Here is a 288358-nt window from a genome sequence, read left to right on the forward strand (position 1 = left end):
CTGTAGCTGTGAACAAGATTTGCACAATGACTGTCCTTACATGAATGAAGCAGGCGATGTGCATGCACGCTGCCGCTCCATTCATTTCTGTGACAGTGCCAGACATTGCCAAGCGCTGATGCTCAATATTTTCCAGCGCTGTCATTCACATGAGTCACTGAAATGAATGAAGCAGCAGCACACATACTCAGCCTCTGCTCATTCGTGTGGGGACCATCAGGATCCGCAGCGATCATAACGTTATTCCCTATCCTTTAGATTTTGGTACAACCCCTTTAAGTGCACAGACTGCTGACTCACAAAAACGTTACTTTGTTTCAGAAAGTTGAAACATTTGTTGGGATATTGATAGTAATAGTAAAAAAATACTTTTCAGCAGCACTCTTAAGGCTGGGGTCACACAAGGCGTTTTTCCATTGCGCTTTTGCCGCAGAAGAACTGCTTCTGCGGCAAAACCCCTTCAAAGTTTAATTTGGGCTTGCGGATTTTCGTGCGGAAAAATCCGCGAGTTTTTTCCACAGCGCTTTTTTACTTTTTGCCGCGTATTTGGCTGCGTCCATAGAGGTCTATGGACAAAAAAGCGCTGCGGAAAAGACCGTAGAATGAACATGCTGCATCTTTTAAAACCGCGCCGCAGTTGCATTTCCGCACTGCGGCTATGTGGAAAAAATCCGTCCTGTGAGAACAGCTTTTTGGCAAATCTCATTTGTGCTGCATTGCACTGCAAATGCAGCGGTTTTGCCGCAGTGCGGATATGCAACGGCAATCCGCGGCAAATCCACCCTGTGTGACCCCAGCCTTATTAGAATCACCAACCTTGGTGAAGCAATGTGTGCCCGCTGCTCCAGACGGTCCCCACCCAAAAAGACCAATAGCAGAGAAGTAAACCAAAAAAATAGATGCCAGCAGCAAAGGAGGTGTTGTTTCACAGTCCCAAAGGAACCAGCTTTATTCTACTTCAAGCAAGTAAAATTGGCAAATAGTTGCGACGTTTCGACCCAACAGGCCTTTGTCAAACTTGGGATATTGTTGTGACTTATCAGTTGCAACTTGTTAGGACATCCCTTCAGAGTACAACATGTCATGGAAATACATTTCACCAACCTATGACTCATAACTTGTCTGTGCCCCATAAATTCATCAGAATGTTACTGTAACTCCAGTTTTCAGTCAGCCAATGCTCTTTGTACATATCTGCTTCAAATCATGGATGAATGTGGGATTGACTTCATGAACACCTTGCTTGAGCTTGAAAAGAATGTTTTGGACACTTTAACTCTTTCTAATCCAATTTGTATCCTGGTTTTCCTAGGGGGCTTACTCTTTTTTTGCCGTTATACAACGGCGCTATCTGCTGGCTAAAGCCAGTACTGCATGAGGTGACACGTTGGATAGGCTCCAACAGCAGAGAGGCTGGCAATATACAGTAAGAGAACCCCGACGGACGTCTTCCAACATCGGAGCTGTACAGCCCTAAATCATAATGTCTTCAGAGGTCAGACAGTGGATTGGAAAGGGTTACATATTAAAAAAAAAAAAAAAAAGGTCTAATAACTTTTTCACACTACTATTTCTGTAGCTGAAGTCCCAAAGCAATAAACTACATATGTTGGCTGTGAAAACAAAAGACAATGGTAAATAAATTATGGAACTAGATTTTAGAGATGTTTGAAGTGATAAAACTGACTCATTTGCAAACTATACTTATCCATTGAACACTAACTGAGAAACAAAGACACTGATGGGTCAAGAAATAAAGCCCTGTTAGAACCCGCCTCCCCTTCCTAAACAACTAGCCTTAACTAGTCCCATTCACTTCAATAGAATTCAGCCTGCAGTACCAACCTTGGCCACTGTACAGCGTATGGAGCTGCGTGTTTCCTGCAGCAAAACAGCTAGAGGTGGGACAACAATCCATTTAAGGATTAAAAAAGAAATGACAAGAATAAGCCTACTGACTGTCACAGAGGCTGAATGAAAGGGAGTAATCAAAATATGCAAATGCTCTCTGAAACTTTGTATCTGTTTTAACAGACATTTATTAAAGACATACCTTTTTTTAAATTTGTAATATTTTGGCAGAGAAACCGTGCAAGTGAACAAAATATTCTCCATAGCTAGAAGGACAGTCAGTTGTAGTAAATCATCTATACACATGCAGTCAGGGACGTAACTATAGGGGATGCAGGGGATGCGGTTGCACCCGGGCTCAGGAGCCTTAGGGGGCCCATAAGGCCTCTATTCTCCATATAGGGAGCCCCATACTATGAATAAAGCATTATCGTTGGGGCCCTGTTACAGGTTTTGCATTGAGGCCCAGAAGCTTCATGTTACACCTCTGCATGCAGTCATATAGGAGCAAGGCTATCACAAAAAGTATCCAAGGGTTGTTTGTTCTACATTCATGTCAGTCGGTGTTGAACTCATTCAAACGTGCAATATACTCATGTCAGGACTTCATTAGAGATGAGCGAGCATACTCGCTAAGGCTAACTACTCGAGCAAGCATTGCCCTTAGCGAGTACCTGCCCGCTCTTGTCTAAAGATTTGGCTGCCGGTGGCGGGTGGGGAGCGGCGGGGGAGAGCGGGGAGGAACGGAGGGGAGATCTCTCTCTCCTTCTCTTCCCCCCGCTCCCCCCTGCTCACCGCCGCAACTCACCTGTCACCCGCGCCGGTAGCCGAATGTTTAGACACGAGCGGGCAGGTACTCGCTAAGGGCAATGCTCGCTCGAGTAGTTTGCCTTATCGAGTATGCTCGCTCATCTCTAGACTTCATTTATCGGATTTAAAGGGGTTGTCCCGCGCCGAAATGTTTTTTTTTTTTTCAACCCCCCCCCCCCCCGTTCGGCGCGAGACAACCCCGATGCAGGGACTGAAAAAAAGAACAGCACAGCGCTTACCTGAATCCCCGCGCTCCGGTGACTTCTATACTTACCGGTTGAAGATGGCCGCCGGGATCTTCTTCCTCCGTGGACCGCAGCTCTTCTGCTGTGCGGTCCATTGCCGATTCCAGCCTCCTGATTGGCTGGAATCGGCACGTGACGGGGCGGAGCTACACGGAGCTACACGGAGCCCCATTGAGAAGATAAGAAGACCCGGACTGCGCAAGCGCGTCTAATTTGGCCATTCGACCATTTTAGACGGCGAAAATTAGACGGCAACCATGGAGACAAGGACGCCAGCAACGGAGCAGGTAAGTGAATAACTTCTTATAACTTCTGTATGGCTCATAATTAATGCACAATGTACATTACAAAGTGCATTATTATGGCCATACAGAAGTGTATAGACCCACTTGCTGCCGCGGGACAACCCCTTTAAAAATTGTGGCAGAGCTTAAAGGGGTTGTCTCACGCCGAAACGGGTTTTTTTTTTATTCAATAGGCCCCACGTTCGGCGCGAGACAAACCCAATGCATGTGTTAAAAAAAAAAAAAAGTTTAGTACTTACCCGAATCCCGCGCTGCGGCGACTTCTTCCTTACCTTACTAAGATGGCCGCCGGGATCTTCACCCACGATGCACCGCGGGTCTTCTCCCATGGTGCACCGTGGGCCCTGTGCGGTCCATTGCCGATTCCAGCCTCCTGATTGGCTGGAATCGGCACACGTGACGGGGCGGAGCTACGAGGACCAGCTCTCCGGCACGAGCGGCCCCATTCACCGCACAGCGCAAGCGCGTCTAAAATCGCCAGAAGACGGCGATTTTAGACGGATCCATGGCGACAGGGACGCTAGCAACGGAGCAGGTAAGTGAATAACTTCTGTATGGCTCATAATTAATGCACGATGTATATTACAAAGTGCATTAATATGGCCATACAGAAGTGTATAACCCCACTTGATTTCATGAGACAACCCCTTTAAATTCTAGTCCAAATCTTCAAAAAGCTCCTTCAGAACATCAAGGAGACAGTGAAGTTCTGCACTTCAGGTTGTAAATTCCGTCGAGCGATTATTGAAATATTCGGGTAGAAAGTAAAAACTAATAGTGAATTGGAAAAGACGATTCCGACTTCCATTGATTTCAATGGCAATAAAATAATGTAAGGATGTGCTTTTCTATTAATGTGGATTAGTTGTTAGCACCGTTGCCTTTCACTGCCGGGAGGTCCAAGGTCTGAATTCAATCAAAGGTAACATCTGCATGGACTTTGAAAAACTCCATTGAGATTTTGCCCTTGGCTAGATTTGAACCTACAACACAAGCACTGCAGGTATCAGGACTAACAACTGAGCCACCACACCTGTCTGCTCTGCTCAGGAGGAGGAGAGGAATAACAACAGCAAGAGTAAACACAAAGAGAACAGAAAAATCCCATCCGGATGTTGCCCTTGGTTAGTTTTGAACATAGAACTCTGGTTCTGCAAGATTACCAAGTGAGTCACCACTGAGTCTTCGTCTTTTGGATGAAGAGGCAGAGAAATGCGAAGAAAGAAGTCCATGCATGTGTTGTCCTTGAACATATTTGAACCAAGGAACCCAGCAGTAAAACGCAACAGTATTAATGACTGAGCCTCCATGCTTGCTCTTTCTTCTTTTTCTTCCTCTTCCTAATGAGCGGGAGAAAGAGAAGAAAATGAAGGAGAAGAAGATTAAGGAGGAGAAAAGTAGTATGAGAAGGAGAAGAAAGAAGAGAAGAAGGAGAAGAAGTGGGGGGAGGGGAAAGAGAAGAAGGTGATGAAGGAAAAAAAAGAAGATATCCTGCTCCTTATTCTTCTCCTTCTCCTCAGGCAGAGAAGAAGCAGCAGGAAGAGGAACACGCAAATATCTTGGTGGCCCAGTGGCTGGCCCTATTGCCTTGCTGCACTGGGGTTCTAGGTTCATGTCTGATTATGGACAACGTGTGCATGAAGTTTGTGTGTTTACTATTCTTATTCTGTTCTTCTCCTACTCTGGAGTAGAAAAAACAGGTGTGGTGGCTCAGTTGTTCTTGGTTCAGATCTCTCCAAAGACAACAACTAGACATTTTTTATGTTCTCTTTGTATTTATTTCTCCTAGCCGGCTCCTCAGGACAGGTGAGTTGGCTCAGTTGTTTGCACTGCTGTTTTGAAGTGTTGTAGGCCAATATCTAACCAAGGGCAAAACCTAGATGGTGATTTTATGTTCTCTTTGTGTTTATTGTTGTGCTTCTCCTCCTCTGTAATAGGGCAGACAAGTTTGGTGGCTCAGTTCTTTAGCACTTCTGTCTTGCAGTGCTGGTAGGTTCAAATGTGGCCAGGGCAATATTGCAAAGGAATTTTTTTTCTTATGCTCTTTGTGTTTATTCTTGCTGTTGTTTTTCTCCTCCTCTAACATAAGCCACAGCGGTGTGGTGGCTCAGTTGTTAGCGTCACTGGTTTGCAGTGCTGGAGTTCTAGGTTCTAATCTGACTAAGGGCAATATCTGCAAGGGTTTTTTGGTTCTCTTTGTGTTTATTTTAGCGGTTGTCGGTCTCCTCCTCTAGAGCAGAATAGACAAGCGTGGTGGCTCAGTTGTTAGTGTGATTTTCTTTCCATTCTTGCCATAAATTGGATCAGGATGACCCAATCCGATTTTGCAAAAGTCAGTATGATTTTATAGCCCGGCCAATAAAGACAACCAAAATTATTTCTGGATGAGAGAAAATAAGCAATATGAGTGATAGCTCGCCCCCCCCCCCCTCCCCCCTCACACACACAAATAAGAGCAATTGTCATGTTTCTTTATTTCAGGTTAAAACAAACTATAGAAAAATAATGGACATAAGAAAATGATGAATCAAAGAGCACAAGGCGGAAACAAATTAGTTTATAAAACCAATATATAGTGGTGTCGCAGTACCCCAGAGTTGGGTACTCCCGCACTTGCTGTGCCAACTATGCCCTTACAATCAGGTCATAATGTAATGTATAATGAGTGTGAAATGTTATGATGTTATTGTTCATATTCCTCCACATCTGGCAAGATTCTCCAGTCTCTGGAGGAACAGGTCACCTAGCAACAGTCAGGGGAGTGGATAACCAGGCTTAGCAAAGAGTAGGTAACCTGAGATTTGTAGTTTAGATCTGCATTACAGGTTGAGCTAGTGTGTCAGTATAAAAGCGAGGGGTGGGCAAAGTTAAAGTAGTGTAGTCCAGGGAAGCCTGAGATAGAGACCAGGGAGGAACCAGGAGAACATCTTTACTTAGCCTTCCGAGTCCATGCTTGTAGTCTTTCCAGTCCAGTTGAGAGGAGACTCAAGGAGACTGGAGAATAACCAGGAGAAAGCCAGTGTGGTGGGAAGTTGAACACCTAAAATGTGAGTACTCAAGAACAAGAACGGAGGAGAGTAGAAGGAGGTCTAAGTCAGTCATTTCTAAGCACCAAGCAGAAAGAAAAGCAAGTTAGAATCAGGCCCGGCCAGGGGACAGAGGTAAAATGCAACGCACAGAGGATAGATGTAATTCCCTGTATTAAGTCCCTGAGGATCTGGAGAAGTAATTAATGCCAGTAACTGTATGCAACAAGTCAAGTTTATCTCTCATCTGCTCTTGAAGAATAAAACAGCTTTGGTTCACCGTACAACCTGACTCCTGGAGTCAGTTCCTACCATTTATTCCATCTTCAACATTGGCACTGAGGTACCGCACTAAGCACTCCAGGCAGGACAGAGGTTGATCCCCATTTTTGTTTAGTTCTCCACTTTTTATATTTTATTCGGAAGGGATCCCTACCCATATACAAGCTGGCATCATGACAAAACAACATCTCCCCTACCCGACTCCATGAGTAGTGCCCCACTGGGGTATCACCATCTCACCCTGCCCGACCCTATGGGCAGCATGCAGTGAGAACTGCCAAAATTCTCCACCTTGCCAGGAGGAGCAGCAGAGCCATCTAAATTTCCCTCGCTGCTTAACCCCTCCTAGGTTTGGCCCAGTCTGGGCTGGTGCAGCGTGATAACATAATTTCAGATAGAGTAGATACGTTCATGTAAGAAAGAGCACTGATGCCTAGGTAAGACTTGTTCTTTAGAGATGCTCTTCCCATTAGGATTACATGTTGACCTTCATAATTTAGGACATATTGTGCTTTATCAAGTTGCCATCTAAACACACTAACCATTCTCAAGAGTGCAAACTCAGCAATACAAGAAAAGCCATAGACATTCCTGAATTGGCATTTGAGAAGATGGTAGAAGCACAAATTTATATAATACAGAGCTAAAAATTGTATTTCTTTCACACTGAATGGGCATTATTCCATTTATAAATCAAATGATTGACACTAATGAGCTCAAGAATAGAATATTTTGGCAATAGTATAGGAAAATATGATATAACGACCTTATCCTCCATCTCTAAATTCTTTGGCCTACCGGTGTATGTAAATTATCCTGACAAATTGTATTTTTTCTTACAGTTTTGTATGAAAAATGGGTATGGTTGAAGCGAAAATTTGAATACGCAGTAATAGTGCAAGTAATATAAGAACTAAAACTCAACACTTTCACTTCATAGAAAAGTTCTCATAGTATTCATCTTCAGCTGCAAGTCAACGGGACCGTAAATTATTAACAGAAAATAAACCAGGGCACCAGGAGTTAATTATTGTCTCTATTCACAGATATAGGAAATAGGTCGTTCTTAAGTGCCACTAATATACGCACTGACTTCCCCTCAGGTCATATAGAAATACACATAAAAACATTAAAAAGGACATCAGACCATAAAAAAAACCCTTGGGCATATTTACACTAGGGGATGCATAAAGAGTTACTCGCCAAAGCAAAACAAATCTTTAAAGCACACCATACAGTGCAAGTGCAGCCATATTGTGCCTTTGTGAAATATGCACTTAGTTTCTAGCCAGTCACAGGTGACATTCTGATTAATATTGGCTTAATGCAGAAAAACGTTTACCACCGATGATATAAATGCACTTCAATAAATGAGCAAAAAAAAAAGGAGGGGGTGGGGCTCTTTGAGGAAAGCAGACGTGCGGCGAGTGAGCTCCAACCCTTCAATACATGATCTGCAGCACCCCGTCTCTGGGAAGCCTTCAACCAACTCCCTTGCACACTGAGATGCTGTTACGTGTGCTGCTGGGATCTGTAGTACTAAGGGTTCCTAGCAGCACAGCTCCACAGGTGTTTGGGGGTTAATTGAGCTGGCTGGGTGTGGTATTCCCCAGCAGCCAATCCCCTTTAGTCTGCAGCACATAAGAACCAGCATTCTCAGTAGTTGAGGCTTGTCTGTGCACTGTTTGGATATATCTGGTTTGTGCCCGCTCAGAGCTGTGTTTGCAAGTAGGTCTGTTGTGTCTCTCTGCCTCCCTAAAGACAGCTTGGACACCTGTAGTCCTAGTCTGCAGCACATGCAGCCCCCTTTTCCCTTCCCCTGGCAGGTGCGGCCTCCAAATGTCTTATGTCTTGCTCTGTGTGTCAGTTGGTGGAACCCTGACACAGTTTCCTAAGTCAGCACAGTGGCTGACTGTCTATATCCCTTGCATGAGAACACTTATAGACTTGCTATGAGTTTTATCTGTGCATGTGAGCTCTGGGTGGAGTCCGTGCCGGTAGAGTCCGAGCCCTGGTTGTCTGTCCTGTTGCAGCTTGCTGTGTGAAGTGTGCTCTGTTCTGTCCTGTTGCAGCTTGCTGTGTGAAGTGTGCTCTGTTCTGTCCTGTTGCAGCTTGACTCCTGGTTAGTGTAGGGACTAGCGGTATAGCCAGGAGCTGTGAAGTGGCCCGCTAGCTTCCACGTTTTGATCAAAATGTCAACTAATACCTGGTATTTATATTCAGCTTATCTGTTACTAGTGGTTGCATTTTGGCTGCTGTATGCTGTGTTTTCTGGCTCTGTGTGTCTTGTTGTTCTGTCTCTGTCATGTGGCATGTGTATGTGCTCTGTTCTGTTGCGTGGTTCCTAGGAGCAGCTAGGGCCCAGATCCGAAGACCACTGGGACGGTCTTTATTGGAGCGATGTCCCCGCTTAGGTAGGGCCATGTCATCCTCCCTGTAGTTTAGGGCCAGTTGTCTGAAAACTAGTGTGTATCCATCTCCTTTGGTCACGATCGTGTGGGCCCTGTGCTTAGTTAGCCCACACGATCGTAATAGAAGCTTATTCTCAGGGCTACTTCAGTCAATCATATTTGCAAAAATGCGTATTTCAGGGCAGCATATTTGCGCAGGGAATAAAGCTGTCTGAGCATAGTACTGTACTTTTTGCATGTGACACACCCCTGCCCTGATTTAAAGGACTATTTAGCCTAAAGGTCAGGTTATGTTCTTTTCCCCCAGTTTTGTGCAGTGTATGGTTCATCTCTCCTTGTGTATTGTGCATATTTTGTGCACCTCCCACAGACTTTTATGGGGACACTTAGTGTGTAAATACGTAGGATAATACAGCAGGTCCATTTTTTTGCGCATGACCGAAATACGCACAAAAAAATTGTTAAGGTGAAAAAAGAAATTGACATCAATGAGTTCAATAATCTACATATTAGACATTTGACTGAAGTCCCCCTCACTCAGAACTCAAGTTTAGAGTGTTTCTCTGAACACCTTGGACATGGTGGACATCTGCAGGCCACTGTGGCATATCCAGGACCAGGATCCTGGATCTCTCTGGCACCGTACCTGAGACTGGAGGGACACTAGTCTTGAATAGGTCTGGACAATCGTGGACTATAATAGGGGTAATAGGAGCAGAATAAGGCTCCGGGGGGGCCATGGATGTCCAACCACCACTAAGATCTTTATACAGCTCTACCTGTGCTACCATATTGTCTCTTATCCTGCCCCCATTGGTCTATGTACTTTGTAGGTGCGTCCTACCCTACCGTACTGGAGAGCGAGATGATGTATGTGGAGTGGAAGTAGGGTGTGATGGCAGCCTGCTCTGTACGCCACAAAAGAGAGGTTGGAGACAGGCAGCCTGCTGAATGTGCTACTACAAGGCGGTAGGGACAGCAGAACAGGAGAGAAATCTGGCAGGGGGCCATGGGCTTCCAATCTTTCACTATTTTGTCCATGATTTTTGCCAGATCTGCATCAGAAACCCTGAACAGAGCCACTGACACAGGTGGAATAGCCCTATACACATAGGTACGCTTTTACATGCATACAAACATACACAGCATACTTTTACACATCAGATACACAGACACGCACATATACATGTGATACATAACTACATGGACCACGACACACACAGCAATTTTGCATGGACAAATAGTGCAAAAATGGAACAGAGAGACGGAAATCCAAAACCGAGATTAAGCGCTAGCCCTAAGGTTGTGTACTAGCCCAGAGTTAGCGGGGACCCTCCATAATGTTATGTTTTTTTCTCGTGTAATGGTATTGTCAGTGTCTTCTATGTAGTATGCATTTGATGCGTATTGCACCTCTGCAGCACTGAATGAGTTAATGTCTGAGTTATGTCTGGGAAATGTATCTTGTTGTATGTCATGTAACTATGTCTTATATATGTGTTTGTAAGGATGTTACGTGGTGAGAAAGGAGGAAAGAGAGTTAGTGGAGTAGTCTTGCAAAGTCTGCAAGTGAGTGAGCCACACAGACACTGGCTGATCTGTGTGGTTCAGAATGGAAGAGGCTGAAAGATATCCATCAGCTTGGCCTGGGACTGCTTCTCCCAGGAGGTGCCAGTGCTACCACTAAGGGAGAGGGAGAGATCACCGCCGCAGAGGATGGAACGGTGGCATCATGAGTGACAACGGACTTTAAGGTAACCACTAGTTACCCTTTGCCTGTGACCCCCCACAGCAGTAACTTGGACGGGTCCCGGACTACCTTCAGCGGAGGAGATGGTAGAGCCTGCGTGACATAATTATTCATTATCTACCCTGCCATCTCTTCGTCTGTAGGCCTGCTACTCGGATGCTGCACTTGGTTGTGTTACTATATACATGTTCTATTAGACTATTTAAAAACTTTAGATTGGTGGGGGACCCACAATCTCAATACAGCCCTAGGCCCATGGCAACTTTAATCTACCTCTGGGTCTGGATTCTGCATCTCCTAATAGAATTGCTTGGACCACCCTGTGACGGCTTAGCATTAAGGAACGGCAGACAAAACTTGCTGTTAGGCCATAGGCACAAGGCTATGTGACTGCGGGCACCATCTTGTAAGGAGACCACGACTTACTTGGTCAGCAGGAGTGCTCAGAGTGCTGCTTTCATCGGTAGGTGGCTATTGTAGTGTCTGCAGCTACCGCATGTCTCTTGGAGTTCCCCTGTGTGTCACTGCGGCGCTAACATTCTGAAACCATTTGCACTGGGCACCACAAAGCTATCTATTGTTTACCCAGGTTTACTGTCACCTGGCCCAGAGGGGTGAAGTGCCTGTCCACAACCCATCAATGGGCTGAGGAGTTGTCTACAAGGACCTAGAGGTCCTGCATGGTCAGCTAGGGAGAACTTCAGACTGGTGTCATCCCACAGAGACTTACCTGGTAAAGACATGAGTATTCGTGGAGGCTTTGCCTTATTTTTTTTGGGTCTGTTTCTGCAGTCCTATTTTGGAGATTTGCTTCCATACAATTTTTGTGAATTGTACAAACGGTCCGCATAACAATTTTGCAACCAGTTTTTCAACAGACACTGGCAGTCTGTATTACATGGTATCTCTCTCCACCTAGTGTTCATCACATTATTCATGCAAATATAATTGTGTCTATGAGACAGTGACTCTAATGTAGCCAGACTGCCTTATCCTTGCTATGCTATGAGCCTCTATCAGTGTAGACCGTTTCTATTTTTTAGCCCCGCCAATCCTCTCCTAATATATCCTGCTGTCATCCTATCCTACCAGTTAGTCCAGATCTCTAGACTATACTCCAACAGAATGGGTCCCAGTAAGATGTGGATGAATTAAAAGTTTTCCCTGGGCTACTTGGGGATCTCAGTCTAATTGTGATCAACCTAAGTCCCCAACTGGGAACGCAAACTCTGAGGACACTGAACCTACCTTGAAACAAGTGTCTACACAAGTGCGGCTATTCTAGAGTGTCACAGGTAGCTCCTTGACTGGGAAAATAGAAGTTCTCCAAAATCTGAAGGAAAAGGTGACTATGTAGAGGACCATATCTCTACATTGGATGATAGAACCATGGATTTACCTGCCACGGTGCAAGTGCTTCATAAAAAAAGCAGACCTGTGGTGGCAGAAGGCTGACAACTTGAACCACTTGCAGAGAAATAATCACCAGATCATTGGCCAAGCTGAGCGTGCAGAGGGTCAATGGCCTGATACTGTTGTGGAACAGTGGCTATGTTCTTTCTGTTCTGATGCACAGTTCTCCTCTACCTTTGCAGTAGAGTTGGCCCATCATGTCCTGCCCAAGTCTCTGTAACTAGGGGCCCCTCCAAGACAACTTCTGGCAGGCCATAGAACTGTAAAGACCATGACATAGTGCTTCAATTCGCTTGACATGCTCAAGAGATCTAAAATGAGAACAAATCAAATGCCATATGCAAGATCTATACACACTCAGGGTGGCTTCACACAAGCGTGTTTTTGTGCGTACATACGTGTGCACCCATGTACATGCAAAAATATGTGTGAATGCCGGTCCGTGCATTGCCTTCAATGGAGCAGCGGCTGCTGCCGGTGGCTCCATTAAATACAATGGTCTGCCGGCACCCCTGAATTGTTTTTCAGGGAAGAGTTTTACATATAAGCTCTTCGCTGAAAAAACTGAATTTTAGTGTAAAAGTAAAAAAAAATAACATACTTGTCTGCTGCTGCCATTTTCCCGTTGGGATGAAAAATACAGATGCAGAAAAGGAATTCTTCATCCTTGCGGAGAAAAAAGAACTCCCTACCACAGCTGTCACAGATGACAGCTGCAATAGGGGATCCAGCTGCCGTCATCCTGTAATTGTTTTTCAAGGAAGGGCTTTAAATATAAGCCCTTCCCTGAAAAACATGAAAAAAAAGGTGATATAAAAAAAAAAATCACAGGTCACAGTGCTCAGCCGATCAGAGGCGGCCCATTCAGCTGGTGGGGATTTTAAATCCCCGCTTGATGAATATTCCTCAGAGCACTGCAGGAGAAGAGCCGGCTGGATGCTGCTGAGCCCTGGCAGCTGAAGAAAGGTGAGTATGTTTTTTTTTTTTTAAATCACCTTTTTTTCATGTTTTTCAGGGAAGGGCTTATATTTAAAGCCCTTCCCTGAAACACAATTACAGGATGCCAGCAGCTGGATCCCCTACCACAGCTGTAATCTGTGACACCAGGACATCGCAGCGGTGGACAGGTATTTAAAAAAAAAAAATTTTTTCCTTTTACACTAAAATTCATTTTTTTCAGGGAAGAGCTTATATGTAAAGCTCTTCCCTGAAAAACAATTCAGGGGTGGCGGCAGACCGTTGTTTACAATGGAGCAGCCGGCAGCAGCCGCGGCTCTATTGAAGACAATGTGTGCATTCCCTATGGTGCACGCATGTCCTATCTTTACAGGCACATACCTGTAAAACACGGACATGTGAACACACCATAGGGAATGCATTGGTTCTAATAGACGCGTGTTTTTGTGCGCACGAATGCACACACAAAAGCACTCTTGTGTGAAGCCACCCTCAGTGGCCTACCAGGCACCTTCACATTTTGCATATTCGCTGTGAGCTATCCGCAGTAGAAAACTCACAGCAAATAGGCACGTACGTAGAGATGGTACGGATTGTGTTGCGGATTTGCCACAGATTTTAAGACTTGCATTTTAAAGGTTGAAACTCACAGCACAAATAGGCATGCAGCGGATTCAGAATCTGCCATGTTTGTGAAAAATGCTGCGGATTCATTGCGGAAATATTCTACTACATGTGATGGAGATTTTTGCAGTTTCCACATGGCTTGTACTGTAAGGGCTCATGTCCACGGGCAAAAGAAGAATTAAAATCCGCAGCGGATTTTAACTCTTCTCCTGCCCACGGATTCGCACCCCATAGGGATTCATTGACCACCCGCGGGTAGATAAATACCCGCGGATGGTCAATAAAAGTGATTTTAAAAAAAATGGAGCATGAAAAAATCTGTACCATGCTCCATTTTCATGCGGGTCTCCCGCGGGGACGGCTCCCGCGGGCTTCTATTGAAGCCTATGGAAGCCGTCCGGATCCGCGGGAGACAAAAATCAGATTTTACTCACCCGCTCCGTTTCTTCTCTTCGCCGCGGCGCCATCTTCTCTCAGTCGCGGCCGGATCATTTTGCTTCGGGACGGCGCATGCGCGGGGCACGTCACCGACGTCATCCTGCGCATCCACCGGGCCGAAGAAAGCAGATCCGGCCGCGACGCAGAGAAGATGACGCGGCAGCGAAGGAAGTATCCGGAGCGTGCGGGAGGTGAGTTAATTCTGATTTATTCTTATTTTCAGCGCTCATGTCCGCGGGGCAGGAGGGACCCGCTGCAGATTCTACATGGAGAATCCGGAGCGGGCCTGATTTTCCCCGTGGACATGAGGCCTAAATGCTGTGGAATTTCTGCAGAAAAATCCGCAATGGAAATTCCATACTATTTATGCAAAGTGTGAAGGCACTTTTAGATTCCCTTGGAGAAGTTGTAGGATAATTGCAGAGTATTTTAAGGGCACGGCTTCTCATAGAAGTTTATTTGAAATATATAGACCAGATTTCACTTCAGCTATTATCTATGTTTGAGGATGCATATGCAGTGTCCGAGGATAAGGGCATTGTTACGGTGGCGCTACCATCTCCTCCCCTGGGAGTAGCTCGGGACCCTCCAAGTTACGGATGGGTGAGGTCACAGGAAAAATGTAACCGGAAGTAACTTAAAATCTTCTTGTCACTCGTGACGCCAACGTTCCGTCCTCTGCAGTGAAACTGGTTGCAGGAAATAACTTAGTCCACAACAGCAGAATAGGCACAGATACAACAGAAGGAGATGGTGTGACAGGGAGGGGACTCGGGAAAATCCAGACAATCCACAGTCTAGTTATCTGAGAAATCCAGCTCCCGGTGACTTACTTTCTCTCTCCAACTCTCTACCAGTCCACACTCATGCTTCCCGTGCCTTCATCCGCCAAGCAACGATCCCTATCTCATGCAATGCTTAGTGGTAGCACCAGCACATCCCAGGCCACACATCAGGGAATCCTTCAGCTTCTTCCATACCTCCACACGGACCGATTAGATAGTGTCCATGGGTAGACAGACCTTCACTCAAGGCTCAATCTCTGACTTCCTCCTTGCCAGAAGTCAGATCACAGACAGATAATCCGCCTCATTCACCTTGCAAACACATATCTCACAAGGTCACATGACATATCACATGATGCAGAAGAGCAATACTTCAAATGCATACAACATAGAAGACACTGACAATACGATTTCACAAAACATACATCCAACCTTATGGAGGGGCCCCGTTAACTCTGGTCACTACACATATACCAGAGGGGAGTTTCCAGATGAAGCCTGGAAAGAATCCAGAACAGTGCAACCCATCGGCCTACTGAAAGATTTACAGTGCTTTGGTGAGGATAAGTGGGTGAAAATTGCCAAATCAAGATGTGCCATGCTGATACACAACTACCCAAACCAACTGAATGCTGTCATAAAGTCAAAGGGTGTATCAAAGTATTAGTTTTAGGGTGTGACTATTTCTGTTACCACATTTCTTCATTTCTCCACCCTAAAATTCTAATTTTTCAGTGGAATTGTACAGATAATGGGTCACATTGAAGGTGGAAAGGGTGTGTAGACTTTATATTCACTGTATATTGAGGGTGCAGCTGGTAGAGATCCTCAGGTCTCTGCAAGAATATGGAATTATCATGCAGCCCTGGAACAATCACCAAAAACTACAAACTGTTAAGTGCATTATGAAATCCCTCAGAATTCCCTATTCCACTGCAGTCATCCCAGCGTGTGATTTTTGCTCAGTCGATTGCAGAGACCTGGCTTACCACAAGTTAACACTGGCTAGTGCACAGACAGGTTGCCTTGAAGAGGTGGGGGAGGAGATATGAGCCCCTGTATGACATGGTTGCCACTTCTGCACATGACGATCAACAGATGGAATATACAAGGGGGTGCTGATAAGTCTTTGGCTTTGTTTTTTTTTTTGTTTCTATGGTAACGAATGTTACATCACATGAAAGCCTTATGTGTCCAATATATGTTTTCAAAATTTAGTGTTTGTAGCTTATGGCAACAGTGATCTCGGCACGTGGGAAAACATGGCGGAGTCTAAGGCGATATTCACAGCAAATGAGAGCAAAGAGTGATAAAATACTTGTTTCTGAAAAGGAAAGTCCGTAAAGGATATTCATGGTGATATGTCGCAGACATTGGGGGATCAATGCCATTCATATTCTACAGTGAAGAACTGGGTTGCCAAATTTAAAACGGGCCACTTCAGCACCAATGATGAGAAACGTCCTGGACGACCGAGAGAGGTTGTTGTCCCGGAGATCGTGGATGCTGCGCACAACCTCATACTGGAGAATCGGCCAATTTCAGCTGAAGGAATAGCAGACATCATGGGGATTTCTGGTGAACGGGTTTGTGCCATTATCCATGAACATCTGAACATGAAGAAGCTAGTTGCAAAGTGGGTCCCCAAATGTTTGAGAATAGATCAGAAAAGCATGCGAGTGAAAACTTCCCGGTCCGATAAGAACTTCCTGGATCGACTGGTCACTATGGATGAGACCTGGATTTATTTGTATGACCCTGAAACCAAGGAGAAGTCAGAAGAGTGGAGGCACAGTGGTTCTCCTCGACCAAAGAAGTTTAGCCACTAAGGTGGCGTCTGTGTTCTGGGATAAGGAGAGCGTGCTGCTAGTGGACTACCTTCACAATGGTTCCACCATCAAAGCAAGGTAATACATTGAACTTTTGGCCCAATTGAAGGCAGCTCAGAAGGCCAAAAGGCGCCGCAAGCTGTCCAAAGGAGTCTTGTTCCTCCAAGACAATGCCTCCGCTCACACTGCACAAGCGACCATGACAAAACTGGTGGAGCTAGGCTTCCAGCTGGTTGACCACCCACCATACTCACCAGATCTAGCTCCCTCCGACTACTATCTGTTTCTAAACCTGAAGAAACACTTCAAAGGGACCAAATCTCACACCATTTCGGATGCCATGGCTGTTACAGGTGACTGGTTTGAGGCACAACCAAAATCCTTTTTGCAAGGCTTACAGAACTTGGAATACCGATGTAAGAAGTGCATTGGCATTAGTGGAGAGTATGTGGAATAAATGTAAAGTTTCATCTTTCTATCTCGTTTCTTTTTGGGTAAAGCCAAAGACTTATCAGCAGCCCCTCGTACATATAAGTACTTAAGAAGATTGGCCTGATTTGCAGTAAGTTGTATTTAAACAAGTACTCCAGGTTTAGACCTCTTTAATAAAAACCTATTTTGTCCATGTATGTAATATTCCTGTGGGCATTCATAGCCATAGGTATTTTTCTGTGGGCATTTTCCTGGTCACTGTTAAAAGCAGGTCTGATCTCTGGGTACTGTACATCTCTTGGCATACATCATGCTTTGGGAAGGCCAAGGGGCTTTGTGCCATCAATGTGAAAATGATTTGGGTCCCTTTGTGACAACAGAGCTCTAAATAGATTAAAGAGCTGTGAAGGACAGACCTCGAATTCTATTAGCCATATAGGATGCATTTTAAGAGACCACACTAAATCCCTAGGAATTCAATGTGCTTTTCAAGTCCAGGGAGTGCTCCTTAAGGCCCATTTACATGCAAAGACAATCTTACAAATGATTGAAAGTTTTAGCAGTCGTTTTGCATAAAGTGTCTATGGACACGAATATCCATTAACACCATCAGCTTCATTTGCATGTAAAAGGACCTCTGGGAGCTGTTTGCAGAGCACAGCATGTACTCTGAGTTATGCACACAGCTCCATTGTTCTTGCAGGGAGTGCTGCAATGGGGTATAGTATGGAGCAGGCTTTCAAACCATTAATAGGGAAGCACCTTAAAAGCAGTAAAGTCATTACAAAGAAAAAAAAACACAAAATGAAAAGTTGAGGTAGGACCTGCACGAGTAGCAAAATACCTAGTGAATTTGTAGCCAATTGTATATAATAAATTGTAGACTGTGCAAGTTAGAGATGTGAAATTCTAGAAGGCCACAGGGTGGCTACAAAAGCTTAAAGGGGTTGTCCCGAGAAAGCAAGTGGGGTTCAGCACTTCTGTATGGCCATATTAATGCACTTTGTAATATACATCGTGCATTAAATATGAGCCATACAGAAGTTATTCACTCACTCTCCGTCCTCGCGCTCTCTCTGCGTCCCCGTCGCCATGGTGCCGTCTAATTTCTTCCTCAGCAGTCTGTTTTAGACGCGCTTGCGCAGTCTGTACTCTCCCCGCTGTGAACGAGCCGCTCCAGCGTGCCCGCGCGATACAGCTCGTCTGCGCATGCGCAGACGAGCTATCACTGCACGGGAGCGCGCAGGGGCGGCCATTCAGCTCCCGGCCTCCCTTTAAATACTGGTGAAGGCGCAGTCAAGGCTTTCACCCAGAACCAGCAGCAGCCAGCCGGGACCATCAGCCAGCAGCCGCCAGCCATACGGGACCAGCAGCCGCCAGCCATACGGGATCAGCAGCCGCCAGCCGGGACGAACACAATCCAAGCCGTGCAGCCGCCTGGGTAAGTGAGGTGTCTGGGGTGCTGTGGGCGCTGGGGGGGGGCTGTCTTTGCCCGGGACTCAGATTCTGAGTCCCCTGCTGTATTTATGGTTTGCCTACCACTGTGCCCCGGGCACTACCGCAGCGTACCTGGGGCCAGTTCTGTGGGGTCGAGGGGCCAGTTTTCTGCGGCCTGCTGGATGGATGGATTGATGGATGGACGGATGTATGAGGCTGCATGAATGAATGCATGGCTGGATATGTGTGCATAAGTGCGTGCGGATGCATGGATGGATGGATGGATGGATGAGGCTGAATGAATGAATACATGGCTGGATATGTGTGCATAAGCAGAAAGGTGCGCTTACCTGCGCTTCTGTGTGGTCAAGATAAGGGAGAAACAGCTGTTTGCTGTATTTTCCAGCAGACTCCACCTCCCGCTGTGATGCGTTCTGCCGACCAGCCAATGGGGTGGCTGGATCGGCGTTTCATTCATTGCAAGTGCATGCCTCCACCGATGACGTCAGTCACCTGCTCACGTGACCGGCGTCTCGGGAACGAGCATGAAAGCCTCCTGGAAGCGCGGTGCACCATGGAACGCACCCTGGAACATCACAGGCGCCATCTTAGATGAAGAACTTTATAAGTTATTATTTCTTCTAAACAGTAAGTAGGAAGCGGTTTATAACCGCTTTAAAGGGCTGCTTTATGCCGGGGGGTGACAGGGGGAATGGGCTAATTGAAAATTTTGAGGTTTTGGCTCGGGACAACCCCTTTAAGGTTTTGATGGTTTGTATGCGAGATTAGAAAGCAGAGCCTCAGGTATGAGCAGATGCCACCTAGAGGTCTGCACGCTGCACCATAGAGGCAACACACTGATGGCCTTCTCTCTTTCCACAAGCCTCTAAGCTGGCACTCACCTGGTCCCACAGCTTCAAGCTAACAGGCAGCAACCTCTCAGGTGCATGGATACGATCACATAACACCCCTCAGAATGATCCCAGGGATTTGAAGGAATCAGGGAGATTAGGCTTAATTAGTAGGCAGATGGCTGCAAGCTTTTAAATACTGGTCGAGGGGCACGAGCCTCGTGTCATCCTTCCTTTTGTTAAAAAAAAAAAAAAAAAGGGAGACTTTGTGGTATGAAAACAGCTTCTTTCTGTAACAGGCAGAGCAAATGTATAATAAAAGCCATCATTTCAGCTAAACTGCTATAATCAGCTTCATCATACTGACATCCTACGGCCAAGGTGGTTTTTAAAAATTCATTTTTTTATTCATATGGGGCTCACGTAGGCACAAACCTAGTCTTCTGCAAAGGGCTATGGAGGAGTAAGGCTTTCTGTCCACTTGAACTGCTGACTCCCCTTTGCCAACTTTGAAGCATCAATTGGCTGGTGTACGTAGCCCAACAACCCAGTTCTTGAACCTAGGGGTGTTGTATTGTACCCCTTGCTTCTCTACACTGGGTAGTTAAACAGGTGTGTGGCTCTGTAGAGGCAATTTCTGGGTTTACAGATCTGGTTAGCGATGTACCCTGTGGAATATTCACATGTTTCTGAGCCGTAGACTTTGGTGAAGTCTCACTTTTGGGCTGAATAAAATGTGCTAACCATTCAGCAGGTCCTAATTAGAGATAAGCGAACATACTCGTCCGAGCTTGACGCTCATTCGAGTATTAGGGTGTTCGAGATGCTCGTTACTCGTGACGAGTACCACGCGATGTTCGAGTTACTTTCACTTTCATCTCTGAGACGTTAGCGCGCTTTTCTGGCCAATAGAAAGACAGGGAAGGCATTACAACTTCCCCCTGTGACGTTCAAGCCCTATACCACCCCCCTGCAGTGAGTGGCTGGCGAGATCAGGTGTCACCCGAGTATATAAATCGGCCCCTCCCGCGGCTCGCCACAGATGCGTTGTGAGATAGCTGAGGGACAGTGCTGTTGGTGCCGGAGCTGCTATAGGGAGAGTGTTAGGAGTTAGTGTAGGCTTCAAGAACCCCAACGGTCCTTCTTAGGGCCACATCTGACCATGTGCAGTACTGTTGAGGCTGCTTTTAGCAGTGTTGCACAATTTTTTTTTTGTATATCGGGTGTGCAGACCATAGCGTCCTCAGTCTGCAGTCATTTTACAGAGTATAGGGTCAGTACTGGTGAGGCAGGGAAAGAGATATACAGGCTATATAGGCAGTGGGCTTTTTCCCAAAAATTTCAAAAAAATACTGTATTTGGCCTGCCTGTCACTGCCTTCAGTTTACTGCGTCTCTGCTGGGGGCAGTAGTTGGTGAATTAATACCCAGTCTTGCGCATAATTGTTGCCTGCCTCTGCAGTGCGTTACGTACGCGAAGTCAGCCTCCAACCACAGGCCAATAAGCGGCACATTTAATTACAGCGTTCTGTTTCTGCTAATCTCGTAATACACCATGCTGAGGGGTAGGGGTAGGCCTAGAGGACGTGGACGGGGGCGAGGACGCGGAGGCCCAAGTCAGGGTGTGGGCACAGGCCGAGCTCCTAGTCCAGGTGTATCACAGCCGACTGCTGCGGGATTAGGAGAGAGGCAAGTTTCAGGGGTCCCCAGATTCATCTCACAATTAATGGGTCCACGCAGTAGACCTTTATTAGAAAATGAGCAGTGTGAGAAGGTCCTGTCGTGGATGGCAGAAAGTGCATCCAGCAATCTATCGACCACACAGTCTTCTAGGCCGTCCACAGCTGCAACTCTGAATCCTCTGGCTGCTGCTCCTCCTTCCTTCCAGCCTCCTCACTCCATGAAAATGACACATTCTGAGGAGCAGGCAGACTCCCAGGAACTGTTCTCGGGCCCCTGCCGAGATTGGGCAGTGGTTCCTCTCCCACCAGAGGAGTTTATCGTGACCGATGCCCAACCTTTGGAAAGTTCCCGGGGTCCGGGGGATGAGGCTGGGGACTTCCAGCAACTGTCTCAAGAGCTTTCAGTGGGTGAGGAGGACGATGACGATGAGACACAGTTGCCTATCAGTGAGGTTGTAGTAAGGGCAGTAAGTCCGAGGGAGGAGCGCACAGAGGATTCGGAGGAAGAGCAGCAGGACGATGAGGTGACTGACCCCACCTGGTTTGCTAAGCCTACTGAGGACAGGTCTTCAGAGGGGGAGGCAAGTGCAGCAGCAGGGCAGGTTGGAAGAGGCAGTGCGGTGGCCAGGGGTAGAGGCAGGGCCAGACCGAATAATCCACCAACTATTTCCCAAAGCGCCCCCTCGCGCCATGCCACCCTGCAGAGGCCGAGGTGCTCAAAGGTCTGGCAGTTTTTCACTGAGAGTGCAGACGACCGACGAACTGTGGTGTGCAAGGTTTGTCGCGCCAAGATCAGCCGGGGAGCCACCACCACCAGCATGCGCAGGCATATGATGGCCAAGCACCCCACAAGGTGGGATGAAGGCCGTTCACCGCCTCCGGTTTGCACCACTGCCTCTCCCCCTGTGCCCCAACCTGCCACTGAGATCCAATCCCCCTCTCAGAACACAGGCACGACCGTCTCCCGGCCTGCACCCACACACTCACCTCCGCTGTCCTCGGCCCCATCCAGCAATGTCTCTCAGCGCAGCGTCCAGCCGTCGCTAGCGCAACTGTTTGAGCGCAAGCGCAATTACACCGCTACGCACCCGCACGCTCAAGCGTTAAACGTGCACATAGCCAAATTGATCAGCCTGGAGATGCTGCCGTATAGGCATGTGGAAACGGAGGCTTTCAAAAACATGATGGCGGCGGCCCTGCGCTACTTGGTTCCCAGTCGCCACTACTTTTCCCGATGTGCCGTCCCAGCCCTGCACGACCACGTCTCCCGAAACATTGTACGCGCCCTCACCAACGCGGTTACTGGCAAGGTCCACTTAACAACGGACACGTGGACAAGCACAGGCAGGCAGGGCCACTATATCTCCCTGACGGCACATTGGGTGAATTTGATGGAGGCTGGGACCGAGTCAGAGCCTGGGACCGCTCACGTCCTACCCACCCCAAGAATTGCGGGCCCCAGCTCGGTGGTGGTATCTGCGGCGGTGTATGCTTCCTCCACTAAGCCACCCTCCTCCTCCTCCTACGCAACCTCTGTCTCGCAATCAAGATGTGTCAGCAGCAGCACGTCGCCATCAGTCGGTGTCACGCGGGGTGGCAGCACAGCGGTGGGCAAGCGCCAGCAGGCCGTGCTGAAACTACTCAGCTTAGGAGAGAAGAGGCACACGGCCCACGAACTGCTGCAGGGTCTGACAGAGCAGACCGACCTCTGGCTTTTGCCGCTGAACCTCCAACCTGGCATGGTCGTGTGTGACAACGGCCGTAACCTGGTGGCGGCTCTACAGCTCGGCAGCCTCACGCACATGCCATGACTGGCTCACGTCTTTAATTTGGTGGTTCAGCGATTTCTGAAAAGCTACCCACGCTTGTCAGACCTCCTCGGAAAGGTGCGCCGGCTCAGCGCACATTTCCGCAAGTCCAACACGGACGCTGCCACCCTGCGCACCCTGCAACATCGGTTTAATCTGCCAGTGCACCGACTGCTGTGCGATGTGCCCACATGGTGGAACTCTACGCTCCACATGTTGGCCAGGCTCTTTGAGCAGCGTAGAGCTATAGTGGAATACCAACTCCAACATGGGCGGCGTAGTGGGAGTCAGCCTCCTCAATTCTTTACAGAAGAGTGGGCCTGGTTGGCAGACATCTGCCAGGTCCTTGGAAACTTTGAGGCGTCTACCCAGATGGTGAGTGGCGATGCTGCACTCATTAGCGTCACCATTCCTCTGCTATGCCTCTTGAGAAGTTCCCTGCAAAGCATAAAGGCAGACGCTTTGCGCTCGGAAACGGAGGCGGGGGAAGACAGTATGTCGCTGGATAGTCAGAGCACCCTCATGTCTATATCTCAGCGCGTTGAGGAGGAGGAGGGGGAAGAGACAGCTTGGCCCACTGCTGAGGGTACCCATGCTGCTTGCCTGTCATCCTTTTAGCGTGTATGGCCTGAGGAGGAGGAGGATCCTGAAAGTGATCTTCCTAGTGAGGACAGCCATGTGTTGCGTACAGGTACCCTGGCACACATGGCGGACTTTATATTAGCATGCCTTTCTCATGACCCTCGCGGTACACGCATTCGGGCCACTACGGATTACTGGGTGTACACACTGCTCGACCCACGGTATAAGGAGAACCTTTCCACTCTCATACCCGAAGAGGAAAGGGGTTCGAGAGTGATGCTATACCACAGGACCCTGGCGGACAAACTGATGGTAAAATTCCCATCCGACAGCGCTAGTGGCAGAAGGCGCAGTTCCGAGGGCCAGGTAGCAGGGGAGGCGCGGAGATCAGGCCTCTCCAAGGCCTTTGTCAGCTTTATGGCTCCCCAGCAAGACTGTGTCACCGCTCCCCAGTCAAGGCTGAGTTGGCAGGAGCACTGTAAAAGGATGGTGAGGGAGTACGTAGCCGATCGCACGACCGTCCTCCGTGACGCCTCTGCCCCCTACAACTACTGGGTGTCGAAGCTGGACAAGTGGCCTGAACTCACGCTGTATGCCCTGGAGGTGCTTGCTTGTCCTGCGGCTAGCGTCTTGTCAGAGAGGGTGTTTAGTGCGGCTGGGGGAATCATCACAGATAAGCGTACCCGCCTGTCAACCGACAGTGCCGACAGGCTAACACTCATCAAGATGAACAAAGCCTGGATTTCCCCAGACTTCTCTTCTGCACCAGCGGACAGCAGCGATACCTAAACAATACGTAGGCTGCACCCGCGGATGGAAGCTACGTTCTCTCTCACCATCCAAAACGGGACCTTTTAGCTTCATCAATCTGTGTATTATATTCATCCTCCTCCTCCTGCTCCTCCTCCTGAAACCTCACAATCACGCCGAACGGACAATTTTTCTTAGGCCCACAAGGCTCAGTCATATGACTTTTGTAAACAATGTTTATACGTTTCAATTCTCATTAAAGCGTTGAAACTTGCACCTGAACCAATTTTTATTTTAACTGGGCTGCCTACAGGCCTAGTTACCAATTAAGCCACATTAACCAAAGCGATTAATGGGTTTCACCTGCCCTCTTGGTTGGGCATGGGCAGTTTTTCTGAGGTACATTAGTACTGTTGGTACACCAATTTTTTGGGGCCCTCGCCTACAGTGTAATCCTAGTAATTTTTATCGGCTTCGCCTGCACTCATGGTACAGCAAGGTGTGTGGGGTTGGCCTACACTTTTGCTACATAAATGTAACTGGGGCCTTGTCTATACTGCAACTACTGAAATGTGAGAGAGACTGTTATCTCCCTAAACTGCTGCAACGGGAATGTTACTGTGGCCTGTCTTGACTCCTACTACTACTGAAATGGAACCAATACTGTGCTCCCCCTATACTGCTGCTTCGGAATTGTTACTGGGGCCTGTCTTGACTGCTACTATTACTGAAATGGAACTAAGACTGTGCTCCCCCTATGCTGCTGCTTCCGAATTGTTACTGGGGCCTGTTCCCAATGCTACTGCTGAAATGTTACTAATTCTGGGCTCTGCCTATACCGCTGCTAATGCTATGTGACTGGGGTGTGTAAACGGAGGCTTCCCAAAGACATGATGGTGGCGAGGCCATTTCCCACCAACGCGGTTACTGTTAAGGTGCATATAACCACGGACACGTGGAGAGGACACGTAGTGCCTCAAAAAAATCCCCCTCCTCCTCCAACAATGAAAACATTCTTGGCAAATACCTTTGCATTGGTCCGTCTGGTGGCAGTCCAAGAATTTCACCTTTACCGACACGAGAGCCCCCCCCCACTATGGCCCACTTAATCCTGGCCACATTCCGAAAACCAACTAAATAAAACCGCGCTACTAGGTTCGCAGTCGCCACCACATTCCCACCAGCGCGGTTACTGTTAAGGTACATATTACCCCTCTGACTGGGGCATGCACTGTGGGCCGAAGCACACCTGTATTGTATGTGACGTTAGCTCTGCTGAGCAGGGCACTGCAATGGGATACATTTATGTACCGCCGATGGGTTCCAGGGCGCCACCCATGCTGTGGGTCCACACGGACCTCACATTAGTGAGTTGTACCTGCCTGTGTCTATGTATTAAAAACCCCGGTCTGACTGGGGCATGCAGTGTGGGCCGAAGCCCACCTGCATTTAATCGGACGTTACCTCAGCTGTGCTGGGCAATGCAATGGGATATATTTATGTACAGCCGGTGGGTTCCAGGGAGCCACCCATGCTGTCGGTCCACACGGAGTTGTAACTGCATGTGTCTACTTCTAAAGAACCCCAGTCTGACTGGGGCCTGCAGTGTGGGCCGAAGCCCACCTGCATTAAACCTGACATTACCTCAGCTGTGCTGGGCACTGCAATGGGATATATTTATGTACCGCCGGTGGGTTCCAGGGAGCCACCCATGCTGTGGGTCCACACGGACTTCACATTAGTGAGTTGTACCTGCCTGTGTCTATGTATTAAAAACCCCGGTCTGACTGGGGCATGCAGTGTGGGCCGAAGCCCACCTGTATTTAATCTGACGTTAGCTCTACTATCCGGGGCACTGCATTCGGACAAACTTCAGGAGCAATACAGCGCTAATGAGACGTTCACAGCTACGCTAGCATAGGAGTCCGCTGTAGGCCTGCAATTGCTGAGGGTTTGTGCAGAGGCCTATGTCCTTGGTGCAGTGAAAGTCCGCTTCCTGCCTAGGATTGCTGAAGCTGGGGGCCGAGGCCTATGTCGTGGGCACGGTGCAAGTCTGCCATGTTTGGCCGCTCAGATCAATTTTTTGTTCATGTCTTGGGCTTCCTAGGACCCCCCCCCCCCCCCCCCTATGCTGTTGGTGCAAACTTAGTTCCCATCGCGGTGTTTGACCTGTCTGGCACAAAGGCACTGACTGACTTGGGTAGAGGGCAGAGCGTTTGAGCTATGCGACACCTTGACAGAATGAATACTGTGTGGCACATGGATTCCCCATTGCTATGCCCACGTTTGCAGCTCCTGATGGCGGCGGCACAGGATTGGAGTTCTCATTGCTTCTGTACAGCATTGTGGGCTATTGCCCCGCCCCTTTTAAAGAGGGTCGCTGCCTGGCCCTGCCAACCCTCTGCAGTGTGTGCCTGCTGTTCCTCCTTATGGCAGACGCACTTCTAAATAGACATGAGGGTAGTGTGGCTGTGAGGCCAGCGTGTGGCATGAGGGCAGCTGAAGGCTGCGCAGGGACACTTTGGTGTGCGCTGTGGACACTGGGTCGTGCGGGGCGGGGGTTTGGGCAGCATGTAACCCAAGAGAAGAGGCAGGGGTGTGTCCCGCAGGCAGTGCTTGTGCGAGGTAGTGTGGTGCTTAGCTAAGGTGTGCCTTGCTAATGAGGGTTTGTCCGAAGTAAAAATTGGTAGGGGGGGGGGGGCACTCTTGCCGCTATTGTGGCTGAATAGTGGGACCTGGGAACCTGAAATGCAGCCCAGCATGTTGCCCCTCGCCTGCCCTATCCTTTTCCAGCACTTTCTTGGGTTTTGCAGATTTTCACAAATGAAGACCTTAGCGAACATCGGCGATATACAAAAATGCTCGGGTCGCCCATTGACTTCAATGGGGTTCGTTACTCGAAACGAACCCTCGAGCATCGTGAAAACTTCGACTCGAGTAACGAGCACCCGAGCATTTTGGTGCTCGCTCATCTCTAGTCCTAATCCTGATGGCACCGTACCCTTGCTGGGTTCTACAGATACCAAATCCCACAAGTCATATTTCACTGCATTGAACTGAACCATGCCCTTGTTGCCCAATTTCCCCAGACCCTCTTCCCATTTGTATAGACCCTCTTAGCATTTGTAGGCCCTTTCTAAAATTTATACACATTTGCTTTCAAGACAAAACTGCAAAATTTGAGCTTACTGTGTTAACCCTTTGCAATCCAATTTTGAAATCAGGGTTTTTTCCTCTTTCTGCCATTATACAATGGCACCATCTGCTGGCTAGAGCCAGTACTGTGGTATGGGACATGCTGGAGAGGCCCCCAACAGAGCAGCCAGTAATATACAGTAAGTATACCCTGCCAGACGTCTTCCGACATGAGAAGCTGTAAAGCCTTCAATCAGTATGTCTTTAGACGTCAGACAGTGGCTTGGAAAGGGTTAAACTAATATAAGGTATAACTAATCCATTGAGCTCTGAGAATGGGGTCACACGATGGGTTCGCACCCAGGGTAATTTTACACGGACAGCTACTCAATCTCCAGTTTGAGCAATCAAGGCAAGTGTCTGCCCATGTAAACACTGTACCCAACTGGGTACTGAGCAAGAAGTAGCTGCTAGTCCTGTTTATCCCCAGAAGTCTCAGTTGTTCCATTTCAGTGAGCTTAAACAGGTAGTCATACATCATTGAACAACTGCCTGTTTACAATGAATGGATGCCGGTGGCTGGAAGAGATCTCTGTCTCACTCAGCTTCCTTTGATTGAATGACAACCGCAGGAGCGCATCATTGGGGCTGCCCTCAGGCGCCAGTCGTCCCGTCTAAAGCCACCCTTTGCTGGTTTTTTCTGCTGTAAATAAACTGATTGAAGTTTATCTAATTCATTAATGCCATGTCCCCCCTGTACATACGTTTGTTTCATATGGGCAGATCCCATCCCCCAATGTCACAGATGTCCCAATGATCGAATTTTAACCATTTCATGTAGTCATCAGTTTCGGAAGGTAATGAGTTTTGCCTCATGTAACAGGGGAACCACCTGAGTCTCTTCCTTGAAGGCAAAGCAAACCTGTCACATTGCGAAAAAAGGTCCTTAGTGAAACATTGTTCATAGTCTGAAAGAGGATTACCATTCGGTGGATGGTAGATAGCACCACGCCGCTTTAACCAGCGCTTCTCAACTCCAGTGCCCCCAACAGGTCATGTCTTAATGATTGTTGCACAGGTGATGCAATTATCGTTGGTCCCTTAGACATTCCCACAGGCGTTCTTACTATAGGACAGTGTTCCCCAACTCCAGTCCTCAGGGACCGCCAACAGGTCATGTTTTCAGGATTTCCTCAGTATTGCACAGGTGATGTAATTATTGTCAGTGCCCCAGACATTGCCACAGGTGTTTTTACCATAGGATATCCTGAAAACATGACCTGTTGGTGGTCCCTGAGGACTGGAGTTGGGGACCCTTGCTATAGGATATCCTGAAACCATGACCTGTTGGGGGGCGCGGAGGGCTGGAGTTGATAAACACTGGCGTAAACAATGGAAGCAATTTGTTAAGGATATGTTATATGAAAACAGTGTATAGGAACAGAGACGGCATGGATAAACTGACATGATATGGGGTGGTTGGTGCTCATCTCCCCTTTTGGCCAGTGTTTCTAGCCCTGGTGTCTGTGGTGGCATCCATACATCTACAGCAATATAATGTACAAAGAATAGTAATTGCATCAAGGTACAGAAACATAATAGAACAGTCCGCTCATTTTTTTCACTCTTTATTGCAGAATTGTTTTACAGACTTATAGAAGCAATAACATTAAAAAAGACAAAATTTATAAAAATACAACAAAAAGCAGACATTGACGATACAAATACGGCGTTCACTTCTTGGGGTGTAACGAGAGGTTTAGGGGTGCTCGTTGACTGTGGAATTAAAACAAACATCCTTACTGGATTTTTTGCATATTTCCTCCTGTAAAGAAAAAGCAAACATTTTCATTGTTACAGGTTTATTACGGAAGAGGAAAATTAAAATACTAGCGTGTTAAAGGAGATGTCCCGAGGCAGCAAGTGGGTCTATACACTTCTGTATGGCCATAATAATGCACTTTGTAATGTACATTGTGCATTAATTATGAGCCATACAGAAGTTATAAAAAGTTTTATACTTACCTGCTCCGTTGCTGGCGTCCTCGTCTCCATGGAGCCGACTAATTTTTGGCCTCCGATGGCCAAATTAGCCGCGCTTGCGCAGTCCGGGTCTTCTGCAGTCTTCTATGGGGCTCCGTGTAGCTCCGTGTAGCTCCGCCCCGTCACGTGCCGATTCCAGCCAATCAGGAGGCTGGAATCGGCAGTGGACCGCACAGAAGAGCTGCGGTCCACGGAGGAAGAGGCCATCTTCAGCGGTGAGTAGAGAAGTCACCGGAGCGCGGGGATTAAGGTAAGCGCTCCGGTGAGCTTTCTTTACCTCCCTGCATCGGGGTTGTCTCGCGCCGAACGGGGGGGGGGTTGAAAAAAAAAAAAACCCGTTTCGGCGCGGGACAACCCCTTTAATGTAGCCTTCCCAATAATGAAACCGCTCCAACGCCTAGCATACTCTAGGAAAACTAAGCTCCAGCTCCTTAGCAACTGAATCCAAGATACAAGTTGATCCAATATCATTTTGTGTGCACCCAACATTGTATAACCAGTAAGGAGGAGCGCCAAGATACCAAAAAAAAGTTACTATTGACCTTAATCACCATTTTGAACCTTTTTTTAGCTTTCAGTTACGATTAGGGATGAGCAAGTATACTCGCTAAGGCACTACTCGCTCGAGTAATGTGCCTTAGCTGAGTATCTCCCCGCTCGTCCCGAAAGATTCGGGGGCCGCCGCAGCTGACAGGTGAGTTGAGGCAGGGAGCAGGGGAGAGCGGGCGGGAGAGAGGGAGAGAGAGAGATCTCCCCTCCGTTCCTCCCTGCTCTCCCCCACGGCGGCACCCGAATCTTTCGGGACGAGCGGGGAGATGCTCGGCTAAGGCACATTACTCGAGCGAGTAGTGCCTTAGAGAGTATACTCGCTAATCCCTAGTTACGATTTAATCTCTTGAGATTGATTGTCCGAAAGCCATCCGGCTTTTTGACTAGAGGGGCAAGTAAAACCCTCTTCGCTGTTCTTCTGGATTTGCTGAAATCAGAACCTCTGTTTAAATCTAAAATTTCCTCTTCAAGGACCAGATTTCTCTAGTCTTCAACAGTTCTGGGACCATAAATCATTTTGACGGAGCTGAGCAGAATTCTAACTTTAGGCCGCAGTCTATGATGTCCCTTACCCAAGTACTTGCCCAGATCTCTTCCCACCTGGCAGTCTGGTGTCCTTGTTGGCTGGACTTCCTACACGGTTCTGAAGTTGTGTCAAACAGACTCTTACTTTCCCTCTGGAACCTTTCCAACTATTGTCTTTCCCCTTAACAGACTTTTCCTGCCTAGAACTTTTAAAAGGCTAGCAGGGTTTCCTAAAAGGATGGTCCAGGAAAGCCTTTTGACTTATGCGAGGCTTTCAAGAAGTCATCTAGAACAGAACCAAGCAGATATTCTTCATAGGGAATAGCACACAACCTACTTTTGGATTGCAATCCGGACTCTGTTGGCTAAGGCTACTTTAACAGTTGGCCTTAGTGCATCTGCCAAAATAGAAGCTGCTCTTTGTAGAGTCCTTTTTTCCCCCCTTAGTCATCTGGTTAGATCAGTTGGAATCCTAGGTTAAGGATCTTGCAGTACATGCAATATTGGGCTTAAAGGATGCAGACATAGATTCAAGCCCTTTTTAAGAACCTTTCTGATTTCCTAAGGGATCCTTCATATCAAATGGGGAGGCTGATCTCCTAGAGACCTTATAGGTTGCAGAAATCTCCTCCTCAAAAGGGTACTTCCTCTTAACACCCCCAGGAAATAATCCTTATCCAGCAGATACACTATATATTTATATGGACATGAAAGTTCCTACGCTTACAGCCTTCTAGGCCTTCAAACACAATATCCTGGACTGAAAGAGGCTCCTTAGGTTCCTCAATCTACATTGCAGCTCCAATAGCCTCAAATTTATCATTTGCTGAGAAACAAGGATGACCCTCATGGGAGGACAAGGTAGAAGAATCAGAAAAAATCCTTCATCTTAAGGAACATAATCCTCTTCTGAACCAGAAAGATGAACCTTTCTGAAGCTACTGGCACCGGAGCTGGGTCCTTCCCTTCTGATGTCATCTAGACTGAATCTTCCATGCGTAACATAATCAGGTGAAGTGAAGCACAAAGCAGACTACACATTAGTCTTGTAAGCAGGATTAATACAAAATACCTCGGGGGGCACTGACATCGCTGCATCCACACCCAACTTCTTGCAGCCATCCTAATACATTCCTACCAGAAGTGACATGGGCCCATTGACCTGTGTCAGAATCTTCTCACATCAAGATCACTCCATGTTGACCTACGCCATCTGGGGAAAAATACCGCCTCCTACAAGGAAAGCTAGCAACTGCTAATCTTTACCAGACCCTAATGGGGGAACTGTAGTTCTTCACGCCGTTCAACCACCTCCAAAAAGAGCAGAGCTAAAGAACAACTGGAATCACCCACCGCAATCACCAGTGGCCGACCATAGACACTCCTTACCAGGTAAATAGCTGTCGGTATCCACAAAATTTAAAAAATAAATAAATAAAAACACAAAACAAAAAAAAAGGCATTTCTTGACCTGACAAGCTACGCTGTGCGGCAGGTTTCCTGTCCTTGGAGGCGAATTCTCTCTCCTGGTACCATCATGGGTGAAGGGAAAATTCATCTTTCAGCTAGCGGCATACTATAGAGGTACCTTCATGTCCAGCGCAGGCACAACAGCTCACTTCCTGGCAGTGTGCATGTCTGACTGCTGCTGATTTTAATATGCTATGCTTCTGACCCACCCGGTCCTTAAGATCAGTGGGGGTCTCAATTAGACCCCCATAATCTAGCAAGTTTTCCCCTAAACTATGGATGGAAAAATATCTCCGAGACAATACCTTTAATGTATCCGTTATGTGCCAACTATATTTAATGGAGGTAGTGAAGATTTTAAATCAGGATCTGCACCGCTGAGGTTTGTAAGAAAGACCAACGTATTAAATATTGCCGTGTGCTTAGAGGCTCATAAGATGTTCTCTTACAAACGTATCTCAGGATGCTGTGAAGTCGCCCTCTTGTGGTAGATTCATAGTTTTTCATCATTTGCTAAATAGTAAAACTGAGAAAGCCCAGGGAGTTACCACGTACAAAAGCATGCATTTACCTTGAACTCTGAATAGCTGCCAGGCTGACTGGAGAATGCCACTGTCTGTTTGTTACTGTCCTGTAAGGGAGTTCTCATAGAGGTATCTCTGGTTTTCAAAGGAGTCTGCAAAGCAAACTATATGATTACATTGGCTCAATTTTTTTTTAGAATTCCTGAAAGCAGAGGGCGGGTACATAATACTCAGGTTTATTGAAAGTAGTTTTATCATCACATGAATGACGTAAAAGTGTACGGAAGGCCACAAATAACCTCTAACATTTAACACCCAGTCAGCCGGGGAACAATCTTTTGATCCCCACATAGCTGAGCCGAATGTTTTTACACTCCTGTTTAGGATGCCGGCTTCCAAGTAATGCATCTGCAAAGGGTTGAAGTAATACAAAGACACATTAACCCCTTCCCGCTCCAGGATGTACACATGATCCCACACTATCCCGCAGCGGGAGTCGGCTGTCAGTCACAGCCGGCGTCCCGCTGCAACTGCGGGGGGGCATCGGAGATGCGCCTCCCGCTGTTAACCCCTTCCCTGCCGCGATCTAAGTAGATCGCGACAGGGAAAGAGTTCACAGAGGGATCGCGCTCCCTCTGTCTCCGGACGGCTCTCGTGATGTCATCGCGAGAGCCCGGCCTGTCACCATGGCAACAGGACGCCAGACGCTGGCGTTTTGTATTGCCTGTGCCTATAATCGCTGTACAAGCGATAAGGCATGGCAGAGCAGTAGCTCTGCCATGCCTAATGACAGCGATCATAGGCATAGTGCTGCAAGTCCCTCAGAGGGACTAAAATAGTGTAAAAAAAAGAAAAAATGTAAAAAAAAAATATAAAAAACCCCTTTTTTTATGCTTTTTCTAATATTAGCATAAAAAAGGGAAAAAAAAAATTAAAACCACACATATTGGGTATTGACGCGTCCGTAACGACGTGTACAAAAAGTTGAACATGCTTTTTATTTTGTACGAAAAAAGGCGTAAAAAAAACGTTAAAAAACTGAGGCAAAATGCTAATTTTTAGCATTTTGCCTCACAAAAAAAATGCAATAAAAGTGATCAAAAAAGCCGTACATTCCCCAAAATGTTACCAATAAAAACTACAGCTCGTCTCGCAAAAAATAAGCCCTCATAGAGCTCCATAGATAGAAAAATAAAAAAGTTACAGGAGTTTGAATGCAGCTATAGAGAAAAAAAAAATGATTTCCAAAAAAAAGGGGGTTTTATTGCAAAAAAGTGTAAAAACCTTAAAAAAAAATATAACAATTTTGGTATCGTTCTTACCGTACCGACCCGCAGAAAAAATTTAGTGTGTCATTTATGCTGCATAATTAACGCTGTAAAAAAAAAAGAAAAAGAAATCTATGGCAGAATTGATGCGTTTTCTCTCCGTTATCATAAAAAAAAAAAAAAAAATTTTACGATATTGTCTATGTATCCAAACGTGGCACCGATAAAAACTACAGATCGCCACGCAAAAAACAAGCCCTTATACGGCCGCGTCCACGGAAAAATAAAAAAGTTATGGCTTTTGAAAAATGGAGATTGACACCTTCAAACGCTCCCCCATGCATTTTTACATAACGTCTAGTTGCAAGTAGGATTTAACTTTTTCTGCACTTGCTCATAATCTTTACATGGATCTGCAAATTTACACAAGATTTGCCTTACATGTTTTCATATTTACATCTATCATTGATCAGACTAAAGACTGAACCAAGATTCATAGCCACCCCATTTAGGTTGTACATTGCGCCGCTACATGGAAAGCCCAGAATACCCAAACTCAGCAAAATGGTCATTCCGAGTATTCCATTAAATCACATGTACCAAACAAGACGTTACCCTTCAAGTTTTTTTTAGAGAGTTAATAAACTTTACATGCGCAGTAGATGTGCGGTACATGTCAGGTGTGAGCCGGCTTGGGAGACTGCAATGGCCAGGATCAGAGATAAGCATTGTTATGAGAGGATTAATGATGCAGTGCATTTACCTTCACAGATATTGGCTCAACTTGTATGTTAGGCTCTTACGCTAGTAATGAGGCACAGCAGTAAACCATGGGACAAAATATATTCAGTGCGATTTCCACATAATTCATGAAATAGTATAGTTCTCCAAACAAAAAGCCCTTTTACATAGGTTGATCCCTTGGTTAAGAAGTGCCAAATATAGCATGGTTTTCATACAGCAGATCAGGTATGGTTAGGATGGGTGGGGAATGAAGAATTGAAGGTGGTCCAAATTTTCCCTTTAGAATCTGACTTCCCCATGGCAAAACAAACCCACATGTCCAGTGACAGCTACTTCCTCTATGCCGGGTTTGTGCTTACAAGCTTCAGTTAACCAGTGTATGGGTATGTGACAGGTTGCTGCAGCCAGCCACAGGGCTCAGCGTTTGAGCACTGAGGCCAGATTGGCTGCAGCAGTCTGACATCTCATAAGCAGGCAACTGCAGCCTGTAAGACAGTGGCATGGGGTGATTACCTGGATCTACTGGCAGGAGACATGCTGGAGCTGGGAGAGATGAGCATAAGTTTTAGAAAATTACTGTACAACATTTTTGCTACCTTAATTGTGGCTAGCGGCACTTTTCCACTTGTCTGGCTTCCATTGGAGGCTGTCATATTTGTGTAACACATAGTAGAATTTGTAGTTCCATTCAGCTGCAGAGAAACAGGCCAAGAATAAGGGTGAAATGTTAAACAGTTAAAACCTTACAGCTAAAGTATTCTCAACGGCCAATAAATAGTACGCCAAATCAATTTGAATCCATCTTTACACCAATAGAAACCTAGAAGACATTGTGTGAAGAGGAATTCTCATTGGTTGAAGATTCTACACTTAGAGAGAAGTCAAATGTCTTTGAATTGGTTTCTCTGAAACTGATGGTAAAGAATTAAGCACATTCTAATAGAGACCAAAATAAGTGAAATCTTCTCCAAAACTGCTTGTAAAACAAAGCCATTCAAAAATGACAACTTCTAATTTGTAGTTGAATGGTGAAAGATCAAGTATTACAACCAATATTTGTTACATCAAGTGGATATAACAAAGTTTACTTTTAGTTAAAAAGGATACAAATTTATTATATTTCTTACTTAAAAACCCTGACTAAACCAGCAAACCTTAATGGCATACTTGCCTTCCTAGTTTTGCTATTTGGAGTACCCTGTGTACATTGTCCAGCCGGCCTCTTGATCGGAGTTTTAAACTGCGGCGGCTCTTTTTTTTGCGTCTAAGAAATAAGCAAATCAATGGTTGTAATGTAAAAGAAAAAAGCTGGTAGAAGATAGATGTCTGTTAAAAACGGAAAGGCAGAAGAGTATTACAATAGCAGAACTCACCCGATCCGGTTTCACACGCTCCTTCTGCTGCTTCAGCGTTTCCCACTGATTTGCCACGTAATCCATAAACTTACTGCCTTTAATTAAAAACGTACAACCTTCTTCAGACTCCCAAGTGTCTATCCGAGACTTCAACTCTTCTTCCAGCTGAGTACAAAATAAGAGAACTTACTTTTATAGCCTTTTGTGACTACTACCACTTTGTGTGACATGCGCCAACTACCTTAGATAGCAACTTCTGAAGTTTTGCACGCTCTTTCTCTTCCTTGAGCAACGTTCCTCCACGGTTTGAGAACCTGTTTGGGTCAGATGCCTTTTTCTAAAAAGGAAAGGAAACATGGCAAAATGAGTAGAAGCACCCAGTAATGTCTATTCCCACCTCTCCACAATACCACATAAAAAAGAAAAAGTAAATTGAATATCCTATTGTTTAAATCAGGTATTAATGTTAAAATGTACACGTGTGTTTTTATCCCTAATTTTCCAGGTTACTGATAATACGAAAAGAAAAAGAAAAATGAAGTCTTGCAGTTTTCACTCTGGCCACTGAGCCTCAAAGGGGAGGACAGGTTCTGCAGAAATCAGCAGGCATCTCATTACCATAAAACAGGCTTACAATGAAAGGCAATACCTATATATAAATACAGGATCCGCCATATATGTCTGTATACAGAGACTACCATCAATCTCTGATTAAGTACTCCCTCAAGAATACAAATTCTACAGTGTTTAATGATTGAGTGATAATGAACCACTAGACCTTGGAATATATTAGTTTGATATGGGTTTAGGGAACCACCTAGAGAAGAGTCAAACTACTCCCCTTTATGACTGGGCGTTCGATAATCCAGCTTCTCATGTTCTTTTTCACATGGAGAAAACATATGTATCTCCATGCATCATCCTACAATAACATTTACAAATGACTACTGAAAGGCGCTGGTAAAACTGGCAAGTGAAAGCGGACCATTGACAAAGACCAAGAACATACAGAGTGGCAATATCCATAATGGCCACAAAATAACCAAGAATGTGGTTAGGAGCAACCTGACGTCAGCGAGGAGTGCAGTGATCTGTAAAAAATGTGCAATGCAAAAGTCACTATGTGGTACCGGTACTAGCCCAGAAATACACAAGATCGATGGTGTGGAATCTATACAGCACCTCCAATATCACAAACTGTGCCCAGCTGGTCTCCCACTTTGCCACCGCATCCAAGATCAGCCTGCGTTTGTCATAGTTCGCTTTCATTTTCATCAGCTCTTCATCGTGCTGAACTAAAAGATTTTCTGTAAATTCATCTGCAATGCAACAAAGAAACCAGGATGTATTAGACAGGGTGTCCTATTCACGACCCATCCAAAAGCCAGTAAAAAGGCCCGCTGCACAGAGCCAGCCTCGCTGTGGAGAACACATCCATGCCCTGCAGATAGCCAATACAATGCGCACGGTGTAGTAGCAGCACTACAGGAAACTACAACGCATGTTGCATCAGGACTGGACAATATTAATACAATTCTAACCAGTCTGGTTTAATAAACCCTTTTGAAAGTGGATGTGAGAAGCAGCATGAACTTGCTTGCAACAGGCGGATTGACTGCCATGACTACAGCTTAGGGGTCATCCCAAGGGGTAACACCTGATCATCTCCCATCTGACCATCAACTTTGCACATTATTATTATTTTTTTTTTTTTTTAAAGTAACAAAAAGTATACAAAAATCTCAAGTTTTCAGACCCATTGGATTGGGTCATGGGATCAACACACAGATGGGGGGGGGGGGGGGGGGGGGGTGTATTTCGAATGTCACCGAGAACCACAATTTTCGATAATTATCTCAGAAACTATTAGGGCTAATTCCCACTACGTATCACACGACGGAAATCCGCGGCGTTGCCCCGCAGCTATTCGGTTCTATTGAACCTAATAGCTCAATGCTCACGGTGCTCACCCCGTGAATTCTCCCGTACTCACTGGCGGCATGTTGTATTGCCGCGGGCGTACACGCGGTCGACTTCCATTGTAGTCAATGGAAGCCGTCCGTCACGCTATTTTCTGCTGTAGCACAGCGGATGATAGCGTGAAAACGCTTCCCAGCCTGCTGCCGGGCGTGTCACATGACGTGGCAGCGGATCCGGAGGCAAGTATGGGGTCTTTGGGAGGGGGGCGGGGGCCGTGACCGGCTCCGCTGCTGTATTCTGCTTGCGGAGCCAGTCACGGCCGTGGCCATTAGTCATATAAGGATGTACAAAATGTCACTTAGGGCTAATTCTCATGGGCGGATTTCCAACGCGTACCACACGGCAGAAATCTTCGGCGATGCCCCGCAGCTATTAGGTTCTATTGAACCCAATAGTGCCAATGCTCACGGGGCGGAATTCTCCCGTACTCACCGGCCCGGCGGCATGTTCTATTTGCCCGGGCGTACGCGCGGACGGCTTCCATTGCAGTCAATGGAAGGCGTCCATCACGCTATTTTCTGCTGTAGCACAACGCTTCCCCGCCGACGCATTTTATAGCGCATGCGCACCGGAGCGTCATGCAGGGCATCAGGCAGCGGATCCGGAAGTATGGAGTCTCGGGGGGGAGGAGGGCACTAACGGGCTCCGCTGCGGTTTTCCGTTTGCAGAGCCAGTCATGGCCGTGGGCATTAGGCCTTAGGAAAGAAGTGTTACAACAGCTACATATTAAGCCAGGACTCATGCTAGAATGCTGTGGGGTTTCTGCAGCTTTGGAGCCAGACGTGACCCTGCTCGTTCGTGCATGGCATAGAGAGCACTGCACACGACCGCGTACTCCCGCTGACATGCGTCACTTAGCGATGACTCCTATACCTGCCGCCCTTACGCCATGTAATTGCATATGAGCGCAAGTATATAAGCGCCCATTGCTGCGAGTTAGTGTATCATAGGTGTACAGAGCCTGTGTAATTAGCAGTAATCATACGCCCGTGAGCGCCCGGCATAAGGCTGCTTTCACATCTGTGATGGGGGTTCCATTTCACTGCTCCGTTTGGGAAGCAGGAAAACCAAATCCCCCAGCTGAGGAGAATCAGTTTTATGACCGAACCAAAAAGCGCCGAACGGACCCCTTTGACTAATGGGGTCAATTTTTTCCTTCATGCTTAGCCATCTGGCATTTTACTGGACAAAAAAAAGCCCACTGCACGCTAAACTTTTGCTTCCATTATTTTATCCCAGCAACGGGACCGCTAAGCAGCCCAACACTAATTATAATACAAGTTAAGTGAAATTAAAACGCCATTTCATTTTTTTTTTAACTGAGCCAGTCCAGAAAAATCTGAGGGAAGGAAAAGTATTTATGTGCTCATACATTAAAGTTTCTCACCAAGTCGTTTTATAGTTTAAGGCATAAAATTCTTGACCCCTTACTGACAATGAAATAATGCACAATAAATGATACAGGCAGATGAGGCTATGGTGGGGTGGGGGTTTGAAATGAACATCCCTCCATGTATGTCAGGGGTGTGAGGGGGGACCTACAGTGCCGCTTCTTGCATTCTCCATGTAGTAGTTCTCACTGACCACAGTGTAGCTTGTAAAAGGCAGCAGAAATGGCTTGGGCCTTAGTGGGTTAAAGGAGATGTCCCGAGGCAGCAAGTGGGGTTATACACTTCTGTATGGCCATAATAATGCACTTTGTAATATACATTGTGCATTAATTATGAGCCATACAGAAGTTATAAAAAGTTTTTTACTTACCTGCTCCGTTGCTAGCGTCCTGGTCTCCATGGTGCCGACTAATTTTTGGCCTCCGATGGCCAAATTAGCCGCGCTTGCGCAGTCCGGGTCTTCTGCTGTTCTCTATGGGGCTCCGTGTAGCTCCGCCCCGTCACGTGCCGATTCCAGCCAATCAGGAGGCTGGAATCGGCAGTGGACCGCACAGAAGAGCTGCGGTCCACGGAGGAAGAGGCCATCTTCAGCGGTGAGTATTGAAGTCACCGGAGCGCCGGGATTCAGGTAAGCGCTGTGCGGGTGGTTTTTTTAACCCCTGCATCGGGGTTGTCTCGCGCCGAACGGGGGGGGGGTTTAAAAAAAAAAAAACCCGTTTCGGCGCGGGACATCTCCTTTAAGCTTGATTTGGTATGGGACAAAACATTAAAAAAAGTTGAGATGAATTGATGGTTATATTCAACTGAAGACCACAAAAAAAAAAAAAAGGTCTATAGTAAGGAAAATGAAGTCCTATGAAGAGCTGGAGGTTTACACATACGATGCCAATAAATGGCTAAAGAATTTTGATAAAGCTTTCTGCAATCCATGTAAGAACCATGCTGTGGGCTCAGTATAAAGAACGGAGATGTGTATGCAGATGCTGTGCCAGGTAAGAAGCTGTACAGAACACTCCAGAAGAAAGCAGTTTACTTGGATGAAACAAAATTACTTTCTAGAGATCATCAACTGGATGAAGAGCCGCCGAACAGCCTGCGGTACAGTGACCGCCGCCGAACAGCCTGCGGTACAGTGACCGCCGCCGAACAGCCTGCGGTACAGTGACCGCCGCCGAACAGCCTGCGGTACAGTGACCGCCGCCGAACAGCCTGCGGTACAGTGACCGCCGCCGAACAGCCTGAAGCACGATCATCGTCATTACCACCTGATTAATGTCCCCACAAACCTATGCAAACTCCTTCAGATACTGCTGTGGCCAAGAGTTTTATCCTCACTATACGACCGCTGTAAAGCTGAAGGCTTTCTGCATCAGAGGAAAACTAAGACACAGAAAGCAAGGAGATCTCTAAAGACAAGGAATAGAACAATTATGATCGCCTGTTTGATTCAACTGACGAAGAGGAGGAAATTTTCAAGTGCATGAAGTTGGATGATTGTTGGGATCTCTCAGGTAAAAGTTATCGATCCAACAAATTCTTATCCGCTCTTGCTGACAACTTTATTTTCCAAAAGGTAGAAGAGAAAACAAGGGGATCTGCTGGTGGAGGAGGTAAGGGTGCTGGGACATTGGGAGGCAATGATCATGCTAGCCTTGAACTTTGGATAAAAAGGGGAGGAAGACCTGAGAAAACTCAGACCTCAAGGTTGGCTTTCAGAAAGGCAGATTTCAATGAAATCAGTAAGAGGGGAGGAAGAATCCAACGGCTGGATGTTCTTAAGGACAGAAATGTCTAAGAAGGTTGGGAAATATTGCAAAATGAGATTCTCAAACCTCAATCGTTAACAATCCCTAAAAGAAGGAAGAAATGGGAAGCATTTAAAGAGACCAGGATGGAACACAACTTAAATACATGCTAAGGCCTCACGCCAGCGGCCATGGCAGACTCGGCCAGCAGAATATCGTAGTGGAGTCAGACACGGCACCCCCAAAGACCCCACACTCACCTCTCGGATCCCATCTCGCGTGCCGCCACGCATGCGCAGAACAGCGTGGTACTCATGCGAGAGAGTGTTGGAGACAATGAAAAACAAGCAGAAACAGCTTCTTCAGAACTTCAAAGAAATGCAGTATATGAGAAATTTAAAGAGAACGATGATTCCCCAAGAATCAGCTTCTAGTTTTGAAGCACTGAGACGATTGTGGTGCATATGACCAGGCCCAAAGGGTGAGCATTTAATGTGTGGGTCAACATACATCTGATGCTGGCATCCATTCCAGCTAGACAAAGTTTTAATATTTCAAACCCTGCAGAGAGTAGTTTGATTGCAGTCACTGCTAGGCAGTTGTCACAGATCTGCATCATGCAATTTTCTGATTCAACATGACAAAGGATGCCGACTTGATACAGCCGTTTGTAGCGCACTTCATCTTGTAATTCGATCGTTTATCAGACCGAACCTGCTTGACATTTAATGGAAACTGTGGATGAGTTCCTGGATACGCTCCGTTCTAGAGCTGCAGCATTAACCCTGTCATCACCATGTAGCAAAATCACAATCTCAGTAGGTGAAAGAACTAAAATGAAAATCTGTACAAATTTTTGAATTCGGCAATGTGACTTTTCAGAGAGTTATTCAATAGTAATTAGAGATGAGATCCAGGGATTTAATTGGGAATGACATCACCAAGTACCGTATATACCGGCGTATAAGACGACCCCCCAACTGTCACCTTATACGCCGGTATTACAGTGGAGAAAAAAAAAAATCTGTACTCACCTCCCCCGGCGTTCTGTCACGCTCCGGCAGGATGTCGCTCGCTCCTCGTCCCCGACGCAGCATTGCTTTCTGAATGTGGGGCTTGAAATTCCCGCCTCCAGAAAGCTAATACACACGCCGTCAGCCAGTTACAGAATGGCTGTGATTGGCTGAAGGCGCACGTGGCTTCAGCCAATCACACTATTCAATGACATCATTGAATGGGTGTGATTGGCTGAAGCAACGTGCGCCTTCAGCCAATCACAGCCATTCAATGCTGTCATTGAATAGCTGTACCGGCTGACGGCGTGTGTATTAGCTTTCTGGAAGCGGGGATTTCAAGCCCCGCATTCAGAAAGCAATGCTGCGCCGGGGACGAGGAGTGAGCGACATCCTGCCGGAGCGCGACAGAACGCCGGGGGAGGTGAGTAATGATTTTTTTTTTTGTATTACCGGCGCATAAGACGACCCCCGACTGCAGAGCAGATTTTTCGGGGTTCAAAAGTCGTCTTATACGCCGGTATATACGGTACCCCTTTTGGACCCTAAAATTTTAACACTGCAACATATCACCTGCCAGTATCATTAATTGTGCATTTTATTGCCAGCAAGAGGTCAGGAATTTCTCAAACTACAAACACCTTCCTGAAAATGTGGCAATAAAAATTCAATATATAGGGCGTATTGTTTAAATACACCCCCCTACACACGCACATTTTTCCTAAGGCCTCATGTCCACGCGGAAAATCAGGCCCTGCTCTCCCACACTCCCGAGCCACAGCAGAAATTCAGCTGCGGGTGTGCCGCGGATCCAGACGGCTTCCATAGGCTTCAATAGAAGTCTGCGGGAGCCGTCCGTGCAGGAGACCCACACTAAACTGGAGCACGCTGCGGGTGTTTTCCCGCACACGCAATCTGCGCCTCAGGGAAAAAGGACATCTGCAGGTATTTAATTACCTGCAGGTGTCCAATGCATCCCTATGGGGTGCGGGTGATACGGTACGGATTTTAAATTTTATTTTAGCTGTGGACATGAGGCCTTATGCTGTAATTCTAATACAAGTTAGTCTGTGCAAGTCTACATATTACAAAGACAAGACAATTTGCACATCTTTTTATGCACAATAGTTTCCGGAGATAAGAATCAAAAATTATTGTTCTGTGACCTTTGGAAAATTGACCCCCAGTATTTCTTGGCCCCATGGGTCTGAAAATTGCACATTTATTCGGTACTAGCATGTAACGTATATAAAAGTCTCAAGAGTTTTGTAAAACTTGAAGGTGGTGGTCAGGGGTTACCCCCGTTGAGGGATTTATCTTGGAATGACTCATCGGGAGTTAAAAGTGACAGTAACTTACCAGAATAGTATGGAGCAAAATCTATTCTTTGCTCAGGAGCATAGAAACATTTATCCCAGTAGGCATTCAGTTCTTCTCTTGTCTTTAGTATCACTTGCTTCAGATTTGCCATCTTCAGCTCTTCCAGACGTGCTAGCTCTCTTTCCCACTAAAGAGAGGAGAATTGATTTAAGCTTTATGCAATAAGCCATCTGATGCTATAAACCTAAACATGACAACCTATACTTTAAAAAAAGGCAAAATCCAACCAAAACCGCCTTCTGATCTTTAGATATACTTGTGAGTAGATCACGTTGAAGTCTGGGATCTCGGGCACCAAAGGGCTCAAACTCTGGACTTCTGTTGCTGGAAATCTTCCTTACAAGATCCTAAGTAAACCAATGACTGAGCTTTGTGTGTCAAAGGGGGCTCGAGCCAGAATAAAAGTGCTACAAAGCGCCATCCGAGGCGGTCGAGAACAGACACCTCACAATCATTATCTTAGCTTATATTTATGGCAAACTGAATTCAGAATAAAAACTTACCATTCTTATGTCATCCAATAGGGACTTCCCAGAGGTCTTCTGACACTCTTCTCGCTCCTCCTGTGTAACTTGCAGCAAAACCCACAAAGGATGAACTTTCTCTTTAACTGCATTTACCGTGGACAGAAGGGCTTCCTTCTTCAGTTCAAGCTAAAATACACAGCTACAGTAACTAAGCAGGCCCAGTATGAATGTAAGCATGTCAAACCACAGTAGAGGGATCTATCCAGTATATTACTGATACATCATTAGTGGGAGTTAGTTTCCACAAAACACTGTACCGTCATTGAGTACACAGGCTTAGAAGTTGTACCCACAGGATCACAGACAGGCTTCTGCTGGGTATTAGTGTATCTTGACGCCACCAGGAATTCCTAGTGGAGTCAAGATTGACATGGGGTGACGCCCCCTGAACCGGATTGGCTGCACAGCAGCCTGCCACATAGGTCCGGGTAGGGCACTACAAGTGGCCGAAAGAGAGATTCAGCGTGGCCTCATTAAAAGGCAGAGTTCTTTCAGTGATCACCATGGTTTGTTATCAGCCAGAAGGGAGCAGTCATTTATCACTGCGAAGAGGCTATGGAGGACTGTGGCATCAGGAACCTACTGATAAGACGATGCAGCGGAGTATGTGCTGCTGTCACCCAAATCCATAGAAAAGGCCAATAGTGGCAATATGTATAATAACTATAGATCAAACTAGGCATTCTTAGCATTCAATAGTGACGAGAGGGCTTATAAACAGATAAAAAAGCAATAATAACCAATTGTAATTTTCAAATTTAAATTGTGTCCCCAGCTCTAAGAAACATCCAACTTGTTCCCCAACACTTCATATAGAACACAATACATAATGACACCAGCACATCCTCCCCCATCCTCAGCTACCCTCTGGGCCTGGATAAACAGATGGCTGCACGGCTTAAGGCCCATTTAAACGGGACGAGTGTCAGGCAAACGATGCCTGCCCCTCGTCCCCACACATACGAGCTTCGGGCTGCAGCATGGGAGCTAGTATCGTTAGCTCACAGCGGGGCGGCTGGAGATTTGTCTCCTTGCTCTCCCTTGCCTTAACATAGCGGCTGCTCAGTACTGAACGGTTCCCATTTACACCAAACTATAATTTTATGAATCCATCGTTTATGCTGCATCGTTATCGCCATGTTAAGGCAATGGAGAGGGGTGGGGGTGAGGGAGGAGAGAAGTCTCCTGTAGCCGACCAGACCCCCTGCTGGCTGCTCTGGAGGGAGTGTATGCGGAGATGAGTGTCAGCCATCGTTTGCCCGATATTAGTCCTGCATAAATGGGCCTTTACCTGATGCACACTGCATTAGTAGGATTCATTAGCCTAAGGCACTGCATGCTGGTTTGATTGACGAGTACTATGTAAGCAGCATGTAGGGTCATAGGCTACTAATACAGTGTGCTTTAGGTACATGGAGACGCAGTTTGGCCAGCTTTGCCTGTCCAGCCCTGGGCATCACTATTGCCTTGCTACAGTACCATCTGCAGAATCTCATGCAGCAGATATATGCAATGTTTTAGTGCATACATCCACTAAAGATGAGGCAACAGATGCTTGTATGTAAAAACAACAATTAGTGACCCAATTATACAGCTAAAAGCTTGAAATACACTTAGTAAAAAAAAACAAAAAAAAAACCAAGCACCAAATGTCCTTCAGCCAAGCGGTTAGAAATGTCTCAGACAAGCAGGGGAGCCTGCAACGATGGTGTCCTGTCTCTGGATGGTGAACAAAGAAACAGTTGGAGCTGCTGGTGCTTGTCGGATGATCCTCTACTGGTGGTCTGTAGAGGGCGTCCTGAGCCCGGTCACCTTGTGTGCCCTCATCCACTTGTCCCAACACCTACTAACAGGCTAGTCAGATGCTCCTCTCTGCTGGTGGTCTGTAGGGGGTGTCCTGAGCCCAGTCACCTTGTGTGACCCCATCCACTGGTCCCAACACCTCCTAACAGTCTGGTCAGAACGGCCCAGGTGTCGGGCAATTTGTTGATATGACCATCCAGCTAATCGCATTCCAAGAATACGCCCCCTTTTGAACTCGGTTAACTGATAAAAATCTTTGTAGCAGAGGCATCTAGTGGTCAACGGGGTCTACACAAGCAGAAAGAGAGGTCACTGCACACAAGTACTTCTGAGAGCCAAGGGTGGAACTGCTTTTAGGGCCTCAGGTGACAAAACCATTTATCTGATCAAACCACAATTCTCATCATTTGCATATCTGCCTGAGATGGAACTGCATGCCGAGTTCTGCAACAAGATGACAACTCCTAGGTGCTTGTTTTTTGACAAAGTGTATAATGCACTGACCAATTTTGAACAATTAATACATTTAACCTAGTTTAGAAATTAGCAACACCAATAAAACAGACGAGTAAATTTACCAACAAACCTGCTCTTTCAGAATTGTAAGTGCTCTGATATTTTCTGTTGTAAGAAAGAAAGCTTCTTCGTCTTCACAAACGGCATCTTGCTCAAAAGTATTCTCTGGCTGATGCCCAATTTCACCATAATACTGACGGACGTCGGCTCGGAGGGTGGAAAAGACCTCAAGACGCTTTCTCTAGATCACAAAAAAAAAAAAAATACATAAGCTGCAGGCTAAACAGTGTTACCTGGTTTAGAAAACCCATTTTCACATGCACCATTAGGCCCCCTGTCCACAGGCGTTGCGGTATCCTGCGGCGGATCTCCGCCGCGGGAGCTGCCGCCTGGGAGCAGGAACCGCAGGTGGACCTCCACTGTCAGCCTAATCTGAAAGATAGGCTGACCGTGGAGAATCGCAGCAATTCGCAGCATGCTGCGAATAGCCGGCCACGGGCAGAGAATCGCAATGATTCTCTGTTCGTGGACATGGGGCCGGCGCTTTCCATAGCAACGCTATGGAAAGCTTCACCGGTGTGATTCGCCAGCGATTTACTGCCGGCGGAATCACGGCCGTGGACAGGGGGCCTTAGGAAATAGAGGGGATCTGATCCAGGACACTCAGCTGTTAGCCAAATAGTGTCTGAAGTTGCCTGCATTTGTGCATTATACAGACGGCCCACTGGAGACTACACTAGGCTGCATTTCTTTTGCGCTGGCACTCTACAGTAATTAAATACTGCTGTATCGATTCATTTGGTAGTTATAACCCATGAACAGATTAGGAAATCCTAAAATACAAAGGATTATCTAGTCTTCTTTAAAGTGGTTGTCCTATCAATAAAATGACACTCAATGAAACCCCAAATTTTACAAAAAAACAGTTTTCATGACCCCCAAATCATTTTGATTGCAAAAAGTTAAAGATATAAATAATACAAAGTCCTGATAACCTCTGTGGGTGCCCAGAAAGCACAAACACCAACACCCCCAACCCACCCTGCGGCTCATTAGGACATGTTCACAGGTAGCACAAATGCTGCACATTTTCTGCACCATTTGGGGGATATTTTAATAAATCTCAGGCACATGGTATATGACAAATCCACACAGAATCCACAGTGGAATTGACATGTGATGCAGATTTCAAGTCTGCAGCATATCCTAATGCTGTGGCATTTCAGTGTGGATTCCATCAGAGAGGGGGAGGTGTTCAACATCAAAAACCAAATGTTATGTGCGGACCCAATTATCTGTGTGGCCTCAGGCTAAGGGTTATCAGACAACCGTTTAGCTGTTCCCTTTTCTCCTTTTCCCGCCAGCCACAAGTGTTAAGAGCAAGACTTATTAAATCCTTGAATTTTACTGTTCTTAGAATGTAGCCAAGATGACTAACTCATTCGGCTCAGCCTTAGGCCGGGCACAGCAGTGGTATGGATTCTGGCTCTGAGCCCAGCTGTTGACCTTGCGTACCTTTATTTACTGTACTGCAGAGGCTTGTAGGTGGTCATGCCGTGTACTTTTTTTTAGTTTACTTGTATTTCCCGCTTAGCGCTGATGTGGGCACCCGCGGCCCACACACAATGGTTATTGCATATGGCCTGCTGGTCGGCTTCCATTGATATCAATGGAGGCCGTTGTGTAGATTCCTTGGCAAAACAGAGCATGCTGAGATTTTTCTTCTGCTCACGGAATGCACAATTCGTTGAAATTGAAAAAGCGAACATGCATGTCTTAACCCCTTAAGGACCAGACACTCAAGTGATTTTACCTATGCGGTAGTTTTACACTGCCCTATTTTTGCTGCGTTTTTTTTCCTGTGACAGAGCTATTTTTTTAATATATTTCACTGACTATTTTTTAGTTTTATTGGGGGTAAAAGGCTAAAAAAAAGTATTTTTTTTAACATTTATACTTATTTTTTTCTAATTAGTATATTTACACTAAAAGTATGGGAACGGGTTTCCTCATTTTGTTTCGGATGTTTTGATATATATGTATGGTTTGGGATTAAAGTGCACATACAGCGACAGTTTTGGTTGGAGTCTGTTTTGGGTTATTTTCTTTATGTATATAATTGTTTTATTCTGTAATTTATTACTTATTTATGCAATTTTTTTTTAACTGTCGCTCATTATGTCATATAAGACCTCCGGAGGAAATTCACATTTTTTTTTTTATTTGACATTTTCCCACTGTAGCTGGGGCATCTCTAGGAGCTCCAGTTACAGGGGAAAGATCCCCCTGTAGTGACATTAGTCACAGGCAGAGCTGGCCAGGGTCTTCTAGGACCCTGCAGCTCTGCTGTAGCAGGGAATCCCGGCAGTCATGTGACCCCTGGGCTCCCATACTGGAAGAAACACTTCCGCTTTCACTTTTTAGTAAATATCACTCATTGAGCAATGTGTACTAAACAAATGATGAGGCAGAAAGGGTTGAAACTCACTTCTCCCTCCTCCTCCATGTTATCAGCTGTGACTAAGAGCTGGCAACCCATCCTGCTTCTGATTAATTTCAGAAGCAGGAGGCTTTAATTCCCGCCGTAAATTTACAGCACTTGGTCCTTAACAGGTAAATGCCAGCATTTTAGCACAGATAATACATGCAGACGGCAATTGTGGAATCTGCAATATAAATCTGCCCTTGTGAGCCCAGCCTTATGAGTTACCTTTTCTTCTGTCTGGACTTGGATGTGCTGCTTGAGTTCTTCCATTTGCTTAAGACTGGGGATGCTTCCAGATGGAATATAATAAGGAGTAACACAGAGGTCAGTACAAAGAGCCAGGTCTTCTTCCTGTAGTCTCTTTAGTTCTTCTAGTCGGTCACTCTTCTGTTTTGTAAGAAATTCTAATCTTACTCTCAAGTCCTTCTCAGTTTGAAGGATAGTTGCATTTTCATCCAGCTGCAAAATCATAATGAAAGTCACTCAAAAGGCAAACTTATGTTAGAAGACAAAAAAAAAAAGAGACACATAATTACAGGTATAAGTTGCAGGAACCCCTGCCCATAAATAGCCTATGGGTAATCTTCAGTTGATATGGTAACAGACAGTAATGTATGGAGACTAGCATCACTACAGACACAGCATACCCTTCTATCAGCAATAGTGACTCATCAGGGATATTCTTACCATACACCATGAAGTACAGCACGAGTGACTGGGATGCATCTGTTCTGTCCACATACAGAGGCAGCGAGTCTCCTGGCAGACTATATACTATATACACAATTACATTGCGTATGGGCGACATTACATACGCAATGCCACTTTGAGACAAAGAATTTAAAAAAAAACAAAAAAAAAACAAGGACACAAGTCACACTGCGCATGACATCATGCACGAGATTCATGGTCATGCGCAGTGAACATACGCTGCCATACGTGGCAATAGCGGGCTCCCAAAGTGGTAAAACGCTGATACACGCAGCATTATGCATGCGGCTGTGTGAAAGTCCTTAATCTGCAAATATTTAACATTCAATCAGGATGAAGACTGTATTTGTATAGAAACCACAAAAAAAAATGTCACTCCTGCTGTGCGCATTACCTTGACTGGTGCTGAAGGTGGTAATGCTCCCCACCTGCTGTGAATCAAGTCTTGTCTTCCAGAAGACTGTCTTTCACTAGTGGATTTCCACAGCACTGATTAAGGGGATTACCTGAGACTTTAAAACCAACAGCCTATTGTTTGGATAGGCCATTAGTATCAGGTCATGGGCGTCTGACTGGCAGCACTGCTGAAAGCCAGCTGTTTATGGGGCCGGGCACTCTGCACCCCCTTCATTTACCAGGTACAGCGTAGTATTTCTATTAAAGGCTGTGCTTTCTATTACAATTCACTACGGCTTCGTCCCATTAATGAAACTGAGCTGTAACAGGCATAAGGCACCATTGTCCACGGCTGTATGGGTAAAATGCTGCGGATCTCCCCACAACGGTTTACCGCTTTTGTAAACACAGCGTCTGCCAGCAGAGACCGTGTATTGCGCATGCCCATGCATCACACGCACACGGTCATGTGAAATGTGACTTAAATTTGTATGAAATCGATGCAATGTATTGCGAATGGACAGCGTTGCATACACTGACTATGCAAATGTATAGGGTACACAGAGATAGAGAATGCTACAGCCTATTTCTTATGCGTATCTACACGCACATGGGCATGGATCAATCGATTCAGTTTATCGATTTCATTCACCATACACCCATGCAATGCATGCGTAATTCGCGGTGGAAAAAAAAAAAAAAAAAAAAAAACACCTGTAGACATAAGCTTTAACAGCAACTAAAAGCGCAGAGCTGTAGACAATGGAAATAATACTTTCTAGAGAGCCGCTGCCCCTTTACAAAGCTGTACGAGTTTGGAAACATGATTTCAGGCTCTTGGTACTACATTTTGCAATCCACTTCTCACCTTATAGTCCTCAATGGATAAATCACGGCACAGATCTTTCATTTGCTTTTTGCAGAAGTCAATACTTTTTTCAATTCTGCCTTTCATTTCCCTTTCCTCACGTATCATACGGTTAAACAATTCCTACAAAAGAGAAACAATTAAGAAAATACAAGGAATGAGCCTTAAAGAATATTAGGGAAGACAATGAAAGGAAAAAAAAAAAATAGCAATCTGTATTAGATTCTTAAGGAGACACTCCAGTCCTGGGACAAAGTTTGGTAATGCTACCAAGCGCTCTGGTAGTTTTGCCATGATCTGCCAGGGGCCCCCTCGCTGCTCCATGATGGCCACACTGTATGTTGTCACAGGTACTCTGTGTTTCTAAGGCTGGCTGTCTACGGACGGGTTGTCATTGCGAGATCCGCAGCGATAAATCACCCGTAGACCTTGTATGACCCGCTTTCCATAGGCCAACTATGGAAGGCGCATCCCGACGTCCACGAGCAGAGAATCTTAGCGATTTTCCAAGGTAAGCCCATTAATTAGATGTCAGTTCTCCCCCCTGCTCCTCGGCGGAAAAATATCGCTAGCGATACTCCGCCTTGGCTGTGGACAGGCAGCCTAAGGAAGGGGGGCATCTGCATGAAGACCCTTGAAACACATAGTTGCAGTTTGGAAACATTCTAGTAACCTCGGACTGTTAATTGGTCCAGTTCTAGTGTCAGGGGGTGGGATTGTGCCCCAGAGACGCAAGTAAATTTTCTATGGAGAATTCTAAATTTACATGGCAGTATCGAATGAGCGTCCATCTTCACACTTGTGTGTATATTTTTATTTGTGTCGCTTGGACGTGGCTGCACTTAATGTTTAATGCAGATTCTAGTGAATAGAGTGTATGATACAAGTTCCTGTTATACACCACCAGATGGCGTCACACACTTTGGGTATAGCAACCTATAGTTATAGGTTTATCCTGCTCCTGTGATACCACAGCATTAGGACTCATGTCCACGGGCATAATTGCAGAATCTGTGCATCTCAGCTACATGGATGATCCGCAGTTCAATATGAATATAGACTATCATTGGGCATCTGCAGGTATTTAAATACCTGCAATACCATTTTTTCCCAGCATGCAAATCGCATGATGGGGAAAAAAACCCCCACTTTTCTGCAGATTCTGCAGGGATGGCTTCCATTGAAGTCAATGGAAGCTGTCTGATCTGTGGCACACCCTATGGATGTGCCGCGGATCCGTGGGAAAGCAGGAGATTTAAAACAAACAATAGGCATGGTGCATGGGCACAGCACGACGGCTGGCGTGTGGAGCGCGTCCACCCTGCAGAAGAAGATCTGTCCATGAAGGAGAAGACCCGCACAACAGCTGGACAGGCAAGTTTTTTGCCTCATGGCTACAGGCACAGCTGGAATCTGCTGTGGGATTCTGCACTGAGAATCTGTGCGTGCCCGTGGGCATGAGGCCTTAGTGCCTCACTTTCTAAGTGCGTTTCCTACGTAGTGCATCACAAGCCGCTGATCTGTTGGCAGTGCTCACGTGAGCAACACTAATCAATCCAAAAGCAGCACCAAGTACCTACAAGTACATAGGCACCAAGGGAAAGGGAAGTATTGCAGCCATCTTGGAAGACCAGAGAGGGGGATGTAGAACACAGCAGATCTGTGGCAGAAAAAAAATGGGGTACCTGTAATATTACAACCCCTCTCTGGGGACAAATTTGCACCAAGGGCATTTGTTCTCTTTAAACTAGGTTTGTAAAACTGCGATATTGATGACCTTGCCTTAGGAAAGGCCATAAATATCTGATTAGTGGGGGGGTTTGACACTCAGCGCCCCACCAAATCAACTGATTGAAGGGGCCATGGAACTACAGCAGTCATATTCCCTGCCTTGTTTACTAGGCCCAATACCATGTGTTTTATATTGGCTGTGCTTTATAATACAGTAGCCCAATCCTACTTAAGTGCATAGAACTGCTACAAAACACATGGCACTAGGTCTGGCCAACAATAAGGCCCAATGTCCACAGGCGGATTTGAACTGTTGGGAGTTCTGCAAATCAAGCCGCCCATACAGAAGCATCGGCGTCCCCACTGGAATTAACCCCTTGAGTGGCACGCCCGGAAAATTTCCGGGACGAGCTCCACTGCTCATAGCAACATAGCCCGGAAGATTTCCGGGCTATGTATCACTATGGGAGCTGCAGAGCACAATGCCACAATCTGTGGCAGTGTGCTCTGCCTGCACAGACCCACAGAGAACAAAGCAAGGGCTTTGAAAAACCAGCAGAAGATATTGCCGATCTGCCGGCAATCTCCTGCTTTGTTTACAGGTTGCCATAGAGACCATCGGCTTGTCAGAAGCAAGCCGATGGTCTCTGTGGCAGGGAGAGCTTGGTGCTTGGCTGTCAGAGGACAGCTAGGTACCAGCTCTTACAGCAGAGATCAGAGAAAACCTCCGATCTCTGCTGTGTTAACCCTTTACATGCTGCAGTCTGTGACTGCAGCATGCAAAGGGCTGTCACTGCAGCATGTAAAGGGCTGTCACCATTGGACCCCCGGAATGTGATCCGGGGTCCTGATGGGTCCCTGTGGAAGTCCCCTAAAGGGACAAAAAAAAAAAAAAAGTTACAAAATTATAAAAAAAAAATAAAAAAAAAGACTTGTCTCCCTTTACTTTGTAAAAAAAATCAATACAATCACACATGTGGTATCCATGCGTCGTAATGACCCAGAGAAGGACGTTAATGCATTATTTAACCCCTTAATGACATGGCCCCTTTTTTTCTTTTTTCCCCCATTTCTTTTTTTTCCTCCCCCCTGTTTAAAAAAATCACAACTTGTCCCACAAAAAACAAGCCCTCATATGGCCATGTCAATGGAAAAATGAAAAAGTTATGGCTCTTGAGACGCAACTGCAAAACTAGTTGAAATTCAATGATTAGACCATTTTAAAAAACCTGCCCTGGTGGGCAAGACAGGGTGGTAGGAAACCCGCCACTCAAGGGGTTAAAGCATGCATTTATTTTGCGTACCTTTTGGTCTGGAAAACAAAATCGCAGCACGCTTTATTTCACTGCAGTTCCCACACTGACAGCTTCCATTAAAGTCAATGGAAGCCATCTGATACGTGGCCTGCCCGCAGCTGACACTACGGACGGGCTGTGGATACAACAGGAAAGCAGATTTTTTTAAAAATGTAAAAAAAATCTGTACTGCGTATATTTGACGGTGAGCCGCTAGGACCATGCACTGCACAGCGAACCCGGAAGTAGCGAGGTCCACGCAGACACTGCCTGCAAGACACAAGTATGCAGGGGGGATTCCTTGCAGAATGTCACACATGGAATCCGACTCACCTGTGTATATGAGGCCTAAAGGAGTAGCAACTGTCGCTGGAGCACTTGGCCCCTTCAGTCAGTTAGCTGGTGGGGATAATTGTCCCTGAAAACCCCTTTAAACAAAGTTTGAAAAGAGTTAAAACGTATAGCCTCCCATGCTTCTGGTTTACAGCATTTAAATAGTATTAATAGAAAAGCATGCGAGTGAAAACTTCGTGGTCCATTTGTCAGCGTTTCTGGACTGATAAGAACTTCCTGGATGGACTGGTCACTATGGATGAGACCTGGATTTATTTGTATGACCCTGAAACCAAGGAGCAGTCAGAGAGTGGAGGCACAGTGGTTCTCAGCCACTAAGGTGATGGCGTCTGTGTCCTGGGATAAGGAGGGCTGCTGCTAGTGGACGACCTTCACAATGGTTCCACCATCAATGCAAGGGATTACATTGAACTTTTGGACTAATTGAAGGCAGCTCTGAAAATGCGGCAAGCTGTCCAAAGGAGTCTTGGTCCTGCAAGAATACGCCTCCGCTCACACTGCACAAGCGACCACAGCAAAACTGGTGGAGCTAGGCTTCCAGCTGGTTGACCACCCACCTTATTCACCAGATCTAGCTCCCTCCGACTATCATCTGTTTCCAAACCTGAAGACAGACCTCAAGGGGACCAAATTTCACCCCACTTCTGATGCCATGGCTGCTACGGATGACTGGTGTGAGGCACAACCGAAATCCTTTTTGCAAGGCTTACAGAACTTGTAATACTGATGTAAGAAGTGTGTTGGGATCAGTGGGGAGTATGTGGAGTAAATGGAAAGTCAGACTTATCAGCAGCCCCTCATATTATATGAGTTCTGTCCGATACCGATACGAATGGAGCACACACGTGTTAACGCATTGATTTCAATCTGTTTATTCACAAGTGATTTTTCTCCTGCAACAATATTTTTTAATGCTGGATATGGTATTTTTGAGACTAGCTTCTCGTCCCAATATAGTGTTCGCCCGTGTTAATGTAGCCTTAGGCCTCATGTCCACGGGGAAAATCAGATCCGCTGCAGATTCTACATGTAGAATCTGCAGCGGGTCCCTCCTGCCCCGCGGACATGAGCGCCGAAAATGCAAATAAATCAGAATAAACTTACCTCCGATCCGCTCCGTTTCTTCTCTTCGCTGCGGCGTCATCTTCTCTCGTCGCGGCCGGATCTTCATTCTTCGGCTCGGCGGATGTGGACGATGACGTCGGTGACGTGCCCCGCGCATGCGCCGGGCCGAAGCAAAATGATCCGGCCGCGGCTGAGAGCAGATGGCGCCGCGGAGAAGAGAAGAACCGGAGCGGGTGAGTAAAATATGATTTTTGTGTCCCGCGGATCCGGACGGCTTCCATAGGCTTCAATAGAAGCCTGCGGGAGCCGTCCCCGCGGGAGACCCGCATGAAAATGGAGCATGGTCCAGATTTTTCCATGCTCCATTTTTTTTAAAATCACTTTTATTGACGATCCGCGGGTATTTATGTACCCGCGGGTGGTCAATGCATCCCTATGGGGTGCGGATCCGCATGCAGGAAATCCGCTGCGGATCCTAAATCCTATTTTCCCCGTGGACATGAGCCCTTAGGCATTACGCTAGATCCACAGAGAAGCTCATCATCAAGCCAGAAGGGGCTGTCTATATTATATGAAGACAAGACAGTAGAAGCCACTCACCTCAATGTGCTTCTTCACTTCTTCAATCCTCTGCAAACGCATCTCCTCTTTGATACCTAGCCCATCCCAAATGTCTACAAGAGTTGCTAGGGCTTGGTTTGTGCTGGAGATTACAGAGGAAGCCAAAACCTCACTGTAGTGTGGAGAAAAAAAAAGTAGTATTTTAGGAGCAAAACTAAATATATTCAATAAAAGAAACTCAATACGGTAAGTGTCATAATGAGGAAATAAGCAATTTACAGAAGACCTGACACTGGATCAAGTGATCCAATGCATCGCCACCCACCGAGAGTCAGTGATGGGGACAACCCACTAGACACTTCAAGAGTGCCAGAAGAGGGATGTGAGAAGAGGCAGTTGGGGTGAAGGGAGGAGGGGAGCATGAGGCGGCAAAAATTGAGTCTAGTCAGCGTAGCCACAGCTGTGAGCTATGGAGCGAGCCTGCCGACTTCATCCAGTCACTGGTCCTCCTGCTGCAGCTTAGAATAGGAATGGAGCATTTCATCAGAATCCGGCCCCACATGTATACAGTATAAGGCCGGCTGCACACGAGCGTGACGGGCTCCGCCGCGGAATATTCCGCGGCGAAGCCCGTCACGGCGTCCCCCAGAGACCCCATACTTACCAGCGTATCTGGCGTTTTCGCTCCTGCATGACGCTTCTCCGCCCACCGCGTCACATGACGCGGCCGGCCGCGTCATATGACGCGCCGGCCGCGTCATATGACACGGCGGCGGTAGGTGGGGAAGTGTTTTCACGCCATCTTCGGCTGTGTTACAGCGGGAGATAGCGTGAACGGACGGCTTCCATTGACTGCAATGGAAGCCGTCAGCGCGTACACCCGCGGCAAATAGAGCATGCTGCGGGTGAGGACGGGAGATTTCACGGTGCGGAATTCCGCGGTGGAATTCCGCACTGTGCCCTGAGCTATTAGGTTCAATAGAACCTAATAGCTGCAGGCAACGCAGCGGATTTTCGCCGCGAATTACGCGGCGGAAATCCGTTCGTGGGAAGGAGGCCTAAAGGAGCTTAACATACAAGCAAGGGAACCCTTTTTAATCCATTCCTCACGCAGACATTTGCCAAAATGCGTTTCTCAGCAGCGTTGTCATGCATTTTTGACAACGTTTTGCTGTGCTGAAAGTGCAGCCAAGGATGCTGAAAAAAGAAAAAATAGAATAAAAAAAACCAAAAAAAAAACCACTCACCTAGCTGGTGCTGTCCGGGTCCCAGCCGCTGCTCTCCGGAGCTCCCGACTCTCGTCAACGCCAACAGAGGATCTTTTGCTAGTGACAGGGTTTGAAGACCACACTTCCAGCAAGAGATTGCTCTGATTGGCTGAGTCCGCTGAGTGTCAGTAGGCTCAGCCAATCACAGCTAGTGCTGGATGCACCAATCACAGCCATTCAATGGCTATGATTGGTCCCTGAGAGCTGGATGCACCAATCAGAGCAATCTCTCACGGGGAGGCAGGGATTTCAATTCTCGTCACTATCAATAGATGTTTTGTCGGCTCTAGAGAACGCCGGCCGGGACCCTGGCAGTGCCTGCTAAGTGAGTATTCCTTTTATTTTTAGGTATTGCAGCTAGCGCTTGCGTTTGGGGCTACTAAAAACGTGGTACAAAGTTGTGCCGTGTTTTCAGCAGCGCTGAGACCGCTGCCAATTCATCTCAATGGGTGATGCAGGGCTGAAAGAGGCCAAAGATAGAACGTAGATCGCTGTCAAAGTGCAACATTGTAGACGCTGCGTTTTGACACTTGTGTGCACAACTACATTGAGATGAATAGGAGCATTGTACAGCATTTAGGGCAGCGCTAAACGCTGTACAAAAACATCTGTGAGGGAGGCCTTAAAGGGGTTGTCCCGCGAAAGCAAGTGGGGGTATACACTTCTGTATGGCCATATTAATGCACTTTGTAATATACATCGTGCATTAATTATGAGCCATACAGAAGTTATTCACTTACCTGCTCCGTTGCTGGCGTCCCCGTCGCCATGGTGCCGTCTAATTTCAGCGTCTAATCGCCCGATTAGACGCGCTTGCGCAGTCCGGTCTTCTCCCTGGTGAATGGGGCCTCTCGTGCCGGAGAGCTGGTCCTCGTAGCTCCGCCCCATCACGTGTGCCAATTCCAGCCAATCAGGAGGCTGGAATTGGCAATGGACCGCACAGAGCCCACGGTGCACCATGGGAGAAGACCCGCGGTGCATCGTCGGTGAAGATCCCGGCGGCCATCTTGCTAAGGTAAGGAAGAAGTCGCCGCAGCGCGGGGATTCGGGTAAGTACTAAACGTTTTTGTTTTTTTTTTAAACACATGCATTGGGTTTGTCTCACGCCGAACGGGGGGCCTATTGAAAAAAAAAAAAAAACGTTGCGGCGCGGGACAACCCCTTTAAGGCTAAAGGACGCACATACACACCTTCTGGCGGCAGGATTTGTGTGAAGCAGCAGGGCCCTTTAAATGCAGTGAAGTCTGACTGCCATTTAAATGTCCCGATCAGTGCAGTTTGGTTGTCATGGCAGCCCAGGGCCTTCTAAAGGCCCACAGGGCTATTATGAATTACTACCCATCAAGGTGTGTTTGTGGTACGTCTTGATGCACTGCTTGTCAGACTATAGTATAATGCAATACCATGTTATTGCATCGGACTATATGAGCGATCAAGTGATCATGAGTTCAAGTAACTTTAGGGAACGCTGGGATGTGGTGGGTGTTATGAAAGGCTAGAGCACATGGGCTTCCGGAAATACCTCATGTGACCCGAGTGTCAACACCAGCCCAATCTGGTAGGGATCACTGAGGTCACGCTGGACAAGGTTAATGGTCATGTGACCAGGTCAAGTTGGGTATTGTTTAACTTCACTTGACTAACTAGTTGATATTTAACAATACTGCTCATTTCTCCCTTCAGTGTCAGCAATGCCCCAATTTGGTGCGATTTGGTCAAATTTTGTATTTAGGCCCCCCACCCCATATCACATCCTGTATCCAAGCTAGAGGTGATACAACAGGGTACTAGAGCCTCCATGCCCGCCCGTATCACATCTTGTATCCAAGCTAGAGGCGGCCCAACAGGGTACTAGAGCCTCCATGCCCACCCGTATCACATCTTGTATCCAAGCTAGAGGCGGTACAACAGGATACTAGAGCCTCCATGCCTGCCCGTATCACATCTTGTATCCAAGCTAGAGGCGGTACAACAGGATACTAGAGCCTCCATGCCCGCCCGTATCACATCTTGTATCCAAGCTAGAGGCGGTACAACAGGGTACTAGAGCCTCCATGCCTGCCCGTATCACATCTTGTATCCAAGCTAGAGGTGTACAACAGGGTACTAGAGCCTCCATGGCCGCCTGTATCACATCTGGTATCCAAGCTAGAGGCGGTACAACAGGGTACTAGAGCCTCCATGGCCGCCTGTATCACATCCTGTATCCAAGCTAGAGGTGGTACAACAGGGTACTAGAGCCTCCATGCCCACCCGTATCACATCTGGTATCCAAGCTAGAGGCGGTACAACAGGGTACTAGAGCCTCCATGGCCGCCTGTATCACATCCTGTATCCAAGCTAGAGGTGGTACAACAGGGTGCTAGAGCCTCCATGCCCACCCGTATCACATCTGGTATCCAAGCTAGAGGCGGTACAACAGGGTACTAGAGCCTCCATGCCCACCCGTATCACATCTGGTATCCAAGCTAGAGGCGGTACAACAGGGTACTAGAGCCTCCATGGCCGCCTGTATCACATCCTGTATCCAAGCTAGAGGTGGTACAACAGGGTACTAGAGCCTCCATGCCCGCCCGTATCACATCTGGTATCCAAGCTAGAGGCATCCCAACAGGGTACTAGAGCCTCCATGCCTGCTCGTATCACATCTTGTATCCAAGCTAGAGGCAGTACAACAGGGTACTAGAGCTACCATGCCCAACCGTATCACATCTTGTATACAAGCTAGAGGCAGTACAACAGGGTACTGGCGCCTCCATGCCCGCCCGTATCACATCTGGTATCCAAGCTAGAGGCATCCCAACAGGGTACTAGAGCCTCCATGCCTGCTCGTATCACATCTTGTATCCAAGCTAGAGGCAGTACAACAGGGTACTAGAGCCTCCATGCCCGCCCGTATCACATCTTGTATCCAAGCTAGAGGCAGTATAACAGGGTACTAGAGCCTCCATGCCCGCCCGTATCACATCTTGTATCCAAGCTAGAGGCAGTATAACAGGGTACTAGAGCCTCCATGCCCCCGTACAGCACGGTCTGGGTATAGCCAGTATTCCCTCGCGCACACCGACAGCTCCCTACGCCCCTCCCCCCGCGCCTGTCACGGCTCCCGGTACCCCCTGTGTACACACCGCTGGACGGGGAGCCCCGTGCCCACCAGTGCCGGCAGGTACCGGCTGCCGTACAGTCTCACCTCTTCCTCGCGAACCGCGCCATGCTCACGTACACAGCGGCGGCGCTCTGCGCGCGACAGGATAACGGTCAGCAGCCGCGCAGACGGAGATTTCAAACGTCACTCCAGTGTCTGAGCGACGAATCTGATTGGAGGAGCACAGGAAAGGCGGGAACCACACGAGCTGCTGTCACGTGACAGTAGTGTTTTCAGGAAGGAGTTAGGCGAGTGACGTCACGGGGCGCAGCCGTTGCCATGGAGTCCTCAGGCGCTTTTATCATACGGGGCATGCTGAGACCTGTGGTCCACCATATATATATATACATATATATATATATATATATATATATATATATATGTACAGAGGTGTGCTGCTATTAGCTGTACATTCTATAAGCCACAGGGAAAGATTCAGCGGGTGACTGTTGGGCGGCTTCACACGGGCGTATTTGTATGCGCGATACGCAGTGAATGGAAGCCATAGATTTGAATGGATTCGTTCGCGGACGCGTATTTTTCACGCGTTTTACTCTTTTGGGTATTTGTGCACAAAAGCCCCATTAGACATTAACGTGAATGCGAGGGAAATACACTAGGAGATCCGTGAAATGCGCCATTTACGGTAAAATATAGCGATGCTGCGTAAAAAAGGGACGTTCCACAAGAACACGGCGCTCAGGCCTGCGCAAATGTATCAGCGCAGCTGATTGTGAGTCAAGGTCTGCACTCACGGTACATATTTTGACTCTCTTTTGCGGAAATACTGCAGCATTTCCGCACCGTGTAAACAATACCGTAAGGCCGGTTTTACACGGCCAGGAAAATAGCGCAAGATTTGTGCTTTGCGAGACGTTCAAATCCTGAGCGAGTGTGAACCCCTTCTTATGAATGCGGTCATACACACGAGCGACTTATTCCTGCATCGCGCTGCGAGAAAAATCGCGGCGTGCTGTGACTTTTCGCGTTCCAATCTGGATGCGGGAGCTCACGGCGGACCCTGGCCGCCGCCCCCAAGTGCCCACTATTTCGGTATTGCGGATGACCGCAGACGCTCGCCGTCAGTCATGCGCAGGACACTTTTTTTTTTTTTAAATATTGTTTTTTTCCTGCGCCGTCGCTTAGCGATGATGCGGGGACCAGCGGGCGAGCCGCAATATTAATTACAGACGGGCTGCGGGTCAGGCGGCTTCCATTGTCTTTGGATTCCGCGCAAAAATAGAACATGCTGCGATTGTAAATCCGCTCGTGGAAATCGCCATCTGCTCATGTGAGCTGCGAGTACTCTGTTTTTTTCAGTGGGTGCGGAATACCGCAAATTGTCCGCGTGGGTGACGATCACGGATTACGCAAATCAAATCCGGTCGTATGGAGGCGGCCTAAGAAGAGGTGGGTTCTGCGGCAGAAACGGAGATACAATTCGCGCCGCACGTCCGTTTCCGCATGGGTTGTGCGGTTTATTTCCGCAGCTTGTGGACAAGATCCTCTACATCCAATCCACTTGGCTGCTACTGTGAATGCCACGGAATTTCCCCCCCTTGTGGATAGGTTCTCCAGGCAGCGCCCACTGGGGTTGGAGCGGAAGCAGCTGCTCTGACCCTGTGTAGTGGCCAGCGCTTGTAATTGCAGGCGCAGCTCTCATAGAAATCAATAGGAGCTGGTAATTGCAGGCTGATTTCAATGGGAGCTGCACGTGCAGTTACAAGCATCGGCCACTACATAGGGTCGGAGCTGTTGCTTCTGCTCCAACCCCGGTGGATGCTGCCTGGAAAACCCTTTTAGTGTCGGTTAAGTGATTCCCAGCCACAGCACCCCTGGTGGACTCTCACGATACAACAGGATATACCGCGCCCGCCTGGTTGGGAATTGCCGGTCTATTCAGACAATAGTTGTCCCATGTAAACTATTCTCCCATCTATATCCCCCCGCATTGCAGCGTGTCCGCGCCTGTGCGATGGCCGTCTGTACTATCTCTGTAGCCCCCGTAATGCAGAATGGACCCTCACATATCCTGCCTCCAGCTTTGTGAGTTGCCTGCTGTCCCCCACCCCTATACATCCCACCACCTCTGTATACAGGACCCTCATCCTGTGTATATATAGTGCTGTGCAGACTTGGAGCAAACCACTGCAGAAGGCGGGGGGACCTTGCTGTATTCCTGCCCTGTTATTGGCTGCATGCTCTGCGCTGCATTGACTCCCCCCCGTGACTAACCTAGGAAGTGACTCCTCAGACCTGCAGCATGGGCAGCTCATGCTGTCACGGGGTTTGCAGGCGACTTCCAGTGAACTGGATTATGTACGGTCACAGGATATGAGTTTATTGCATTTTATTCTGGCCGTGGGCCTAATGCCCGGCGTGGTGCCTGCTGGCCACGTCATTAATGTAGACCCCACAAAGGCTAGACAGGAAATGAAACTTTTCTGGAAAAGTACAGGATTGTGGTAAGTGCTAAATACGCTGCGCCGTGTGCGCTTCTTGTGATACCTGGAGCGCTGAAAGAGTTAATAAAATCCCTGATCGCAAAAAAAAAAAAAAATCCGCAGCATGCTTTACTTCTGTGGGCATTTGTACACTGAGGGTTCCCATAGAAGTCAATGGAATGTGCGCTCAATACGCAAGAAGATGCACAATTCAGCTCGAAAAGGCATATATCCGGGGCTCAGATGGATTAGCCCTTTAAGTCGGGGCGTCTTCATGTCCAGCGTGCAAATAAATGTACACCGTGAGCAAAAAACGTACAATAAAATATGCCGACGTGCACAAAAAAGCCTCGTTCATAGTGCAACAAAGTTGCGCTAAGGTGTACACAAATGTGCATATGTTCGTGTGAAAGCTGCCTTATGGAGTAAAGTTAGCGGGGCTGACACATAGCTGCATCCGCCTCCCCGCTGACTATATCGTCACTTTCCTTTCTTGATAGTTGTAGTATAGTTAGCGGGGCTGGCACATGGTTGCATTCGCCGCCCCGCTGACAATATCGTCACTTTGCTTTTCTTGATAGTTGGAGTAAAGTTAGCGGGGCTGGCACATAGCTGCATCCGTCTCCCCACTGACTATATTGTCACTTTGTTTTTCTTGATAGTTGGAGTATAGTTAGCGGGGCTGGCACATAGCTGCATCCGCCTCCCCGCTGACAATATCGTCACTTTGCTTTTCTTGATAGTTGGAGTATAGTTAGCGGGGCTAGCACATAGCTGCATCCGTCTCCCCGCTGACTATATCGTCACTTTGCTTTTCTTGATAGTTGTAGTAAAGTTAGCGGGGCTGGCACATAGCTCTGCATCCGGCACCCCGCTGACAATATCGTCACTTTCCTTTCTTGATAGTTGTAGTAAAGTTAGCGGGGCTAGCACATAGCTGCATCCGTCTCCCCACTGACTATATTGTCACTTTGTTTTTCTTGATAGTTGGAGTATAGTTAGCGGGGCTGGCACATAGTTGCATTCGCCGCCCCGCTGACAATATCGTCACTTTCCTTTCTTGATAGTTGGAGTAAAGTTAGCGGTGTTAGCAAATAGCTGCATCCGTCTCCCCGCTGACTATATCGTCACTTTCTTTTCTTGATAGTTGGAGTAAAGTTAGCGGGGCTGGCACATGGTTGCATTCGCCGCCCCGCTGACAATATCGTCACTTTCCTTTCTTGATAGTTGCAGTAAAGTTAACGGGCACATAGCTGCATCCGCCGCCCCGCTGACAATATCGTCACTTTCCTTTCTTGATAGTTGCAGTAAATTTACCGGGGCTAGCACATAGCTGCATCCGTCTCCCCGCTGACAATATCGTCACTTTCCTTTCTTGATAGTTGGAGTAAAGTTAGCGGGGCTGGCACATAGCTGCATCCGTCTCCCCGCTGACTATATCGTCACTTTCCTTTCTTGATAGTTGGAGTAAAGTTAGCGGGGCTGACACATAGCTGCATCCGTCTCCCTGCTGACTATATCGTCACTTTCCTTTCTTGATAGTTGCAGTAAAGTTAGCGGGGCTGGCACATAGCTGCATCCATCTCCCCGCTGACTTTATTGTCACTTTGTTTTTTTTGATAGTTTGAGTATAGTTAGCGGGGCTGGCACATAGTTGCATTCGCCGCCCCGCTGACTATATCGTCACTTTCCTTTCTTGATAGTTGGAGTATAGTTAGCGGGGCTGGCACATAGTTGCATTCGCCGCCCCGCTGACTATATCGTCACTTTCCTTTCTTGATAGTTGGAGTATAGTTAGCGGGCTGGCACATAGCTGCATCCGTCTCCCCGCTGACTATATCGTCACTTTGCTTTTCTTGATAGTTGCAGTATAGTTAGTGGGGCTGGCACATGGTTGCATTCGCCACCCCGCTGACAATATCGTCACTTTCCTTTCTTGATAGTTGCAGTAAAGTTAACGGGCACATAGCTACATCCGCCGCCCCGCTGACAATATCGTCACTTTCCTTTCTTGATAGTTGCAGTAAAGTTAACGGGCACATAGCTGCATCTGCCGCCCCGCCTGCAATATCGTCACTTTCCTTTCTTGATAGTTGGAGTAAAGTTAGCGGGGCTGGCACATAGCTGCATCCGTCTCCCCGCTGACTATATTGTCACTTTGTTTTTCTTGATAGTTGGAGTATAGTTAGCGGGGCTGACACATAGCTGCATCCGCCCCCCCGCTGACAATATCGTCACTTTCCTTTCTTGATAGTTGCAGTAAAGTTAACGGGCACATAGCTGCATCCGCCGCCCCGCTGACAATATCGTCACTTTCCTATCTTGATAGTTGGAGTAAAGTTAGCGGGGCTTTCACATAGCTGCTTCCGCCGCCCGCTGACAATATCATCACTTTGCTTTTCTTGATAGTTGGAGTAAAGTTAGCGGGGCTGACACATAGCTGCATCCGCCGCCCCGCTGACAATATCGTCACTTTCCTTTCTTGATAGTTGGAGTAAAGTTAGCGGGGCTGGCACATAGTTGCATTCGCCGCCCCGCTGACAATATCGTCACTTTCCTTTCTTGATAGTTGCAGTAAAGTTAACGGGCACATAGCTGCATCTGCCGCCCCGCTGACAATATCGTCACTTTCCTTTCTTGATAGTTGCAGTAAAGTTAACGGGCACATAGCTGCATCTGCCGCCCCGCCTGCAATATCGTCACTTTCCTTTCTTGATAGTTGGAGTAAAGTTAGCGGGGCTGGCACATAGCTGCATCCGTCTCCCCGCTGACTATATTGTCACTTTGTTTTTCTTGATAGTTGGAGTATAGTTAGCGGGGCTGACACATAGCTGCATCCGCCCCCCCGCTGACAATATCGTCACTTTCCTTTCTTGATAGTTGCAGTAAAGTTAACGGGCACATAGCTGCATCCGCCGCCCCGCTGACAATATCGTCACTTTCCTATCTTGATAGTTGGAGTAAAGTTAGCGGGGCTTTCACATAGCTGCTTCCGCCGCCCGCTGACAATATCATCACTTTGCTTTTCTTGATAGTTGGAGTAAAGTTAGCGGGGCTGACACATAGCTGCATCCGCCGCCCCGCTGACAATATCGTCACTTTCCTTTCTTGATAGTTGGAGTAAAGTTAGCGGGGCTGGCACATAGTTGCATTCGCCGCCCCGCTGACAATATCGTCACTTTCCTTTCTTGATAGTTGCAGTAAAGTTAACGGGCACATAGCTGCATCTGCCGCCCCGCTGACAATATCGTCACTTTCCTTTCTTGATAGTTGGAGTAAAGTTAGCGGGGCTGGCACATAGCTGCATCCGTCTCCCCGCTGACTATATTGTCACTTTGTTTTTCTTGATAGTTGGAGTATAGTTAGCAGGGCTGGCACATAGTTGCATTCGCCGCCCCACTAACAATATCGTCACTTTCCTTTCTTGATAGTTGCAGTAAAGTTAACGGGCACATAGCTGCATCCGCCGCCCCGCTGACAATATCGTCACTTTCCTTTCTTGATAGTCGGAGTAAAGTTAGCGGGGCTGGCACATAGCTGCTTCCGCCGCCCCGCTGACAATATCATCACTTTGCTTTTCTTGATAGTTGGAGTAGAGTTAGCGGGGCTGACACATAGCTGCATCCGTCTCCCCGCTGACTATATAGTCACTTTGCTTTTCTTGATACTTGGAGTAAAGTTAGCCGGGCTAGCACATAGCTTCATCCGCCTCCCCGCTGACTATATCGTCACTTTGCTTTTCTTGATAGTTGGAGTAAAGTTAGCGGGGCTGGCACATAGCTGCATCCGTCTCCCCGCTGACTATATCGTCACTTTCCTTTCTTGATAGTTGCAGTAAAGTTAGCGGGGCTGGCACATAGCTGCATTCGCCCCCCGTAGACTCTTTTGTCACGTCCCTTTCTTGATACGTGCCCCTGTTCACCCGTACAAGCCCTATTTAGACCCGGCTCCTGGCGCTGTGAACTTGTGAAACAGACTACTCCATCGCTCACTGTCCATGGGTGACATCCGACTGTCAATCAAGACTTCACCCATGGACAGTCAGCAGTGGAGACCGCTCACTTGAGAGACACAACGCTAGGAGCCCAAACTAACAGCCCATGTGGGCGGACCGAGGCAAATATCAAGACACGCCGTTATGGAGTCAAGCGGGGTCACAGTTGTGGAGCTATTCAGCCAGCCCACTTGACTTTATCATATGACAGACTGGCAGCCTTTAAGGGCGGCTTCACACGGACGTAAGTACAATTGCGTACACCTTAGTGCATCATTTTTGCGCTATGAATGTTGTATTAACGATAAATCTTGTAGCTATGCAGGCCACGCAAGTGTGACCATGTTGTGGGGGCTTCCTGTGACCTCCTTTGTGTGGTCCGAGCATTATCCTGCTGCCTGTTGGAAGCCGCCATGAGAGGAACACATGTGGCTGCAGGATGTGCTGAGCTGTCATTGTCCCTCCTACCACTAATAGGGGGAGAGACTGTTGTATGCGATGGCCCCCCAGACCATTACACCACCAGGAGGCAGTGTGCCGCTCCACAGTAAAGCCAGGATTAAGGTGCTCAGCCCGAGGTCCCCAGACACGAACACGGCCGTCATCAGCGCCCAAACTAAACCTGGATTTGTCACTGAAGACAACCTGGTTCCATTCCATAGCAGTCCAATTTCATCGTGGTCTGTAGGGGGCGTCCTGAGCCCGATCACCTTGTGTGCTCCTCTCTACTGGTGCCAACACCTCCTAACAGTCTGGTCAGACGGTACTCTCTACTGGTGGTCTGTAGGGGGCGTTCTGAGCCTGGTCACCTTCTCTGCCCTCACACATCCGCTGGTCCCAACACCTCCTAACAGTCTGGTCAGACGGTCCTCTCTACTGGTGGTCTGTAGGGGGCGTCCTGAGCCCGGTCACCTTGTGTGCCCTCACACGTCCACTGGCCCAAACACCTCCTAACAGTCTGGTCAGACGGTACTCTCTACTGGTGGTCTGTAGGGGGCGTTCTGAGCCCGGTCACCTTCTCTGCCCTCACACATCCGCTGGTCCCAACACCTCCTAACAGTCTGGTCAGACGGTCCTCTCTACTGGTGGTCTGTAGGGGGCATTCTGAGCCCGGTCACCTTGTGTGCCCTCACACATCCACTGGTCCCAACATCTCCTAACAGGCTGGTCAGATGGTCCTTTGTATTGATGGTCTGTAGGGGGCGTCCTGAGCCCGGTCACCTTGTGTGCCCTCACACATCCACTTATCCTAACACCCCCTAACAGTCTGGACAGAATGACCGGTGGGGGACAATTCATGGATACGACCACCCAGCTTCTCACATCCCAATAATGCGCCCCCTCTGGTAACGGGGTGAAATCTCTTCTCTGCCTCGTAGAGGCGTCTAGTGGTCAACAAGCTCTACAAGCGAAAGAAGAGGTCACTACACACAAGGGGCCTCCGACAGCCTCTTATAGGCCAAGGGGGGAACCAGTTTTAGGGCCTCAGGTGGCAAGACCATTCATCTAATCACCACAACTTTCATCATTTACAGATTTGCCTGAGATGGAAGTGCAGGACGAGGTTTCCAGAAAAATGGAAACTTCTTCTAGCGGCAGGATTTTTTTTCTACGAAGAGCATGTTGAGTGTATGCTATAGTATAGGCATACTTTACCCTTAGGCTCCCAAGTTACTAAAAAACCTACTGGATGCTAATGTATAGAATAGTGCAGCTGAAAAAAGGTATACTAATGTATAGCGGCCAAAAGGGCACTCTTGGAGACCATAAACATACCCTAAGAGGGCGTTCCCATTACTACATGTATTGGCAGTGAAATCCGAGGGTTTGCAGTTTCCACCACCATGGATCCACACATAAGTCACCCCATTCAGTGTCGATTCCTTGCGGTTTCCACATCAGCAAGTGTTGTGACTAGTTTTTTTCCACTTTGCAGATTTCAAATCTGTACATGGGAAAAGCCGTCTGTTAAAAACATTGGGAGGTAGGGTGCATTGCACTGTATTCGTGTGGACTTTGATGCGGAATCCACAACAGAATCTGCATGAAATAAGTTTTGTGTGTATACTTAACCCCTTAACGACCGTCCATATGTCTCCTGACGGCAGCCGCTTAGGGGCTTTATTCTGATGCACTGTCATCAACAAGCATTGCAGTGTATTACAGGAACAATCAAATCTAATGAAATTTAGGTCCCCTAGTGGAACAAAAGTAAAACGTCTAAAAAATAAAGACAAAATCCCTTAGGCTGGGTTCACACTAGGCGTATTCCCGTCGGAAATCCGGCGGTTTGGCCGCAGCAAAAAACGCGAGATTTCCGCCAGGAGAAGCGCCGCGGAAAAACTCGCGGCGGCTTTGAAGCGGCCCGGCCGCTCGCTTTTCCGTTGCGGCCGGCGCTCCCATAGAGGAGAGCGCGGCCGCGACTAAAGTAAACAATAAATAGACATGCTGCATCTTTTGAAACCGCGGCTGCGGCGGCTGCAGCCGCGGTTTCAGCCGGACTTACCGCAGCGGATTGGCCGTCCCGTGTGGACGAGATTTCTGAGAAATCTTGTCCACATGGCTGGCTAATCCCGAGATTAGCGGTCGCGGGCGGATTTGCCGCGGCGAATTCCGCACGGCAAAACCCCGGCAAATCCGCCCTGTGTGAACCCAGCCTTCGGGTGCATTCATACGAGTGTGGTTTACACGCTACTACAGCAACATGTAAACCACGCTTCTGTAGGTTGCTATGGAAGCGCTCACACCGAGCTTATTTACCAGCGCAGAATCTGCGCTGGTAAAAAAGGTAGGACAGCGATTGCCGACTCACCTGTCAGCGCCGCACTGAGGCGCTGTCCATGGTGCTGACCACAGGCTCCTATAGGAGCCGCGGCAGCACTCCGCTCACAGTATGGACATGTGTACAGGCTGCTCCGTGTGAACAGCTTGTTCACCGCAGAATTCCTGCATGTCAGCAGCGTGGTTTACACGTTGCTGTAGCAGCGTATAAACCACACTTGCCTGAATGCACCCTTACTATGTAAAAAAAAAAACATGCATAAAAACTTCTCAAATTTGGTATGACCACATTTGTAATGACCCAGGTAAAAAAATTAGTACTTTATTTAATCCGCACATTGAACGCTGTAAAAAATACACTTATTAAAATTATGGGCAAAATAGCTAATTTTGTGTATCCTGCTTTCCAAAAACACAATAGAAAGTGATCAACAACTCATATAAATCACTAAATGCTACCATTGAAAAGTACAACTCATCCTGCAGAATAAACCCGGGCGCAGCACCGTCAATGGAAGGAAAAATGTTAGGGTCTTTGAATCTTGCTATACTAAATAAGCGGAAAAGTAACAAAAAAAACTATATAAATTTGGTATTGATGTAATCGTGTCGACCTGCAGAGTTACTGTAACATATTACTTATACCGCATGATAAATGATGATTAAAAAAAAATTTAAACCATGCCAGAATAGAATTACAGGTTTTGTTAATCTTTTCTTTGGAAAAACTGGAATAAAAAGTGATCAAAATGTTGTGTTCCCAAATCTGAGATAAATGAAGACTAAAATTCATCCTGCAAAAAATAGAGCCCTCATGGAGCTCCATGCCTGGTAAAATAAAAACATCATGGCCCTTAGAATACAATGACACAGAAACAAAAGTGTGCTCCGCACTGCACAGGTAGGGGGAAGATTGTGGAAAGGTCCAGTTGGCTTGATGCTCGTTCGAGTATTAGCGTACTCAATGGTGCTCGTTACTTGAACGAGCATCAAATTGCGTTCGACCCCGCCACAGCTTTTGGCTCCACCCCGCTGCGACGTGCCTGTTTTGGCCCCTCCCTGCCGCGACGCAGCGCGCGTCATTTGAAAGTTTTTGGTCTGGCAGAAAGACAGACAGAGAGAGATGGACAGACGAACCAAGAAAAAAACAACAAAAAAAGCTCGGCACCCGGCGTTCCACATACAAAAATGCTCAAGTCTCCCATTGTAGTCAATGGGGTTCGTTACTCGAGTAGAGCTCTCAAATTTTACGAAAAGTTCGACTCAAATAGCGCGGACCGGAGCATTTGGGTGCTCGCTCATCTCTATTAAACAACCATATTTTTATTATAACTAATGCAACGCGTTTCGGCGTGTTGGTACGCCATTCTCAAGCAGATACATAAAACTTAACATAGCAAGTATTTATACACAATGTGCACTCCCTGCAAGTTGTCACGTGGAAGCCAGGTGAATCAGCCTATGGCCGCCTGCACACGAGCGTTCCGGATTCCGCTAGCAGATTTTCACGTGCGTATGGTACCTAAATGTGCTTGCGGATAGGTGCGGATGCGTGAAAAATCACGCGCGGATATACGCGGATGTGTTGCGGGAAAAAACACGCAGAAAACCCAGCAGACACCCCATATTGTAAACCCAACCCCTAGAGAACTGCCCATTCCTTGGAAAACAGCTTAAAAACAAACACCCAGACTCCGTTTTGTCCCTCTTGCTTGTGCGAGCGCCGTTAAATTATTCTGGCAACATGCTTTCACCCGGTGAGCAGATGTCTTTGTGGGCATGGTTGATCCATGTAACTTTTTTCAGGCGTTTCTCCAGCGTGACTTTATTTCAGTCACCGCAAAAAAATTCACAAGAGGAAGGCCGCCTGCACACGGGCGGTATTTCCCGCAGGATTTCCGCCGCTGAAAGTCTGCATAGGAGTGCATTACAATACGCACTCCTATGCAGACGGCCGCGGTTTGGCCACGTGAAATCTCGCGCAGCAAACAAACCGCGACATGTCCTATTTTTGTGCGGGGCTCACACTCACCCGGCCGCCGGCTCCGGTCTGCGCGGCAGCCGGCACATGAAAGAGCCGGGGCCGCCAGGCGTGGGTGAGTACACGCTCGTCACTGCAGGTTCTCGGGTCGGGTCCCGCGGCGAGAATTCTCGCCGCTGGATCCGACCCGCTCGTCTGCAGGCGGCCGAATTCATTACTACAGATTTTGCATTCTTAGATCCTGCATTGGCAAGAAATACTACCTATCTTCCTCTACAGTTGTCCCCAGACGGACGGATTTGTATCGCGTTTTTTCACAACTATATATTGGCTGCGGTCTGGGGCACATAATGTGCCTAAAATAACGCGCTGGAAATTCCGTTCGTGTGCAGGCACCCTAAGGCGTAATCAGAAGAGGAGGTATATCCATTAATGAGATTACGCCTATCACATGATGACGTGGTGCACGTTCCACATTCATAGGAAGCTGGAGTACAAAACGTGCGTTCCATTTTTACTATCAACTGACTAGTTGTACCACTAAAAAAAAAAAAAAGATCAACGAAGGGGATTGTTATTGACAGGCGAACCCAGACCCCCGGTGCTGGTGGGTCCCTTCAACATGAGCTTCCACCAAGCACCATGTCAGTGCCCACATTTACTTTTTCCTACAGAAACTGTTGACCATTTATCCAGGACCCACGAGGCGCTGTTCACACATATTTATCGGTCACCTTGTGGATCAGCATACGCCAAGCTTTCCTGTTTTTGGCCGTTTCCTTCAGATCTTCCACAGTCATGTTCGTGCCAACCTTGATTGTGTCTATGCAGCGTGTTCTTTGGTGTCCTCTTCTTCTGGATCCACTGACTGTGCCGAGCATTAATGTTGGTTCCAGAGAATTGGCTCGTATGACCAAAGTATGGAAGCCGTTGTTTGGTGATTTTGCTTTCTAGTGATACTTTTGGTCTGACGCGGTCTAGGATCGCCGTATTTGTGACCATCTCTGACCATGGTATGCGCAGCATATGCCATCAGCACCACAGCTCAAAGGCCTCCATCCTTCTTCTGGCTACTTTCTTGAGTGTCCAGCTTTCGCTGCATATGTAGTTATTGGGAAAATGATGGCATTGATATTCGGATCTTTGTTGTAATGCTGAGTGATATCTTTGCTCTTCCATATCTTCACCATTACTTACATTGCACTATGGCCAAGGCTGAGTCTTCATTTGATTTCGAGCCCAATTTGCGACTGTAGTCAATCTTGGATCTAAGGAAAGTGAAAATTTGGACCTTATGATCATTTCGGCATACAAGTGGAACAGGGCTGGGGATACAATGCAGCCTTGTTGGACGCCTTTCCTGATTTCAAACCAGCCAGTGTTACCAAAGTCAGTCTTGGCCGTGGCTTCTTGGTTCTCATAAAGTGATCTTATCAATTCTTCCAGATGCTCTGATATTCCCATTGGCTTTAGGCATTTTCACAGCTAAATATTAAAAACTGTATAAATTTGGTACCCCCAGAATCGTGCTGACTCAGCGGATTTATTATTGCGTCTGCATGCTGAACTTTGTAAAATAGAAATCCCCCCCAAAAATGTCGGAAATTCTTTTTTCTTCCCAAAAAAAGAAAAGTTATATAGTTCATTATTTGTACCACAAAATAATGCCATTAAAAATACAACTCGTCTCACAAAAAATAAGCCCTGATACAATTACAACGATAGAAAAATAAAAAAAGAGATGGCTCTACCATGTTTCCCTGAAAATAAGACAGACCATGATTTTCCATAATTTTTAGATCAAAAGGATTTTTCAGCTTTTTAGATGATGCTTGAAATATAATTGCCCTTACTCAAAATGTAAGCCTTAGCAGGGCTTAATTTTGGAGTAGGGCTTATATTTCAAGCATCATCTAAAAGCCTGAAAAATCATTTTGCATCCTCAAAAATTCTGGAAAATCATGGTATGTCTTATTTTCAGGGGACCAGGGTAGGAATGTGACAAAAAAACGGAACAATTGGTTGCCCATTAGGGCCTAAGAGTGGCCTGGCATTAAGGGGTTAAGATTCTTAAGCACACCAGATCAATTTTCTGATGTACAAAAAAGTTTTGCAACAAGAAATTTAGCCTAGCATTTTTCCTTAAAAAAGCAGGATTGGCCCCAAAATACAGAAATGCTCATTTATACTTCTTTGTTGCTTATGTTCCAAATCTGATTTTCTCTTAGGCCTCATGTCCACTCAAAAAATACAATCCGCGCAGAATCTGCCGCGGATTTGCTTTAAATGGCATTTTTTTTACATGCAGATATCCGCACACATTGCTATCAATGTGATAGCAATGTTGCCGATCCGCGCGGAATCCGCGGCAAATGGAGCATGTCGCATTTTTTCTCCCGCGCATGAAAAACGCAATTCTTTTAAAATGCCATCCGCGGGTGCAAAAATCTATTTAAAGGACCCGCGGATGGCAATGAAACCCGCTGCGGAATCCGCAATTCCATTTACCCAGTGGACATGAGGCCTTACTCATATGGTTTCCAAATGTATGCAACTGTGAATGAAGCCCAAGATTGGAATTGTTCTAATTAGACTGAAATCTGAAGGTGTAAAGGCGCCATAATGGTCCTTTTACACGGGCCGATAATTGGGCTTGGGATGTCCTCCCAACAGTAGTTTGCTGTGCAGCTGGGCTGTGTAAAAAATGAAATGAGCACCGATTTACATGCATGCCTATCGGCGCGGGTTCCATCACTAAAACTGCCTATAGTGCTCTCTTCAATAAACTTTATTTAAATAGGCACAAACTTGTGCTTACATGATAGTCAATGTGATAACTAGCAAAAGTGTCTAGCATTTTATTTATGATATTAGATCTTAGAAAAAACTTTCTGACAGTGAAGGTGATCAATGAGTGGAACCGTTATGGTGCTCATAGGACAGGGAACATGGAGTCCGGGGCGGTACTTATACTTACCTGGCCACCTGATTCCTCACTGTCTCACCTGAAAGTTGGTTTTTGGTTTGTGATTGTGACTCTTTTCTTGAGACAGTATTCCCATAGAAAACAGTGGACTGAAAAATAGAGTCACGCTCACAGCCCGCCAACTTCCAGGGGTGACAGCGAGTGAACAGTGAGCCGGGTAAGTATAAAAAGTACATCCTCGGATTCCAAATTCCCTGCCCTGCGAGTTCCCATTAAATATCCATCCCTCGATAAAAAGTCATTGCACTCACAGTATATATTTTCCCTGAACGGTAGTCCTGTATTGTGAAAGGCCAGTTTTTTTTAATTAACTATGCATTTTTTGTATTTTCAGCCCCCCTTTACCACATGACAAGACAGAATCATATTTTTTGGGTAAAGACCAAAGATTGAACCTGGCACACATATCTTCTGTTCCTCATCGCGGCATTGTACAAATCAGAATTCACTGGCTGCTGGACCTTATTAAAGTTTCGTAAGTAATTCTGTGGCATTCTACCATTGAGTCATAGTCCAACGTGTCAAAGGAAGCCGGTTACATCGTAGGGACACCATAAATTCATTTTAGGGATCATATGATGTGATGGGTTCCCTTTAAAGCTTACATTGCAAAAAAACAGCAAACACTATCAAGAAAGATGTGCACAAGCAAAGCGTGTAATCCATAACTGTAGAGCTGTGCAGCATATACCGGATATACTCCAGTATAAGCCCAGTTTTTCAGCACATTTTTTTATGCTGAAAAAGCCCCCCTCGGCTTATACTCGAGTCAGGTAAAAAAAAACAAAAATCCTGCACTACTCACCTCCCAGCCAGCGTCTGTGTCCCCGGCCGTGCGGCAAGCTGCTTGAGAATTTTCCCCGCTGTCAGCTTCCTGCTTGGCTTTGAATTTCCCCGCTGTGAGCAAGTAAGCGCTGTGATTGGATTGAGCGCCAGCCAATCACAGCCGGAGCTCGATCATTCACAGCCATACAGTGAATTACACAGCGCTGACGGCGGGGGAATTCAAAACCGAGAAGGGAGAATTCTCAAGCAGCTTGCCGCACCGCCGGGAAGACCATCGCGCCAGGGACACAGACGCCGACTGGGAGGTGAGTATTGTGGGTTTTTTTTTGACCTAGTGTATACTCAAGTATACCTAGGCTATACGTGTGCTAAATTTATTAAAAGACACAAATCATTTAGTACATTTGGTGCATTTTTTGACCATGTGTGTGTCAAAGCTGAAATAGATTCCAATTTATGATGATTTCTGTCGTTATTCTTGATTCTGATCTCTATAACAAAATCTGAATATATTATAATATCTGACATCCTATTAATATTTTAATAATTATCTGACATGTCCAGTTATCACAGACTGAACATGAGTCAGCAGTATGATGCAGCAGCAAAAAAAAAACTCTAACTCTGGGCCACTACAGTACTCACAGTCACAAATGGCTGCACATCTAATTAGAAGAATGTCTCAAATGGGGGTACCACACCGCTCTGTCCTGGTCCCGGTGTTGTTCAACATTTTTTTAAATTAGCTAGATGAGGGAATTGAGGAACAACTGATCAGATTTGCTGAAGACACAAAACTAGGAGGGATAGCTAACACTAGAGAAGAGAGATAGAGGATTCAAAAAGATCTAGACAAGCTTGAACATTTGGTGGCGAATAACAATGGTATTAAACAGGCAGAAAAGCAAAGTCTTACATCTGGGCAAGAAAAATTTAAAAAGCACATACAGAATGGGAAGAATTAGGCTAAGCAGCAGCACATGTGAAATACTTGGGTATACTAATAAATCACAGACTGAACATGAGTCAGCAATGTGATGCAGCAGCAAAAAAAGGGTAACACAATTCTGGGATGTATTAAGAGAAGCATAGAGTCTAGAGAACTTGAGGTAATTATCCCCCTCTACTCTTCCTTAGTCAGACCTCATCTGGAATACTGTGTCCAGTTCTGGGCACCACAATTTAAAAAAGACCTAGACAAACTGGAGCAAGTTCAGAGAAAAGTTACCAAGATGGTGAGCGGTCTGCAAATCATGTCCTATGAGGAACGGGAATGTTTAGCTTGCAAAAAAGAAGGCTGAGAGGAGACTTAATAGCTGTCTACAAATATCTGAAGGGCTGTCACAGTGCAGAGGGATCAGCCCTATTCTCATCTGCACAAGGGAAGACTAGAAGCAATGGGATGAAACTGAAAGGGAGGAGACACAGATTAGATATTAGACATCGAGGGTGATCAATGAGTGGAACAAGTTACCATAGGAGGTGGTGAGTTCTCCTTCAATGGACGTCTTCAAACAGAGGCTGGACAGACATCTGTCTAGGATCATTTAGTAAATCCTGCACTGAGCAGGCGGTCGGATCAGATGACCCTGGAGGTCCCTTCCAACTTTATCATTTTATGATTCTGTGACCCTAGTTTTCGATTTCAGAAGATTTTTTTATTTTTTTGGAGATAAGGGTTGTACTCTGGATGTTCTCACAGCTAAACAGGTAGATGGCATTAAAGTACTTGGTTCAATTTGAGTGATACTCAAAGGGTATCGTAGCCTTAATTATCTGATCAGTGCACTGGAGAAAAACTCGGACACAACACAGAAGTAGTTGAGTCACAATTTGAAGTTCTTCTAAAAAGAACTTCCCTATTTTATTATTTATATACAAAATAGGAAGTACATTTTTTTCTTTCCATGCATCTCCTATCTAGATTTACAGTTGAGTGCTGACCATGATCTTTAACCCCTTAATGACGCGGCGCCCTTTTTTTCCCCTATTTTCATTTTTTCCACCCCCCCTTTAAAATAATCGTAACTTCTTCATTTATCCATCTTTATCCATGCTTTTTGCGGAATGAGTTGTGTTTTTCAATGGTGCTATTTAATGTACCCTATAATGTACTGAAAAACTTTTAAAAAATTCTAAGTGGAGTAAAATGAAAAAAAAAAACCCACATTCCGCCACCTTTCAGTGCGTTTTGTTTCTACGGCGCACAAACTGCACCAAAAACGACATGATAACTTTATTCTGTGGGTCAGTACTAGAGATGAGCGAGTATACTCGCTAAGGCACTACTCGCTCGAGTAATGTGCCTTAGCCGAGTATCTCCCCACTCGTCCATAAAGATTCGGGGGCCGCCGCAGCTGACAGGTGAGTTGCGGCGGGGAGCGGGGCAGAGCGGGCGGGAGAGAGGGAGAGAGAGATCTCCCCTCCGTTCCTCCCTGCTCTCCCCCGCAGCTCCCCGCTCCGTGCCGGCACCCGAATCTTTCGGGACGAGCGAGGAGATACTCGGCTAAGGCACATTACTCGAGCGAGTAGTGCCTTAGCGAGTATACTCGCTCATCCCTAGTCAGTACTAGAGATGAGCGAGCATGCTCGGATAAGTTAGTTACTCGAGCGAGCCTCGCTCTTCTCGAGTAACTGCATTCTTGTCGGAGTGTGCTCGGGGGGGGGGTGGGCGACGGGGATAGTGGGGAGTAGCAGGGGATAGAGTGAGAGAGATCTCTCGCACTCTCCCCTCGCTAACCCCCCGCCTTCCCCCCCGAATATTCTCAGACGAGTATGCAGTAACTCGAAAAGACCGATGCTTCGTCGTGCTCGCTCATCTCTTGTGTCCAACCTTTTGGCGTCTCTCAGCCACATTGGAAGAAGAAGAGTTATCTTGGGCCACACATTAAATACATAAACACTAATGATGAAGGAGATTGTTCTACACACAACACCTATCGTCCTCCACACAACTCCTGTCCCGCTGTGCCCTGAAACAACCCCTATTATCCTCCAAATAACCATCGCCGTCAGACCACATGGACTGGAGTCAATGCTTGCTTCTGCATGTAAGCCTGGAGTCCGAGAACTGTCCAGGATGGCAAGCAGTTTGTTGGCACACACACAGCATCGGCTTACCAAGCGGAGAACACCGTCTCTTGTCAGGACTCGGGAGGACAGAAAGGAGAATGGCTGGCGCGCACTGGACCCGGGGCGACTGAGTAAGGACGATTTCACATGGGCGAGTGCGATATTGGCCCGTGAAACTTAGCCCAATATTGCGCTTGCAACATGCAATGTTTCCGCGGCTTTGAGGCGTTTTTGTGTTAAGACCACCTCTCATCACTTCAGGGAAGTAGCAACCCTTCCCCATGGCATTGCGGAATGTTTCCCATTGTTTTCAACGGGTAAACCTGGCATTCTGTGCGATGCTGTACTAGCCCCATTGAAAACAATGGGCGATGTGAGGCATTCCGAGGAAACGCCCTAAGATAGGACACGCCGCAATTTTTTCCCACACTGTGCTGCAAAAACGCTTATGTCCATGACTCCATTCAAAAGAATGGGGCTCATATTTGTGCAAGATTCGTGTGTCTCTCAACGCACAAATCTCGCTCATTTTCTCGGCTGTGTGAAAACTGCCTAAATCAGTCGCAGAGCTGCAAGCGCCGCCCATTGCCTCTTCATCTGTATGAGCCTGTCTGTGAGGATCATATAAAATTATTTATTTTGCACACTGAACGCCATAAAAATGAAACCCCCAAAACTAATGACACAATTTGTGGTGATTTGTGCGGATTCCACAAATTAAGTCCGCCCGTGGACATTGGGCCTAAATCAAATAAGATGTATCAAGAGCAGATCCCATTCTAGTAGACAGTCTGCACAAACTAAAAGCCAAAGTCAAACAAAGCAAATGTGAAAAAAAAGAAGACCCCCTTTATTAGGCCTGGCTCATGCGATTACGCATGCACTGTACGCTCGTGTGATACGCGGTAATTCGCAGGCAATCAAATGCTTAGGCTTACGCAGTTTTGCTGCCATACACGATAATAGGTCGGGTCAATAGTAGGACCGCGGCAGGGAAGGGGTTAACAGCGGGGGGCGCATCTCCTATGCACCCCCGCTGCTGCAGCGGGAGGCCAGCTATGACTGACAGCTGGTTCCCGTTGCGGGATAGCACAAGATCAGTCATGATCTCGCACTATTCCTATGACGTAAGGGTACGTCATTTTGCGGGAATTACCAGCCTGCCATGACGTACCCTTACGTCATGGGGAGGGAAGGGTTAAAGAGATTATCCCACCAAAAACATTTTTGGGGTTCCAATGGCTTGCATAGCCACTGATCGCTAGAATGGAGTTCTCCAGAGAATGGAGTGGTAAGGCCTATGTGTGACCATCCCTCCATCCACTGTCTATGGAGATAGCCCAACAGCGAATGGAGGGGTGTTCACACATGCGCACTGCCGCCCCATTTTTCGGAGTATGACATTCTCATGATCCCTGGGGATCCTAGGGATTGGACTCTCAACATTGATCACCTATCCTGTATATAGGGGATACATGTTTTCTTTTGTTTGTTTTTTTAGATAACACCTTTAGGTCTTTGGTTAGATGCATGTTGGCCACTTGACCTAGGGGAATGTTTAAGATGAGAGTATTCCTTTAACTTTCATAAACGGGAATCTGTCATCAACTATAAGCACCGTAAACTAAGTTATGGTGCTTTATAGTTTAGGTAACATGGAGATCGGGAAGCCCCTTTTCATACTCACCCGGTCCTCTGTTATTGCGGTGTTACCTTGGAGAAGTCAGGGTGGCTTCACACGAGCGTATTTTTGTGTGTACATAGGTGCGTACATAAGTGCGCACCCATGTATGTGCAAAAACACGCGTGAATGCCGGTCCGTGCATTGCCTTCAATGGAGCCGCAGCTGCTGCCGGAGGCTCCATTGAATACAATGGTCTGCCGGGACCCCTGAATTGTTTTTCAGGGAAGAACTTTACATATAAGCTCTTCCCTGAAAAACAAGAATTTTAGTGTAAAAGAAAAAAAAAATTTTAAAAGATGCTACCATGTCACAGCTGTGGTAGGGGATCCAGCTGCCGGCATGCTGTGATTGCTTTAAATATAAGCCCTTCCCTGAAAAACATGAAAAAAAGCTGATTTAAAAAAAAAAACATACTTACCTTTCTTCATCTGTCGGGGTTCAGCCACGTCCAGCTGGCCCTTCTCCTGCACTGCTCTGAGAAGTATTCAGCACGCGGGGGTTTAAAATCCCCAGCTGCTGAATGGGCTGCCTCTGATTGGCTGAGCACTGTGACCAATCAGAGGCAGCTCTCAGCCATTGAATGACAGCTGAGAGCTGCCTCTGATTGGTCCCTGGGCTCAGCCAATCAGAGGTAGCACTCATCCATTCATGAATGGGTGAGTGAGTGCTACCTCTGATTGGCTGAGTGCTGCGACCAATCAGAGGTAGCTCTCAGCTATTGAATGCGCGGCTCCATTGAAGACAATGATTGCATTCCCTATGGTGCACGCATGTCCTTTCTTTACAGGCACGCACCTTGGATATTAGGTGGACGTTCTTAGCTTCTTCTAACCAGTATAGAAGATTCTATAGTATAACGGATATGTTCCCAACGCATTTAGATGTTGTCACTATCAGTTTTGCTATATTGGCTTATTTCAATATTTAATAAGAATTCAAACATAGATAAAATGTAGAAATAGTCCATAAACCAATTTATTCTAGAAAATATCTCTATGTTCAGTGCAATTTCATTTCGACATTGTAACAATTTAATATTTTTAAGGCAAGTGGAAATAGAAATCACTATTATTTTACATGTTTTCTGTATATTAAACTGTAACACGCTTGTTCGGAGTCCACGAACGCCGCTGAAAAGTGCGGAATAATTCCTCGTCCGTCAACGGCTATACCACAGAGTCTGTCATGGCCGCCGCCTTCTCTCGTGCAAATTGAACAGCATCATGTATGTTATGGAAGAGCATCTCATGGCGATCCTTGTCTTGTTTCCCAAAGTAACGTCCTCGGCAGAGGGCATCGATGACTGACGTATTACAACAAGCCAAGAGAATGCTAACTTGTAACTCTCTGTAATCTTTCAGTACTCCCTTAAGAGCGTTGATGCCAGCCGTATCTAGAAAAGCTATGGAAGAACAATCCAGAATAATGGCTTCCAAGTCAGTTTTCTTAATCACAAGTTCTATATGTGCATCGTTGTTTTTCATGTCTTCTCCTTGTTTTTTCTCATTCCGCTTCCTAAGTTTTTTCTCTATTTTTTTCCGTCTGATTATTTCAAGGCTGGGATTCATCCCCACCTTTTTGTATAGAGACTGAAGAAAATAGTCTTTGTTCGCATAGTAAAGAGGAGATTCAAAACGGAATATCTTGACTTTGGGAACGGGGAGAAGATTTTCATATCTGTCCCCATCCTCATAAAAGACAGTGTCTTGTATGTGACTCAGCATGGCGGTGTGAGGTATCTGAGTGCGAACAATAAGGCATAGCATGGAAAAGATGGCTCCTACCATCAGGCCTACTTCTGTACTGATCAGCGCCGAAGAACACACAGTGACGCTCCAGACGACCGCATCTATTTTATTCAGGCGCCATTGAGCTGGCAAGTCTTTAAATTTCCGGAGAGCCCCTCGTAAGCTCACGATTATTATACAGGCCAAGACACATTTTTGTAGAGAGTAAAACAATGGCGCAAAGAATAGCAGGACCAACAGTACAACCACCGCACTTACAACGCTGGAGACCTGAGTCTTGCACCCCGTTGACGTCTTGACTAGGGTCTTGGCTAGGGCAGCACTGGTAGCAAAGCAATGGAAGAAAGATGGAATAATGTTACAGAATCCAATAGCAAACATCTCCTGGTTGGCTTCCACGGTGTAGGCATACTTCTTGGCAAACATTTCCGATAGAGAAATGGTGAAAGCAAAGCTGACAACCGCAAGCGGGATTGCGTCCACAGCTATTTTGCCCATCAGACTAAAATCGGGCACTTTTGGTGGTATGAACCCTGTTGGGATTACGCCAGAGACGCTTGAGCCGTATATCTCAGTTAGGTGGCAGTAGTGTGATACAAGCGTAGCCACCACGATCACTACCAGTTCTGTTGGAAGAGGGATCTTAATCTTGTCTTTGTAGCGGTCTCCAAGTTCTTTGGCAGCAACCAACACAGCGATGCATATGGCACTCGTCACTACGTCACAGTAATTTGTAGTGTGGATGTTTTTGAATATATTAATCCAAGTTGTGACCAGCATTCCTATTCCTGGGCTTCGGGGGATCTTGATTCCCAGAAGATACTTCACTTGAGCTGTTAAAATTGTCAGTGAAGCGCCAGTTGCAAATCCATCCAACATGGGCTCTGATAAATATATAGACAGAAATCCCAGGCGGAACATGCCCATTAGGACCTAAGGGGCAAACACAGGACACAACTTACTTTTTGTTACTTAGATACCTTTTCCATTTAGTCTACCTTCCATTGGTCAGTGCTGAAGTTAGCTCTTGTCCTGCTCTAAAGCAACCTTATGTATGAAATAGAAGTTCATAGATATCTCCTCAATAATAGTTTGGATTGGAACGACCGTGTGTTATCTTTGAGAAACCTTTGTCATTTTTTAGCAAGGCTGGACAACGGGCAGAATAAACCCGGGACAAGGCTGCTATGTTGCCCCCTTGACCATGTTATTCTGAAACCCTGCAGCGTTTCAGAATAAATACTCTGAAGTGAATCTGAACCTCGAGTCACGGGAGTGGACCATGCCAACCTCTTCCCGCTCATTGCATGCAGAGTGACAAAGGGGAAGATGGATTTTAGTCGTCAAGCAGTGGGTGTAATGAGGCGGGTGCGGACCGGCCCCGTGACTCGGAGCTCAGCTCTGAGTCAAACTGCAAAGTTTGAAACGCCAAAGTGTAAAACACCCACAGGGGCAACAGGCACCCCTGTCTGGGTTCATGAACCTGATGAAGGAATGCTTTTAAACAGATGGTACCTCGTTTAGTACTACCTCTCTGTGCCTGTTTACACTCTTTCTTTGTGAAAGTACCTTTTCCTTGCCCAATTCCCTGCCTTTGCTTTGGGATGCCCACAATTGACACTTTCTTTCAGATACTTAAAGGGGTTGTCCCGCGCCGAAACGTTTTTTTTTTTTTTCAACCCCCCCCGTTCGGCGCGAGACAACCCCGATGCAGGGGTTAAAAAAGAACACCGGACAGCGCTTACCTGAATCCCCGCGCTCCGGTGACTTCTTACTTACCTGCTGAAGATGGCCGCCGGCATCTTCTCCCTCGGTGGACCGCAGGACTTCTGTGCGGTCCATTGCCGATTCCAGCCTCCTGATTGGCTGGAATCGGCACGTGACGGGGCGGAGCTACACGGAGCTACACGGAGCCCCATTGAGAAAAGCAGAAGACCCGGACTGTGCAAGCGCGTCTAATTTGGCCATTAGACGGCGAAAATTAGACTGCTCCATGGAAACGAGGACGCCAGCAACGGAGCAGGTAAGTGAATAACTTCTGTATGGCTCATAATTAATGCACAATGTACATTACAAAGTGCATTAATATGGCCATACAGAAGTGTATAGACCCACTTGCTGCCGCGGGACAACCCCTTTAATTAGTAGAACTATCTTAGCATTTATTGACATTCAGCTGAGAAGTTCTCCACTGAGAGAAGTGAAATATTCAATTTCACAGACTTTTTAAGATACCCCTTAGGACTTATTCACACTGGCGTAATTCTTGTCTGTGTGCAACAAACTTTACCTGCACAGCACATGGACGCATTATAGATTATTAGGCTATTCAATCACATTTTTTTTTTGTTTTTTTTACATGGACTGATGGTCTGTGTGAAGAACATTGTGACATCTCCATTTTTTAAAGGGTTTTGTTTCTTTAAATTACACTTTATTGATTTTTTTTATGCTGGATTTGAAATAGTACACTGCATTACTTATGTAGTACATTCTACTAAGCCTATGAAAACAGCCTATTAAACTGTGTGGGAGCTGGGGCCTAATAGGCTGAGTTACATCTCTTACATGGAAGCCTGTGTCAGGCTTTTCGCTGCCGTGGGAACCCTTGGTACTTTTTGATGGCACTGTGGGGTGCTGATGAGTGACACAAAAAGCCCCCTTCCCCTGTCATATGTTTACATGCTGCAGTTGCTATTGATTGTGGCATGTAAGGGGTTAAACTGCCAGGATCTGAGGTTTCTCCACTGCTGACCATTAGAGCAGAAGCCTGGCTGTCAGTAGGCAGCCAAGTCACTGCCTCAGGACTAACTTAGATGGCAGTAGGTGTTTTTATGTGTGCCCGCTGGCGCCATAAAACCACGTGAACGGGCGCATGAATCTAACATTTGTACGTCCGTTCAGATGGCCCGAGCCCGGCGCATATCCGCCAAGGACGCAATGCCTTACCTCCTCCTCACCGGCTCTCTGTCTGCATAGACTCCTATGGGAGCCTATGACAGCAGCCAGAGAAGAGAGGGAGTTTAGCAGCATGACTGCTAAACTCCCTCCCCCTTCTCTCCTCCTCTCTCCTCCCCTCCGGCTATTTGCAATGGCAGGCGGCAGGGGTGGAGCTAGACTTCTGCTCGCTCCTCGTCCGCAGCTTAGCCCTGCCTCATCCCGCCCCCTCCGATTGCAAACAGTCGAGGGAAGGAGAGAAGGGGGAGGGAGTTTAGCAGTCACGCTGCTAAACTCCCTCCCTTCTCCGACCACTGTCATAGGCTCCCATAGGAGTCTATGCAGCGGCCGACGTATTCCAGCTGGGAACATAATTCCAGGACTATCTTTCCTGCCAGATGTAAAAGTGCCCAGGACTATATTTGCCGGCCAGGCGCTTCTACGCCACGGTAATACGCCTGTGTTTTGATGCATTGGAATCCAATGTATCAGGATGGTAGCGTATATCGTCCGGACGTGAAAACCCGTGTGAATAAGCCCTTAAAAAGATGTATGTGCAGGTTTAAAGCCCATTAGTGACATTAACCATAAAAGGCGTATTTGTGGTCACTAAGAGGTTAAAGGGCACCTGTCAGCAGAATTTTGTAAGGTAATTCAAGAGCAGCGCTGCGATATGCACATTGCTCTGTTCTACGTAGTCATTTTGCTTGCTCTGGTTATAAAAGCATACCTGAGTAATGTGTATTTGAAGTACTCCTTTATGTAAATGATGCCGAGCGGTCCAGTGCGCGATCCGGACCATCACTGCTAACAGCTTGCACACTGGCGAGAGCAATATCGGGCCGTGATTCACATCCTGATATCGCCCTCGCACTGCATGTGGAACTTCCGGATGCGAGGCGTTTTCATGTGAAAACAGCCTCGCATCACTGCGGTAAATCCCTTCATCCAACTGCTTTTAATGGGTAGGAGCAGCCGGCCTCATCGAAAGCACTGGGAGAACTTTGCTATCTCCTGCCGCTGCTGTGACAGAAGCGGCAGGGGATTCCTTCATCCCCGCGGGAAGTCACAATGTTCAGTGCTGATAGGACTCCCCATGGGGATGAAGGAATCCCCTGCTGCTGCTGTCACATGAGATCGCAATGTTCTGTCATTGCTTTCAATAGGGCCGGCGCTGCTGTTGCTGCCTGCCCCATTGAAACCAACGTGAAACTCCTGGATGAAGGAATTCCCTACCGCTGCTGTCACAGCCACTGCAGGAAATCACAGTCTTCTCCAATTGCTTTCAATGGGGCCGGTGCAGCTGCTGCCGGCCCCATTGAAAACAATGGGCAATATCGCAGAAAGAAAGGAGATGCTGCGATTTTTTTCTCTCTCTCAGGTGTTAAAAAATCTCACAAATGAGAATGAAACCATTGAAATTCATTGGTTTCATAATCAAGCGTTTTCACTCCCTCTCGCAACACAAGATAATCGCCCGATTTTCTTGCCAGTGTGAAGGAACCCTCAGACACACAGCGAAGCCTCTTGTGTGTGCGCCGCAAGTTTGTCAGCCGCTGCATGCGCAGAAGAGCAAAGCGAAGCTGCCCACAGAAGGCAAAGTTCTACTGTACATGTGCCGGCTGGCAAATGCACGCGCGCATGAGACTTGGCTGCGCTACTTGTTAGATATTTGTGCCTACAGACTCCTATAAGGTAAATCCAGTACTGTTTAGTGGTACGAAGGCGGTTTTTATACATATATTCCAAGCTGTGCTGTATAGAAACCCCTTCCCCTACTGCAGACCAACAGCAGGTCTGTAGTATAGAATTAACCAGCCCCATGTTTAACCCTTTGCAATCCAATTTTGGATTCAGGGTTTCCTAGGGGGGCTTTCTCTTTCTGCCATTATACAATGGCACCATCTGCTGGCTAGAGCCAGTACTGCGGTATGGGACATGCTGGAGAGGCCCCCGACAACAGAGCGGCCAGTAATATACAGTAAGAATACTCCGCTGAACGTCTTCCAACATCGGAGCTGTACAGCCTTCAATCAGAATGTCTTTAGACGTCAGACAGTGGATTGGAAAGGGTTAAATGCATTTTCTTTAAATGCATAAATCTTTTCGAAGTTCCATAAGAAAACTTTGTGTCACGTGGCTTTGTGGAGGTGCACAGGGATTGCCTCTCGTCTCCTCGGACCTCTGACCTATTTCTTTCAATCAAACCGTTTTTGTTGTATGACTAATGCACATTTCATGTCTTACACCTTTAGTGCAAAAACATTATTGGTTGTCGCATGTGACTTTATGTGGGACCTCAGTAGGGCTGTCATGAAGAAGGTCTACCTTCTTAGGATTTGGTTTGGCAACGCCCCAGACACTATTTCATATCTGTTTCCACACATTATTTTAGAATTACTCTATATAAAATAAAAAAATACAATTTTTACTATTTTTGGGTTCGTTCCATTACATTTTTTTTATAAATAGTTTGCAATATTATAAAATAACAAAAGGAATTATACCTTACTAGTCCCCTGCTGCTCTGGTGCCAATGCTTCCCAAGTTCCTTTCCCAGGTCTCTATTCAACCGTCCCCAGCACTGTCACGTCAATACGAGAAGATCACCGCAACCAATCACTGGCCACGCTGAGTGACAACTTTAGCGGTTATGACACACAGGGGTGGGCCTGCACCCCTCCTCCTGGGCTACGCCCCCAGCAGATGTTTAAAGTTGCCCAGCCCCCATTCCTAAAACTCGGGCTGGTAGAAGAGCTGTCATTGCACACACACCATCTGACGCTCACACAGCATGACTTCACTACCCCCTTCACCAGCTTCGGCACTCGTTATATAATGAGTGGTGGAGGCAAGGAGAGGAGTGAGGTTATGCTACACATACCCTGATAGTGCTCACAGTGTCAAAAAGGCAGTCCTTTATTTAACTCAGTGGGCCACACATATCCAAACCAGTGGCCAATGACTGAACAACTTTGTAATTCCACCCTTTGGGTGGACCGCTACTCATGGGCCAGTGCTGTCTGCTTGCCCCCAAGCTAGAATTTGTCAGTCCCTTAAAAACACATCCCCATTACAACTAGTAATAAGCTGTAGAGGTCACTTTCCAACACACCATAACATCACAGAGACCAACAGGAAACTATGATTGTTGTCTAGGTATTATTCCTTTTGTTATTTGATACCATTGTAAGCTGTTAGTAAAAAAAATTCATAGGGAAAACCTATTTAATATCTTAATATAACTTATTTGTAATTTCGCTGAATATCTGCCATGTTTTAAATTATGCTGTACCCGGCCAACCCATGTCTCCACCCCTACTTCCGGTGGAGACAAGATGCACCAGTACCAATTATGCTTTATAATTGGTTAATGCCTCCCCTCATCTAGCCATCTTAGAGAATACAATTTAATCCTATGGTCCATGACAGAGCCATGGTGACCCTTACCTGGTATATTCCAGCCATAAATGTCAGTGCCGCTGCAATACTGATGGCATAGCATTCCTTTCCACATTCAATGTTCATTGAGCCAAAGGTAATGTTGACCGACGTTACATTCATGATGATATCCGTTGCATTTCCGGCTTTTATGTCTTTGAAAACATCATCCTCCAGGTCAAAACCCGCTAGCTGCACTTCCCTATCCACAACCTGACCAATCATCAAGCTGAGCAAGCTGAAAATGCCCACAGACACATGTCGGGAGGTCCCCATTATAAAATAAATTAGGTTGGCAAAAAAGGATGTGTACAAGCTGTAAATGGGCTTTAGACCTGCTAGAAGGGAGTAAGCAATGGCTTGGGGCACCAATATAATGCCTATAATTAAACCTGACATCATATCCCCCCATGTATTCTCCTTGAAGTTGTATTTTGGAAGCCATCGAAATACAGGAAAAAAACCTGTGAATGTCTTCTTGGCTCTTCTGGTACTACAAGCACAATTGCTTCTTAATTTGGTTTTCAGAGACTTTAATATCTTGGTGCGGTTATTGACTTTTCTTTCCAGACGTATATGGCTGTATGTCGGTTCTTCCTCTAATTGGTTTTCTTCAGCCTCGATTTTCATTTTTGTTTATTTCGTATCATTGAGCACTAAAAACAAAAATCATAAACCGCCGTCAGATAGCAGTATATAAGATTTATACCCAGCGTAAGATTTAATATAATATCCAGTAACTCGATAATAGTCTGAAATGCATTGAAAATATCAACATCTCATCATAGACAAGTGTATTTGTGCACGCTTCTAAGAGTTACATGCCGACACACAGCAGCCATCAGTCACTGGTAAGGCTGCTGTTAGAGATGAGCGAGTATACTCGCTAAGGGCAATTGCTCGAGCGAGCATTGCCCTTAGCGAGTACCTGCCCGCTCGGGAGCAAAGATTCGGCTGCGGGCGGGGAGCGGTGGGGGAGAGCGGGGAGGAACGGAGGGGAGATCTCTCTCTCCCTCTCTCCCCCCCTGCTGACTGCCGCAACTCACCGCCCACCCGCGCTGGCAGCCGAACCTTCTCTGCCGAGCGGGGAGATACTCGCTAAGACAATGCTCGATCGAGTAATTGTCCTTAGCGAGTATACTCGCTCATCACTAGCCGCTGTATTTTTAATAGCTACTTTTAGTTAAACGATAATGGAATGTCAGAAAAAAATCCGCGCTCAAAACGGAGTAAACTAAGGACAGGTTCACACGTGGGTAATGATTAGGTATAACACTTACTTGAAAGGAGGGGGGTATGATGTACAAATGCCCCCTCCTCAGAGTGTCCTCCACAAAGTATAAAGCTATGCTCCAAGGTGCATAGTAATAATCCAGAAGTTGTAGCCAAAACGAAACTTTTAATAAGGCAACGCGTTTCGGTGCAAAACAAGGCATGCATGGCTTGAGAAAGGTGCCTTGTAGAGATGAGCGAACGTACTCGGATAAGCACTACTCGTCCGAGTAATGTGCTTTATCCGAGTACCTCCCCGCTCGTCCTGAAAGATTCGGGTGCCGGCACGGAGCGGGGAGCTGCAGGGGAGAGCGGGGAGGAACGGAGGGGAGATCTTTCTCTCCTTCTCTCCTGCCCGCTCTGCCCCGCTCCCCGCTGCGACTCACCTGTCAGCAGCGGAGCGCCCCGAATCTTTCAGGACGAGCGGCGAGATACTCGGATAAAGCACATTACTCGGACAAGTAGTGCTTATCCGAGTACGTTCGCTCATCTCTACAAGGCACCTTTCTCAAGCCATGCATGCCTTGTTTTGCACCGAAACACGTTGCCTTATTAAAAGTTTCGTTTTGACTACAACTTCTGGATTATTACTATGCACCTTGGAGCATAGCTTTATACTTTGTGGAGGACACTCTGAGGAGGGGGCATTTGTACATCATACCCCCCTCCTTTCAAGTAAGTGTTATACCTAATCATTACCCATATGTGAATCTGTCCTTAGTTTACTCCGTTTTGAGCGCAGATTTTTTTCTGACATTCCATTTTCTGGTATATCTGTGGGAGTTCTGTTCTCAGACCCCCCCAGTTTGCATCTGCAGCTCTCCTTTGATTAAGAGGATTGGAGTACTGGGGAGAAGATGCATCGTGTGTGCATCCGCATATTCCAGCAAGTGTGGATTGGATCTACCTGTGGCGCTCTCTACTATTTTTTGCTTTTCAGTTTAGTTAAACTATATGATTTTTTTGTGCCCCTTGGACTTCTAATGCAGCAGCCCTGTCCCCATACTACAGCAGTTTGCAAAAAGCAATCAAGCAAAAACAAATTACGTAGTTCAACACAACTAATACAACAACCAGTTTCTCCAAATTCAACATAAAATGCCACTTTAACCCTTTGCAATCCAATTTTGGATTCACGGTTTCCTAGGAGGGCTTTCTCTTTCTGCCATTATACAATGGCGCCATCTGCTGGCTAGAGCCAATACTGTGGTATGGGACATGCTGGAGAGGCCCTGACAACAGAGCGGCCTGTAATATACAGTAAGAATACCCTGACGGACGTCTTCCGACATCGGAGCTGTACAGCCTTCAATCAGAATGTCTTCAGACGTCAGACAGTGGATTGGAAAGGGTTAAGGCCTCATGCCCATGACCGGGTCGGACTCCGACTGCGAGATTCACGCAGCGGGTTGCGACCCGGGACCCGGCATTAATCTCCCACTTACCTGTCCGTCGTCTTCTCTCTCCGCTCTGCGATGTGCCGGCTGGTGCACAACTGCATATGTGCAGGGCAGAGCCAGCGCGTCAGCGAGGCCCACAGAGGAATAGGACATGCTGCGATTTTAATACCGCACGAGATCAAAACGCAGCTGTCAGCATAGCATTGCATAAACTAATGCAATCCTATGGCAGCGTGCAACGACGGAAATTCCGTGCAGAATCTCGCCACAGAATTTCTGTCCGTGGGCATTGGGCTTTACTGACTACTGCAGTTTCAGAATTAGTTAACCCCTCCGAATAGAATCCCTCATAAGAGCACACATTTGCGAATCAGCTGTTACAACTTATTCATTAGTTGCATCAGGTATGCTTGAGATAGAACAGATCGAATACCTGGAAAGGCTAGGGCTCTGTTGATGGTAGGGGTTGGCTGCATGTCAGAAGTTATAGCTAAGTCAAGAGAGTTCTCTAAAAAAAGGCCACTTCTTTAGAAAGTTAAGATAAGAGATCATTGCCTTGTACCAAAAAGGAAGAGGATATAAAAAGATAGCAAAGGCACCGAATGATCTTAGAGTCACACTTGGAAGCCTAGTTTAGTGTAGCCTGGCTACACTACCTAGATGTGGCAGAAAGAAGATGCTATTACCGGCTGCCACCAGATTTCAAGGAGACAAGTCAAAAACCCTCAACCATCCAGTACTGTATCTCAATAATTACCCCTTCGAGCTAAAATTTAGTTTTTCTTCCCATGCATTCTCTATTTCTTATCTAGATTTCCCGTTGAGCGCTGACCTTTATCATTGACCGGTAAATACACTAACATACCAAAGAAACTACCGGCAGCATGGTGCTGTACCCTTCATCATGTCATCCTACATTCCCACTATTAAGATTGTTCTAGAGGGGGGAAAACATAATTGTTCCATTACTAATCAATTGAATAATGAGATTGATAAAATAATTGAAAGAACACAAATATCCATCCTGGATGTTAAACAGAGCTAAGTGGATTGTAAACAATAGGGATCGATCTGATCTCTTACATACGCTTCCAACTATAAAAAACATCCAGTCATCCTGCGGTTGTATTTTTCACTGCATTTGATTGCGAATTTCAGGAAATACGCCGGATAGTTAATAAATATATACTTGTTTTGCATATTGATCCTATCTTCGTATCTATGGTCTGCAATGGTCAAAGGAATGTAGCAAATAAAGCCCCAACTTTGGGTCAACAATCATCTCCTAGTCTGTTTCCCGACCATATTGGTCCACCAGCCGCCTGGCTCACGCATCCTGGGGCATTACATGTAGACATTACAAATGTGGATGTTTTTCGGTTCTGCATATCTCAAAAACTTTTATTTCATGTGTCACTGGCAATTCATTCGATATTAAACATATAATTGTAACACCCCTTATGTAGTGGATTTGATGACTTGTGTCTCATGTCAGCTTCAGTATGCCGGCTGCACGATTTAAAACACGTATCAGACATCATATCTTTAGTATACCAAATGGGGGCATCCTGGAATGTTTCTGCAGTTTCTGCCCGTTTATTCCACGTACATATTGGCAATTTTTCCTCTATGCGTGCTGCAGGCGTTGAACGGGTCAGTTGTCCCATTATGGGAGGTGAGCACCATCCAAAATTATTTAATTGTGAAACATTTTTTTTGCCTTCTTCTGAATCAACAAGGATGGGGGGTGGGGTTAGGGGGTGGTGGAAACAGGCTGAACTGGATGGACATTTGTCTTTTTTCAGCCTACTATACTACTGTGTGTTACTAATAATAATAATAATCTTTATTTGTATAGCGCCATCATATTCCGCAGCGCTTACATAGACAGGGGGAATACAGAAAGACAAAAAATACAAAAGTTACAGAACCGCGGTTACATAGTAGTCAGTTGATGGAAACAATAGGGGTGAGGGTCCTGCTCCAACGAGCTTACATACTACAAGTAATGGGGGGATACAGAATGTAAAGGGTCTGGAGATGTGCGCGGTATGGCGGGGTGGAGAGTGAGGGATGCTATACACAGACAATGGTCAGACATTTGGCCATGTGACGGCAGAATCGGTATGACTGCAGGAGCGGTTTATGATGGTTGGCAGGAATTGCAGTCAGTAGGTCAGGGAGCATGTTATCAGGGGAGTACAGAGGGGTTTGTTTAGGGAATGCGGTATGCCTCCCTGAAGAGGTGCGTTTTTAGAGCACGCCTGAAGTTCTGCGAGTCCTGGATTGCTCGGGTAGCCTTTGGTAGTGCGTTCCAGAGGAGCGGTGCTGCTCTGGAGAAGTCTTGGAGGCGGGAATGAGATGTTCGATTTAACCCCTTGAGTGGCACGCCCGGAAAATTTCCGGGGACGAGCTCCACTGCTCATAGTGACATAGCCCGGAAGATTTACGGGCTATGTATCACTATGGCAGCTGCAGAGCACAATGCCACAAGCTGTGACAGTGTGCTCTGCCTGCACAGACCCAGAGAACAAAGCAAGGGCTTTGAAAAACCAGCAGAAGATATTGCCGACATGTCGGCAATGTCCTGCTTTGTTTACAGGTTGCCATAGAGACCATCGGCTTGTCAGAAGCAAGCCGATGGTCTCTGTGGCAGGGAGAGCTGGTTGTTAGCTGTCAGAGGACACCTAGGTACCAGCTCTTACAGCAGAGATCAGAGAAAACCTCCGATCTCTGCTGTGTTAACCCTTTACATGCTGCAGTCTATGTGACTGCAGCATGTAAAGGGCTGTCACTGCAGCATGTAAAGGGCTGTCACCATCGGACCCCCAGAATGTGATCAGGGGTCGTGATGGGTCCCTGTGGAAGTCCCCTAAAGGGACAAAAAAAAATAAAATAAAAAAAAGTAAAATAATTATTAAAAAAAATAAAAAAAACACTTGTCTCCCTTTACTTTGTAAAAAATCAAAAATACAATCACACATGTGGTATCCATGCGTCGTAATGACCCAGAGGAGGAAGTTAATACATTATTTAACCCCTTAATGACATGGCCCCTTTTTTTCTTTTTTCCCCATTTCTTTTTTTCCTCCCCCCTGTTTAAAAAATCACAACTTGTCCCGCAAAAAACAAGCCCTCATATGGCCATGTCAATGGAAAAATGAAAAAGTTATGGCTCTTGAGACGCAACTGCAAAACTAGTTGAAATTCAATGATTAGACCATTTTAAAAAACCTGTCCTGGTGGGCACGACAGGGTGGTAGGAAACCTGCCACTCAAGGGGTTAAAGGGGCACTCAGTCTGGTTTCGTTAGCATAGCGGAGAGCCCGGGCTGGGTGGTGAATTGAGACGAGGGAGGCGATATAGGGGGGCGCTGCGCTGTGGAGGGCTTTGTGGATGAAGGTAACGAGTTTAAATTGAATTCTGTATTTAACGGGCAGCCAGTGCAGTGGCACAGGGCAGAGGCGTCCGAGTAGCAGCTGGACAGGAAGATGGGCCTGGCTGCCGCATTCAGGATGGACTGGAGAGGGTAGAGTCTGGTGCAGGGGAGGCTGATCAGCAACGAGTTGCAATAATCGAGCCGGGAGTGGATGAGGGCAACAGTAAGCGTTTTTAGCATGTCTGCGGTGAGAAAAGAGCGGATTCTTGCGATGTTCTTGAGGTGCAGCTGACATGTTCGGGCAAGAGATTGGATGTAGGGTGTAAAGGAGAGATCAGAGTCAAATATGACCCCAAGGCAGTGGGCATGCTGTCTGGGAGTTATGGTGGCGCCACACAATGAGATGGAGATGTCAGGATGAGGTCGGTTAGTAGATGGTGGAAATACCAGTAAGTCAGTTTTAAAGAGGTTCAGGTAGAGAGAGCACATAGTGTTAGAGACAGCGGACAGACAGTCGGTGATGTTTTGGAGGAAAGGTACAGAGATGTAACGGGCAGAGGTGTATAGCTGGGTGTCGTCAGCGTAGAGGTGGTATTGGAGGCCAAATCTCCTAATGGTCTGTCCAATAGCGGCTGTGTAGATAGAGAAAAGGAGGGGGCCGAGGACCGAGCCCTGGGGGACGACAACAGCAAGGGGAAGAGGAGGGGAGGTAGAGCCAGCAAAGGAGACGCTGAAAGAGCGGTCAGATAGGTAGGAGGAGAACATACTATGTAACATACTGGATTTTTTGTCTGAATACCTGCGCCCCATTTGACCTGATTTTGTAGTATTAAGGGTTAATTGCCAGGTGTTCTATCTCCCTTTTTGAAGTGCATAAGACTTTAAATCAAAGTATTAATAGCTGTCCTAATAAATGTGTATTTTAGTCTTAATTTACTAATTGTAATAATAAGCAGAATAAAATGTACAACATCATATTCCACTTGTGATTCAAGAAGAATCGAAGACTGATCCAAAATTACAACTAATGGGAGACATATTTGTACGCGTCCCATCACTTCAATGAGGTTGCAAACCTCCATCGCGGCAAGTGTTTCCCATTGTTTTCAAACACATGAACACTTGGTTCGGTTAAGGGGAAGTTCGGGAAACCCCCATACACATCCGAGAGTCGTCCACTCCTGCAAAAGTCGGAACAACTCTGGCAACTTTTGTCTACTGTGTATGGGGGCCTCAGGGGTGGAGAGCACACTTATACCCCTGCCTAGGGCACATAAAGAGCTTATCCCACCCCTATCTGCGGGTAATAACTCCGGAGTCTCAGAGGCCCCGTCCTTTATGAAAAATATATAAAAGTAACTTAAATTTATGTAACTTCTATAAGCTTCTTGACATACAGTCTTCTTGCAATATGCACAAACACAATTGGCATGTAAAGGGGCTTTGTCATTTCAAAGATTTTTGTTAGTGGTGCGCTTCCTTTAGGATAGGTGCCCCACATTTTGGTAGACGTTTTTCCGTTTCCCGAGATGCGTGTACTCCATCTCAAATTAACCCCTTCCCGCTGCAGGGCGTACGTTTACGTCCTGGCAGCCTGGTACTTCCCGCAACTTACGTCCTGGAGATAGTGCGGGATCACATATGATCCCGTGCTATCCCGCAGCCAGAGCCGGCTGTCAGTCACAGCCGGCGTCCCGCTGCAACAGCGGGGGGTCATCGGAGATGCGCCCCCGCTGTTAACCCCTTCCCTGCCACGATCTAAGTAGATCGCGGCAGGGAAAGAGTTCACAGAGGGAGCGCGGCTCCCTTTGTGTCTCCGGCCGGAACTCGCGATGTCATCGCGAGAGCCCGGCCTGTCACCATGGCAACAGGACGCCAGACACTGGCTTCCTGTATTGCCTATGCCTATAATCGCTGTACAAGCGATAAGGCATGGCAGAGCAGTAGCTCTGCCATGCCTTATACCAGCGATCATCAGGGCAGTGGTTAAAGTCCCTCAGAGGGACACAAACAGTGTAAAAAAAACAAAGATTAAAAAAAGAATTTAAAAAAATGTAAAAAAAAAGAGTAAAAAAAAACATTTTTTAATGCCTTTTCTCCGATTAGCATAAAAAAAGGTAAAAAAAAAAATAAAATCCCACATATTTGGTATTGTCGCGTCCGTAACGACATGTACAATAAGTTGCACATGCTTTTGACTGTGCACGGAAAAAAACGCTAAAAAAAACACTAAAAAACTGAGGCAAAATGCTAATTTTTAGCATTTTGCCTCACTAAAAACGCAATAAAAGTGATCAAAAAAGCCGTATGTACCCCAAAATGGTACCAATAAAATCCGCCAAAAATTGTTGCGTCCTTAAGCCCAAAATAGGCCATGTCATGAAGGGGTTAAAGCTACACATCCTGGTTGGCTCGGGGGAAGAGATTAGGAACCAGTTCTATGATTGAGGCCATAAATTGTGACTCGTGTTCCACTGAATCTGCTGCCATTCGCTTGTACCTCTATAATGTATATGACTTGATGATACATAATAAGTTACGGGATGCATGTGAAAGGTTGCTGACTCATTCTCATCCTGTTACACACAGGTAGTACCTCTTTTCCTGCTTTTTTGGATTATTCTGCCTGGTTTTATCTTACTATTCAGTTTAAGGCCTCATGTCCACAGGCAACATTAAATTGTGGCGACCCGCGCTGATAATCCGCAGTTCAATATGCCCATAGACACTCAGTGGGCATACCTGCGCATGCATTTTATCCCGGCGCGATGATCGCATGTGCCGGATAAAAATCGCAGCATGCTCCATTTTCTGCTGTTTCCCGCACGGACGCTTCTATTGAAGTCAATGGAAGCCGTCCGATCCATGGCACAGCTGGGGATTACACTGGCTGTGCCGCAGATCAGTGGCAAAGCAGGAGGTGTAAAAAAAAAAAAGAACGGCGCATGCACACGGCTTGCCACCGGCGCACCTGGACGCATCCGCCGTGCAGAAGAAAGAAGATCCGTCCGAACAGACTAGCCCTCTGTCCCACAGACATCCTGCAATCATCATTTCAGAATCACCGCGGGAGGCACTTCATCGTCATAGCAACGGCGCAACGTCCTCTGTACTGCGTATGCGTGCCGGAGCGGAGGCCGACACATCCGGAGTACAGAGAAGAAGATGCCAAACAGGTATGCAGGGGTCACCAGCCGGGCACTGGGACGAACTCCACTGCTGGATTCCGCATGCGGGGTCTGTCCTGCCCGTGGACAGGCGTCCTTAGGAAGAATGTTATATAATATATTAAACAATAAATAACATGGAAGCAATGGCTAGAGACCCCCATCGGACTACAAGGGTGAGACCTCGGCAAAGATCTCAGTTGCTTCTCTGGTAGCAGCAAGCATGTTGTTATTGCATGTATTGGTATTTAGTCCCCGCCAAATTAATCAATCTATTGCTTTTTTTCCTTGCACCCCTGCTTCCAGTCCTCTTCTGCAGATCTCTGTAAGGCCTTAGTCAGACGGGCGTTTTTTCGCACGATTTGCGGATCGCATGACAGATGCGCATCCGCAAATCGCGTGACCGGTGCGCGCAAGTCGCCCGCAAATCGCCTGAAAATCTGCTCCTAGCCGTGTTTCATTAGAAACGGGCCGGAGCTGTCCAGCGCATTGCATTCAATGGAGACGGCAATAGAGCCGGCTCCATTTAAAGCAATGCGCTGCGGGCGAGCCCGGGATGAATTGTCGGGAAGGGCTTAAATATATAAGCCCTTCCCTGCAATTCATCCTAAAATGTGTAAAAATAAAAAATATATATATACTCACCTTCTCCCGGCAGCCGGAGCTCCGCGCGGCTGTCCTGCAGTGGGTGTGAAGGGGGTGTGAGTCAGACCTGCCCCCTGATTGGCTCAGCGCTGAGCCAATCAGAGGCATGTCTCACTCACACCCATTCATGAATTCATGAATGGATGTGAGTCAGACCTGCCCCTGATTGGCTCAGCGCTGAGAGGCAGCAGTCACTCACCCATTCATGAATTCATGAATGGATGTGTGAGTGAAACCTGCCTCTGATTGGTCAGCGCTGTGACCAATCAGAGGCAGATCATTCAGCAGGCGGGAATTTTAAAGCCCCGCCGGCTGAATAGTGCCGAGAAGCAGTTCAGGAGAACTGACAGCGGCCGCGGCTGGACTCCGGCTGCAGCGGAAAGGTGAGTATACAATTTTTTTTTATTTTAACACATTTTAGGATGAATTGCAGGGAAGGGCTTATATATTTAACCCCTTCCCGACAATTCACCCCGCGCACGCCGGCAGCCCATTGCTTTCAATGGAGCGGCTGTATTGCCGGCTCCATTGAATTCAATGGGCAAACATCGTTCTTCTCTGCCACAGCTGTTACAGCTGTGGCAGAGGAGAATGATTTGTCTTCTATATGTTCTCAATGGGGTCGGCGCTGCTGCCGCCGGCCTCATTGAGCGCATATAGAGAAGAGAACAGGAATCGCAGATCGCAGATAGGTGCGATCTGCGATTTCTGTTCTATAATTTATCGGACGAGCGCATAAAAAGTGCTCATGTGTCCGATACCATTGCAAAGCAATGGTTTTATAAAATCGCCGGACGCATGCGCAAATCGCGGCTAAAAACGCCCGTCTGACTAAGGCCTTAGCAGTCATTAAATGCCAACCTGTCATCGCTTACTTCCAGGGGATGAAAACTGTCTTGGTCACACGGCTCCTCGGCTCATTCCAGTGTTGTATAAGCTATCGGGAGTTCCGTCTTGTAAGGAGTCATGGGATCATCACATAACCAGGACAGCCTTTCATTATCTGAAAGGAAATAATTCAACAATTAGTGAAGCTGGAAAACCTCTTAGACCCCTTAACGCTCCATGATGTACCGTTCTTGTTCCCTAGGGGGACTAAAAAAAATTTGAAAATCAGTTTTCAAAAGTTCTACTAAATTGTTCTAAATCTACATAACAAAAGCCAAAAACATATTTAATTTCGCTGCATTCGTAAAAGTCCGATCTATCTCAAAGTAATCGTTTTTTAACCTTCACGGTGAACGTTGTCAGAAAAAACAATACGCAGTGTCAGAATTGTGCTTTTTTGGTCACCTCATCTCCAAGAAAATAAATGTAATAAAAAGCAATTAAAAGTCATGTGCACTCCAAAATGGTACAGGACGTCATGCAAAACAAAAACGAGCCCTCAAACAACTATGTCAATGGAAAAATGAGAGTTATGGTCCAGAAGATGGCGGCAGCAAAAAAAACCAAAAACTATATAAATGTCGTAGTGACCATACTGACCCATAGAATAAAGTTAACAGGTCATTTTGCGTACATCTTAGAAACAAGCCCCCTCCTCCCAAGATGGAGGATTTTTTTTCCCATATCACTCCGCTTAAAATGTATTAAAAGCTTTTCCGCACATTCTATTAAATTGTACCACTGAAAACTACAAGTCGTCCCACAACAAACAAGCCCTCCAACATCCATCAAAGTGGGGAATGCCAGGACCAGTGTGCTTGTCCTCGGAGCTGATGTGTGCAAGGAGCTCACACTTCAGTTCTCTCTGCAGTGGCCTGGCTGGCTGTTACAGGGAAAATTCCCATGCACTTCTTCCAACACACATCAACTCTGCGAATAATGCCCCAACCTGGCGAACTGCTGTCAATCTATTATTGATGGCCTATCGCGTATAGGCCATCAATAGTAAAAGTTGGGACAACTCCGCTAACCCCTTAACGCCACAGGTCGTAACTGTACGTCCTGGCAGGGAGGTACTTAGCGCAACAGGATGTACAGTTACACCCTGAGCATAGCGCAAGATCAGAAGAGATCCCGCACTATCTGGCAGTGGAAACCGTCTGTCACTGCCGGCCTCCCGATGCAACAGCGGGGGTGCATCAGGACAGCGACCCCCCGCTGTTCACCCCTTCCCTGCAGCGATCTATGTAGAGGTGACGTCATCGGACTCTCGCGATATAATCGCAGAGAGCCCGACGGGTTGCCATGGCAACAGGACACCAGATACAGGTGTCCTGCATTGCCAATGCCTATGATCGCTATAACAAGCGATAAGGCATTGCAGGACAGAAGTCTTGCAATGCTTTATCATAGCAATCAAAGCTGCTATTGTACAAGTCCCCTGCAGGGACATAAAAAGTGTAAGAAAGAAAGATAAAAATAATGTAAAAAAAAAAAATGTAAAAAAAACCCCTTTTTGTGCTTTTTCCCATATTAGCATAAAAACATGTTTAAAAAAATTAAAATCCCACATATTTGGTATCATCGTGTCCTTAACGATGCTTACAATAAATTGAACACGCTTTTTATCCTGCAAGGCAAAAAAGCGTTTAAAAAAAAAAACCCTTAAAAACAGAGGCAAAATGCTTATTTTTTTTCATTTTGCCTCCAAAAAAGCGCAATAAAAGTGATCAAAAAAGCCGTATGTACCCCACAATGGTACCAGTAAGAACTACAGCTCGCGTCGCAAAAAATATATAATTTCCAAAAAAAAGGGTTTTTATTGCGGAAAAGTGAAAAAACTAAAAACAATATAAGAATTTTGGTATCGTTGTAGTCGCACCGACCCGCAGAAAAAAATGTGTTGTGTCATTTATGCTGCAGGATCAACGCTGTAAAAAAAATCCCCCGAAATTTATGGCAGAATTGAAAGTTTTACAATATAGTTTTATGTAACCAAAACTGGCACTAATAAAAAACCATATTTTGAAAAATAAAGACGAAATATGCCATGTCCTCAAGGGGTTAATGCTAATACTACAACGTACAAATAAAATGATATGCTTCTTATTTTGTGGCAAAAGTTTGGGGAAGGACCTTTCCTCCTCCAGTATGACTTGTGCCCTGGTTCACATAGCAAGGTCCACAAAGACATGGATGGGAGAGTTCTATGCACAACTCGAGGCCTACCTAGAGCTCTGACCTGAGCCCCATCGAATGCCAACTGTGATCTCGATCTATGCCATCAGTGCCTAACCTGAGAAATGAGAGGCTGTGAGGTGCTATAGTGCCATTCATTCTCATATTAAGAGTACATGGGGGGAATTTACATAGCTTTTATGATACTGGGCTTTGTATGGTTTCCGCTGCCGCACAGCGAACCGAATATATGAAAAGGCACACTCCTCTTCACGTGTTCAGCACACCCTGGCAGCTCCGTGTTCCAGAGATGTATGCCAGGTCCGTACATGTCTGGTATGAATTATGTCCATTTTTGGCATCAATTGTATATAAATCTGTCTGTCTGGGATGGCCATGCCCCTTCCCCTTTCCAAAAAAGTGGCAGGGATTGCGCAAAAGAGGCAAAATTTGCGCAAATACCCGATAGTACAAAAATTTGAGACTTTTTTTTTAACTACAAAAACTGACATAAAGGTTATTGTAAATGTGGGCCATAAGGCTCACCTTAAAACAGGGTTTTCTCTCTAACCATAGGCTTATAGGGTTCAGCTTCTAAAAGTATTTAATCATTCTTTTTCTACCGTGTTTCCCCAAAAATAAGACAGTGTCTTCTATTAATTTTCGTTCAAAAAGGTTTAACTTTTTTACATGTATAGCTGCCTGGACACTATTTAAATTGACTTTTTTAATTAACTGTTAGCAGGGCTTAATTTTGGAGTAGGGCTTATATTTCAAGCATCCTCAAAAAGCTTGAAAAATCATTTTGCATCCTCAAAAATTCTGGAGAATCATGATATGTCTTATTTTCAGGGTATGTCTTATTTTCAGAGAAACGGGGTAGTAAGAGAAGTTTGTTAGTAAAGTGTATAAAGGCAGTTGTATACAGTGAAATTCAGTAGTGACATCTTACCTCGTAGTTAGTCCTCCTTCAGGATGTCTCCCCGTCTCTGCTGCCTACCACTTACATTTATTATGGCTTCAGCGGTGGGCAGGTCTAGTAGTAGACACAGAGTGCTTTCACGAATTGTCTTAAGTTACCTGTAAACACCACACAGCGGCAATCATATTGTTACTGTACATAAGAGTTTGGGAAATAGCTGCTGTTCCACTTTATGGTGGCTCCCAGCGGCCCCTGATAGACCCCACTCATATACAATACAGTTCTTTGGGTTCTGTTGGGTTGTCCATCATTTTTCACACTAGTATAACTCGTTGTAATCGTACCGACCCGCAGAAAAACGTATCGTGTCATTTATGCTGCATGACTAACCCTGTAAAAAATCTATGGCAGAAGTGATGCGTTTTCTCTCGCTGTGATCGTAATAAAATGTATAAAGTTTTACAATATAGTCTATGTATCCAAAAATGGCACCCATAAAAACTACAGTTCGCCACGCAAAAAACAAGCCCTCATACGGCCGCGTCGACGGAAAAATAAAAAAGTTATGGCTTTTGAAAAATGGAGATGAAAATCCCACAAAGATCATTGTGTCCTTATGCCTAAAATAGGCCATGTCCTTAAGGGGTTAAATACCTGCGGATGTCATTTTATCCTGGCTTGCTGATCGCCACACTGCCTTTTCTTGCGTGGGACCCAGCGATCACATGACCAACAGTGACCCCTGGGATGTCAGAGCTGCAGGGTCTTCGCAGACCCCTGATCAGCCCTGACAGTAAGTACTGTCGCATTAGGGGGATGTTTTCACCTGTAACTAGGATTCCTATGTTACACACCCACGGAACGTGTACCAGAGAGGGTGTACACAGCTCACGGGACCTGCGGTCCTCGATACCCCCCACTTTGTGAATGTCCTGCCACCGACATTGCTGCCATGATCGCGATACTCCTCCTATACTGGTCTGTCAAGGGAAACGGGAGGGTGGCCATCTGCTTTTGTTACAGCTGCCTATTCTGGCAGGGGTCTTGGGGTCTGTATATTTAGGAGGTCTGATTGTGTGGACTTTATTCACATTGGGTTCGGCTATATACTATTCATGAATCAAATGATATTGGTTGAGGTTTAGCCCATGTAAATGGGTGGGGCATAAGGAGAAAACAATGCGCAGCGTCCTACACGGGTCGTCTCATTGCCATCTTCTGAATTGAAACCATGATGCAGTGTCACATTCTTCACACAACAGGCACTAATAGATCCCCAACAAGCCTCAATGACTATGTGGCCCCCACGGGCACCAGGAATGTGTGTGTGTGTGTGTGTGTGTGTGTGGGGGGGGGGGGGGGGTCCGTCAGGGTTCTGTCCTTGTGGCCATCAGTTTGACAGAATATGTTTTGCTATTCCTCCTATCAAATCTGACAGAACCTCTGATGGGTGTTGTGGGCAGGGTCCTATAATTAATCTCTTCCTTGGGGGTACTGAGTAGGAACTTCTGGTCACTAGGGGTGCTTGACTTGAAAAGGTTGAGAAACACTGAACTGTGTAGAGGATTCAGTTCCTATAAGGGCTTATTCACACGACCAGTTTAGTGCGTTGCAAATCGATTTATTCCCATGTGAGCAAGAGAAATCGCAGCATGTTCTAAATTTGGGCATTTGCTCGGAACATAACACCTATTGTTTTCAATGGAAGATTTAATGCATCGCATGGCTCTCGCATGCCGTGTAATGTGCATGCGAGTGCGATGCAAAGTTTCCAATTGAATTCAATGGGAAACACTTCCTATCCGCTATCGCACGTGGAACTCGCGCAAGATGCTCGGAATTTCACAGAAGGGATGCAAGGTATTTTTGCCTAAAAATTGCCTCACATCTGCAGGTAAAATGCAGGTTGAGGAGCATGATATCGCGCTCGCCCCTGTGTTGGTAGCCTTACACATTCAAAGTGGGGGTATGGCCAAATTACTAACAACCACTTGTCTGTCTGTGAGTGAGTTACATTCTCTGCCCCTGATCACATGACACTGACGTCATCAAAGGTCCTTCATCCCGAGTCAGTGAGTTACATGCTCCGCCCCTGATCACATGACGGTGACATCATCACAGGTCCTATTCCATAGCAACTGAGTCCGCAGGGGTTTGTAGGGGATGCATAACTCATTCATACGTCATGTGATTAGGGGCGGAACATGTAACTTGCTCACTCTGGATGATCAGGGGTGGAGCAAGAGTGAGGGAGTTATATTCTCCACTGCTGTTCACATGACGGTGATGTCATCAATGGTTCTTCATCCCAAGTTAGTGAGTTACATGCTCCTCCCCTGATCACATGAAGGGAATGTCATCAAAGGTCCTGTAAGCACACGGCTGCTGTCTGGCTAGGTGTTTATTAGTATTCCATAGCAACTGAGGCCGTGGGGGTTTGTAGTTAATGGAATACTAATGAACCTCCACAGCAGCCGTGTGCTTACAGGACCTTTTATGATGTCACCATCATGTGATTAGTCACTTGTGTGGGAGCAGTCTGGGGTAACATGACCAGGGGATGATCAGTGTGTGCAAGACTCTGCTGTGCTGCTTTTCATCCCTGTTGTATGAAGAATGTATGTAGCAGAGCTGTATGTGACGTACATGTAGCAGTGCTGTGTGTGTATAGCATTGCGCCACCAGAAATACTGGTACTATATAATTTCCTAATAGGTACTAGTCTATATATATAAAGGCGAAAGCCCTCACTGACTGACTGACTGACTGAATTGACACTAATTCTCTAACCTCCCAATATTGTACAAACATGAGATTTGGCACGACCATTCTTTAGGTTTTGAATAGGAAAAGTAAAGGGGTTACAACTCGATTATTCAATGCTAATTGCAAAAGTAAGTGCACCCCTATGTAATGTACCTAATCTAATTCTCTAACTTCCCAGTATCGTACAAACATGACATTTGGTGTGACCATTCTTTAGATACTAAATAGGAAAATTAAAGCGGTCACAACTTGATTATTCAATACTAAGTGCAAAAGTAAATGACCCCCATATAATGTACCTAATGTAATTCTCTAACTTTCCGATGTTGTACAAAGACAAACGAGTGTCTTTAGCGTGTCCGTGGTCAAAAACAGCCAGATTTTTGTAATATTCCTTAGGTGCAGGTGGCATGTTTGGGCCAGAGATGGGATGTGAGGTGTAAAGGTGAAGTCAGAGTCCAGTGTGACCCCGAGGCAATGGGGGGTTATGGTAGTGCCAGCTACTGATATGGAGATGTTGGGGAAGGGGGCGGCTGGTAGAGGGTGGAAAAATGAGAAGGTCAGTTTTTGAGAGGTTAAGTTTGAGAAAAAGGGAGGACATGGTGTTAAAGACAGTGGACAGACAGTCGGTAATGTTTTGGAGGAAAGGTGCAGGGATGTCAAGAAAGAGGTGTATAACTGGGTGTCGACAGCGTAGAGGTGATATTGGAGGCCCAAACTGCAAATGGTTAGTGGGATTGGGGCTGTGTAGATAGAGAAGAGAAGGAGGCCAAGGACTGAGCCCTGGGGGACCCCAACAGTGAGGGCAAGTGGAGAGGAGGTAGAGCCAGTGAAGGAGTCACTGAAAGAGTGGTCAGAGAGATAGGAGGTGAACCTGGAAAGAGAGGAGTCCGTTAGGCCGATAGAGCGAAAAAGAGGAGGTTATGGTCCACAGTGTGAAACGCAGTGGAGAGGTCAAGGTGGATTAGTAAGGAGTTCTCACCCCTCGACTTGGTCGTCATCAGGTCGTTTGACACTTTTGTGAGTGTGGTTTCGGTCAAGTGGAGGGGGCGGAAGCCGGACTGGAGGGGGTTGAGGAGAGAGTTATCAGAGAGAAAGCGTGTGGGGTGGGAATAGACCAGGCATTCTAGTAGTTTGGAGATGAAGGGGAGGTTAGAGATAGGTCGGTAGTTGGCAGCATCAGTTGGGTCAGGGGTCGGTTTCTTTAGAAGAGGGGATATGATGGAATGTTTAAATGAGGAGGGGAAGATACCAGAGGACAGGGAGAGGTTGAAGATGGTGGTGAGGTGGGTGATGACAGCCGGGGTGAGGGAGCGGAGGAGGTGAGAGGGAAGAGGATCGCTGGCGCAGGTAGTGCGATCAGCAGTGAAGAATAGTCCAGAGACTTCTCTCTCTGTCGTTGGTTCTAGTACAGATAGTGAGTGAGTGATGGATGCAGTGCTAAAGAGCTATGTAATGTAACTAATAAGACACATCTGTACCTCACAAACGTGAAATTTGGCACAATCATTCTTTAGGTCATAAATGAGAAGAGTAAAGGGGTCACAACTTGATTATTCAGTACTAATTGTAAAAATAAGGGCGCCTTCACACGAGTGAGAACATCTGGTGACAGTGAGTGAAAAGCAGGATTATAAAACCAATGAATGTCAATGGTTTTATTCCCATTTGCGATGTTTTCACTCCTGTGATGCTGCATGTCCTATCTTTCTGCGATACCACCCCATTTGGCAGCCCAGTTATATGCAGATAACGGCTGATGTGAACTCTGCGCACGGTTACTCCTCATTATTTGGCTAAACTGGCGTTGAAGTGGCATTTGGCGCTATATAGCAACTATACCCGGGATTTGACATTTTTTTTATAAAATCAGTTTCCCATCTACTCTCCCACAATTTTTTCAGCTTCAACGGCAGTTTTTTTCTTCAATATACTGGGGCCGGTGTGGGAACCAAACTCTCCACATCCATCGCTATCCTTTTTCTGGCTTTGTGGGAATGACTCCGTAATAACCCTTGTAATGCAGCTCTCGCCCGGTACGGCCACCACATATAGACCGGTTGTTCATTTGGTCTGGGGATGTGGCGGCCTTACCACAGCTAGAACTGTAACTCAGTAATAAGCCCTTTGGGTTACAATGTTTCTTTTCTTCCCATGCATTCTCTATTCCTTATCTAGATTTCCCGTTGAGCGCTGACCTTTATCATTGACCGGTAAATAACCTAACATACCAAAGAAACTACCGGCAGCATGGTGTTGTACCTTTCATCATGTCATCCTACATTCCCACTATTAAGATTGCTGTAGTGGGGGGAAAACATAATTGTTCCATTACTAATCAAATAAATGGTGAGATTGATAAAACTATTCATCGTTTAACACCTTAAGGACCAGGCTGTTTTATACCTTAAAGGGGTTGTCCTGCGGCAGCAAGTGGGGTTATACACTTCTGTATGGCCATATTAATGCACTTTGTAATGTACAATGTACATTAATTATGAGCCATACAGAAGTTATTCACTTACCTGCTCCGTTGCTGGCGTCCTCGTCTCCATGGTGCCGTCTAATTTTCAGCGTCTAATCGCGGGATTAGACGCGCTTGCGCAGTCCTGTCTTCTTCTTTTCTGAATTGGGCCGCTCGTGCCGGAGAGCGGCTCCTTGTAGCTCCGCCCCGTCACGTGCCGATTCCAGCCAATCAGGAGGCTGGAATCGGCAATGGACCGCACAGAAGACCTGCGGTCCACCGAGGGAGAAGATCCCGGCAGCCATCTTCACCAGGTAAGTAAGAAGTCACCGGAGCGCGGGGATTCAGGTAAGCACTATCCCGTTTTCTTTTTTAACCCCTGCATCGGGTTTGTCTCGCGCCGAACGGGGGGGCTATTGAAAAAAAAAAAAACCCGTTTCGGTGCGGGACAACCCCTTTAAGGACCAGAAACTTTTTGAAGATTTTACCCATGTAGTAGTTTAACTGCCCTATTTTTTTTCCTACAGTTACCAAAATTATTTTTGTAGCGTTTCATTCCCCCGTGACATATAGGGCTATTTTTTTAAAAAACCCTTTTCACTGATTTTTTTACCCTTTTTTAGTTTTATTAGGGCTAAAAAGTTTAAAAAAAAAGATTTTTTCTTAACATTTAGTTTTATTTTAAATTAGTATATTTACGCTAAATAAAGCATAGGAACGGGTTCCTAATTTTGTTTTGAACGTTTTGATATAAAATATGTATGGTTTTGGATTACAGGGCGCATATGGCGACGGATTTGGTTGGTGTCGGCTTTGGCTTTTTTTTTTTTTCTGTATATTTTTTATTTTACTCTGTAGTTTTGTTTTACTTATTTATGTAATTCCTTTTTTTACCATCCATGTCCGCCATGTCGACATATGGGGGCATTCGCATGTTTGTCTTTTTTCTTTCACCTGACTCGTTTCCACTGTAGCTGGGCATTGGAGGCTTGTGCCAAAATACCAGATTTTTGTTTTTTTGTATATATTTACGTGAGGCAGTCGGTAAGCGGTCACTTTTGAGGACTTTTCATCTTATATTAGTTTCAATGTACAGTGGTCTTCCTGGAAGCGATGAATGTAACTTACTACTGTAGAGTGATGGAAGAGATAGAAGAACTGTGCAGGAGAGGATGAGAAGGTACAAGATGAAGCGGTGGCATCTGGCAGACCTCCACGCGGTGATGTGTAAACAGCGCATAGATTCCACTTAGAATGGAGGTGTTATGTCCCTGTTATTATATAAAATATTATATAAAATTACGTTTTGGTACAAGTTGTCTTTTTCCTTCCATGCCATGAATACGTTCGTGTTTATGTAAGGAACTTATCCAAAGAGTTGTTTTTGCTCTTCCTTATACTTGGCAGCGAAGGACAGATTGCTACACTGCTTAAAGGGGTTGTCCCGAGGCAGCAAGTGGGTCTGTACACTTCTGCATGGCCATAATAATGCACTTTGTAATGTACATTGTGCATTAATTATGAGCCATGCAGAAGTTATAAAAAGTTTTATACTTACCTGTTCCGTTGCTGGCGTCCTCGTCTCCATGGTGCCGACTAATTTTCGCCCTCCGATGGCCAAATTAGCCGCGCTTGCGCAGTCCGGGTCTTCTGCAGTCTTCTATGGGGCTCCGTGTAGCTCCGTGTAGCTCCGCCCCGTCACGTGCCGATTCCAGCCAATCAGGAGGCTGGAATCGGCAGTGGACCGCACAGAAGAGCTGCGGTCCACGGAGGAAGAGGCCATCTTCAGCGGTGAGTAGAGAAGTCACCGGAGCGCGGGGATTCAGGTAAGCGCTCCGGTGAGCTTTCTTTACCTCCCTGCATCGGGGTTGTCTCGCGCCGAACGGGGGGGGGGGTTGAAAAAAAAAAAAACCCGTTTCGGCGCGGGACAACCCCTTTAATAGCAGCTCATTAAAGATAATCTAATAATAACATTGTGAGACTATCATGTGGACTACAGTAGGCTCATTCACACGGCCGTATGCGTTAACCCTTTTAGTGGCACACCCAGAAAATCCCTAGGATTAGTTAAGCCACAAAAGATTTCCGTGGACAGCTCTAGTGCTGAGCACTGAGCTGTCATCTGAAATCTTCCGGGGTTTTTAATGCATACTCAGCGCAGCAAGCCCCGGAGATTTCTCTGCCATAATACCAACTGTCAAAGTTAGTACAGTACTTTCAAATACTTGCGAGATTAAATTGCATTGTTGACTCTGCCCTGTGAGGCATGGCATGGTAATAATAAACCTGCCACTGAAGGTATATTACCGCTGTGTGGGCCGGCTATCACTTCATAGGGCAGTGATCGCGCACTCCACGTGATGACGTATCTTACACACACTGTCATGCACCGTGTGACTTGTTTCTTTTTTTACCCCCTCTCTCTCCTAGTGGTGTTGCGTATTAAAAGCCACACATACGCAATGTATTATTAGGGTGGGTTTCCACTGGGCGGATTCCCGCCGGAAATCTCGCGGTTTGGCCGCAGCAAAAAACGCGAGATTTCCGCCGGGAGAAGCGCCACGGAAAAACCCGTGGCGGCTTTGAAGCGGCCCGGCCGCTCGCTCTTCTGCTGCGGCCGGCGCTCCCATAGAGGAGAGCGTGGCCGCAGCGGAAAGAAAAAAAATGGACATGCTGTTTCCACCGGATTAACCACAGCGGATTGGCCGTCCCGTGTGGACGAGATTTCTGAGAAATCTCGTCCACATGGCTGGCTAATCCTGAGATTAGTGGCCACGTGCAAATATGAACCTCATTCTTTTGTATGGAGTCATATACATGAGAGGTGAGGGAAAATATCGCGGCATGTCCTATCTGTTTGCATTCACGGAACACATCGCCCATTGTTCGGAATGGGACAGTGAAACTTATCATACGCCATGCGATGTGAGGCTTCCCATTGAAAACAATGGGAAACACTTGCTGTTCCTCTGACTCGTCTGAAAGCGGCGCCGGAAGATCGCTACTTCACAGAAGTGATAAGAAATATTTTGGCCAGAAAAGCGCCTCGCATCAGTGTGAAAACGCACGTTGGCGAGCGCGATATTTCACGCTCACCCATGTGTAGGTAGCCTTAGGCTGCTTTCACACCTGCATTACGGTCCAGTTCAGGGTTTCTGAAGGAGAAAACTGAAGTAAAACTGAAAAAGTTAATATTTTTTTTCCCCACTGATTTTAATGGGGTTTCAAAAAAAAACAAAAAACGGAAAGACTTTGGTTTGCTTCCATTCCGTCAGGCTTACGCTTCCTTGGACGGAATAACAGCGCAGTCCGCAGCCTTATTTTCCTAGCCATAAAAATGGAAACCTGATGGAATGGAAGCAAACAAAAGTCTTTCTGTCTGCTTTCCGTTTTTTTGAAACCCCATTGAGATCAATGGGGAAAAAAACTGTTATTTTCTGTCTTACTTCAGTTTCTCACCTTCAAAATCGGAGCAGAGAGACGGAAACTCCGAACTGACGCCAACGCAGGTGTGACAGCAGCCTAAAGGAGATCTCAGGTAACCTGGAGTACTCTACCTGTTGGATGTCTGAGTCCATGGAAATGCTATTAGTGCTTTATTAACCCCGTGAAGTATACTTCAGAGGTGAGTAGAGTACAGTGAACTCCAATCCATATAAACTGGAGTCGACTGAGATAGTTTATGTTAATGTTTGATGAAGATATACCCGCCACAAAGTCAGTTCCTTTTTATAATGACAGAATAGTTGTTTAATGCAGAAACGGATGCCAAAATAAATAAGAATGGCCTGTGTGCCTGCTGCAATGTTGTAAGGTAGAACACTTACGGAATTTGCACTTCCTGGTTAAAACTCCTATTAATCACTAGTTTGGCTGATATCCTTAGGCGTGTTTCAAGGCTCTATAATACGGCAGCTACCTATAAGAAGGCACTAAAGGGGTAGTTGTCATCCTTCTGGAGTTGTTTGATATAGTTTATCAGAGAGAACAGTATTTGTAATGGCCTCCATACTAAGTACAAGCTCACCACCGCAGGGAATCCGCTATGAATGAACCAGACTCCAGGCGGTCCAAGGAACCCCTGTAGACAATCAGCTATGAATGAACCAGACTCCACATGGTGCAAGGAGCGCCTGTGGACAATCAGCTATGAATGAACCAGACTGCAGGTGGTGCAAGGGGCGCCCATAGACAATCAGGTATGAATGAACCAGACTCCAAATGGTGCAAGGAATGCCCGTAGACAATCAGCTATGAATGAACCAGACTGCAGGTGGTACAAGGAGCGCTCGTGGACAATCAGCTATGAATAAACCAGACTCCAGATGGTGCAAGGAGCGCCTGTGGGCAATCAGCTATGAATAAACCAGACTGCAGGTGGTGCAAGGAGCGCCTGTGGACGATAGGCTATGAATGAACCAGAATCCAGGCGGTGCAAGGAGGACTCGTGGACAATCACCTATGAATGAACCAGACTCCAGGTGGTGCAAGGAGCGCCTGTGGACAATCAGCTATAAATGAACGAGACTCCGGGTGGTGCAAGGAGCGCCTGTGGACAATAGGCTATGAATGAACCAGACTCCAGGTGGTGCAAGGAGCGCCTGTGGACAATCAGCTATGAATGAACCAGACTCCAGGTGGTGCAAGGAGCGCTCGTGGACAATCAGCTATGAATAAACCAGACTCCAGGTGGTGCAAGGAGCGCCTGTGGACAATCAGCTATGAATGAACCAGACTCCAGGTGGTGCAAGGAGCGCTCGTGGACAATCAGCTATGAATAAACCAGACTCCAGGTGGTGCAAGGAGCGCTCGTGGACAATCAGCTATGAATAAACCTGACTCAAGGTGGTATAAGGAGCGCTCGTGGACAATCAGCTATGAATAAACCTGACTCAAGGTGGTATAAGGAGCTCTCATGGACAATCAGCGATGAATAAACCAGGCTCCAGGTGGTGCAAGGAGCGCCTGTGGACAATCAGCTATGAATGAACCTGACTCCAGGTGGTGCAAGGAGCGCCTGTGGACAATCAGCTATGAATGAACCAGACTCCAGGCGGTGCAAGGAGCGCCTCTGCACAATCACCTATGAATGAACCAGACTCCAGGTGGTGCAAGGAGTGCCCGTAGACAATCAGCTATGAATGAACCAGACTCCAGATGGTGCAAGGAGCGCCTGTGGACAATCAGCTATGAATGAACCCGACTCCAGGCGGTGCAAGGAGTGCCCGTGGACAATCAGCTATGAGTGAACTAGACTCTAGGTGGTGCAAGAAGTGCCCGTGAACAATCCACTATACTGAACCACACTTCAGGTGGTGCACGGAGCGCCTGTGGACAATCAGCTATTAATTAACCAGACTCCAGGCGGTTCAAGGAGTGTCCGTGGACAATCAGCTATGAATGAACCAGATTTCAGGCGGTGCAAGGAGCGCCTGTGGACAATCAGCTATGAATGAACCAAACTCCAGGCGGCGCAAGGAGCGCTTGTGGGCAAGCAGCCCAATTTGGGTGCTTCCACACCTGTGTTGGGGCTTCCGCTTTCCCGCTCTGATTGGGGAGCAGCAAATGAGAATCCCCATGGCCAAACGGTTCCATTTGTGGACGGAACTGAGCACCACCAGTTGGACCCCATTGACTGTAGTGGGGTCTGCCCAGCTGCCAAGTTTGGGGATGGAAGCAAAAGCGCTGCATGCAGCACTTTTTCATCCGGTTTTTGCAACCGAGATTCCGACACAGATGTGAAACCGCCCCCTACTGTAGTTCTTCATAATGTGGTAATCCGGCTGCTCACCTCTGAGCCTGTTCCAGCTCTAAAATATGTGCTCATCTCTTTTTAACTGCAGAGCCTTGTTGTTTTTTTGCTGATTCAAACTATTCCAAAGTCCTTTAGTTACTTATCACATCTTAATGTCTACCACTTCTAAGTGTTTTACGTCTCTAGTTAACCTTTTGTCACTGTCAGCATCCACTATGGTGTATGTTCTAATCCCCTGTACACCACTAGGGTTTGCATTGCTCCCAACATATTATCTGGCCGGAGGCTGTGTATTATCTATGTGTTTGTGGAGCTTTATGCCATTGCTGTAGTTAATGCATGTATGTGTAAAAGTAGACAAATGTACCAAAAATGGTATTTTTCATAAAAAAAGAAAAGAAAAAACTTTGGAACCATGTTAAGGTACCTTTACATGGCCACTACTTGCCTGAAACATCACCCAAACAGGCGATTACTGGTGACCTGTGTACAAGCGGCCCCAACGTGGCAATGAGCGAGAAATCGCTCAGTAGTAGCAAGTCGTTACAGTTCAGCTCACTGAAAAGGGACGACTACTTCTGGCTCAATGGAGGCGGGCGGACAGAAGAGATCTCCAGCCACTGCATCACTATTCTCTGAAGGGCCATCACTCCAGTGTAAAAGCTCAGGAGCGATAGTCGTCCCAGGTAAAGGTACCTTTAGCCATTAAAAGGTATGATATCTCCAAGATTACCTTCCTCCTCTTACCGAGAGTGGTAACATTCTGTGCATCTTAGCATGCATTAACCCTTTCCCATCCACTGTCTGACGTCTGAAGACATTATGATTTAAGGCTGTACAGCTCCGATGTTGGAAGACGTCCGTCGGGGTTCTCTTACTGTATATTGCCAGCCTCTCTGCTGTCGGAGCCTATCCAACGTGTCACCTCCTGCAGTACTAGCTTTACCCAGTAGATAGCACCGTTGTATAATGGCAGAAAAAGAGTAAGCCCCCTAGGAAAACCAGGATACAAATTGGATTGGAAAGGGTTAAGTGTTTTTGTTTTTTGCCTAAGAGCAAGAGGTGCCGCGTGTACAAAAGGTACATTTGGTTGGTTGTTGATGATGTTTTTGTACCACAAAAGTGTCATGACTGGAGTGTGGAATGATGGCCGTTCCGATCACCTTACCCTACAGATACATATAAGAACAGCCTTCAAAGTTTTTCCCCTTTTCACAATCCCTTTCCATATGAAGTATATGGGCATTAGGACATCATGGTTAGCACTGTTGCCTTACAACGCTGTGGCCCTAGGTTCGATTCCGACCAAGGCCAACATCTGCATGGTGTTTGTACGTTCTCCCCGTGTTTGTGTGGGTTCCCTCTGGGTACTCCGGTCTCCTCTGATACTCCAAAGACCATACTAATGGGTTATTTTAAAATTCAGATTTTAGAATTTAGAGACATGGACTGATGTGACTGAGGACAATTTCTATACAACCCTACAGAATATGCTGGCGCCATATAAATCAGTATAATCGTAGAGGAGTCAGCAGCATGTCATGAGAACTTTCATGTGACAATTTGTATTAACCCTTTCCAATCCACTGTCTGACGTCTAAAGGCATTCTGATTGAGGGCAGTACATCTCCGATGTCTGAAGATGTCCAGCAGGGTATTCTTACTGTAGATTACTGGCTGCTCTGTTGTCAGGGGCCTCTCCAGCATGTCACATACCGCAGTACTGGCTCTAGCCAGCAGATGGCACCATTGTATAATGGCAGAAAGAGAAAGCCCCCTAGGAAACCACAAATCCAAAATGGGATTGCAAAGGGTTAATGGCTTTTGTGGACGTGGTGATAGCAATTATATTTTTTTTCACATAAGAAAGGGGAAGAAGGTTTTTTTTCTTTCACTTCTTGTTTTAGTTCTTTTGTAAAAATGTAATTCCTTTTTTTTAAAGATTTATTAGTCCGACGGAGACTTGAATATACCTCTGTATTGCAGTGTATTATGCCTGTCAGTGTTAGCCTATTAAGCCTTGCTGAATCAGTTCATGTAGATGGCAGGAAGCATTTGTTAGGCCCCAGGCGGCTGTGAAACTGCAGCCGATGTAAACAGGCAGTCGTTCATCTATCCAGTCCCCGCTGTTGCAGGCAGGTGTCAGCTCTGTAACCTAGCCAGCGCCCGCTGTTTTTAGAGCGTAGCATGTAACATACGTGTACTTCACGTTGCCAGAAGGGGCTTTAACGGATTACTAGGGGTTAGAAAAATGGCTTCAGCCTAAAAACATCTTTATCGTGCCCTGTCACAAAGAACTAGCCGAATTCTGCTTCTAAGAGCCGTGTGACTTGAGCCCCAACTAGTTCAATAGTTGATGATCTTATGAATGCCATTCGCCATATGTTTATAACAGCCTAATTAAGTGCTGAAAGCATTCTTGCAAAAGTGGAAAATTATACGTCTCCTTCCTTTGACCTATGCAGCATGTAATATTCGCGGATTCCTATAATTTGCGTGCAGCCAGATATCTTTCTACAAGTCTTCATCTGCTGAAAAAGTCATATCTGATTCCCAAGCCCGGCAATAACTCCGTAATGCTTGTGGGCCAAATGCTTATGTACAAGGAGAAGATGAATCCTGGAGATTAGAGGAAGCAGAATTCATCCCCTTCACCCTTCAAGGGGTCTTAGGAATCAGCTATGTCATCCATGAGTTGCAAACTTCAACAAGTTTCCGAGTATGCTAACAGGTTTATAATAATGGTAAACGTATGCTTAATGAAGCTGTAATCACGGGCCATGAGCAGGCGGCGGTAATTCTTACAGACAGGAATAAGCATTAGTTTATGTGTAGTTTACCCTTGACAATCATAGCTGATCGGCAGGTATTTAACCCTCTATAGACTAGAGTATTTTGGGCCTAAAGGACCCAACACTTTTTAGCGATTATACATATGTGGTAGTTTTTCTGGTCCTATTTCTTTTAGCATTCCATAGAAGGCGATTTTTAATACTTTTTTCATTTACGTTTTTTTTACAGTTTTTTGTTTTATTAGATGTAATGTATACAAAAATAAAAAAAAAAAATATTTTAATTTATACTTCTTTATTTTTAAAATTATATTTACGTTATAATAAAGTGCCGGTTTGACATTCTGTTTCGGATATTTTAGTATATAATTTGTATAGTATCGGATTACAGGGCGGATACGGCGACGGTGTTCGGCGGTGGGTCATTTTCTATTTTTATGTGTATTTTTATTTTATTCTGTAATTTTTTTAAACTTATTTTTGTAACCTTTATTTTAATATTTATGCCTCCTATGATGTCATATAACACATCTGTGGGTCATTCACAAAAGCCTTTTTTTTTAATTTCACAGTTTTCCACTGTAACTGGAGCATCCATAGGAGCCCCCAATAGTGACAGTAGTCAATGGCAGAGCTGGGCTGGGGTCTGCTAAGACCCTGCAGCTCTGACATGGCAAGGGTTGCCAGTGATCACATGATCGCCGGGTCCCATACAGGAAATGGCACTGCTGCTTCCTGCATTTTGTACACAGCGCTCATTGAGTCCTATGCAGCCTGTAAAATAGAAGGCAGAAGCAGTTAAAAAGCACTTCTGTCTTCTCCTGCAGGTCCTCGGCTGTCTCTAACAGCTGACCACTCAACTTGCTTTTGCAGTCTCAGGCCGTAATTTTCTATGGCCCAGGACCAAGCGCCATATAGTAATGGTCCTTAATGGGTCAAAGTGTAAGTAAACTTTTTTTTTAAGTTCTGACTTGTCTCAGTGGCGTCAGAAGTTTTGATCGGAGGAGTCTGGGTGTGGAGAACCCAGTGATTGTTAAAATGAGAAGGCAGCAGTAGTCACCTGAGCGCTGCACCTGCATCTGTTTCCGGCTTTGCTTGGAGCAGTAAACCGGATCCGTACAAGTACACCGCTCACCAAAGACAGCAGAACCGGTACAGCGCTCAGACAAGCACTTCTGCCTGTTCGTTTTAGCGATCGGTCGGGGTCTTGGCAGTTTAGTTACACTTTAAGCTGGCACACCCAATGCCCAGCCTACAGAGCAATGAGTTATACAGATCCCTTTGATCATTCTCCTTACAGCTATAGCTTTGGCCCAATGAGGCCATGCAAGTGTTATGCAGCCCTTCTGATAAAATGACTTCATTAATACTTTGCATCCTTTATTTATGTAAAGCCGAGGTGCACAACCTTCTCTTGTCAAAGGCAACATTTGCATATTAAACCACTCCCAAGGACCATAAAACTCAGACATTTACGGTGTATCAGAAGTATAGGCCATAAATGTCTGATAGGTACATGTTCCACTTCCAGGACTTTCACCTACTTGGAGAATGGGGCTTCCATTCTTCCACAAATGAGCACTCCAGAGGGGCGGGGGGTAACGGTGCATGCATGTGGTGCACTTCATTGTAGATTATGCTTGTCATAATAAATCACACAACTCACAATGGAGAAATGCCACCAGCCATGGTCACTGCATTCAGGTGGGCCAGGGGGTTGGGGTGGGTCAGGACTAGAGATAGATGCGGGTCCCAACTCTGGTACCCGCACTGATCAGACCTTCATAGCATTCTCCTTAAAGGAGATGTCCCGAGGCAGCAAGTGGGGTTATACACTTCTGTATGGCCATAATAATGCACTTTGTAATGTACATTGTGCATTAATTATGAGCCATACAGAAGTTATAAAAAGTTTTATACTTACCTGCTCCGTTGCTGGCGTCCTCGTCTCCATGGTGCCGACTAATTTTCGCCCTCCGATGGCCAAATTAGCCGCGCTTGCGCAGTCCGGGTCTTCTCCTCTTCTCTATGGGGCTCCGTGTAGCTCCGTGTAGCTCCGCCCCGTCACGTGCCGATTCCAGCCAATCAGGAGGCTGGAATCGGCAATGGACCGCACAGAAGCCCTGCGGTCCATGAAGATAGAGGATCCCGGCGGCCATCTTCAGCAGGTGAGTATGAAGACGCCGGACCGCCGGGATTCAGGTAAGCGCTGTGCGGGTGGTTTTTTTAACCCCTGCATCGGGGTTGTCTCGCGCCGAATGGGGGGGGGGTTTAAAAAAAAAAAAACCCGTTTCGGCGCGGGACATCTCCTTTAAGCACATTGAATGCACCATTGCAGTAAACTTTATATTGACACCAAACTCACCAAAAGCCATTGTTGGCAATTGCTGCATACTGTGTATTTACCACTTTAAAGAGGATATGTCAGCGTGTAAAGTCGGGGGGTCTGGCTGCATAGCTCTGCAGCCGTGGCCCCGCTGGCTATATCCCTTTTTGGGGCTTTTTTTTTCATACCATTGCCATTCAGCTGGAAGGGCTTTTCTTGGGTCCGACTTCAGCACTGTCAATGTGTCAAGTGGGCGGTTCCCACCTTTCACTGTCGATGGGTGCTGTTACCTATTAATAGTCAGTGCGGTTGCAGCTACCAAGCTATGCAGCCGGCCCCACTGACTCTACACCATGATAAAGTTCTAGTTTGCTACGTCTGTACATAGTAAACTGAATGTCTTTCTACATGCATAGCATTACTTATTCTGCGCTGCTCTTGAACTTATGCTATAGCCTAGTGATACTCTTACAATACTAACACTTTTCTCATATGGAGTATTTTCACATGGATTGCGACATTTAATCAGGGTCACTCATTGGACATGATTAAATGCGCAAAGTTCTGATACAGGTTTTCTTTGAAATCCATGTTGGATTTTAGCCATGTGAACATACCCTAGTGGGTGCTATTGGAAAAAGACAGTGAAATGGTAGTGTACTGTACCAGTGATCCAGAGATCACAAGTTCAAGTCCCACCGGAAGGCTAAAAAAATGTAAAAAAAATATTAAAATTTTATGAAAAGCATCCTTTCCCATTTCTACATAACATAGAAAAAAAAAACATAATAGGTATTGCCGCGTCCAAAAAAGTCCAAACTCGAAAAGTAAAATATAACATTTCTCACACGGTAAACAATGTAAAAAAAATTGCAATATCTGAATTGCAGGGATTTTTTTCAGAAAAAGAAATGGAATAAAAAATTACCAAAACGTTTTGTGCACCCGAAGATGATAACAATCAAAGCTACCCCCCGTCCCACCAAAAAGACAAGCCCCCACACAACTTCACTGACAGAAAAATGAAAAAGTTGTAATTGTCAGACAGCAGTGATGAAAAGCAAAATGTTTTTTTTTGTTTTTTTTTAAAGTAGTAAAATATAATTAAAACTATGTTTGGTATTTCCATCATCGGACTGAATAGCATGTCATTTCTTACTGAACGCTGTAAAAACGAAATCTGCAAAAAAAAACAAAAAAACACAGTTGTGTGTTTTTTTTCCATTTTTTCAAAAGTTTTTGAGTACAATAAATGGTAGCATTATTCATCCCACAAAAAATAGCCCTTTCTATGGCGATCTCAAGATGAAAAAAAGTCACGGCGAGGATGAAATGTGAAAGCAAGAAAAAAAACATCAAGTGGTGAAAAGTACAGTAATCATAATTTTACAACTGAAAATGAGTAGTAAATAATCTGAAGAAAGGTTACAGTGAGAAGAAACGTACATACTCCAATAAATGAACAAATAGTCCCACGTTTTTGCCATGTTCTTTGCCTAGTTTGTAATAAAACATGTACCTCCTGATTGCGCAGCGCACCGCAGCTCTCGACACTTGCCAAAATTTGCCAGTATAACAGTCTCAAAATCAAAAACACGTATTGTGATTCACAAAAACATCCGAAACCCTAAATTGTTGCACCACTGTATACTTGACATTCTATACTTACCTTCTGGGACTTATCGGTGTCAGAACTAGAGATCCCGTAACTTATGATGGAATGCACCTCCGCATTTCTAAGAGGTATTGCGGTTTTCGAGCTCAGAAGGACACCGTATGAGCGCGTACATTTGACGTATAATAAACTAGGGAGATGAAGTTCAAAGTACACGGCTCGGTTTCGGGCTGTTCACGGTACAGGAAGACGTGCAGAAGAATAATGGTGTACAAAGGAGCTGCATTTAAATAGGACCTGAGATTGCTTATTAACCGTTCGCAGGATGGAAATTGTGCTGAGGCATACTCATAATTTACTGAACTTTGAGTTCATTCCTTCGGCGCTGGTTTCTGTTGTCCCGGACATCAAGGGGTTGGGACTGTGCTGAAGCATTGGATGACTACTGATTATATCCTGTCTGCGTAAAGTAACCTTTCTATTCCGTGTTAAGTAATAAAGGCTTAAGAAAAAGTGGCTAAGACTGCATGAAGATAAACATTATGTAACAAACTATAATCCACCGCCGTTCGTCTTCATAGAGTGTTATGTGCTAATTTGCTATCGTGCTTTTATTCAAGCTTTGCGCCTAAAGGCCTCGGTCAGACGAGCGTGCTTTTTGCGCATGCAAATGAATGCTTCTAAAAGAGCCAATGGGTCCCTATAGAAAGGTTCATATGTGCGGAATTAGGGGCGCAAAACGCCACGCATCTAAGAAAGATAGGACATGCACTATCTTCAGTGGACGACCGGCAGGAGTTTCCATTGACTTCTATGGGAGCAGGTGGTAATGGAAACTCCATGGCAGGGAATAGCTTCCCCACTGCTTACAGCTGGACATTTTAAAGGTGATTCTGGCTAGAAGCAACTCTTAAATGTCCCGCTATAGCGGCAGGGTATTCCTCCTGCCCCCCTGCTGGGCAATTCCCTCAGCAGCAGGGGACAGTAGGGGACTTCGCCCACCTCTCTCTACAAGGGATTTCCCTATTGCGGGGAGAGAGAGGGGGGCAGGGTTACAGGGCTTCCCCTAAGACTGTGGGAAGAGGGGGTGGGGCTAGACGGATCACCCTCTAGCCCCGCCCCCTATGGGTTGCTATAGGGATTCTCTGTAAGAATCCATGTGGCTTCGCCCACTTGTTCAAGACCCGCCCACTCAGTCTCCGTTATGGGGATATCCCTCGTGATTTCTCTATAGCAGGGAGATTTAGCAGAGCTAATGGGGGATCTACCCTGAGCAGGGAGAGTGAGCGGAGCACCGGAGCATTTCCCCATAGCAAGGGGCAGAGAGCGGAGCAATGGGGGATTAACCCTTCTCTCCGCTCCATCTCTCCATGCTATGGGGAAACCCCACAGAGCTCTGCTCACTCTTTCTGCTTTGGGGAAATCCTGAAGCCCTGCGGCGCTTCTTCTCTCTCCTCCTGGAGCAGCTGTGCTTCTACAAGCGCAGCAGCCCCAGGGAAGGGCAATGTTTCATGCAATGCATATATGAAACATTTCCAGTTCACGCGTTTTCAACACATGCGAGCGGCATATGCTTATCTGACCAAGGCCAAAACCAGTAAATCCAGCCAAGTACACAAAAAGTCATTGATTGGTCGCTTTCACATGAGGGTCTTATCGCGGCTATTCTGCCGCTATAAAACATCGGAAGCATTGGATTCCAATGCATTCGTTCAGATAGACGCTTTTCAGCCGTATCAGAACATCGCAGTCAGCGAAGATAGGAAATGAAGACACGATCGGCCGATGAGGAACTATGGGGGATGAACAATTATTAAAATGATTGTTTGTCCCCCATACTATTTCAACACTGTCATCAACACATCCCGTTTACCTGGGCCAATGATCATGTTCATGTAAATCGACCATATAAAAGGGCCTTAAAGAGGTTGTCCAGCTGCAAACTATTAATGGTGTATCCTTAGGATACATCATCAGTTGTAGAATGGCAGGGGTCTGTTGCTAGGGACACTTGGCAATCAACTGCTTTCTGGGTCAGTGCACTTATACACTGAGCTGTTGTGTGCAGGAAGCAAACAACTCTACTCCCACTCAAGTGGCTAGGCTTGGTATTACATTCATTTCAATGGAGACTTGGCCTGCAATACTAAGCCTAGCCACTGCAGTGAGAATGGAGCTGTCTACTACCTGCACACATCAGCTCAGTGCACAAGCCCATCAGCCCAGAGAACAGCTGATAGGAGGGGGTCCCAGGTGTCAGGGCCTGCTGATCTTTTATTGATGACCTATCCTAAGGAGAGGCCATCAATAGTTTACAACTGGACAACCCCTTTAAAGCTCCTGCCTTTTATAATAGAGGTTTTATTGGCTACAGGCATGGCCAGCCTTAGCAATGTGTGACCTATGCGATCGCACAGGGCGCCAGCCGCCAGATTTTAGAGGTGTCACCAGGCAGATGTAGGCTCGAGCAGATGCCCCCCCCCTTAGGTCCTCCTAAACAGATGATGTTTTTCTCCATGGGCTAGTGTCTTACGGACCTATATGAACCATCCTCCATCTAACTCTGTCTCTATACCCGCTATATTTAAGTTATGAGCTTGGTTCTGGGACTGTATTTATGTTATCAACTTAATTCCAGTATTGTATCTATGTACTGAGCTTGGTTCTGTTACTGTATTAATGTTTCAAGCTTGTAGCAAGCCGCAATACACAACAATGCTTTATGATTACTTTTATAATCTAAGAGGGTACATGCTTGAGGTTGAGGGTCCTTGAATTTGTTTGTCATTCAGTTTGCTATGGCAGCAAAGTACTGTATACAGTTGTATATGACCACCACTGACCTGAAAGGGGTTGTACAGGGTAAAACAAAGGTTCTTCTTTCAGTGGCTCAAATTTTGTCTACAGGTTGTGTCTATTATTGCCGCTCCAATCCATTTGAGCTAGTGGTGCTGAGCTGCAATACCACACATAAGCTGTGGGCAGGGGGTGGCACTGTTTTTGGAGAGCCTCAGCTATCCATATAGAGCCTCCTATAGCTCCTGTCCCGCAGCAGCTGCCGCTGTATCTTTGGGAGATGATTTACTTTATTACGTACTTCCGGAATATTGGGTGGCAGTGATTACTCTCATCATTGCCTTCCGTGTAAGGAGAAATCCAGAGAAAAGACAAAGCTCCTGGCATCAGGGCAAGGCCTCTCCCGTCCTCGAAGCTCCTGACATCAGGCCCTAGCCCTTTCAAGCTCCAAACCTCCTAGCGTCAGACTGAGGCCCTTCCCTCCCCCAAAGCTTCTGGCTTCAGGCCGAGGCCCTTACAGTCCTCAAAGCTCTTTGCATCAGGCCAAGGCGCTTCCCACCACAAAGCTTCTGGCATCAGACCCTGGTTCTTCCCTCCCCCAAAACTCCTGGCGTTAAGCCCTGGCCCTTCCCGCCGCCAAATCTCCTGGCGTCAGGGCGAGGCCCCTCTCACCCCCAAAGCTCTTGGTATCAGGACAAGGCTCTTCCCGCCCCCAAAGCTCCTGGTGCCAGGCCGAGGCCCTTCCCGCCCCCAAAGCTCTTGGTGTCAGGTCCTGGCCCTTTCCATCCCCGAAGCTCCTGGCGTCTGGTTCTGGCCCTTCCCACCCCCAAAGGTCCTGGCGTCAGGCTGAGGCACTTCCGACCACCAAAGCTCCTGATGAAACGTCTTATCAGAGGCCTGCGCATTTGAACCCCAACGCGATCCTCCTCCACGGTCCTTCCCGGGAAATGTAAAATCTCCTGTGTTTCAGGAGAAATGTCCACGACCAGAGGGTGTATATTATCTGCACTACTCTTACCTATTCCTCCTTTCTGCTGGTATCCGTTTCAGTTTTCAGGCAGCCAAGATGGCCATCACCATTTTTAGACTACCTAATCACCAAATGCACTATATACCTGCTCTGTGAATGGCCAGCGCTGCTCATGTGCTCATTGCTGGCAAATCACACGGCAGTGCATAGTGGAGTTAAAAAAATAGTGGTGTCCTTATTGGCCACTTGAAACCGAGACCAAGAACTGATGGAACAGAGGGGTGGCTGAGAAGATCGACTAGAGCTAATGGACTCCTTTCATCCTCCGGAACCGAAACAGAATTTTAAATGGGGATATTCACGTGCACAGAGATCCGCTACAAAAACAGACATGTCACAGATTTGTGTGGAATTGTGTCAGACATTCTGTATCTCAATATTGCTCATTGACAACACTAAACCTCTGTTAGGATTCGCGGCAACGATGGAGGAGAAATTTGTGGCTTAGCTGCAGATTTCAGAAGCGGTTTTTAGAGCAGGAATCCTTGCCATAAAATCTGCATTGGGTTCTGCCATCTGAACATACCCTTAGTGATTCTCGTTTCGTGGAAACCTTCTGGCGTACACGCCAAACATATCTGTGAGGCTTCATTATCTGACAGAGGCCAAATGAGGGTCTTCTTGGACTCCGATGGGCTAGAATATGTTAACCATACTAACCCCTAAGTGACCAAGCCTGTTTGTGCCTTAAAGGGGTTGTCCCGCGAAACAAAGTGGGGTTATACACTTCTGTATGGCCATATTAATGCACTTTGTAATGTACATTGTGCATTAATTATGAGCCATACAGAAGTTATTCACTTACCTGCTCCGTTGCTGGCGTCCTCGTCTCCATGGTGCCGTCTAATTTTCAGCGTCTAATCGCCGGATTAGACGCGCTTGCGCAGTCCGGTCTTCTTCTTTTCTAAATGGGGCCGCTCGTGCCGGAGAGCGGCTCCTCGTAGCTCCGCCCCGTCACGTGCCGATTCCAGCCAATCAGGAGGCTGGAATCGGCAATGGACCGCACAGAAGACCTGCGGTCCACCGAGGGTGAAGATCCCGGCGGCCATCTTCACAAGGTAAGTAAGAAGTCACCGGAGCGCGGGGATTCAGGTAAGCACTATCCGGTTTTCTTTTTTAACCCCTGCATCGGGTTTGTCTCGCGCCGAACGGGGGGGCTATTGAAAAAAAAAAAAAAACGTTTCGGCGCGGGACAACCCCTTTAACCCATTTTAATCCACTGTGACGTCTTCCTACATTCTGATTGAAGCTTGTACAGCTCCAATCTCAGAAGACGTCCTACAGGGTATTCTTACCGTCTATTGCCAGCCACTCGCTGTCGGAGCCATTCTGGCTCACACACACTGGCTTTAGCCAGCAGATGGCACCGTTGTATAACAGCAAAAAGAGAAAGCCTTTTAGGAAACCCTGGATCCAAAATTGGATTGAAAAGGGTTAATGGCCAGGCCAAATTTTGGAAATGTGACGTGTCGCTTTAACATAAAAAAACTTCGTAACTGTTTTGCATATCCAAAATTGGGAAAATTTTGAAAAACTTGTAATTTTTGCACTTTTTCAACTGCAATATGTAAAATATGTGCAAACATACTGCACAAATTTTTGATGAGGTATATATTTCCATCTGTTTATTCTGGATGCATATTTTAAAAAGTTTAGGTTTTTTTTAACCATTTAGGAGACGTACGAATTTTACATTAATTGTCAACATTTTGAGGAACACTTTGTTTTCCTGCACCAAGCCAATATTACAAAGGCTCATAGATGTCAGAATGATAGATACTCCACAAATGAGCCCATTTTAAAAACTACACCCCTTAATGTATTCACTGAGGGTCATGAGTATTTTTTTTCAGGAGCTAATGCAATTTAGAGGAGAAAAAATAAAATAACATATTTTTGCAAATATGTCATTTTAAAGACCGCTTTCTTTTCTATAGTGCACATGAAAATGAGGATTTACACCCCAAAATGGATAGCCTTGCTTATCCTGTGTTCAGAAATATACCCATTGTGGCCCTGATCTTTTGTCTGGATGCACAACGGAGTCCAAAATGAAAGGAGCAGCCGGTGGCTTTCAGAACAGACGTTTTGCTTGAAGGTGTTTTAGGGCCAATTGCCCACTTGTAGAGCCCTTGAGCGGCCAAAACGATGGCGAACCCCCCCAAATGACCCCATTTTGAAAACTAGACCACTTAAAACTCTAATCTAGGGGTGTGCTGCGTATTTTGACCCCCCAGTTTTTGAATGAAACTCAACAAAGCAGAAGGAAAAAACTAAGATTTTCAATTTTTTGGCAATTGTGTAATTTTAAAAACAGTTTTTTTGTACAGCACACACATGAATGAAGACTTTCATCCCAAAATGGATCCCCCTGTTTGTCCCGTGTTCAGAAACATACCCGTTGCGCCCCTAATCTACTTACAAGACACATGGCTAGGCCTGTAATGGAAGGAACACCCATTGGATTTTGAAGGGCACAACTGAATTATTTCTAGGCCCAATTGCTCACTTGTGCAGAAAAAACATTGACTCCCTAAAAACAATCCCCCCCCCCCACCCTTCGCGCTAAATCTTAGATAAAAGTAATAATGGGAACTTTGTGGTATGTCAGAAGACAGGGGTAATTACGTGAGCCTGGTTGGGATGGGCACATGGGGCAATAAAACCGGGTATCCCTCCGTCTCCCATGTTTGATGCAAACTGGGCACTTTTTGGGGGGTATTTCTTGACCTCAGAGGCGGGTATGGGTGTAAAGTGGCACGCTTTGAGGTTTCGTAATCTTGCTGAGGTGCGGCGGTCTCACACAGAAGACGCTCAACAAGCTGCTCCTGGAACTGCAGGAAGGCGAGCGTTCCCAGGGCTTCTTGTAAATTACGGATTACAGGTCGCGGTCTGAATAACGCCGGGCTCACAGGGCCGTAGGCGGAATCTGCTTGTGACGGCCAACAACGGATCCCAGCTGAGAGTCCGGCCGTGGCGTTGCGTACGGCAGAGTAATGTTCTGCGCATAACTGCGTACTCAGTACTCACACAGGCGGTCACGCGCTGTGCACCTTTTTTTGTTTACTTTTCTCATGCCATCGCTTAGCGATGACGCAGGTACCCACATAGAGAGATGTTATAGGCCCCCTGCATGCGGGCGGAAATTCCGCGGTGGGATTTCCCGCAGAATTTCCGCCCCGTGCACGCCTGGATAGGATTGCATTACAAAACACAGTCCAATGCAGATGGCGGTGATTTGTACGCGTGAAAACACACGCGGAAAACAAATCGCGGCATGTCCTATTTCTGTGCGGGTCTTGCAGAGGCCCACACGGAAATGTCACTCTGGCACTCTGCTCATGCGCCGGTACATCACAGAGCTGGAGCCGCGGGAGCAGGTGAGAGCCGCACTGGTCCCTGCAGGGGCAAGGGTCCGATCCTGCTGCAAGAATTCTGGCAGGGGATCCGACCCGGCTGTCTGCAGGTGGCCATAGGCAATGATACATCTTTTTATGTTATAAGTTACCTAGGGAAGATACCGCTAAGACCCACAGAGTCCTATGTAGTATATTGACTTTGTAGAAACATTTTAGTTGATAACATTTTTTCTCCTGGGTGGAAGAGGCAAAACAATATCAAAAGGTAGAAGTACAATATATGGCCAGAAGTATGTGGACAGCACTGCTAATGATTGTGTTGAGTGCATAAAACCCAGCAGACAGTCATGTAATCTCTGTAGACAGTGAAAGGCGTAATGATTATAAATAGAGATGAGCGAACGTACTCGGTAAGGGCGATTTCGCAATCGAGCACCGCGATTTTCGAGTACTTCACTACTCGGGCGAAAAGTACTCGGGTGCGCCGGGGGGCGGGGAGAGGCATGGCGGCGTGGGGGGTTAGTAGCGGGGAACAGGGGGAGCTCTCTCTCTCTCCCTCTCCCCCCCACTCCCCGCTGCAACCCCCCGCGCCGCCACGGCGACCCCCGAATTTTTTCGCCCGAGTACGGAAGTACTCGAAAATCGCGGTATTCGGGCGAAAAAGGGGCGTGGCCGAGCACGTTCGCTCATCTCTAATTATAAAACATTCAAACAAGCAGAAGTGACGGATAATAACCCTTCGGTCTAAACGCGAACTAACAGCTGGATGATGAACCAGAATCCTTCACTTTTCCTTCAGCTACCAAAATTATTTTTGACATATACGGCTATTTTTTTGAATATCTTTTTTCACTGAGTGTTTTTTCTGTTTCATGGGGAGTAAAAAGCTATAAAAAAAAAAAGATTTGTTTTATTTATTTATAGTAGTTTTTTTGTTTGTTTGTTTTTTTTAATTAGTATATTCATGTTAAAATAAAGTATGGGAACAGGTTGCTCATTTTGTTTTTGGGCGTTTTGACATATAATTTGTATAGCTTTGGAATACAGGGCGCACACGGTGACGGTTTTGGTTGGCATCGGCTTTGGGTCATTTTCTTTTTTATGTATATATTTTTATTTTTATCTGTAATTTTTTTTTTTACTTATTTTTTAAACAATACGGAACTAGGAAAGGAGAAGGCAGAAGTGGTTAAAAATCGCTTCCCCTTCTCCTCTGTGTCCTCAGCTGTCCCTGTTAGCTGAGGACCTGGTGTGCTCCTGCTTAGTTGCAGGAGTAGAGGCTTTAATCCCACGCTGTACTTCTGCTATCAGTCGGGATTAAAGCCCGGGATGAAGTGCAATATATTTGCCGTGCTTAGACCTTATGTGGTTAAAAAGATCTATATGAGATTTCCCTCATTCACTCTGTGCGGACCATTTTGTCCCCCCCCCAGAAAAAAAAATGCATGTAAAAAAAGCTAACAATTGTTACTAGAACCGGTTCATGTGTGTTTTAGATGGGAGTTTTTTAGATGACGTTTTTTTTTCTTTTATTTTGCAAATTTTTGACCAAAAAGAAAACATAAAAAAAGCCCCAACAAAAGCGCGCAGTTTGTGGCGCATTTCATTTTTTCCTATTGAGGTACAGCTAATATCTGGCTATCATGAAAAATGTGGCGTTTTCCAGGAAATACTGTGTGTGAACCCACACTGAGCGCAGTACATTTCATGCTCTCATAAGTGCACAGTATGGCGGTATCATTAGTTCAGCAGTTCTAGACAGCTCAGATGCTGTAGAACACATAGGCCTTGTGTAATACTAGGCACTAGAGATGAGCGAACTTACTCGTTTAGGGCGTTTTTGCACTCGGGCACCGCTTTTTCCGAGTAACCGACTACTCAGGTGAAAAGATTCGGGGGGCGCCGGGGGTGAGCGGGGGGTTGCAGAGGGGAGTGTGGGGGGGAGAGCTCTGCCCTGTTCCCCACTGCTACCCCCCACTCCACCACGCCGCCCCCCGAATCTTTTCGTCAGAGTAGTCAGTTACTCGGAAAAAGCGGTGCCCGAGTGCAAAAATGCCCTAAACAGGTTTATCTCTACTAGGCACCTTACGGAGCTGCAATCATATTCTAGCAGATTCTTATTTCTTTAGAACATTGTAGTTAAAGACATTGTTGAGCAGATTGACTATACGGGGATGTATATAGTATTATGGCTTTTGGAAGCATTAACCCCTTCACACTCCAGGACCTACATTTACATCATGGATGTTCAGGGTTTGTATGGGGAGTCGATCCCACACCATACAATGCGAGTGCAGGCTGTTCTTAAAGTTGACACCCGCCCACAATAGCTGCCATCAGCACCGCCACTTATCACAGCTGTTCAGGGTTGAAAAAAAAAATACATATCAGAATTGCGCTTTTTTTTCGTCACCCTATTTCCAAGACAAAATGCAAGGAAAAGTGATCAAAAAGTCGTATGTACTCCAAATAGAAACTACCGGACAGCCGACAAATAATGAGCCCTCGTACAACTGTGTGGACAGAAAAATAGAAAAAGTTATGGCTGTCAGAAGATGGCGGCATTTTATTTTTATTTTTTTCCAAAGATATTTTATATTTTAAAAGTAGTGTAGCAGAAAGAACTCTATCTATTTGGTATCGTAGTAATCGTATGACCCATAGAGTAAAGTTATCAGGTCATTTTTGCTGCATTCTGTATTCTATGCCGCCACCACTCGAGAGATGGCGGAATTCTGCTTTTTTTTCCATTTCACATTTCACGCCACTTAGAATTTTTTTAAAGTTTTTCAGTACATTATATGTTGCATTAAAGGGGTTGTCCCGCGCCGAAACGGGTTTTTTTTTTTTTTCAATAGCCCCCCGTTTGGCGCGAGACAAACCCGATGCAGGAATAAAAAAAAAAAAACGGCCAGTACTTACCCTAATCCCCGCGCTCCGGCGACTTCTTACTTACCTAAGTAAGATGGCCGCCGGGGTCTTCACCCACGGTGCACCATGCGGTGCACCGTGCGGTCCATTGCCGATTCCAGCCTCCTGATTGGCTGGAATCGGCACACGTGACGGGGCGGAGCTACGAGGAGCCGCTCTCCGGCACGAGCGGCCCCATTCAGAAAGGAAGAAGACCGGACTGCGCAAGCGCGTCTAATCGGGCGATTAGACGCTGAAAATTAGACGGCACCATGGAGACGAGGACGCTAGCAACGGAGCAGGTAAGTGAATAACTTCTGTATGGCTCATAATTAATGCACGATGTACATTACAAAGTGCATTAATATGGCCATACAGAAGTGCATAACCCCACTTTGTTTCGCGGGACAACCCCTTTAAATAGTACTATTGGAAAATACAACTCGTCCCGCAAAAAACAAGCCCTCATACAGCGACGATGATATATACATAAAAAAGTTATGACTTCCTAAAAGTTTGGAGGAAAAAACAAAAACAAAAATAAAAAAAAAGGTCCGCATCCTTAAGGGGTTAAATGGGTCATCCAGTAAGACTTTTTTTTAAAAAATAATCCGCAGTGGCTGCTTAGAAAATAATGAAGCGAGATCTATTTACCTGTTCTATACTCCAGCAGCATCGGTCACCCCTTTCTCTGCTCACTTTCAGTTTTTTTTGGTCTCAAGTTAATTCTTGGTCAAGTGTTCACATTCATTGCTTTCTATGGAAGCACACTTAGGCCACTGATTGGCTGAGGGGGCGTCACACTTAGACAGGCATGTGACGCATTGACCAGAAGTGAGGGGTGACTGGAGCGCAGTTGGACATTACCTTTAAGAACAAACTTATGTAAAAAAGTCGCTCACTATTCGTTCACTTGTCATGATCGCTGACTTTCAGTCAAAGTACAGAAGGATAGGAGGCTGACCAAGGAAGAGGGCGTAAGGGGCTTGGCTTCCCCAATAAAGAAAAGGGAACGGATCAATAAAGGATAAAGTACACCATCATTTTAGCACTCATTGCTAAACTTTATCAATAAACTGGTCAAGTACTTCCATCACGTTTTCATATGCACAACTCAGGGGTGACATAAGAGTCATTGATGCCTTCAAGCTGTATATTGTCAGTAAACAGGCTCTTCTCTTGCTTACACAACCATGCCGCATCCTAAGTCGAACTTTCTTTATGGTCTTGTCTATCCATCATGTTCTCAGAGAAAACTGCGAATGCAAAAATAGAGGAAATTTATTATTCATTTCGCACCATAGCGTTGCATAAAAAAGGCACAAATTGTGTGGCAAGAAAACTGACGAAGGTTTAGTAAGAGGGGGTATGGTCGTGGGGTTTGACAAATGTTTGACAAAAGCGGAGCAAAAAGAGATGCAAATAGCAGGCATGGATTTAATTTTCTGGCTCTAACCACTTCCCACCCTATGACTTACTACCGTGTTTCCCCGAAAATAAGACAGTGTCTTATATTAACTTTTGTTCAAAAAGGTTTTAACTTTTTTACATGTATGGCTGCCTGGACACTATTTAAATTGACTTTTTAAATTAACTGTTAGCAGGGCTTAATTTTGGAGTAGGGCTTATATTTCAAGCATCCTCAAAAAGCCTGAAAAATCATTTTGCATCCTCAAAAATTCTGGAAAATCATGCTATGTCTTATTTTCAGGGAAACAGGTTATTACTCCATTCCTCCAGAGTTCTGCAGAGGGTCTCTCCTCATAGTAGCAATGGGCATAGGAGAAACCAGTGGTTGGTTTTAACTCGCAGCCTCATAACAATCGCCTAGCATGTTTCTATGGCTTGTAGGCCCTTACTTATAGTCAACTATCAAAATTACTCTATCTGGAAATTGTAAAGGTTTAATAGCTCTACACATTATCATCATCTACTGTGTACATATAAAAGCAAGGTATAAAGTACAATATATTATAGTAAAGGAAAGCTGTCAGCTTGAACGTGCTGCCCAAACCTCAGGCAGACAGTTATAGAACAGGAGGCGTAGATTCATAAATAGTTGATAGAAAAGTAAATTACATCTCTTCCCGCAAACAACAAGCCCTCATACAACCACAAAAAGAAGAACGTTTTAGCTTTTTATATATTTTTATACCACCATATTCAGAAAGCTAAAACTTGGCCTGTAGAAGTCTGTAGACAGGCATTCTTGTACCAGAAATGAGAGAGAACACCTGTGGGTGTGGCAGGAAGTAAGATAAAAGTAACAGTTTCTGCCACACTCAAGGGGGATGTTGGCTGAAAGCCAGAGGTCCAGCACGGATCAGACTGGACCTGTCACAAGGTCTGATGGAGTAGGGTTCCCTCTACACACCCCGGTTGGTGAATAGTAACAGGGACTCTGTGGGTTGTGAACCCTGAAATCGTTGTATGTTCCAGTATGTGTTTGCTGAGTATGAAATAAAACTGTTGGAAAGCCAGAATTTGAAGTAATTCTGTTGTCTTGAGTATACATGTGTGTGGTGCCAACCATCCTGAATGGAGAAATTGGCGATCCAAGAAAGCGAGTATCCTTCAGGTTGCAACAATATATATAATTTTTTTTTATTTTTACACAAAATGTGCTATTACTGTGCAAAATTGTAAAAAAAAAAATGACTTCACATATTTGCTGTCTCTGTAATCCTGGTGATCCACAAAATAAAAGTAACACAATAGTTACACACAATTAACAACTAGTGATGAGCAAGCATACTCGCTAAGGGCAATTGCTCGAGCGAGCATTGCCCTTAGTGAGTACCTGCCCGCTCAAGAGACAAGGTTCGGGTGCCGGTGGCGGGCAGGGAGCTGCGGGGGAGAGCGGGGAGATCTCTCTCTCCCTCGCTCCCCCCTGCTGACTGCCGCAACTCACCGCTCCCCCGCGCTGGCACCCGAACCTTGTCTCTCGAGCGGGCAGGTACTCGCTAAGGGCAATGCTCGTTCGAGCAATTGCCCTTAGCGAGTATGCTTGCTCATCTCTATTAACTACACACATTTAAATGCAATGACATAAAAACTATATACTATTATTGCATAAAAATAGTAAAACTAAACATTGTATATATTTGGTATCATGTTTTTCCTTATTTGATTCCTTATACATCTGTCATCCCCATCCACCTTGTCTTTGAAGGACCTTCGCTGTACATTACGGTGTTGCCCTTCCAGCTATATCCTAATAGACTCCGATTCTCAAATCATTCCCTTACAACCTGGAGCCATTCAGACACAGTACAGTCTATTCATCTGTTTTATTTTTACCTTTCACATCTTCTCTTTATGACCTATTTCTTTTGTTGTCTGTTCTCTGCTATTACTAGGTTATTCTTAGTTTTTCCGAGAATTTCTTTGTTTCTTCCCATTCTGCCCCACCTAACTTTTTTCCCATTTCCAAGTATTTTACCACTTTGACCTTTCTAGTTACTGCTCGTAAATTATACAAGGTTATTACAAGTGATCTCTTTGATTTCAACCGCTCAGAACTGAAGTTTAATGACACTCAGATACATAAATTTGATATATATGGAAACAGAAATTCAAAAAGTTTTCTTGCAGAACATCAAAAAATGTCAGAAGTGTTGAATGTGAGCCCCCCTTGTCACTCAACACAGATCGAGCCTGTCACCACCTGAACAGCCAATCCATCTGTTCTGTAGTTGCGTACTAAGCTCACTTCTAAAGGCCCATTTGCACAGAGCGATGATCGCTCAAAAACGATCTTTTGAGCGATAATCGTTTTGTCTAAACGCGCGGCCATCGTGCACTTTTCGTTGATCGCTAAATTCAAGCCAGCCTAAAAATCGTTGTGCGGTCTTATCAGGACCACACGCTGACTTCTCCGCGGTTAGTGCTGGTAGCATTGTTTCAGCTATTTAACCCGCCGGAGAACAAAGGAACTGAAAGCAGATAAGAGCCCTCCGAGCTTTTCCCCCATCCCCATATTCTAACATTACGTTTTTTGCCCAAAAGATGGAAGGCAGCTTCATCACTATAGACTCCATGAAACCATTGCTGTCCATTACAGTACTCTCATGGAAAGAACATCACCACACTTTGTCCGGTTTCTGGCACGGTAACACTTGCAATCAGTAGGAATGACATCACAAGTGTTTGCGCAGAATCTTCCACACAGTCGGCTGCAGGACATCTAATTCTCTGCTCGTTCTGACGGAGGATTTCTTAGGACTCCGTGTGAAACTTGCTGGACGCGCTCCGCTGTTTCCACGCTTTCTGGTGGATGGCTGGGTGATTTTTACTTACAGATGCAACCCATTGCCTTAAAATTGGAGTCCCCGCTGGATGGATCTTCACCAAACCTAGATTTCACACTAATAGACTGGTAGATGTGACAATCAAGGACACAAATGCTCTCCTGTCTTTGCTGGCAGATATTTTGTCTCATATCTCCTCTAACGACGACTATGGAAGAATAAAACATATTGGACCTCATTTGGCAAAACTGTCTAACAGTAAGACGGTTCTTGTTGCTCATAGCAACCAATCACAGCGCAGCTTTCATTTTAGCTCAGCAGCTTGGGAAATGAAAGCTGTGCTGTGATTGGTTGCTGTAGGCAACAAGAGCGTCTTCCTATTAGACAGTTTCTATTTCCATTGATATCAAATTTATGTATCGGAGTGTCATTAAACGTCAGTTATGAGGGCTTCACCTTTTGTAATAACCCTGTACTTATGAACTTCTCTATTTGCCTACTAGTAAGATAATTCCTAACAATTATCTGAACCACAAGGAACTAATTCAGATGATTTCTTTCCTCAGAAATGTCAATGGGACTGTGAATTACAACTTCTCTAAACTGGATGAACTTATGGATCTTCTAGCGGAGAATGGATTGGTGCCAGGTCAGAAAAACTGCAATAATTTCGACCTGTAATATTAATACTGTATTCTATTTCAAAATATACCATGGTTGTCATTTCTGTAAACTATTAACCCTTTGCAATCCAATTTTGGATTCAGGGTTTCCTAGGGGGTTTTCTCTTTTTGCCATTATACAATGGCGCCATCTGCTGGCTAGAGCCAGTACTGCGGTATGTGACATGCTGGAGAGGCACCCGACAACAGAGCGGACAGTAATATACAGTAAGAGTACCCTGCCAGACATCTTCCGACATCGGAGCTGCACAGCCTTCAATCAGAATGTCTGAAGATGTCAGACAGTGGATTGGAAAAGGTTAACATTCTTAAAAGAGCAATCACTGGACAAGTTTACTTAGAATTACTGTCTCTAAATAGTTGACGTAGGGAACACTAAGGTCCTCTTTTAAAACCAATGTAAGGTGTCATGGTCTGGCACTGGATTGGAGTCTCAGGTGGTAACCAGCAAGGAAGGGCAATGTGGTCAGGCAAATTGGGGGTCGGTACACAGAGAGGGTGATGAAGTACAGAGGATTCAGCAGAGACGTAGTCAGGAGCAAACCAGTGGTCAGTACAAAAAGAGCAATCTTCTTTTAACGAGAGCAGGTAGAGGTTAGAAGCTGGTTTAAAGGCTGAGGGCTCATAGCACACTAAGCACGCAGTGAGGGAGGGGCAGGGCCAGGCTTTTATAGTGTTGCCTAATCAAGGAACGGGCGGAGCCAGACATGGAAACAGGAACAGGAGCAATGACTATGCTAGGATTTAGCAGGGGAGCTGTCCAGCAAGCTGGATAGCTCAACATACAGAGCTGCCATCTGGAGCACAGGAGTTCCCAGATTCGAGTCTCAGATAAGGATGGCATATTACAACCACAGGTCCATACTACTAGTAGGCAGAATGGCACAAAAACTGTTGTGCTGGTTGGCTACTAGGAGCACTGAAAGCATACAGTGGATATGTCTCTCCCCTCTTCCAGCAGGCACCCGTGTACACATGTATTGCAATCAGTCCATCTACACAGAACTGCACGGTACCATTCTATGAATTTGTGGGGTCTCATGGTTGAGCCACTGTGATTAGTCAGTGAATACAAACTTTTATATCTCTTTAAAGGTTTTGAATTGATGGGAAGTCCATCGGGATATTTTACCAATTTTGAAGATAAAGTACAAGTCTTTGAATGGAGACAACTGATCTTTTTAACAGCAAAACGGTACATTGGTAAGTTGCTGCTGGTTATTTGTTTGCATCTTGGCGACTTAATACATCTGATGATTTCATCCAAAAAGTAGACAAACTTCTTAACAACTTGGTGCACTGTGATGTAAGTATACGTCATGGAAAACTGGGTGTAGTCCTCTGCTTTTAAGCTGGCACAGCTAGTGCCAAATAACACTTTCCCTGCACTAGACCACCAGAGTCCCGCTTTTCAACTACTTCCCTGCCTTTAGGCTTGGTCAGACGAGCGTGGTTTACATGCTGTTACCACAGCGAGTAAACCACACAATAGGTTGTTATGGAAGCACCCACACAGACAGCAAATGCTGACTCGCCTGTCAGCTCCGTGGTGCGCAGCGGTGCAGGGTGCTTTCCACAGGCACTTATGGGAGCCATCGAAGCCCACACTACAGATGTGTGAACGGCTGCTCTATGGAGCTAGAGACAGCCCGGTCATGCAATCTTTTTCAGGATGACAGCAGCGTGATTTACACGCTGCTTAACAGCATGTAAACCACGCTGGTCTGAGCTCGGCCTTAGGGTGGATTCACATGAGTGAGTGCGAGTCACTCCCGACATTCTGAGGCATAATTCGCATCGCACAGGCCCCGGCCACTCTGTCTGTGCCCTGTGTGGGGAACCGCACATCTGCATGCTCTATTCTTGTGCCAGACTCGCCCTGAAAATGGAACATGCCACGATTCTTGCATCCTGTAGCATCGCTACGAGAGAAAAATCGCCCATCTAAGTACACACATTGAAAAGAATGGGTTCTATTTTCGTGCGAGTTTTGTAAGTTTTGAAATGCCCAAAACCCGCATGACTTTATCATCAATGTGAAATAGCCCATAGACCACCAGGAATGTGGCCATTAACCCTTTCAGTGTTTATGAAAGCTGCGCTATGCCTCCACTAAAGGGGTTGTCCGGCAGTTAAAAAAAAGCTGAAAATATCCTACAATAAAAAATAAATAAAAAAACAAACAACACCTCAATCTCCCTCTAATCCAGTGGAGATTCTCTGGTAGCTGCCCATTGTCCTTTGCTAACAGGCTACCAGCGATGTTGTGTTGTAACGGCTCATGACCACTGTAACCAATCACTGTCCTCAGCGATCACAAGCGGTTCTTTCTGAAATCACGGCAAGGTTTTGTTTAAGAAGTAGATAGCCCTATCAAGATTGCCACAACCCGATTTGGTAGTGCAGGTACAGCTACTACCTGAATTCAATGGCAGCTGTGCCTACAGTACCAACCTTGGCCACTGCAAAACAGACAGTGCTGTCTGCTTGCAGCGCTCTCTACGCTACGTGTGGGCCTATCGATCTTGAACAGTGGGCTCCTAAAAAAAAAGGTCATAAATAGTAAAAATTCTGGCCAACCCCTTTAATTAAGATATTGTGATAGTAGAACGCAGACGGCGCACACCACAACACGATGCTTATTTTGTAAGCTTTTTGAAATTATCAGTAAAAATATTTTTGCGACTTTAAAGCCTGGCAGCAGCCGTCCATTTGTAGTCAGTGTCCACCTTGCTGCGCTACCGTTCTGCGCCTAGGGCAGAATGTCCACGCCGCCTTCTCACTATGCGCACTGTCTGATTCTTTGGGGGGAAAACAAACTGTCTCCCGAACAGCGATACCAGCAGCTTTATTAAAAACAGCTATTGTTGTCCAAACAGTTGCTTCCTCTGTCTTCTAATGTGACACTATCTGCTGGCAGCGATGGAGGATGTGTATATATGACAATATATCATCGTCCCCGAGCTTCAGTATTGTCTCTGTATACATAATCTGTTTACAGTAGCCAGATACGCCAATACTGGAAGTTAAACCTAGTTGATTTTTAAGTCTAACATGAAAGATACAGAATTGGCGCTGTTCACGCTACACTGGGCTCTACGCTCCGTGTTCACGTGTATCCATTCAGGAGAAGGAAATGGGAATCCCCTGGCCGAACGGGTCCATCTCATGATGAAACCGAACAGCACTGAATAGACCCCGTTGACTATAGTGGGGTCCACTCAGTTGCCCGCCATTTTACCGGAAGGAAAAGCACTGCATGTGGCGCTATTTCTTCCGGGTCTGCGGCGGAGGTTCCAGCGGAGTTGTCGCCACTCTTCTTAGTTTGCTGGATGCGGCGGAGGTTCCAGCGGAGTTGTTAACCCGGGCCGAATCCTGGAAAAGAATGTATACTGTATCCTTTTTTATGTTTTTACATTGGGAGTAAATTGCAGATATTTGGAACTTATAGGCATACATCTAGGTCATATATATATATATCCATCAGCAGGGATGAAATGTGTAAAGCGAATGTATGCCTGAAGTACAGTGGGAACAGAACCTTAGCTGGCGCGATGCACATGCAACAGTGTTTCTCCTAAACCACAAGTAACTGCAGAACCTCAGGCCAAATTATATAATAGCTGCGCACCGTTATAGGAGTATTCACACCTTAGACATTTGTGGTATATGTACAGAACCCCGGGTGTGGAGATAGATACGGCTCCCATAGTTTTCAGTTAATCATGGCATATTCCGTGCATATATTATAAATGACTAAGACAGGAATACCCCTTTAAGGATATGGACTCATGCCGCAGCCACTGTGCAGCTGTCCAGCATACGCAATGTGACTTGAGAACAGGGCCAGGGTGCGCTTTTACCTAAAATCAGTGAGCCTTCCAAATAGATGTTTACCTGCTTTTTGCAGGTGATGCTGCTGCCTCCTTACTGATATCACGCTGACATTAGCAATCATTTAAAAATGTTACCAATTTATGGTAAAACCACATTTTGATTGGACAAGGGTCGCTACATTTGTCTCTACCCCAAATACACATCCACAATGATCCAAGGGCTTATTTACACTAGGGATATTCTCGCACAAAACTGCAATCTTTTCTCGTTAGGGAGAGCACCCAGACAGTGAGTGAGGAGACTCAAGAGGCCATTCATGATCCTCTGGGTAATATGCAAATAAGGGAGATGGAACAATACCTCTGCAGCGCCACCTATTGGAAGGCAGCTTTCCTTCGAGTCAATGTTAGACTCTTTATACAAGCCTTATAACAATGACCAGGAATTGAAAGCAATTCTTGGCCCAATATCGTGCTTGCCAGCGTGAATGTAGCCTTACCCTTACTTTACTTGTTAAAGTTGCTACTTCTGCCATGGAGAGACGCTGAAGTTTATGTTTGGTTAATTAAGCTCCCATACAGCTCAGTGATACAGACTTGTTTCCCCTAGCAAAGTAAGTGTACATCGGGAACTATAACTAGTAAGCAGGAGGAGAAAGAGATGCAGCAGTAGAGCACTGGCAGAGTCGATGAGCTTGGTCCTGTAGTACAGTATGTGTAATATGCGCAGTGCTCTACTGCAGTTGATATTTGGTTGACTAAGCTCCCATACAGCTAAGTGAATACAGATTTGCTCCCCCTAGTGGAGTAAGTGTACATGGGGAACTATAACTAGTAAGAAGGAGGAGAAAAGATGCAGCAGTAGAGCACTGGCAGAGTCGATGAGCTTGGTTCTGTATTACAGTATGTTTAATAAGTCCAGTGCTCTACTGCAGTTGATATTTGGTTGACTAAGCTCCCATACAGGTAAGGAAATACAGATTTGCTCCCCCTAGTGGAGTAAGCGTACATTGGGAACTATAACTAGTAAGCAGGAGGAGAAGAGGTACAGCAGTCGTTACTGATTATGTATTCCATCCTCTATACAGCGCAGTGTAGAAACCATTACCTGTCATGCACTGCTGCTTGAGCAGAGGAGGTCGGAGCAACCTGATTATTCTCTGGTACTTCAACCTAATTAGTGTGCCTGTATAATGAACATTATATAAAGGGAGAGATCTAGAGTAGTACAGACAGACCTCTTTCCGGCTACTCAAAGGTCAATTGGCCTAAAGCACAGGAAGCAAAAGGGAGTGCTAATCTAAACTGGACCATAAACAAGCCCCGAGGTCCCCTGGGAGATGCCTCTATGTCAGCAATATACCATGAGGGCACTGGGGAGGAATATCACTGCTCTGTAGCACAAAGATAAAGTTTGGATCACTACAATAGTGTTCCAGACTCAAAATTCACTTCCGGGCAATAGCCTCTGTTGTCAGCCGCAGCAGGAGATCCCGAGCCATCTGCTTACTGCAGGGTTATTGCAGTGTATAACTCCAGGACAGATAACCAGGAAGGGCTATTATTTGGTTGTTATTTACTAAATACATACATGTAAAGCTATTGCACATCTGTATCTTCCTTGGCATTATCATTCTTGTGTATTGCAGAAAAGTATGGTTTACAACACGTCTCCACCTGGAATTTCGAGACTTGGAATGAACCAGATCATCATGATTTTGACAACGTCTCCATCACAGTAACAGGTAGTATTTTGTCCAACCTGCTTTGGGGCAGACCCATAGAACCTGCTTGGCAGGTCACTTTTATAGGAGCATGCTGCCGTGAAAACAAACAGATTTGGGACAACCAGCGGCAAGATTGTTGTTTTTACACAAACGGTGCTGATAGATACGGCTAGAAGTGCTTTGTCATGTGAGGTGTAGAGTTTGTTTTCACATTTTGGTGGTTTTCGTGATTGTTCGATGGATAAGAAATAGAGATGAGCGAGCGTACTCGGAAAAGCACTACTCGCTCGAGTAATTTGCTTTATCCGAGTATCGCTGTGCTCGTCCCTGAAGATTCGGGGCTGGCACGGAGCGGGGAGCTGCAGGGGAGAGCGGGGAGGAACGGAGGGGAGATCTTTCTCTCCCTCTCTCCCGCCCGCTCTCCCCTGCTCCCCGCTGCGACTCACCTGTCAGCCGCAGCGGCACCCGAATCTTCAGGGACGAGCACAGCGATACTCGGATAAAGCCAATTACTCGAGCGAGTAGTGCTTTTCCGAGTACGCTCGCTCATCTCTAATAAGAAATGTTATCTGGAAACCATGTGAAGTTAGTTACCATAACTTCTGCTCATTTAAAAGCCTTTAATTGTTCGTCTCCTCAATCTTGTAATGTCCTTTAATTACAAATGTTTTACTGAGTCTTGTGTATTTGCATGGTCACAGCGTGTATAGTGATCTCTACATATGCTGTAACTATGTAAAGGCACAAGACCTATAAATATCAGTCCAATAAGAGTTCTGCTGCTTTGCCCTCAGCAAACTGGAGACACAAATAATGCCTACAGCATGAAGATAAGTGCACATAGCAGGTAGGTATATCTAACATCAGGAGAGGTAGAGATTGTGTACACACTGGCTGCAGGCCTGAGAGCTGTGTGCAGGGAGCCGAGCCTGTGGACTGCAAAGGGGCCGCACTTCAGCCTTGATTTAGGCAGCCTGCAGATGGCCAGGTCGGATCCCGACCCGAGCCCCTGCAGGGACCAGTGCGGCGCTCACCTCTCCCACGGCTCCGGCTCTTTTCTGTGCAGAGCGGAGCCGGGGCGCCGGGAGAGACATTTCTGTGCGGGGCTCTGCGAGACCCGCACAGAAATAGAGCATGTCCCGATTTGTTTACTGTGCGTATTTTCACGCGGACAAATCGCGGCCGTCTGCATAGGATTGCGTTTTGCAATGCAATCCCATGCAGGCGTCCAGGGGCGGAAATTCTGCGGGAAATCCCGCCGCAGAATTTCCGCCCGTGTGCAAAGGGCCTTATAATGGAAAAACAAACAAAAGTAATGAAAGTATATTACAAAATTGATGAGACACATTACAGGCTACTAGATGAACACAAGTTGTCTGAAAAGTTAGCTAGTATGCAGCTTCATAAACAGTGCAGTTCACTCAAGGTCCTCCACACCAAAATGGTCATTATAGACGTTGCTTTGTGTACAGGGGCACCGTCATGCTAGAATAGGATATGGCCTTCCCCAAACCATTGCTGCAAAGTTGGAAGCAAACAATTGTCTAAATTGTCTTTGTATGTTGTAGTATTAAAGGGGTTGTCCCGCGCCGAAACGGGTTTTTTTTTTTCAATAGCCCCCCCGTTCGGCGCGAGACAACCCCGATGCAGGAATAAAAAAAAAAAAAACGGCCAGTACTTACCCGAATCCCTGCGCTCCGGCAACTTCTTACTTACCTAAGTAAGATGGCCGCTGGGATCTTCACCCACGGTGCACCATGCGGTGCACCGTGCGGTCCATTGCCGATTCCAGCCTCCTGATTGGCTGGAATCGGCACACGTGACGGGGTGGAGCTACGAGGAGCAGCTCTCCGGCACGAGCGGCCCCATTCAGAAAGGAAGAAGACCGGACTGCGCAAGCGCGTCTAATCGGGCGATTAGACGCTGAAAATTAGACGGCACCATGGAGACGGGGACGCCAGCAACGGAGCAGGTAAGTGAATAACTTCTGTATGGCTCATAATTAATGCACGATGTATATTACAAAGTGCATTAATATGGCCATACAGAAGTGCTGAACCCCACTTGCTGCCGCGAGACAACCCCTTTAACATTATCTCTCATTTCAGTGGCCACAACAGTGGCTCAGTGGGAAGCTATGATGAAAGAAACATAGTAACATAGTATGTTAGGCCCATCCAGTTCAGCCTGTTTCCACCTCCCAATGTTGATCCAGAGGAAGGCAAAAAAAACAATGAGGCTGAAGCCAATTTAACCCATTTGGGGGAAATAAATCCTTCCCGATTCCATAATGGCAGTCAGAATAATCCTTGGATCAACGTTTTGAAAGTTCCCACCTGACTCCAAGACCTGGATCAACAACCCCGCTGATTATTTAATGTCTATATCCTGTAATATCGTAGCGCTCTAGAAGGGCATCTAGTTCCTCTTAAACTGCTCTTTGGATTTTGCCATCACCACGTCCTCAGGCAGAGAGTTCCACAGTCTCACTGCTCTTACAGTAAAGAACCCCCTTCTGTGTTGGTGATGGAACCTTCTTTCCATATTTTAATCTGCAATGTGTTATGTGGACAAACTACAGTCTTTGTATATATGTGTGTGTGTGTATGTGTGTTTATATATATATATATATATATATATACACACACATATATATACACATACACACACATATGCAGTAGAACCTTTGCTAGCATTGTTATCTACTAAGGCCGATTTCGAGTAAGGCCATTTTTTTTAGCCAAACATTTGTCTCTAGCAACATTGGTCGCCTCTAATAACACTGGCGTGTGGCGGCCCACGTGATCTCCTGCTCAGCGTCTCCTCCTGCTGCTGCTAATGTAACCCGCCCTTCTCCATCATCAGCGACAGGTAATACACTAGTACAGTACTGTACAATTGCACTCCAATGTAACAGCACAGAGAACACAGTGATAAAGCTGAGGACAGATGATGTAATGTAGTACAGCTGATGTGACCCGCAGTCCCATGTAACAGCACAGAGAACACAGTGATAATGCTCAGGACAGATGATGTAATTTAGTACAGTAGATGTAACCTGCAGTCCTATGCTACAACACAGAGAATACAGTGATAACGCTCAGGACAGAGGATGTAATGTAGTACAGCTGATGTGACCTGCAGTCCTATGTAACAGCACAGAGAACACAGTAATAAAGCAGAGGACAGATGATGTAATGTAGTACAGCAGATGTGACCTGTAGTCCTATATTACAGCACAGAGAACACAGTGATAAAGCGGAGGACAGAGGATGTAATGTAGTACATCAGATGTGACCTGCAGTCCTATGTAACAGCACAGAGAACACAGTGATAAAGCTGAGGACAGATGACGTAATGTAGTGCCGCAGATGTCACCTGCAGTCCTATGTAACAGCACATAGAACAAAGTGATAAATCTGAGGACAGATAATGTAATGTAGTACAGCTGATGTGACCTGCAGTCCTATGTAACAGCACAGAGAACACAGTGATAAAGCTGAGGACAGATGATGTAATGTAGGACAGCTGATGTGACCTGCAGTCCTATGTAACAGCACAGAGAACACAGTGATAAAGCTGAGGACAGAGGATGTAATGTAGTACAGCAGATGTGACCTGCAGTCCTATGTAACAGCACAGAGAACAGAGTGATAAAGCTGAGGACAGAGGATGTAATGTAGGACAGCTGATGTGACCTGCAGTCCTATGTAACAGCACAGAGAATATAGTGATAAAGCTGAGGACAGAGGATGTAATGTAGGACAGCTGATGTGACCTGCAGTCCCATGTAACAGCACAGAGAGCACAGTGATAAAGCTGAGGACAGAGGATGTAATGTAGTACAGCAGATGTGACCTGCAGTCCTATGTAACAGCACAGAGAACACAGTGATAAAGCTGAGGACAGAGGATGTAATGTAGTGCCGCAGATGTCACCTGCAGTCCTATGTGACAGCACATAGAACAAAGTGATAAATCTGAGGACAGATGATGTAATGTAGTACAGCTGATGTGACCTGCAGTCCTATGTAACAGCACAGAGAACACAGTGATAAAGCTGAGAACAGAGGATGTAATGTAGGACAGCTGATGTGACCTGCAGTCCCATGTAACAGCACAGAGAACACAGTGATAAAGCTGAGGACAGATGATGTAATGTAGTACAGCTGATGTGACCTGCAGTCCTATGTAACAGCACAGAGAACACAGTGATAAAGCTGAGGACAGAGGATGTAATGTAGTACAGCTGATGTGACCTGCAGTCCTATGTAACAGCAATGAGAACACAGTGATAAAGCTGAGGACAGAGGATGTAATGTAGTACAGCTGATGTGACCTGCAGTCCTATGTAACACCACAGATAACACACAGTAACATGTTCAATAACATGCTAAATGCTCCTTTATTCTTTACAGTAGTCTTTTATATTCATTTATTATTGTTTTTGGTATTAAAGACCATATTTATTCTCCATTAAATGTGGTTTGGTGTTTTTTGGAATGTCTAGAACAAATTAATTGGATTTACATTGATTCCTATGGAAATAATTACCTCGAGTAGCAACGGTTTCAGGTAAAGCCGATTAGTTTCGGACAGATTACCAACGTTAGTAGAGATTTTACTGTCTACACAAACTGTATCTTGTATGTATATATATATATATATATATATATATATATATATATTTATTCATTTATACACACATATCTGCAGAAACTGTATTCTATCCACATAAGGCCCCCTGCACACGGGCGGAAATTCCGCGGCGGAGTTTCCCGCAGAATTTCCGCCCGTGGAAGCTGCCATAGGATTGCGTTAGAAAACGCAATCCTAGGCAGACGGCCGCAATTTGTCCGCGCGAAATCACGTGCAGAAAACAAACCGCGGCATGCTGTATTTCTGCGCGGGTCTTGCACAGCCCCGCACAGAAACGCCACTGCCCGGCCGCCGGCTCCGGTCTTTGCATGCACTGGCTGCCTGACAGCCGGCACATGGAAGATCCGGACCCACTGGAGCAGGTGAGTGCCGCACTGGTCTCTGCAGGCGCTCGGGTTGGGTCCCGCGGCGAGAATTCTCGCTGCCGGATCCGACCTGGCCGTCTGCAGGCGGCCTAACACTTTGAAGATTAAAGTATGCATTCTTGTTCTACTCACCATTGTCTGGAATTGTGGAAATGTAGTTTTCTTAAAGGAAAATCGCTAGTCGTATATATATGCAGTAAGTCAAAAGTTTGGACACACCTTTTCAGTGCATGTTTTTTCTTGTTTAGTTTTTCTTAAGTTCTGCATTAGAAATTCGTATTAAATACATGAAAACTATGAAGGAAGACAAATGAAATTAAGAAATGAACAAAAAAGTCTTAAACCAGAATATGTTTTATATTTAAGATTCTTCAAATTACCCCCTTTGGCTTTGATGCCGGTTTGTATACTCTTGGTATTCTGTCAGTCAGCTTCATGAGGTCGTCACCTAGAAGGATTTCAATTAACAGGTTTGTCTTATCAAGACTGTGCCTTCTGAATGTGTTTGAGACCATCAGTTGTGTGGTGCTGAGGTCGGGTTGGTACAGAGTCCCATACAGTCTACAGCCCTATTCAGCTACTGCTCTAATTCACATTAGGGCAAGAACCACTCAACTAAGTGAAGAGAAGTGGCAGTCCATCGTCATTTTAGGACAAGATGACCAGTCAATCCGGAAAATTTCAAGAACTTAAAATGTATCTTCAAGTGCCATCATGTGAATCCAGCTGCCTGATTCTTCTCCTTCCTGTGAGGTTACGTACATTTGGTTGGCAGTCTTCCAATGAACTTACGTCACAGCTCACAGGCCAGCAGGAGGACTGCCTATCTTCTTCAGAGATTGTTCATGCAAGCTGCCTCTGAAATAGATTACAATTCCTTCCTAGGCAGTGAAGCTACAGCACAGGGATGTGACCTTCACTGACCCAGCAGGAAGGAGTTTGTGATAAGCAGCCCTCATAACAAGCTGGGCCCAGCCTGCAGTGAGTTGACCTGGGGCACTTGAGAAGCTCAACCAGGAGAAGATGTAATAAGGAGACAGACAGGGAAGGAATAGGTGAGTTTAGATAATTTTTTTTTAATGACAAAACCCCTTTAAGTCGAGTTACTGCAAAGAAAACCACTACTGAAGAATATGGAGAAGGAGAGGAGAAGTGCATGGGCAAGAAACACCAGGAATGGGCATTAGACCAGCAGAAATCTGTACTTGGTTTGATGAGTCAAAATTTTCAGAGTTTTGGTTCCAACCGCCATGTCTTTGGGAGATGCAGGAAAGGTGAGCGGATGGTTCCTACATGTGTGGTTCCCACCATGAAGCATGGAGTGGAGGGGAAGGTGTGATGGTGTGGGGGCTTTACTGGTGACCCTGTTGGTGATTAATTCAAAGCACACAACCAGCGTGGCTACCACAGCGACATCCCATCCCATCCGGTTTGAGCTTACTGGGACTGTCATTGGTTTTTCAACAGAGCAATGACTGCAAATACACCCCCAGACTATGTAAGGAGAGTGATGGAATGCTGCGTCAGTGACATGGCCTCCACAATCACCCGACCAAAACCCAATTGAGATGGGCTGAACAGCACTGTCACGGAAAAACAGCCAAAAAGTGCTCAGCGCCTCTGGGAACTCCTTCAAGATTGTTGGAAACCCATTCCAGGTGACGCTGATTGAGAGCATGCCAAGAGTGTGCAAAGCTGTCCTCAAAGCAAGAGGGGGCTACTATGGAGAATCTAAGATCTAAAACATAGTCTGGCTTAACATTTGTTTACTACCTAATTCCATATGTGATGCTTCCTAGTTTTCATGCCTTCAGTATAAATCCACAATGAAGAAAAAAAACAATAAAAAGCATGGAATGAAAAGGTGTGTCCAAACTTTTGACTGCTACTGTATGTATAGAAAGACAGCAACCAATAATTTTACAATATAGTACGGCGGGTAAAAAATGCCCAAACAATTGCTAATGAGAATATAATGCTAATTCATTAATTTTTGAACAACATGAAAGTTATAAAAACACAGTATTGATGGTAGCCATGCCGTATAAGCTTATAAAGATGTGTGCCTTTCAGAGTAACAACTGTCTGAATACTCTTATTAACCCTTTCCAATCCACTGTCTGACGTCTGAAGACATTATGATTTAAGGCTGTACAGCTCCGATGTTGGAAGACGTCCGTCAGAGTTCTCTTACTGTATATTGCCAGCCTCTCTGCTGTCTGAGCCTATCCAACGTGTCACCTCATGCAGTACTGGCTTTAGCCAGCAGATAGCGCCATTGTATAACAGCAGAAAAAGAGTAAGCCCCCTAGGAAAACCAGGATACAAATTGGATTGGAAAGGGTTAATTCTCCTTGTGGGCCTGGTGCCTCCCACATGTGTGAACAGGCCTGCAATGAGAACCTGCAATATGAAGGCCCTCTAGAAGTTGCCACTTTTCGTCTCCTGTCCATTTCCGCCAACAGTAACTGCCACAAACCTGTTCAATTCCGCAGGTTTCCAGAACTACTACGATGCCTGCTCTGAAGGACTGAAACAAGCAAGTCCACACTTAAAATTTGGTGGCCCAGGAGATTCATGCCACTCCCCACCAAAATCGCCTATGTGTTGGGGTCTACTGAGTCACTGCTATAACGGCACCAACGTCTTCACTGGGGAGCTGGGGGTGAGACTAGACTACATCGCTCTGCATAAGAAGGTTCGTTCTGTCATCCAAAAACACTAATATACTAATATTGGGATGCGTTAGGCTCTATTCACAGCCGCGTTACATTCGCCTGTTTCGTAATGGATGGAGGAAAACGGGATCCCTGCTGGGAACTGACTCATCATATGATGGGATCGAATGGTGCCAGACAGACCCCATTGAGTATATTGGGGTCCACGTGGCTTCAGCCATGCCATTCGGCATTTTCCCAGACTGAATTGTGCAGCACGCTGAACGATTTTCGGGATGGATCCTCAGCAAGAGCTACAATGCAGATGGGAATAAAGCTTTTATATATATATATATATATATATATATATATATATATATATATATATACATTTTTCATATATTTTCTGCCTTTTATTGGTCTGAATAGATTTTCAGCTGTCATCTAATTAGCTTCTAGGTATTTAAAGGGGTTGTCTCGCGGCAGCAAGTGGGTCTATACACTTCTGTATGGCCATAATAATGCACTTTGTAATGTACATTGTGCATTAATTATGAGCCATACAGAAGTTATAAGAAGTTTTTCATTTACCTGTCCCGTTGCTAGCGTCCTCGTTTCCATGGAGCCGACTAATTTTCGCCGTCTAATGGCCAAATTAGCCGCGTTTGCGCAGTCCCAGTCTTCTTCTTTTTTCAATGGGGCTGCTCGTGCTGGATGCCGCCTCCGTGTAGCTCCGCCCCGTCACGTGCCGATTACAGCCAATCAGGAGGCTGGAATCGGCAATGGACCACACAGAAGCCCTGCGGTCCACCGAGTGAGAAGATCCCGGCGGCCATCTTCATCAGGTAAGTAAGAAGTCACCGGAGCGCGGGGATTCAGGTAAGCGCTCTCCGGTGTTCTTTTTTAACCCCTGCATCGGGGTTGTCTCGCGGCGAACGGGGGGGGGGGGGGGGTTTGAAAAAAAAAAACCCCGTTTCGGCGCGGGACAACCCCTTTAAGTTCACTCTAGAAAATTTTTGTCAAAATGCTTCATTTCACTAATTTTGTTTTACTTCATCTTTTTGATCAAAAGTCCTTAAAAGAACCTATCACCGAAAGGACCACAAATCATAAAACTTAACTTTTATTAAATTTCAATATATTAAAAGGCGAACCAAACGATTTCTATTGTGACCGCGGTCACACTAAACTAAAAACCATAGGGGTTCATCTATTGACAACGTGGTCCGTAGTGGTCCGTCACAGTATTTGCTATGACAGTATCCACTGCTGGTACCACTGATAATTTAGAACAGCGATAATTCGCTAGACCCCCGGATGAGCAATGGTTATATTGGTGGCTTCGAGTCTCGAATGCTACTAATCTGATGTTCAATTCTTTGCCTCCACTGTTCTGTGCTGCCAAACTTTTCCCTGATGTGGTTTGCCACACTTGTCTTGTCCCCTCGATTTATGTTCCCTATATGCGCTAAAACTCTCCTGCGCAGCTGTTGGGCTATTAGTGACAGAGATTATCTAAATGGGCATCAGTATAAAACAGAGCCTAGTGAATGACATGTGGTTATAAGGCGAGGGATAGAACCACACAACTCTTATCTCCTATTTACAGTTAGGGCCAGAAATATTTGGACAGTGACACAAGTTTTGTTATTTAGCTGTTTACAAAAACATGTTCAGAAATACAATTATATATATAATATGGGCTGAAAGTGCACACTCCCAGCTGCAATATGAGAGTTTCCACATCCAAATCGGAGAAAGGGTTTAGGAATCATAGCTCTGTAATGCATAGCCTCCTCTTTTTCAAGGGACCAAAAGTAATTGGACAATGGACTCTAAGGGCTGCAATTAACTCAGAAGGCGTCTCCCTCGTTAACCTGTAATCAATTAAGTAGTTAAAAGGTCTGGGGTTGATTCCAGGTGTGTGGGTTTGCATTTGGAAGCTGTTGCTGTGACCAGACAACATGCGGTCAAAGGAACTCTCAATTGAGGTGAAGCAGAACATCCTCAGGCTGAAAAAAAAGAAAAAATCCATCAGAGAGATAGCAGACATGCTTGGAGTAGCAAAATCAACAGTCGGGTACATTCTGAGAAAAAAGGAATTCACTGGTGAGCTTGGGAACTCAAAAAGGCCTGGGCGTCCACGGAAGACAACGGTGGTGGGTGATCGCCGCATACTTTCTTTGGTGAAGAAGAACCCGTTCACAACATCAACTGAAGTCCAGAACACTCTCAGGGAAGTAGGTGTATCTGTCTCTAAGTCAACAGTAAAGAGAAGACTCCATGAAAGTAAATACAAAGGGTTCACATCTAGATGCAAACCATTCATCAATTCCAAAAATAGACAGGCCAGAGTTAAGTTTGCCGAAAAACACCTCAAGAAGCCAGCCCAGTTCTGGAAAAGTATTCTATGGACAGATGAGACAAAGATCAACCTGTACCAGAATGATGGGAAGAAAAAAGTTTGGAGAAGAAAGGGAACGGCACATGATCCAAGGCACACCACATCCTCTGTAAAACATGGTGGAGGCAACGTGATGGCATGGGCATGCATGGCTTTCAATGGCACTGGGTCACTTGTGTTTATTGATGACATAACTGCAGACAAGAGTAGCCGGATGAATTCTGAAGTGTACCGGGATATACTTTCAGCCCAGATTCAGCCAAATGCTGCAAAGTTGATTGGACGGCGCTTCACAGTACAGATGGACAATGACCCCAAGCATACAGCCAAAGCTACCCAGGAGTTCATGAGTGCCAAAAAGTGGAACATTCTGCAATGGCCAAGTCAATCGCCAGATCTTAACCCAATTGAGCATGCATTTCACTTGCTCAAATCCAGACTTCAGACGGAAAGACCCACAAGCAAGCAAGACCTGAAGGCTGCGGCTGTAAAGGCCTGGCAAAGCATTAAGAAGGAGGAAACCCAGCGTTTGGTGATGTCCATGGGTTCCAGACTTAAGGCAGTGATTGCCTCCAAAGGATTCGCAACAAAATATTGAAAGAAAAATATTTTGTTTGGGTTATGTTTATTTGTCCAATTACTTTTGAGCTCCTAAAATGTGGAGTGTTTGTAAAGAAATGTGTACAATTCCTACATTTCCTATCAGATATTTTTGTTCAACCCTTTAAATTAAACGTTACAATCTGCACTTGAATTCTGTTGTAGGGGCTTCATTTCAAATCCAATGCGGTGGCATGCAGAGCCCAACTCGCGAAAATTGTGTTACTGTCCAAATATTTCTGGCCCTAACTGTATGATCTGTATAGGAGATAATGAGCGTGCAGAAATAATTCTGATAGCTGTGGCCTTTAAGTCATGTGTGAACTGATAGTGCATCAGCATGAGATTAATGATGCAATAAGACAGTATTAAGCAGTATACCGTGACACTTTAAATAAAGGTGATCATCTCACGCTGATACTACCTATAGGAGAGTTCATATACAGGACTATCAGATCAATATATGGGTTAATCCCCACTGATGCATGTAGATAACTACAGAAAGGACAGTGTGTCACCAAAAACATAATATACACTGGAGAGACCCTACCCTTTAATATGTGGACTGATCCCCATCAGTGTGGTTAGACACTTATGATAATCAGAGGAGAGTGTGGTACCTAGATAAGGGTGCACAATAGAAATAGAGGAAGTTGTTTCCTTGAAAGTGACACATACCCTCATAAGGCACTCCATCTGACATTTAAAGGGGTTGTGCCGCGCCGAAACGGCTTTTTTTTTTTTTCAATAGGCCCCCCGTTCGGCGCGAGACAAACACAAGGGATGGGTTAAAAAAAAAAAAAGTTTAGTACTTACCCGAATCCCCGCTCTACGGCGACTTCTTACTTACCTTACCAAGATGGCCGCCGGGATCTTCACCCACGATGCACCGCGGGTCTTCTCCCATGGTGCACCGTGGGCTCTGTGCGGTCCATTGCCGATTCCAGCCTCCTGATTGGCTGGAATCGGCACACGTGAAGGGGCAGAGCTACGCGATGACGCGTAGAAGGGGGCGGAGCCAGAACGCAGCTCGTGCCGAGAACCAAGAGAAGGGAGAAGACCCTTCTGCGCAAGCGCGTCTAATCGGGAGATTAGATGCTGAAATTAGACGGCACCATGGAGACGGGGACGCCAGCAACGGAACAGGTAAGTGAATAACTTCTGTATGGCTCATAATTAATGCACAATGTACATTACAAAGTGCATTAATATGGCCATACAGAAGTGCTGAACCCCACTTGCTTTCGCGGGACAACCCCTTTAAGTGTGCAGGAACGTGACGGTTGAAAAATAGGGATACACGATATATATTCTGTCCTCGGAGTGACATGCATGATCTTATTATATACTATCAAATAGCCGAAGTATCAAAGTTTGCCTGCACAGAACAGTGGAGGCAAAGAATTGAACATCAGATTAGTAGCATTCGAGACTCGAAGCCACCAATATAACCATTGCTCATCCGGGGGTCTAGCGAATTATCGCTGTTCTAAATTATCAGTGGTACCAGCAGTGGATACTGTCATATCAAATACTGTGACGGACCACTACGGACCACGTTGTCAAGAGATGAACCCCTATGGTTTTTAGTTTAGTGTGACCGCGGTCACAATAGAAATCGTTTGGTTCGCCTTTTAATAAAAGTTAAGTTTTATAATTTGTGGTCCTTTCGGTTCAATTGTTTAATTAAAGGATTAACTGCTACGGTGACAGTAAAAGTCCTTAAAAGAAAAGTAAGTATATATTGTTTTGCAATTAAAGCTATGCATGGTCTGCACAATGTGAATATATGTACGTTCTGAATACTTTGGTCTTTCCTACCATTTAGCCTCCAAGCTGCTCCCGCTGTAAAGCCATCCACCGCTATCCCTTTATCTGATTGCCCTCTTGTGGTCGAACTGTGACACTGCATTGTCCCTGAAAATAATGCTTTGTGTTCTAGGGTGGAGGAAGCTCCTATCGTATCTTGGAGCAAGAGATTGACACTGTTAGTGAAATTCAACAGCACTTTCCGCAGTTCAAGCCGGTTCCTATATACAACGATGAGGCGGACCCTCTAGTAGGTTGGTCCACACCACAGGCTTGGAGGGCTGATGTTACATATGCAGCTATGGTAGTAAAGGTATGACCATTTATGTCATGTTTATTATACTGTGAGTAATAGAAGTAGTAGCTCTCTCCTTATCTGAAATGTGTACAATACATACTAGGGGCTATGCAGTGCCATTGTACCACCAGCCTATTGTTATCAGGACATTGGAAAGATCCTCTAATTTAAAGGGGTATTCCGGGACGTCTTATTATAATGGTACTAAGAAGAAGAAGCTCTGTTATACGGGGTGATTCAGACAGCAAGACCAACCAGAATATCTTCTGAACAAGAAGAGGTACAAGTAGGAAACACTGTAGAGCACTCAGATGGGTGGAGGACAACTTATTGGCACTATGGTGGTGCCTGTTGACCATCTTGGTGGCAGCTGTCTTGGATTCGGCTCAAGAAACTTCAATGGAAGGCGAGTCATATGATATATAATTTAAGGGCAGAATTTAATGAGAAATTGCCAATACATGTAACCATTCTCTAGTTGTAGATGATGTCATGTTGAGTATTAGTAAAGGTACCAGAAGATGCCATTAAAAATCCAGGACTGAGCTGAGATCTTCCTGATGGCTCTTGTGGTGATCGAGGCTTTCACTCCCGAACACCCAGGAAGACGGACAGTGAGCGCAGGAACCGTCAGGAAACTCATTCAGAAGTTTAGGGAAACTGGTAGCATAAACTGGTCGTCCATGCTCTGCTTCTGTGCTAGCTGTTTTCACAAAGACTCCGTAGAGAAGCACCAGGAGACTGGCATTGGAGCATTGTGTGGGTCAACCAACTGTTCAGGACCCCCTCAAGACACACAAGTGACCCCCATACAAACTGCAGCTGCAGCAGAGGATGTGTGAAGTTCATGCGCTCCCTGGCTATCCTCCTGAGTGTTCTTTATTGAAAGCCTCGGCCGTCTTCTGTAAACGTCTGTTACCGACTATCAGGATGATCTCAGTTCTGTCCTGGATTGCGAATGGAATCTTCTAGTACCTGAAAATACACATGATTGGTGTTTTCCATACCACATAATCCAACTTTATTAATCCTCAACATGACATCATCCATAACCTGAAAATAGCTGCATGTAATTGAGAAAACGACTTCACCTATCAATTTCTGATGACATTTTGCCCCTAAATCTAGTATACCTGACCCCTTTACTATTGAAGGATTCTGGGCCAAATCCAAGAAGCTGCCACCAAGATGGTCCACAGGCACCACCATAGTGCCGACATGTTTTCCTCCACCCATCTAAGTGCTCTATAAAGTTTCCTACTTGTGTCTTTTCATTCAGCAGATATTCTGAGTGGCCCTGTGTATATATTATACTAGCTTATATACCCGGCTTCAACGAGTTAATTTGGTACTGGTGTTTTTCTGGTGTTTACACGGAAAATCTTATGAAGTCCTGGTTACTTTAGAGACACTGAGGAAAAAAATATGTTCACCATTTTGCATGGTTCTTTGTGTTACCCAGAAAACACCACGGGGAGGTAACCATGCAATGTTTCCTTTATATAAAATGACATCAGGAAGTGAGAGAATTAGATTACGTATGTAAAATTTCGACGCTAATTCTTTGGCGCTTAGAATTGAATATTCGAGTTGGGACCTATTAACTTTTTCATATTTATGACATAATCAATGCTTGTGCCAAATTTCAAGTTTCTACGACATCGGGAAGTGAGAGAATTAGATTCCGTACGTAAAATTTGGACGCTAATTCTTTGGCGCTTAGAATTGAATATTCGAGTTGGGACCTATTAACTTTTCCTATTTCTGACATAATCAATGCTCGTGCCAAATTTCAAGTTTCTACGACATCGGAAAGTGAGAGAATTAGATTCCGTACGTAAAATTTGGACGCTAGTTCTTTTGCGCTAGAATTGAATAATCGAGTTGGGACCCATTAGCTTTTCCTATATTGGACATAATCTATGCTTGTGCCAAATTTCATGTTTCTACGACATCGGGAAGTTGGAGAATTAGTGGCGAGTCAGTCAGTCAGTCAGTCAGTGAGAGCTTCCGTCTTTATATATATATATAGATACCTGCTTGCCTATCTTTGTGTTTGTAGCTCTTAGTAAATGGCGCCCTTCACTTCTAATGTTTGCGTATATTTTTGGGTCGTCCACTGACAACATGACCGTTGCATTGACTTCAAGTGCTGTCCGTGTCCGCTGATGTATTATATCAGCGGACGGGGCTGGAAGGAGACAGCGGTGCTGAGCATGCACAATACTGCTGTGCTGTGACCGCTGTGTATCTGACCTCGGCCCATGTATCCTACCCGGTGATGGCTGCAGTAATAGTGAGCTAAACCTATTGTCATTATAAGCAGTTCTATTGCTGTTTCAGAAAATATAGTCTCTCTGTCACTTTCTTTCCATGGAAAATTGACATTTGAGTGATTGTCGGTCAAGCGATTTTCTCCCTCTCTCCTTCTCTCACCCTCCATAAAAATTGCCATTGAAGGGGAAGTCAGGCAAACAATTCTATCTCTCTCAAAATTGCCAGTTGAGTGTTGGTCTCTCTCTTCAAAAATAAATTTAAATTTCAGGAGTTGTCAGTCAAGCGTTTGTCTCTCCCTCTAAAATTGCCATTTGAGCGGTTGACAGTCAAGCGATTGTTTATAATATAAGAGGCCACTCCATTTATTTACATTTCAAAGACATGGAGTCCTTGCTTGTTTAGATGCAAAGTCTTGTTACTTCTACTTATATTTTAGGCCTTGTTATAGGCAATTGATTGACTGGCAACCGCTCAGCTGATTGGGAAATGCAAATTCATGCCAAAAGTATCTGTAACACGACTTTGCATTTCCAAAGCCTTGAGCGGTTAACAGTCAAGCAATTGCCTTTGGCATTATCTAGAATATAAGCAGGCGTAACACAAAATCCGCTTTCTAAAGCATTGAGCGATAGTCACTCAAGCAATGTCCTCAAGTAGTATCTGAAATATCAGTAACCATAACATGAATTTTACATACTCCTATAGGCAATTGCTTGACTGGCAGTCGCTTAATGCTTTGGAAATATGAATTCATGTTACAGTTACTTGAGGCGCTACTATAGGCTCAACTAACAATCGCTTTACTGTCTGAAAATGACCTTTGCTGAGGCAAGAATGGAAGTCTATCTCAGGGCAACGCCTTAGCTCTTTCATGGGGAAAAGTTTCATTTTCTTAGTCATGTCATTTGGAAGATGGAAGAGATTTCGGCCCGGATCTTAGGGTAGTTTAATCAGGGTCAACACACGGTGGGCATGAAAAGGGCGCATCACACATGGTTATCAGTGATGACACATAACACCCCACATGGCTTCATCCCGTTTCATACTGGGAGTTTGCCATCTCCGTATCGAAATGTTCTGGTGACAGCCGTCATCACTTCATCAGTATCATAAACACTAGTGAGATCGGAGCGAGCTGATCGTGTGTGTAGGGGGCGGGGCTTAGCAGTCATGAGGTCTGGGAGGAGAGTATCACACTGTATGGGATGCAGCCAAGGGGATTATGGAAAATGTAGTAGAAGCAGCAGACAGAAAGTCTATGACATGGATGCTTATTTTTTCATTTTATCTCCCCAAAAAAACAAATAAAAACGATTCGTAAAGCTGTATGTACTCCAAAATGGTACCCATACAAGCTACAGCTTGTCACGCCAAAAATAAGCCCTCACAGAGCTCCGTCCATGGAAACTAGAAAAGTTACAGGACTTTGAATGCAGAGATTTAGAAAAGAAAATAATTTTTTTTTAAAAGGGGGGAAAAGTACAAAAACCTAAAAAAAATTAATAACCGACCTGCAGAAAAAAATGTATTGTGTCATTCATGCTGCATAATTAACGCTGTGAAGAACAAAACAAAAAATCTGTGGCAGAATTGATGCGTTTTCTCTCCCTGCGATCATAAAAAACAATAATAAAAGTTTTACAATATAGTCTATGGAACCGAAAATGGCACCAATAAAAACTACAGTTCGCCACGCAAAAAACAAGCCCTCATACGGCCGCATCGACGGAAAAATAAAAAAGTTATGGCTTTTGAAATGAAGATGAAAATCCGCCTAAAATCGTTGTGTCCTTATGCCCAAAATAGGCCGTGTCCTTAAGGGGTTAAAGTCGTCTTATATCTCCCTTTGACATGAAGTACGACGTGGTGCCAATGAGGGATACAGCAGTTTGCGTTAATATTTCTCATGGTGATATTAGGGCGGCCTCAGAAAGAAGGGAATTTGTAAGAAGTTAAACTTTATGTCAGTAGATTGTTTGAGTAACAACTAGAGATGAGCGAACGCGTTCGTCCGAGCTTGATATTCGTGCGAATATTAGGGTGTTCGGGATGTTCGTTATTCGTGACGAACACCATGCGGTGTTCTGGTTACTTTCACTTCCTTCCCTGAGACGTTAGCGCGCTTTTCTGGCCAATTGAAAGACAGGGAAGGCATTACAACTTCCCCCTGCAACGTTTAAGCCCTATACCACCCCCCTGCTGTGAGTGGCTGGCGAGATCAGGTGTTCGCCTAATATAAAAGTCGGCCCCTCCCGCGGCTCGCCTCAGATGCGGTGTGAGTTAGATGAGGGACAGTGCTGTTTATACCGGAGCTGCTGTAGGGAAAGAATTGGTAGTTAGTGTAGGCTTCAAGACCCCCCAAAGGTCCTTATTAGGGCCACTGATAGCTGTGTGTTGGCTGCTGTTAGCAGTGGGATTTTTTTTTTTCTCAAAGTCGCCTCTGCAGACCGTTGCACCTGGCATTAGGGACAGAAGTGCTGCATAGGCAGGGAGAGTGTTAGGAGTGAGTGTAGCCTTCAAGAACCTCAACGGTCCTTTCTAGGGCCATATTTATCCGTGTGCAGTACTGTCCAGGCTGCTGTTGGCTGTGCTGCATTTTTTTTGGGCTTCTCAAAATCGCCTCTGCAGAGCATTCCACCCTCCATTGATACTGCAGGGAAAGAATTGTATAGGCAGGGCGACAACACAGTTATTATTCATAGAATATACGCAGTGCTGCCTGTTGGTGGGAAAAACCTGAAAACAAATCTATTTGTCCAGCCTCTGTCCGTCCTAACGCCTGTGGACACGTGTGAGCTGCGTGAAAAACATTGCTAAATCATACGCACCCAGCTACGCTTTACTGCTGGCTTCGCCATTTGCTTTCCTTAATTGGGAAAAAAAATACCTGCTCTGCCACAGTTAATAACTCTGCTACCCTCACGTTCTGTGACACATAAGCAGGGACACAGCGCAGTTATTAAACTTCGCAGGTTCATTGAATATACGCAGTGCTGCCTGTTGGTGGGAAAAAACTGAAAAGAAATCTATTTGTCCAGCCTGTGTCCGTCCTTACGCCTGTGGAGACGTGTGAGCTGCGTGAAAAACATTGCTAAATCATACGCAGCCAGCTACGCTTTACTGCTGGCTTCGCCATTTGCTTTCCTTAATTGGGAAAAAAAATACCTGCTCTGCCACAGTTAATAACTCTGCTACCCTCACGTTCTGTGACACATAAGCAGGGACACAGCGCAGTTATTAAACTTCGCAGGTTCATTGAATATACGCAGTGCTGCCTGTTGGTGGGAAAAAACTGAAAAGAAATCTATTTGTCCAGCCTGTGTCCGTCCTTACGCCTGTGGAGACGTGTGAGCTGCGTGAAAAACATTGCTAAATCATACGCAGCCAGCTACGGTTTACTGCTGGGTTCGCCATTTGCTTTCCTTAATTGGGAAAAAAAATACCTGCTCTCCAAGAGTTATAATAACTCTGCTACCCTCACGTTCTGTGACACATAAGCAGGGACACAGCGCAGTTATTAAACTTCGCAGGTTCATTGAATATACGCAGTGCTGCCTGTTGGTGGGAAAAAACTGAAAAGAAATCTATTTGTCCAGCCTGTGTCCGTCCTTACGCCTGTGGAGACGTGTGAGCTGCGTGAAAAACATTGCTAAATCATACGCAGCCAGCTACGCTTTACTGCTGGCTTCGCCATTTGCTTTCCTTAATTGGGAAAAAAAATACCTGCTCTGCCACAGTTAATAACTCTGCTACCCTCACGTTCTGTGACACATAAGCAGGGACACAGCGCAGTTATTAAACTTCGCAGGTTCATTGAATATACGCAGTGCTGCCTGTTGGTGGGAAAAAACTGAAAAGAAATCTATTTGTCCAGCCTGTGTCCGTCCTTACGCCTGTGGAGACGTGTGAGCTGCGTGAAAAACATTGCTAAATCATACGCAGCCAGCTACGCTTTACTGCTGGCTTCGCCATTTGCTTTCCTTAATTGGGAAAAAAAATACCTGCTCTGCCACAGTTAATAACTCTGCTACCCTCACGTTCTGTGACACATAAGCAGGGACACAGCGCAGTTATTAAACTTCGCAGGTTCATTGAATATACGCAGTGCTGCCTGTTGGTGGGAAAAAACTGAAAAGAAATCTATTTGTCCAGCCTGTGTCCGTCCTTACGCCTGTGGAGACGTGTGAGCTGCGTGAAAAACATTGCTAAATCATACGCAGCCAGCTACGGTTTACTGCTGGGTTCGCCATTTGCTTTCCTTAATTGGGAAAAAAAATACCTGCTCTCCAAGAGTTATAATAACTCTGCTACCCTCACGTTCTGTGACACATAAGCAGGGACACAGCGCAGTTATTAAACTTCGCAGGTTCATTGAATATACGCAGTGCTGCCTGTTGGTGGGAAAAAACTGAAAAGAAATCTATTTGTCCAGCCTGTGTCCGTCCTTACGCCTGTGGAGACGTGTGAGCTGCGTGAAAAACATTGCTAAATCATACGCAGCCAGCTACGCTTTACTGCTGGCTTCGCCATTTGCTTTCCTTAATTGGGAAAAAAAATACCTGCTCTGCCACAGTTAATAACTCTGCTACCCTCACGTTCTGTGACACATAAGCAGGGACACAGCGCAGTTATTAAACTTCGCAGGTTCATTGAATATACGCAGTGCTGCCTGTTGGTGGGAAAAAACTGAAAAGAAATCTATTTGTCCAGCCTGTGTCCGTCCTTACGCCTGTGGAGACGTGTGAGCTGCGTGAAAAACATTGCTAAATCATACGCAGCCAGCTACGGTTTACTGCTGGGTTCGCCATTTGCTTTCCTTAATTGGGAAAAAAAATACCTGCTCTCCAAGAGTTATAATAACTCTGCTACCCTCACGTTCTGTGACACATAAGCAGGGACACAGCGCAGTTATTAAACTTCGCAGGTTCATTGAATATACGCAGTGCTGCCTGTTGGTGGGAAAAAACTGAAAAGAAATCTATTTGTCCAGCCTGTGTCCGTCCTTACGCCTGTGGAGACGTGTGAGCTGCGTGAAAAACATTGCTAAATCATACGCAGCCAGCTACGCTTTACTGCTGGCTTCGCCATTTGCTTTCCTTAATTGGGAAAAAAAATACCTGCTCTGCCACAGTTAATAACTCTGCTACCCTCACGTTCTGTGACACATAAGCAGGGACACAGCGCAGTTATTAAACTTCGCAGGTTCATTGAATATACGCAGTGCTGCCTGTTGGTGGGAAAAAACTGAAAAGAAATCTATTTGTCCAGCCTGTGTCCGTCCTTACGCCTGTGGAGACGTGTGAGCTGCGTGAAAAACATTGCTAAATCATACGCAGCCAGCTACGCTTTACTGCTGGCTTCGCCATTTGCTTTCCTTAATTGGGAAAAAAAATACCTGCTCTGCCACAGTTAATAACTCTGCTACCCTCACGTTCTGTGACACATAAGCAGGGACACAGCGCAGTTATTAAACTTCGCAGGTTCATTGAATATACGCAGTGCTGCCTGTTGGTGGGAAAAAACTGAAAAGAAATCTATTTGTCCAGCCTGTGTCCGTCCTTACGCCTGTGGAGACGTGTGAGCTGCGTGAAAAACATTGCTAAATCATACGCAGCCAGCTACGCTTTACTGCTGGGTTCGCCATTTGCTTTCCTTAATTGGGAAAAAAAATACCTGCTCTCCAAGAGTTATAATAACTCTGCTACCCTCACGTTCTGTGACACATAAGCAGGGACACAGCGCAGTTATTAAACTTAGATAATTCATTCACTAGAGGCAGTGGGGCCTTTCGTTTTCCAAAAAGGGCAAAAATTATATTTGGCCTGCAGTCTTGCGCCAATTTATTTCCTGCCTGGGAAATCTAATCACTGGTAATACAGCATGCTGAGGGGTAGGGGTAAGCCTAGAGGACGTGGACGTGGACGTGGCCGAGGACGCGGAGGGCCAAGTGAGGGTGTGGGCACAGGCCAAGCTCCTGATCCAGGTGTGTCGCAGCTGTCTGCTGCGCGATTAGGAGAGAGGCACGTTTCTGGCGTCCCCACATTCATCGCCCAATTAATGGGTCCACGCGGGAGACGGTTATTAGAAAATGAGCAGTGTGAGCAGGTCCTGTCCTGGATGGCAGAAAGTGCTTCGAGCAACCTATCGTCTACCCGCAGTTCTGCGCCGTCCACTGCTGCCAATCCGAATCCTCTGTCTGCTGCTCCTCCTTCCTCCCAGCCTCCTCACTCCACTACAATGACACCTGCTCAGGAGCGGGAACACTCCCAGGAACTGTTCTCGGGCCCCTGCTTAGATTGGGCAGCAGCGGTTCCTCTCCCACCAGAGGAGTTTATCGTCACTGATGCCCAACCATTCGAAAGTTCCCGGGGTCCGGGGGAAGAGGCTGGGGACTTCCGCCAACTGTCTCAACAACTTTCTGTGGGTGAGGAGGACGATGACGATCAGACACAGTTGTCTTGCAGTGAGGTAGTAGTAAGGGCAGTAAGTCCCAGGGAGCAGCGCACAGAGGATTCGGAGGAAGAGCAGCAGGACGATGAGGTGACTGACCCCACCTGGTGTGCAACGCTTACTCAGGAGGACAGGTCTTCAGAGGGGGAGTCAAGGGCATCAGCAGGGCAGGTTGCAAGAGGCAGTGCGGTGGCCAGGGCCAGGGGTAGAGGCAGGGCCAGACCGAATAATCCACCAAGTGTTTCCCAAAGCGCCCCCCCGCGCCATGCCACCCTGCAGAGGCCGAGGTGCTCTAAGGTCTGGCAGTTTTTCACAGAGACGCCTGACGACCGACGAACAGTGGTGTGCAACCTTTGTTGCGCAAAGCTCAGCCGGGGAGCCAACACCAACAGCCTCACCACCACCACCATGCGCAGACATATGATGGCCAAGCACCCCACAAGGTGGGACGAAGGCCGTTCACCGCCTCCGGTTTGCACCCCTGCCTCTCCCCCTGTGCCCCAACCTGCCACTGAGATGCAACCCCCCTCTCAGGACACAGGCACTACCGCCTCATGGCCTGCACCCACACCCTCATCTCCGCTGTCCTCGGCCCCATCCAGCAGTGTAGTTCAGCGCACCGTTCAGCCGTCGCTTGCGCAAGTGTTCGAGCGCAAGCGCAAGTACGCCGCCACGCACCCGCACGCTCAAACGTTAACCGTCCGCATCGCAAAATTCATCAGCCTTGAGATGCTGCCGTATAGGGTTGTGGAAACGGAGTCCTTCAAAAGTATCATGGAGGCGGCGGCCCCGCGCTACTCAGTTCCCAGTCGCCACTACTTTTCCCGATGTGCCGTCCCAGCCCTGCACGACCACGTCTCCCGCAACATTGTGCGCGCCCTCACCAACGCGGTTACTGCCACGGTCCACTTAACTACGGACACGTGGACAAGCACAGGCGGGCAGGGCCACTACATCTCCCTGACGGCACATTGGGTGAATTTAGTGGAGGCTGGGACAGAGTCAGAGCCTGGGACCGCTCACGTCCTACCCACCCCCAGAATTGCGGGCCCCAGCTCGGTGGTGGTATCTGCGGAGGTGTATGCTTCCTCCACTAAAGCACCCTCCTCCTCCTCCTCCTCCTCTGTCTCACAATCAAGATGTGTTAGCAGCAGCATGTCGCCAGCAGTCGGTGTCGCGCGGTGTGGCAGCACAGCGGTGGGCAAGCGTCAGCAGGCCGTGCTGAAACTACTCAGCTTAGGCGATAAGAGGCACACGGCCCACGAACTGCTGCAGGGTCTGACACAGCAGACCGACCGCTGGCTTGCGCCGCTGAGCCTCCAACCGGGCATGGTCGTGTGTGACAACGGCCGTAACCTGGTGGCGGCTCTGCAGCTCGGCAGCCTCACGCACGTGCCATGCCTGGCCCACGTCTTTAATTTGGTGGTTCAGCGGTTTCTGAAAAGCTACCCACGCTTGTCAGACCTGCTCGTAAAGGCGCGCCGGCTCTGCGCACATTTCCGCAAGTCCCACACGGACGCTGCCACCCTGCGCACCCTGCAACATCACTTTAAGCTGCCAGTGCACCGACTGCTGTGCGACGTGCCCACACGGTGGAACTCTACGCTCCACATGTTGGCCAGGCTCTATGAACAGCGTAGAGCTATAGTCGAATACCAACTCCAACATGGGCGGCGCAGTGGGAGTCAGCCTCCTCAATTCCTTTCAGAAGAGTGGGCCTGGTTGGCAGACATCTGCCATGTCCTTGGTAATTTTGAGGAGTCTACCCAGGTGGTGAGCGGCGATGCTACAATCATTAGCGTCACCATTCCTCTGCTATGCATCTTGAGAAATTCCCTGCAAACCATAAAGGCAGCTGCTTTGCGCTCGGAAACGGGGGCGGGGGAAGACAGTATGCCGCTGGATAGTCAGGGCACCCTCCTGTCTATTTCACAGCGCGTACAGGAGGAGGAGGAGGATGAGGAGGAGGGGGAAGAGACAGCTTGGCCCGCTGCTGACGGTACACCGGCTGATTGCCTGTCATCCTTTCAGCGTGTATGGCCTGAGGAGGAGGAGGAGGAGGAGGATCCTGAAAGTGATCTTCCTAGTGAAGACAGCCATGTGTTGCGTACAGGTACCCTGGCACACATGGCTGACTTCATGTTAGGATGCCTTTCTCGTGACCCTCGCGTTGCACGCATTCTGGCCACTACGGATTACTGGGTGTACACACTGCTCGATCCACGGTATAAGGAGAACCTGCCCACTCTGATTCCCGAAGAGGAAAGGGGTTCGAGAGTGTTGCTATACCACAGGACCCTTGCGGACAAGCTGATGGTAAAATTCCCAGCCGACAGCGCTAGTGGCAGAAGGCGCAGTTCCGAGGGCCATGTTGCAGGGGATGTGCGTAGATCGAGCAGCATGTACATCCCAGGCAGTGCAACAGTCTTTAAGGGCCTGGCCAGCTTTATGGCTCCCCACCAAGACTGTGTCACCGCTCCCCAGTCACGGCTGAGTCGGCGGGAGCACTGCAAAAGGATGGTGAGGGAGTACGTAGCGGATCGCACGACCATCCTTGGTGACGCCTCTGCCCCCTACAACTACTGGGTGTCGAAGCTGGACACGTGGCCTGAACTAGCCCTGTATGCCCTTGAGGTGCTTGCTTGTCCTGCGGCTAGCGTGTTGTCGGAGAGGGTGTTTAGTGCGGCTGGGGGAATCATCACCGATAAGCGTAGCCGCTTGTCAACCGACAGTGCCGACAGGCTAACACTCATCAAGATGAACAAAGGCTGGATTTCCCCAGACTTCTGTTCTCCACCAGCGGACAGCAGCGATACGTAAGCAATACGTAGGCTGCACCCGCGGATGGAAGCTACGTTCTCTCTCACCATCCAAAACGGGGACATTTGTGCTTCATCAATCTGTGTCTAATATTCCTCCTCCTCCTCCTCCTGCTCCTCCTCCTGAAACCTCACGTAATCACGCTGAACGGGCAATTTTTCTTAGGGCCACAAGGCTCACTCAAATAATTTTTCAGAACAATTTTTATAAGTTTCAATTAGCTTAAAAGCGTTGGAACTTTAACTTGAACCAATTTTTCGTTACACTGGGCTGCCTCCAGGCCTAGTTACCACTTAAGCCACATTAACCAAAGCGATTAATGGGTTTCACCTGCCCTCTTGGCTGGCCATGGCCAATTTTTGGGATGTACATTAGTACTGTTGATACAGCAATTTTTGTGGGCCCTCGCCTACAGTGTAATCAAATTAATTTTTAGCCCACCTGCATTACAGCTGACGTTACCTCAGCTGTGTTGGGCAATGCAATGGGATATTTCTATGTACCGCCGGTGGCTTCCTGGCACCCACCCAGGCAGTGGGTCCACAGGGAGTTAAACCTACATGTGTCCACTTGTAAAGAACCCCAGTCAGACTGGGGCATGCAGTGTGGGCCGAAGCCCACCTGTATTACGCACGACATTACTACCTCAGCTGTGTTGGGCAATGCAATGGGATATTTTTGTGTACCGCCGGTGGGTTCCAGGGAGCCACCCATGCTGTAGGTGCACACTGAGTTTTTAATACATCTGTACACTTCTAAAGAACCCGTCTGACTGGGGCATGCAGTGTGGGCCGAAGCCCACCTGTATTACGCACGACATTACTACCTCAGCTGTGTTGGGCAATGCAATGGGATATTTTTGTGTACCGCCGGTGGGTTCCAGGGAGCCACCCATGCTGTAGGTGCACACTGAGTTTTTAATACATCTGTACACTTCTAAAGAACCCGTCTGACTGGGGCATGCAGTGTGGGCCGAAGCCCACCTGTATTACGCACGACATTACTACCTCAGCTGTGTTGGGCAATGCAATGGGATATTTCTATGTACCGCCGGTGGCTTCCTGGCACCCACCCAGGCAGTGGGTCCACAGGGAGTTAAACCTACATGTGTCCACTTGTAAAGAACCCCAGTCTGACTGGGGCATGCAGTGTGGGCCGAAGCCCACCTGTATTACGCACGACATTACTACCTCAGCTGTGTTGGGCAATGCAATGGGATATTTTTGTGTACCGCCGGTGGGTTCCAGGGAGCCACCCATGCTGTAGGTGCACACTGAGTTTTTAATACATCTGTACACTTCTAAAGAACCCGTCTGACTGGGGCATGCAGTGTGGGCCGAAGCCCACCTGTATTACGCACGACATTACTACCTCAGCTGTGTTGGGCAATGCAATGGGATATTTCTATGTACCGCCGGTGGCTTCCTGGCACCCACCCAGGCAGTGGGTCCACAGGGAGTTAAACCTACATGTGTCCACTTGTAAAGAACCCCAGTCTGACTGGGGCATGCAGTGTGGGCCGAAGCCCACCTGCATTAAGCACGACATTACTACCTCAGCTGTGTTGGGCAATGCAATGGGATATTTCTGTGTACCGCCGGTGGGTTCCAGGGAGCCACCCATGCTGTGGGTCGACAGGGACTTCACAATAGGGAGTTGTACCTGCCTGTGTCTATGAATTAAAAAGCCCGGTCTGACTGGGGCATGCAGACACCTTGACAGAATGAATAGTGTGTGGCACATAGGTTCCCCATTGCTATGCCCACGTGTGCAGCTCCTGATGGCGGTGGCACAGGATTCTATTTCTCATTGCTTCTGTACAGCATTGTGGGCTATCGCTCCGCCACTTTTAAAGAGGGTCGCTGCCTAGCCGTGCCAACCTCTGCAGTGTATGCCTGAGGTCCCTCGTCATGGCAGACGCAATTCTAAATAGACATGAGCGTGGTGTGGCATGAGGGCAGCTGAAGGCTGCGCAGGGACACTTTGGTGTGCGCTGTGGGGGGGAGGGGGTGCGGTTGGGCAGCATGTAACTCAGGAGAAGTGGCAGTGGAGTGTCATGCAGGCAGTGATTGTGCTTTGTTGGAGGTAGTGTGGTGCTTAGCAAAGGTATGCCATGCTAATGAGGGCTTTTCAGAAGTAAAAGTTGTTGGGAGGGGGGGGGGGCCCACTCTTGCCGCTATTGTGGCTTAATAGTGGGACCTGTGAACTTAGGATGCAGCCCAACATGTAGCCCCTCGCCTGCCCTATCCGTCACTGTGTCATTCCCATCACTTTCCTGAATTGCCCAGATTTTCACACATGAAAACCTTAGCGAGCATCGGCGAAATACAAAAATGTTCTGGTCGCCCATTGACTTCAATGGGGTTCGTTGTTCGAAACGAACCCTCGAGCATCACGGGAAGTTCGTTACGAATAACGAACACCCGAACATTTTGGTGTTCGCTCATCTCTAGTAACAACCCCTCCCCCCCATATGTAATGCTGTGTGTAGAACTGGAACTCGTCACTACTACGATTCATCCATCGACACTACGAAACACGTCTCTTCTGCCTGGTGTGCAGAGGTCAGCCACCGCCACCACTCTTATCTTCTGCAGAATTGTTTATGTTAGTGGGCGCTCTGCATACAAGAAATACCAGAACAGATCTGTCAGTAAGGCTGTATTCACATGTGCCATTTTTGCTGTCATTTGTGATAAAACATTTTACTTAGGCAATACTCAAGGGGTATCGTAGCCTTATCAATCAGGTATGCCTAATTATTATTTGATGCATCGAAGAACAGTACTGTTTTATTGTTCCAATGCAAGAGGTTATATAGTGTAGCATCCCCCACAAAGTAAACCATTCAAAGTCCACAGCATGTGTGATACTTCTCTCTTAGTAAAACATTACAAAGGTGCCATTTTTGCTGTAATTTGTGATAAAACATTTTACAGTAATTTTAGCAAAAAATGCCTCCAAAACATTGTAAAAGCCACACTACTGCCCTGTACACATCACATTTTATATGTCTACTATATATGCCAGGACAAGATCCCCCCTGATACATATGGTAAAAGAGGCTGTGATGGACGCCTAACAGTGATATCCATCACCCATGGAATATAGCGATATTTGTTTAATGGATACATTGATAGAGTAATCACTTAATTTAGGTATTCAAGTGGTATCGTAGCCTTATCAATCAGGTATGCTTAATTATTATTTGATGCATCGAAGAACAGTACTTCTGTTTTATTGTTCCAATGCAAGAGATTATATAGTGTGGCATCCCCCACAAAGTAAACCATTCAAAGTCCACAGCATGTGTGAAACTTCTCTCTTAGTAAAACATTACAAAGGTTAATTATGACAAAGCTGCATGCTCAGCGTCTGTTTGTAAAATTTCACTACAATACGTCTTTTGCAAACATACTTCTTGCTACGCACACAGCACAAATATAATTAACACGGCACTACTGCGTAAAATATAATTCAATACTTTCAGAAAATCATGAGCTGTTCAATAGCTTGTCATGACATATCCATCAACCGGATGCTGTTGTAGGCTATGGTTGATGGATACCACTGATTAGCATTGATTTAAGTTGTACATCAACCATGATATCCATTTAATTGATACTTCATGAAAACTCATTAAACATGTCGGAGGCTTCCATACCTTTAATGGATGCCAGTGTCAGATGCCATGCAGTGGCATCCGTCACTCAGAGGCTACTATGGTAAGAAAATTGTACATATGTTTCACATATACTCTCAGTCATATACGGTGAACAGGCCCTAAAAGTGGCACGTGTGACTACAAGATGCATGTGTGCATGTTTCTTCTCAATCAGGTGTGAACTTTAGGGTAGGAGTTCATCTCCTTAAGGAGGAGGCCACTGCCATAGTCATGTTAAGATTCTTTTCATCATCTGATTAGCAGAGACGTAAGCCTACTAAAGGCTTAACATTAGTCGAGTTTGGTACTTGTGGATGACATTAGTTCATTGAATTCAGACAGCAATTCATTGATTGTCATATGGAAATATATGTATGCTGCCATAGTTTTTCATACTTTTTTGTGTGAGAAGCTTTGACTCCTCTAGCATCCATTTCCACTTGCACAAAAAAAGCCATCTGACACTACAGTAAATTAAGCACAACTCTTACTCTCCTGCTAACACTGTTTTTCTTCCACCTTTCTGTTCTTTATGCTTTCCACCCTGAAAAAAAATGTGAAAAACATGAAGTTCAGATGTGAGAGAAAACTCATGAAAATAGGGTTAAAAATGGAGTCCTCGTCACTGAGAACAGTTGGACTAAGGAGGAAGCTTGCAGACAGCCTAGAGCTTGAGAATAAGACTAAAAACTGGTAGTGGATGAGGTTAAAGCAAGTAGGAAGTGACCAAAGGTGTGGAAAACGTCTCCTTTTATTTGATAAAATATGTGATCAGTAGAGATGAGCGAACACCAAAATGTTCGGGTGTTCGTTATTCGTAACGAACTTCCCGTGATGCTCGAGGGTTCGTTTCGAACAACGAACCCCATTGAAGTCAATGGGCGACCAGAACATTTTTGTATTTTGCCGATGCTCGCTAAGGTTTTCATGTGTGAAAATCTGGGCAATTCAGGAAAGTGATGGGAATGACACAGTGACGGATAGGGCAGGCGAGGGGCTACATGTTGGGCTGCATCCTAAGTTCACAGGTCCCACTATTAAGCCACAATAGCGGCAAGAGTGGGCCCCCCCCCCCTCCCAACAACTTTTACTTCTGAAAAGCGCTCATTAGCATGGCATACCTTTGCTAAGCACCACACTACCTCCAACAAAGCACAATCACTGCCTGCATGACACTCCACTGCCACTTCTCCTGAGTTACATGCTGCCCAACCGCACCCCCTCCCCCCCACAGCGCACACCAAAGTGTCCCTGCGCAGCCTTCAGCTGCCCTCATGCCACACCACGCTCATGTCTATTTAGAATTGCGTCTGCCATGACGAGGGACCGCAGGCATACACTGCAGAGGTTGGCACGGCTAGGCAGCGACCCTCTTTAAAAGTGGCGGAGCGATAGCCCACAATGCTGTACAGAAGCAATGAGAAATAGAATCCTGTGCCACCGCCATCTGGAGCTGCACACGTGGGCATAGCAATGGGGAACCTATGTGCCACACACTATTCATTCTGTCAAGGTGTCTGCATGCCCCAGTCAGACCGGGCTTTTTAATTCATAGACACAGGCAGGTACAACTCCCTATTGTGAAGTCCCTGTCGACCCACAGCATGGGTGGCTCCCTGGAACCCACCGGCGGTACACAAAAATATCCCATTGCATTGCCCAACACAGCTGAGGTAGTAATGTCGTGCGTAATACAGGTGGGCTTCGGCCCACACTGCATGCCCCAGTCAGACTGGGATTCTTTACAAGTGGACACATGTAGGTTTAACTCCCTGTGGACCCACTGCCTGGGTGGGTGCCAGGAAGCCACCGGCGGTACATAGAAATATCCCATTGCATTGCCCAACACAGCTGAGGTAGTAATGTCGTGCGTAATACAGGTGTGCTTCGGCCCACACTGCATGCCCCAGTCAGACTGGGATTCTTTACAAGTGGACACATGTAGGTTTAACTCCCTGTGGACCCACTGCCTGGGTGGGTGCCAGGAAGCCACCGGCGGTACATAGAAATATCCCATTGCATTGCCCAACACAGCTGAGGTAGTAATGTCGTGCGTAATACAGGTGGGCTTCGGCCCACACTGCATGCCCCGGTCAGACGGGTTCTTTAGAAGTGTACAGATGTATTAAAAACTCAGTGTGCACCTACAGCATGGGTGGCTCCCTGGAACCCACCGGCGGTACACAAAAATATCCCATTGCATTGCCCAACACAGCTGAGGTAACGTCAGCTGTAATGCAGGTGGGCTAAAAATTAATTTGATTACACTGTAGGCGAGGGCCCACACAAATTGCTGTATCAACAGTACTAATGTACATCCCAAAAATTGGCCATGGCCAGCCAAGAGGGCAGGTGAAACCCATTAATCGCTTTGGTTAATGTGGCTTAAGTGGTAACTAGGCCTGGAGGCAGCCCAGTGTAACGAAAAATTGGTTCAAGTTAAAGTTCCAATGCTTTTAAGCGCATTGAAACTTATAAAAATTGTTCTGAAAAATTATTTGAGTGAGCCTTGTGGCCCTAAGAAAAATTGCCCGTTCAGCGTGATTACGTGAGGTTTCAGGAGGTGGAGCAGGAGGAGGAGGAGGAGGAATATTAGACACAGATTGATGAAGCAGAAATGTCCCCGTTTTGGATGGTGAGAGAGAACGTAGCTTCCATCCGCGGGTGCAGCCTACGTATTGCTTACGTATCGCTGCTGTCCGCTGGTGGAGAACAGAAGTCTGGGGAAATCCAGCCTTTGTTCATCTTGATGAGTGTTAGCCTGTCGGCACTGTCGGTTGACAAGCGGCTACGCTTATCTGTGATGATTCCCCCAGCCGCACTAAACACCCTCTCCGACAACACGCTAGCCGCAGGACAAGCAAGCACCTCAAGGGCATACAGGGCTAGTTCAGGCCACGTGTCCAGCTTCGACACCCAGTAGTTGTAGGGGGCAGAGGCGTCACCAAGGATGGTCGTGCGATCCGCTACGTACTCCCTCACCATCCTTTTGCAGTGCTCCCGCCGACTCAGCCGTGACTGGGGAGCGGTGACACAGTCTTGGTGGGGAGCCATAAAGCTGGCCAGGCCCTTAAAGACTGTTGCACTGCCTGGGATGTACATGCTGCTCGATCTACGCACATCCCCTGCAACATGGCCCTCGGAACTGCGCCTTCTGCCACTAGCGCTGTCGGCTGGGAATTTTACCATCAGCTTGTCCGCAAGGGTCCTGTGGTATAGCAACACTCTCGAACCCCTTTCCTCTTCGGGAATCAGAGTGGGCAGGTTCTCCTTATACCGTGGATCGAGCAGTGTGTACACCCAGTAATCCGTCGTGGCCAGAATGCGTGCAACGCGAGGGTCACGAGAAAGGCATCCTAACATGAAGTCAGCCATGTGTGCCAGGGTACCTGTACGCAACACATGGCTGTCTTCACTAGGAAGATCACTTTCAGGATCCTCCTCCTCCTCCTCCTCCTCCTCAGGCCATACACGCTGAAAGGATGACAGGCAATCAGCCGGTGTACCGTCAGCAGCGGGCCAAGCTGTCTCTTCCCCCTCCTCCTCATCCTCCTCATGCTCCTCCTCCTCCTCCTGTACGCGCTGAGAAATAGACAGGAGGGTGCCCTGACTATCCAGCGGCATACTGTCTTCCCCCGCCCCCGTTTCCGAGCGCAAAGCAGCTGCCTTTATGGTTTGCAGGGAATTTCTCAAGATGCATAGCAGAGGAATGGTGACGCTAATGATTGTAGCATCGCCGCTCACCACCTGGGTAGACTCCTCAAAATTACCAAGGACATGGCAGATGTCTGCCAACCAGGCCCACTCTTCTGAAAGGAATTGAGGAGGCTGACTCCCACTGCGCCGCCCATGTTGGAGTTGGTATTCGACTATAGCTCTCCGTTGTTCATAGAGCCTGGCCAACATGTGGAGCGTAGAGTTCCACCGTGTGGGCACGTCGCACAGCAGTCGGTGCACTGGCAGCTTAAAGTGATGTTGCAGGGTGCGCAGGGTGGCAGCGTCCGTGTGGGACTTGCGGAAATGTGCGCAGAGCCGGCGCGCCTTTACGAGCAGGTCTGACAAGCGTGGGTAGCTTTTCAGAAACCGCTGAACCACCAAATTAAAGACGTGGGCCAGGCATGGCACGTGCGTGAGGCTGCCAAGCTGCAGAGCCGCCACCAGGTTACGGCCGTTGTCACACACGACCATGCCCGGTTGGAGGCTCAGCGGCGCAAGCCAGCGGTCGGTCTGCTGTGTCAGACCCTGCAGCAGTTCGTGGGCCGTGTGCCTCTTATCGCCTAAGCTGAGTAGTTTCAGCACGGCCTGCTGACGCTTGCCCACCGCTGTGCTGCCACACCGCGCGACACCGACTGCTGGCGACATGCTGCTGCTAACACATCTTGATTGTGAGACAGAGGAGGAGGAGGAGGAGGAGGGTGCTTTAGTGGAGGAAGCATACACCTCCGCAGATACCAGCACCGAGCTGGGGCCCGCAATTCTGGGGGTGGGTAGGACGTGAGCGGTCCCAGGCTCTGACTCTGTCCCAGCCTCCACTAAATTCACCCAATGTGCCGTCAGGGAGATGTAGTGGCCCTGCCCGCCTGTGCTTGTCCACGTGTCCGTAGTTAAGTGGACCGTGGCAGTAACCGCGTTGGTGAGGGCGCGCACAATGTTGCGGGAGACGTGGTCGTGCAGGGCTGGGACGGCACATCGGGAAAAGTAGTGGCGACTGGGAACTGAGTAGCGCGGGGCCGCCGCCTCCATGATACTTTTGAAGGACTCCGTTTCCACAACCCTATACGGCAGCATCTCAAGGCTGATGAATTTTGCGATGCGGACGGTTAACGTTTGAGCGTGCGGGTGCGTGGCGGCGTACTTGCGCTTGCGCTCGAACACTTGCGCAAGCGACGGCTGAACGGTGCGCTGAACTACACTGCTGGATGGGGCCGAGGACAGCGGAGATGAGGGTGTGGGTGCAGGCCATGAGGCGGTAGTGCCTGTGTCCTGAGAGGGGGGTTGCATCTCAGTGGCAGGTTGGGGCACAGGGGGAGAGGCAGGGGTGCAAACCGGAGACGGTGAACGGCCTTTGTCCCACCTTGCGGGGTGCTTGGCCATCATATGTCTGCGCATGGTGGTGGTGGTGAGGCTGTTGGTGTTGGCTCCCCGGCTGAGCTTTGCGCGACAAAGGTTGCACACCACTGTTCGTCGGTCGTCAGGCGTCTCTGTGAAAAACTGCCAGACCTTAGAGCACCTCGGCCTACGCAGGGTGGCATGGCGCGAGGGGGCGCTTTGGGAAACACTTGGTGGATTATTCGGTCTGGCCCTGCCTCTACCCCTGGCCACCGCACTGCCTCTTGCAACCTGCCCTGCTGATGCCCTTGACTCCCCCTCTGAAGACCTGTCCTCCTGAGTAAGCGTTGCACACCAGGTGGGGTCAGTCACCTCATCGTCCTGCTGCTCTTCCTCCGAATCCTCTGTGCGCTGCTCCCTGGGACTTACTGCCCTTACTACTACCTCACTGCAAGACAACTGTGTCTGATCGTCATCGTCCTCCTCACCCACAGAAAGTTGTTGAGACAGTTGGCGGAAGTCCCCAGCCTCTTCCCCCGGACCCCGGGAACTTTCGAATGGTTGGGCATCAGTGACGATAAACTCCTCTGGTGGGAGAGGAACCGCTGCTGCCCAATCTAAGCAGGGGCCCGAGAACAGTTCCTGGGAGTGTTCCCGCTCCTGAGCAGGTGTCATTGTAGTGGACTGAGGAGGCTGGGAGGAAGGAGGAGCAGCAGACAGAGGATTCGGATTGGCAGCAGTGGACGGCGCAGAACTGCGGGTAGACGATAGGTTGCTCGAAGCACTTTCTGCCATCCAGGACAGGACCTGCTCACACTGCTCATTTTCTAATAACCGTCTCCCGCGTGGACCCATTAATTGGGCGATGAATGTGGGGACGCCAGAAACGTGCCTCTCTCCTAATCGCGCAGCAGACAGCTGCGACACACCTGGATCAGGAGCTTGGCCTGTGCCCACACCCTCACTTGGCCCTCCGCGTCCTCGGCCACGTCCACGTCCACGTCCTCTAGGCTTACCCCTACCCCTCAGCATGCTGTATTACCAGTGATTAGATTTCCCAGGCAGGAAATAAATTGGCGCAAGACTGCAGGCCAAATATAATTTTTGCCCTTTTTGGAAAACGAAAGGCCCCACTGCCTCTAGTGAATGAATTATCTAAGTTTAATAACTGTGCTGTGTCCCTGCTTATGTGTCACAGAACGTGAGGGTAGCAGAGTTATTATAACTCTTGGAGAGCAGGTATTTTTTTTCCCAATTAAGGAAAGCAAATGGCGAACCCAGCAGTAAAGCGTAGCTGGGTGCGTATGATTTAGCAATGTTTTTCACGCAGCTCACACGTCTACACAGGCGTAAGGACGGACACAGGCTGGACAAATAGATTTGTTTTCAGTTTTTTCCCACCAACAGGCAGCACTGCGTATATTCAATGAACCTGCGAAGTTTAATAACTGCGCTGTGTCCCTGCTTATGTGTCACAGAACGTGAGGGTAGCAGAGTTATTATAACTCTTGGAGAGCAGGTATTTTTTTTTCCCAATTAAGGAAAGCAAATGGCGAACCCAGCAGTAAAGCGTAGCTGGCTGCGTATGATTTAGCAATGTTTTTCACGCAGCTCACACGTCTACACAGGCGTAAGGACGGACACAGGCTGGACAAATAGATTTGTTTTCAGTTTTTTCCCACCAACAGGCAGCACTGCGTATATTCAATGAACCTGCGAAGTTTAATAACTGCGCTGTGTCCCTGCTTATGTGTCACAGAACGTGAGGGTAGCAGAGTTATTATAACTCTTGGAGAGCAGGTATTTTTTTTCCCAATTAAGGAAAGCAAATGGCGAACCCAGCAGTAAAGCGTAGCTGGGTGCGTATGATTTAGCAATGTTTTTCACGCAGCTCACACGTCTACACAGGCGTAAGGACGGACACAGGCTGGACAAATAGATTTGTTTTCAGTTTTTTCCCACCAACAGGCAGCACTGCGTATATTCAATGAACCTGCGAAGTTTAATAACTGCGCTGTGTCCCTGCTTATGTGTCACAGAACGTGAGGGTAGCAGAGTTATTATAACTCTTGGAGAGCAGGTATTTTTTTTCCCAATTAAGGAAAGCAAATGGCGAACCCAGCAGTAAAGCGTAGCTGGGTGCGTATGATTTAGCAATGTTTTTCACGCAGCTCACACGTCTACACAGGCGTAAGGACGGACACAGGCTGGACAAATAGATTTGTTTTCAGTTTTTTCCCACCAACAGGCAGCACTGCGTATATTCAATGAACCTGCGAAGTTTAATAACTGCGCTGTGTCCCTGCTTATGTGTCACAGAACGTGAGGGTAGCAGAGTTATTATAACTCTTGGAGAGCAGGTATTTTTTTTTCCCAATTAAGGAAAGCAAATGGCGAACCCAGCAGTAAAGCGTAGCTGGCTGCGTATGATTTAGCAATGTTTTTCACGCAGCTCACACGTCTACACAGGCGTAAGGACGGACACAGGCTGGACAAATAGATTTGTTTTCAGTTTTTTCCCACCAACAGGCAGCACTGCGTATATTCAATGAACCTGCGAAGTTTAATAACTGTGCTGTGTCCCTGCTTATGTGTCACAGAACGTGAGGGTAGCAGAGTTATTATAACTCTGGCAGAGCAGGTATTTTTTTTCCCAATTAAGGAAAGCAAATGGCGAACCCAGCAGTAAAGCGTAGCTGGCTGCGTATGATTTAGCAATGTTTTTCACGCAGCTCACACGTCTACACAGGCGTAAGGACGGACACAGGCTGGACAAATAGATTTGTTTTCAGTTTTTTCCCACCAACAGGCAGCACTGCGTATATTCAATGAATAATAACTGTGTTGTGGCCCTGCCTATACAATTCTTTCCCTGCAGTATCAATGGAGGGTGCAATGCTCTGCAGAGGCGATTTTGAGAAGCCCAAAAAAAATGCAGCACAGCCAACAGCAGCCTGGACAGTACTGCACACGGATAAATATGGCCCTAGAAAGGACCGTTGAGGTTCTTGAAGGCTACACTCACTCCTAACACTCTCCCTGCCTATGCAGCACTTCTGTCCCTAATGCCAGGTGCAACGGTCTGCAGAGGCGATTTTGAGAAAAAAAAAAAAATCCCACTGCTAACAGCAGCCAACACACAGCTATCAGTGGCCCTAATAAGGACCTTTGGGGGGTCTTGAAGCCTACACTAACTACCAATTCTTTCCCTACAGCAGCTCCGGTATAAACAGCACTGTCCCTCATCTAACTCACACCGCATCTGAGGCGAGCCGCGGGAGGGGCCGACTTTTATATTAGGCGAACACCTGATCTCGCCAGCCACTCACAGCAGGGGGGTGGTATAGGGCTTAAACGTTGCAGGGGGAAGTTGTAATGCCTTCCCTGTCTTTCAATTGGCCAGAAAAGCGCGCTAACGTCTCAGGGAAGGAAGTGAAAGTAACCAGAACACCGCATGGTGTTCGTCACGAATAACGAACATCCCGAACACCCTAATATTCGCACGAATATCAAGCTCGGACGAACGCGTTCGCTCATCTCTAGTGATCAGCTTATGAAAACATGTTTCGGGGAGAACCCCTTCGTCAGTTCAGCTGGTGTTTAAAATATACAATAATATCTCATTATAAACCCTTTTTGGGACCCACCAATTAGAGATGAGCGAGTATACTCGCTAAGGCAAACTACTCGAGCGAGGAGTGCCTTATGCGAGTACCTGCCCGCTCATCTCAAAAGATTTTGGTGCCGGCGGGGGAGAGCGGTGAGTTGCGGGAGTGAGCGGGGGGGGGGGGGGGGGGGGGGGAGGGGAGAGTGAGGAAGAGATCTCCCCTCCGTTCCTCCCCACTCTCCCCCGCCGCTCCCCACCCCCCTCCGGCACCCGAATCTTTTGAGACGAGCGGGCAGGTGCTCGCATAAGGCACTACTTGCTCGAGTAGTTTGCCTTAACGAGTATACTCGCTCATCTCTAGTCACTAACCAACATGCTTTAACCTGGAGTGTTGCGCCTCTTCCACTGCCAGCTTTTAGTCCTGTTGTCTTGTTCTGTTATGCCCACCCAGGTGGGGCGTCATCTGCTCAGGCAGCACCTCCACCATCGAAGATATCACTCTATGCTCTTCACCACATACGTAGTTTCATCCTTCACAATAAACGCAACTGTGCCCGTTTTCTCCACCCTTCTCTTCTTGCCTCCTCATCCACAGCCTAGAGCTTGTGTCTATATGAGTGACCGTAAGACGTTCCCGGTTTCATAGACTCACCGTTGTGGTCAAAACGACACTTGGTGGCAAAATGTTCCCGAAGTATATACACTATATCAGCAAAGTGTGAGCCGCACATTCAACTGGGGCATAATTAACATGGGCACTATAGGCGCTTGTTTTTCCTATTCTATGGCTTTAAGTATACATTTTTACCAAATGTTACAATTTATATAAACCAAAATCCCTTCAATATGGCATAATGGCAGCTGATCGATATTCTGGATTATTGGATGCCCATAGAACAGTCTATAAAGCAGACTAACGAGTCTCATTACTGGTTTCCCTCTAGTGAATCCTCTGGCTCCCGTGTTGTAAAATCCTAAATCATACTGCAGTTCTCTGCTGGAAACTACTAGAAGTCCTCAGGATGGGAGTAAATATTGTACTTTTTGCAATTCCAATGATGTAGATAATTAGTAATAATGTTTTTTGCACTGACCGTACTTTTACTGTAAAATCTGTATCTAGGTAATAGATCAGCATCTGGATTTCATGCATTCAGACGCGAACCCCAGCATGAACTACAGCTTGCTAAGTAACGATAATGCCTTCATGAACTATTACCCTCACTACTTTACTCAGAGGACACTGACGGCAAGATTCCAGATGAACAACACTAAGCCCCCACATGTCCAGATGGTGAGAAAACCAGTGCTAACCGTAATGGGATTGCTGGCTTTGTTGGGTACGTTTGGGGTTAATTACTTATAACAGATACCCATGTCGCAATGTTCTATTAATTAATGAAATGTGAAAATGTTCTAAACAGTATTATTGGGCAGTGTGTATTATAATCAGAGGACTCAGAGGCCGCCCTTCGTTTAATGTATGCAGCACTTCAGGAAATGCATCCCATTGGTAGTGACGAGGTCCGTGGGAAAAGTCACAGGTTTATATGTTACAAGGGTAATAATGTGCTGATTATTATATGCAGGAGCTGCAGATACATTGTTTTATGTAGAGAACACTTAACCCCTCGAGTGGCACGCCCGGAAATTTTCCGGGACGAGCTCCACTGCTCATAGCAACATAGCCCGGAAGATTTCCGGGCTATGTATCACTATGGGAGCTACAGAGCACAATGCCACAAGCTGTGACAGTGTGCTCTGCCTGCACAGACCCACAGAGAACAAAGCAAGGGCTTTGAAAAACCAGCAGAAGATATTGCGATATGTCGGCAATCTCCTGCTTTGTTTACAGGTTGCCATAGAGACCATCGGCTTGTCAGAAGCAAGCCGATGGTCTCTGTGGCAGGGAGAGCTGGTTGTTAGCTGTCAGAGGACAGCTAGGTACCTGCTCTTACAGCAGAGATCAGAGAAAACCTCCGATCTCTGCTGTGTTAACCCTTTACATGCTGCAGTCTATGTGACTGCAGCATGTAAAGGGCTGTCACTGCAGCATGTAAAGGGCTGTCACCATCGGACCCCCGGAATGTGATCAGGGGTCCTGATGGGTCCCTGTGGAAGTCCCCTAAAGGGACAAAAAAAAAAATAAAAAAAAATAAAAAGTTAAAAAATTATAAAAAAAATAATAAAAACACTTGTCTCCCTTTACTTTGTAAAAAGTCAAAAATACAATCACACATGTGGTATCCATGCGTCGTAATGACCCAGAGAAGGAAGTTAATACATTATTTAACCCCTTAATGACATGGCCCCTTTTTTCTTTTTTCCCCATTTCTTTTTTTCCTCCCTCCTGTTTAAAAAATCACAACTTGTCCCGCAAAAAACAAGCCCTCATATGGCCATGTCAATGGAAAAATGAAAAAGTTATGGCTCTTGAGACGCAACTGCAAAACTAGTTGAAATTCAATGATTAGACCATTTTAAAAAAACTGGCCTGGTGGGCACGACAGGGTGGTAGAAAACCCGCCACTCAAGGGGTTAAAGGGATTTTCCATCTCTAAATGATTTATGACCTCTTCTCTGGTGGGGGGGGGGGGGGGTTGAATACTCAGCCCCCCTCCAATCAACTGTCAGCTGTATGGGTATATTGTGCAATGGCCTGGGTTGCCACCATTGCTCTTTTTGAAGCTTCCAGTAAATCTTGTTATTTGTATAGCACCAACTTATTTCGAAGCTTTCAAGTAATTTATTTTACCCCCCCCACCAAGCTGGGTACTCATTTTACCAATCTTGAGTCGGCTACCTGAACCATACGGGATTGAACTCTCAACCTTCAGGTCGTGAGCGAGAGCATTTCTGCTGCCTCAGCACTCTGCGACACGGCTCATTTCAATGATCGCTGTCAGGCTGGACTCCTCTGTAATTGGCTGTGAGAAGGGGGCGAGCATGCAGCAAGTACACAATGACATGCATACTTGCTACATGCTGCCAGTCCGTATGCACTATCTGTGTATGTGTGCGTAATAGTCGCTAGCAGTAAACTTGACCGGGTAAAGGACCTTTAGTGAATGACAATGATGTGACCGGCCATGTTGCACAGCAAAGGAGGGGATAGCGGGTGTCAGCTGACGGCTGTTATCCCCTCCCTCATTGCATGGCTGGTCACATGGCTGTCATTCAATTTAGGGAAGGTCCTTGGAGCGACGGGCAAGCAGCAGCAACACCGGTAGAAGCTTTCTTCCCTTTGATTAGAACTTTTACCGCTTAGCAAAGCGGTTTGCAGAGTAGTTTAATCATTATACTACAGAATAGGGTTTTTAGCGGCTTACTTTTTAGTAAACGGAATGATTAAAGCTAGAAACCTATTTGCGGCCCCAGGAGGTTTGCCAATTTTTTTTTTTGGCCCCCACCTACTGCGAAGTTGTGCCGGCCTGTGATAAAACGACATAATCAATGAACATTTATGTTTTGCAGGAGAAACACTGATTTCCACTAGCATGATCAGCGACGCGGATTCACCCGGCAACTATAGTACTGTGGGAGTCATAGCAAGCATACATGAGCCAAAGAGCGGAGATCTGACTGATAGCTGGCAGTCGGCCATAATCGTCTATGGTTCAGACGACAACAGAACGTCCACGGACATCAATTTTGTAACATTAAATCTGACAAATTTTCCGAAGTCAAAAAGTGAGAAAAAAACATTAAGTCTCTAATAACAAAAAAAGGAAATTAATTAGAGATGAGCGAGCATACTCGCTAAGGGCAATTACTCGATCGAGCATTGTCCTTAGCGAGTACCTGCCCGCTCGAGAAAAAAGGTTCGGCTGTCGGCGGCAGGCAGGGAGCGGCGGGGGAGAGCGGGGAGGAACGGAGGGGAGATCTCTCTCTCCCTCTCTCCCCCCTGCTCACTGCGGCAACTCACCTCTCATTGGCGCCGACAGCCAAACCTTTTCTTCCAAGGGGGCAGGTACTCGCTAAGGGCAATGCTCGCTCATCTGTAAAATTAATGCAAAATGCTACATTATCCTCTGTTAATGATTTTTGATCTAATCTTGTTTATTTATGTATGCAATAATTTTATATTAACCTATATACGGCTGCCTTCACTTCCCTCCTGGGCAGCTGAGGGAAAACCGAATGGACCCTATGATAGTCAATGGCATCCGTTGAGTGCTGTTCAGTTCCATCATAAGACGGATCTGTGCAGCCAACGGAGCAGATGTGAAAGCACAGAGAAACGTACAAGAAGGAAAGCTCCTGGGTTCTACAATTCCCCTTTTTAATGTGCTGTCCCCCCCCCCCCCAACGCCTGCACACGCTGACCGTGTCCAACCATCGTTGACAGAGGACACATACCATTCCGGTAGACATAACAGAAGAATGACCCATCACAGAGTTCTAAGAGAAGATGCTTCAGAATCGTCGTATTATTGGGTATACAAGCATTTACTAAAGCAGACGTGCCAGAAGACCTGACGGCTCCTCTGTAGGGGGTTGTGTCAAATATGTATCTGGTTACCTGAGTCTGACACCCCGCTCCCTTACAGATCTGGTGTATGTCACATACTACATGGATAACTTGGTAACAAATCCATTTTTGGAATGGCAAAAAGCAGGAAGTCCCGACTTCCCATCCATTGAAGACTTTAGGCACATCCATGATTCTGAGGTACAACCGTATATTGCAGTATTTAAAGGACTATGAATTTATGTTTCTATCTAATTATCTCTCTACAATAATGTCCTTCAAAGCTGTCTAGCTACTAATGCTTTCTGTCAGTTCTGAAATCAGCCCAGGTTAAATAGCTCTATAAGCAACTAGGCCCTTAGTTTATGAGCCCGTAGTACTAATATATTTATGTATGAAGAGTTCCTACCATAGTGGCTCCTTCATCAACCTAGTACTGTACATTGTCTAGGACAAAGGGCAGCTGAAGCTCATCACTCCCATCCACAATGCTCTCCGCAGGGTTGCAACACCCTTTATTTTCTCCCTCCTCTTTGTCTATCACCCTACCCGTTCTCTCTATTTTGTTGAAGGGGTTGTCAGAGTTAAAGGGGTTGTCCCGCGGCAGCAAGTGGGTCTATACACTTCTGTGTGGCCATATTAATGCACTTTGTAATGTACATTGTGCATTAATTATGAGCCATACAGAAGTTATAAAAAGTTTTATACTTACCTGCTCCGTTGCTGGCGTCCTCGTTCCCATGGTGCCGACTAATTTTCGGCCTCCGATGGCCAAATTAGCCGCGCTTGCGCAGTCCGGGTCTTCTGCTTTCTTCAATGGAGCCTCTCGTGCAGGATGCCGGCTCCGTGTAGCTCCGCCCTGTCACGTGCCGATTCCAGCCAATCAGGAGGCTGGAATCGGCAATGGACCGCACAGAAGAGCTGCGGTCCACGGAGGAAGAAGATCCCGGCGGCCATCTTCACCGGTAATTATAGAAGTCACCGGAGCGCGGGGATTCAGGTAAGCGCTGTGCTGTTTTTTTTTAAAGTCCCTGCATCGGGGTTGTCTCGCGCCGAACGGGGGGGGGGGGGGGGTGTTGAAAAAAAAAAAACAACGTTTTGGCGCGGGACAACCCCTTTAAGGAAAACCCCTGTGCACTAAAATAACAAATCAGCAGTTACTCGCCCTTCCCCCATTGGTCCTGCTTCGATCTCCCGGTGATGTCATTTAGCAGGCTGAGGCAGTCTACAAACAAGCTGCAGCTTCCAATGACAGCGCTCAGTGATCATGCCCAAGCCCTGTCATTGGTTGCTGCAGGAGGTTTATGGGACATCACAGCTGCCTGTAAACAGAGAGTGGAGACCAGGGTTGGCGGCAGAGGGGGAGCGAGGAGAGGTGCATAACTGCTGATTTGTTATTTTAATGCATGTGGGATTAAGTGACTGGGGTTTCCCTTAACTCGGACAACCCCTTTAATAACCTTAGACTTCAATTCCTTCATAATCAAACCTCCTACTCCTGTCTACAAAACTTTTTATGAGCTGCACCAGTTCTCTGGAATGAGCTACCCCAGACAGTCAGGTTAATTACCAATATGCACAGTTTTAAGTGTGCCTTAACCCCTTAATGACACGGCCTATTTTGGGCTTAAGGGCGCAACGATTTTTGGCGGATTTTCTTCTCCATTTTTTAAAAGCCATAACTTTTTTATTTTTCTGTCGACGCGGCCGTGTAAGGGCTTGTTTTTTGCGTGGCGAACTGTAGTTTTTATCGTGCCACTTTTGGGTACGTTGACTATATTGTAAAACGTTTATTATTTTTTTTATGATAGCAGGAAGAGAAAACGCATCAATTCTGCCACAGATTATTGTATTTTTTTTTACAGCGTTAATCATGCAGCATAAATGACACAATCCTTTTTTTCTGCGGACCGGTACGGTTACAACGATACCAACATTTTTAGGCTTTTTCCACTTGCCTGCAATAAAAACCCTTTTTTAGGAAATCTTTTTTTTTCTAAATCGCTGCATTCAAAGTCCTGTATCTTTTTTATTTTTCCGTGTACGGACATCTATAAAGGCTTATTTTTTGCGAAACGAGCTGTAGTTTTTATTGGTACCATGTTGGGGTACATACGGCTTTTTTGATCACTTTTATTGTGTTTTTAGGGAGGCAAAATGCTAAAAATTAGCATTTTGCCTCAGTTTTTTAGCGTTTTTTTAAACACTTTTTTCAGTGCACAGTGAGCAGCATGTGCACCTTATTGTACGCTTTGTTACGGCCGCGACAATACCAAATATGTGGGGTTTTAATTTTTTTTACTTTTTTTATGCTAATTAGAGATGAGCGAACACCAAAATGTTCGGGTGTTCGTTATTCGGAACGAACTTCCCGCGATGCTCGAGGGTTCGTTTCGAACAACGAACCCCATTGAAGTCAATGGGCGACCAGAGCATTTTTGTATTTCGCCGATGCTCGCTAAGGTTTTCATGTGTGAAAATCTGGGCAATTCAAGAAAGTGATGGGAACGACACAGCAACGGATAGGGCAGGCGAGGGGCTACATGTTGGGCTGCATCTCAAGTTCACAGGTCCCACTATTAAGCCACAATAGCGGCAAGAGTGGGCCCCCCCCCCCTCCCAACAACTTTTACTTCTGAAAAGCCCTCATTAGCATGGCATACCTTAGCTAAGCACCACACTACCTCCAACAAAGCACAATCACTGCCTGCATGACACTCCACTGCCACTTCTCCTGGGTTACATGCTGCCCAACCGCCCCCCCTCCCCCCCCACAGCGCACACCAAAGTGTCCCTGGGCAGCCTTCAGCTGCCCTCATGCCACGCCACACTCATGTCTATTTAGAAGTGCGTCTGCCATGAGGAGGAACCGCAGGCACACACTGCAGAGGGTTGGCATGGCTAGGCAGTGACCCTCTTTAAAAGTGGCGGCGCGATAGCCCACAATGCTGTACAGAAGCAATGAGAAATAGAATCCTGTGCCACCGCCATCAGGAGCTGCACACGTGGGCATAGCAATGGGGAACCTATGTGCCACACACTATTCATTCTGTCAAGGTGTCTGCATGCCCCAGTCAGACCGCGCTTTTTAATTCATAGACACAGGCAGGTACAACTCCCTATTGTGAAGTCCCTGTCGACCCACAGCATGGGTGGCTCCCTGGAACCCACCGGCGGTACACAGAAATATCCCATTGCATTGCCCAACACAGCTGAGGTAGTAATGTCGTGCTTAATGCAGGTGGGCTTCGGCCCACACTGCATGCCCCAGTCTGACTGGGGTTCTTTATAAGTGTACAGATGTAGTAAAAACTCCGTGTGCACCTACAGCATGGGTGGGTGCCAGGAAGCCACCGGCGGTACATAGAAATATCCCATTGCATTGCCCAACACAGCTGAGGTAGTAATGTTGTGCTTAACCCTTTCCAATCCAATTTGTATATGGTTTTCCTAGGGGGCTTACTCTTTTTCTGCCGTTATACAACGGCGCTATATGCTGGCTAAAGCCAGTACTGCATGAGCTGACACGTAGGATAGGCTCCGACAGCAGAGAGGCTGGCAATATACAGTAAGAGAACCCCGATGGACGTCTACCAACAACGGAGCTGTACAGCCTTAAACCCTAATGTCTTCACAGGTCACACAGTGGACTGGAAAGGGTTAATGCAGGTGGGTTTCGGCCCACACTGCATGCCCCAGTCAGACTGGGGTTCTTTACAAGTGGACACATGTAGGTTAAACTCCCTGTGGACCCACTGCCTGGGTGGGTGCCAGGAAGCCACCGGCGGTACATAGAAATATCCCATTGCATTGCCCAACACAGCTGAGGTAGTAATGTCGTGCGTAATACAGGTGGGCTTCGGCCCACACTGCATGGCCCAGTCAGACGGGTTCTTTAGAAGTGTACAGATGTATTAAAAACTCAGTGTGCACCTACAGCATGGGTGGCTCCCTGGAACCCACCGGCGGTACACAAAAATATCCCATTGCATTGCCCAACACAGCTGAGGTAGTAATGTCGTGCGTAATACAGGTGGGCTTCGGCCCACACTGCATGCCCCAGTCAGACTGGGGTTCTTTACAAGTGGACACATGTAGGTTTAACTCCCTGTGGACCCACTGCCTGGGTGGGTGCCAGGAAGCCACCGGCGGTACATAGAAATATCCCATTGCATTGCCCAACACAGCTGAGGTAACGTCAGCTGTAATGCAGGTGGGCTAAAAATTAATTTGATTACACTGTAGGCGAGGGCCCACAAAAATTGCTGTATCAACAGTACTAATGTACATCCCAAAAATTGGCCATGGCCAGCCAAGAGGGCAGGTGAAACCCATTAATCGCTTTGGTTAATGTGGCTTAAGTGGTAACTAGGCCTGGAGGCAGCCCAGTGTAACGAAAAATTGGTTCAAGTTAAAGTTCCAACGCTTTTAAGCGCATTGAAACTTATAAAAATTGTTCTGAAAAATTATTTGAGTGAGCCTTGTGGCCCTAAGAAAAATTGCCCGTTCAGCGTGATTACGTGAGGTTTCAGGAGGAGGAGCAGGAGGAGGAGGAGGAGGAATATTAGACACAGATTGATGAAGCAGAAATGTCCCCGTTTTGGATGGTGAGAGAGAACGTAGCTTCCATCCGCGGGTGCAGCCTACGTATTGCTTACGTATCGCTGCTGTCCGCTGGTGGAGAACAGAAGTCTGGGGAAATCCAGCCTTTGTTCATCTTGATGAGTGTAAGCCTGTCGGCACTGTCGGTTGACAAGCGGCTACGCTTATCTGTGATGATTCCCCCAGCCGCACTAAACACCCTCTCCGACAAGACGCTAGCCGCAGGACAAGCAAGCACCTCCAGGGCATACAGCGCTAGTTCAGGCCACATGTCCAGCTTCGACACCCAGTAGTTGTAGGGGGCAGAGGCGTCACGGAGGACGGTCGTGCGATCCGCTACGTACTCCCTCACCATCCTTTTACAGTGCTCCCGCCGACTCAGCCGTGACTGGGGAGCGGTGACACAGTCTTGGTGGGGAGCCATAAAGCTGGCCAGGCCCTTAAAGACTGTTGCACTGCCTGGGATGTACATGCTGCTCGATCTACGCACATCCCCTGCTACCTGGCCCTCGGTACTGCGCCTTCTGCCACTAGCGCTGTCGGCTGGGAATTTTACCATCAGCTTGTTCGCAAGGGTCCTGTGGTATAGCAACACTCTCGAACCCCTTTCCTCTTCGGGAATCAGAGTGGGCAGGTTCTCCTTATACCCTGGATCGAGCAGTGTGTACACCCAGTAATCCGTCGTGGCCAGAATGCGTGCAACGCGAGGGTCACGAGAAAGGCATCCTAACATGAAGTCAGCCATGTGTGCCAGGGTACCTGTACGCAACACATGGCTGTCTTCACTAGGAAGATCACTATCAGGATCCTCCTCCTCCTCCTCCTCCTCCTCCTCAGGCCATACACGCTGAAAGGATGACAGGCAATCAGCCGGTGTACCGTCAGCAGCGGGCCAAGCTGTCTCTTCCCCCTCCTCCTCATCCTCCTCATGCTCCTCCTCCTCCTCCTGTACGCGCTGAGAAATAGACAGGAGGGTGCCCTGACTATCCAGCGGCATACTGTCTTCCCCCGCCCCCGTTTCCGAGCGCAAAGCGGCTGCCTTTATGGTTTGCAGGGAATTTCTCAAGATGCATAGCAGAGGAATGGTGACGCTAATGATTGTAGCATCGCCGCTCACCACCTGGGTAGACTCCTCAAAATTACCAAGGACATGGCAGATGTCTGCCAACCAGGCCCACTCTTCTGAAAGGAATTGAGGAGGCTGACTCCCACTGCGCCGCCCATGTTGGAGTTGGTATTCGACTATAGCTCTACGCTGTTCATAGAGCCTGGCCAACATGTGGAGCGTAGAGTTCCACCGTGTGGGCACGTCGCACAGCAGTCGGTGCACTGGCAGCTTAAAGTGATGTTGCAGGGTGCGCAGGGTGGCAGCGTCCGTGTGGGACTTGCGGAAATGTGCGCAGAGCCGGCGCGCCTTTACGAGCAGGTCTGACAAGCGTGGGTAGCTTTTCAGAAACCGCTGAACCACCAAATTAAAGACGTGGGCCAGGCATGGCACGTGCGTGAGGCTGCCGAGCTGCAGAGCCGCCACCAGGTTACGGCCGTTGTCACACACGACCATGCCCGGTTGGAGGCTCAGCGGCACAAGCCAGCGGTCGGTCTGCTCTGTCAGACCCTGCAGCAGTTCGTGGGCCGTGTGCCTCTTATCGCCTAAGCTGAGTAGTTTCAGCACGGCCTGCTGACGCTTGCCCACCACTGTGCTGCCACACCGCGCGACACCGACTGCTGGCGACATGCTGCTGCTAACACATCTTGATTGCGAGACAGAGGAGGAGGAGGAGGGTGCTTTAGTGGAGGAAGCATACACCTCCGCAGATACCAGCACCGAGCTGGGGCCCGCAATTCTGGGGGTGGGTAGGACGTGAGCGGTCCCAGGCTCTGACTCTGTCCCAGCCTCCACTAAATTCACCCAATGTGCCGTCAGGGAGATGTAGTGGCCCTGCCCGCCTGTGCTTGTCCACGTGTCCGTAGTTAAGTGGACCGTGGCAGTAACCGCGTTGGTGAGGGCGCGCACAATGTTGCGGGAGACGTGGTCGTGCAGGGCTGGGACGGCACATCGGGAAAAGTAGTGGCGACTGGGAACTGAGTAGCGCGGGGCCGCCGCCTCCATGATACTTTTGAAGGACTCCGTTTCCACAACCCTATACGGCAGCATCTCAAGGCTGATGAATTTTGCTATGCGGACGGTTAACGTTTGAGCGTGCGGGTGCGTGGCGGCGTACTTGCGCTTGCGCTCGAACACTTGCGCAAGCGACGGCTGAACGGTGCGCTGAACTACACTGCTGGATGGGGCCGAGGACAGCGGAGATGAGGGTGTGGGTGCAGGCCATGAGGCGGTAGTGCCTGTGTCCTGAGAGGGGGGTTGCATCTCAGTGGCAGGTTGGGGCACAGGGGGAGAGGCAGGGGTGCAAACCGGAGGCGGTGAACGGCCTTCGTCCCACCTTGTGGGGTGCTTGGCCATCATATGTCTGCGCATGGTGGTGGTGGTGAGGCTGTTGGTGTTGGCTCTCCGGCTGAGCTTTGCTCAACAAAGGTTGCACACCACTGTTCGTCGGTCGTCAGGCGTCTCTGTGAAAAACTGCCAGACCTTAGAGCACCTCGGCCTCTGCAGGGTGGCATGGCGCGAGGGGGCGCTTTGGGAAACACTTGGTGGATTATTCGGTCTGGCCCTGCCTCTACCCCTGGCCCTGGCCACCGCACTGCCTCTTGCAACCTGCCCTGCTGATGCCCTTGACTCCCCCTCTGAAGACCTGTCCTCCTGAGTAAGCGTTGCACACCAGGTGGGGTCAGTCACCTCATCGTCCTGCTGCTCTTCCTCCGAATCCTCTGTGCGCTGCTCCCTTGGACTTACTGCCCTTACTACTACCTCACTGCAAGACAACTGTGTCGGATCGTCATCGTCCTCCTCACCCACAGAAAGTTGTTGAGACAGTTGGCGGAAGTCCCCAGCCTCTTCCCTCGGACCCCGGGAACTTTCGAATGGTTGGGCATCAGTGACGATAAACTCCTCTGGTGGGAGAGGAACCGCTGCTGCCCAATCTAAGCAGGGGCCCGAGAACAGTTCCTGGGAGTGTTCCCGCTCCTGAGCAGGTGTCATTGTAGTGGAGTGAGGAGGCTGGGAGGAAGGAGGAGCAGCAGACAGAGGATTCGGATTTGCAGCAGTGGACGGCGCAGAACTGCGTGTTGACGATAGGTTGCTCGAAGCACTTTCTGCCATCCAGGACAGGACCTGCTCACACTGCTCATTTTCTAATAACCGTCTCCCGCGTGGACCCATTAATTGGGCGATGAATGTGGGGACGCCAGAAACGTGCCTCTCTCCTAATCGCGCAGCAGTCGGCTGCGACACACCGGGATCAGGAGCTCGGCCTGTGCCCACACCCTGACTTGGCCCTCCGCGTCCTCGGCCGCGTCCACGTCCTCTAGGCCTACCCCTACCCCTCAGCATGCTGTATTACCAGTGATTTGATTTCACAGGCAGGAAATAAATTGGCGCAAGACTGCAGGCCAAATATAATTTTTTCCCTTTTTGGAAAACGAAAGGCCCCACTGCCTCTAGTGAATGAATAATCTAAGTTTAATAACTGTGCTGTGTCCCTGCTAATGTGTCACAGAACGTGAGGGTAGCAGAGTTATTATAACTCTGGCAGAGCAGGTATTTTTTTTCCCAATTAAGGAAAGCAAATGGCGAAGCCAGCAGTAAAGCGTAGCTGGGTGCGTCTGATTTAGCAATGTTTTTCACGCAGCTCACACGTGTCCACCGCCCGTAAGGACGGACAGAGGCTGGACAAATAGATTTGTTTTCACTTGTTTTTCCACCAAAAGGCCGCACTGCGTATATTCTATGAATAACAACTGTGTTGTCGCCCTGCCTATACAATTCTTTCCCTGCAGTATCAATGGAGGGTGCAATGCTCTGCAGAGGCGATTTTGAGAAGCCCAAAAAAAATGCAGCACAGCTAACAGCAGCCTGGACAGTACTGCACACGGATAAATATGGCCCTAGAAAGGACCGTTGAGGTTCTTGAAGGCTACACTCACTCCTAACACTCTCCCTGCCTATGCAGCACTTCTGTCCCTAATGCCAGGTGCAACGCTCTGCAGAGGCGATTTTGAGGAAAAAAAAATGCCACTGCTAACAGCAGCCAACACACAGCTATCAGTGGCCCTAATAAGGACCTTTGGGGGGTCTTGAAGCCTACACTAACTACCAATTCTTTCCCTACAGCACTGTCCCTCATCTAACTCACCAGGCATCTGAGGCGAGCCGCGGGAGGGGCCGACTTTTATATTAGGCGAACACCTGATCTTCCCAGCCACTCACAGCAGGGGGGTGGTATAGGGCTTGAACGTCACAGGGGGAAGTTGTAATGCCTTCCCTGTCTTTCAATTGGCCAGAAAAGCGCGCTAACGTCTCAGGGAAGGAAGTGAAAGTAACCAGAACACCGCATGGTGTTCGTTACGAATAACGAACATCCCGAACACCCTAATATTCGCACGAATATCAAGCTCGGACGAACGCGTTCGCTCATCTCTAATGCTAATATGAGAAAAAGCATAAAAAAGGTGTTTTTTTTACATTTTTCTTTTTTATTCATTTAAAAATTTTTTTTTTACACAATGTGAGTTCCTCTGAGGGACTTGCAGCACAGCACTGATGATCGCTGTGATAAGGCATGGCAGGGCTACTGCCCTGCCATGCCTTATCACTTATACAGCGATCATAGGCTATGACACTAAAGGACGCCAGTGTCTGTCGTCCTGTTGCCATGGCAACAGGCCAGGCTCTCTGTGATTATATCGCGAGAGCCCAGCAACTTAACATAGAGAGCGCGCTCCCTCTGTGAACACTTCCCATGCCGCGATCTACATAGATCGTTGCAGGGAAGGGGTTAACAGTGGGAGGAGCATCTCCGATGCACCTCCGCTGTTGCAGCGGGAGGCTGGGTGTGAATGACAGCCGACTCCCGCTGTGGGATAGCGCAAGATCATAAGTGATGTAGCGCTATCCCCAGGACGTAAAGCTACACCCTGGAGTGGGAAGCATATCTTTTTAGGGAAGCCTATCACATTCCCTAACCTAACTCTTCATTGTCTTCCCCTACATTCTACCTCAGAATCCAACGGCTTTATCCCCACCCGTGATTCCCCATGACACACTCCATATGTGTACATACACAGATACCGGCTGCTGACGTCTCATGCACTTGTATGTATACTGCCCTATGTATATGACAGGTAGCTGGACCACGGCCCAGGACAGGCACTTGTACCTCTTGTGTCTTCCCATCCCCTGTGAACAGGGTTCTGACTCCTATTGTTCAAAATGCCTATAAGTTTAACACTGTATGTAATAAGTCTAGATTCTCTATTCATGCCCCGCGGAATATGTCCCCACTATATAAAGATTACTGTTATCATCAAGGCCTCGTTCACATGGGCTACAAAATCATCGTTACAGAACGCATGTATGTGAAGCCCATGGTGTCCAATGAGTTCTTTCACATGTGATGCTTTGTAGACTGAAAGCTCCTATTGGGAACCATGAGCTTCACATACACTTTGTAGCAATGATTTTGTGTGCCGATTCCAGCCTCCTGATTGGCTGGAATCAGCACACGTGACGGGGGCAGAGCTACGCGATGACGCATAGAAGGGGGCGGAGCCAGAACACCACTCGTGCCAGACCGAGCCGAAGGCAGAAGACCCTTCTGCGCAAGCGCGTCTAATCGGGCGATTAGACGCTGAAGTTAGACGGAGCCATCGAGACGGGGACGCCAGCGCAGGGAAGGTAAGTGAATAACTTCTGTATGGCTCATATTTAATGCACGATGTACATTACAAAGTGCATTAATATGGCCATACAGAAGTGTATAACCCCACTTGCTGCCGCGGGACAACCCCTTTAAGTAATAGCAACTGTACATATGCTAATGAGATCGGCAATCAACGCTAGATTAAAGGTAAAGACGTCAAATACTTTGTATACTTCCAAATTTTGAAATTGAATTTGTTCTTCTGTCTCATTTGTTTGAAGGATCCAGTTGTGGAAGAACCTGTTCTCTTTCCTAAAGATGGTGATATGGTTCTGAAAGTACAGCTTCCAGTTCCTTCAGTGCTTCTGGTTCATATATGTAAACCTCCCCGTTTACCTCCTGGGAAGGTGAGATTGACAAGCCTTACTTTCCAAGCATGGGTTCCTTTTGGTTTGTCAAGTAGGCTTTAAGTCATATGATGTCCTTACACTCCATTGTATCTATAGGTCTTCTATAGTTTGCTCTGTACCCGCCTGTAATGGATGTAAAGTAGCGCACGCCCTACTTCCATCTGACGCCTTCACACTTGTCCTTAATTCCGGCAGATGTGTCTTCCACTATTGTTTTTCTCCTCTAAGGTCACTGGACTTCATTTCCTTCCTCTTTTTAGAGGACAAGTAGCGTTGGCGTGGAGCGACGGCCATGTTGGATCGCGGTATGTGCTCATTTCCAGTTATTGGAGGATCTTGTTCATTATTTATGTTAATATTTAGCATTATTTCAGTTTTGTGTTCCGTAAAGGACGATGAATCATAAGGCTTTACATTTACTGTATACCTGTGTCTCTTCCAGATGTTTGAAGACGTATGAAGTGGAGTTTTCTTTCGATGGCTTAAGTTTTGATAGAATAAACACAAGGAATGTTTTTTTTTCCTTGTTCACTTACAGTCCCGGTAGGTCTTTTTAAGGTGTTTTTATAGCTCTTTATATCATTATCAGTGGGGTGATATAATACTTGGCTAATATTTATACTGGCGTGATATATATGATAGCAGTCTGCTTCATAGGTCCAGTATCTGAACTTACAATGGCGCCGTAGGTCTGATTGATATGACGCATATAAGCTTTGATTGGTAAACTATTACATTAGTTACCTTCAATGGAGTCAAAGTTAACATGACTGTGATAACTTTTTCCCAATAAGTGACCTTATGTTAAAGGTGTTGTGTCATTAAAAAATTTAAAAAAACATTTTAGAGGCTGGGCATGAGAGAAAATAAAAAAGACAGCATATTGCCTCTTGGGGCGCTGCTGAGCAGCTCCCCGTCATAACTCAGCACAGATGGCCACCTGAAGTAAGGTGACTGCTAGGGCCAATCAGAGGCCGCAGAGTCACTTCCTGAACTCCTGGTATCAGCGCTCATATCTTGGTGGACGGGGTAGTAGGAGCCCCTCAGCTGTGCCCCAAAGGGCCAAAAACAGGTGAGCATGCTGTTTTTTTTTAAATTTTATCACATGGTCAGCCTTTGAAACTTTTTTTTCTTTTAATGACACAACCCATATAGACAATAAAAAAAGATGTTCTCTTATCTACACACATGAAGATCCATTCTAAGGCTCAATTAAGGGGGTCGGATTCCGCACGCGGGAGTTCTGCAGAGGATTCTAGCTGTGATCCCCGGCCGATGACCCTGCGTACCTCCCTTAACTATATCGCGGATGACCGCAGGCGGTCATGCATAATACAGGTTTTTTGGGGTTTGTTTGTATTTCTCACGCCGTCGCTGACACAGGTACCCGCAGCCCAGACGCAATGGATGTCAGGGGCGGCCGTCCGCACGGATTCCGTGGTAAAATATAGCATGCTGCGATTTTTCTTGCGATAGCGGAATATGCAATTCGGATTATGGAATGGATGTAGTTTGACCAGTTTTCAAAGTCCAATAAAACTTGTACAGTGCAAGGCTGATATAAATGTGTTACTAATAGCATCACACATATGTAAATGTGCTGTATGCGGAGGTTAGTGATGAAATAGACAGCCTCTCCTCTGAGACCTTAGGCTGCCTGTCCATGGGTGTTGCAAAATCCCACGGCGGGAGCAGGAGCCGGCAGAACGGATCTCTGGAGTGAGCCTATCTGACAGTTAGGCTCACCATGGAGAATCGTGGCAATTCGCGGCATGCTGCGAATTGCCAGCCACGAGCGGAGAATCGCTATGATTCTTCGCTCGTGGACAGAGGGGCTGCGCTTTCCATAGCAATGCTGTCGAAAGCGTTCACTGCGTTCCCCGCGGCCGGAGAATCGCTCCAGGGAACGCAGTGAAAATTCGCCTGTGGACAGAAGCCCTTACAAGCAGCAATAATCTGCATTTATCTGTGTAGGACAGTCTAGACAGACCTTCGGTATAGTGACCCCAAAATGACAAAGTCATGTGAATAACAACTTTTTTTGTTCTCTTTTCAGAAAGTGCCAGAGTGTCCGGATTGTACAGAGTGCGGGCTGTTAATTACTGGGATATCCCAGGACCCTATAGTGTTCCCAAAGATTATACTGAATTATTTTAGACTTGTCACCACTGAATACCATTAAATATGCACCGCAATGCTTTTAATATTGTCTTGAAATGTTATCTTGAACTGAATGTACCAATCCATAGCATTATATAGCGCTGACAGTCCCATCTGGGATTTATTTGAGCTCTCATATAGGTAAAGTAATCAGGGGCCTAACTCTAGTGGGCGCAGAGGGTGGGGATGTAGCCGGGCCCTCAAGCCTTAGGAGGCCATAAGGTCTCCATGGTATTAGTGTATCTTGATGCCACCAGGAATTCCTGGTGGAGTCAAGATTGACAGGGGTTAACGCCCCCTGATGCTGATTGGCTGGACAGTATCCTCGGCTCCAGGTCCTGGAAGGGCTGTTCAGATCTGTAGAGAAGCCATACAGTGGCTGCTGGCGTGCACCTCCAGCAGCAAGTCAGTTCCCCAGCAGCGAAGCAGAAGGCGGAACCCCCCCCTGACAGCAGAAGTGCAGCGCGACTTCTGGGAATTTCTTTTGCCGGGAGTGGCAGTGAGGGGCCACTGATGCGGCTGCCGGAAGGGAGCGGAGAACCGGCGGCCGCTCTTACTCAAAGTGCTTTGCCAGCAGCACCACAAAGGGAGCAGTGATGCGGGCGGCTACTCGGAGTGGAGAGCCGGCGGGCGTGACGGAGGAGGCGAGCCGGCGACGAACTATGAGGCTATGACTCACATTGCGGCCACACGCTGCAGCGTCTGAATTTCTTTGTGGCAGTGCTGCAGCCCAACATTGAGGGTTAGTATTCTGCTCAGTCTTACATTATGACATGTTAATGCTGGCATGTTACTGTCATAATGTAAGACTAAGCAGAATAGTAACCCCCTGCGTTAGGCTGCAGCGCTGCCACTAATAAATCCACACAGTGCGACTAGGACCTTCGTCCCTTCACCCTATCAGAAGCTAGGGGTGTGACAGGGGTGTTGCTCCTGTCAAACCCCTAGCTTCTGGTGGCGTCAAGGTACACTAATACCGGTCTACTTCCCCATATGAGCAGATCATTTACAGATTTTGCATTGGGGACCGACAGCTTCAAGTTACGCCTCTAATGCTCATTTAAATGCACTAACTTCACGGTGAGTTAGCAGTCAGCAAGATAACGCAATGCACAAAACTTGCACAAGATTCTCGCCCGTGGGATTGCAGCCTGTGGATGAGACTTTTTGAGATGTCATCCACATGGCTGATTCTGTAAAATGCTGCGGATTTCTTTTCCAGCTAATTCTGCTGTGGATAATCCACAGCATTTCTGCTGCGTGTGAACATACCCTGAGGATGTCTAATGTACAGAGCACCTTGGAGGACCGGAGTAAAAGAATTAAAGGGGTTGTCCCGCGCCGAAACGGGCTTTTTTTTTTCAATAGCCCCCCGTTCGGCGCGAGACAAACCCGATGCAGGGGTTTAAAAAAAAAAACGGATAGTACTTACCCGAATCCCCGCGCTCCGGTGACTTCTTACTTACCTTGCGAAGATGGCCGCCGGGATCTTCACCCACGGTGGACCGCAGGTCTTCTCCCATGGTGCACCATGGGCTCTGTGCGATCCATTGCCGATTCCAGCCTCCTGATTGGCTGGAATCGGCACACGTGACGGGGCGGAGCTACGAGGAGCAGCTCTCCGGCACGAGCGGCCCCATTCAGAAGGGAGAAGACCGGACTGCGCAAGCGCGTCTAATTGGGCGATTAGACGCTGAAATTAGACGGCTCCATGGAGACGGGGACGCTAGCAACGGAGCAGGTAAGTGAATAACTTCTGTTTGGCTCATAATTAATGCACGATGTACATTACAAAGTGCATTAATATGGCCATACAGAAGTGTATACCCCCACTTGCTTTCGCGGGACAACCCCTTTAAAAGGCGTGGTATGTTCTATGACCCTAGTAGCTCCATTTAGCTGAATGTGCCATATGCTTATCAAACACTTTACCTCTATGTGTTCACCGGTGCAAAACATGAAGAGAAGATTGTTCCAAATAGTCCAAAAGATTCTAAAGTAACATTTTATTAAGCCTTTAAAAATATCAATGTAAAGTTGACGCAACAAGTTTACAAAAACGGAAGCTTTATTTTTCTCGCCGCACGGAGTCTGGTCTAGAGATGAACAAAATGAGCTGAGGCTTTAAAACTTATGAAGAGCATGAATGATGACCTGGAGGGCCGGTACATTACTTACAGGACAGAAGTTAACAGTTCCTAGAAAGATGACATTTAAAACATGGAATTTCACCAAGAAATTTAAAAAAGAAAGTTGTGCATTTCTTAAAGCTGTGTTCACTTTATTCAAATGAAAAATGGCTTCGGGGAAGTGAGACTTCAGCAAGCTCCTGCGGAGAGAAAGACGGGCGTTTAGTACATGTATAAGGGGTGGGGGGAAGAGTTACATTGCATCAGTGCTCTGCTGTAAAGTCAGCCTAGTGGGAGAAACGCATTCTGCATACATTACTAGTTGTTAGAGATGAGCGAGCACGCTCGTTTAAGTCTTCTCGAGTAACTGATTACTTGACCGAGCACCATGTGGGGGGAGAGTGAGAGAGATCTCTCTCTCCCCCCCCCCCCCCCCGCTCCTCTACCACCGCATGGTGCTCAGTCAAGTAATCAGTTACTCAACAAGACGGATGCTCGCTCGAGCATCAGCCTTAAACGAGCATGCTCGCTCATCTTTACTAGCTGTACTTCTCTTTATATGTTCCTTGTGACAGGGCCGGGGAAGAAGTGTTAGAAGACATGTACACTTCTCCCAGATATATGTCTTATGCATTATAATAAGCAGTTAAGTTCTTGTAGCAAGAAAACGCATTCCTTACTTAAGGCCATTTTCACTCGGACGAGAAAATCACACAAGATTTGTGCAACTCTCACAACGCACAAATCTCGGACGAACATGAGCCCCATTCTTTTAAATGCGGTCATACAATGCTGCAATGCGGGGAAAAAAATCGCAGCATGTCCTATCTTTGGGTGTGCCCTCACATCGCATCACATTTTATTTTCAATGGAGCTGGCAAGGCATAGCATCGTGTAATAGGTGCATAAAAGCCGCGGCGGAGGATCACTACTTTCCCGAAGTGATGCGATGTGGTTATAATGCATAAAGACCTCACATCCAAATGGACATCACATGTTGGCGAGCGCAATACCAGGCCAAGTATCACAGCCCCAATGATCGCCTATGTGAATGTAGCCTTAGTGTTTCATGTTAAAGGACAAAGCACAAGAGAAATAGACGACTCCTCATAATGTGCAGAGAGTAGAGATGAGCGAGCGTACTCGGAAAAGCACTACTCGCTCGAGTAATTTGCTTTATCCGAGTATCGCTGTGCTCGTCCCTGAAGATTCGGGTGCCGCTGCGGCTGACAGGTGAGTCGCAGCAGGGAGCAGGGGAGAGCGGGCGGGAGAGAGGGAGAGAAAGATCTCCCCTCCGTTCCTCCCCGCTCTCCCCGGCAGCTCCCCGCTCCGTGCCGGCACCCGAATCTTCAGGGATGAGCACAGCGATACTCGGATAAAGCAAATTACTCGAGCGAGTAGTGCTTTTCCGAGTACGCTCGCTCATCTCTAGCAGAGAGATGTCAATCTATAAAACCTCCCTGCTTCTGCAGAGCCGAACAGACCAGAACCAAGCTCATTAGAAGTGCGCCTCTCCAGCTAGATTTGAGAAAGGAATGTGTAACATGTACTTTACTGCAAATGGTGAGTTCAATGCTGCAATGAGGATTTAAAGAGATAGTCGCGACTCAGTCCCAAAGTGAATGGAGCGGGTGGCTGCGCATGAGTGCTGCATTCACTTCAATAGGAGATAGCCAAGTCAACTATCTCCAACAGTCCCATTGAAGTGAGCGGAGCGGTGCTGTGCATGCAAGAAATAATGGAAAGAAGTAACTTGGAGGTTATGCAGATTAGGAGGGTACCGCTACCACAGATATTTCAATTTATGATACCATTTTCTTTCAGTATTATTTGCTTTGTGTGAGGCCCAAATCTGCTCCTTTAAATATAAAGGAGCAGACTGCAAATCTGGTTAGGAACATCAAAGAGAAATGGACATTTGAATGACCAGGCTGCATGGGGTCAATTAAAAGGTGCTCTGTTGTCCAGACACCCAGGTGGACAAAGCAAAGACGTAGTGCCGCTAGAGGCCTCTCCGAATATAAGGAGCATTGTTTATCCATAGCAGTTTTGCCAAGAATGTGTAGGGCTTGACTTGGATTCTCCAGATGAAAAATAAGAGGTCCTCCTCAATTCATGGCAGAATATAGGTTCTTTAAGACAAGAAAAAAGGAGAACCTTAAAGGGAACCTGCCACCAGATAAAAGTTATGGTGCTCATGTGGCAGGTTCCCTGGAGTCTAGGGAGATATTTCTTACACTTACCCAGATCCCCGATCCAGCACTGCCACCCCCAAAAGTCAGTGCAGACTAAGGTCGGACTGTTGGCTGCACGCTGTGCATGTGCATTCCCACCAATCGCTATGGGGAGCCAGGTAAGTATAAGAAATACCTCCCTGAACTCCAGTGAACCTGCTGTATGAGCACCATAACTTAGTTTTTGGTGCTCATACCGGGTTACAGGTCTCCTTTACAGGCCCGGAGGGGTGAAGATGACTGTGCAACAGGTTCAGGTATATGCAGAGAGGTTAGTAGTGTTGTGCTTCTAGCCATGCAGCGTATGTTAAAAGAACCAGATAAAGCCTTTGTTTTCCAAGAACACCCAAAGTTTGAAAGCTTCATTACTACTTATTAAACGTGCCTCTGTGTAATTTGCTAGGTTCTGCCTTATGATTTTGTTGGAAAAGGGCCTGAAGGAATTTAATAAGGGAGTGCCTGTACAATATCTGGGGGTATGTCCATTATACTAGACCTCCTGATACCCAATGAAAATGTAGTAAATGTAACAACTGTTGAAGTCTCTCCAAAAGTCAACATCTTCAGTGCCACAAAGAAATTCGAGTTGTTTACTCCACAAGCCCCACTTCTCGATGCCAGCTCTGCTTTTTGACTTCCTTTTGAACCACTTTGGACCCTGAAAATTGTGGATCTTTGTGCAATTCAATTTATAAAAATAAGAATCAATATGTCGGGGAATAACTTTTTGAATTCTGTGCGCCTGGCCGATTCATCATCTCCGGTTTAAAGCACTACAAACTTCTTTACTTCTGAGTGAGGGAAAGGAAATGACAACTGCTTACAGCACATTTATGGCTCACTGTCCAACTGTCACTTTTAATTGCCTTGAATAGATATTAGAACACATTTTAATCTAAAACATGTTTTTAGAATTCATTGGGACCTCATTCAGAATGTTATGGTTAGAGATGAGCGAGCACGCTCGGTAAGGGGAGTTACTCGAGAGAGCCTCGCTCATCTCGAGTAACTGCCTTCTCCTCCGAGCGTGATCGGGGGGCCCCGTGGGGCGGGGAAAAGCGAGGGGGAGAGTGAGAGAGATCTCTCTCTCCCGCCCGCCGCTCACCCCCTCTGCCCCCCTGAGCACGTTCGGAGGAGAGGGCGGTTACTCGAGATGAGCGAGGCTCTCTCGAGTAACTCACCTTACCGAGCGTGCTCGCTCATCTCTAGTTATAGTTTTTATACTGAATGTGAAAACTTCTACATACCAGATTGGAGAACAGGTTGAAATTGTCCGGCCATGCAGATTTCCTCTTGTTTCTGGCGTACAAGTCTTGTTATAGCTGGTGTAAATCCACGTGGATTGCGTGAGAATATAATGGAATAGCCATCATTACATGTCCCATCCTCTTTAAGAGTGCGGCAGGCATAAGTAATGGCGTAGTTATCGTAGTCTGTGTCAATCACCCAGTAGTTGTCACCTGTGAGAAAAAAAAAAATCATTCAATGTATATCTTCAAATCAAGAAATCTGTTTGTCTTGTCGTCCATATTAACCCTTTCCCATCCACTGTCTGACGTCTAAAGACATTATGATTTAAGGCTGTACAGCTCCGATGTTGGAAGACGTCCATCTGGGTTCTCTTACTGTATATTGCCAGCCTCTCTGCTGTCGGAGCCTATCCAATGTGTCACCTCATGCAGTACTGGCTTTAGCCAGCAGATGGCGCCGTTGTATAAACAGCAGAAAAAGAGTAAGCCCCCTAGGAAAACCAGGATACAAATTGGATTGGAAAGGGTTAAGATGGTCTATTTTAGCAGCAGTGCGGTTGGATGGCGGAGCTGGCAAGAATTGCACCTGATTTATTAAAAAATACACATTTCATGACTTTCAAAATTTCAAGTCAGTTAATAAATGGCACCAAAAACAGGCATAACATGTGGACCTCTACCAACCAGTGACGCTCATGAATCGTATTTACTGAATCAGAACAGAAATCCTACCACATGGGTAGTTTCACTGAGTTTGTAGCCAAAGCTCTGAGGTTTTTTTTGTTTTTTGCAAAGAGCCCCTCTGCCACATGTTAGTTTGAAGTCAATATGGAAATATTAACTCTTTTAGGACTTGAGATTTTTGGATTGTCTTTTTTTCATCCCCACCTTTCAAGAGTAGAGATGAGCGAGCGTACTCGGATAAGCACTACTCGCTGGAGTAATGTGCTTTATCCGAGTATCGCTGTGCTCGGGTCTGAAGATTCGGGTGCCGCTGCGGCTGACAGGTGAGTCGCAGCGGGGAGCAGGGGAGAGCGGGCGGGAGAGAAGGAGAGAAATATCTTACCTCCGTTCCTCCCCGCTCTCCCCTGCAGCTCCCCGCTCCGTGCCGGCACCCGAATCTTCAGGGACAAGCACAGCGATACTCGGATAAAGCAAATTACTCGAGCGAGTAGTGCTTTTCCGAGTACGCTCGCTCATCTCTATTCAAGAGCCATAACTTTTGCATTGGCATAGCCATATGAGGGCTTATTTTTTGCAGGACAAGTTGTATTTTTTTAATAGTACCATTTAAAATAACGTATAGTGCATGGAAAAACGGTAAACAAATTTAAGTGGAAGGAAATGTAGACAAAAATGCAATTGCGCCTTTTTTGGGGGGGCAGGGGGAGGAGGTGAGGGTGTTTTTACAGCATTCACAGTATAGTAAAAATGAGGCATGAACTTTGTTTTATGGATCAGTATGATTCAGGCGACACAAAATTTATATAGTATTTTTAAAAAGTAACTAAAAATTTTCCTTAAAGAAAAATTGCTTTCTCTCACGATTGGCCTATTTTTTGGATTGGTGGCAGATTTTTTTTTTAAATGTAACAGGCTCTAGTATCAATTTGCTACTCTGTAAAGGAAAAAATGGCTGTAAAAACCCTCATGAAAATAAAGTCTTCTTACGGCCGCCAGAAGCCACTTGTAAAAAAATGCATAAAATTCTTGGTGTTTTTAATATGCAAAAAAGAAAGCCACAGAAAGAGCATCTGCGAAGGAAACCTCACTGCAAACTGGAGATAAAGGAACATTCCACTTGGTCTGGTCCACAGCACCTTCAAATTCGATCTGAGCCGGATTATTAAAATGAACACCTTGGGCCAATATGCCTTCTTACTGACCTCACATCACTAATGGACTTTAAACCTGTCTTTGTTTAAGGCTGTGGCTTAGTTGACTAACGGTCTCCAAGACTGCCATGTAACTCAGCCTATTAGACCCTGCCCATTGCAGAGTCTAATAGGCTGCTGTCAACAGCTTAGTAGAATGCACTACATAGGTAATACAGTGTACTATCCTAGCAATCAAACGATCGCATCTTCAAGTCCCCTTGAGGGACCAAAAAAAAGTGTTAACAAAGTTCCTTTTTAAATGGATAAAATACGCCCAAAAATTTCAAAAAAGAAACACATAATAAATATTATCGCATTTGTAATGACCGAGACAATGAAAATATTTTGTTATTTATTGCGCATGGTGAACGCCGTAAAAATAATTTTAAGAAGTAATGGCAGAATATCAATGAGTTTTGGTTCTTGCAATGCAATCATGAAAATCCCTTTGTTCTTAAGGCAAAAAATAGGCTGGTCACTAAGGGGTTACACTAAAGCCCTGCTGACTATAAAGTCCGGAGATTCCATTATCACATATGATGATAAATGTCTCTGGAGGTTCCAAGAACTGCCGATGTCTGAGTAAGTAACAAACATGCAAGATTAGGAGAAAGAGAAAAATGAAGAATAGGATCACCTGAGTCACATCCTTCTAATCAAGATTAATAGCCAGCGCTCCCCTGCTTAGTTGTGCTGATGGTAAGGAAGCACACCCTGGTCATAATGTGCGGCTGTCTGCATGCGGTCTTTGTCATCCACTTGCAATGCATTTTTTAAACTGTGCATTTAAAGACATTAGGCTGCTTTCTCATCGGCGGCGGTTCCGTTTTCCTGTTCTGTTCAGGAAAGGGGAATTCCCTGGCCAAATGGGCCCTTTTATGACTATAATGGGGTCCATTCGATTTCCGCCCCGTTGCCGGCATTTTACCAGATTAAAAAAAGCACTGCATGCAGCGCTATTTCTTCCAGTATTTTGTGCCAGGGCCGCTTCAGAGCCACCGCGGGTTTTGCAGCAGCGGTTCTCCCGGCGGAAATCTCGAGGTGTTTTGCTGTGACCAAACCGCGAGATTTCCGCCGAGAATCCGCCCTGTGAGAACCCTGCCTTAGGCCGCCTGCAGATGGGCGGAAATCCCGCGGCGGGATTTCCCCGCGGGATTTCCGCCACTAAAAGCCTACATAGGAGTGCCTTAAAATACGCACTCCTATGCAGACGGCCGCTGTTTGGCCTCGTGAAATGTCGCGCGGCAAACAAACTGCGGCATGTCCTATTTCTGTGCGGGGCTCGCAAACAGCCATCTGAACAAGCTCTTTGGCTGGTCATATGCTGTCATGTCAATGGTCTGTTTTAGTGTCCATTTCAGTAAAGGTAGCTGGGAGGGGCATGTGCCCCGGGTGCAATCAGGAGAGAAGGTGGGGGGAGCGGGATACAGATGCAAAAAGGTCCGTGTAAAGCAGAGTTCCCAAGTGAGCCCAATATATTCTGATAGACACAAGAAAAGAATGTTGCAGAGCCTTGGACATGACGTGAAGCATCTTATTTCCACTGCTGCAGCTTAACAACACTCTTCTCTTTTGTGGGTCTATCAGATTATGCTGTGCTTTGGTGGCTGCTAGAGATGAGCGAGTATACTCGCTAAGGCACTACTCGCTCGAGTAATGTGCCTTAGCCGAGTATCTCCCCGCTCGTCCATAAAGATTCGGGGGCCGCCGCGGCTGACAGGTGAGTTGCGGCGGGGAGCGAGGCAGAGCGGGCGGGAGAGAGGGAGAGAGAGATCTCCACTCTGTTCCTCCCTGCTCTCCCCTGCAGCTCCCCGCCCCGCGGCGGCACCCGAATCTTTCGGGACGAGCAGGGAGATACTCGGCTAAGGCACATTACTCGAGCAAGTAGTGCCTTAGCGAGTATACTCGCTCATCCCTAGTGGCTGCAAATTAGGACTTGAAAGAGCAACTGTTCTGTCTGTGAAAAGATCATTTTACTTAGGCTACACCAAAAGTTACGGTATATACCATTTTACTTAGGCTATGGGTCAGGAACTCTATCTTTTCACCTTAGGGAAACCACCCAGAAGGTGAGTGGGGAGACTTATAAGGCCATTCATACTCCTCTGGCTAATATGCAAATAAGGGAGATGGAACAATACATCTGCAGTGCCACCTATTGAAAGGCAGCATTCCTGCAAGTCAATGTTAGACTCTTTATACAAGCATTGCAACAATGACTGGGAATTGAAAGACAAGCTAATTTGCCAGACAAGTTACTGGTCTGGTCATTACAAATAAGCTGCAGACCTTATGTAGCAAGCAGTGCAGTATGGGGAAATTTAGTTACGCTGTGCCAAACAGGGACGGCTCACAAAGATATAAGCTGTACTATGTGGTCTTCTGTTCTCACATATCGTGCCTCTCTGGGATTGCGGCTTATTTAGTTGGTGGTGCTCTCATGAAAAAGAAAACCAAACAGGGAAACAGCAAATACACACAGTGTGTGTCGGTAGCCTCAGATACCGGTCAAAATCACCAGTTCTGCCACTACAAAATTTCAAAATTAGGCCTTATGCAGCTAGCAGTGGTTTCTGCAAACTACAAAGTTAGCTGATAAGTTACATAAAAGTACACTAAAAAGAACCCCCTTTTTTCCCCAAAAAAATAAATAAAAAGGAAACGTGAAGAAAGCAAGGAGTAGGGAACATGTTGTTGGTGGTGGATGTGGTAGTGGATGGGCCAAGTTGGCACTTTAAGCGTCTCCCACTGAAACAACGGCTGCACATTCTGCTGGAGATGAGTCAGGCCTGCTTCTATTCTTTAAAAATAGTTCTACCCATGCGTTACATCTGGATGACACAAAATGCCTCAAATACTACCACCTGATATTCCTCCCAGTTGTAGGCACACAGCAGTCAGTCTGCACCAGCTATGAGCACCCCACCCTCTACTTTACCCCATGCCAAATCCTCCGCGACCCCTGAAGCAATCCACATGGATCGGTCTGATGAGCTGTTAGATAATTCATTGTCATCGATGTCAATGTGGCAGTACAAACAACTGGAGGGAATGCAGGTATTGCACAGCTGTCTGCAATGGAAATGCTGCCCTTCAGGCTGGTGGACACAGATGTTTTCTGCAACATGATGAGCCATTCTAATCCAAAGTGCCAGATGCTCATTCACATTTCTTTGCCCATAAACCCATAGCTTCTCTGCATGTGAGTGATACCGCGTCCCTGGCATTGAAGGGTGCACCTGACCACGAACACATGGTCCAGCAAACACGGCCAGGGCAATACATTTCACAGTATACTGGGTCAATGTTTTGCAAGTGGGGCATGAAGCCGAATATGGTGGTCCACATTTGATCGTACCCCCAAACGTTATGGGACATTCATCCTTTTCTGTCCTCTTCTTACCCCCTTCTCATCATTTGCACCAAAGCAAACATTTTCTAAAGCATAAAAAACAACTGTAGCTCTACAGCTTTTCCTTGGAGAAGGCCCGTGCTTGGCTGTTCTGTTCATTTGGTAGTATTTGACCTTTACAAACTTTATGACATCTCTTTTAACACAAGCACCAAGCATGCTGTCTCCCTTCGCATAATTTTTAGTAACTCTGCTGCTTTTCTTGGAGAAGGAGGAAGAGTAGGACATTGCTTTTAAAACAAGAAGCACACCTGCTGTTTTGCGTAGTGTAATTTTTGGTTCCTCTACCACTGTTCCTTTTAAAACAAGCAGCACCCCTGCTGTCTTCCTTGGTACAATTTTTGATCTAGGAGACCCTATGTGGTCCTTCTTTTGTTTTCAGTGACGACCCTGTGCTACGATTGACCCCAAAACCACTGTACACAATATTAACCCATTTTTGGGAGGAGCACAGCGTTCCCCAGATGTTTGGCTGTATTCCCATGCAATTTGGGGGGCTTTGGCTGCATTGGGTACCTTCTGGAAGGCAAATGTGTGAACCCAATATTTACTCCCATTGGCTTTAGTAGGAGTCAGAATTGGCCGTCCCGATTCATGATGATTTTTGTGAACTCGGCCCGATAGCGACATGAACCGATTATTCCATTAATCGCTCATCACTCATCGTAAAGTATTGATTAGCATTTCTTATTTTTTTTCAGAGGGCTTAATGGGGAATAAACTGCAATTTTGCGTTTTTGTTTATTTGTATTTATTTTAACGCCATTCGCTGTGTGGTATTACTTTTAAGGCATTTACTGTATGGTATAATTAACATTGGAGATACCAAATATACTTTTTTCTTATGTAATTTTTTGCAAAAAAATGTATTTAGTATGTTCTCTGTAATCCAACTATGAGACTTAAAGGGGTTGTCCCGCGCCGAAACGTTTTTTTTTTTTTCAATAGCCCCCCCGTTCGGCGCGAGACAAACCCGATGCAGGGGTTAAAATAGAAAACCGGATAGTGCTTACCTGAATCCCCGCGCTCCGGTGACTTCTTACTTACCTGGTGAAGATGGCCGCCGGGATCTTCACCCTCGGTGGACCGCAGGTCTTCTGTGTGGTCCATTGCTGATTCCAGCCTCCTGATTGGCTGGAATCGGCACGTGACGGGGCGGAGCTACAAGGAGCCGCTCTCCGGCACGAGCGGCCCCATTCAGAAAAGAAGAAGACCGGACTGCGCAAGCGCGTCTAATCCGGCGATTAGACGCTGAAAATTAGACGGCACCATGGAGACGAGGACGCTAGCAACGGAGCAGGTAAGTGAATAACTTCTGTATGGCTCATAATTAATGCACAATGTACATTACAAAGTGCATTAATATGGCCATACAGAAGTGTATACCCCCACTTGCTTTCGCAGGACAACCCCTTTAAGTATACCATCTTATGATAACTTAATTCCTACTGTTGCAACATAATGTCAGCCGAGTGTAACAGCTGATCCTCATGGTAGATGGTGTGGACACGACCCCCGAGTCCACATCCTGCACATATCATAACTGTATATTGAGGTGAGACAAGTGACTCCAAAGCTCACTGTATAGTTACATCATTTTACAGCTATGTATTTTAACATATTGCCTATGTCCGACCTTTCCTATAACTCAATACTCAATGGAAACAAGCAACTTTCCTTAGCAGACTTGATTTTAACTTACCTCCACTTGATAGATAGCTAGCCAGTCCCTGATAAGTCATATACATTTTAGCTGGCATGGTTGGGTCTGGTACTGAGTACTGAGCAGCCATATCTGCACAGATAAGCCAAAACCTAGAAATGAAATAATTGTTATTTTTCAAGATTGTACATTTTTCAATAAATCTGTCCCAAATTTTTAATTCTTCCTAGCAGTTATTCATTCTTATAGAGATGGAACAAAGTATTCGAGACTATTAACTTTGGTTTTGGGTGCATTCCCATGAACAATTTTCCTGTGAATATTTCCTCCAATTTCGATATGGACAGGACTCATGCAGGAAAATAACCCATTGAGTTCATTTACATGAGTGATTTTTCGCTTGCACTGATCGAAAAATTGCTGCATGTCCTATTTTTGGGCAAATTTTGTTCAGGGATCGCCCATTTTTTCCTATGGGGGTAAAAAAAATTGCATTCCACTCTTATGAAAATATGAGTATCATGAAATGTGATCCAATTTTTTTCCTTATTTTCTACCATTAGAACAATATGCGATTTTCACATCTGCAGTCATGTAATGTCTTTTTCTCACAATCGAACCTTAGGTTTGCAAGTGTATTATCAGTCTGAGGGCTTATTTAGACGACCGTGTATCGGCTCGGTTTTCAAGCCGAGCCGATATACAATGTCCTTGTCTGCAGGAGGGGGAGGATGGAAGATCCAGGAGCAGACACTGAGCTCCCGCCTTTCCCCGCCCCTCGATACTATTTGCAATGGAAGGGGTGGGACAGGGCGGAGCTAAGGGCCAGGATGTAGCTCCGCCCCAGTCTCGCCCCCTCCTATTGCAAATAGTGGCAAGGGGCGGAGAGGGGGCGGGAGCTCAGTTCCTGCTCCTGGCTCTTCCATCCCCCCCCCCTGCAGACAAGGACACCGTATATCAGCTTGGCGTGAAAACCGAGCCGATATACGGTCGTCTAAATCAGGGGTCCCCAACTCCAGTCCTCAGGGACCGCCGACAGTTCATGTTTTCAGGATTTCCTCAGTGTTGCACAGGTGATGTAATTATTGTCGGTCCTCAGACATTGCCACAGGTGTTCTTACCATAGGATATCCTGAAAACATGACCTGTTGGTGGTCCCTGAGGACTGGATTTAGGGACCTATGGTCTAAATAAGCCCTGAGTGAATGTACCCCAGAGGTGTCACTTACCCGAAAAGTTTAACTCTGCCTTTTGATGATGCCGTCATTGTGCCGTCTTCATCTACTGTGTAGTCAGCAGAGATGTTATCCTGAAGGAAGAGGCCTTCTGGTTCTTTTTTCCCAACAGCATACCATTTTCCTCCATACTAGAGAGATGGAAGCAAAAAATAAGCATGAACCAAAAAAGGGTTGTGCAATCTACACAGTCAGTATGATCGAATCACATCTTATTGCCTATTTGTGTATCTTAATTGAGAAAAACTCATCCTACAACTTTCTTTGCAGATATTTGCTTTTCTGTAGTCACACCCCTTCATTAAGATACAACAATGTCCCTTTCTTTGGCGGTTTACTTAGTGCAGTTACAATGTTACTACTGTAAGGCTTGAGGGACAGTTAGGAGGGAAAGCCTTATGGGATCTGGGAGCTTTATATATATGATGGATGGATGATATGTCACCCTCTATGGAGCCTCATGGGATCTGGGAGCTTTATGTACATGATGGATGGATGATATGTCACCTTCTATGGAGCCTCATGGGATCTGGGAGCTTTATGTACATGATGGATGGATGATATGTCACCTTCTATGGAGCCTCATGGGATCTGGGAGCTTTATGTACATGATGGATGGATGATATGTCACCTTCTATGGAGCCTCATGGGATCTGGGAGCTTTATGTACATGATGGATGGATGATATGTCACTCTCTATGGAGCCTCATGGGATCTGGGAGCTTTATGTACATGATGGATGGATGAGATGTCACTCTCTATGGAGCCCCATGGGATCTGGGAGCTTTATGTACGTGATGGATGGATGATATGTCACTCTCTATGGAGCCTCATGGGATCTGGGGGCTTTATGTACATGATGGATGGATGATATGTCACTCTCTATGGAGCCTCATGGGATCTGGGAGCTTTATGTACATGATGGATGGATGAGATGTCACCTTCTATGGAGCCTCATGGGATCTGGGAGCTTTATGTACATGATGGATGGATGATATGTCACTCTCTATGGAGCCCCATGGGATCTGGGAGCTTTATGTACATCATGGATGGATGATATGTCACCTTCTATGGAGCCTCATGGGATCTGGGAGCTTTATGTACATGATGGATGGATGATATGTCACTTTCTATGGAGCCTCATGGGATCTGGGAGCTTTATGTACATGATGGATGGATGAGATGTCACCTTCTATGGAGCCTCATGGGATCTGGGAGCTTTATGTACATGATGGATGGATGATATGTCACCTTCTATGGAGGAGGTTTTCTGGTTAACCAAGATATGTTACAAAGGTCATTACTGGGTCAGATGAGATGGCATAGAGTGAGTTCTGCCCAGTGATGGACTGGTTGGCAGCAACAAATGATTGGCTGTAGAAAATGACTCTGGTTGTCAGGCAGAATCTGGTGGCCTGACAGTGGCTGGTGATTGGTCCAGAGGAACAAGCTGAGAGGAGCAGCAGTGAGATATGGAGGTGCAGGGATGTGGGCCATCATCATCTGGAAAGGAAGCAGCTCCCGCCCTCCCTCCCTTAGGTTTGTCGCGGTGTAGTTAATGGGGGATTGTCGCCCGCATTAGGCAGGGGGGGGCAGGTAAACTTGGGGAGAGTTTGGTGGTGGTAAACTCGTGTCTGTAAGACAGAGTTTACATGAACTGTTATGGTTATTGATTGGTTAATAAACTTGGGTCTGTAAAACAGAGTTTACAGGAAGTGTTATGATTATTATTGGTTACATTTCTCCCCAATGTTGGTAACCCCGTTAATAAACACCGCGGCCTTCTTTATCCACTATTGTTGTCTGTGTCGGTTATTTATAAGAGTTTGGTAAGGTTTTAATAAAGCGTAAGATCCCATGTACACTGTCAACCAAAGTCCATTATATGACTATATGAAGAATTTTTATTGAACGCATATTTGTTATTTATTTTGATGATGAACACTAATCACACATTGACGAGGTTTCCTTGGAATAGTCTTTTAAGGACTAACCAAACATGGCTGAGATGGAAACAACAACATGTTCATTGTGGCCAAAAGTGGCCAGGATCATAGAAACTGCGGAACTGGCTGTTCTATACTGTTTCCGTAACTCCCATAGTCATTAATGGCATTTACAGAAATAGTGTGGCAAGTGAGATATACTGTTGTTGCAATTACAGAAACAACATAGCGCAATGTCCTACGCTCTTTCCATAACCCCCATTTACTTCTATGGGAGTTATGGAAACAGTGCAGAACAGGCAGTTGGGTTGTATCTGTGATCCCAGCCACCAGTGATCAGAGGCAGGGTCAAGGGACCCCCATTATGGTGATATGTGTGAGTCCCAGAGGTGCGCGGTGCTTCTACTAACCATTTATGTCATATCCGGCTGATATGCCATAAATGTCTGAAATGGGAGTATCCCTTTAAAGACCAAGTAACCTTCTTTTCTTTTGTCAGCATTACATCCCAAGAGCTATAATGTTTATTTTTTCCTTAACTGGCCGTTTGCGTGATCATTTTTTGCAGAATAAGTTGTATTTTTAGATGGCGCCATTTTTGATTAATTTGCATACATTTTCTTGGAGAGGCATGTGCCGTCTATTGTGCGGTGAAAATAACAAGTTAGTTTTACTCCATGGATCATTGTGATTATGGAGGTACCAAATATGGTTTTTTTTATGGTGAACTATTGAAAAAAAATTAGTTAAAAAAGGGCTAATTTTCTTGGGGAAGAGGTTTTTTTTACTAAACGAGTTTAACATAATATTACATAATGACACAGCATCTAGACCTGCAGTCAATATCTATCTATGTAAGGGGACAGAACGGTAGAGAATAATCATATATACTGTACTGTATATATATATATATAGTGTATATACACTTTATAGAAATGATGGGGCTTATTAACTATTCAAAATGGCAACAGTTTCTCATGTTTTTAGACAGTTTTTCTGACTTGTCCAAAAAGGGGGCGTGGCCTAAATTGCACCAAAATCCATTCTTCACACTGACTGTCTGAATCACTCAGTTTGCTTACTTCTCAGCAGATTGACAGGAGAATGAAGGGGCTGAGCGACACAGGGCACCAGGGCTATGTTTTGAAACAAATTTTATAGCAATCACAATGACTGGCTATCGTGGCAATCACATGTCCAGAAATAGTCATCACTGGGCCGATATGGGGAAGATGTAAGCATCGGGATTGTACTGATCGGCCCATGCAGGGGAGCGCTCTGCTGCTTTGAAGTTGGACTTTAGATTTTTAGGACTACTGCACTAGGTATGGGATGTAACACTAAGTAGTGTAGATGTCTTGGATCCGCACAGGGGCTTAGCTAAAGGCTCGTGGGCCCAGGTGCAAAAGTTTATCTTGGAACCCCCCAACTTCTCTTAACTCCTTAACGCAAAGGCGAAATTTGAAGCCCCTGGGCCCTAATACAAAACGTGTAACAGGGCCCCCAACTATAATGCTTTATTCATAATACCGGGTTCCCTATATGGAGAAGAGGGGCCTTATGGGCCCCCTAGGGCTCCTGGGCCCGGGTGCAACCACATCCCCTATAGTTACGCCAGTGGTTTTACACCAAAATCCACACATAGTTTTTGATGCAGAAATTATGTAGATTTTGGTGTGCATTTTCTGCTTTTGAAGATCCATACCATTTTCTGCTACATGTGAACGTACCCTATTTGTGGCAATGTGCTGCATGATCAAAAACTGCGCCGCAATGCTATATGCATTTTTGTCCCTTTAACACCTTAGTGATCTTACCTATTTTGGACCTAAGGATTCGACAATTTTATAGAGAAAAATCTCCACTTTTCAAAAGCCATAACTTATCTCCTTTACGTCGACATGGGGTGCATATAAAAACATCAATTCTGCCACTGGTTTCTTTCTTTTTTTTTTTTACAGCATTCTCTGGTAGCATAATTGACTTGAAACATTTTTTTCTGTGAATTGCTACAATTATGACAATACCAAAATTATATATTTTTATATATTATATCTTTTTTTAGGTTATATATATATATATATATATATATATATATATATATATATATATATATACTCATTCTTGCATTGCTGCATTCAAAGCCCCATAAGTTTTTTTTATTTTTCCACTAATAGAGGTTGGTGCGGGCTTGTTTTTTGCATGATGAGCTTTTTATCTTTCATAGTATTTGCTTGGTGGGCTAAAAAGTGTGTTCGATTTATTGTTCAGGTCGTTATAGAAGCAACAATACCAAACGTGTTAAACAGGAGAGGAATGTGCGCAAAAAAGGTTTTGGTTCTAACATTTTTTTACATGTTTTTTAAACTACTTTTATTAATTTTTTGTGACTTTTTGACCCTTTGTGGGACTTGAACCTGTGAGGCTATGATTGCTTTAATAATAGATTGCACGTTTTTCTGTACCATTGTGATCATAGGTCATGGCAAACCCGCATACCATTGATTGCAACTCATAAACACTCCACAATGACAATGGGCCTATTGATGTCACAGAGTGAGCACCCTACATCTGTGACCCTTTTACATGCCGTGATCAACATGGATCGCGGCATGTAAAGGGATAACAGCAGTAAAGTCAGGGACGAATTGGAATCCCTTATATTGGAAATGCTACATCAAATCGTACAGGAGCGTCTTGTATGTCCTTCTTGTTGAGACTTGCGCCATTGTTTGATTGTGTCCCTATTTATACCAAGTGAAATTCAAACTCAGAGTGATACAAAATGACGTCTGTATAAATGTGTTACAGAAATGATCGATTAGGAATTAAACACACATATATAGTATTAGAGAGGACTAAAAAAATCAATGCAACTAATTAGTTGACCAATTAAGACTACACTCCCTTTATTTATATAAGTAGCATTAAAGCCAGGAATATTAATATATATAACTAAGGGCTTATTCAGATGTGCATATATCGGACGGGTTTTTACGCCCAGCCGATATACGCTGTCCTTCCACTCACTGGCTCTCTGCTTCTCTCCTCCCCTCCGAGCGGTTTGCATTGGGAGTTGGCGGGACGGAGGCGGAGCTAAGCTCCCGCCCCCTCCCTGCCCCTTGTCCATAGCCAGCAATGGGAGTGGGAGGGACAGAGCGCAGCTTAGCTCCACCCCCTCCCATTGCAAACGCAGGAGTGGAGGAGAGAGGCAGAGAGCCAGTAAGTGGGAGGGAAGGGGGGACTGCTTAGATGGAAGCGTATATCGGCCAGCCGTGAAAACTCTGGCCGATATACACTTGTGGGAATAAGGCCTGAGGGCGGCTTCGTACGAGACGTTGCGCTAAAAAATGCTTGCCCCTGCACAATGTTTTTGCACACAAATGAGGCTGTTGGGGTAGATTGGCCCGCGTGTCAGCGCTTATCACTGTACTTTTTGCATGGGTGCGTGACACACCCTTTCTGTGGATTTAATGTCTTTTTAAAGCCTAATGAGGTCCCAATGCGTTCTTTTCCCCGTGTTTTGCGCAGTGTCATACCCTTCCCCTTGAGTATTTGTGCACCTCGCATAGAGTTCTATGGGACTTTTGCTGCGTAAATGCAAGAAAATAGAGCAGGCCCTACTTTTTGCTGCAAAACACATTGATGAGAAGGAGTCCATTGAAATCAATGGGTTCTATTCTCTGTGCTTAGCGTGCGCAGATGTCTTCTGATCTCACATTGACCGGACAGTGTGGGAGAGAGAAACGTTTACAGCGCTGAAATACTGGGAAAATGTTTTGCAGCAACAAACATTTCCGATCAGCACACTGAGTGGCTGTAACTGTGATCGTGTCATTGGGAGCTCAACCAATCAGGCCTAGATGACAGCACCCAAAACATAGGCTATCAGTAACAGACTGCTTCGGGGGCTTCAGCAGCTCTAGAGCTTGCAATTACAGGCAGAGAACAGAACATACATTTACGTTGCTGCTGCACAAAGCCCAGGCAGCAGCGACATAAATTTAAGGTCAGCAGTAGAGATGAGCGAGCACGCTCGTTTAAGGCTGATGCTCGATCGAGCATCGGTCTTGTTGAGTAACTGATTACTTGACCGAGCACCATGTGGGGGGCAGAGTGAGAGAGATCTCTCTCTCTCTCGCTCCACCACGCCACCCCACGCATGGTGCTCGGTTGAGTTATCAGTTACTCAACAAGACCGACGATGCTCGATCGAGCATCAGCCTTAAGTCAGCAGTCCTAAAGGGGTTAAAGAAATTTTTAAGGAAGACTGGAGGGAAATATAGTAGATTGCTGTGTTGTATATTTTTAGGTAATTCATTAGTAACATATGCCATTACCCCTAACCCATTTCCTCTGCTTTACCTCCCCCCCATATAATAAACTAGCAACGTAATATATCTAGCCCGTTGATCTTACCCTCTTTATGTCAAAGTCCTCCTTCACTTTGAATGTATCTACCACACACGATTGGGCCTTGCCTTGTTCAATGATGGTGAGAAGTGCAGCGATCAAGACAAACTTAAAATGCTTCATTCTGAAAGAAAGTGGAATTTATCATTTCTTTTAGCAAGACTTAGTGATAAAGAGTGAATGGTGTTCAAGTTTGTTATTCAACATATTTCATAGATCACAGCTAAAATGAGTCATTTAGTTATGACGGGTGCAGAAGTTCGAATCCCACTTGGGCCTTGGTGTCTGAGGGAGTCCAAAGTACAGAATAGCAAGAGATACAGATTTTGAATTGGGTCCCTGGAAGTTCAAACTATAGTTCTAACTAAAATGTTGAAAATGTTATAAGCTTGTTTGCCCATAACTTCTCATATACTGCTCAATCGTAGTTGTATGATTGTTGTAAGTAGAGGACAAACAAGATGGATGAAGGCAATCAAAATCAAAAAGAAGCCTAACGATGAGACGTTGTCTAAAAAGACTACTAGGTCAATAGAAGATGTTACCTATATATACAGTAATAAGTAGATACTTACAATAGAATTTGTTACTTAATGTCCAGATTCGGGGGGCGAAAATATTCAGGGGGTGGCGAGGTGGAGCGGTGGGGAAAAGGGGGGAACAGAGGGGAGCCCTCTCACTCTCTACCCCCCCAGCGCCCCCCGAACCTTTTCGCCCGAGTAGGCAGTTACTCGAAAAAAGCGATACTCGTTCAAGTAATTACTCTAAACGAGCATGCTCGCTCATCTCTAGTAATGATTAAGTCATTTATTTGTAAGCATCGTAATGTAGCTGTCACATTAACTACAGATCTGCTATGACCAATTTATACTTCGATACAGATCTCAGGAGCTTTCGGTTCACAATGCCACTTAAATCTCCATCTGGAATTTATTGGAGGTTAAGTGGTGTTTTTGCTGTTAACCCTTTCCAATCCAATTTGTATCCTGGTTTTCCTAGGGGACTTACTTTTTTTCTGCCGTTATACAATGGCGCTATCTGCTGGCTAAAGCCAGTACTGCATGAGGTGACATGCTGGATAGGCTCCAACAGCAGAGAGGCTGGCAATATACAGTAAGAGAACCCCAACGGACGTCTTCCAACATCAGAGCTGTACAGCCTCAAATCATAATGTCTTTAGACGTCAGACAGTGGATGGGAAAGGGTTAAAATGATGAAAACCTTGACCGACGACATTAATAAAGTCAATGAAGTCAGTCAATGACAGCATTCATTGTGCCATGCAGTAGCCCAGTTACAAAGTCATCGCTTCCATTATGAGCAGAAGCCATGATGCTATTGGGAACACAGTCTGATTTTATTTGTCATTTGTAAGGATTTCCCATCAGCCTCTATAGATGTGACTTACCTGGACACCTCCACTACTTACAGTATGGCTGTAGTTTGATCACCCAATTGAAGTGCTTTGCCAATATTTCTCAGAGGGTGCAGCATGAATGAAGAAGGAACCAATGTGCAGCAGGATACCCCACAGCTTGTAAGACTACACTAAAAATTAGATTTAGTTTTTTTAATTGAAGGCTTCCTCTAATACCACAAGGGTCCATGATGTACATTTATGTCATGGGATTGCACAGGATTAGAAGTGGTGGCTGGGTGATTAACAGTGGGAGCCTGGCTGTCAGTCACAGCCAGGCTCCTGCTATAATGGCTGAGATCAGAGAAACCTGATTTATAGTATCATAGTATTTTAGGCTGAAAAAGACTTGTGTCCATCCAGCTCAGCCTATTTTTCTGCAATGTTGATCCAGAGGAAGGCAAAAACCCCATGAGGTAGAAGACAGCTTTCCTCATCGTAGGGAAAAAAATTCCTTCCTTCCTAAATCTGGCAATCAGAACAATCCCCCGGATCACCGACCCTTCTGAAGTAATCAGTGATTATAACATGTAATATTGTATCACTCAACAAAGGCTTCCAGGCCCCTCTTATACTCGTTTAGTGATTTCATCATCACCACGTCCTCAGGCACAGAGTTCCATAGTATCACTGCTCTTACAGTAAAGAACCCCCTTCTATGTCAATGTACAAATCTTCTTTTCTCTAGATATAGGGGGCGCCCCCTTGTTACAGTCACAGTCCTGGGTATAAATAGATGATGTGAGAGATCTCTGTATTGTCCCCTGATGTATTTATACAATTATTAGGTTGCCCTTAGCCATGTTCTTTCTAAACTAAATAACCCCAATTTTGATAACCTCTCTGGGTATTGTAGTTCAACCATTCCAATTACTCATTAAGTTGCCCGCCTTTGTACCAGCTCAAGCTCTGATATGAGTCCTTCTTGAGTAGCGGTGCCCAAAACTGTACACAATGTTCCATATGTGGTCTGACTAGTAACTTGTAAAGGGGAAGAACAATGTTCTCATCATGCGCCCCTAGACCTCTTTTGATGCACCACATGATCTTACTTGCCTTGGCAGCAGCTGCCTGACACTGGTTGCTCCAGTTAAGCCTACAGTTACCTACAATCCCCAAGTCCTTCTCCATGTCAGTGTTCTCCAGTGGTTTCCCATTTAGTGTGTAATGGTGACATGTATTTCCCTGCCCATGTGTAGTATCTGAACTGTTTGACGGGGGTAATCTCTCCATGGTAAAAAAGACTAAAACTACAGCTCACCCCACAAAAAACAGAGCCTAATTCCTTTATATGATTGTCAAAATAGAAAAGTTACGTCCTTGGGAGTGCAGCAACATAAAAAATAGTTTCATCAGTAACTAAGACATACTAGTATTCTTCAAAAGTAATCAGAATAAAAACCCTAGACGTGTTTGCCATTGTCGTACATGTACATCATGGGATCACATAGGCACAGATGCTGTGTCTGTGCGATTAGCAGCAGGAGCCCAGCTGTCAATCATTGTTGGACTCCTGTTGGAATGGCCATTGAATGACCTCCTATCCCGAGCCGTTTAAGCAGATTTTGTGGTCAACAGCAACCACTCAATCTAAGGTGCCCCAATAAAAACTGCAACCCATCCCGTAAAACCCAAGGTCTCATATTCCTAGGCTGACAGCAAAATAAAAATGACTTTTATCTGCAGAAGAACATGGTTTGATGGTCCAAATGTAATAAATGTAAAATGGTTAAATACCAACAAACTATACGTATATGGTGTTGCCATAACTTATGTTAACCATGAAATGCATAAGTTATGTTTACTGCGAAAGAAAAAAAAATCAATAGCATAATGGTTGTTTTTTTTTTTTTTGCATTTTATATATACATATATCTCAAAATGGTACTATGAAGTTGCAATGGTGGCCAAAGAAAAAGGTCTTGGCTGTTCAAATGCAGCCAAAAATATAGGAAAAAAAGTTGCTTGATCCTTAAGGTCCAAAATGAGCCAGTTCTTAAAGGGTTAATAGTAAATGAAACACTGGACTAGTAGAAATACCTGATTTACAGCACAACTGCTCTCCGCTAAGATTCTGATCAGCAGTATAAATGATACCAAGTGAGGGCCAGCATCTGATGATACCAAGACCTTCACCAGTGATGGCGTAGTGCAGTGCCCCTAAGCAGTATTCATAGTATAGTGCTACATTACCTTGTATTGTCTTAAATGGAGAACGCTGGACTCTGAGCACGAAAAACCTTTAGCCCAGACCTATTCATATTCATTGAGCCGGAGGTTGGACCCGATGACCCGAGGTCCCATCCAACTCTACGATTCTATGATTGGACTAGTTGTTTTGTGCCGAATGGAAATGCCATCCCTACTTAATATGCTCCCCTACACCAATAATATCAGTATGAAATATTGAATAAAAAAAGAAGAAATCCCCATGAATGATAATATACAAAAAGAAAATCCTAGTGGTCATCATAATAGTCGTCAAGTGAGTCCGGTAGAATGAATCAAACAATAGATACAAATTAATTCTGCCTTGATTCTGAATGGTGAACTTACCTGATTTTCTACGAAATGAACAGATGTGAAGTCAAGACTTTACAGATTCAAATGAACATCACTTTCTGTCCGTTTAAGTATTTCTGCTTTAAATAATAAGCCCCCAGTCCAACTAAGTAGTTATTTTGGTCCATGGGGCACAGTAAGAAGCTTAACGTTAGTTAATCCATTACACAAAATCTATGTGTAATCCTTGTCTCTGATGTATGCCTGTCTAATTGTGAGAGAACATAGACTGGAAGTGGATGAGAAAAGAGTGTCCTTAGAAATTCAGCACGTGTGTCACTCATACATGCTGGCCGGCATAAGAGTAGTTGAGTTTATTTAATATACATGATGTTTTTGGAAATGTGTAACTCCTAAACTTTCTTCTGTGCCTAGAAACCTATGAAGAACACATTGGGGGGAATTTACATTGTATTAGTGCCATAATTCAGTGGTACAATATTCCAAAAAGTTGGAGAAAAAAGTGGATGGGGTTTAGTGAGAGAAATGGGTGCCTCCTGTAGACCAATAGATTTATTATAACTTACTCCAGTAACTGGAATATATCATAGGACAAATCTACAGTTGCTCATAGCAGGAATAGATTTCACTTTTTGATGCAAGGACAGCCAAAGATGTGCCAGATCTGGTGGACCACGTTGTACTTTTTGGCTCAGATGGCAGAAATGAACAGAAAGCTGCCAAAATAGAGGCCTATTGGTTTCTGTTCCATCAATCATGGTCCATGGTTCTGTCCTAGGGCTCAATTTCTGGGGATTTAGATGTAAATCCTGATGGAAAACCTGGGCAGAAAAAACGAGATGCGAAGAGGCCCTTAAAGAGTTGTAGAGCTCTGTGAACAGCACTTTATTAGGACATGTTTTAGTGAGCTTGATGTAAAAAAGAAATGGGCAGATTTACTATTGTTGTTGTACCCGAATTCTGGTGTCATTAGTGCTAAAAGTGTGTACAATTCATTATAGACAAATTCGCACCAAAAGAACAGATATTTGGGCTTTGTTTAGATACTTTTCAAAAGAGTTTAGAAAAGGGGGCATGACTTTATCAAAAAAATGGGCCAGATTTTTCACTGGTGTGAGCCACTTTTAGGCGTAGAATGTTCTATCATAGCAACATGAAAATGTGATCCTTAGCTTTAATGGATCGATCCTATGTCAGAACCAAACAGTGCTGAATGGACCCTATTGACTATAGTGGAGTCCCTTTAGCTTCCATTATGATCTCGCGATTTTCCCAGATGATGCAGCATCCTTCATACCATGACTTTTCATCTTTCTACTGCTGACCCTGTTGCCATCCGATATCCTTTAGGATGGGTGATAAGTAGTTCTCCAACAGCAGTGCTCTCTGAAAGCACTTCTTCTACTCACAGTACTGATCACACAGATCAATGCTGGGAAGGAGGGAGAGGAATGTGCAGCACACTTTATTGGCGTATTCACAGAGGAAAATGAAATGGCAGGTGAAATGCAAAGTGATAAAGTAAACTCTCCATTAAATGTCACTAATCTAACCCAGAAAGAAATACGGCACTACCTTAAAAAGATTAAAATAGACAAATTGCTGGGCCCCAATAGCATATATCCCTGGGTTCTAAGGGAGTTAAGTAATCTTATAGATAGACCCTTGTTTCTTACATTTAAGGACTCTATAATGACGGTGTCTGTTCGACTGTATTAGCGCATAGTAAATGTGGTGCCAATATTCAAAAAGTGGTCAAAAAGCGTACGCAGAAACTATAGGCTCATAAGTTTAACTTACTTAAGAGATGCTATCCTGGAGTACCTCAATGAAAATAGCTGTATAACTCCATATAATATGGGTTCATGAGGGGTCACCCCTGTCAAACCAGTCTGATCAACTTCTATGAGGAGGTTTATTCAAAACTATGTAAAGTAATTAACACAAGAGGTTAGTATACGGCTGTAAATGGATCTGGATAAGCTGGGGGCTTGAGGTTTAACATTGATAAATGTAAGGTTATGCACACGGAGAATGAAAGTACATGTCACCATCACATACTAAATGAGTAAATACTGGGTAAAAGGAACATGGGAAAGGACTTGGGGATTTTAGTTAACTGCACACTTAACTGGAGCAATCAGTGTCAGGCAGCCACTGACAAAGCAAATAGGATTGTGGGATGCATCAAAAGAGGTAAATATGGCTGAGCATCAGTGCATTCAATGTCTTGGTCTTCTCTCTCTCTGGTTGTTTGGACTTCCCAGTTGACATCCATGACAATGAATGATCAAACAGCTCCTCAGAATGATCCATGAGGACTGTTTCGGAGAGTGCGGGGGATTTGGCAGACTGAAGTATAAGGGGGATGCTTATGGCTGACTGCTGCAGACTGACTGCTGTGTGCCTGCGACTGGGTGATGGTACTTAAGGCATGCTGTGTCATTCACTCTGAGTTCTGTGTGCTGCAGATGTAACACACAGGCACAACCTCTTCTAAGGGGGCTTAACAGCATCTTCTCTGCGCTGTCCCCAGCTCTGTGGTCCTATTCTTTGAGCAGGCGGGGATTTTAAATCCCCGCCTGCTGAAAGAACTGATTGTGATTGGCTGAGGCACTCAGCCAATCACAGGCAGCTCTCGCCCGTCATTCATGCGCAGAGAAGACGCGGCTGAGCCCCGGCAGCTGAAGGAAGGTTAGTATCTATTTCTTTTTTTTACACAACTTTTACTGGGTTTTCAGGGAAGGGCTTATATTTAAAGCCCTTCTCTGAAATCCAATGACAGGGAGCTGGCAGCAGGATCCTCTACCACAGCTGTCATGTGTGACAGCTACGGTAGGGAATTGAAGAATTCCTCTGCTGCATCTGTCACAGATGTGGTAGATGTAGCAGCGGGGAATTCTTTTAACTAACGGGGATGAAAGAAGCATCTACTGTATGCGGCAGATGTGTTCTTCCTCCCCGGGGGGGACATGGCAGCAGCGGAGCGGTAAGTTTATTTTTTATTTTTTAACACTTAATTTTTTGTTTTTCAGGGAAGCACTTATATGCAAAGCCCTTCCCTGAAAAACATTTAAGGGGTGCCGGCAGACCATTGTTTGCAATGGAGCCGCCGGCAGCAGCCACGGCTCCATTGAAAACAATGCACGCTCCTCCCTGGACATCGGTCACCTTGAAAAATGCTCGAGTCTCCCATTGACTTCAATGCGGTTTGTTACACGAAACGAGTCTTGAGCATTACAAAAAGCTTGGCTTGAGTAACGAGCACCCGAGCATTTTGGTGCTCGCTCATCTCTATTATTGATACTTCCTTCTCACTTTGCAAACTGATATACTATAGTTTTATCAAGAGAATGCAGACAAAGTGCGCGGGATATATTGACGTCATCCTAACAGACCAGCGCTCATTATTTTCTTTACTACATAGTGTTTTGTGAAAAGTATATTAAACAGGAAATGAATATATAGAGAATATACAGTTATCTAATTTTAATGTTTGTCATTGGAAATATTCACAACCCAAATGCTGCCAAGTGAAAGTAGCCTTACACCGTATACTCCAAAACCAAAGTATCCTTTGTGAAATTCAGTTGTATTGTTATTGCAGGTTATACAGAGCGGTACCAGTACCCTCTTTCCTAGAGCTTGTATTGAGACTGTGATCACCATGCAGTAGCGTAACATCTATGAATCCCATGTAGGCTTCTGGCATTCCCAATACTAAGAGAATGGTGCAACCCTGTGGTCACACATAGGCAAGGTAGGCTATGGCAGAGAGGGAGCTCTCAGAGGCCCACAGTAAAACAAAGGGATGGGCAAGAGTTGACAGTCTCTTTTACAATCTGACTTGGTGGGACATCCTAATACTGATTGGATTGCTCAGAAAAGTTGTCCAATAGTTTTGAAGAAAATAAAGTTGCTTTAAAGCAGTAGACTCTGCATGTTGCAAGCACCCCTACCCTTGTAATTGGGTGAAGGTACATTCACACGTAGCAGAATTGGTGCAGATTTTCACCAAAATCTGAGACACACTCTGCATCAAAACTAAGATCGCCCCTTCAATTGAAATGGTGAAATCTGTGTTGGATCCACGTCAAAATTTACACCAAACAGTATAATTTCCAGTGTAGATCTGCACCAAAATCTGCCACATGTGAACGCACCTGACCGCATTTTTTGTGCATGCACAGGCAGATTTTACTGCACTCTTTCTGCGTGGAAGGCTTGTGCCTTCATGCGCAGCCAAAAATTACACAGCAATTGAAATGGCTATTTAGTCTAATGAGTTCCGGATGTGTTCTTTTTCCTGTGCAGTTACACAGTGTTTCATGCATCTCCTAGCATATTTTGCATGCATTTGCCCATCCCCGTAGACCTCTATGGGAACCTTGGTTTGCAAATGAAAAATCCAGAGCTCTGGTATATATCAAAATACTGGAACTGGCATATTTGACAAATGTTGGACCCGACTAGACTGTCCGGCTTCCTATATTCCAACCAGCAATTTTTGGGATGAAATAGCACAGCATACTATGATATTTTGTCTAGGACATTGTGCTCAATGTGTGCCAGAGGTTCTGAATGGAGTTTCCAGTCCAGATGTGAAAGGGTCCTAACAATTCACTGACAGATCAGATCACAGTAGTCTATGGAGAGGGGAAGGGGTGGAGAAAGCAGAGGCCAAGTGAGAAAGAATCAAAGAGATGTACCAATAGAAACTGTTGCAGCTAATACTACATATTTAACTTTTTCACAGCTATTGGATTCACATCTACACTGCTCAGTACTTCTCTATAATGTCTTTCTTACTGCTGTTTCTCTGTATATGAGAAATAGCCATAGGGAATCAGAATCTCCTTTACTTTTTGTATGAAATGAACGGGAGACATCATACCAGCTGGTCACCACCCACTAAGTCAGGGAGAACTCAGAAATAGAGATAGAATAAGGGAAACCACTATAAAATACAGGAGTTGCATAATGGGCAGAAACAGTGTTATTCCTCATCTACACACGACAACTTAGGACCTGTGCACATCTTATTTTTCCCAACACTACTTTGTTCTCATCACAGGTTTCTGTCTGGATGCTGTTTTCAGCAATCTAGATGCAAAGCTGTGACGGAATTCAGTAACGAAGACAAAAATGAGATGTGAACACCCCATTATTCTGAAAAGTCATCTGAACGTTAGGTACACTTTAAACCCGGACCAAAATTGTATTTTATGAACAAGGCCTTGTATTCAGAAGTTATTGATTAGAGATGAGCGAGCATGCTCGTCCGAGCTTGATGCTCATTCCAGCATTAGCATACTCGAGAGTACTCGTTACTTGAGCGAGCACCACGCGCTGCTCGAGAACATTTCACCCTCTCCTCCCCACATGTCTTCAATGGAGCTGCGGCTACTGCCGGCTCCATTGAAGGCAATATTCTTTCGGCACCCCTGAATTGTTTTTCATGGAAGTGCTCTACATATAAGCCCTTCCCTGTACAACAATAATTTCAGTGTAAAAAAAAAAACAATTAAAAAAAAACTTACCTCTCTGCCGCTGCCGTAACCCCCGTGGGGATGCAGAACACATCTGCCGCATGCTGCAGATGTTTCCTTCATCCTCGCTAGTAAAAAGAATTCCCTGCTGCTGCACCTACCACATCTGAGACAGATGCAGCAAAGAGGATCCTGCTGCCGGCACCCCATTATTGGTTTTCGGGGAAGGGCTTTAAACACAAGCCCTTCCCTGAAAAACCAGTAGCAGTTGTGTAAAAAAATACTCACCTTCCTTCAGCTGCTGGGGCTTAACAGCATCTTCTCTGCACTGTCCCCAGCTCTGTGGTCCTATTCTTTGAGCAGGTGGGGATTGAAAATCCCTGCCTGCTGAAAGAGTTGATTGTGATTGGCTGAGGCGCTCAGCCAATCACAGGCAGCTCTTGCCCGTCATTTATGCCAGAGAAGACGCGGCTGAGCCCCGACAGCTGAAGGAAGGTGAGTATCTATTTTTTTTTTTAACACAACTTTTACTGGGTTTTCAGGGAAGGGCTTATATTTAAAGCCCTTCTCTGAAATCCAATGACAGGGAGCCGGCAGCAGGATCCTCTACCACAGCTGTCATGTGTGACAGCTGTGGTAGGGAATTGAAGAATTCCTCTGCTGCATCTGTCACAGATGTGGCAGATGTAGCAGCAGGGAATTCTTTTAACTAACGGGAATGAAGGAAACATCTACTGCTTGCGGCAGGTGTGTTTTTCATTCCCGGGGGGACACAGCAGCGACAGAGAGGTAGGTTTATTTTTTATTTTTTTACACTAAAATTTTTGTTTCTCAGGGAAGGGCTTAAATGTAAAGCCCTTCCCTGAAAAACATTTCAGGTGTGCCAGCAGACCATTGTTTGCAATGGAGCTGCCGGCAGCGGCCACGGCTCTACTGAAAACAATGCACGCTCCTCCCTGGGCATCGGTCACCTTGAAAAATGCTCGAGTCTCCCATTGACTTCAATGGGGTTCGTTACTCGAAATGAGTCTTGAGCATTACAAAAAGCTCGGCTCGAGTAACGAGCACCCGAGCATTTTGGTGCTCGCTCATCTCTATTATTGATACTTCCTTCTCACTTTGCAAACTGATATACTATAGTTTTATCAAGAGAATGCATACATATTGCGTGGGATATATTGACGGCATCCTAACAGACCAGCGCTCATTATTTTCTTTACTACATAGTGTTTTGTGAGAAGTATAATAAACAGGAAATGAATATATAGAGAATATACAGTTATCTAATTTTAATATTTGGCATTAGAAATATTCACAATAGTGAAGGCAAATAATAAGCCAGTCATATGTCTGCTGCAGATTATACCATCCGAGTGTCTGTTTCATTAAATCCTAAGTAGCTTTGTTAAAGATCCATAGCACAGACACATCTAATGAATCCAAGTGTATGCACAGAATAGTATGGATGGTTGAAACCACCCCAGAGACTATATGTGATACATAGTTTACCATGTTTGGTTATTTCAATGTTGCGTTGGAATATATGCCAGGAGGTATAGAATATGACAGGTGATTGGGAGATTTAGTGTGAGTCACCTGATCTGTTTGGCTTGAGCAGATCTGTCCTAAGGACTCACCTTCAGCATTATTAAGGATATGCTTTACTGATGACAATGAGATTAATACACACTTGACACATTCTCATGTTACTAACAGAGGGTCAGGTTGGATCTCAGCACTATTTTTGATACAAGAAAAAAAATATTTTTCTTTTTTTTTTTTTAGACTAATTAGCATCCGGTAAACTTTTTTCAAAATGAGTCTTAAAAAGGAGGACGTGGCTGCATTTTTGGACAAAAATCCGGAATTCACTGATAAATACTTCAAGAAGAAACTCAAACCAGAGACAATAGCATCTGCCTTTGGCCGGAAAGATCTGTCTGTTGATTTTGCTACTTTTCGCGAACTCGCTCAGGTAGAAGAAAGCGAAATCCTCTTTGAACTTATTAGAGACATGCAAGAAAGTATAAACATGGAAAGAGTTGTATTTAAGACTCTAAGGAGGATCAGTTGTCTTATTCATGCAGATCGGTGTAGTCTCTTCATGTACAGGCAAAGAAATGGTACTCCTGAGTTAGCTACAAGACTTTTCAATGTCCAGCCAGAGAGTAAATTGGAGGATTGTCTTGTACCACCTGACAGTGAAATTGTGTTTCCTTTGGATATTGGAATTGTAGGACATGTTGCACACACAAAAAAGACCGTCAACCTCAGGGACGTTAATGAGGTACGTCAAAAGCTATTACTGATGTTTGTACTCCCAAATGTGTTTAGATTTATTAAAGACAGTGTTACAATGTCTACGTATGCTGTATCACGAGATTCTAAAATTGTTTTAAAATTTGGGGGCCGGTCGTTGAATTTTATTTGAAATTATGACTTTTAGATAGTGGAGTCGTTTCAATATGCAATTCCATTTTGCCATCTTGTATATTAGTAAATATAGAGCTCTGAACGTTACTTCTTAACCCTTTCCAATCCACGGTCTGACCTCTGAAGACATTATGATTTAAGGCTGTACAGCTCCGATGTTGGAAGACGTCCGTCGGGGTTCTCTTACTGTATATTGCCAGCCTCTCTGCTGTTGGAGCCTATCCAACGTGTCACCTCATGCAGTACTGGCTTTAGCCAGCAGATAGCGCTGTTGTGTAACGGCAGAAAAAGAGTAAACCCCCCTAGGAAAACCAGGATACAAATTGGATTGGAAAAGGTTAATGCACTTTGGTAAATAACAATCCACCAAAATGGTAAAAAAAAAAGACTATTCAAAAGCCAAGACTACTAGAGTAATAGAATTTAATGTAATATACCTTACAAGAGTCAGTTGGTGGGCCCCGTCCGTTTCTGGACTTTTCACAGCCCTGCTTATTGTAAAGACAAATATTTACTTTTGCCCAAACCAGGTTACTACAGGTTACAATTGTAGCAAAGTTTAGCTTGACTTAACTTGAATTCCCAAGAAGAGAGAACATGTTCTTGTTAGTGATTCAGCCATTACCAGTGTTGACTTAGGACATGATTTGGACATGCTGAAGATGCTAAGATGTCTTCCAGGTGCCACAGCCAGTATAGAAAAGAGATGTATTGTGAGTATTGTTTAGGTTGCAAATAAGAAGAGTGAAATTGATCTTGTGATGCATCTTGGAAGCCATGATTTGTTGCAAAATATTTTAGATTACACTCCAAAAAAACTTAAAAATTTAGGCAGGGGCTTTTTAACACAAGAGGTTCTGTTACATTTTCAGAGGTTTTTGCCAGTCGTAATCAGATGAACAAGGCATTTTGTATCTCAGAGTTTAATTTGTGACTACGACAGTGGTGTAAAACTAAGGACCTATTTACATGGGCTGACAAATCGACCAGATTCCGGTGATCCATGAGAATGAACGATTGCCGTTCACTGTAGAAGCATGCACAGACTGAAAAACAAACGATAATCAGTTCGTCGTTCAGTTTATGCATCTCTGAAAACCAAACGATGAATCGGCCTGGGTGAACAGGCAGTCGTTCATCTACGATGACTACTTGTTTACTGTGAATGGAGGCAGATGGGCCGGAATGATCCTCAGCCCACCTCCATTCACTTATGTAAAAGCACAGAAACGATCATCGCTGGGATGACTGTCGGGCATCATGGTCGTCCCATGTAAAAGGACCCTAAATGTTTTGGATATTCTAGTTAGAATGTTGGTAGGTGATCTAAGAAGGACTTGTTGAAGAGGGATGGTATGCATCCTTCACATATATAGATAAGTGCTTGGTGAAGAATTCAAACCCCTCATATCCAGACCTCTACCATGCCCCCCCCCCCCCTCCGGTAATCCTATCCAGAGCGTTACCATATCTCCTCCCCCAGTGATAATCACATCCAGAGCTTCAACTTTCCCCTCAGTAATCACATCTAGAGCTTCACCTTTCCTCCAGTAATCACATCCAGAGAGCCAATCATACCATGATGATTGTGGCAGAAGGAAGGTAGCAGCACTTACAGTGAGAGTCGCTGAGTAATGGCCACTTATCACCGGCAGGTAGCATCTAGCAGATATACTCTAGCATGTGGTGTGTCTGCTAGATGCATGTGTATGTATACGGAACATCATTGCATCCAATGTATACACTACTGATGATGAGGATGGGGGGGGGCTCTGAATCAGTAAAGGAATGGAGCAATAAGTATATTAGTTTGAAATATTTTAACTCTTTCAGTCCCTCTTTATATGACTTGGAAAGACCCATTAATAGACTTGATTATACATACTTAGGGTTAGATATACGACTACAACCAAGATGTCACTTGACAGCCCAACATTTAGCTCATTTTTTTTTTTACTTTTGCTCAATTCTTAATTGTAACAGTGAAGGTACCTGCTTTTGCATGAAGAATTCAGTTGCAAGACTTAGTAAGCAACCCCTTTGTTATTACTTGGATTTTGCATTGATTACTTAGCAAATGTGGTTTGATTGTGTTCGTGACCTAGATCACAATCTAAATAAACTAATGACTACTTTACTGAACACATTAAGCAAACATCCTCAGTACAGGGAGAAAAAGTAAGTGGACCTCTGTGTTAATGACTTTTCCAAGAGCTAATTAGAAAAAGGTGTTTAAGATTGAAAGTATGGGTTTTACATGTGCTTTACCCACTAAACAAAGATACACAGAGCCTGGTTCTGCTCTTCCGAAGAAAGATTGCTTGTATTTTTGTGGTAGATCTGGCAACACTGAACTGGTGCTTGTGAATGTCATGCATCAATGTGTATGAACCTATAGTTGGACAGCCATGCTCTTCAGCATTCTGTCACAGTAAGTTAAAGCACTTTATATATGTCATCATGGCAGATGAAGCAGGCATTTCTCTCAAAGTATGGCAGAGGTATGAAAATTGAATTTTGTGTTAAGCTTTGAGAAGCTCTCAAAATGTCTTACAAGCCTACTGTATGGTGACATCAGAGGCAGGAATCCACGTCCTTTTCTGAAGATTGTATCGTCGTCAAGTTCCTGACCGGATGCGAGTCAATAACACAACTAATCTGAAAATTGCAGACTGTCTTCTACCAACACTGGAGGAGGAGGAAACTTCTCATGTACAGAACGTATACATTTTTTATTTCAAGATTTATTAAATACATCTGAGATGTTAAAGAAATTGGGAATCTCCAAGCTAAACGAGGCAGGATTAACAATCTCTTTGATTTCATACAGACCAATGAAACGTGGACCACATTTAAACAATGGTAATTTCAGTTTTATGTTCTTGGTGAACATCCAGACCAAATCCCCCACCTGAAAAATAGGACCCAAATGATTTCTGTCTGCAATTCTTTTACGACTCATCACCGACTCTCTGTATATTTCTCTGTATCTCCTTCCAAACTACATCAAGACAAGATAAAACTTACTTCTAGCAACTCTGAAACAACTTTAGAAAATGAGCCAAAACATGGATGGAAACTGTAGTTACAAAAGAAAGGGAGGTACTGGTAGACTTTTAGAGTCTATTGCCCAAAGCAAACTCTGCCAAAGGTAAAAACAAGGGCCAGTTTTCCTGGTTGTCATAAACAAAATATTGTAAAAGACTCTGATTAAGTCTCTCTGTTGGACCATTGGTGTCTGGGTGATACACAGAGGAAAAAGGCAACTGAACTCTGAAATGACTACACAAGGAGCACCAATGAGACACATTTTACTAAACTGATCCGCTACCACCCAACCTACGGAATTCCCTTCAGAGGTAGACCAGTCACTGATAAACTCCATAGATAAGTGGCTCCATGGTTTCTCTGGAACAGGCTAAGGCAGCAGTTTTCCTGTAGAAAGATTTGGAGGTGATTTAGCCTAAGTACATATGTCACAAGTGCTAACGGAACTATAAACATCTGATCTTCAGGTGGGCCAACAGAAAGACCTAGATATATTAATCTCCTAGTATTATTAATCCTCAGATATCCTGACAATACAGAGTCTGATAACAAGGTGAGATGCAATTGGACAGGAACAAAGAGCCTCCTTTTTGGAAGACCTGGAGGAGCCAGACCCTGAAATGCTCCTCCAGGACCAAAAAGAGAGCGGACACCATGACTCTCTCTGGCAGAATGGGCACAGGTGGTTTCTCCAAAATTATTGGGCTAGACAGGGCATCAGCTTTGATATATTTACTACCAGGACAATAACAAATCAAAATGAGAAAACAAAGGACCAACGTGCCCTTCTAGGATTAAGTCTCTACGTGGACTCCAACTACAGAAAATATTTGTGGTCAGTCAGGACCGTCACCTTAAATTGTGCTCTCTTCAATAGATGACACCATTCTTCAAATACTCTTTTGATGGCAAGGAGCTCTCTGTCCCCAATATTCTGTTCAGCAGGAGAGTACTTTCTTGAAACGAAAGCATATGGACATAGAAAAGTCAAATTATGTGTACCGTGAGACACCACAATAGAAACAACGACCCTCTGAAAGATGCTTTTCTTTTTGTTTTTTCTATTTTGACACAGCTCCCAGTTGCGTAGGCTCCTCAGAATCTGATACAGCTGAAGTCTTAGATTCCCCCAAACCACATGGTCTTGCCCTAACATGTCGACCTATACAAATGGCTACAGTCATAGTCTCATCATGTAGCTTAGGTGGGGGGTACTAAATCATTAGATCTTGTCAAACAAAGCAAAACAAAACTTACTTTTCAACACAGAATCATCCCATTGATTTTTTTTATTTGGCCACCGATGGAACTGTGCAAAAATATTCTAAAGTTTTACTCTGAGATAATAAGCTGACTTTACTTTCTGCCAAGGCGACTCGATCAGGATCATTATACTGTTAGCCTAAGGCAAGGTAGTAAAGAAAATGTCAACACCTGAGGGTCACCCTGCAAGTGTGATATTATGATCCCAACTTTCTGGGACTCTTTACCAGAGGACAAGGGGCTAAACTTAAAATGCAGGATTCACAAAAGGTAAGAAGATCTTGTCTTTTACCGAAAAGCAATCAGGCAAATCTAGCAACTTGCTGTTTAATTTCAGCAACCTCAAGTGAAAGAATCTGTAACTGATTTGCCAGCGCTTCCACAGGATTGATAGAAAATGTCGCACTCAAAGAACAGTCCATGAAATTTTTCTAGACTAGTTATTCTGTTTAGAACTGGATACCAAACGACTCGTCCTAATTGGATGTAATAGTTGTACCAGAAGGACGAATATACACAGAAGTTGAAAATGCAGAGAACACAACTGTTTATAATAAAACTAAATAGTGGAAAAAAGGGAAAACTGATCCTTTACATACTAACATGAGGAAACCCTGCCTAAAAGCAGGGTGATCGCCCTGATGAGGGCACCACCACGTTGGGAACCTGGGTACCAACTAGACTGTCCCTAGGTGATGACAAAGGAGTGACAACTGTTAGATGTAATACACAAATGGCACAACAGTACTAGAAAGTAGATGTTAGAAATCCAAATAAGTACAAGCACCACAGAAAATACTATGCAACCAGGAAGACGCAGACCAGACCAGAACTCCACCATGCAGATAAATAGCCCGTGCCCTCCTAAAAGAAGGACCGAAAGAAATACATATTCATAATAGCTAATTGGCTGGCTAGGGAACACCTTCCTGCTGACCAATCACCCTACACACAAGTAGAGGAAGTATATGCCGGAATAATAGATCACATGGGCTGTGGCTGATAAAACATCACCCTGGAACTGATCCTGGACTGTGTCTGGCATGCCGCAACGATCGTAAATCTGTTTATTGTGGCCATCCAGTGGTTGGTTGTGAGTTGCTAGCATGTTGTGATATTGTGTCGGATTGATTTCATGAGAAATTGCAGTTCTTAAGTAACTTATAGTTAACCCTTTCCAATCCACTGTCTGACCTCTGAAGACATTATGATTTAAGGCTGTACAGCTCCAATGTTGGAAGACGTCCGTCAGGGTTCTCTTACTGTATATTGCCAGCTTCTCTGCTGTCGGAGCCTATCCAATGTGTTACCCCATGCAGTACTGGCTTTAGCCAGCAGATAGCGCTGTTGTATAATGGCAGAAAAAGAGTAAGCCCCCTAGGAAAACCAGGGGGGAGTAATAAATAAAAAATTATCTGAAAGCGCTGCGGAATAAGTTGGCCCTAAACAAATATTGGCAATGAGTTTCTCTGTCTCCGTCTTTGCTGCTTTTATATGCTTTTAACATAAAATATTTTTTCCTTATAGGTTTTTAGTGCTTCTTCGCTGTCTTCTTACTTTAGTGGTTTATATGCTTTCTTCTTGTTGTTTATTGTTCCTTTTTCATATTTATTGAGCCACATTGCTTTCAATGGAGCCGCAGCAGCGCCAGCCTCATTGAAAACATAGGGAGTACAGTGCGGACTTATCCCCTGCTATAGCCAGCTGTGATGGCTATGGCAGGGGATTCCTTCATCCCCGCGGAAATAAAGGAATCCTCTGCCTCACTGGTCACAGCTGTGGCAAAAGTCTGCAATGTTATCCCATTGCTTTCAATGGGTCCGGCGCTGCTGTGCCCCATTGAAAGCAATGGGTTGCAGGAAACCCCCGCAGCAATGATTTTTGGGGAAGGGCTCAAAATATAAGTACTTCCCTGAAAACCAGCCCTAGCTGTAAAAAAAAAGTAAAAAAATTTTTTTTATTTTTACTCACCCTGAAAAGCAGCCCGGCTCTTCTCTTCAGCCCCAGCAATCATCTTCTGTCTTCAGGAGGCTGGGGATTGAAAAATCCCCGCCCCCAGAAAGAGCTGCCTGGGCGAAGAGAAGAGCCAGACTGCTCTTCTAGGTGAGTAAATTTTTTTTATTTTAACTTTTTTTTTATAGCTAAGGCTGGTTTTCAGGGAAGGGCTTATATTTCAAGCCCTTCCCCGAAAATCATTGCTGCAGGGGTTGCCTGCAACCTACTGCTTTCCATGGGGCCACAGCAATGCCGACCCCATTAAAAGCAATGGGATAGCATCACAGACTTCTGCCCCTCCATCTCCATGGTTGCCCTTCCCCCAGTCCCTAGTTTAAACATCTCTTTCCTACACCAACTCTTGAGACACTTGTCTGATCTCCCGCTGTCTTTCTGGCGTTTCATGTGGTAGATGACCTGCCACATAAAGGCATTACATATACAGTAAAACACAAATAAATTCCATATAGAAGCAGAAACAAAACCTTACTGAGCAGTCTCTCAAACAACCACATAGGCCATTTAAAGTGACAGGCAAACATTTTCAAAAGATGCACGCTTACTGCATGTTCTGCAAGGCAGAGCATAAGGTTCACATTATTATTGTATCTTGACGCCACCAGGAAGAACTGGTGGAATCAAGATTAACAGGGGTGTGACACCCCCTGTAGCTGATTGACTGCAGAGCTCAATGGGCTGCAGGTCCTGGCAGCCCACTAAACTCATGCAGCATCTGCAGTGATTTCTGACAGGGATGGAGGGTTAGGGTGTGGGGTAAGTGTAACAGTTAGTCTTACTGATATAATTAAAGAATAACTGTTACACGTACCCCTCACCCTAACCCTCCATCCCTGTCACAAATTGCTGGACGCTGCTTTGCCTATGCCTCATAGCTGAGGGCCCCCGCCCCTCCCCAGCTCCTTCCATGCCCCTCCCTCCCCGGCACTGTCTACTCTCGCAGCCGCTCCCCCTGCGGCCCAACCAGTCGGGAGCATTGTGAGTGTCCCTGCTGCTGTGCCCTACTCCCGATCACCTAGCATCCGGCACAGAGGTCTTGAGCTGCCACTCCCCCTGCGGCCACAGCATCTGGGAGAGCTTGTAGTGTCGTCGGCGCTGGTGTCCCCAGGGCCCACTCATGCAGGACTTGAAAAATGCAAGGCGTTTCCGCTCCCCCAGTGGCCCAAGCAGGCGGCAGCGTTGTGACATTTCCCCTCTGAAGTCCAGGACTGTACACTTCCTCTTTGGCTCCCCTTTTGGCCAAATTAGGTGGGAGCACTGTCACTGCCGCCCCTGGGTTCCACTCCTCCTGCGGCATGGGTCCCGCTTCGACTCCCCCGCAATTTTCCTAGCGTCCCTGGCTCGTAGCTCCTTCCAGGACCTTAGCTTCTTGAGCGAATCAGGAAGTAGGGGTGTGAGAGGGGCGTTACTCCTGTCAAACCCCTAGCTTCTGGTGGCGTCAAAATACACTAATACCGAGGTTTACCACCTTACACATTGTAAGTTCACATCTTTGTGATTGTCCGTTCTTGACACTTAAAACTCAGTTCAACAGTAGACATTAAAGTAACCCGCTAGACCTCTCGATATTTCATGCCACTCTATCTTATCTACTGAAGTTTAGAACAGAGGTGCAAGTTGTTGCTCCTGGTAGGTGGTCATGGGAGCTATTTAATGGGCACAAGATTTATTTTAAGATGACAAAAGGAAGAGATCTTTGGTGAAAGGGGTTATCGAGGACTTTTACTATTAATGACCTATCTTCAGGATAGGTCATCAATAGTTGATCCGTTGGGGTCTGTTGTTTGGGATCCCCGCCGATCAGCTGATCACTGTCAGTGCTGACAATGGTGGAAGCAGATAGTGCTGTGAGTATTGTAGCAGTCATGTTTCATACTGCAGGCACAGCTCTCATTTAATTCAGTGATATATGGTCTATGATCCACAGTCTGTGGCTTGAAGTCATTAGATTTGATTGTTATGTGCATTTCATTTAGTATGATTAGTAATGCACTTATGTGGCCATTGTAGGACTTTATTAACACCATCTTTCTGAAGCTAGTTTTGGCCTCAGTGACCAAGCCCCAATTTTCAAATCTGACATGTGTCACTTCATTAGTCATTCTAAGGGTGGTCTCACACCTGCGTCTGGGGTTCTGCTTTCCTGTTCTATTCAGGGAGTAGGAAAGGGGAATCCTGTTGGCGGAACAGCTCTGTTTCAGGACCGAACTGAACAGAACCAAATGGACTCTATTAAATATAATGGGGTTGTTTGGTTTCCGCTCAGCGGCCCGACTTCTAGATGGAGGGAAAAGCGCTGCATGCAATGTGACACTGGCCTATGGTTAATTTTTTTTTGACACATTGTACTTTATGTTAGTGGTCAATTCTGGTAGATATATTTTGTGTTTATTTAAAAAAAAGAATTGAAAATATAGAGAAAAAAATTCAAGTTGTTCTGCTTGTAAGTGTGAATACACATAGGCGGAAATTTGCGGCGAGATTTCCCGCAGCATTTATGCCTGTGCACGCTGCCATAGGATTGCATTGGTTTATGCAATTCTATGCAGACAGCCGCGATTTGACCGCGTGGTAAACAAATCGTGGCATGTCCTATTTCCGTGTGAGCCTCGAAGTGGCCCGCACAGAAACATCACCGCTGACGCGTCCGCTCTGCTCTGCGCATGTGCGGCTGTGTGCCAGCCGGCACATCGCAGAGCAGAGAGAAGACGCCAGAGGAGCTGAGCCGTGTGTCACTGCAGGGGTATGGGTCGCATCCCGCTGCGAGAATTCGCTTAGCAGGATCCAACTCGGCCCGTGTGCAATCACCCTAAGACAGATAACCACAGAAAACAATCAATAAATAATATTCAATATATGTCCGCTCTACGTTGGCATCAGTTTGTAAGCGTCATTCTATTTATTTCAGACATCAGAAAGCCTATAAATAAAGCAACCATTTTTCTATTGTTGAACGAAATATCCCAATCCTATTTTTTACAGGACCAATAAAGTTCTAAAGTGACTTTCAGAGATCTATGTATTAGAAATCCCCATAAATTACCCTGTTTCCCTGAAAATAAGACATGCCCTGAAAATAAGACATAGCATGATTTTCCAGAATTTTTGAGGATGCAAAATGATTTTTCAGGCTTTTTGAGGATGCTTGAAATATAAGCTCTACTCCAAAATTAAGCCCTGCTAACAGTTAATTAAAAAAGTCAATTTAAATAGTGTCCAGGCAGCTATACATGTAAAAAAGTTAAACCTTTTTGAACAAAAATTAATATAAGACACTGTCTTATTTTTGGGGAAACACGGTACCTCATTTAAAAAACAGCACCCCTCAAAGTTTTCTAAAGAGCATTTACAAAGTCTGTTAACTCTTTAGGTATTTCACAGAAACTAAAGCAAAGCGGAAGATAAATTTAAAAAGTTCATTTTTCTTGCAGATTTTCTATTTGCAGAACTAGCAAATAAAGCTCCATATTTAACACCCTGATTCTGCAGTTTTCTGAAAAATTACACATTGGAGTCCAATAAGGCTGCACCGTATCTCCATTAATATTTTTCCTTGTAATGGAAGCCTTAGCAGAAGCAAATTAGAAGCAATTAGAGATGAGCGCGTATACTCGCTAAGGCACATTACTCAAGCGAGTAGTGCCTTAGCCGAGTATCTCCCCACTCGTCTCTAAAGATTCGGCGCGGGTGACAGGTGAGTTGCGGTGGGGAGCGGTGGGGAGAGAGGGAGAGAGAGATCTCCCCTCCGTTCCTCCCCGCTCTCCTCCGCCGCTCCCCGCCCCCTGAATCTTTAGAGACGAATGGGGAGATACTCGGCTAAGGCACTACTCGCTTGAGTAATGTGCCTTAGGGAGTATACTCGCTCATCTCTAGAAGCAAATTCCCTTATCGTTGGTCTCGCAACAGGATCAGATTCACACAAAATATACCTATTCACAGATAATGTAATTCTCATACTTACCAATCCGGAACTTTACTTAACTAACACGGTTAGACGTAAAAGAAATTCAATGCAATCAATCTCTTATTACGTAATCGGTCCCACTACGTTTCAGATGATGGAGATAAATGTTACTGACTTCATCAGAAAAGCTATCACATCAAAATTCTTTTCTGTGGTGCCTTCTGTCCATTCCATACTTAGAAATTCATATTAGAGATTTGGTCGCAGACAGTTTTCCTCCACTGTTCTCAGATATTCAGTGGGCATTAGACAGACCTTCCTACTTTGCAACACGTTGTATGAACATATTATATAAAATGCTCATTTTCCCCCCTTTTTTTATATTATTTACTAACTTGTCGTATCCCATTTCCAAATTCGATATTTGTCTCTCTTCACAACAAATTAACTCCTTTATTTAGAGCAATTCTAAACTGTGGGTGGCATTTTCCATTATGACCAAAAATGGGGGTACAGGTATATCAAATCTATAAAACTATCATACAGCCATGTTCAATGGAGCTGATTTGAAATCACTACTTAGCTCCCCTTTCCCTCAGATTTCTACCACAAGCTTCTTTTGAGGCTTGGAAAAAAGGATTTTAAAGAAACCAACACGGGCAGCGCTCGGGAGAAGTCAGGAATCGAACCCAGGACCTCCTGCACTCAAGGCCTGTTCCTGATTGGACATACTGTAAAAGCCTGTCCTTGCCACTCCCTCAGTGCAAGATTATTGTGCAAGCATCACCTGCTAAACCTGCTCCAAATCTGCAAACATGACTACCCGATAACAACTCCTGGCTTCCATCTGACTACTCTCTGGTCCCGCACAGTTGCTACACCCACAGCTCCTGTCTAGCACTGGTAAGACGTTACACAATGTCACCAAAAGGATGTGAGTGCAGAAAAATGATTTACATTTACTTGGAATCTGTTAGAGACTATTGAGTCCTCTGTTTCAGGACAGAACTGAACAACACCGAATGGACTCCATTGATCCCCTTTAGTGATCCCCCTTAGTGTAAATTTTGGTAATGTTTATTGGAAATTAAGGATTGTGAAGTCAAACTAAGACAAAATCCTGGAACTAGCTAATTATATCTATCCAGTGCTATCCTGGATCAATAAAGGGGAGAAATAGATGATAAGACCAGCTTAATTTCTTCTTCCAGGAAAGTGGAAATAATTTATCTGCCACCTACATCCTTTTGGTGACATTGACTTCTCCTGAGTGCCATTCGTATTTTTTTCTAATCCTAATTCGATCAGCTCAGAGCTACTATCGGTAACCTTAATTGGGACAACACCCTCAAAAATATCAGTACAAACGACAAATGGGAAAAATACAAATAAAAGAACTCCAAGTAAAAGGAAACCAATGTGGCTCGACAAGACGGTAAGAGAGGCAATAAATGAAAAGAAGAAAGCGTTCAAACTACTAAAGCAAGAAGGCAGAGAAGAAGCGCTAAAATCGTACAGGGAAAAAAACAAAATATGCAAAGATAAGATCAAAATTGCTAAGGAGGAGGCTGAAAGGCTGATCGCCAAAGAGAACAAAAACAACCCAAAACTATTTTTCAACTACCGTATATACCGGCGTATAAGGCGACGGGGCGTATAAGACGACCCCCCAACTGTCACCTTATACGCCGGTATACAATGGAGAAAAAAAAAAATTTCATTACTCACCTCCCACGGCGTTCTGTCGCGCTCCGGCAGGATGTCGCTCGCTCCGGCAGGCTGTCGCTCGCTCCTCGTCCCCGGCGCAGCATAGCTTTCTGAATGCGGGGCTTGAAATCCCCGCTTCCAGAAAGCTAATACACACGCCGGCAGCCATGACATCATTGAATGGCTGTGATTGGCTAAAGCACACGTGGCTTCAGCCAATCACACTATTCAATGACATCATTGAATGGGTGTGATTGCTAACACGTGCGCCTTCAGCCAATCACAGCCATTCAATGATGTCATTGAATAGTGTGATTGGCTGAAGCCACGTGTGCTTTAGCCAATCACAGCCATTCAATGATGTCATGGCTGCCGGCGTGTGTATTAGCTTTCTGGAAGCCGGGATTTCAAGCCCCGCATTCAGAAAGCTATGCTGCGCCGGGCACGAGGAGCGAGCGACAGCCTGCCGGAGCGAGCGACATCCTGCCAGAGCGCGACAGAACGCCGTGGGAGGTGAGTAATAAATTTTTTTTTTTTACACTTTTTTTTTTTTTGTATTACCGGCGCATAAGACGACCCCCGACTGCAGAGCAGATTTTTCGGGGTTCAAAAGTCGTCTTATACGCCGGTATATACGGTATATTAATAGCAAAAGGATTTGCAGGGAGAGCACTGGCCCTTTAACAAATAATGCAGGAGAAATCATTGAAGATGATGGAGGGAAGGCAAATCTATTGAATAGTTTCTTTTCAAGCGTATTCACAATCGAAAAGGAAATGCAACATGAGATGCAGGGAAATAAAATGAACCCCCCACAAAATATCTCTTCTACCTAATGCAGGAGGAAGTGTGGAACCGGTTAAAGAAGATTAGAATCGACAATTGCCAAGTCCAGATGGAATATACCCAAGGGTACTACTAAACAAACTAAGTGATGTGATAGCTTGGCCGCTATATCTTATATTTATGGATACTATAAAGACCGGGGTTGTACCACTGGATTGGCGCATTGCTAATGTGGTTCCAATTTACAAAAAGGGATCCGAAAGTAAGCCTGGTAACTACAGGCCGGTAAGTCTCACTTCAGTAACGGGAAAAATATTTGAGATGTTTCTGAGAGACACCATCGAAGAATACCTCAAGGAGAACAACGGAATAACTCCTCACCAGCATGGGTTCATGAAGGGTCGATCATGTCAGACCAATCTCATCAGCTTCTACGATGAAGTAAGTTTTAGGCTGGACCGGGGAGAGTCTATTGATCTTGTATATCTGGACTTCTCTAAAGCATTTGACACCGTGCCGCATAATAGGCTGATATATAAAATGAGACAGCTCGGTCTGGGTGAAAACGTATGTATCTGGGTAAAGAATTGGCTCAGAGATAGAAAGCAGAGGGGGGTAATAAATGGTTCATACTCTGATTGGGCCACCGTCGCTAGCAGGGTGCCACAGGGTTCAGTACTGGGCACCATTCTGTTCAATATAGTTATCAATGACCTGATAGAGGGACTGCACAGTAAAATATCAATATTTGCAGGTGATACAAAATTATACAATATAATCAATGCAACGGAGGACAATGTGCGGCTACAAATGGACCTGGATAAGCTGGGGGCTTGGGCAGAAAAATGGGAAATGAAGTTCAATGTTGATAAATGTAAGGTTATGCACATGGGCAGGAGAAACGGATGACACCAATATATACTAAATGGCAAAGAAGAGTAGATAAGAGCAGCACTCAGGGGTTAATTCCAGAGAAACTTTATTGCCCACAACGTTTCAACTCAGAAGAGTCTTTGTCAAGTGCTTGTGGGCAATAAAGTTTCTCTGGAATTAACCCCTGAGTGCTGCTCTTATCTACTCTTCTTTGCTATTTGGAATACGGTCCAGGATCCAGGACTTTTCAGAGCGAGCACCTCTTGGAGTGGAATATCTTCCCTGGAGATACACAGGGTTTACGTGTGCTGTGATCCATTTACTATTTGGAATATATACTAAATGGGGTACCGCTAAGGAAAAGTGGTATGGAAAAAGACCTGGGGGTACTAGTGGATTGTAGATTAAACTGGAGTAACCAATGCCAGTCAGCTGCTGGAAAAGCTAATAAAGAGAACATTATCCCCCCACTATATAAGGCACTTGTCAGGCCCCACATGGAATACTGCGAACAGTTCTGGTCACCGGTGCTCAGGAAAGATGTTACAGTGCTGGAGGGGGTACAAAGAAGGGCAACTAAACTAATACATGGAATTATGGGACTGGAATACCCAGAGAGGCTATCCAAATTGGGATTATTTACCCTGGAAAAAAGACGGCTAAGGGGCAATCAAATAACTATGTATAAATACATGAGGGGACAATACAAGGATCTCTCCCATGATCTGTTTATACCCAGGACTGCGACGGTAACGAGAGGGCATCCGCTACGATTAGAGGAAAGCAGGTTTCATCACCAACACAGAAGGGGGTTCTTTACTGTAAGAGCAGTGAGACTGTGGAACTCTCTGTCTGAGGATGGGGTGATAGCAAAATCCATAGAGGAGTTTAAAGGGGGACTTGATGTCTTTCTAGAGGAGAAGGATATTACAGGATATAAATCTTAGGTTAACTGTTAATCCGGGTATACAGGCAGGTAGGAACTATTAGAGGTTGATCCAGGGATTAGTCTGATTGCCATTAGGGAGTCGGGAAGGAATTTTCCCCACAAAAGGGTTAATTGGCTTCTGCTCTTGGGGTTTTTTGCCTTCCTCTGGATCAACAACAACGGAGGATAAACAGGCTGAACTAGATGGACATTGTCTTCATTCGGCCTTACATACTATGTTACTATGTTATTCATCGCTCCACCAAGACCATTGTGAGATCTGTGCGGGGGATGGCACTCTCCAAGTTTCCAGGTATACCAACTATGGAGGGAATTGCCTCATATGTACCTACATGCTAAGTTGTTCTGGCCATGAAGTATACCAGGGGGTCATGTCAGTCTCTCTGAGACATCGGGTAAGTTCTTTTCTGAGACTCTTTCACTAGAATTCATTTGAAGTGGGAGCTTCTGGACTGTTGGATTACCTAGTTTTGTTTTTATGTATGCTTTCCTCAATTACACTCAGTGCCTTTCACATCTCCCCAACTAACTGGCCCATTAAAGAAATCATAAATATCTCTGATCTGATCATTTATGTCCTTTTCACAAATTCAAGAGAGGTTTTTGATGTCTTTTAGGAGACAAGCTGTTTGAAAAATCACAATTGTGACGATAGTGGTTTTTCTTTGGAAGCTGTTCATGTAGGATATGCATATTTTATCCTTATTTTGCAGATCGGTATGACTGTGCCAATACCAAATTTATACAGATATTTTTTTATTTGTCATACAAATTTTTTTTTTCTTGCATCACTGTATTCAGAGACATCATTTTTTTTTTAATTTTCACCTGTGCAGCTGTATGAAGGCTTATTTTTGTGAGATGAGCTAACGTGGTCATTGGTAACATGTGAGTGCATGGGACTTTTTGATCTCTTTTTAGGTTGTTATTGGGAGATGTAGTGATCAAAAACAGCAATTCTGGCATTGCCTTTAATTTTTTCCCCCAGCATTTACCAGTCAGTATAATTATGGTAATACCCCCTATTTATATAGTTTTTATGTTTAAAGGGGACATGTCAGCTTGAACACGCTCTAAACTCAAGGCATGATATTATAGAGCAGGAGGAGTTGAGCAGATTGATATGTAGTATTATGAGGTTAGACTCCGTAAAACTTGTATTTAATTCATTTACATCTTTGCTCATTTTCAGATCGCCAATGGGCGGTCCTATCAGTGATTGACAGCTATCTGTGTATGACTGTAGGTACAGGGGCAGCTGTCAATCACTGATAGTGATAGTGAAGTTCTACTGAGTTTTTCTCCATAAAACCATATATCAATGTGCTCAGCTCCCCCTGCTCTATAACATGATGAAAAACAGTGTTTTTTCTAAATCTTGTGTCATTATTAGAGATGAGCGAGCACCAAAATGCTCGGGTGCTCGTTATTCGAACAGAGCTTTTTGTAATGCTTGAGAGCTATGTTTGAGTAACGAACCCCACTGAAGTCAATGGGAGACTCAAGCATTTTTCAATGGACCCGCCGGGTGCCGAGCATTTTTCAGTTAATTCATTCTCTCTCTCACATTTTCATGTGCATACAACTTTTTGATCTCTTTTTATTTAGTTTTTTTTTGTGTGAGATGGAATGATCAAAATCAATGATTCTCATATAGATTTTTCCTTCCTTTTGTTCACGGTGTGCACCATATGGCACTGGTAACACCTTGGTGATCACCTACATGTGTTTTCACGTCCTAGGTGTCTTGAGTTTTGTTCTACAGAGTCGTGAAAACATGTCGGCCCTGTAGAATAAAGCTGCGGGGTCGGGTGTGTGACAGCTCCTATCTATTGGCTTGTCACCGGGGATTAATGGATAACGACGATCATGTGAAAGTTGAAGAAAAAGTTTCAAAAATGTAAATTTCATCTCTCCTCACGGATCCAAAAAAGTAAACTGATGGAAATATATCTAATTAAAAATTTGTACCGTATGTTTGTGCATATTTGACATATTGCAGTTTTCTAGTTTTCATAATTTTGGTGCTTTTAATAAATATACACAAATTCTGAAGTACAATATGTGGCAAAAAAAACACAATGTCAGAATCACTTGGATATGCAAAACCTTTATGGAGTTATTCTATGTCAAAGTGACAGATGTCAGATTTCCAAAACTTGGCCTGGTCATTAAGGGGGCAACATTCACTTCATGGTACAGGTCGCTACGAATGCAGTTTTTTTTAATGTTTCACTCTTAGGAAATAATGTTTTATTGAAAGAAAATGGCAATTTTTTTCTTTTTTTACATGATTTTTATTTTCACATGAAATATTTTTTTTAAAAAATCTCTACCTCTATACGTCCCACAAGGGGATTCAAAGATGCGGTCATTTGATCACTTTGCTAATACACCATTGTACTTATGTAGCCCAGTGCATTATCACAAACTGTCATTTTCTTTACTTCTAATAAGGCCTAGTATTGTCAGTGAAAAGTTTAGCAGCCTAGGCCACTGTACTTTGCAGACCCGGAGGCCATGATTTGGCCTCCAATGGCCATGGAAACCATCAGCACCCCATTGTCTGATTGCAGGGATGCCAATAGAGTTAAATAGGTGGCCCCCTTCCTATCCAAACCCCATAGATTCAGCTATTTGCATTGACCGTGACATATTTAGGGCTAAATTGCTGGGTTAAGAGCTAGGCTCCATCCTGACGGTTGTAGCAGAACTACAGCTGTCATTTACAGACACGATCCCACTCTGGTCACAGGGGCTCAGCTTCTGAGCCCCCTGGTAGCCGGTACTGTACATGTAAAGCGCGATGCAGGAACTACTGTACATGGGTAGCACAGGTTGGGTAGGGATTAAAGCATTAAAAGTTAATCTACTCTTTGTTACATCCGTACAAGTAGAGGAAATGTCCCAAAGTTGAGGCTTTCATCTTAACACCCCAGCTTCCTATCTTGGTATAAACATAGCAATCCATACAGCTGTTATGGAGTCAACAGAAAAGGGGCTCCAATGAGGTTTTCCTCATCCCCTTTCTTCAATGATGGTCTCTCTTACCAAGTATACTGCCACAATAGTCTACAAAAGAGGAAAACATCCTAAAGATCCTGTCAACCCTATTCTCCACCAAAGGATTACAAGCACTGGACCCCCTTTGACTGGACCAGCATGGTTTGTGCTAAGGAGCCCGTGTCCTTAATGTGTGCCTCCGTTTTCCTATTATCCACTGTATGACATCTTACTTTATTATGATCACCAAATCCGGTAGAAACCGATATGAATATTTCTTAATTCTGTGAATGACTGAAATATTTCCTTCTCCATAGAGTGGAAGTTACAGCAGATTTGCAGATGAACTTACCGCATACAATACAAGGAATGTACTTGCTACACCCATTATGAATGGAAAAGACGTAGTGGCAGTTATTATGGCAGTCAACAAAACCGATGGTCCCTTCTTTACTCAAAACGATGAAGATGTAGGTATATTTTTATTTCACTTTATTCCACTTTTTATCATTTTGTGCTTGTGTAGTTTCTACCATGTGATTTTCAGTCCTCAAGCTGCCATGGCGGCAGGGTTCATCTAGTGATATGTGGCCTGTGGAATGAGAGACATGAGAGTACTTATCCCCATCTTCACCCATTCTTCAGTTTCCAACTAGAAATACTTCTTTCCTGCATTTTGATTGAATGAATATTTCAAAAAAACATTCAAAAATTTTTAAAAAGTTCTCTAAATCTGCATCACATGAGGCCAATAAATGTCTAATGATGAAGTTCTGATGAACTATTTCCCCACTTTTGGACTGAATGAAACGTGTTCATCTCCGTTCTTCAAGCTGTTTGATTTCTTCTAACATGTGTCTCCTTGTTTTTGGGAGGAACTAAACCGGTCTGAATGGATTTACTCTTGTAGAACACACTTTTAAGCTTAGTGATATCTGGGTCAGAATCAACATGTCTGTCTATATATTTATCACTTTGGAACTGAATTATCCTGAGCTCATTAAAGGGTTTCTTGTAAGATAACCCATTTACGCCAATTAATTCATTGATGTCAAGTCAATTTATTAGCCAAGCAAGCCGTCTAGAATAAAGCCAATAAATACTATATCTCCTTTATGACCTGGATGAGACTGTTTATTGGAAAGGGATATATTTATACTATGAGGTGTATATGTCAAAATGCTTGCAAGCACATAAAGGCTATGTATGCTTTTGGAACCATTTTTTGATTGTACCAGTGCATCTAAAATGAAAACCTAAAAAATAACTGCACTGTAGAAAAAACTTTTGCTGTGTCAGCGTTTTGATCATTGGGAGTCTGAATGCTGAGACCTCCAGCGATCACTTAAATGAAGGGGGTGCAGCACTCACCTAAGCAGTGCAGCCCTTTTGGTTGTCATTGTTGGTTGTTGGCTCACCTCGGCATCTGAAGACGGACATGTAGATGTCTATAGAAGTCTATGTCCGTCTTCAGCTGTCGAGGTGCCGAAAAACAATGATAACAGTCAAATACGTACATCTCTTCGGAAGAGCTACAGACCCTTCTTTACAGCGTTCAATAAGGGTCTCAGCACGCAGACCCCCACTGATCAAACTCTTGACAAGTTGCCCTGACAGCAAGTAGTCTGAGCTCTTCAATTAGCTTTATTGTTCTGGCAGGGATTGCTAAGAGAATACAATGTGATCTTTAGCTCCCATGGAGATAACAGCCTGTGGTCTGTTTTCTTGCTCCGGCTTCAAAGAGAATACAATGTAATCTCCTGCTCCCGTGAAGAACACAGCGCGCAGTCTGAAGGATGGATTTTAAGCACACCTAAAAAGCATTGTTCAGATGAAAAGTGCACGAGTATTGCTCAAAAGACATCGTTTTAATACATTTTCAGCGATAATTGTTGCGTGTAAATGGGCCTAAAGTATCTCAGTGGTGACAGACACCAAATAAACCCTGTATAGTTTGATTCAGTAGTCTTACTCTCCTCCATTGGTCCCTTACTTTTTTCTAGTCTACTGAATGTTAATATAAAGTTTGTAACAGATGAAAAAGCTATAAGTACAGAATCAGACTCTACAGGGTTTTTAGTTTGTTAGATGCCTAGGTCTTCGTAGAGTAAAGACCATTATAAGCATAATCTTTCCACTTCTTAAACTCACTTGCTGCTGATTATGGTATTGCAATGGGGCCTTATTCAAACTTTTGCCAAGGACTCCATGGTTAATACTTACATACCTAGGTGTCTGTGTCCAGAGTTGTGCACAAGACCTTTATTTAAATGTATGACAACAAAACTGTTAGAGTGTAAAAGAGATAAAAATTAGTAACTGCACTCATAGTAGTTCTTCCCTCTTAACCCCTTTAGTGGCACGCCCGGAAAATCTCCGGGGCTTGCTGCACTGACCATGCAGTTAAACCCCGGAGGATTTCTGTGGACAGCTCTAGTGCTGAAATGCTGGCCAGGACACACAGTTATTGTGCTACCGTACACGTTTGCCACTTCGAAATACCTCAGGAAAGTCTCTGGGGCTTGCTGCACTGACCATGCAGTTAAACCCCGGAGGATTTCTGTGGACAGCTCTAGTGCTGAAATGCTGGCCAGGACACACAGTTATTGTGCTACCGTACACGTTTGCCACTTCGAAATACCTCAGGAAAGTCTCTGGGGCTTGCTGCACTGACCATGCAGTTAAACCCCGGAGGATTTCCGTGGACAGCTCTAGTGCTGAAATGCTGGCCAGGGCACACAGTTATTGTGCTACCGTACACGTTTGCCACTTCGAAATACCTCAGGAAAATCTCCGGGGCTTGCTGTGCTGACATGGTAATAATAAACCTGCCACTAAGGGAGTTCATAACCCCCTTTTTAATGAACTACAGTAGCACACGTTGTCATTTTAGAACAAATGCCTGTATCACGGAGACCATTTTCCTGTAGAATATAAGCACAATGTTTGGAATATAGAGATATTGATTTAACATTAATTTTTTTCATGTAATTGCAGGTGTTTTTGAAGTATTTAAATTTTGCCACGTTAAATCTGAAAATTTATCACTTGAGCTATCTACATAACTGTGAAACCCGACGAGGACAGGTAAAGTGTAGAAACAAGAACATATCACTATTCTATCTACTTGAATTAATTCCACTTTATGAGGAATCTATCCCTATGTTCTTCCTCCAGGTCCTGTTATGGTCAGCTAATAAAGTATTCGAAGAGCTTACGGACATTGAAAGACAATTCCACAAGGCCTTCTATACTGTGAGAGCCTATCTGAACTGTGACAGATATTCAGTTGGCCTTTTGGACATGACAAAAGAAAAGGTACTGTATCCACCACAAAAATAGAGCTGGAATTCCAGTCCAACTGTTTATATCTTATATGTGACCACCTAACGTGGTCACATATAACACTTAAGGACCAGAGTGTTTTTAGGGATTTTACCCCTGTGGTGGTTTTACTGCCCTATTTTTGTTTCTTCAGCTACCAAAATTATTTTTGCAGCGTTTTTTACCCCCAAGACATATAGGGCTATCTTTTATATATTTTTTCACTGATTTTTTTCCCTTTTTTTGTTTTAGCAGGGGTAAAAAGCTAAAATAATATTTAAAAAAAAAAGTATAGTTATATATTTTTTAAGATTTGTATATTTGCACTCAAACAAAGTACAGGACTGGGTTCCTCATTTTTTTCAGATGTTTTGATATATAATTTGTATAGTTTAGAGTATAGAGCCCCAGTTACAGGGGAAAACATCCCCTTAGTGTGATAGTCTGCTGCAGGGTCTGATAGAACCCTGCAGCAATACCTTGGCAGGGGGCATCTGGTGGTCATGTGATCCCTGGATTGAATAGCGGAAGTGGCACTTCTGCTTTCTCTCTTTACTACATAGCGCTCATTGAGCACTATTTAGCCTTCACGAGAGTAGGCAGAAGCGGCTTATTTCTTCTCCTCTGCATACTTGGCTGTGATCAACAGCCGAGTACCTGACCTGCTCCTGCTACATTTCAGGAGCTTTAATTTTTACTATCGGCTGGAATTAAAGCCCAGAACCAAGCATGGTAAATTTATGGTTGAGTTGAATTTGAGTTATCTCGCTTGGACGATGAGGGTCTGTAGCGCTGATCTAATATGACCACGAGTGAGCGCATTGTTCCATTCAGTGTTGATGTCAGAGGAGGTACCATTGCCTATCTGTTGCACCCATGAGCACCGCGGTCGACTACGAGGCCTCCACCATCCGGCAAGGGGTTGTCTCTCGGCTTTCCTAGCAATTGCTGCGGTTAGAGCACTGTGGGCCGGGGCAGCTTCTGAAAAGCGTGCAACATGACCAAAAAATTTATGGTGCTTAGTCCTTAATGAGTTAAAGAGCACTTGTTGGCTCTTCTGGAATGTCTGTTTTAGTAAATAGTTGCATTGCCCATAAAATAGAAATTCTGGAGCATCTTTTCTTAGAATTCTGCAATAAATACCTAAATTGACAACTGGGTGTTACCAGCTGAGGGCGGAGCCTACACAGTCTGATACTATGCAATCAGTGCTTACAGTGTCAAACTATGTAGTAACACAATCTATTGGCAAGGGGAATGGAAACACCCAGTTTTCAAATTATTATGCATTTCCTGGAGAATAAGAGAGGAATGGCACAATGCAGAACTTAAAAACACAATGCTCCAGAATAATTATTTCTTTGAAAACACAAGTATTTACTAAAACGGGCATGTTAAGGGAGCGGACAGGGGCTCTTTAAATTTCTCAGAATGGCATGTTGAAATTTCCCACTACTTTGTGAATAGAGATGAGCGAGCACCCAAATGCTCGGGTCCGCGTTATTCGAGTCGAGCTTTTCGAAAAATTCGAGAGCTCTACTCGAATAACGAACCCCATTGACTACAATGGGAGACTCGAGCATTTTTGTATGTGGAACGCCGGGTGCCGAGCTTTTTTTTTTGTTTTTTTCTTGGTTCGTGTTTCTCTCTCTCTTTCTCCCTTGCCCTTCCTGCCAGACCAAAAATTTTCAAATGACGCGTGCTGCGTCGTGGCAGGGAGCGGCCAAAACAGGCACGTCACATTGGGGAGGAGCCAAAAACTGGGGCGGGGTCGAACGCGATTTGATGCTCGTTCGAGTAACAAGCACCGAGTACGCTAATACTCGAACGAGCATCAAGCTTGCCAGAGTATGTTCGCTCAACTCTATTTGTGAAGTTTTTTTTAAATGCTAGTGATATTTGTGGATTATTGTAAAACAGAAAAACACTTTTATGTTTATTGAAACTTTGGTAAACTATTAATCTACTTTATCATGTCGGAGAAATAGTAACCAAGTCTTTAGGCTATCTAGTGCTAAACTAAATTTCCAACCATTCTTTTTTTTAGGAATTCTTTGACATTTGGCCTATTCTGATGGGAGAAGCTCTTCCATATTCTGGACCACGCACACCAGATGGAAGGGTATGTTAACCATAAGTCACTTCATATTTGCTTTTATTTAAAGTTGCATAACATTTCCAAATGTAGGGTAGCATATTATATCCCATGGACTTACACAATTGGCTAATTCAAAATTGCGGTAATTATGAAATATTGTTTAATCCATACCAAAACATTGTTTTTATTTTGGTTTTAAGGGGTATTCTCAAGATCACGTTGGTTCATCGGTGTATTCTATATCTAAAATCATTAATTTTTGCAAAAACACCCATATTTTGAAAATGCACCAGTCCTATCTTCACACCTCCTCGACATCCCATCCTCTGTGGACTCCAGATCACAAACATCTCTAAATATCTGGGACTGCAGATCTCTAATATTGCAGGACGGTCCTTAGATTTGAATGTATATCCCCTGATAGATCTATTCAAAACTAAATCCAAAACCTGGGGATCCTTACTGATTTCGGTGGCTGGGCGTGTCAATTTGATAAAAAATTATAGTCTTGACGAAATGTCTATATATCCTACAACACACCCCAATAGTAATCCCTTCACGATTTTTCAGGTCAATGGACTCGCTCATGATATCTTTTATATGGGGAAGCTCCCATCCGAAACTTAAAATCTCCACTCTCCAGAGACCAAGGCAGGAAGCTGGGGCTGCTCTTCCAGATGTATTCTTATATTACATAGCTAGCCTATTGGTCCACCTACAATGCTGGTTGGGAGATGACCCACTCCCCAATTCAGAGTTAGACTTGGCTTACTTCCTAAAAATTTCCAACTTGTGGCCGGTGTTGGAATCTCCCTCTTCATTAACTTGTAAATTGTTCTCAATACATAAATTGGCCACTAATATATGGAGACAATCTAAATCAGTTAATACATTTTCAGATATAATGGCTGATACCCCTTTATGGCATAACCTGGGTCTGACAGAACTACTTCCCTTATAGGACATCTCTGAGTGGGAGAATTATGGAATACGAGCTCTGGGTGATCTGTACACATCCAATATTTTCTCCTCCTTCGAACAACTACAAGCTAAATATGAACTTCCTCATACCCATTTTTTTAGAGTCCAACAAATCAGACATGGACTGCAGGCACAATTCCCATCTCCTGGACCTTCTATATCCCATTACCCCCTGATAGGTATACTATGCTCCTAAGGTCCACAGGGCCTCATATCCACATTGTACTCCTTCCTAATCGCAGCAAAGACCTCTAACAATACTCCCCCGGCCTTGCTTAAATGGCAAACACTGATACCAACTCTGACAGAAGAATCCTATCAAGATCTACTAGCCTCTCCTCTATTCGTTTCCCCTGTGGCTCATAACAAGCTGATACAGCTGTATATTGTACATCAGTGCTTCTTACTCCAGTCAGGCTGCAGAGAATGGGAAGAACTTCATCCAAATGCATCAGATGCCCATATGATACTGCTGATTTCTGGCATATGATTTGGGAGTTCCCAGTTATTCAAGGCTTCTGGGGAGAGGTCACTGACCTCATCTTGGCAGTTCTAGAAACTCCTGTCCCTACAACCTGGAGGTGTGCCTCTTCGGGATACTCGATGAGGAGATTTAGCAGCATCATAATAGAATATTTTTGAGAGAGGTACTTTTCTTGGCTAGGAGAGTCATAGCACTACGCTGGATGGATCGAAGGAATCCCTCAGTGTCAATGTGGTGAAAATTGGTTAACTCTACTATTCCATACAATAACATAGTTTATAAGGGGTGTAGATGTCCAGGAAAATTTGACAAGGTATGGCGTATGTGGTGTGGTTCCTCACTTACGTCCCACCCTCCATGCTTACTCTCATCCTCCATCTCAACAATTCAGAGACGCCCCCACTAGCGAGTATTTTCTGTGGCTGAAACCCGAGGCCTACTGACAACATGTCTAAACTCCTTTTTTCTCCCTCTGGTAGTGTCTTCCGCTATAGGGGTGAATTACCCCCTTTGTCAAATGTGTTAAGCCATACACTAATTTGTCATGCTTTTTGTTAGGCTGCATTCCCACGACCGTATATCAGCTCGGTTTTCATGCCGAGCCGATATACGTCATCCTCATGTGCAGGGGGGGGAGGATGGAAGAGCCAGGAGCAGAACCTGAGCTCCCGCCCCCTCTCTGCCCTTCTGCACTATTTGCAATGGGGAGAGGTGGAACGGGGGTGGGGCTAATTCTCGGAACTTAGCCCCGCCCCCGTCCCACCTACTTTCATTGCAAATAGTGCAGAGGGGCGGAGAGGAGGCAGAGAGGGGGTGGGAGCTCAGTTTCTGCTCCTGGCTCTTCCATCCCCCCCTGCACACAAGGACGACGTATATCGGCTCGGCGTGAAAACCGAGCCGATATACGTTCGTCTGAATGCAGCCTTAAACTGCAATGATATAAAAGATATTGTAATGTACTAACTTTTCAATAAAACGAGTTAAAAAAAAAAACATCCCATCCCCACTCTCTGTATACCTTTGGTTGCTCTTGGACGTGACCTACAGTACTTCTTCGCTCTGGTTGAGCCTACTTGGTTCAGCCTGCCCTTACTCCTATGTAATTGCTCTAGCCCTGTCTTTAGCATATAGGGTGAGCATGGATAGATCAGGCTGTGTCTTTGCTCTCTCTGCCCTGCAATCAGTAAGCTCTGCTTCCCTTCCTCTGACAAAAGCTTAACTTTTTCCTATGTACAGGTACAGTTCAGTTGGTCTTATCAGAGCTGTGAGTAAACTTTTGCAGGGATCCCTTCCCCTCCCATTTTCACACTATGTAAAACAAGCTCAAGCGGAGGGAAAAAAAGGCTTAATCTGCCCCAATTAACCCTTTCAGTGCACAGGCAGCCTAGTGTTACTGGAAAAATGCACAAAGATGGGAGATGCCGGCAGTCAGGAGGTGATGCAGGTGATCTAGGAACTATAGTTCATCATGAGATTGAGCAGGAGGAACGACCTGTTTGCTTAGGGAAGGAACCTTTAGTAACAGGAGTACCAGAGTCTAATTACATAGAAGGTATTGGGCTTTTGACAAAAATGTTGGATTGTGGGATGACCCCTTTAATAACACAATTGTTGTGCATTTTTAGGAAATTGTATTCTACAAAGTTATTGATTACATCCTGCATGGAAAAGAAGACATCAAAGTTATCCCGTAAGTGTATGAAGACCATTTATTAAAGTGCCTATTATAAGTTTTTACCTCTTGTTCAAACATGTATTATTATTATCTGAACCGGTTTACCAATCAACTAGTAATTGTGAAACACAAATGGGAATAACCATAGAGTTTCATTTGAATGGCAGCACCCATCCTCAACCTGAACCCTTTGATATGCTTTTGATTTCCCGAAAGCTGACAGTCATATACTTGACTGAAATCCATTAGTGATTTCACAAAAACTTACCACTTGCACTGTCACACCAGAAGTTTGACGAAAACACAGTTGTGATGTCATAGCATCTTACCTGTCTTAAACCAACTTGTGACGTCACAATGGTTTACCACAATTTAACAAACTTTTGATGTCCCAAGTTGACAGCCATTAAATACTGATTGAAGCCTACTTGTGATTTCATAGCAGCTTGCCTAACTGAACCCTACTAGTGATTCTTCAGCAGCTTACTTGCAGAAACACTCTTGGGATACAACTATAGCTTATGGATCTATGACGAGTCTGAAGTTGTTGCTGCCTGGGTGAATAACCATTTGTTGCTTTGCAGGAGATTAATGAACAGAAAGCACTGTTGCTTTTCAGTGCTTGAGTCCAACCAAATCCAACCAAGGGCAATGTGTCCAACCAAATCCAACCAAGCCAACCAATCTGCATGGAGTTTGGATGTTCTGGTGTTTATGTGGGTTTCCACTCACACTGCATAAAAGTGAATTTAGATTGTGCGCCCCCCATGGGGACGTGGCCCAATGTAGGTAATGACAATCTGTGTATATACCTGTGGAATATGTATATACTATACAGGGTGTAGTAAAACATAAGGCTGATCCAGCACGATATCTGGATACTGTGTCCTATGTTGAAATAATTGAAACAACATTAGTGTACCTGAACAGGAAGATATTAAAAAAGACATAGACAAACTGGAGCAAGTTCAGAGAAGAGTTACCAAGATGGTGAGCGGTCTGCAGATCATGTCCTATGAGGAACGGCTAAAGGATCTGGGAATGTTTAGCTTGCAGAAGAGAAGGCTGAGAGGAGACTTAATAGCGGTCTACAAATATCTGAGGGGCTGTCACAGTGCAGAGGGATCAGCCCTATTCTCATCTGCACAAGGTGAGACTAGAAGCAATGGGATGAAACTGAAAGGAAGGAAACACAGGATAGATATTAGACAGTGAGGGTGATCAATGAGTGGAACAGGTTGCCACGGGAGGTGGTGAGTTCTCCTTCAATGGAAGTGTTCAAACAAAGACTGGACAAATATCTGTCTGGGATGATTTAGTAATCCTGCCCTGAGCAGGGGGTCGGACCTGATGACCATGGAGGTCCCTTCCATGTCTATCATTCTATGCATGGATGCACTATGATAGTATGGTGCACAGGCTCCAGAGGACCTGGAAAATGGATTTCAATTTTGTGTTGTGGGCCCTGTAAGACATAGAGAATAAAACCCAATTGCAAAGTTGAAGAGTTGCATGTGAGAAGCAGAAATCTACTTTCCACATTTCTGATGTAAGGAAAGTGTACTTGAAGTGGCCTCCTTCTGCTATGATAGGGTCAGATCATCCAGGAAGTCATCCATCGTCATCTGTAGGAGATTCAAGTACCGATCTGCATTAAGAGTCCAAAGACGGCTTCATGCATGCATCGTAACAGAAGAAGGCCCATTTGCGTAGACTTTCCTTACCTCAGTCATAGCAGCGATCCCATGGAACTTAGCGAGATCCAGAAAGTAGATTTCTGCTACTCACATGTTACTCTTCAACTTTACAATTGGGTTTTACTCTCTATCTCTTACAGGAACTGCGCATGCTTCAGCGCAACATATTTCCACTGAGAACGAGATTGATTTGCGCATGCCTGTTCTTTTTTTTCCCTCGCGCATGCAAACAGTGAAATTAATGGGTTCTATTCTCTGCCTATTGCACATGCTAATTTGCATGCACAAATACACCCATGTAAACGAGCTATAACATGGTTTCCTGCAGACAATTGTCCAAGAATAAGGCTGCCTTCACACACTCGAGATTTGTCAAAAGTCGCTCGGGATTTGTGCGTTGTTCTATCTTTCTGTGTGCCCTCGCATCGCAGTGCCTATTTGCAATTCGGCCGGCGGCATCATCACGCCTCATGCTAGGTGCACTCAATGCCATGCCAGGTTTCCCCATTGAAAACAAATGGAAGAAACTCCGCGATCCTCAGCTGCAGCTGACAGCTGTGGTGGAGGATTGCTTCTTCCCCCGAAGTGATGGGAGGCCTCAGATCCTCGGAGAATTCACATGGTGGGGGGCGTGATATGAGGTCCGGATTCATGGCCCCATATCACTCTTGCCTATATGAAGATAGCCTAAGGGTTCCTGAGGGCGGAGCTACGAGGAGCCGCTCTCAGGCACGAGCGGCCCCATTCAGAAAAGAAGAAGACTGGACTGCGCAAGCGCGTCTAATCGGGCGATTAGACGCTGAAAATTAGACGGCACCATGGAGACGGGGACGCTAGCAACGGAACAGGTAAGTGAATAACTTCTGTTTGGCTCATAATTAATGCACAATGTACATTACAAAGTGCATTAATATGGCCATACAGAAGTGTATACCCCCACTTGATTTCGCGGGACAACCCCTTTAAGCAATTGTCACAGCACCTTTAATATGATTCAACTTGCCTCAATTTTAGAGAAAAGTAACAAATGCATCCACAATAAGTTGTAATGTAAGATAAATAAGCTAATGTATGTTGGGTAACATTTTGTTACATTATTATATTTTATGTTATTTTCTCCCCTCCAGAAACCCCCCAGCGGATCACTGGGCTCTGGTCAGCGGGCTCCCCACTTACGTTGCCGAGAGTGGATTTGTAAGTTGATATCTGATAGTATTTGGAAAGAACGCCTTGCATTGATGTCATCCTATGGTGTTCACTAACAGCTCTTACCACAATCAGATTTTGTATATGATTTAATTAACAGACTGTAATTATTCTGGGCCATCATCTGGGTTTCTTAGCCAACATGGCTGCTCATGAATATTCATTAAGGGTTCCTTCCCCATCCTGCTTTGAATGTATAGTAGTAACTTCCATTACTGACGGCTGATCATGTAATGTCACATACACCGCTTATCAATAGTAGACATAATTAGTCAAAGCCTGCACTCAATAAACCTATGAGCAATGCCCCCCAAGCGTCTCGGATTCGGTGGGACAACCCCAGAGATGGAAAGGAGGAGCCCCTACGACCTTACAGATTTACTGTAATTTATACCATAAACTATAGAGTAACTGGATTTTGGGGAGAATTTACAATAGTGCACATATGGCATATGACACAATTTGCAACTTTTTACAGCAGAAATCTGCCTCAACTGGCTTGCTGATTTCCCCCTTCTTCATTTCCTAATGCACAGATGGCCTACATGTCTTTATACATTTGACACATTTACTTCAGCGCCCTTCAGTTTAGGACTGACATATGAAGCACCGATCCTAATAAATTCTTCCCAATGACTCTCTGGCTGAAAGTTTCTTCTTCTTGATTCTAGAGCAGCAATGTCTTTGTGTGTGTATTGGGGAAGGGGATCTGCAGACTGGCTGCTAGTTCCCAAGTCTCATTAAGCGGGCCTTCCCACTAGCGAGAAAATCACATGATTTTCTCGCGATGCAAGTGAAAACGCATGATTATGAAACCAATGATTTTCAATGTTTTCACTCCTGCGATGCTACGCAGCATGTCCTTTCTTTTTGCGGCATCGCCCATTTTTTTCAATGGTGTTGGCCCCATTGAAAACAAGGGGAGAACATCGCAATTCCCTGCCGCGGCTGTGACAGCCGCGCTGGAGGATTCTTTCAGCCCCGCAGTGAAGCGAGGCTATTTTCACATGAAAACACCTCGAATCCACCGGACTTTAACAGGAGAATTCCTTCAGAAGCGGCAGGGAAATCGACTCAGCAGTGGTGGAGGTAAATGGATTCCCCACGGGGATGAAGGGATTCCCCACAGTGATGCGATGCTGTTTTCACATGTACAATTACGTAGGCTTCAGTGCAACATATTTGTGCTGTGAACGAGGTTTGAAGAGGTAGATTTACACTCATATTGGAGTATAGTACTTTTTGCGCACGTAAGGCCAGTTCACATGCGAGTGCATCCCTCCCTTTCCACAACTTAAAGGGCTATGTAGCCTAATGAGGTCCAGATGTGTTATTTTTCCCGTAGAATTGCACAGCGTATTGCACATTGGCGCACATATTGGGTGCATATTTGAGCACCTCTCATAGACTAGTATGGGGCCTTTGGTGTGCAAATAGGCAGGAAAATAGAGCATGGCCTCTTTTCACGCTCATGAGCGCGAATCCATTGACATCAATGGGTTCTATTCTCCGTGCATTGCGCACGTATATTTTATAAGCGCTAAAACACCCGCAAATATGGTCGTCTGCAGAACACTTAGAGGGGGAGCTCTGAAGCCTCTGAAAAATGCATCATACAGGCATATTGGTATTATTACTCAGGCATACACAAAGCAATTCGCCTGAAACAATAGCTGCACTTTATGTGATTCTAATATAAACACAGCCATGTAATATGTAATATATATAATGACGTTATATTCTACTCTCTTGTAGATCTGTAACATTATGAACGCAGCTGCTGATGAAATGTTCAAATTTCAGGTAAAATTCTGTTCTGTACTGTAAGTAATATGGTTTTTGTAGACGAGACTTGTAGTTGACATAAAGTGGAGTTTCCTCGAAAGCACTTGGCCATTTCCACTTTCTGTTGTCTATTCCATTCATCTTATTTGGCTGATTTGTCAATATGTCTTGGTTCTTAAAGTAAAACCCATTTAATCGGACCAAAATGAATTGCTTTAATTAAAGGGGTTGTCTCGCAGCAGCAAGTGGGGTTATACACTTCTGTATGGCCATATTAATGCACTTTGTAATGTACATTGTGCATTAATTATGAGCCATACAGAAGTTATTCACTTACCTGCTCCGTTGCTGGCGTCCTCGTCTCCATGGTTCCGTCTAAATTCGCTGGCAGCTTGCTTTTTTAGACGCGCTTGCGCAGTCCGGTCTTCTGCTCTGAGCACGAGCCGCTTCAGTGTGCTCCCCGCTACAGCTCTTCTGCGCATGCGCAGACGAGCTGTCACTGCTCGGGAGCGCGCTGGAGCGGCCATTCTGTACCATCCTCTGTTAGAGGAAGGTGCAGAGCCGCCCAGCTGTCCCAAGAAGCCGCCCAGCTGTCCCGCCGTCCTGCTGTCCTGCCGCCCAGGTAAGTGATGGGCCGGGGGGGCTGCCGTTGCGCCGGGGGCGGGCTGCGCCGGGGTTGGCTGCTACTGTGATGGGGGGGCTGCCGCTGCGATGGGGGGGCTGTCGCTGTGCCGGGGAGGGGGCTGCCGCTGTGATGGGGGGGCTGCCGCTGTGATGGGGGGGCTGTCGCTGCGATGGGGGGGGCTGTCGCTGTGCCGGGGGGGGGGGGCTGCCGCTGTGATGGGGGGGCTGCCGCTGCGATGGGGGGGCTGTCGCTGCGATGGGGGGGCTGTCGCTGCGATGGGGGGGCTGTCGCTGTGCCGGGGGGGGGGGGGCTGCGCCGGTTACCTGCTGCCTGGCGGTGGGTGACTGATCGGCCGCGTTCATTGCCGGGGTCCGGTCGGCGGCTGCGGGGCGTCTGGTTGTCAGGGAGACACAGCTGGTAGCGTCTCGGGAGCGCGCACGTCGGGCTGCAGCAAGCGAAGGGAGAAGAGCCGGCGGCCATCTTGGGAAAATTTTTATAAGTTGCTGAAACGCTGGAACTGTAAGTACAAACCAGCTAGAAAAGTCATTTACAGGGGGGCTTAGTAATGTATGCTTAATAAGGGGGACTGGGCAAAAAAAAAAATTCACTGCTTCCTCGAGACAACCCCTTTAACTGGATGTCTGTCAGATCACAGAAGGACTGGACATCGATAACAGATAATGCCCTTGATTTCTAGCACATCAGAACTAGTAAGACTACTTCTTGTATTTGGAGTAGAAAGCTAAGGGAGGTAGCTGAAAATCTGACATCACTTCCTGCTCTGCAGCTATTGGTTGAAGTTCAACCTCACAGATTTCCTGCAGAATTTGGATAGATCCATTAGCCAATGGAGTCTATCTGGTGCTGTTGTGGTCCGGCACGTCCCGGACCAGGCACTTCTGGTTTTACCATTGTTCGGCTACTAGGGTGGTAGTGCAAGTGTGAACGAGCGCTAATAGTGGTAATACTGGGAGCTACTTCTGATCGAAATGCAGAAGAATCAGCTTAAATGGAGCAGAGAATACTCAATATCACCAGTGTTATGTGGACAGTGCATGCAGCGGATGGGTAGAGCAGGAAGTCTGGGAGGTGCCAACTCAGACAGTAGCAGGAAGTGATGTGAGAGAGAGGGGCATCATTTCGGCATTTCTTCTCTAACATATACAGTAGACATATTGAGGATCGTCAGCAATTTCTTAGAGCTTGGAAAACCCAACTCAGTAGTCCGTCTGCCTTGGGAACCCATCAGTACCTTGTGATCGTAATTGTAGGGTGCCAATGGGTGACAGAAAGAGCTTCCTAATGTAGAAGTACGGCAGCATTAAAGGTAGATAGAGTATTTTCAAACCTTTATTTGTTCCATATTAAAAAGGAAGGACCGGCAACGTTTCGGCCTGCAAGGTCTTATAGAGGCTTGACCAAGACCTTGCAAGTTGAAACGTTGCCGGTCCTTCCTTTTTAACAAAGGTTTAAAAATACTCTATCTACCTTTAATGCTGCCGTACTTCTACATTTAGTGCATTTATCTGGGGGTGTTTTTTGTTCATTGACCCCATATGGCTGTGCATTTTTTTCCTTTCCTCCCCATCCTAATTGGACTTTATTATTTAAGTGGGTGCTGTTGGATGGATCCTATACTTGTATAGAAAGAGCCACCCATCATCTGCTTGCACGCTGCAGTTGCTATTGATTGTGGCATGAAATGGGGTTAAACTGCCAAAATCTGAGGTTTCTCCTCTCCTGGCTGTTAGAGCAGGAGCCTGGCAGTCAGTAGTCAGACAAGGCACTCCCTTAAAAAGATGTAGGTGCCGGTTTAAAGCCTGTTAGTGAGGTCAGTAAAAACGGGAATCGGCCGCCTCTAAGGGGTAAAGTCCAATTTCAGATAACTGTATTGTAGCCATACTTATGTGTCCATAATACGGTTGTGTGTGCCGGCACGACCGTGGGGTTTACTGACCCGAACTGTCACCATCATAGGAATCTATCATGATGACATTTAGACTCAATAATCCCCACAGTTGGGATGGGACACACATCCGTAGTACGGCCGCCTGCACACGGGCGGAAATCCCGCGGGATTTCTGCCGCTCAAAGCCTGCATAGGAGTGCATTACAATACGCACTCCTATGCAGACGGCCGCGGTTTGACCGCGCGAAATGTTGCACGGCAAACAAACCGCGGCATGTCCTATTTTTGTGCGGGGCTCGCAGAGCCTCGCACAGAAACGTCACTCACCCAGCCAGTCTGCACATGCGTCAGCTGCCCGGCAGCCGGCATATGAAAGAGCCGGGGCCGCCGGGCGCGGGTGAGTACGCGCTCGTCTCTGCAGGCGCTCGGGTCAGGTCCCGCGGCGAGAATTCTCGCTGCCAGATCCGACCCGCTTGTCTGCAGGCGGCCTTACAGTGCAGAAATCTGTCCGAATTCACTCTTGTAAAAGTGGTCGAAAAATGTATGTTGCCCCATATGCCACTATATCTAACCGAGCGTCCATCGTAGTCATTTATTATTCCTTTTTTTCAAGAAAGAACCATTGGATGAATCTGGCTGGCTTGTTAAAAATGTTCTATCCATGCCTATTGTAAACAAGAAGGAAGAAATTGTTGGCGTTGCCACCTTTTACAACAGGAAGGATGGCAAACCTTTCGATGAGATGGACGAAACTCTGATGGAGGTGAGTGAGGGACTTAGGTTGCCCCCATCAGGCACATTTATGCAAGCCCTTGCAGTGCGCAAATGTACACAAGATAGGAAATGCCGCGCTCATGTGAATGAACCCATTACCATCAATGGGTTCTACTTACTGCATATCACGTTTGCAAAGTTTGCGCATGTAACGGGCGGCGCAAAAACGCCCCTGTGATATCGCCTTAAAGAGGGAGATTTTTATAGGCTGCTGCATTTAACTCACAAAGGATTGCCTACACACGGGCGAGCGCGATATCGGCCCAAGAAATCGTACTCATCAAATTGCAGTTTATCCACGGAGGTGAGGCGATTTTTAGGTAAAATCATCTGGCATCTCTTTTGTGAAATTCCGGTCCTCTCGTGTGGGTAGTGGGTTGGAAGTGTTTCCCATTGTTCTTAATGGAAAACCATGATTTTTTTCCCCTCGCAGCATCAGTATGAGGGAAAATGCGGGTCAGGAGGGGTGTCGTCTCACCCCTCCCCCGACCCTCTCACCAGCCAAGCCAGAAACCTACTGCACACTGATGATAGGCAAAACACCCCGAAACAGCTGTCTGTATATGGATTCTTACTTGGTTTCCTATTCCTAATCATTATTTTACAGACTTGTTTAAAGAGTCGTACATTGATTTGCAGGAATGCTGCCATCCAATAGGTGGCGCTGCAGATGTATTGTTCCATCTTCCTTATTTGTGAGGGAAAACATCGCTCATGTGTATGACTCCATTCAAAATTCTATTCATGCAACTTTTCTGAGTCTCACAATACAGAAAACTTGTGTGAGATTCTCAGCCGTGTGAAATCGTGTAAGGGCTCTCAGTCAGACGAACGAATTTTTCACGCATGTATAGGCGCATGAAAAAATTTGCACAGCGGGTGTAGAAAATATCGCCTGATCGGGTGCATTCGCACTCACATGTCCTATCATTTGCCGGGGCAAATTTTAAACGCTTTTAAAAATCGAACATGTGACCACTTCCATTGGAAAGCATTGGTTCTAATCGATCCGTTTTGAAAATGCGCCTATACATGCGTGAAAAACTCGCTCGTCTGACTGAGATTTACTTTTTACAAATTTTTAACTGCTGGGGTGAAATAAATGTTCTTTTTCATTGACAGCAGAGATATTGAACAGTGGAAAACTTTTAAGGGGTATGTAAGCCTTTATAACCAATATTATATTGGCTACATCCAATAAAAAATATAATGCAATGTTGCCAATAGCCTTCATTAAAATATCCAGCTGCTTTGTGCTCACTTGCTCTTTCCCATCTGTGCCCTACTTTGTGCTATCATGCATTTGGTAGGTTAGTAAGAAGAAAGGGAAAGATGGAAGAAGAAGTAGGACTCAATGATCAGACTACATGGAGTTTGTATGTAGTCTGTAACCATGGAGACACAGAGGTCTGCATAGTAGCTGTGAGCACAAATGACAGGAGGTTTTAGACTATTTGAAATCTTTCATTTTTCATGAACCATTTTTTTTTAGTTGTATTGAATCTTTGAAAAAGTATATAAAGATGTTTTACTGGGAAACCTTTAATGCTTGAATCTCCCCTCCTCTGCAGTCTCTGACGCAGTTTCTGGGCTGGTCCGTTCTGAACACTGATACTTATGATAGGATGAACAAGCTGGAAAATCGTAGAGACATTGCCCAGGATATGGTGATGTACCATATAAAGTGTAACAAGGACGAAATTCAAGATATCCTGGTAAGTGGAACAGTTAGGTATCGTAGATCATTCAAAGCTTCTGCACTAATGATATATCTGAGGCTACGACATACTATAATAGCATTACCTGCCTGCCTGTATAGTTGGACAAGGACTGCTTTGGCCAGGAGTGAAGCAAGTAATCACAAGGCTCCATAAGAAAACTTATACTAAGTCCAAGGTCTACTGCTCAGATTTTGACTTCCTGGACTTAATCTTCAAACATCTTCAAAAATCTTCTCACAGTGACGTCATCGGCACACCGCAACCAGACGCTATATGCTAGTTTCTGGGCCTGCCATGGCCTGTGATCAGAGTTTTTATGGTTCAAGTTCCCTATAGGTATATAAAAAAATGGAAAAAATAAATTAAAAATAGTGTAAAAAAACCTTTTTTTGTGCACTTTCCTGTGTGATAAAAAAAATGTAATAAATTTAAAAAACTCCCATATTTGGTATCATTATATCCATAACGACCTGTACAATAAGTTGAATATCCTGTATATTCCGAAACAGCAAAAATGTAAAAAAAAAAAAAAACTAAAAAAATGCATGCAAAATGCTTACTTTGTTCTAAGGGCTTCTCAAAAAATGCAATAATAGTGATAAAAAAATAAAATGTTCCCCAAAATGGTACCAATAAAGACTACAAGCCCTCACAAAGCTCTGTTCATGGAAAAATAAAAAAGTTATGGGCCTTTGAATGCAACACTGTAGAAAAAAATAATAATTTAAAAAAGAAAAAGGGGTTTTATTGTACAAATGTGGAAAAACCTAAAAAAATAATAGTTTTGGTATTGTTGTAATGGTACCAGCCTACAGAAAACATTTATCAAATCATTTATGCTGCATGATTAACACTGTAAAAAAACAAAAAACAATGGAAAACTCTTTGCCCTCCCAAAAAAACTTATGAAAGTATTAGAATACATTATATGTACCCAAAAATGGTACAAATAAAAACTACAGTTTGCCACACAAGAAACAACCCGTCATATGGCTGTGTAGACAGAAAGATAAAAAAGTAATAACTTTTAGAAAGCGGAGATGAAAATCCCCCAAAAAATCATTGCATCCTTTTGGGCCAACATAAGCCTTGTCCTTAAGGGGTTAAAGGTTCTTCTTCGTCATCCGAGGGTCACTGGCCACAACGGTGGTGCAAAATCTATTCCATTAGGTGTCCAGATCTTCAGTTCCCTCCAACATAGTGAATGTTTCTGAACTTCAGGATTCTACTGGTTTGTAGTGACAGAGTCTTTAAGTTTGGCGACATCAGAGGGGCGTGTTCATTTTTGTGCTCGGTTGTATACACTTAGGACGGACTCGAACCAAGACAAGGCAGTGGTCATAGCCAATGTCTACTCCATGGTGTGTAATGACATCAGTCATTGATGACCTCCACCGTCTGGAGAGGCAGATGTAGGTAATTTCATTGGTTGTTTGACTGCCTGGACTCCGCTATGTTTTCTTATCAATATGCCCAAAAAAATTATTTTCAGATACAGAGGTTATTTGCCATGCAAAAACTGATTAGTTGATAACGGATATCACTTGTTGTTTGTGCCGAATCATGAGGGCCAATGGTTTGCTCAAATCCATGGTTAGTTGGCCCAACCTGTGCAATAAAATCATCGCTAACTGCATCTTATGTCTAAGTGGAAATAGGCCCATATATAGTTTTTTGGGTCCATAGCAGCAGCTAAGCCTGCTATCCTGGTAGTTATTCTCATGCCTTGGGCGCACTGGTGGAAATAATTCTAAGGGCCCATCCTCCATCTATACGGAACATTTGCACATCTACTTTTAACTTCACCATAAACCTTGTGGTTATGATAACAACTAGTAATTTATGAACCAGCTCGGAAGAAATAGTGGCAATGATTTGTTTTATGGTCGCCTCCGAATTAGTTTGTATTGAAGTAGACCTTTGGAGTCCATTATTATGTCAGAACCAGGAGGATCCCTTAGTAAACTAGTCTGACCTTAATTTACTGTTGCTCTTGGATGTAACAGAAGACCATTAGACATGTGAACTTAAAGGGGCTTTGTCATTAAAAAAAAAAAATCAATACTTACTAGAGATGAGCGAACGTACTCGTAATGAGTACTTACGCACCCGAGTACCGCCATTTTCGAGTACTTCAGTACTCGCGCGTAAAGATTCGGGGGGCGCCGTGGGGCGGGGAGAGGTGCGGCGGTGCGGGGGGTAGCAGCGGGGAACAGGGGGGAGCCCTCTCTCTCTCCCTCTCCCCCCCACTCCCCACTGCTACCCCCCGTGCCGCCACGGCGCCCCCCGAATCTTTACGCGCGAGTACTGCTGTACTCGAAAATGGCGGTGCTCGGGTGCGTATGTACTCGTAACGAGTACGTTCGCTCATCTCTAATACTTACCTATTCCTCCTCTGTCAGTCTTCTTACTGCATCCTCTCCTCGCCGATCTTCCCCAGGCTCCTGCAGTGCCCTGAGTCACCTCCCCTCCAGCTGGACGATTCTTCTTCTTCCAGTGATGAAGCATCCATTCTCTGCAGTCTCCTTCCTTCAGGGCAGTGTACCCAGTCAATAGTGACGTAGTATTCACTGCCTAGCAGAGAATGCTGAGCTATTGCTGAGACTCCGCATGCATGCTGTCTCGTGACAATAGTATATAAACTCTCGCGGCGAGACAGCATGCATGCGCAGTCTCTACAATAGTCCGGCATTTCCTGCTAGGCAGTGAACGTTACATCACTAGTGATGTAGTCTACATTGACCTGCTGGAAGGAGACTGCCAAGAATGGACGCTCGAAAACAGAAGAGAATCTGGCCGGCTGGAGGTGAAGTGACTGGGGAAACTGCAGGAGCCAGGAGAAGATCTGCGAGAAGAAAAAGCAGTAAGAAGACTCCCTGGGGAGGAATAGGTAAATATTTTTTTTTTTTCTAATGACAAAACCCCTTTGAGTATCTTGCAACGTCTACAATTCCTGTTGTTTGATATAGAATATTATTTTTGGGTGTAAATCTGGAAGTCTCAATGAGCCGCTCCCCACAGTCACACTTCATCTCTTATTTTACTTAACCTCCACGATCAATTTGCTGAGATACCCAGCTAATTGTACTGGTCTCTTTTTTTCAGCCATCTCGTACAGTACTTGGAAAGGAGCTTGAACAATGTGAAGAAGATGAAATAGGACAACTACTTGTACGTATAAAATATAACAAAAGCCACACCTGTGCTATTCCATGTCAATGACTGCAGAAATGGTGGCGTCGCAATAACCTCATAGTAGCAAAGTGTCAAATTCTAGAATGCTGAGTAGGTACCGTTGCTACCACAGATATGTACAAGAACAACTGGTGACTACTGAGACTGCTGTTGTTGCCAATTAATAGGCATAACTACAAGAAATACACCAAACTATACCCGATATAGTACAGGAAACCAGTAACCAATGTATCTTCTAAGGCTTTGCAGATATTGAACAGGAAAGTTAGGGACCTGGGTGATAGTCTTTGGAAATTGGGATATCCAAAACAGTGCAAATACATATTGCTTATAGTCCAACTTTGAAAGGTAGCAAACGTCACTCACCAATGGACGACCACCGCTGACCGTGACTCTGAATGGTAACTTAACGGTGCTTCAGCTTGAATGAAAGAATATCCAATATCCAGAAAGGAAAGATGAAAAGGCGCCACTTCTTGGTATAGCAGGTGCAAAACACAGGACATGATGCACAAAAACTAGTCGACAGCTATTTCGCGTTATCAATAGAGATGAGCGAGCAGGCTCGTTTAAGGCTGATGCTCGAGCGAGCTTCAGTCTTGTTGAGTAACTGACTACTCATCCGAGCACCATGCAGGGGGGGGGGGGGGGAGAGATCACTCTCTCTCTGTCTCTCCCTTCCACTCCCCGTCGCCCCTCCCCTCCCCCCGCATGGTGCTCACACGAGTAGTCAGTTACTCGAAAAGACCGAAGCTCGCTCAAGCATCAGCCTTAAATGAGCGTGCTCACTCATCCCTAGTTATCAAGCCTTCACCCTGGTATAACATATATATATATATATATATATATATATATATATATATATAGTATATATTCTAATATATATACCTAATTAGGTAGCCTACGCACGGATGATATCGGAGCCTATGCGAGTAACGATCCTCTAGCGTGGCTTTCAGGCGCATTAGAAGATCAGCAAGTGCTTCCTGTTGTTTCAATGGGAAGCTTCGCATCAATTAAAAGGTTGAAACAGGGATGCCAGCTAGAATTTTTTCCGTTTTCCTGGACAACATATTCAAAAATCAAGGATGATTTTTACAGACACATCCGAAAGCCGTACTGAATGCTAAAGATTATGAGTAACACATGTCTATAGGTCAGATGTAGAGATGAGCGAGCACGCTCGGTAAGGTCAATTACGCGAGCATCACTCATCTCGAGTAACTGCCTTCTCGTCTGGGTGTGCTCGGGGGGGGGGGGGGCAGCGGGAGGGGGGAGTGAGAGAGATCTCTCTCTCCCCCCGCTACACCCCGGCCCCCCCGCTAACCCCCGCCGCCCCCCCCCCCCCGACCATGCTTGGACGAGAAGGCACATCTAGTATTTTTCACAGATGCTGGAAAAAAGTCAATTATTTTTTATGGACTCTTTAGGAATTTCTGGAATTGCCTAAATCTAGGACACTCATATAATAAAAATCCTAGAAAACCCCCTTATTATTAATCATATATTTGCAAATGAAAAGCTACTATTTTTTCCTCAGAAAAAACATTTGCCCGGACCGACGAAATTTGAAATTTATGAATTCCGTTTCTCGGATTTTGACTGCACTGAAATAGAACTTGTGAAATGCGGAATCCAAATGTACTATGAAATCGGTGCAGTAAAGAAGTTTCAAATTCCTCCGGAGGTAAGAAATGAGGAGTGAAGGGACCTCCTAACATACTTGTGGACTAGCAGTATTATCCTCATCACTATCATATAACACCGAGTACAATCAGGTAAAGCTAAACGTCCTTTTAGACGAGGCGATTCTCGGTTGACATCACTGTTAACTCTTTCTCTCCTGCAGCCTGTTCAGACTGGCAGATACATTGTTGGCTCATTCAAATGAGAATCGTCCAGTCTTTCACATTCGCTGTTCATCATTCGAACATTGGCCGTGTTTACACTGGATGATTGGTTCAGTTTTGCACGTTCCAACGATTACCTGAACTATAACCAATCAGTGTAAAGGCCCTTATCTTATCTTAAAAAACTTCAACTTTTTGGGAAAAAATTCTGTCCTGGGACCAGAGAGGGAGGGGGAGGGGTATTAACTGCCGTAGTTAATTTTTGTTGTCCCTCTGAACTGCTGGGTTCTGTTTTTGGCCATCCAATATGGCCGATTCAATCTTCAGACTACCTAATCCCCACAATGCATTGGTAGGACTAGACTATTAATGCACTATACCAACTCCATGATTGGCCAGGGCTTGTCAATGAGAGAGCAGTGCATTAGGTAGTTAGGAAATTGATACGGCCATCTTGGATAGCTGAAAACAAGGCATGCAACCTGCAGACTGGAGAGACAGCAGAGAACAATTGCAGATAATATACCCCGCCTCCTCCAGCATTGGAATACGAGGTCGCTTTTAGTAATTGAAAAGCTATTGCTATATTACCTTAACAGAATAGAAGCCATTGTAACGTAATTTAAAGGGTAAACAAACTGTGGCCCAAAAATTAAAACAAATCTCAAGTTAAAGAGAATCTGTCAGCTACTTTTACCCATAACCCATCTCGCTGTCTCCGGGGATGTAAGCGTTATGCTTGCCTCCCCCCGGTGTCAGCGTTGGAAGCCGCCACTCAATACATTGAACGTTGCTACTAAGTAGTCCGCCCATTCCAGTTTTATAATGGGCGGACTACTTATCCCCACTGAGCGGCAGCTTTCAGCGCTGACACCAGGGGACTGACAGGGAGGTAAGTATAACACATCCCCGGACTCAATGGGTCATCTTCTTGTACCCCTAAGGAGGTGACAGAGACTCTTTAAACTCCACTACATCTGTATTTCTACTAATTCCATGCATATTCTTTTATCAGATTAGCTTGCCTAGTTTTCGATCCCTCCACATGGTGAAATTCAAGATTTTATTTTTATATCTGTATGAAATGCAACATATTGGTTGTTAATTAGAGATGAGAGAGTATACTCGCTAAGGCACATTACTCGAGTGAGTAGTGCCTTAGCCGAGTATCTCCCTGCTCGTCTCTAAAGATTCAGGGGCCGGCGGGGGGCGGGGAGCGGTGGGGGAGAGCGGGGAGGAATGGAGGGGAGATCTCTCTCTCTCTCCCTCTCCTCCCCGCTCCCCCCGCTCCCTGCTGCAACTCACCTGTCACCCCCGCCGCTCCCCGCCCCCCCGCCAGCCCCCGAATCTTTAGAGACGAGCAGGGAGATACTCGGCTAAGGCACTACTCGCTCGAGTAATGTGCCTTAGCGAGTATACTCACTCATCTCTATTGTTAATGCTATAGTCTGTGTTGCTTATACAACACGTATGTATGTGCATGTATCACGCTTATAATCACCTGCCTTTTTCATTTAGGCCCTGGTGCGGTTTATGTATGCTATGAAGAAGGGATATAGGAGGGTCACCTATCACAACTGGCGCCACGGATTCAATGTTGCACAAACCATGTTCACACTTCTGATGGTATGTATCTCTTTTAGGGTTCCGTACAACTTCCTTCATGTACTTCGTGATGTATAATAACCCTTTGAAGGATGGAATAACCCTTCTAGCTCCATTTTAAGCCAAACATACTCAAGAACCTTCAGTAGAAGCGTAAAGAAATCCGTATTTTCTTTCATGCTTATGTCCTTATTTATAGACTGGGAAGTTGAAACGCTACTATACAGATCTAGAAGCCATGGCCATGGTGACTGCAGGGTTCTGCCATGATATAGACCACAGAGGCACCAACAATCTCTACCAGATGAAGTAAGTAATGTAGGTGACAAGTATTCCTTATGTATTGTGAATGCGATTCTTAGGGCTCATTTACACGGGCATGAGCATATTCTGGGTGCATCAATACACTGCATATTTACGCGACCAAAAAATCGCTTACACCCATGTAGTTCGCCCATGTATTTTGCACGCTCCTGCGGGTTTTTGTGCATGCAAATACACTGCGCATTTGCACGTGCAAAGAAATATGCAGAAAGGGTGATGTATTTGCTATGCAAATAGGCAGTGGGGGCTTAATCGGATTAGTGTGGCTGCAAGTACGCTCGGCGGCACGGAGCATAGTTGCGCGGAAACGAGGACAATCGATAATTGTTTGCCATAAACGCCTGCTATAGCTGAACGGCAAATGATAATTCGTTAGTTGTGTGGATCAAAATTTGCATAGTCGTCAGTTGTTTTATTAACTATTTGTTGTCCGCAGATCTCAACATCCTTTAGCAAAATTACACGGATCCTCTATTTTGGAAAGACATCATTTGGAGTTTGGAAAGTTCTTACTGGCAGATGAGGTGATAAGACTCTACTTTATTATTGTCTTCCGTGTGCATGTTAGCTAGGGCAGTGCCATATGAATTAAAGGGTACATCCAGTAAATAAACCTAAATCGGTTGGATAGGGCCAATGTCCACGGGAAGATCGGATTTTGTATGCGGGAGCCCACAGTGGAATACATCCCTGCCCGCGGCCGAGGACCCTGCTTACCGTCCAGGTCTTCTGTTTCCTGGTCCTGCTTTTCTGCGGAATCCGTAGCCTGTCCGCAATTCAATTGCGGAGGGGCCGCGGATGGCTTCCATTGACTTCAATGGAAGCCGTCCGTGCAAGATCCACACTGAAATGAAGCAAAGGTCCACAAATCAAATACTCATGCTTCATTTCATTTTCGAGCGCCCATGTTTCCCTATGGGTGGCTTGGCTTGCTGATCTTCCATGCGGGTGCCCAGAAGCCATGCCCCTGTGCCTCCGGGACCTGATCATCCAACCACTGGTGATTAATTCCATTCAATTCACTGATAATAAATAAAGATCTTGAAATGGAAGGAATCTGAGCTGAAACTATGTAAAGACTCAATTACCCTTTTTACCCCATGACATATATGTACATCATGGGAAGTAAGTGGGTCCAGCGAAATGCCATACATTCACAGCATACAGTTCGCAAGGGCTCAGGAACTGAGCTTGCGCCATCCACGCAGGGAGCCAGCTGTGACTGACCGCAGAGGTCCCACTGTAATGGGTGGGATTGGGGGAAAAGGCCCATCCACATCATTAACCCCTTAGTTACTGCGATCAATGTTGATTGCAGCATAGACGGAGTTAGCAGATGGAGGAAGTTCCTTTGTGACATCATTAAACCTCCACCATCCAATTGCGTAAGACTGGATTGCCATAGAAACCAGATGCAAGTCAATTGCCTCTGGATCACACATGGCTTTTAACCTGAAAAATAGGAATAATACACTGCAGTACAGAAGCAATCATAAGATCATAGGCGGGGGAAAAAAATGGCACATCTCATGTAGAAAAAAATCCCATTTGCACTCACTTGTCCTATCTTGTACAGGTGCAAATTTTTTTCAGCTTCTAAAAAACGGACATGTGACCACTTTCATTGAAAAGCATTGGTTCTGATAGATGCGAATCGCAAACGCGCCTAACATGCGTGCAAAAAAACGCTCGTCTGACTGAGCCCTAAAAATGCACTAAAGGCTGTCAAAAAAGTCATATGTTCATATGTACCCCAAAATTGTGCCAATAAAAAACCAAAGCCCGTCAAACAAAAAACAAGACCTTGTAGAGCTCCGGAGATGGAAAAAAAAAAAAAAAACTACTGGTGATTGAATGCAGCGATGGAAAAAAAATATTTAACGAAAAAAGGCTGTGTCCATTAGAAGAAAGGGGTTGTCCCGCGAAAGCAAGTGGGGGTATACACTTCTGTATGGCCATATTAATGCACTTTGTAATGTACATTATGCATTAATTATGAGCCATACAGAAGTTATACACTTACCCCCTCCGTTGCTGGCGTCCTCGTCTCCATGGTGCTGTCTAATTTTCCAACGTCTAATCGCCCGATTAGACGCGCTTGCGCAGTCCGGTCTTCTTCTTTTCTCAATGGGGCCGCTCGTGCCGGAGAGCGGCTCCTCGTAGCTCCGCCCTGTCACGTGCCGATTCCAGCCAATCAGGAGGCTGGAATCGGCAATGGACCGCACAGAAGACCTGCGGTCCACCGAGGGAGAAGATCCCGGCGGCCATCTTCACCAGGTAAGTAAGAAGTCACCGGAGCGCGGGGATTCAGGTAAGCACTGTCCGGTTTTTATTTTTAACCCCTGCATCGGGTTTGTCTCGCGCCGAACGGGGGGGCTATTGAAAAAAAAAAAAACGTTTCGGCGCGGGACAACCCCTCACAATCAAGTGAGAATGCCCACAGCTGTCTGCCTGGCAGAGCTTGGACATAACCTGAGATCAAACAGCCGTTCCTCTGATCCCAGCTTTGTACACATATACATGGTCTATGAAATAATCTACTTTGTTTTTGCGGCAGTCCATGAACATTTTCCAGAACCTCAACAGAAGGCAGCATGAACATGTCATTCACTTGATGGACATTGCAATCATAGCTACAGACCTGGCTCTATACTTCAAGTGAGTAAATTACAGAAGTCATCAAAGTATTGAGTGTCTACTAGAGATGAGCGAGTGTACTCGCTAAGGCACATTACTCGAGCGAGTAGTGCCATAGCTGAGTATCTCCCCGCTCGTCTCTAAAGATTCGGGGGCCGGCGGGTGACAGGGAGCGGCGGGGGAGAGCAGGGAGGAACGGAGGGGAGATCTCTCTCTCCCTCTCTGCCCCCCGCTCCCCGACGCAACTCAGTTGTCACCCGCGCCGGCCCCCAAATCTTTAGAGACGAGCGGGGAGATACTCGGCTAAGGCACTACTCGCTGGAGTAATGTGCCTTAGCGAGTATACTCGCTCATCTCTAGTGTCTAACTTTTGTTTTGCACTTATTTGGTAAAATGGCTTATGGTTAACAGTTGGCGCCGCTGATCAATACAGAAAAGATTTATTGACCCTTAAATATCTCTATATTGATTATTCAGCATGATTTTAGGGTGGTTTCACCCAAAGTTTTTAATAAAACATAGCACGGTTTTGTGGCAGTTTTTCATACAGTTTTTGAGCAAAGCCAGATATGGATTCAAAAAATAAGGAAACTTGAAGGACTCACACTACTTCTTCCTGCCGCATCCACTTCCGTCTGTGGCTCACAAAATGTGTAAGAACTAGAGATGAGCGAGCAGGCTTGGTTTAGGAAATTACTCAAGCGAGCATTGGTCCTTTTAAGTAACTGCCTACTTGTCCAAAAAGATTCCGCTCACCCCTGTCGCCCCCTGACACCCCCCCCCCCGAATCTTTTCGGACAAGTAGGCACTTACTCTAAAAAAACCAATGCTTTTTCGAGTAATTTCCTTAACCGAGCATGCTCGCTCATCTCCAGTAAGAACTGCTAGAGCATTCTCCCAAACCATACATAGTCTTCCTTCACACAAAGTTATTTGTAGTGTTTTTTTTAAGCAAAAAAGTAATGAATATCATGGGGTTTTTTTTACAAACATTTCTTTATACACATATACGTTTTTTCCCTATAGGGAAGTCTATGGGAAAATGCCTGAAAAAAAAAACCAAATCTAGAGCTTGCGGCCTTTGAAAAAAAAAAAAAAAAAACACCCCAGAAAATTCTCCCAAAAGAAAAAATGCCACAAAGAAAACATTTTATAACTTTCTATGTACCTGCAGGCAGATAGAAACAACACATTAGCTGTGGACTTTCATTTTCTAATATTGAGTAATGTTAGTGGTTGAAAAAAAGTTTACTTTGGTGATATTTGTTTGCCTCCGCAGGAAGAGGACAATGTTTCAGAAGATCGTGGATCAGTCTAAAACGTATGACGATACACAGAAATGGACTGAATACTTATCACTGGAAACAACCAGAAAAGAGATCATTATGTATGTATGCTATCTGCAGCTTCACATCTTATAATATGAAAAACTAAAGTGGTTGGGGGGGGGGGGGAGCATATAGATATGAGAAAAAGGAGATAGTGAAGCCAAGATACTGTAAGGTGCAGTTATATAATCAGTATAAAGGTTGATTAATATTAAATAATTAAACTCAACTTATCAACTTACCCCCTTTCTGGATCACTTATCTCCCAAGGGTGAAATTCTATCGTTTCATATATATATATATATATATATATATATATATATATATATAGTGGATGATTATGTAACTATCCAAATGGTAGGGGCTTGGATTAACCCTTTGCAATCCAATTTTGGATTCAGGGTTTCCTAGGGGGCTTTCTCTTTCTGCCATTATACAATGGTGCCATCTGCTGACTAGAGCCAGTACTGCAGTATGTGACATGCTGGAGAGGCCCCCGACAACAGAGCAGCCAGTAATCTACAGTAAGAATACCCTGCCGGACGTTTTCCAACATCGGAGCTGTACATCCTTCAATCAGAATGTCTTTACACGTCAGACAGTGGATTGGAAAGGGTTAGGAGAAGTTGGGGGGCCCCAAGATAAACTTTTGCACCCAGGCCCAGGAGCTTTTAGCTACGCCCCTGATTGGAGCTCAACTATAGCTCAGAAATATATTTATTAAAAGTATACATTTTCAATAAAATAAAACCTTGTAGCGTTGTAATGTGTTTGGGGCGCAAGAATTCATGAAACATAAAAGGGTACAAATAAATAAACAGTCCAAATGTATAGTAACATTCATTGTCAGCTGATTGGAAGTACCGGAAACGAGAAGTGACTTGTAAGTCTGTTGGGTCACTATGGTGATACATTATAAAATGTCTTGGGGCATTATGTTTAGGATATTATTCGTTCTCTGAGGTTTTTTTGTAGTCGGCCCAACATATCTTAAAGGGGTTCTGACACAAATAATGTTTTTATGCTTTAGCAGCCATTGTTCCCTGGTCTGCCTAATGGACCCAGGGAACCCATGGTTTAATGGCTGCTAAAGCGTAAAAAGATAATACTTACCTGTTCTTCTGTTGTTGTTGACATCGGGGGGGTCATCTCCCGGCAGGCGCTGTTCCTCCTCTTCTGTCTGCACGAGCCGCGCCACTCCGGGATCGCGCGCATGCGCAGTGGAGAGGTGCCCTCTGACAGGAGTCAGGACGGGCTGCGTCTCCACTGCGCATGCGCAGCACTCCGGAGTTCAGCAGGACGGACGGGCCGCCCACAGCAAGCACTGCTTGTGACGTGCTTGCTGTGGCCGGTCCGTCCGTTCACCTCGGAAGTGCCTGACGGACGGACCAGAGCAGGAAGCGGTCTTTTTGACCGCTCCTGCTGTGCTTTAAAGGCACAGAAGAAGATGCCGGCTGGAGGGGACATGCCTGGCGATCGGGCCAGGCCAGGCAAGGTGAGTACAATTTTTTTTTTTTTATGTCAGAACTAGAGATGAGCGAACGCGTTCGTCCGAGCTTGATATTCGTGCGAATATTAGGGTGTTCGGGATGTTCGTTATTCGTAACGAACACCATGCGGTGTTCTGGTTACTTTCACTTCCTTCCCTGAGACGTTAGCGCGCTTTTCTGGCCAATTGAAAGACAGGGAAGGCATTACAACTTCCCCCTGTGACGTTCAAGCCCTATACCACCCCCCTGCTGTGAGTGGCTGGGGCGATCAGGTGTCACCCGAACATAAAAGTCGGCCCCTCCCGTGGCTCGCCTCAGATGCCGTGTGAGTTAGATGAGGGACAGTGCTGTTTATACCGGAGCTGCTGTAGGGAAAGAATTGGTAGTTAGTGTAGGCTTCAAGACCCCCCAAAGGTCCTTATTAGGGCCACTGATAGCTGTGTGTTGGCTGCTGTTAGCAGTGGCATTTTTTTTCTTCTCAAAATCGGCTCTGCAGAGCGTTGCACCTGGCATTAGGGACAGAAGTGCTGCATAGGCAGGGAGAGTGTTAGGAGTGAGTGTAGCCTTCAATAACCTCAACGGTCCTTTCTAGGGCCATATTTATCCGTGTGCAGTACTGTCCAGGCTGCTGTTAGCTGTGCTGCATTTTTTTTGGGCTTCTCAAAATCGCCTCTGCAGAGCATTCCACCCTCCATTGATACTGCAGGGAAAGAATTGTATAGGCAGGGCCACAACACAGTTATTATTCATTGAATATACGCAGTGCTGCCTTTTGCTTGTAAAACAAGTGAAAATAATTCTATTTGTCCTGCCTCTGTCCGTCCTAACGCCGGTGGACACGTGTGAGCTGCGTGAACAACATTGCTAAATCATACGCACCCAGCTACGCTTTACTGCTGGCTTCGCCATTTGCTTTCCTTAATTGGGAAAAAAATACCTGCTCTGCCAGAGTTATAATAACTCTGCTACCCTCACGTTCTGTGACACATAAGCAGGGACACAGCACAGTTATTAAACTTCTCATGTTCATAGAATATACGCAGTGCTGCCTTTTGGTGGAAAAAAACTGAAAACAAATCTATTTGTCCAGCCTCTGTCCGTCCTAACGCCGGTGGACACGTGTGAGCTGCGTGAACAACATTGCTAAATCATACGCAGCCAGCTACGCTTTACTGCTGGCTTCGCCATTTGCTTTCCTTAATTGGGAAAAAAATACCTGCTCTGCCAGAGTTATAATAACTCTGCTACCCTCACGTTCTGTGACACATAAGCAGGGACACAGCACAGTTATTAAACTTCTCATGTTCATAGAATATACGCAGTGCTGCCTTTTGGTGGAAAAAAACTGAAAACAAATCTATTTGTCCAGCCTCTGTCCGTCCTAACGCCGGTGGACACGTGTGAGCTGCGTGAACAACATTGCTAAATCATACGCACCCAGCTACGCTTTACTGCTGGCTTCGCCATTTGCTTTCCTTAATTGGGAAAAAAATACCTGCTCTGCCAGAGTTATAATAACTCTGCTACCCTCACGTTCTGTGACACATAAGCAGGGACACAGCACAGTTATTAAACTTCTCATGTTCATAGAATATACGCAGTGCTGCCTTTTGGTGGAAAAAAACTGAAAACAAATCTATTTGTCCAGCCTCTGTCCGTCCTAACGCCGGTGGACACGTGTGAGCTGCGTGAACAACATTGCTAAATCATACGCACCCAGCTACGCTTTACTGCTGGCTTCGCCATTTGCTTTCCTTAATTGGGAAAAAAATACCTGCTCTGCCAGAGTTATAATAACTCTGCTACCCTCACGTTCTGTGACACATAAGCAGGGACACAGCACAGTTATTAAACTTAGATTATTCATTCACTAGAGGCAGTGGGGCCTTTCGTTTTCCAAAAAGGGCAAAAATTATATTTGGCCTGCAGTCTTGCGCCAATTTATTTCCTGCCTGTGAAATCAAATCACTGGTAATACAGCATGCTGAGGGGTAGGGGTAGGCCTAGAGGACGTGGACGCGGCCGAGGACGCGGAGGGCCAAGTCAGGGTGTGGGCACAGGCCGAGCTCCTGATCCCGGTGTGTCGCAGCCGACTGCTGCGCGATTAGGAGAGAGGCACGTTTCTGGCGTCCCCACATTCATCGCCCAATTAATGGGTCCACGCGGGAGACGGTTATTAGAAAATGAGCAGTGTGAGCAGGTCCTGTCCTGGATGGCAGAAAGTGCTTCGAGCAACCTATCGTCAACACGCAGTTCTGCGCCGTCCACTGCTGCAAATCCGAATCCTCTGTCTGCTGCTCCTCCTTCCTCCCAGCCTCCTCACTCCACTACAATGACACCTGCTCAGGAGCGGGAACACTCCCAGGAACTGTTCTCGGGCCCCTGCTCAGATTGGGCAGCAGCGGTTCCTCTCCCACCAGAGGAGTTTATAGTCACTGATGCCCAACCATTCGAAAGTTCCCGGGGTCCGGGGGATGAGGCTGGGGACTTCCGCCAACTGTCTCAAGAACTTTCTGTGGGTGAGGAGGACGATGACGATCAGACACAGTTGTCTTGCAGTGAGGTAGTAGTAAGGGCAGTAAGTCCGAGGGAGCAGCGCACAGAGGATTCGGAGGAAGAGCAGCAGGACGATGAGGTGACTGACCCCACCTGGTGTGCAACGCTTACTCAGGAGGACAGGTCTTCAGAGGGGGAGTCAAGGGCATCAGCAGGGCAGGTTGCAAGAGGCAGTGCGGTGGCCAGGGCCAGGGGTAGAGGCAGGGCCAGACCGAATAATCCACCAAGTGTTTCCCAAAGCGCCCCCTCGCGCCATGCCACCCTGCAGAGGCCGAGGTGCTCTAAGGTCTGGCAGTTTTTCACAGAGACGCCTGACGACCGACGAACAGTGGTGTGCAACCTTTGTTGCGCAAAGCTCAGCCGGGGAGCCAACACCAACAGCCTCACCACCACCACCATGCGCAGGCATATGATGGCCAAGCACCCCACAAGGTGGGACGAAGGCCGTTCAGCGCCTCCGGTTTGCACCCCTGCCTCTCCCCCTGTGCCCCAACCTGCCACTGAGATGCAACCCCCCTCTCAGGACACAGGCACTACCGTCTCATGGCCTGCACCCACACCCTCATCTCCGCTGTCCTCGGCCCCATCCAGCAGTGTAGTTCAGCGCACCGTCCAGCCGTCGCTTGCGCAAGTGTTCGAGCGCAAGCGCAAGTACGCCGCCACGCACCCGCACGCTCAAACGTTAACCGTCCGCATCGCAAAATTCATCAGCCTTGAGATGCTGCCGTATAGGGTTGTGGAAACGGAGTCCTTCAAAAGTATCATGGAGGCGGCGGCCCCGCGCTACTCAGTTCCCAGTCGCCACTACTTTTCCCGATGTGCCGTCCCAGCCCTGCACGACCACGTCTCCCGCAACATTGTACGCGCCCTCACCAACGCGGTTACTGCCACGGTCCACTTAACTACGGACACGTGGACAAGCACAGGCGGGCAGGGCCACTACATCTCCCTGACGGCACATTGGGTGAATTTAGTGGAGGCTGGGACCGAGTCAGAGCCTGGGACCGCTCACGTCCTACCCACCCCCAGAATTGCGGGCCCCAGCTCGGTGCTGGTATCTGCGGAGGTGTATGCTTCCTCCACTAAAGCACCCTCCTCCTCCTCCTCCTCCTCCTCTGTCTCGCAATCAAGATGTGTTAGCAGCAGCATGTCGCCAGCAGTCGGTGTCGCGCGGTGTGGCAGCACAGCGGTGGGCAAGCGTCAGCAGGCCGTGCTGAAACTACTCAGCTTAGGCGATAAGAGGCACACGGCCCACGAACTGCTGCAGGGTCTGACACAGCAGACCGACCGCTGGCTTGCGCCGCTGAGCCTCCAACCGGGCATGGTCGTGTGTGACAACGGCCGTAACCTGGTGGCGGCTCTGCAGCTCGGCAGCCTCACGCACGTGCCATGCCTGGCCCACGTCTTTAATTTGGTGGTTCAGCGCTTTCTGAAAAGCTACCCACGCTTGTCAGACCTGCTCGTAAAGGCGCGCCGGCTCTGCGCACATTTCCGCAAGTCCCACACGGACGCTGCCACCCTGCGCACCCTGCAACATCACTTTAAGCTGCCAGTGCACCGACTGCTGTGCGACGTGCCCACACGGTGGAACTCTACGCTCCACATGTTGGCCAGGCTCTATGAACAACGGAGAGCTATAGTCGAATACCAACTCCAACATGGGCGGCGCAGTGGGAGTCAGCCTCCTCAATTCCTTTCAGAAGAGTGGGCCTGGTTGGCAGACATCTGCCATGTCCTTGGTAATTTTGAGGAGTCTACCCAGGTGGTGAGCGGCGATGCTACAATCATTAGCGTCACCATTCCTCTGCTATGCATCTTGAGAAATTCCCTGCAAACCATAAAGGCAGCTGCTTTGCGCTCGGAAACGGGGGCGGGGGAAGACAGTATGCCGCTGGATAGTCAGGGCACCCTCCTGTCTATTTCTCAGCGCGTACAGGAGGAGGAGGAGGAGCATGAGGAGGATGAGGAGGAGGGGGAAGAGACAGCTTGGGCCGCTGCTGACGGTACACCGGCTGATTGCCTGTCATCCTTTCAGCGTGTATGGCCTGAGGAGGAGGAGGAGGAGGAGGAGGAGGATCCTGAAAGTGATCTTCCTAGTGAGGACAGCCATGTGTTGCGTACTGGTACCCTGGCACACATGGCTGACTTCATGTTAGGATGCCTTTCTCGTGACCCTCGCGTTGCACGCATTCTGGCCACGACGGATTACTGGGTGTACACACTGCTCGATCCACGGTATAAGGAGAACCTGCCCACTCTGATTCCCGAAGAGGAAAGGGGTTCGAGAGTGTTGCTATACCACAGGACCCTTGCGGACAAGCTGATGGTAAAATTCCCAGCCGACAGCGCTAGTGGCAGAAGGCGCAGTACCGAGGGCAAGGTAGCAGGGGATGTGCGTAGATCGAGCAGCATGTACATCCCAGGCAGTGCAACAGTCTTTAAGGGCCTGGCCAGCTTTATGGCTCCCCACCAAGACTGTGTCACCGCTCCCCAGTCACGGCTGAGTCGGCGGGAGCACTGTAAAAGGATGGTGAGGGAGTACGTAGCGGATCGCACGACCATCCTTGGTGACGCCTCTGCCCCCTACAACTACTGGGTGTCGAAGCTGGACACGTGGCCTGAACTCGCGCTGTATGCCCTGGAGGTGCTTGCTTGTCCTGCGGCTAGCGTCTTGTCGGAAAGGGTGTTTAGTGCGGCTGGGGGAATCATCACAGATAAGCGTAGCCGCTTGTCAACCGACAGTGCCGACAGGCTAACACTCATCAAGATGAACAAAGGCTGGATTTCCCCAGACTTCTGTTCTCCACCAGCGGACAGCAGCGATACGTAAGCAATACGTAGCCTGCACCCGCGGATGGAAGCTACGTTCTCTCTCACCATCCAAAACGGGGACATTTCTGCTTCATCAATCTGTGTCTAATATTCCTCCTCCTCCTCCTCCTGCTCCTCCTCCTGAAACCTCACGTAATCACGCTGAACGGGCAATTTTTCTTAGGGCCACAAGGCTCAGTCAAATAATTTTTCAGAACAATTTTTATAAGTTTCAATGCGCTTAAAAGCATTGGAACTTTAACTTGAACCAATTTTTCGTTACACTGGGCTGCCTCCAGGCCTAGTTACCACTTAAGCCACATTAACCAAAGCGATTAATGGGTTTCACCTGCCCTCTTGGCTGGCCATGGCCAATTTTTGGGATGTACATTAGTACTGTTGATACAGCAATTTTTGTGGGCCCTCGCCTACAGTGTAATCAAATTAATTTTTAGCCCACCTGCATTACAGCTGACGTAACCTCAGCTGTGTTGGGCAATGCAATGGGATATTTTTATGTACCGCCGGTGGGTTCCAGGGAGCCACCCATGCTGTAGGTGCACACGGAGTTTTTAATACATCTGTACACTTCTAAAGAACCCCAGTCTGACTGGGGCATGCAGTGTGGGCCGAAGCCCACCTGTATTACGCACAACATTACTACCTCAGCTGTGTTGGGCAATGCAATGGGATATTTCTATGTACCGCCGGTGGCTTCCTGGCACCCACCCAGGCAGTGGGTCCACAGGGAGTTTAACCTACATGTGTCCACTTGTAAAGAACCCCAGTCTGACTGGGGCATGCAGTGTGGGCCGAAGCCCACCTGCATTAAGCACGACATTACTACCTCAGCTGTGTTGGGCAATGCAATGGGATATTTTTATGTACCGCCGGTGGGTTCCAGGGAGCCACCCATGCTGTAGGTGCACACGGAGTTTTTAATACATCTGTACACTTCTAAAGAACCCCAGTCTGACTGGGGCATGCAGTGTGGGCCGAAGCCCACCTGTATTACGCACAACATTACTACCTCAGCTGTGTTGGGCAATGCAATGGGATATTTCTATGTACCGCCGGTGGCTTCCTGGCACCCACCCAGGCAGTGGGTCCACAGGGAATTATAAATGCATCTGTTTCCACTTGTAAAGAACCCCAGTCTGACTGGGGCATGCAGTGTGGGCCGAAGCCCACCTGCATTAAGCACGACATTACTACCTCAGCTGTGTTGGGCAATGCAATGGGATATTTTTATGTACCGCCGGTGGGTTCCAGGGAGCCACCCATGCTGTAGGTGCACACTGAGTTTTTAATACATCTGTACACTTCTAAAGAACCCGTCTGACTGGGGCATGCAGTGTGGGCCGAAGCCCACCTGTATTACGCACGACATTACTACCTCAGCTGTGTTGGGCAATGCAATGGGATATTTTTGTGTACCGCCGGTGGGTTCCAGGGAGCCACCCATGCTGTAGGTGCACACTGAGTTTTTAATACATCTGTACACTTCTAAAGAACCCGTCTGACTGGGGCATGCAGTGTGGGCCGAAGCCCACCTGTATTACGCACGACATTACTACCTCAGCTGTGTTGGGCAATGCAATGGGATATTTCTATGTACCGCCGGTGGCTTCCTGGCACCCACCCAGGCAGTGGGTCCACAGGGAGTTAAACCTACATGTGTCCACTTGTAAAGAACCCCAGTCTGACTGGGGCATGCAGTGTGGGCCGAAGCCCACCTGTATTACGCACGACATTACTACCTCAGCTGTGTTGGGCAATGCAATGGGATATTTTTGTGTACCGCCGGTGGGTTCCAGGGAGCCACCCATGCTGTAGGTGCACACTGAGTTTTTAATACATCTGTACACTTCTAAAGAACCCGTCTGACTGGGGCATGCAGTGTGGGCCGAAGCCCACCTGTATTACGCACGACATTACTACCTCAGCTGTGTTGGGCAATGCAATGGGATATTTCTATGTACCGCCGGTGGCTTCCTGGCACCCACCCAGGCAGTGGGTCCACAGGGAGTTAAACCTACATGTGTCCACTTGTAAAGAACCCCAGTCTGACTGGGGCATGCAGTGTGGGCCGAAGCCCACCTGCATTAAGCACAACATTACTACCTCAGCTGTGTTGGGCAATGCAATGGGATATTTCTGTGTACCGCCGGTGGGTTCCAGGGAGCCACCCATGCTGTGGGTCGACAGGGACTTCACAATAGGGAGTTGTACCTGCCTGTGTCTATGAATTAAAAACCCCGGTCTGACTGGGGCATGCAGACACCTTGACAGAATGAATAGTGTGTGGCACATAGGTTCCCCATTGCTATGCCCACGTGTGCAGCTCCTGATGGCGGTGGCACAGGATTCTATTTCTCATTGCTTCTGTACAGCATTGTGGGCTATCGCTCTGCCACTTTTAAAGAGGGTCGCTGCCTAGCCGTGCCAACCTCTGCAGTGTGTGCCTGCGGTCCCTCGTCATGGCAGACGCAATTCTAAATAGACATGAGCGTGGTGTGGCATGAGGGCAGCTGAAGGCTGCCCAGGGACACTTTGGTGTGCGCTGTGGGGGGGAGGGGGGGCGGTTGGGCAGCATGTAACCCAGGAGAAGTGTCAGTGGAGTGTCATGCAGGCAGTGATTGTGCTTTGTTGGAGGTAGTGTGGTGCTTAGCAAAGGTATGCCATGCTAATGAGGGCTTTTCAGAAGTAAAAGTTGTTGGGAGGGGGGGGGGGGGGGCCCACTCTTGCCGGTATTGTGGCTTAATAGTGGGACCTGTGAACTTGAGATGCAGCCCAACATGTAGCCCCTCGCCTGCCCTATCCGTCACTGTGTCATTCCCATCACTTTCCTGAATTGCCCAGATTTTCACACATGAAAACCTTAGCGAGCATCGGCGAAATACAAAAATGTTCTGGTCGCCCATTGACTTCAATGGGGTTCGTTGTTCGAAACGAACCCTCGAGCATCACGGGAAGTTCGTTCCGAATAACGAACACCCGAACATTTTGGTGTTCGCTCATCTCTAGTCAGAACCCCTTTAACCCACACAGACTCCCTAACAAGTATATAACGTAACATGATCCACGACTGGGATCTGATTTTATGGTGAAGACTTTGCTGTCTCCATTTACATATCTGGAAGAACCATTAATTGGGACTGAACAATCAGTTGCGATGGAGGGGATCCATGGATGCGGGAAGGGTTTCTTAGGGCATGAAGATGCTGAGATGGTTTTCTTAGTTCTTCGTAAAATGAGTTTTGGCTTTCTAGTGATATTATTACACAGAATGGGGTCAGTAAGTAAAGTATTTCGATGTTGTGTCATGTTTTTTATTTGGTTATGTCGAGTATTGAGCCAGATAAGACACACATAGCTAAACCCATTCTTTGTTTTTGGGTATTGGGTTTATTTAGGAGGCGTACTTCCTGGTTCAAACTGCTCTTTCCTATGAGAATTGTATCAGTGTCCTTGGATAGTCTTTGGCAAGAAACCTCTTACGGATACTGAATTTGTAGTTTGGTGTTTTTCGGATGTACAATCACTATGGATTCTTTTCATTTGGCTGAAGGGTATATTGTTCTTCCATGCTTTAGGATGGCGACGTTTATAGGTAAAATAGTTGTTTGCATTCACTTGTTTAAATTGAAGGGGTTTCAATTAGGATCTACATATTGGTAATATAAATTTTAAAGTCTAAAAAAAAAAAATCAGTTTCCATATTATTAGTATGCACAGAAAACTGAAACCCCCAATCATTAAAATGCAAGTTATCGGTAAATTAAATTTGTGGTGTGGCGATCAGGAATTGGGTTGACTGTGCCTGGTAGACCTTAAAGGGGTTGTCCCGCGCCGAAACGGCTTTTTTTTTTTTTCAATAGGCCCCCCGTTCGGCGCGAGACAAACACAAGGGATGGGTTAAAAAAAAAAAAAAGTTTAGTACTTACCCGAATCCCCGCTCTGCGGCGACTTCTTACTTACCTTACCAAGATGGCCGCCGGGATCTTCACCCACGATGCACCGCGGGTCTTCTGCCATGGTGCACCGTGGGCTCTGTGCGGTCCATTGCCGATTCCAGCCTCCTGATTGGCTGGAATCGGCACACGTGACGGGGCGGAGCTACGCGATGACGCGTAGAAGGGGGCGGAGTTAAAACGCCGCTCGTGCCGAGACCCAAGAGAAGGGAGAAGACCCTTCTGCGCAAGCGCGTCTAATCGGGAGATTAGACGCTGAAATTAGACGGCACCATGGAGACGGGGACGCCAGCAACGGAACAGGTAAGTGAATAACTTCTGTATGGCTCATATTTAATGCACGATGTATATTACAAAGTGCATTAATATGGCCATACAGAAGTGCTTACCCCCACTTGCTTTCTCGGGACAACCCCTTTAACACTTGTCACAGTGTGTAACATCCCAATCCAATCAGTCAAACATGATTTAAGGTGTATGGGGTGATGGTGAGGTGCACTGGGACCGGTCTCTACTTCCTGGTGTAGATAGTCGTATGCATGCATACACAAATAAAATCTAGAGAGGCAAAGGAGGAAGCAGTTAAAACCCCTGTTTACTTGCACCTTAAATCACAGTGATACAAAATCCAGAAGGTGAAGGCCCTTTCCCTTAAAAGTCATCAGTTTCTCTAGTAGTGGTGGCTTTATCCCTCTTCGGATCTGTCTTGAACCTCCATGGTGCACTAACATGAATGTGTCATCATGGCCTTGTAGTGTCTCTAGCCTCTGCAAAAGCCTTTTCATCAGTTAAGCCAATCCTGTTGCATCTGGAATCCTATGTGTAGCAATCCAGGGGCAGGATAACAATGACTGTTGACCACTCAATAGCGGCCCTCCACATCTGCTTCACTTGTTTTTGTGCGCTAACTGAATCTCTAACCCAGGGGCGTAACTAAAGGCTGAGGGGCCCTGATGCAAAAGGTGAGCTGGGGCCCCCCTCTATCTGTTTCTGTACCCGTACCCATACCTAAACCATGCTGCACAGAGCTATAACTTGAAGCTTCTGGGCCCTAATGCAAAACCTGTAACAGGGCCCCCAACTATAATGCTTTATTCATAGTACTGGGCTCCCTATATGGAGAAGAGAGGCCTTATGGGCCCCCCCTAAGGCTCCTGGGCCCGGGTGCAACCGCATCCCCTGCACCCTCTATAGTTACGCCCCTGCTCTAACCAGCAACAACTTTTCTGAACTTTTTAGATGTGTGTATGAATTTACATGACTTTCACTCCACCCAGTATCCTAGGATGGATTGGTTATGGTGTGTGTGAACCTACAAGCTTGGCTATTTAACCCTCACTGAGCTAAACTTTGTAAGCCACCATTTGCATGTATGTCTTTGAATGTGTTTTGCCACTGCTTTACATTTACATTATAAAAAATTCTAAAGCATGAATGCATGGTATAAAAACATCAGGAAAGGACAAACAACTGTCTTGTGGTGCTAGAGTCTCTCACTGGGATACCGTCCATAGATTACCCACTCACCTTAAACTGATGTCATCGATGAAGCACTTATAGAATACCACTCTAAGTGTCACATATTACTCTCAATACCCCCATAATTAGGTTGGCATAGCATGGCACAAATGTAGCCCCCACTGTGGTCCCTCTAGTTTGAAGATAAGAGTGGCTATCATAACTAAAATAATTCTTCTACAAAATACAATGTATAGAATCTAGACTAAATTCATATTGCTTAATGGGCTTTAACCCTTTGCAATCCAATTTGGGATTCAGGGTTTCCTAGGGAGCTTTCTCTTTCTGCCATTATACAATGGTGCCACCTGCTGGCTAGAGCCACTACTGCAGTATATGACATGCCGGAGAGGCCCCCGACAACAGACTGGCCAGTAATATACAGTAAGAATACCCTGCTGGACGTCTTCCTACATCGGAGCTGTGCAGCCTTCAATCAGAATGTCTTTAGACGTCAGACAGTGGATTGGAAAGGGTTAAGGGATGGCAAATGGCAAAAATAATATGCAGATTCAAAGATGTTGCTATATAGTGAAGGTTCATTTTTCATCTCAAGTGACTTCTTTCAATAAGTTCAATAAGTGCATTGTATCTTTAAGGTAGGTTCAAAAAGAGGTGACATATCGTTGAAGTTGATTCTAAATATTCCGAAATGTTAGAGGTAACACAAACTCCAGCTATTATTTGTCTCCTTGGAGGGATGTGAGGAACTTTATGTATCTTGGGCAGTAAAAGAAAATGAGTAATTGGATTGATAATACAGTATATTTTTCTTGCTCGGGCACTTGTTTTGTAATCCATCATTACTTTCCCCTTTCCACTGTGAGCATTCTTAAAGGGGTTGTCCCGCGAAACAAAGTGGGGTTATACACTTCTGTATGGCCATATTAATGCACTTTGTAATATACATTGTGCATTAATTATGAGCCATACAGAAGTTATTCACTTACCTGCTCCGTTGCTGGCGTCCCCGTCTCCATGGTGCCGTCTAATTTAAGCGTCTAATCGCCCGATTAGACGCGCTTGCGCAGTCCGGTCTTCTGTCTTCTGAATGGGGCCGCTCGTACCAGAGAGCGGCTCCTCGTAGCTCCGCCCCATTACGTGTGCCGATTCCAGCCAATCAGGAGGCTGGAATCGGCAATGGACCGCACAGAAGACCTGCGGTCCACCGAGGGTGAAGATCCCGGCAGCCATCTTCACAAGGTAAGTAAGAAGTCACCGGAGCGCGGGGATTCGGGTAAGTACTACCCGTTTTTTTTTTTATCCCTGCATCGGGTTTGTCTCGCGCCAAACAGGGGGGCTATTGAAAAAAAAACAAAAAACGTTTCGGCGCGGGACAACCCCTTTAAAGACAATGTGTTGTTTATTGACACAAGTTAGTATGAAACTTCCATCTGTTCTCTATTTAAATTTCTAGTGAACCTCTTCCTTAAAGGGGTTGTCTCACGAAAGCAAGTGGGGTTAAGGACTTCTGTATGGCCATATTAATGCACTTTGTAATATACATCGTGCATTAAATATGAGCCACACAGAAGTTATACACTTACCCCCTCCGTTGGTGGCGTCCCCGTCTCCATGGCTCCGTCTAATTTCAGCGTCTAATGCGCAGAAGGGTCTTCTCCCTTCTGGTCGGTCTGGGCACGAGCGGCGTTCTGGCTCCGCCCCCTTGTACGCATCATCGCGTAGCTCCGCCCCGTCACGTGTGCCGATTCCAGCCAATCAGGAGGCTGGATTCGGCAACGGACCGCACAGAGCCCACGGTGCACCATGGGAGAAGACCCGCGGTGCATCGTGGGTGAAGATCCCGGCGGCCATCTTGGAGGAAAAGAAGGAAGAAGTTGCAGAGAGGGGATTCGGGTAAGTAAAAAATTTTTTTTTAAATTTCAACACATCCCTTGGGTTTGTCCTGCACTGAACGGGGGGCCTATGCAAAAAAAAACAAAAAACGTTTCGGCGCGGGACAACCCCTTTAAGTGACTGCGAGTTATTGAGTACTTAATTGCAGAAAGTCTCAGTGTAGGGTGTTTTACTTACAATGGGATAAAAGGTAGATGCTGGTTTTAAGTCTCTTACTATTAGATCCTCTGTGATTAAATGGAGTACATCTTCCAATTCAAGGGGGAATCCTTTACCCTCATGAAACATGTTACAAAGGCTTTTTATTTCTATTGTCATTTATACACTTATGCATTTAATAAATATACTGCTGAACTACAATACAGCTCCAAGGACCTACACATTGGATCATCATCACCATGTATGGACCCATCTGAACCTTAGAATGAAAAGCAACCCAGGAAGAGGGTAATTTGCTGAGATATTTACTACCCCTAAAGTGGAGTAAGTCACATTTTCTATGAACTATAAAACCAGACCTTACAGTATATTGGCTTCACTTCATCTCTGAGCATTGGATTATTTCTGATGTGATGGTTCTGGGGTTGCTGCCATGCTAATAGTCTAGTGCAGGTTTTGCAGGTGGTTCTCCATCTTCTGGCCCTGGTGGGTGTGGCATTAGATGGGACATTCTTAGCTGCACCTGTGGGTAATTGTCAGGGCTATTTAGTCTGGCTGATGCTGGACTGAATTGCCGTTGAATCTTCAGTCTAGCTCTGACCGTGGTCTCAGTCAGAGCTTGGTCCTGGACCTATCATTTGCCTACCACATCCTAAAGCTAAGTTTGGGTTTCTTATGTTATTCCCTTATCCCACGTAGGATTAACTAAGGACCGAGGTACAAGGTCAGGTATGTCCTTGTCAGGGCGAATGGCCTGCATGTAGGCAGGTCCCCATTCCTGAGGTTATTTAGATAGGGAAAGAGTTCTTAGGTTTTAGTTTATCATTGTTTTGATGCACTTTGTGTGTTTATGTGCGAGATCTGCGGGTTACGGTTCCAGCACGTCCTGCCTGGGTGGATGTGACAATTTCCACATACTAGCTGAGAACATCTGCAGTCAATCCATATCATCCATCACTCTTAAAAAATTGGCATTGCCTTTTCTTCACAGAAAGATGATAATATTACCACAGCACAACA

At 45.9% G+C, this 288358-nt stretch overlaps 5 protein-coding genes across 8 annotated transcripts in view; 2 read left to right on the plus strand and 3 right to left on the minus strand.

Moving 5' to 3' along the window:
* Positions 1 to 29017: 29017 nt before the first annotated feature.
* LOC136573122 (protein regulator of cytokinesis 1-like) lies at positions 29018 to 60295 on the minus strand. 2 transcript variants are annotated; one of them, XM_066574319.1, is made up of 14 exons: positions 60163 to 60295; positions 55744 to 55876; positions 50699 to 50821; positions 48949 to 49182; positions 46309 to 46479; positions 43896 to 44045; positions 43372 to 43519; positions 37066 to 37202; positions 36125 to 36220; positions 35902 to 36048; positions 35700 to 35792; positions 35125 to 35220; positions 32564 to 32668; positions 29018 to 29230 (listed from the first exon to the last, which is right to left on the minus strand). In XM_066574319.1, exons 1-14 carry the CDS (start codon positions 60183 to 60185, stop codon positions 29165 to 29167), a joined length of 1722 nt encoding a protein of 573 aa, XP_066430416.1. In that variant the 5' UTR covers positions 60186 to 60295; the 3' UTR covers positions 29018 to 29164. The 2 variants fall into 2 exon arrangements, with proteins under 2 accessions (XP_066430416.1, XP_066430417.1); XM_066574320.1 differs by lacking the exon at positions 32564 to 32668.
* A 2062-nt stretch (positions 60296 to 62357) lies between these two features.
* On the plus strand, positions 62358 to 194232 carry IDUA (alpha-L-iduronidase). Of its 2 annotated transcripts, none has more exons than XM_066574323.1 (14): positions 62358 to 62582; positions 74638 to 74778; positions 134452 to 134534; positions 135664 to 135771; positions 140054 to 140149; positions 147650 to 147852; positions 152758 to 152937; positions 177913 to 178129; positions 180264 to 180479; positions 181340 to 181461; positions 191900 to 192025; positions 192257 to 192333; positions 192471 to 192571; positions 194085 to 194232. In XM_066574323.1, the coding sequence occupies exons 1-14, from the start codon at positions 62392 to 62394 to the stop codon at positions 194183 to 194185; spliced, it is 1962 nt and encodes a 653-aa protein (XP_066430420.1). In that variant the 5' UTR covers positions 62358 to 62391; the 3' UTR covers positions 194186 to 194232. The 2 variants fall into 2 exon arrangements, with proteins under 2 accessions (XP_066430420.1, XP_066430421.1); XM_066574324.1 differs by lacking the exon at positions 62358 to 62582 and adding an exon at positions 74379 to 74460.
* LOC136573123 (sulfate anion transporter 1-like) lies at positions 80792 to 101937 on the minus strand. Of its 2 annotated transcripts, none has more exons than XM_066574321.1 (4): positions 101853 to 101937; positions 98710 to 98837; positions 87981 to 88627; positions 80792 to 82526 (listed from the first exon to the last, which is right to left on the minus strand). In XM_066574321.1, exons 3-4 carry the CDS (start codon positions 88599 to 88601, stop codon positions 81012 to 81014), a joined length of 2136 nt encoding a protein of 711 aa, XP_066430418.1. In that variant the 5' UTR covers positions 88602 to 88627; positions 98710 to 98837; positions 101853 to 101937; the 3' UTR covers positions 80792 to 81011. The 2 variants fall into 2 exon arrangements, with proteins under 2 accessions (XP_066430418.1, XP_066430419.1); XM_066574322.1 differs by having other exon boundaries at positions 98696 to 98837.
* Positions 194233 to 196187: 1955 nt separating the features above from the next.
* On the minus strand, positions 196188 to 226473 carry LOC136573666 (purpurin-like). Its single transcript, XM_066574927.1, has 6 exons — positions 226328 to 226473; positions 214354 to 214471; positions 207983 to 208119; positions 206793 to 206905; positions 199799 to 200011; positions 196188 to 196517 (listed from the first exon to the last, which is right to left on the minus strand). The coding sequence occupies exons 2-6, from the start codon at positions 214468 to 214470 to the stop codon at positions 196507 to 196509; spliced, it is 591 nt and encodes a 196-aa protein (XP_066431024.1). The 5' UTR covers position 214471; positions 226328 to 226473; the 3' UTR covers positions 196188 to 196506.
* LOC136573665 (rod cGMP-specific 3',5'-cyclic phosphodiesterase subunit beta-like) overlaps positions 225578 to 288358 on the plus strand; it is a 74038-nt gene continuing 11257 nt past the window's right edge. Inside the window, exons 1-17 of the mRNA XM_066574926.1 lie at positions 225578 to 226063; positions 244073 to 244225; positions 246753 to 246842; positions 246933 to 247073; positions 249127 to 249201; positions 252268 to 252332; positions 255142 to 255208; positions 256976 to 257023; positions 260153 to 260302; positions 261885 to 262028; positions 265140 to 265205; positions 266770 to 266916; positions 268598 to 268705; positions 268884 to 268993; positions 269445 to 269532; positions 271566 to 271666; positions 272925 to 273032. Of these exons, the coding sequence (XP_066431023.1) occupies positions 225593 to 226063; positions 244073 to 244225; positions 246753 to 246842; positions 246933 to 247073; positions 249127 to 249201; positions 252268 to 252332; positions 255142 to 255208; positions 256976 to 257023; positions 260153 to 260302; positions 261885 to 262028; positions 265140 to 265205; positions 266770 to 266916; positions 268598 to 268705; positions 268884 to 268993; positions 269445 to 269532; positions 271566 to 271666; positions 272925 to 273032 (2132 nt within the window). The 5' untranslated portion in view covers positions 225578 to 225592. The remainder of the gene's footprint in view (positions 226064 to 244072; positions 244226 to 246752; positions 246843 to 246932; positions 247074 to 249126; positions 249202 to 252267; positions 252333 to 255141; positions 255209 to 256975; positions 257024 to 260152; positions 260303 to 261884; positions 262029 to 265139; positions 265206 to 266769; positions 266917 to 268597; positions 268706 to 268883; positions 268994 to 269444; positions 269533 to 271565; positions 271667 to 272924; positions 273033 to 288358) is intronic.

This window comes from Eleutherodactylus coqui, chromosome 7 (assembly GCF_035609145.1).
Source record: "Eleutherodactylus coqui strain aEleCoq1 chromosome 7, aEleCoq1.hap1, whole genome shotgun sequence".
NCBI lineage: Eukaryota > Metazoa > Chordata > Amphibia > Anura > Eleutherodactylidae > Eleutherodactylus > Eleutherodactylus coqui.

Bases quoted from the DNA above. Each gene is read 5' to 3' on its own strand.
- LOC136573122 (XM_066574319.1), bottom strand. From the start codon at position 60,185: ATGGCGCGGTTCGCGAGGAAGAG. The intron at 36,049-36,124 runs GTAGTTGGCGCA...TTTTGTACTCAG, and splicing joins TTCAGAAGTTGCTATCTAAG to CTGGAAGAAGAGTTGAAGTC. The intron at 32,669-35,124 runs GTAGCAAAAATG...TTTGCTTTGCAG, and splicing joins TGCCGCTAGCCACAATTAAG to ACTCCTTTGAAAACCAGAGA.
- IDUA (XM_066574323.1), top strand. From the start codon at position 62,392: ATGCTGTCACGGGGTTTGCAGGCGACTTCCAGTGAACTGGATTATGTA. The intron at 62,583-74,637 runs GTAAGTGCTAAA...TTGTATTTTCAG, and splicing joins TGGAAAAGTACAGGATTGTG to CCCCCCTTTACCACATGACA. The intron at 192,026-192,256 runs GTGAGATTGACA...TTCTCCTCTAAG, and splicing joins CCCGTTTACCTCCTGGGAAG to GTCACTGGACTTCATTTCCT.
- LOC136573123 (XM_066574321.1), bottom strand. From the start codon at position 88,601: ATGAAAATCGAGGCTGAAGAAAACCAATTAGAGGAAGAACCGACATAC. The intron at 82,527-87,980 runs GTAAGGGTCACC...TTTGCCCCTTAG, and splicing joins TTATGGCTGGAATATACCAG to GTCCTAATGGGCATGTTCCG.
- LOC136573666 (XM_066574927.1), bottom strand. From the start codon at position 214,470: ATGAAGCATTTTAAGTTTGTCTTGATCGCTGCACTTCTCACCATCATT. The intron at 206,906-207,982 runs GTAAGTGACACC...TTTCATTTCTAG, and splicing joins GGCAGAGTTAAACTTTTCGG to GTTTTGGCTTATCTGTGCAG. The intron at 200,012-206,792 runs GTAAGTTAAAAT...TTTTTCTCACAG, and splicing joins TAGCTATCTATCAAGTGGAG to GTGACAACTACTGGGTGATT.